This window comes from Sus scrofa, chromosome 14, assembly GCF_054392235.1.
Source record: "Sus scrofa isolate SSC_HxYL_T2T_F1_AM1 chromosome 14, Sscrofa_HxYL_maternal_Yorkshire_Landrace_v2.0, whole genome shotgun sequence".
NCBI classification, from domain to species: Eukaryota; Metazoa; Chordata; class Mammalia; order Artiodactyla; family Suidae; genus Sus; species Sus scrofa.
The window spans coordinates 65,295,773-65,579,323 of NC_139396.1; the positions used below are offsets into that span (position 1 = coordinate 65,295,773).

At 48.6% G+C, this 283,551-nt stretch overlaps 8 protein-coding genes and 3 long non-coding RNA genes across 93 annotated transcripts; 6 read left to right on the forward strand and 5 right to left on the reverse strand.

The window, feature by feature from the left end:
* Positions 1-272: 272 nt before the first annotated feature.
* Positions 273-14,913, forward strand: ASPHD2 (aspartate beta-hydroxylase domain containing 2). The gene is made up of 4 exons (XM_001926554.6): positions 273-481; positions 4,000-5,094; positions 10,561-10,674; positions 11,259-14,913. Exons 2-4 carry the CDS (start codon positions 4,287-4,289, stop codon positions 11,366-11,368), a joined length of 1,032 nt encoding a protein of 343 aa, XP_001926589.3. The 5' UTR covers positions 273-481; positions 4,000-4,286; the 3' UTR covers positions 11,369-14,913.
* A 4,603-nt stretch (positions 14,914-19,516) lies between these two features.
* Positions 19,517-43,414, reverse strand: HPS4 (HPS4 biogenesis of lysosomal organelles complex 3 subunit 2). 16 transcript variants are annotated; one of them, XR_014825476.1, is made up of 14 exons: positions 43,353-43,414; positions 41,167-41,695; positions 39,187-39,277; positions 37,435-37,578; positions 34,066-34,173; positions 33,518-33,634; positions 32,109-32,203; positions 31,422-31,494; positions 29,520-29,556; positions 28,772-28,868; positions 27,305-28,199; positions 22,665-22,797; positions 22,097-22,477; positions 19,517-20,295 (listed from the first exon to the last, which is right to left on the reverse strand). XR_014825476.1 is itself a non-coding variant. In XM_005670765.4 (14 exons), exons 2-14 carry the CDS (start codon positions 41,205-41,207, stop codon positions 20,124-20,126), a joined length of 2,112 nt encoding a protein of 703 aa, XP_005670822.2. In that variant the 5' UTR covers positions 41,208-41,695; positions 43,353-43,414; the 3' UTR covers positions 19,517-20,123.
* A 21-nt stretch (positions 43,415-43,435) lies between these two features.
* SRRD (SRR1 domain containing) lies at positions 43,436-74,743 on the forward strand. Of its 8 annotated transcripts, XR_014826459.1 has the most exons (9): positions 43,436-43,641; positions 61,784-61,824; positions 62,875-63,134; positions 63,220-63,318; positions 65,323-65,477; positions 65,927-65,972; positions 66,646-67,296; positions 68,244-68,417; positions 70,506-74,743. XR_014826459.1 is itself a non-coding variant. In XM_084994648.1 (7 exons), exons 1-7 carry the CDS (start codon positions 43,472-43,474, stop codon positions 70,512-70,514), a joined length of 780 nt encoding a protein of 259 aa, XP_084850774.1. In that variant the 5' UTR covers positions 43,436-43,471; the 3' UTR covers positions 70,515-74,743. The 8 variants fall into 8 exon arrangements, 3 of the variants coding, with proteins under 3 accessions (XP_084850774.1, XP_005670833.3, XP_084850775.1); XR_014826457.1 differs by lacking the exon at positions 68,244-68,417 and having other exon boundaries at positions 66,646-67,359; XR_014826456.1 differs by lacking the exon at positions 68,244-68,417.
* Positions 66,928-88,068, reverse strand: TFIP11 (tuftelin interacting protein 11). 4 transcript variants are annotated; one of them, NM_001077214.1, is given in 13 exon segments: positions 66,928-67,337; positions 68,608-68,773; positions 69,225-69,367; positions 69,966-70,209; positions 70,595-70,763; positions 71,329-71,435; positions 71,557-72,081; positions 73,792-73,944; positions 74,373-74,500; positions 75,827-75,983; positions 76,303-76,456; positions 81,406-81,623; positions 82,573-82,612. In NM_001077214.1, coding segments are annotated over 12 exon segments (2,511 nt in total). In that variant the 5' UTR covers positions 81,615-81,623; positions 82,573-82,612; the 3' UTR covers positions 66,928-66,981.
* On the forward strand, positions 83,715-84,483 carry LOC102159997 (uncharacterized). Its single transcript, XR_307476.4, has 2 exons — positions 83,715-83,974; positions 84,198-84,483. It is a non-coding gene; the product is annotated as an uncharacterized LOC102159997 (long non-coding RNA).
* Positions 88,069-92,082: 4,014 nt separating the features above from the next.
* Positions 92,083-156,469, reverse strand: TPST2 (tyrosylprotein sulfotransferase 2). 51 transcript variants are annotated; one of them, XM_084992772.1, is made up of 11 exons: positions 156,405-156,469; positions 126,010-126,171; positions 124,641-124,672; positions 122,578-122,699; positions 120,683-121,895; positions 115,653-115,724; positions 109,634-110,539; positions 103,752-103,950; positions 99,686-99,736; positions 95,515-95,563; positions 92,083-92,582 (listed from the first exon to the last, which is right to left on the reverse strand). In XM_084992772.1, the coding sequence occupies exons 7-10, from the start codon at positions 110,473-110,475 to the stop codon at positions 95,522-95,524; spliced, it is 1,134 nt and encodes a 377-aa protein (XP_084848898.1). In that variant the 5' UTR covers positions 110,476-110,539; positions 115,653-115,724; positions 120,683-121,895; positions 122,578-122,699; positions 124,641-124,672; positions 126,010-126,171; positions 156,405-156,469; the 3' UTR covers positions 92,083-92,582; positions 95,515-95,521.
* LOC106505959 (uncharacterized) lies at positions 123,989-135,841 on the forward strand. Of its 2 annotated transcripts, none has more exons than XR_001300894.3 (4): positions 123,989-124,122; positions 133,070-133,375; positions 134,447-134,571; positions 135,436-135,841. It is a non-coding gene; the product is annotated as an uncharacterized LOC106505959 (long non-coding RNA). The 2 variants fall into 2 exon arrangements; XR_014826461.1 differs by having other exon boundaries at positions 124,002-124,122; positions 133,246-133,375.
* Positions 156,470-164,295: 7,826 nt separating the features above from the next.
* CRYBB1 (crystallin beta B1) lies at positions 164,296-177,970 on the reverse strand. 3 transcript variants are annotated; one of them, XM_084993315.1, is made up of 6 exons: positions 177,859-177,970; positions 175,626-175,805; positions 173,742-173,860; positions 169,635-169,767; positions 166,609-166,751; positions 164,296-164,552 (listed from the first exon to the last, which is right to left on the reverse strand). In XM_084993315.1, exons 1-6 carry the CDS (start codon positions 177,910-177,912, stop codon positions 164,369-164,371), a joined length of 813 nt encoding a protein of 270 aa, XP_084849441.1. In that variant the 5' UTR covers positions 177,913-177,970; the 3' UTR covers positions 164,296-164,368. The 3 variants fall into 3 exon arrangements, with proteins under 3 accessions (XP_084849441.1, XP_084849442.1, NP_001072149.1); XM_084993316.1 differs by lacking the exons at positions 175,626-175,805; positions 177,859-177,970 and adding an exon at positions 174,909-175,041; NM_001078681.1 differs by lacking the exon at positions 177,859-177,970 and having other exon boundaries at positions 164,369-164,552; positions 175,626-175,796.
* Positions 177,971-181,818: 3,848 nt separating this feature from the next.
* Positions 181,819-188,909, forward strand: CRYBA4 (crystallin beta A4). Its single transcript, XM_021073683.2, has 6 exons — positions 181,819-181,839; positions 182,431-182,481; positions 183,138-183,256; positions 184,930-185,071; positions 186,890-187,032; positions 188,581-188,909. Exons 1-6 carry the CDS (start codon positions 181,819-181,821, stop codon positions 188,726-188,728), a joined length of 624 nt encoding a protein of 207 aa, XP_020929342.2. The 3' UTR covers positions 188,729-188,909.
* LOC146396624 (uncharacterized) lies at positions 186,673-236,251 on the reverse strand. The gene is made up of 3 exons (XR_014826871.1): positions 235,115-236,251; positions 189,950-190,082; positions 186,673-188,878 (listed from the first exon to the last, which is right to left on the reverse strand). It is a non-coding gene; the product is annotated as an uncharacterized LOC146396624 (long non-coding RNA).
* On the forward strand, positions 204,753-222,332 carry LOC102160252 (uncharacterized). 5 transcript variants are annotated; one of them, XM_084995357.1, is made up of 6 exons: positions 204,753-204,994; positions 205,112-205,286; positions 210,321-210,407; positions 213,419-213,485; positions 213,628-213,757; positions 214,234-222,332. In XM_084995357.1, exons 1-6 carry the CDS (start codon positions 204,768-204,770, stop codon positions 214,292-214,294), a joined length of 747 nt encoding a protein of 248 aa, XP_084851483.1. In that variant the 5' UTR covers positions 204,753-204,767; the 3' UTR covers positions 214,295-222,332. The 5 variants fall into 5 exon arrangements, 2 of the variants coding, with proteins under 2 accessions (XP_084851483.1, XP_084851484.1); XM_084995358.1 differs by having other exon boundaries at positions 204,871-204,994; positions 213,669-213,757; XR_014826870.1 differs by having other exon boundaries at positions 204,874-204,994; positions 210,321-210,519; positions 212,165-213,485; positions 213,669-213,757.
* Positions 236,252-283,551: the final 47,300 nt, after the last annotated feature.

Consider the following 283,551-nt stretch of genomic DNA (forward strand, 5'->3'; position numbering starts at 1 on the left):
GAGGGAGGAAGAACCTGGAGCGGATGAATTAACGCCCGCCTGCCTGCGCGCGCCCTCGGACTGGGCGGGCAGTGAGTCTCCCAGCTCCCTGCCAAGGCCGCGCCGCAAAAGCCACGCACGCGAGTGATGGGACCCCAGCCCCTGGTCTTCCGGCGGAGGAAGAACGCCGCTGGTCTCTGGGGGTCTCGGCCCCGCCCTGCGGGCCGCCCGGCGCCGGCCCCTCCCCTCCCGCGCCCCCTCCCCGCGCCGCCCAGCGGCGCGCGGCATTGTGGGAGTTGTGGTCCCCGCGGCCCCACGGAGCGCAGCGCGGCGTCGGCACCCGCGGGGGACCGGCTCGACTCCGGCTCGGGCTCCGGCGGCGTGGGCCGGGCAGCGGCCAGGCGGTGGCTCCGCGGTGCGGGCAGGGGGCGTCCGCGCCCTCGGGCGGCAGCGTCGCCCCGGCCCGAGCGGCGGTCCCCGCCGCCCGCGAGCCTGGGCACAGGTAAGTAGTGTCTCCCGGGGCTGCGGGGCGGGAGGGCGGCGCGGCCGGGCCGACCCCGCGTGAGGAGTGGGAGGAGGAGGCGGGGGCCGGGCGGCTGCAGGCCCGCGGTCCCTACGCCCGGCGGCGCGGCTGCTGAGGATGCTCAGCTCTCCGCATCCCGGCCGGGCCGAGGGGCCCCAGCCGCCCAGCGCGCGCTACGTGCTGAGTGCCGCCGCCGCCGCGGGCAGTCGCGGCCCGGGTCAGGCATCACCCACCTCCTCCCCTTGCCCCATCGCAACCCTCTCCACCGCGTTAACACCACCTACTCTTACCACCCTGCTCCTCGGTGACCACCTCCTTAGTCCCTTCCTTTGCTTGCTCTCATCCCCCCCCCCATCTCTGTGCATCACCCACTTCCCCTATTTCCCGTGCTGACCCTCCTCGCCTGTCCCGTAAGTTATCACCATAAATCTCCTTCCCTTCCCTGATTGCCCACTTTTCCAGTCATAGCTCACCTTTCTATCGTCCCATCCCCCCCGCCACCTCCTGGCGGTCACCATCTGTGTCAACCGCCCTGTGCCCTCCCCCTTTCCCCCACTCTCCTGAGTGGGTGGATACTGAAAAACCTTGCCAAGAAAGTGAGGAGGAAAGGTCTCCGGTTCCCCGCAGTGGAGGGCTGGCCCCAGGGCAGCTCTCAGGCTCCTGGGTGGCCTTACGTGGCGTCACACTCCCTTGCCTTTGCTCGCTGGGGGGCTTCTAGGGTGGCCTGGCAAGTAGTACCCTAAGAGTGACCAGAAGCTCTTTAGCACTGGGCAGCCTCCTGGACTGGTAACGTGAACTGGATTAACTAGGTTAGAGTGATGAGTCTGTCCCCCAGGCGTTCAGAAGTTATGTTTGATTGGACTTGCTCACCAAACAGTGGCCATGAATTCAGACCCTATTCCCCAGAGCCAGCTGACTCTTAAAATCTGGAGTTGCATACTATTAAAGTGCAGAACTACATAGAGGTGTCCCCATCCCTAATGAGGACAAAACGGAGCAGATGTGTAAAGGGAGTTGGAAGTTACTGTGGTCACTGAGATGCGGTAGGGGTGGCGGAGAATTCATGCCCTCCCAGTTGGAAGGGGGGCTCCTCATGAGGCTCTATGAGGGTCAGATGTTTGAACTGGCATTTGATAAACTGCCAATCACCCTGCAAAGGGAAAGGTTTAATTTAGTGTCACATTTCAGCTGTGAGCTTGTTAATCCACCTCTGAGCTCAGGCACCTGCCAAGCATGGTTTGGCAAAAAGTAAATGACAGGTAGGAAAAGCCTTTCCTTGAGCTCTCAGTGCTGTTTGTGTTCTTGTGAGCAGAGTTCAAAGCTGGGGTTCAAGGCATAAGAATGTCCTGCTGCCTTTTGTTTATAGCTCAGCCTAGCTAGCCTTCATGGCTGGCATTGTACAGAATGAGGCTTCCTCACGTGAGGGGGGCGGGGTGTCCGGTGGAAAGATTCCCTCATCTTCTACCTGGTCCTCCATGTCTTCATTTTGATTGACTTAAACTTTAAGCAGGGCTGATGAAAACTAACACTTAACAGGTGTTTGTTAAATTATCATCATCTCACTCTTAGAACATTGAAAGAAAACCTCCCCTCCTGAGAGACTCAGTTGAAGAGTTCCAATTAGGGCTTTAGCTCAGTGATGGGGGAAATCCTTTTAGTAAAAATGCTTGTTATCACGCAGATGATAGTTTCACACTGAATTTCAAGAACCCTGGGGTTCTGTTTGGGAGGAGGCTTGCAAACAAAACACCATTTTTCTTCTCTTTCTGTCAAGAGGAAACAGCTGCCAGTTCTGGTAGAGCCAGGAGAGAACCAGGGCCACAGAGTGGGGGTGGAGGGTCTGTTCCCATCCAGTGGGGCCCAGCCTTTTCCCTTCTTCCTGAATCTGTGAAGAAATGGAGAACGTGTGAGGAAAAAAATTAGCTTCTAACCTTCTCAGTCTTGTATCTTTCCTAGAAACATAAAAAAGTCCATGAATATTCAGCATGTGTGTTTTTGACTTACTAAATATTATAGTCAAGCCATTCTTTATTCAACCTAAGCTGGGAAGATGTAAGTAGGGAGTTATGGAGCACCGAAGGTTTCCCTTCATTTTAATAGCTTTGCAAGCCTTTGGGGGGAAAAAAAATCCCTTGCGATATGGAGCCACAGGAGTGTCCAGAGTTTACCTTTGGCTGTTGGAATTCTCAGTCCTGAGATAACTTTCCCTGATGCCCCAGCTTTGGTTGGCTGGCACGTGGAGATAGGATGCCACTGCGGTCACCGGCACACACTGAATGATGTGACAGCACATCATAAGTGCCATCCAGTCATTCCCCTTCATCCGGTGAGAGGAGTGTTACCCCCATCTTATAGATGAGCAAACTGAGGCTTACAGCAGTAACCTACCCTGTTGGGTTCTTAAAACTCTCTGCCATGTTGCAGGAATGTTCAGGCCAAATTTAATCCCTGGAGAAAGGGGAAGGTACAGCTTTCCTGATTTGTTTAGTGCCTTCTCGTATTCCTGAGAGAGAAGAGAGAGGGTAGAATACAACACAAGATTTCTGAATTATTCTGCTCCTTGAAGAGAGGGACTGTATTAGCCTATAGCAGACCACAGACCTGGCTGTTCTCATTGGATTAGAAAGAGCAGAATGGACAAAGATTCAGCTGAGAAACACAGCCAGGGTTTTATAGATGCAGGCAGCAAGACAGCTGGGCTCCAGTCATCTTTTGGGTATTAGGATAATCAGCGTGCCTGACACTGGCCTGAAACCATCAGTGAGATGTGTGGCAAGTCCTCCTGTCTGTTTTTCTATTTTCATTCTAGCCATCATTTCATTTTCATAACCCCGTGGGTGAGGCCAGTAGGTTAGTCTCCCAAGCGAGTAGACAAAAAATGTCCGGTGTCTGCCATAGATGTGACCCCAGGGAGCCCACTTCCTTTCCCAGCTTGATTTAAGCCTGACCTATGTCGGAAGGGCAAGAGAGATTAAATAAGAGTGATGGAATGCTATGAAAAGAGAAAGTAAAATGGAGAACATGCAGTTTCAAGTTCCTTCACCATTTGTAAGATTCTTTTGAGTCCAGATTTCTCTTTACTGAAAGGTACAGAGGTTGAAGGAGAATAAGCCCTTATTACATACTGACTGTGAAAGAGTATAGCAAATTGGATAGACATTGCTTCAAAACGGTGTCTGTGTCCCTGTCCCGGCTGCGTGAACTAGGGTGGGTTATAGAACCTCTCAGAGCCTCAGTTTCCTCATTGGTACAGTGGGAATAATAGCACCTCCTAAGGATGACACAAAGCAGATGGGACTACTGTCATGATCGAATGATACTTGGTGCAGATTAAATAGCACTCCTGGCCTTTTGGGGAATGGGGGAGAACGTACAGGGTTGAAAAGTGTGTCCCCTTCCAACAAGGCCCTTACAGAATGATCTGGGGCTTTGCATTTTAGTTGAGGACTTGTCCAGCTGTAAAAATTTATGCCAGTTTATTTTTTTTTCCACCCCAGGTCTGGACTGCCTAAAACATTTCACAGTAACCAACCCTCCTTGCTAACGTGACCTAAAGCTGCTCCTTCGCCCCTGTCCTCAGTGACTTTAACCAGGAGTGGAGGGGTGGGTACAGTCGCCTGTCAATGCTGCCCTTGCCGGGATCTGAGGAACAGTGGCAGCCATGCCCCCCCCTGTCCCAGCCACCCCTCATCCCCCACGCTGACCTGCATGGTGTGGATGCCCTGGGGACCACAAAAGACTGACTGGCTGACCCGGCTTCGGACCCCCAACAGCTCCCCCCAAGATGTCGCTCGAGTGGCTGGTGGCCTGGGGCTGGTCACTGGATGGCCTGAGGGACTGCATCGCCACCGGCATCCAGTCTGTGCGGGACTGCGACACCACGGCTGTGGTCACTGTGGCCTGCCTGCTGGTCCTGTTCGTGTGGTACTGTTACCACGTGGGCAGGGAGCAGCCCCGGCCCTACGTCTCGGTCAACGCCCTGATGCAGGGCCCTGATGCCAATGGTCTGCAGAACGGCTTCGTGTACTGCCAGTCCCCCGAGTGCGTGCGCTGCAGCCACAACGGGGGCCTCAACCAGAAGCTCTACCACAACCTGCAGGAGTATGCCAAACGCTATTCCTGGTCCGGCATGGGCCGCATCCACAAGGGCATCCGCGAGCAGGGCCGCTACCTCAACAGCCGGCCCTCCATCCAGAAGCCCGAGGTCTTCTTCCTCCCCGACCTCCCCACCACGCCCTACTTCTCCCGGGATGCACAGAAGCACGACGTGGAGCTGCTGGAGCGCAACTTCCAGACCATCCTGTGCGAGTTTGAGACCCTGTACAAAGCCTTCTCAAACTGCAGCCTCCCGCAGGGATGGAAAATGAACAGCACCCCCAGTGGGGAGTGGGTCACCTTTTACTTGGTCAATCAGGGGGTTTGCGTCCCCCGGAACTGCAGGAAGTGCCCACGGACGTACCGCTTGCTGGGAAGCCTTCGGACCTGTATTGGGAACAATGTTTTTGGGAACGCATGCATCTCTGTGCTGAGCCCCGGCACCGTGATAACGGAGCACTACGGACCCACCAACATCCGCATCCGATGCCATTTAGGTATGTCGCAGGGGCGGGGTCTCCAGGCACACGCTGTTCCAAGTAGCACCCGTCTAACGGATGGGAGTCTAGATACCACGAATGGTGGCCCAGATTGTGCTTTTTCACACGCTTCACTATCCTTGGACCAAAAATTGATGGGTCACATGTAAACTCATATCTTCTGGGATTCCCTGGTAGCCTAGCAATTAAGGATCCAGTGTTGTCACTGCTGAGGCTTGGGTTCCTGCTGTGGCTCGGTTCAGTCCCTGGCCTGGGAACTTCCGCAGGCTGTGGGCACAGCTTAAAAAAAAAAAAATTAAAAAATAAACTCATTTCTTTTTTTACTTGATCAGTGTAAACCTAATTTATGGCAGAAGCTTGGTCCAAAGGAACTCTCTGCTGTGGTGGGTCTCCATCTGCACTGTAGTATGACAGCCACCAACCCCGTGGAACTGTTGAGTGCTTGAAACGTGGCTGGTGCAGCTAAGCAGTTTGATTTTTACTTTAATCCAAGTTTAAATAGCCGCCTATGGCAGGCAGCTCCCTATCAGACAGAGTGGCTCTAGAGCCAAAGACTGTTGGGATAGTTACTGAGGTTCATGACGTCCAGGAGCCTGAAAGATACTCCCCTCCCTTCTGAATCACCAACAAGGAAGTGAAGCTTGGTGTGAAGTTGATTTGGCTTCTGGGGAAGTTGATAATATGTGTAGTGTATGTAGCAGTGGTTTTGAGAACAGCACCTGGAGGCACACCGCCTGTATTTGCATCTTGGCCCCACCATGAGCTGGCTGTGTTACTCTGGGCAAGTCACTTCACCTCTCTGGGCCTCAATTGCCTCATTTGGAGAGCGGAGGTAAAAAGATTACCTTTTCGGAGTTGCGTTGAGAATCTGGTAAGATAAAGTGTGTTGTAAAGCATTTGTTCCTGCAGAGCCTGATAGAGAGTTTTTAGATAAAAGTAGGCTGGAAAACAATTCAGTAAAGAGGGATATTAGTTCTCCAGGATGCCTCCTCCCTAGTGAGTCGTGATAACTTGTTGGTTACCAGGGCAGCAGCATCACTGGTTAGCATCCCAGGCCAGAGGAGCTGCTGAGAGCTTCCCAAGGTCCAGCTTTGGGAGTTTGCAGGGTGGCTGCCCAGCTTTGGAACAGAGGGAGGAGAAACACACTCAGGAGCCCCAGTATAGTGGCCAAGAGGTTCATGGCTACGCTCGGCAAAGGCAGCTCAGGGGGACCTGAGCTGGACACCCAGAGCCTTCTGCTGTTCCTGTTCTCTCTGTGGTAGGGATTGGACAGAGGGCCTTATGAGACAAAGGAACTTGACTCAAGCGGTTTGATTCTGTGAGTGAAAGCAGGACAAGGTAGGGGCTCTGGAGGAGGTGGCCTGGCTTTATGGCCAGCCGTGAACCTTTGGGCAGTAACTTTTTCTCTCTGGGTATCAGTTTCCACATCTGTAAAATGAGGAAATGATGCAGGACCTTTGAGAGGCTTAAACAAATTGTCTTCCATGGCAACTAGACATGGTGCCTGGCATGTGCCATTCAGAAAATGATAGCTAATAGCTTTTATGATTCAACCCTGTGTTGGGCAGTGTGAAAAATGACCCATAAGCGTAATCTCTGTCTCCAGGAAACAGTGGAATATGAACAGACCCTGGAAGCAAACACACCTGGACTCAGGTGTTGGCTTAGTGCCATTGGCCCAGTGACCTTGGGCAGGCTCTGAGATACTCTAAAATGGGTGCTATAGCTGCCTGGGGGCTGCTTGGAAGGTGAGAAGTATGGACTATGTGTAAAGTTCTTGGCAGCTCATGCAGTCTGCCAGAGGGGGCTCTGGTTAATCTAAGAGCTGAGATGTCTGTCTAAGTGATGATCATGGTCAGTAAAATCTCTGTGCGAGGCACCGGGGCACACTCTGAGCTCAAGGGCTGCAGGGGCTGCGGTGGACTGCTCTGTGGGGGTGGATCTGACCCGGAGGGAACCCTGGGACCTCCAGGGTGGAGCAGAGGGGAAGCCTTCCTCCAGGACTGGGGTGCTATGTCTGGAATCCCTGGGGAACCACTGGTGGGAACTGAGCAAGCTGCAGAGGGCCCCTTGCCAGGCCGAGGAATCGAGGCTGTGGGCGACAGGGACCATTGCTGTTCTTTTTAAAGGTTTTCCTTGTGGGCTTTTTAAAAGCTTTATAACGATAGGTAGGGAAGGGCATTGGAGGCTGATGTGGTAGAATTCTGGGCAGGTGTGTAGAGTAGGAAGGACTGGTGGTAAGAACACCCAGGATCTGCCTCCGGGGTGTTAATAGCTGTTGTATATCTGCAGCCCCGTGTGTGTGTGTGTGTGTGTGTGTGTGTGTGTAAAACATGCCTGCTCAGGCCTCTTTATGACCTGTCATTCCCCTCCCAGCCCAGAGGGTTATTTGCCACCAGAAAAACTGGGTCTTCTATGTCACCCTGGACAGCAGGAGGTGTTGGAAGGTGTCCCACCATCATGGGGCTGTCCCGGTGGTTAGGGACAGTGCCAGGGCTGGGTTTGCCCCATTTCCTTCTCTCCTCTGTGTGCCCAGATGTCTCCACCCACAAAGGAAATAGGCATGTGAGACGCATGTGACCTTGTGTGTTGACAGAAGGGGAGTCTGGAGGATGAGGTCAGAGGCAGGGAGGGCCTGCCATATGCTGGTGGCCACAATTCTGATGTTACCTGGCCAACGTGGGGAGGCACCTGCGGTTCCAGAACCGTGCCCTTGAAATGCCAGTCTGGCCTCCTTTTCTGCCCTCTGACTGAGTTGTGACCGGGGACATCCTCCCTCTGTACAACCAGAGCCCCAGCCACTGCTCTTCTGACGTTGGTCTCTCAGGATGGCACATGTTTGCTAGGCCTGCTCTGAGCTAACTCCAGAGGTGGCATCGCTTAGCCCCCACTCGCTGCGGGACCACAGGATGGCTCTGGCTCAGCCTTCACCCAGCATCATGGCCAGGGCTATGATGTCGCCACCCACTGCCACAAACCTCTGGGGAACAACCTCTGAAACTAGCTAGTCAGTTGTTAGAGGGGAGGCAGATGCCCTTCTGAAAGGCTAACCTCAGGGAAGGGTAGATGGAAAGGTGAGTGTATTCAAATTCTTGCTAAATCAGCACAATTAGGCTCTCATTTTCCTTTCGTGAGTATATTGTTGGATTTCTCGGCTGCCTGGCTGAGTGGTGCAAAAGGGTCAGCTTGGGCCTGCCTTCCCACCCTGAATGCCACCTGCCAGCCGTCTGAAGCGAGGCCGCTGCCAGTGGGAGAGCCCTTTCTCTACCTGTCTTGCTTTCAGTGGGTAGTGGGGCCAAAGCAGCCTGCCCTAAGCCGGCTGAATTCTCTGTTTGGAGGAGTGCTGATCGTTTCTGCCAGCCAGGCTGGTTTGCAGCAATGGGCAGGGGTGGTGGCCACGGGAAGGTTGGAGCCCAGTGAAGGGAAGGCGGTGGAGAATAAGCAGCGGCCTGGGAAGCCAGCAGGTCAGGCCTTGTTTCTGTTGGATCACAGTGCGCGGCAGTGATTCATCTCGTGGCCCAGAGGAAGGGAAGCTTCTTTTGGAAACCCTGGGGTGAACTGTCCCTGCAGAGAACTACCTATTCCGGAAGACCTTCTCCACCTGAACCAACAGTGAGGGCACGTGTGGAAAGATGTGGCCTGTGGGCTCTCTGTACAGGCCAGTGAGCTGCAGGCTAAACCCATTTACAGCACTAACCTCCCTCTACCCGACCCTGGCAGTTGTTAACAGGAGGGGGAGAGATCATGGTTCCAGAGGCAGAATGGACAGTGTCAGCTGACAGTGCTTTGACTCTTGATAGTGAAACATATTAGCTCCAGAAAAATTGACAGTCCTTTAGTATCATACTACCGGTATAACAACAAGCATTTATATCATATTGTCCAGTGTAGTAAGAGCCTGTTCTGTGGAGTCAGACAGATTTGGGTTCAAATCTCAGTTCCTGCAGGACTGAATAGCAACTTCCAGCTGGTCATTTAACTTCTCTAAAGTTCAGTTGCTCCATCTGGAAAGCATGTGAAATGATGTCTGTAAAGTGTTTATTTAACACAAACCTGCTCAGAGGTAAGTCTTCAGTTATTGTAGGAAGGACAGCGGTCTCACAGCCAGGAAGCCAGCTATGCTCATGGCCTCTCTTTACAGACAAGGAGGCTATGGCTCAGAGAGGTTGAGTGACTTGCTCAAAGTCCACAGCACGTAAGGTCAGGGGCAGTCGTCTGACCTCAAGTCCTGAGTCCTACCCACTCCTCCACGTGGCCTCTTTGAATTCTAACTCAAGATGCACTTCCTGGAGCCATCCATTTCTGGTTCAAAGTGTGCCTTAGGGAATTCCCTTCGTGGCTCAGTGGTTGGCAAACGTGACTAGGATCCATGAGGATGCGGGTTCCATCCCTGAACTCGCTCAGTGGGTTAGGGATCCAGCATTGCTGTGGCTGTGGTGTAGGCCGGACCTGTAGTTCCGAATCAACCCCTAGCCTGGGAACTTCCTTATGCTGTGGATGCGGCCCTAAAAAGGAAAAAAAGCGAAAAAAGAAAAAAAAAAGTGCCTTTAATACTCTGGCTGTTAGAGAAAAACTGTTTCATGTGTGTCAAAAAGGACATTACATCACAGGGGGATGCCTACTGGCGGCCCAGGGTCATGGTCATCAGAGTGAATTGCTGAAGACAGATGAGAACGCTGCCATCGCCGTCCCTCTTCCAGGGTTCCATTTCCTCCCGGGTCAGTGCTGACGAACCTCTTCTGAACTGGTTAGGCAGCTACGCTGGCGCCTTCATTTACAGATGGCCTGGTGGTGCCAGGGGACAAGCATTCCTTCTGTCCCTTGGATGGGAGATGGGGGCATGAGAGTGCATGTATGGCAATATTTCATCCAGACCTCCTTTCTGGGTTATGTTCAGGAGCCCCCACTTGCATCATGAATATATGGCTCCCTACTCGGGTAGCTGTTTCCTTAGGGATGTGTCCAGTTTCCCAGAAGGAGGCTGGAAACTTAAGACTGTGAACATGCCCTTCTTGGGCCTCACATGGATTTAAAGTGCCCAGGAAGCAGGCACTGGGTCTCTGCATCTTTAATCTCAGCTCAACAGCCCTTGACTGTTAGTTAGGCAGGCGGGGTTCTGAACCTGCCTCTCTCAATTTCCGGGGGTCCCGTGGCTGGGCTTCAGGAGTCCAAACGTGTAGTGCAAGCCTCGGTCGGGGCTTTAATCGGAGGAGTCCCTGGCCCAGAACAGATTAAGCCAGTGGAGGAATGAGCTTTTCCAGGGAGCACCGTGAGGATCCCAGTGCACAGCCTGGATCTGTCCTGTGGAGCCTCGCCCCCTCCAAACGCGGCTCCCAAGGGGTGAGGTGGAAGGTCAGGGTTTGGAAAGTTGAGAGCTCTCTCCAAAGCCAGTCACCCCTGATTTGCAGTGTCTCTGACCCTGCCTGCCTTCATTCTCTTTTCTCTCCTTTCCCCCGACCCCAGGTCTGAAAACCCCAGGTGGCTGTGAGCTGGTGGTGGGCGGGGAGCCCCAGTGCTGGGCAGAAGGCCGCTGTCTCCTGTTCGACGACTCCTTCCTGCACACTGCATTCCACGAAGGTGAGTGGCTGCCTGCTCTGTGGCCGCCTCTTGAAAGAAATATAGATACACAAACGTTACTTTTTAGAGCAGTCTCTGGTCTCCAGAAAAATTGAGCAGAATGTACAGCGTCTGCCCCTTGACGTGTCCTCCCCCCCACACAATTTCCCCTTTTAATAACACCTGGCCTTCTGTGGTACATTTGTTCTAGCGGATGAGCCAACTTTGACGCATTCTTATCAACTGAGGTCCGTAGTTTACATGAGGCTTCGCTCTTGCTGTGGTATACATTCTACGGGTTTGGACAAACGTGTGTGTCATGTACGTGCTGTGACAAGATCATATGGAAGAGTTTTCCTGCCCTAAAAATCCTCCGTGCTCCACCTACCACTTTTTCACCTCTCCCTCCGCTTCCTCTGCCTATTTCCTTTCATGCCTCCTGGCCAGAACCTTCTGGAACCTTCCGATAACATTGTTGAGGAGAGAGGAGGCGATCTTGCGATCCGTGCCAAGGGGCAGGAGGGGGCTGGCTGTGAGGGGCCAGCTCTGTGTGGGTCTTGGCTCCCGGCGGTTTGAACCTCTCTTCTCTCGCCGCCCTCCCCCAGGTTCAGCGGAGGATGGCCCGCGGGTGGTTTTCATGGTGGATTTGTGGCATCCAAACGTCGCAGCGGCCGAACGGCAGGCCCTGGATTTCATCTTTGCTCCGGGACGATGAGAACATTGCCCATGCTGGAGTCGGCGAGAGTGGCTGTGGGTCAGCTGGGCAGACTGGGGTGCGGCCCAGCCCTGCCCGGGTTACCATTTCTGCTCAGAAACCTGCCTCAGCAGAAAGCTCTTACTTGGGATTTTTTTTTTTTTTTTTTTTTTTTTTTTAAGCTCTCGTTGGATCCCTCTTTCCTTTGGTTCTTGAAAATGGGAAAATTTCAGCTTGTTTTTCCTTGGATTTTTTTTTTTCCCTTCCAGTCATTTGCTTCTGCAATTCCTTTCTGCCTAGTAGTGCATTACTTTGCTCTGTGACCAGAGGCTCGGTGTCCCTGTTGTCTGTGTCACGCTGCTACCTGGTTTTGTCAGTGCTCTGAAATAGAGTCGCCAAATGGTTACTTGTCTGAATGTAATAGCGTAAATCTTCTTGTGGCCGTCTTAAAAGAAACAAAAAACAAAACAACAAAAAACTGCAAACCAGAGAGCTGGAGAACTTGGCCTCTGCTGACGTCACTGTCATTTGGGGGCCCCTTCAGGGAGGCGTCTGCGGTCACCGTCCCTGCCAGGTTCCTCGGCAGGGCGCCCGTCAGGGTGGGCCAGACCCACTGTCGCTCACCTCACCCCAGGCCCCATCAGGTCCCTGATGACGAAGCGCATCAGGCTGGTGGGACTGGAAGCTTTCCTGTGAATGTTGCTTTCCCACAAAGCTGAGGCTGGGGCTCCCATGGATCAGCCGCAGAATGTGCGATACGCTTACCTCACTGCCTACAGAAGCCCTACTGCCAAACCGGGCCTGGAGAATTCCCTGTTTGAGCTGTTTGGAGTCCACGGCGATGAGTGTTCAGACCACCAGGCTGGCTGATGGGCGCTGAGGTGGGATAAGCCCTCAGTCGGCCAGTGACGTTCTGGGAAAGCCTTTTTTCTGGCAAAACTGGAGTCGTAGATCCAACCAAAGTGTCTGTTTTGCTTTGAAGTTCTGTTGCCTATGATTTTTGGTTTATTTGTCTGTACATATGTGTTCAACGCTGGGCTTGGAGAGCATGGCAGAGTCAGTCCTGGGTCTCTGTCACTGCACAAGGGTGTGTGCCGGGTGAGGGCCACCTAAGCCAGTGTGTGCGCGTGAGGATGCTGGGGGAACCTGTAGACCCAGCATGGTCTCAGCGCTGGCTCTGTGGTCTTCTGTGAAGGACAAGGCCCCATGTAGCCAGTGTGTGAAGGAGTCGCCTCCGGCCATACTAGAGATGCCTTTTTTGAATAATGAATTATGGCAGAGTCAGGTTCATAAAGCCATGGAGCGGTACGGAACATACCGCTTGTCACGTGTCCAGGTCCAATGTTTCCGAACAGAAACCAGCAGCTTCTGGGAGGAACAACCATCAGAAGTAAACATGATCTGAAACGTACTAGGTAGTTACTAGCGAGTGTGCAAAGAAAGCGTGTCTACATTTGAGTAAAATTTCTACACATATTTTTCAGGGATTAGAATGCAGGAAAGGGCAGAAATTTCAAACACACCTGAAGTCTTTTTACTCATTGCGTTTCTTGTTAAAGAATCACTGAGGTGCATGATTTCTATACATCCTGACTGCTCTACGTTTACGTAGCCAACAGCCCACCCAGTTACCTGGCTGCCTGTGCTCATGTGATGTGGTTGGGGACCAGGAGGTAAATAAAAAATCTCACTGAAACCCAGAGTGAAGTGCTCCCGTGGTCTGGTGGAGAGGAGACTTGACTGGGGCAGAAGCTCCGAGAGGGGCTGCGTGTGAGGCTCTTGGTTTCCGGATCATGTCACAGAGACAGGGGGGCCCTGAAATGTCATCTTGTCTGTGAATGAATCAAAACGTGGTTCTAAGTAATGCGCATGTCGGCGGGGGGAGGGAGCAGATCCATGGAATGTGCAGGAACTACAGATGTCACTCTGGGCACAGAACAAGGACTGTGCTTCGGAAAAGCCGAGGATTCAGACTCAGGGCCAGGAATGTGGTCACTCACTCTGATGTGACCTTGGGCAAGTCGTGGAGCCTCTGGCAGCCTCAGTCTCCTTTACGGTGGAGACAGCGCCTGGCATGCAAAGCAGCGATGTTGGTTCCCTTCCCCATATAGCAGTGGTTCTAAGCAGTTGTAGAGAAACAGGTGAGGAGGATGGTCCAGTGAGAAAGAAAGGGATGGACACACTGGAGCAGTCATAGGCGTGGCCAGGTAGCCACGGCTTCTTTCCTTTGTCTGTATCTAACCTCGGGGGGTGGGGGGGGGGAGCAGGGCCCTCAACAGCTGCATTTGGAATTTTCCCCTTATCTTAGAAGGGGGATGGGGACTCTTGTGGCCTGGAGCCCCAGGGGCTGCCTGGCTGTTGGGTGTTTTTGTAGCAAGCAGGAGGGCCGCCACAGCAAGCAGGAGGGAGGAACACCAGGCACGCAGGGCCGTGATAGTTCTCACTCTCCTGAAGTGTGCATTGCCAGCTAGGCAACTGCTAAAGTAATTTCCAAGTTGTAGCTGAGGACGCCCAGGGTGAGAGACGGGAGCCGGCATGCCCTCCCAGCTGCAAATGGGAAGCCCTGCCTTCCCCCCACAAACAGCCTGCCTCAGCTACAAGGCCAGACTGTTACTCAGTTTCACATCCCAGGTCTCCCAGGCACCTGCTCATCATCCCCCAAAGTCAGCTAACTTGTCTGGATTCTGAGCCCTCCTTTAGTGACAGTGGCCATACTTGTAGCGTCTAGTACCCTGTAGCATGTGGTGGGGGAGGGGAAGGGCAGCCCGCACCTCCTGGTTCTAGACTTTGGCTGCACACTTGCAATCACCTGGGGAGCTTCTGAGAAATGCTGATACCCATGATCCCAAGGCATCTCATTTCTTTGCCCAGGTCTTGGTATTTGTTTCACCTTGTTTCCTGGCCTGACTCTATAATGTGTAGCTGGGGCTGGGGGTGTAGCTGGCCCTGAGTTGCAAGAGTGGTAAAGCCTTTGAAACCAACCAGCTGGAGCTTAGAGGCTGGACTGTGCCCCTGCGTAACAGTGGGCAGGCCTTTGAAACCAGCCAGCTGGAGGTTAGAGGCTGGGTCCCTGTGTAACAGTGGGCAGGCACCTAACCGTTGTCTGTGCTTTTAACTCTCTTCCACCTGTACTTTGATGAGCCTCCTCCAAGATCATAACATTCCCACTTTCAGTCCTTGGATTCTTCCAGGACCTGACCCAACTCCAGCTGCCAGGCTGGGCACATGACCCACACCTGACCAATCAGAGCCTTCCAGATTCCTGGGTACTCAGGGGTTGGGGTCAGGGCTGGGCATATGACCCACGCCTGACCAATCAGAGCCTTCCAAACTCCTGAGTACTCAGAGGTTGGGTCAGAGTTGGGCAAGTTCTTTTCTGGGACTGTTGACAAAAAGAGGCTACTTTTCATAGGATGGAGGTTGGGGATCCAGTGTAAAGAAAGCTTGAGAGTGAAACTTGTCTCATCCTGTGGAGATCATCTGAATCCTGAATATAGCTTTGCCTGGAACCAGCCCTACCTCTGGACTTTTGCGTTACATGAGCCAATAAACTCCCTTTGAACTCAGGTTTGAGTTGTGGTTTCTCTTCATTGCTACCCAATGTCCAAATCCACTCCATGAGCTTCATCTATAAAAGGGCCTAATGCCTCCTGTTATAGGCTTAAGTTTGAATAAGATGGTGTTACGTCAGGTTGTGTTTGGGTGGGAAGTGCCCCTTACAGGTTTTAGATGTGTAAATATGAGAAAAGAAGGCTAAGTACAAAATGCTGTTTTCAAGGACCATGGTGCCCTGCTGCCAGCAGCCTCCCCATGACATGTACGTCCCCAGCTGAATCTTGCTAACCAGATGTAGACACGGGGAACAGGACAGAATAAGGCCATGTATTTTAGAGCTGCCGACAGATGGCAGGGAAAATACTCAAACAGATTGTAGCATTAGGCGGCAGGAGGCAACACACACAGATTGACTGACTTTCCGCCTCCTTCCCAGGCACACACGTTGGTCCTAACTTTGGATTACCTACCCTTCCCCATATTTCCCACTTCTGCCACATTAGCCACCCAGATTCAAGGTGTGTGTGTTTCCCCCTCAAGTGCAGAGAGCACTGCGCCCTCTGGGAGATTGTTCGCATAAATTGTTATAATATTTGTGGCCTCATGGGGTGGGGGCAGGGAGAATTATGCACGCTTAACAGGAGAAAACCTAGACTCAGAGCTCAGAGGGCAGTGGACATGATCAAGGTCGTTGTGCCGGCTGGAGGACAAGCCGGAAATAGAAGCCAGGTGTCCCAGCTCGCAGCTCAGCATCCCCAGGCTTTTGAACTCTGGTCATGCATTCAAGTCTCTCTCCATGGAAAGGCCATTTGCCTTCTCAGGACACACACACCAAACCCCACTTTCTCTGGGTCCACAGCATGCACACTTTCACATACCTTGCCTTTCCCCTCTGTTTTAAAGACACTGAGGGCTGTTCTCTGGTGGTCTAGTGGTCAGGACTCACACTTTCACCACTGCGGGTTCAGGTTCAGAGAAGTACATTAACTTGGCCCCATTTCCACAACACTAAGTCTTATTAGAGCTGGGGTTTGAACCCAGGTCTCTTGATGCCAAAGCCTTGTGCTCCTGCTGCCACAGGAACCAGCGGGGGCTGTTTGGAGAGTAAGAACACACCCCATGCCTCTTCACCAGCCCATGGGAGATGGAGACGGGAGATGGCTCGGCTCGTCCTCCCCGCCCCATCCACTTCCTGGGAGCGCTCAGCCCCGCTGAGCGGGGGAGGCAGGGCAGAGAAGGGCTGCCACTCAGCTGGGACCCGCCACTCAGCTGGGACCTGAGCACACTCGGGCCATCGTGAAATGGCCTCTTCTTGGCTCTTGACTGCATTCAAAAGCCACTCTGGGTTTTGTTCTCCAGAGAAATACAGCTGGCTTCAGGTTCAGACTTTTAAAATAAACAGAGAGAAAGTGTCCTTTTTTAGCCTTGAGGCCCTGAGAATCTTCACCTTAAGCTTCCCAAATTCAGTGAACATGTTGAGAAAAGATCCAGGGTGTTTTTTCCTGTGCTACTGTGTGTCTTACCCCCTGACCTCCCCTCCTGCCGCTCTTTCCCCAGGACAAGCCCATAGGGAAGGGGTGGGCCAGGCTTGCGGGGGGTGGGGGTGGCAGACTTTGATGTTGCTGGAGGTTTGAGAGCCGTTGGTTGTCTGCTCACTCCTCGGGCTCCTTCAGAGTAGGAATCTCCCCCCGATCTCGCCACCTGAGGACAAGTGCCCGTCATGAAGCAGGCATGTCCCTCGACCCACCCCAAGTGCAGGCTCCTCCCGTCTCCCAAGTATTCCTCAAATGTGCCTGATTCTCTCCATCATCTTGTTGCCTTGTTGCCTCCCTGCTCTGGGCCACTAACCCCTCCCACCCAGACAACTGCAGCCTCCTGATGGTTTCTGCTCCTGCCCTGCTGCTTACCCATCCAGGAGCCAGTGATGAACCCAATGGAGTCACTCCCCCTGTTTAAAAGCTTCCTTTAGCCAGGTGCCTCGGCAAGCCTGCAAGGCCCTTGTGTAACCCCAGCTGCCCTCACTCCCTGCCTGTGCTCCAGGGCACTGCACTGTCGAGGGACAGGGGACTTGGCACCGGCAGGACAGATCCTTCAAGTTTGTGGGGTGGGCATATTCATTCCCGTGGCTGCTCTAACAAATTACTGCGAAGTCGGTGGCTTAAGACAGCAGAACTCATTCTTTCATGCCTCTGGGGACCAGAATCGGTTTTGCTGGACCTGAATCACGGGTGGACAGGGTCACACTGCCTCCAGATGCTCTAGGCAGAATCCATCCCTTGCTTCTTCCAGCATGTGTGGCCCAGGGGTTCCTAGACTTGTGGCCGCGTCACTCCCTCTCTGCTGCCGCCTCACATGGCCTTCTCGCATGTGAATAGTCTCCTCTGCCTCTCCCATAAGCATACGGTGATGGCACTTGGATAACCTGGCTCTCAGGATCCTTTATCACACCTGCAAAACCTTGATCACATGAAGTGTCGCTCACAGAACCTGGTTGGTGCTTTTGGGGGCCATCGTTGGGCCCATGACAGATGGCCTGTGGCCTGGCATGAGGATGCACACATGTGGGAGGCGGGCGAACCTGCTTATTGCAGGACGGGTGTGAGGATGCAGTAACCAGGGGCGTTTGAAGAGCATTTCAGCCAAGTTGGAAAGGACCACCATGGGAGTAAAGATGACCCCAGAGTGGGTGACCACACCCAGAGTGCAGTCTCCCCTTGCTATGCTGTCAGGGTGACAAGAGCCAGGAGCCTAGGTGCTTCCCTCCAGCAGGAGGCAGTTTGATTAGGCTCAGCATCCCTCCAGGGAACAGTCTGATTGCCACTGTTAATCACGCCACGAGAACTTGTTCCTCGAGGTTCACAGGTGGCAGCCTCTGGGCTGACCCAAAACAGAGCCTCTCCCTTCCTCTCCCTCCTCCCGGGCTCCCTGCTCACTGGTGGGACACTATTGTCCTGGGTGATGGTGGCACACTGGTGTCAATAAACCAATGCAGGGGAGGCTGTCCTGAAGGTAGGGCAGGCGTGGGGCTGGCTCCCGCAGGAAGGGCCAGACTCTGGAACTTGTAGGAAGAAAGGCCAGGGGGTGCCCACGGGTCCTTCCTTAGCTGTGCAGCCCAGATCTCCACCAGGGAGAGGAGTAGCTGGGATCCAGGACAGGCTTTGTCTAGCATTTGGCTGAAGAGCACCTGCACCAAAGCTGTAAAAGACCTGTTCCGGTGGATGAGGTATGGGCTCGCAAGCGTATCCATTATCCATCACCCTGTGACAAATCACCCAGGAGTGCCTTAAAATAACATACATTTATCATCTCCCATACTTTCTGAGGGCTCGGAATTTGGAAGTGGCTCGGCTTGGTGGTTCTGGCTCTTTCTCATGAGGTTGGGTCAGAGGTCGGCAGGGGCTGCAGTCCTCTGAAGGTGAGCAGACCTGCTTCCAAGAAGCCTCATGACCGTCGGCAGGAGACCCTCACCATGGGGGCCTCTCCATGGGGCTGCCTGAATGTCGGCTTCTCCCCGAAATAGATGAACCCAGAGAGATGGCGGCTGTGACGTTCTGTAACCTACTCTCAGAAGTCACACTGTCATTCTGGCTACCTTCTAGTCATTAAAAATGAATCACTGAATACAGCCTGCACTCAAGGGGAGAATTAGGTCCCTAATTTGTAGCAAAGAAATTGTGGATTTATTTTAAAATGACCGTGGCACTTGGGTCTCACCATCTGCTGTGCATGTGATTGTTGAGACTCAGCTCAGAGGGAGGCCCAGGTGCCTTGAGTGCTGATTCTCAGGAACAAGCATTTTGTATTGCATGCATTTTAGGCTCAACAGCAGCCCTGGGAAATAAGGTGGGAAGAGAGTTTTCTGAAAGTAAAACAGAGAAGATTAAGATCTGCAAATGGCCTGAGTCTAGGAAAGGGCCCAGGGGCAGCCAGGAGAGTTTCTTGCAAAGCGGATCTTGTCTGGAAGACCCTTCGGGCAGGTAGCTGAGCTACTGGGGGCAGAGGAAAGTGGGCTCAGGGGCTCCAGGTTCTGTCCCTGTTTCAATACACAACAGGTTGGAACTTTACCAAACTCAAGACTTGGAGGTCTCACAATTCTGGAGGATTAGTGGCAAAGGAAGAAAGTTTGGCTACTTGAAAATAAATCCCCCACAACAGCAAGGGAGCCTGTTATGTGCAGGTCTGTAGTGGGAAGGCTCCTTGGGAGGTTGGCACTGAGACTCATGAGGAATTTTTCCTTGCAGAATTTGTCAGAGAAGTAGGACAATATATATTTCTCCAAGTGTGAGGTATAGGCTTCCTCCATCTGGGAAGTGCACCCTCTTAGGTCAGCCAGTGGCAGGAGGGACCCCAGAGAGGTGAGAGGAAGGGTGAGACAGGCCTGGTGTGCTGGTCCAGCCATACTGAAGCTGGTGCTCCCTGCAAGAGCCTGCCACCCTCATAGACAGACCTGACACGCGCCCTTCCTCACCTGGCCAGGCTGGGCCAGGCGGTGCAAAGAGAAACGTGCCCATGCAAAACACACACACACACACACACACACACACACACACACTACATATATGAAATATCTTCACCCTTACTCTGTCACTAGAGATGTCACCATTTACTCAGAACTCAGCTTTTTGGCTATTTTATTTTTAGCCCTTAGAAACTTGTTTCAAGAAAAAGAGACCAAAGTTATTAACATCACAGTTTTCAAAGGGAATCTCAGGTATTTCCAGTAATCATCTGGTTCGGATTTGGGAAAATGATTTCATCCTCTGTCCTGCATGTATTTTCATAAAATGTCTGGCTGTAATGTAACAGAACTGATGTTCCACGTGCCACACCGGCCCAGAAACACACAAATGGATGCTGTTCCCTTTCACGCAGCCACCACTGAAAAGCACAGCTCTGCTTTTGCACCAAAGTCTTTTGGAAACTCCTGTTTGGGATGCTCACTCAGGAGGGACCGGCAGCACATCCCACTTCCAAGCAAGGGGCACAGTCTAGCCTGTCCCCACCCAGTTCACAGTCTTGCTGACCTGAGGAACTACCCCCTCCAACCCCAATCTGCAGAAGGAGTAACAAACACTCCATTGTTGTTCCAGTCCTTAAAAAAGGGACTATTCCAAGAAAAAAAAATACAGGGACTTTTCCGTTTAACAAGGCAGAGCTTCCTTTGCTGGGATGTGATGTGACAGTCATCTGCTGGGTAATGAACGTCTGCTTGGGGCTCGGTTCAGAGCAAGTTCACCCCATGCTTTAGCAGCTTCTGCTTGGCTTTGCCTGGGAGGCTGAAGGCACCATCCTGTGGGCTTGGGAAGCCAGAGCTCCGTGCTGCTGATGCCAGCTGCTGGAAATAGGTCTCCTGGACAGGGTTGTAGCAGGCATACACAGCTGTGGAGGCATTCCTGTTAGAGGAAGAAGAGGCAACAGTCCAGTGCTGCCTGTGCAGGACTCAGACCCCAGAGGCCCACAGGACAAGTCATGGACTAGTCATGATAGCCATGGAGAGGGGATAGTGCGGCCTGCTGGCTGTGAGCATGGATCTGTAGTCACACACACCTGGGTGCTAACCCACCCATGACTTCCTGGCTGTGAGCCTTTGGCTAAGTTACTCAACCCTTCTGAGTCTCAGCTTTCTCATCCATAAAATGGACATGACAACAGTAAATTCCCTCACTGAGATCGTTTTGAGAATGAATGAGTAGGAATATGTACATTCACCATTGCTTAGCACAGGGCCACAAGGTGGTTGATGGATCAGATGCTGACATTTAACTTGTTTCCATCTCATAAAATAGCCTCCAGCCCCCAAAACAACCAGTTCCCAAGCTATAGACGCAAACCACATCTAGGTTGCTAATGAGGCGGCAGCTCTGACTTAAAGCCAGAAGAGACACATTTATTTTGGAAAGACATTCAGAAATATTGGCTGCAGATGGCGCTGGGCAACAGAAATGCGCACATTCCTGTGTGGCAGGTGACAGGCATTAGGAATTTGTCACCATGACAGTGGAGTCAAGGGCCCACACCCCTCTCTCTCTTGACCACACTGCCCCCTGGAACTGGAAATGCATGAGGAGGGGGTACATGCTTTAGAGGTGAGACACCTGGGTTCAAATCCTGACTGTGCCACTAAATAAGAATGTGGCAGAACGAGTCATCCATCCTATTCGTGCTCCAATTTCCTCCTCTATAAAGTGAGGTTTAAAAAAACATACTTGGAGTTCCCGTCGTGGCGCAGTGGTTAACGAATCCGACTAGGAACCATGAGGTTGCGGGTTCAATCCCTGCCCTTGCTCAGTGGGTTAATGATCTGGTGTTGCCATGAGCTGTGGTGTAGGTTGCAGACGCAGCTCGGATCCAGCGTTGCTGTGGCCCTGGTGTAGGCCAGCGGCTTCAGCTCCGATTAGACCCCTAGCCTGGGAACTTCCATATGCTGCGGGAGCGGCCCAAGAAATGGCAAAAAGACAAAAAAAAAAAAACAAAAAAACAAAAAAACAAAAAAAAAACCCATACTTGACCAAATCATTCCAAGGACTTAACTGAAAAATATACACAGAGCAGGCACTCCCCTTCTGACCCTGTAACTTGCCTTATTTTCTGCTACCGGTTTCATAAGAGAAGCATGTAGAGAGAAAAAGTAGAATTTGGTTGGTTAAATACTGCAAATGACAATAATAATGAATCTAGATCTGGCATGAAGGTGTGCAACACGTGAAAAAAAGGAACTCGTAAAACAGCACATTAGAATGCTCCCATTTTCTAGAACCATTAAAATAATTTAAAATATTAATCATCTATCTTTTATATGCGAAAAAATAAAAACCAAAAGACACAACAAAACTTGGAGCAACACACACCACAAACGAGTAACTGGGTATCTTTGGGGCGTGGGCTGGTGAGGGGAGGGTAACGTTTCACTTGGTGCAGGACTTGTTAAGTTAGATGCACTTCAGCATTGTTTGCGGCAAAAAGACTGAGCTGAGCCCCCCAACCCCCACAGTAACAGAAGCCCCAAGATGGCAAGGGCCTTAGGTCCCCTTCCTGCTGTACCTGGTGCCTAAAGCAACCTGAGCCCCAGGATGGGACCAGCAAACACATGCCATGGGGAAGCACAAGGGGAGATGACAGCAGCCACTGGAGCGATCACAGAGGGCCAGGAAGGTGGCTCCTGGTGCAGGGATGAGTGACCCAGGGGACGCTCACCTGACGGTTACCTCGTACAGTGTGGGCAGCCGGGCGAAGTCAGAATGCATGAGGCTGACGGCGTGGAGGAAGCGGCGGTCCTGGGCTGTGGCCTCCTGAGGCAGGTTGGCTTCCAAAAGAGGGCATGGAAGTTGTGAACAGCACCCACCCCAGGACTGTTAACTGGGACAGATCAAGGCCTCAGCCATGAGTGCAGATGCCAAGGGCCAGCGGGACAGAGGCTGGGATGCTGGGTCTTGCAGTGGCATCTCCCACAGGACACATGGCACCCCTGACAGGAAGCAGCATGGCCTCTGCACACGCATGTTCGAATCGGGGGGAGGCAGCCTTATACAGATATTTGAACATGTGTGTGCTTCTCTCAAAACACTGGAGAAACAGCTAAAAAGGACAAATGAGCAAAGAAATGTCTGCCATGAGGATTTGAACCCAGTGGGAGCTGGGCTCCAAGTGAGAAGGCAGCATCCTGAGTACAGGGCACCACCCCGTGTGCTGGCGGGGTTTCTGAACCCCACCCACCTTCCGGAGGCACCTGGAGCCTCGGGGACCTTCGGACCTTGCTCCTTACCTGCCAGCACATTCTGGATGCGGTCGTAGTGAGTGAAGTTGTAGGTTCTGGCCGTGGAGGCTGCCTGGTCCCGGGGCAGTGTCTCGCTCAGGTGCACCTCCAGCCCATTGAGGGACGCCAGGCTGCCGTGGTACTGCGGAGACCGGGACAGGGCAGGCTGCAAAGTCCAGCCAGCATGCCCCCCACCCCCCACTCAGCAAAGCACCCACAGGACAGCAGCGTGGCCACCTGACTTAGCAAAACTCTGGCCAGTGCTTTGACCGGATTTTGGAGAAGTCCTGACTTCCGTCCTTATGTTCTAATGCTTTTTGAACTTGTAGAAAATTCAGGAGATAGAGGAGAGCAGAAAATAAATTTTAAAAGAAAGGAAAAAAGGCCCATAATTTCACCATCTAGACAGAGCCTCCGCCGGCGCCCTGGTGCAACTCCTCCTGACCACGGCCCTCCTGCCCCGGCTGCACGGCTTCGGGTACAGCTGGCCTGCCCCCCCACCCCCAGTGCTGCTCCACAGGACTGAGAAATTGTCCACTGCCTCCCTCCAGTGTGGTTCCAGCCACTGCTCTCAAAGGACAGAGGAGCGTGTGTGGTTTTCTGTGCTGTCTGGCTCCAGGAGGAACCCAGCTGAGGAAGGCTGTCCAGGAGGTGAGACCCAAACAAACACCTGTATTTCAAAGCCCTCCCAGGGGGTGTCATGTGCAGGCACAGGTGGGAACACGGGACTGTCCCAGTGTGTATGATCCTTTGTTTATAAACCGAAGAAGTTTATAAACCATAAATGATGATCTATACTAGTTTTATAAGCCAACGATACAGCATGAACTTTGTTCTTTATCCTTAAACTGCTTTCCTGCAACGTCATTCTCAAATGGCTGAGCTCCATTTTGGGCCCAAGCAAGTACATCAGTCCTGTCCCCATAGATTCAGTCTGAAACAGGGCCTGCTGGGGCCTCCCGGGGGGTGGGATGGGGGCTGCTTTAGCCACAGGAGGACTCTGCCCTAGGGCAGCAGCTGGCTCCAGGTGAAGGGCATCCTGCTCAGCCTCTTCCCAGCCAGAGGACCAGGGCAAATCACTGAATTTTCTGTGCCTCATTTTTTTTTCATCTGCTGAGTGGATGAAGTCAAATAACATATACTATACACGTTAACATGCTACCCAGCAGGCAAGAATTTTCATAAAGTCAAGAATATGAAAATGAGCATTATTAGGGAAGTGGACCTCTTTGAAGAGCTCTTGTCCCTGGACTCACATGACTTGTCCCTGGACTATTTTACAACAGCTGTGTAAAAAAAATAAGTGCATGTAAAAGGTACAAAGATGCAAAGAGAATGTTCTGAGATGAAAGTCATGAAGCTCAAATGTTATCTGGGGGAGCGTTCTGGGCTTAAGTTAGTTTTTCTATCTGAATGTCATAGAAATGATACTTAAAGGCAGTAAGTCTGGCTCGCAGGTTTTATGTTACACCCTCATCTCTGCATCCCCAGGGCCCAGCAGAGTGCGGGGCCCCCAGGAAGTGCTCAGTAAAGCACCATGCAGTGACTGACAGTGGGCATAAGTCATGCCAGGCACCGTCAACTCCTGAGCTGTGTGGGTTGAGTCCAGGATGTGTAGTAAGGGGACAGGAGGACAAGCAGCACTTTGTCCCTACTCAGATTCCAGGAACAGTCTCACCTACAGTTAACATATGCAGGCAAGGCTCCTGTTTGAGCAGGTGTCTGTGTGGACAGGATTCACCATGAGGTCAAGTCACAGCCTTGCTGGAGGTTTCTGGACCTCAGGAATCTTCAACAGTCATCCCTCCCACCCCCAGCTGGTGCCCAGGGAAAGGGACCATGGGGACAGAGAGTGAGCTGTGCCAAACCCCAAGTTTTCTCTGTAGGCACCAAGCACCACTTCTGGAATCTTCTGCCTAATTTGTCCTCAAGATAAAATCACTTAACCATCAACACAGTTAATCACAAGACCTTATACCAGATGACACGTGGACAGTTTTCTACTGAAAACCAAGTGCTTGCGTATATACCAGGGATCAGCAAACCACAGCCTGTGGAGCAGCTCTAGCCCATTGACTATTTCTGTATAGCCTGAGCACCAAGAATGGTTTTTATATTTTTATATGGTTAGGAAAAAAATCAAAAGAATAATATTGTGACATGTGAAGATTATATGAAATTCCAATTTTTGTGTCCATAAACAATGTACTAGAACACAGCCACCTGTTTATTATAGTTGTTTCTGTACTACAACAGCTCAGTTGAATAGTTGTACAAAGCAGAAAACATCTGCTTTGCGCTCCTTTGTGTTAAAGTTTGCCAGCCGCTGAGACATACCACCACGTACGAGACCCTTAGCACGGCCCTAGAGACACAGAGCTGGGGCTGTCCCTGGGTCCTCTGCTTTCCAGTCCACAGCAAAGCAAGTGGTTCCAGTGTCAGTGTCCCCAAACAAGCAGAAGAACCGATGCAGGAACATGCATTTGCTCAGAAGCACCGGTTTCAAGGCAGAGGGGTGCTTTGTCGTATTTTATGCTAGCACACTGACCTCAGGCTTTGTCTGCTGTACACACACAGCCCCATGTCCTACTGTAGCAATGAATAATTGATCTCTGTAGTTGAAGGTCAATGAGATGATTATTTGGGGTTTTGAGCAGGAAACAGTGGCTCTATGCTGCCCCCTGGTGAAAGCCTTACTCCGTTCCTTCTGAACCAATCCTGACCTCTCTGGGCTGCTCCCCTACCCAGCTCCCCGCTCCCCACCCTCAGCAAAGGGCAAAGGTGGCAGTTGATCCGCTGATAGACATGATGGCAAAACAACACAGGGCACCTTGGCCTGTGTCCGTCCCACGGGAGCTGTGCTCATGGTGGCTTCTGAGCTGTTGTTTACCATTCTGCAGGTGGTTGGCTTTTCCAGACAGCAGCAGAGAGTATGGAGGGAAATCAGGTCAAGTGTTCTGTGTGTAGGTCTGGGACAAAGAGGCAGTAAGGGCAGTCGCCCACGGCCTGCAGGTCTGATTGCCGCCCTGTTCTCAAACCACCAAGCTGATCAAAGTCACGCCCTAGCCTTTTCAGAAAGGACTAGTTTCCCTTTTCCATATTACTGAACTCTTTCCTACCTAACACCAAACTCTACTTTCCTTGAAAGCCCAGAGCAGTCACTGTCCTGACAAAGATGGGCAGTGACAGACCAGGTGACATGTCTGTGTATCAGGGGCCACAGAGAGCAAGGCACTCACTCCTTCACCATCCTGCCTTCCGTGTCGAGGTCAGATCCGCGGGGGCGGGGGTGGGGGACGAGAACAAGCAGAAATTTGGGACCAAGCGTGTGCATTAGGTCTCTATATTTCAATGAGGTGGTTTTCTTATTGATAAAGTAGGGGTTACCATGCCTGCCCCAGAGCTGTTCCAAGCCTTGGCTAAAGTGGCAGATGTAAGGTATTTAGATACAGCGAATATAGAATATGTCTTAATTTACATCCTTCTCCAAGAGCGGACTGTGCTATACTTTTTGTTTTGGGGGGTTGGGGGAAGTAAAAAGAGAAAGATGGTATCCACTTTACTGCATCCAAACACAGGGCCTTCAAAATGCTGGGTCTAAGCTCGGTGCTCAGCAGGACAGACCGTGAAGCCAACGTGTCTGCTGGGAGGTAGATGCACAGAATTGCATTCATGTGTTCCCGTGCTGTCACAAAGAGGAGGAGGTGGAGCCATCACTCAGAGCTATGGGGAAGGAGAAGGAGGGAGGCCACCAAGCCCCCACTCGGTGAGGGTGACGCAGGGCCTTGGAAAGGGGAGAAGCAGGGCAGGTGCGCAGAGGTGCGGTCTCTGGGGGGGACGCTGCCTTCCTCCTTCACTGCGCTCCAAGGGGACTGGCTGGCTCATTTATGGAGGGTTGAAGGCCCTGCATGCTAATAAGATGGGCTTAGACCAACATAGATTTAAGAACAAAAACAAGACGAGCCCCAGGACACCACTCACCCTGCAGCAATTTCAACCTGCTGTTTTTCCCACTACCGCTTCCCTGCCAACTAAAGCAAGACTGTTACTATGGCAACTGGATCTCCAGCATGGGCCCAGGCCCCAGAGAAGGTCGGTTTACCACTCTCAGTGGGGAAGGGGCTGCAAGGGTTTGAGAGGAGGCTTCTGGAGCGAATTAACATTTCAGATGTCTCAGGCTTTCTCAGAAGGAGCTTCAGACACAGGGTAAGTCGGGGTTAGTGGAGAACTCCCAGCCCAGGTGGTGACACTGCAGGCTGCAGGCACACAGAGCCTAGGGCTGCTGGGCCAGGGACTGAGGCCTCTAGTGTGGCGGCACAATAGCAGCAGAGTGTGGTCATTGCCTGCGGGACTGCACTGCACCCACACTGCTGATGGGGAACCGGAGGCTCAGAGAAAGTAGAAGAAGCTGGAAAGGGCAACACTTGTGGATGCCTTTGCACTTGGTTCCATGCCCTGTACTGGACGCTCACCCATCCCCACAAACACCCAGGGAGGCTGCCACCTCCCCACTGTATGAACAAGGACGTTTTGCAGGAGGTCATGCAGCGAAGGCTGAGCCCCCATCCCCTCCCTGCCTCTCCACACTCCTAGAAGGCAGGAGGGGACTATTAGGTGATGGTAGGGGTGGGGGGTTGGTGCACACTCACCACCTCCTCGATGGCTGCACTGTCTCCCAGCAGCGGCTCCTCAGCCAGCAGCGACAGCACCAGGCCTTTAACACTGTGAGTGTAGAGGTTCATCCGCACAAGCCCCACGCTGGATGTCAGGGTTGACCCGGAGTTGGTTCTGCCTGGGGGTTCTGCCAAGCTGGAGCCGAGTTCCTGACTGGGGGCTGAGTGGCTCTCATGAACCCCATCACCACGTTGCTCTGCATCTTGTTCCTCCAGGGGAAGCTCAGGTCCTGTCTGCCTCGAATCTAAGCAAGGTGATGGCAACGGCCCACTTGTCCTTCCAAGGACCTGGCTGCTGTCACCAGGAAGGTCTCCAAGCTGTTCCAGGGCTCCATTCTGGGGGAGCATCTCAAGAGCAGAGGTGTGGAGAAGGCTGCTGATGGCTGTGCCCCCAGGCAGGGCCTCAGGTAGCTTGGGTTCAGGGTTGCCAGTGTCACCGACAGAGTCCCTGCAGCCAGGAGCCCCCCTATCTGGGGCACATACAGGTGATGAAGCAAAATAACCTGAGGATGCTCCCATTTCCTGAGCTTCTGGAATATGGATTTCAGACAAGTCTAGCTCCTCTCCTGCCCTGAACAAACCAGGTTCCTTCCCCAGGGTGCAGCTGAGCCCAGGCCCCTTGCTCCAGGTGGTGTGGGGCAGTTTTACAGGCTTGATGCTCTCCAGATCATGGCCAGACCAGTGTCCATTCTCCAAGTTGCCATTTGACCAAGCAGTGTCAGGAGACGTGGGCTCAGGGGCGGTCGTGGAGGTCCAGATGGTGGATTCCACGTGCTCAGGGGCATTTTCTTCCAGGACAGCTGTGCTCAAACCCTTCTTTGGAGGGCGCTGGGCTGAAGGCTCCTGGAGTCTGGCTGATGATGCTGGGGCACTAGCAAGCAAGGTGGGCGTGAGGAAGGAGCAGGTGACCAAATGCGGGCAAGGGCCCTTCTCTGGGTGAGACTAAAGCAGTGTTTCCCTAAAACGCACGGGCATCCCTGACAAATGGGTGCTGAGGCCAAAGAGCCTAAGACGAGGCCATGGTCAAAGCAGAGGAGTGACATCAGGATCACCTACTGGAAACGGCAGAGCCCACTGACTCAGAGGCCACCACATTTGGAGGTGGGCTCTGAGGCCTATACAGGGTTCTACATATATACTATTGCCGACTTTCATGATGAACCCAGGAAGGAGATGTAACCGGGTCCATTTTATAGATGAAAAAAATTGAGGTTCAGGCAGGGAATGGACTTGCCCAAGGTCACACAGCCTACAAGCAACAGATCTGGAATTTGAAACCTGCGCTCATCTCATTAGGCCAGATGCCTCCTATCTACAGGCTGAAGCTCCAGATGCCCTTCCAAGGCAGAACATGGAGAAAATGGAATTATGGAAGAATGGGCAGTCCCATGGGCAGCTGTGCCCAACATGTGGTTTAAGAGGAACCCCTGTGAGCCTGCTCACCTGGTCACAGGCTCCCGGGGGAACTCATGGAGACTGTCGGCTTCTTCTTCGGTCAGGAAAACACGCACAATCTGGACATTTGGAGGGAGTGCCACTCCTGGAATTGCAAAGCAATGTGGACAGGGCTCACCCCCGGATCAGAAAAGATGGGAGGGGGGCAGGACCTGTTCTTGGGGTAATGCTAGCTCAGACAGCAGCTCTCTGAAGCACTCCTCAGCCCAGAGCAAAAGCCACAGAACTGCAGCTACAACTTCTGCAATCAGCAAGGAAAAGCCCACATAGGCAACTTTGCTCCCAGAGTAACTTTTGGTGGAAGATAATTTAGTGGCACTTAAAAAAAGGGCAGAAACTAGAAAAAAGCACTTCCAAGTGGCAAAAGGGATCTGCCCCAACTTATGCTTCAAAATAAAACAAAATCCTCCTCTTGGGGACACCTCCATTGTGGCAAAAGACCTTTCTGGCGGTTGCCACTGATCTCACCCTTTCGTATTTGTGACCTTTGGGAACGTATTTGTCTGGCAATGGTGAATTAAGGAGGACCTGAAAACAGGGAGTGAAAAAGTGTGCCTAAAATCAGGACCTTTACAACTAGGAATTGATGGCTAATTTTGTCCTTGAAGCTCTATTTTTGTAATCTTACGGTCAATGGAATAACCCCATGGGACTACTGGGTCTTTGAAGTGACTTGAATAGGGACAGGCAGCTTGGAGACCATGCTCAAGGTGCAACAAGGCACCTCACTACTCACTGTGTTCCTGCAGGGCATCCCCTCCTGGAGGTATTCTCTGAAAATAAACAGGCACAGAAATTGGTACTGGGCACCGCTTTCTCCCCGACCTAACCATCAGGATTGCATGGTGCCATCTGTTCACAAAACGTAGCCAGGCCCAGAGTGCTGGTCCCAACCACATGCCAATAGCGAGGCAGATGGAACAGAAGCTCCCTAAGCTGCCTGCTCCCCACCGAGGCCGGGGTCAGGCGAGAGCTGGGCCCACGCTGGCTGGGGGTGGCCATGCCATCCAGAATCACAGCAGGCTTTGCATTCTGATTTCTCAGCTTCTCCTCTGGGAATATCAGCAAGCATGCATGTTCTCTCTCAGACCTCCAGGGAAAACAGGTTCTGGAACACAGCCTTATCTGCCACAGCCCTGGCACAGAACTCATACAGATCCCAACAGCAGAAGTGCGAAGGGCCTGTGACCCTCACGGTAAAGGATTCAAACTCAACCAGATGCAAGGCCCATTCTTTCTCCATCTGATTTATAATTACGGTGATAAACACAGAAATTTTCTCGAAAGAAAATTTCCATCTCCACCTAAAGGCTCCAAAAGGACCCAGCAAAACAAAACAAAAAACAAACTGCTCTTCTAACCAGAATGACTTTCACGCCTATATTTCATTGGCTTTCTTTTTTTTCTTACATAAGCTAACTCTAGACAAAAATTCTTTAAAAAAAAAAAAATTGCATATAATTCCCTCGCCCACAATCTAGTGCTGTGAACATTGGGCATATTTTCCTTTAAATCTGCATTTTTTTTTTAATACTTAGAGGCCACATTATATAAAATTCCACTTTTCAGCTTGAAAGAGTGACATGCAATTTCTGTCATTAAAGCATCTTAAAATGCTTAAAATGTCATTAAAGGCCATTTTAAACAGCTGACTAAAACTTTATGATGTTTAAAGTGGTGCAGGTGAAAGAATCATTTCTCTATTTCAGACCAGCAATTGGCAACCTGTCTGTAAAGGGTGAAGCTAGTAAATATTTTTGACTCTGTGGCCATACAGTCTCTTGCAACTACTCAACCTGCAGTTGTAGCTCAAAAGCAGGCCCATAAAACTCTGTCTCTAGGCAGCTGGCCCGCAGGCTGTAGTTTGCCCGCTCCTACCTTAGACATTTAGAGTTATATCTGATTTTTCATTGTCATAAACCCTGTTGTGATACAGTTTTGATTCCTAGGAGCTAAATGATTAGGAAAAAGGCAATGGCATCGTCAATCCTCCCATTACCAAGTAGTTTACCAGAAAGGTTGTTCTAGCAACACCCGCCCCACAGTGGGAAGGAGCTGCAGTAGAGCCCCAGACACATTTTAAATGTCTATTGATTTAATAAGTGTAAGAAGCTAGCCTTATGACACATATAAAACCATAGCTTCATTCACTAAGAATAAACCAGTAAAAGAAAACACGAACTCAAAGGAAACATGCTAGATGCCAGCAGTGATGACTTCTGTGCCATCCAATTGCAAGCAATTTTATTCTCAATGAGCATGGATGACTTTTCCTTCATTATAGAAACAATTAAGTAAACATAAGATGGAAGTATTTTAAAAGTTTCTGTTTCCTAAGTCATCTTCTACCTTCTTTCTCTCAAAAATCCAACATCTCTTTGACCTAAAGGCCATTCTTAAGGGAAGTCAAATTTTCTCTGGATTGAAGAAAAGCCAACTATCCAAGTCTACTGTGCAAAAGAAAACATTGTCTTTCAGTTTCACTCTTAAGGAAAACCACACAGATGGACCTGGGATCCTGACAAGGACAAGACGGCAGCCACCCCCATCCACATAGCACTGGGCATCAGCCTCGCCTGACACAAAGACAGTCATGCCGGAGGAAGTGTCTCACCCAGGCGAGTGAGCTTTACCATACCTGGTCCTGATGTGCAGCTCGATGAAGCAGGACCTTGGCCGTGACGGAGGGCGGGAGCTGGGTATTGACGATCCTGGGAAGTCAGACACAGGAACATAGACACGGAGAAAAGAAACACTCAGAACTCTGGTCATCAGAGAGCTCTGGGCACAAGGCAACAGTCCCCCTGCCTCCACGAGGCCTGGAGGAGGTTTGGATGGCTCTTGGGTGCCCGGGTCAAGAGGCCCTCCAGCTGGGTGAGGAGGTGCAGTGAGGTCTAGGAAGCCAACCTGAGGTGGACCCGGCATGAGGCCGCAGGAGCTAGAGTGGAAGCTGAGGCAAGTGCATGGGGCCCGGGCAGCAATGGGAAGGCACTGAGGGCCTCCTGTCCCTCTCCTGACAGTGCTGGTGGCTGCCACCCAGGGCTGGAGACTGAGCACCCCAAAGGCATACCCCATCCAAGGATTTCATGGACCTCTTCAAAGCTACCTTTTATATCCTTAACTCTTTTCTGGACACAAGTTTCAAATTTCCCAACTTCGCTCAAAGATGTTAAGACCTTACAAAATCTAAACTACCCGCTGTTTGCCTAACAAAACCACCCACAACTGGCCCTCCGCAGAGCTCCCCAACCATATCTGGAGGTGGCCGGATGGTCAGTTCTGTGGCAGGTGGCGGGGTGGAGGAGAAGAATCTGGCATTACTCACAGTCCCTTATAGAGGATGCAGCCAGCTAGAATGTGAGGGGAGCGCTGGCAGGTCTGTAGAATGAGGGCCGCCTTCAGCAACAGCAGGGGCTCCACCTGTGCCGGGCAAGAAACACACAATTCAGCACACTCACAGTCAGCAAGGGACGGCGGGGACGGGGGCTTTGGATAGCAGACGGACAGGTCAGAACCCACGCCTGGAAGGAGAGGTGCTACATGGCACCAGCTGTGTCACGCCTCTTACACCCAGAACGGCTGCCACCACCAAATGCCAAAGTCTTGGAACAAGGAGGCCTCTCTGGAAGCTGGAAGTTAAAGTAAATATGGCATATGGCTCTTCATAGGCGACAGTACAGGTTGCCAGGGAGACCCTGACTATCAACACTGAGGGCAGGAGGCAGCGGGAGAGGGGAGCCTGACTCTCAAATTCAGGTCATGGTGCCAGGTGAACCCACTCACCCCCAAAGCCTGATGATGAAGTGAGACAAAATGTAAATGACAGAAAGCAAATGCCCAGGAAAGGGTATTATTATTTTGCTAGTGCCCCAGAAATGTTAAAACTCATAGAGTTCCCACTGTGGCACAATGGGATTGGCGGCATCTTGGAAGTGCTGGAACGCAGGTTTGATGCCCGGCCCAGCACAGTGGGTTGAGGATCCAGCATTGCCGAAGCTGCTGCTTAGGTGGAGACAATGGCTGGGATCTGATCCCTCGCCTGGGAGCTTCATATGCCTCAGGGTGGCCAAAAAGAAAAAAAAAAAAGAAGCCCTCCAAACCCATCCCCTTTCTAGCAGGGTCCCCATGCCACATCTCTGTTAAAGGGACACCGTCACCTACAAGCATTGACACCTCGCAGAGGGCTGGCTGCACAGAATATGCCCCATCCCCTGAGATGCTTGGAGTGCAGGCAGGTGGTTCCTTTTTTGTTTCTTTTTTCTTCTTTTTTGGCCACTTTGTGGCAGGAGTTCCCTGGGCCAGTGGATCAGATCAGAGCCACGGTTGGGACCTACGCCTTTAACCCACTGTGCTGGGCCGGGCATCAAACCTGCGTTCCAGCGCTTCCAAGATGCCGCCAATCCCATTGTGCCACAGTGGGAACTCCATGAGTTTTAACATTTCTGGGGCACTAGCAAAATAATAATACCCTTTCCTGGGCATTTGCTTTCTGTCATTTACGTTTTGTCTCACTTCATCATAACAGTTCTGGAAGGCAGGTGTAATGTGGCTATTTTCTGGGTAAGAAGAGTGAGGCTCCAAGAGGTGACCTGACTTGTCCAAGCTCACATGGCTTGTGAGGGCTGCGTGGAATCCTATGACCCTGTGGACTGAGATACAGCTCATTTAAGGGAAAAAACAAGTGTCCAGAAGCCTTATTCCTAAAGACAACGAGCAAGGGGCTGAGCTTGTTACTTTGGTTCGGTCCAGGTTCCAGAGGGAGTTGAATATCTTGTGCAGGTCACCCGTGTCCCTCAGGATCTGGTCGATGAAGGTGTCCCACTCCACGCTCAGTGCTTCCCGAGAGCAGCTCTGAGACAGAAACAGCCATCGGTCACTACCCGAGATTCTGGGGGACATGCTCTCTGGTGAGGACCCCAGCTATCAGCAAAACTGTCCCCACACAGGAAACTGGCCAAAGGGAGGGCCTGTTCTGAACTTCCCACACAGGCGGGGCCCCGACCTCCTGATAACCTGCCCCCACAGCCCAGGGGGCCGGGAGGGGAGGGCAGAGACCAGGCCCTGCTGTTCCCGGCTGTCCCAGGGAGGAGCGGACGGGAGGAATGCTTGCATGGATGGGACTTAGGCCACAGAGGAAGAAAGGCATTCCAGGGCCCTCGGCCTTGTGGCTGGGCACCATGTGCTTGTGGAAAGTACCAGACCCCAGGGTAAGCGCCATGTCCTGGCAGCACCAGTTTTGGTAAAGAGGTTCCACCTGAGACGCGTCAACACCATCTTCATACCTCGTATGCCAGAGAAACAGGTCCATTGTAAAAATGAAATAAGCCAATGAGCTGGTCCAGAAGCTGCTTGCAGCTGACATCAGGGAGCTCCACAGCACAGCCCAGTGCCTATAAAGAGGAGACCAGGAGCACTTTCTTTTTCTCTGAGGCCAAGCCCAGAATCCTGGCATCCAGGGCTCGCTATGGCTAGAATCCACTGGCCCATCAAAATCCTTCTTCTCTGAGGCCCAACACCCTCCACCAGCCATGCCAGTCTCCGCAGGGAACAAATACTTTTTGTACCCACTCAGGTACCCGACCTAAAATGCCCCCTGCTTTCTGTTCATTTGCCTGGGGCTCACCCCGCCCCCTATGCCCACCGAAGATTCCAGCACCCCCAGGGGCCTGTTCTCATCACTCCAGTCAATGCTGACCCCTCTCCTAATCCTTCATACTGTCAGTACTGATCTTTGGACCCTGGATGTTTCATTTGGGTTTCACTGCAAACACTAGACTCAAACTGTTTCAAATGGCCACCCCATCTCTCCAGCTGGATGGAGTGTTTCCATCATGGGCACAGCCGGGATCATCACACAGTCCTGGGGCTCCGAAGTGCCGAGTGTGGTGCTCAGTGCCACAGAAGATAAACACCAGCTCGGTAAGAAAGTAATCAGGCCGTAGGTTTAAAGAGCCTGAAAAAAGTTGGTATTCTTTGACTCAGTAATTCTACCTGTAGGACTCTTTCCTAAGGGAATCATCAGAAACTTAAACAAACAAACCAACCCTGACAGAAAACAAATAAATTTTAAAAATGCCTTCTGAGGAGTTCCCGTCATGGCTCAGCAGAAATGAACCTGACTAGGATCCATGAGGACATGGGTTCAATCCCTGGCCTCGCTCAATGGGTTAAGGATCTGGCACTGCCATGAGCTGTGGTGTAGGTTACAAACGCGGCTCAGATCCAGCATTGATTTGGCTGTGCTGTAGGCCAGCGGCTACAGCTCCGATTAGACCCCTAGCCTGGGAACCTCCATGTGCCTTGGGTGCAGCCGTAAAAAAGACCAAAAAAACAAAACAAAACAAAACAAAAAAAAGCCCTCTGAATGTAAGCTCCACTGAGGCAAGGATCATCATTCCATCTGCAGATGTAATCCAAGCGGAGCAGTCTGTACACAGTAAGTGCCTACTTCTCCAGTTTATCCATAGACTGAATGAAATTCTAATAATCCCACCAGCTCTTCTTTAGAAACTGACAAACTGATTCTACGATAGAAATACAAAGGTCCTAAAATATCCAAAGCTTACTTGGAGAAGAATAAGTTTGGAGGACTTACATCATCTGATTTTCAGACTTATTATAAGGCTACAGAAATCAAGACAGTGTAGGACTTGGAGTTCTCATTGTGGCTCAGCAGGTTAAGAGCCTGACATGGTGTCCATGAGGATGCAGGTTTAATTCCTAACCTCACTCAGTGGATTAAGGACCTGGTGTTGTCACAAGTTGCCACGTAGGTCACAGATGCAGCTCAGATCTGGCGTTGCTGTGGCTGTGGCATAGATCAGCAGCTGCAGCTCCAATTCAACCCTTAGCCTGGGAACTTCCATATGTTGCAGGTCCAACCCTTAAAAGAAAAAAAAAAAGAAAAAAAAGACAGTGTAGTACTGTATTGAATCCCCAAAAAGATCAATGGAAAAGAAGAGAGAGCCCAGAAATAGAACCATATTTAAATGATCATTTGATCTTCAACAAAGGAGCCACAGGAATCCAATAGGAAAAGGAAAGTTTTTTCAACAGTAGTGCTGGAACAACGTGATATCCATATGGAAAAAAGGACCCTTGACCTTTACTTCACACCATATACAAATATTTATTCTAGACCTAAATTTAAGAGCTAAAACTATGAAACTTACAAACAAAAATTCGAGAATGTCTTCTCCAATGAGGTAGGCAATGGTTTTAGACAGGATACAGAAAACAACAATCGTAAAAGATGGAAGTTGCTGTTGTGGCTCAGTGGTAACCAGCCCAACTAGTATCCATGAGGATGTGGGTTCAATCCCTGGCCCCGCTCAGTGGGTTAAGGATCTGGTGTTGCTGTGAGCAGTGGTATAGGTTGCAGATGCAGCTTGGATCCCGTGTGGCTGTGGTGTAGGCTGGCGGCTGTAGCTCCAATTCAGCTCCTAGCCTGTGAACTTCCACATGTCGCATGTGCAGCCCAAAATAAGTGAAAACAAACAAAAGACAATAACCATAAAGGATAAAATTGATAAATTAGACTTTATTAAAACTAGAAGCTTCTGCTCATCAAAAGACATTAGGAAACTTAATAGCCACACCACAAAATGGGAGAAAATATCTTTAAAATATATATCCGACAAAGAACTGATATTCAGAGGATATAGAAGGAACACTACAACTCAAGAAAAAAAGGAAAACCCAATTTAAAAAATGGGCTAAAGCTTTGGACAATTATTTCCCTAAAGAAGATATACACATAAAAAGCCTTAATATCATTAGTCATTGGGGAAATGCGAATTAAAACCACAGTGAGATACCACTTCACATCCACAAAATGGCTAAAATTAAACAGACCGACCTCGCCAGTGGTGATGAGGATGTGGAAGTATCTGGAATTTGCATACACTCTTGGTAGGAATATAAAATGGTACAACCACTTTGGACAAAAGTCTGACAGTTCCTTATGAAATCAAAAGACACATACCCTTGACCCTGCAATTCCACACCTAGATTTTACCCATGAGAAATGAAACATATGACTACAAAGAGACTTGTGTAAGAATGTTTCTAGAACCTTTTTCTTAAGTGCCCAAAACTGGACAAAGTTCACGTGTCCAGAAAAAGGATGAATAAATAAGTAGACTGTGATACATTCAGACTCAGCAATAAACAGGAATGAACTGCCAATACATGCAACGACGTGGATGAACCTCGCAAACATTAAGCAGCGGGACAGCAGCCTATGGAGGAATGTGACATGCATCACGTCATTCATACAATGCTCTAGAACAGGCAAAACTAATCTACAGTGGCCAAATTCAAAACTGTGGTTACCTGGGGTAGGGGTGGGGGTAGAACTGAGGACATAAGGGAGCTTCCTGGCATGATGCTAACATTCGGTATCTCATAGAGATTTGTGTTACACATTGGCATCATTCATTCAAATGATACACCCAAGATTTGTGTGTTTCATCATATGTAAATAAATTTTACCTCAAAAGAGAGGAAGAACCACAAGCAGATACTGAACTCTAGTTAATGTTCTGCATGCTGGAATATTTGGATTGGGCGGGGAGGCATATACTTTCTAAACCCTCCAAGACAAGTGACCCTTGGTAGCCACACACCCGTTGGCTCCGGGTTAAACTTACCCAAAGGAAATCGCCGTCCACTTTTATAGCAAACTTAAGTTTCCTCAGACGGATGAGGGCAGGAGGAGAGCCAGAAATGTCAGAAATACAGTGGACAGCCCCGGCAATCTGTCCACAGAGCAACTCCTGTTGGTCAAGCAGGGTCTGGGAAAAGGGGCAAATTCCAGGCGTGAGGTTGAAGCTTTTAAACTCTTGCATCGTTCCTTAGAGCAGTGGTTAGCAAACTAGCCTGCAGGCCAGATGGACTCTGCCACCTGTTTTTATATAATCCATGAGCTAAGGACGGTTTTGACATTTTTTTAAGGTTGACAAAATAACAGCAACACAAAAGAATATGTGACAGAGCCCTTACGCGTCTTGCAAAGCCTAAAACACCCCTTCATTGGCCCTTTTTAGACAAAGTTTGCTGAACCCTGCCCAGAATGACTGAACTGTCACAGACATCCACAGTGAATGAATCTGATGATTGCCCAGAACTACATTTCTGTTCCTGGGATTACAGGCATTTACATGGGTAGAAGCGTGAGCCTTTATCCCCAGTCAGAGCCCCTGCGGAGTGGCCAGAGCAGCCTAGTCTAATCCCCGCTCTCCAAGTCAGAGTGTAATCACATGAGCGAATATACAGATCTCCTAACTAATCTTCGAACTAAGCTGTGGGGCGGACAGACATTATTCGATACAACAAAAAATGAAGAACTCCTGCCTAAAAGAGCTGAACTTGAACCTAATCAAGACTCTAGATCTTACTGCTACTTTAGAGGAAATGCCCTGGGTAGAAGACATTAAATGATACCATCATGAGGAAGTAATCAGCCCAAACCAGAGAGGGGGATGTGCTGATGTTCTTCTGCATAAGTGACCTGGCTTCTTCAATAATTCAATGCTGGGGGTGGGAGGAGGGTGAGGAGTGTTCTTATACAATAAAAGAGACTTAAAACATAAAATTTCCAAATCACGTATGTGGACCTTGTTTGGATGCTGATTAGCAGAAGAAGGGGCGGGGGAGAAAGGGGGAAGGAGGAACGGAAGGACTAAGTACATCGAAGATAATAAAGGCAAAATTTCAATATAAGATGTATTAGATGATATTAAGGAATTATTGTTACTAATTATTGTCACTTTGCTGAATGGGATGTTAAAAAAATACATAATTTTTGGTGAGAGCCGCTATTTGGTACTGGTGAGATGACACAATGTCTAGGATTTGCTTCAACATAGTCCAGGAAGGAAAAAAGTGGGGAGGAGTTAGGATGGGTTCTATAAAATTGGTCAAATGTTGAAAATTGCTGAAACTGGTGATGGGCATGTGAAGGCTGATGATAGGCTCCTTTTCACTTTGGCATATGTTAGAAGAAAAGTTTTTATCCAATGGGAACAGACAGAAAATCTTTACAGTAACAAGAACTAGAGAAAGCGAAGTTCTGGGGTGCCTGGGCACCTCAACACCATGACAATAACAAATAGGACAATTGGGAACAAGAGAGTATGGAGTTCCAAGACGGCACAGCAGGTTAAGGACCCTGCATTGTCACTGCTGTGGCATGGGATTGATCCCTGGCCTGGGAACTTCTGTATGCCTTGGGCACAGACCAAAAAAAAAAAAAAAAAAAAAAAAATAAGAGAGTAGAAGTGGCAAATGCCTGGATTATGCAAAGAGAACTGTCCAGATGGAAACCTTCCATAGACCTTTGAAAAGTCACCACTTGAAGACAGTGGGATCCCCAGGGAACAAGAAGATGCCGTGTAGCTTACCTGAGAGGGATAAAAGTAACAGATGCCGGCTCTGGTTGGATCTCCTTCTCCCTTCACCTTGGAACCATCATAAAGGAAAAAATAATTCCACCTGGCAAGAGAACAAAAGGGAGCTGTGTTTCCTTCCATCCCGTGAGCAAGGCCTTGTAAACACAGCTTCCTGCTGCCCAGCCAGAGAGGGGCTCATTTCTCAGTATTTGAAAAGCCTTCTTATAGCCCCAGGAGAAAGAACCCAGGAGCTACAGAGAGATAAAACCGTTTCATGAGGGCTGTCAAGTCAAACTAAAAATATGCCTCTATCCAGCCCCCAAAGACAGAGGAGCAGCTAAGGAAAGCCTGGGTGCCCGAAATGACACCTCTGACTTGAGATGCTGAACCTTAACTCTATTACCATGTGGTTTGGTAAAGTGTCTTTTAAGGCTCTGATAACAAAGTAAGTTAGGAATGTCTTAGTGCCCTCATGACTGCTGGGCACGATCTCTGGAAATAGTCCGTTTACCAGGAATTCATTTAACACATATTTGCCAAGGGCCTGTGGTGTGTGCTACATTTGCCAGGCCAGCCTTGGGTCGTGGCGAGCAAAGGGAGACGGGAAACGTAGTCTTCACTCAGGATGGTAAGTCTATGACAGGAAAAGTGGGGGTGTCTGAGAGTTTCCAAAGAGGCACCACACCCCTCTCTGCCTGTCAAAACCTCACTGGTCCTTTAATGCGATCCCTCATCCAACTTCTGATCCCCTTCCAGCACCCCCACCCCAGAAGCTCTCTTCTCAATTTCCATAACCCTCTACTCTTCCCTGAAGACTCAGGGTCTACTCAGGGGTATAATTACCTCTTTCAGACCACAAAGCAAACTCCCCAGGCAGGACCTGGGATTTAACTCTCAATCTATGAAAGCACACGTCAGGCCAGAGCATATGACTGCTCTGTCTCACCTGCTCTTCTCCCCTGGACCATGCCCTCCCCCTACCACCCTCCTTGGCTCCCACCTTATCTTCCTGATGACAGGCACTAACTGTTTCTAGCAGAGCCCACTTAAGAATCTTGAGTCCTAAGCCCAGTGTGCAACTGGCCTCAGGGTAACTGCAGATCAAAGAGCCTCAAAAATGTTTCAAGCCCAACTCAGAAACCACTGCTGGGTGGTGCACATTTTGTAACGTATAGAAATATCAAATCACTGATTTGGGCATCAGGAACTAACATAGCTTTATAGGTCAATTGTACTTCAAACAAACAAACTTAGAAAAAGAGATCCGATTATTTGAACTTATCAGAGGCAGGGGGTAGGGGAAGGCAGAATCGGACGAAGGCAATCAGAAGGTACAGTCTTTTAGTTAGAAAGGGTGAAAGCGCCCCCACTCTTCACGGCTCACAAAACAACTTGCGTGTCATTTCAAACTGCACACATATAATCCGTCACTACATCCTGCCCATTCTATTGAAACCAAGCCTCTCTCTTTCATCTCCCTGATTAATGTTTGCTGAACCAAATTATGACAGGATTAGCCCACTTGGGTTTGAGAAGGGAACTGAGTTTCGGGCAGACGTTGTGTAATACCCTTCAAGAGCCAGTCTGGCCAAACCCCTTCTCCTGGGGTAATTCTGCACTGCAACCGTTTCTTGTCTCTCAAAAGTGAAGAGTCCTGTGCCCACAGTATTATCAAAGCCCGCTGTAGGATCCAGCCACAGCTGTCTTTTCTACAATCTACCAGCCATGCTGGACTCATCCAAACCCTGCAAGAGGCTCATGTGGTTACAACACATCAGCTTTGAAGAGAAATGGCCCCACACTTGATTTCGCTGCTCTGAGGAAAAAGAATCTTCCCCTCCCCTGCACTTAATAAGATCAAGGGGCTACTTAAAAAAAAAAAAAAAAAAAAAAAAAAAAGTCAGGGAAATCTGCCTGAGAATTTTCAGTTACACCCAAATATCCATTCAGCAGTCTTTCAGGAACTAGAGCACCGAGGGCCTTGCTACTCACCAGGAGGCTGACTTTGTCTCTGGTAAAGTGGAGGTGGCCATTTATTCTCCGGTGGCCTTCATTCTCTTTATCTGGGTTTTCTTGTCCAGTCTAGCTTCTTTCTCCCCAGTAGTGACAGTTCCTGTGTCCCCAATCCAGCAAATCCAGACGTGGGAAGCTTTAAGTATTTCCAGTCACAACGGTCACCTGTTTAGTTTTCACTCAGCATGAAAATACTGCTTCCCTTCCTTGTAGGCCCTTCAGTCCCATTAATACCTCCACGCCTCTCAGAACTCTGGGAAGGAATATAATAAAGCAAGAGAATTCTACCAGAAAAGTCAAATCCACCAATCGGATTCAAATCCATCAGCTCTCTGCCCTCTGCAGAACAACCCCTTCAGAGAGTTTCTCGCCCAGGAAGGCTGACAGAGGAGATGCATGCTGAAGGCAGTGCTCTAAAGCAACCTCTAGCTTGTCTGGTTCAAAGCCATTCTGAAGGTTGTTTTTAAAAAGTGTTGAAGCTTCCCGTTTAAACATCCGTGTCTTGGCCCTAAAATAAACACAAGGAATAGATTATTTCAGAATCCCATGAGTGAGCATGTGACCCAGCAGGGTGAAGCAAATGCTTTTCTTCAAAAGAGCTTTCCAGAAAGTTGAAAAGTATGTTTCAAAATACAAAAGAGAGGGGAGCAGGCCTTCCGAGTAAGTCCTGTAGCTACTTGAGCAGTATGTCACACAAAAGATAAGTAACTGGTGTGAAAAAGCTCTGGGTATAAAGGACAGTTATACAAATAAGGTGGTTGCTGTAGTAATAATGGGACTCAAATTAAGGAACTGTCATCTTGACAGCCCCCAAAATAATCTGAACATGTAGAATCCCAGAGCTGAGCAAGTTTCTAAAAGACAATAAAGAGAAAATTTACCAAGTGGCTTTCAGACTCCCACAAGAGGCAAGAGAACTCAAAGCATCATGAAATTTCAGACTCATAAGGCACACTGCCATCTCTTACTCTAATCTTTCTCTCTTGGACTCCTCTTCAAAAACTACCTTGCCAGTCTCTGGCTTACTCCCTCCAGAGACAGGCAGTTCACAGTATTAAATCTATCCTCCCACCAAGCTGAAATTGCACACACATCCCCCCACTAACCTCCACACACTGGTCTGGAAAACACTTTCCAGGAAAACAAGGTCTAATCTTTCCACAAGACAACCCTCTGGTCACTTCAAAACTGTGTCCCTTCTATCACTTTCTCCAAGCTTAATCTCCCCAGCGTCAAGGTTTCAAATGCTTTTTCACCATCTGTCATCTTCCTAGGAACACAATAGGAGTTTTTTGGTAGGTTAAGGATCCGGCATTGCCATGAGCTGTGGAGTAGGTCACAGACGTGGCTGGGATCCTGTTTCTGTGGCTGAGGTGTAGGCTGGCAACTGTAGGTCTGATTGGACCCCCAGCCTGGGAACCTCCATGTGCCGCGAGTGCGGCCCTAAAAAAAAAGGCAAAAAAAACCTCCTTTGGTAGAGAGAAGACCCTAGGGAGGACATCACTGTATTTTGATGGCTGTAAGCTCTCTATGCCTTGGGGTGGGCCTCCACAGGGACACAATCATGGTACCTTGAAGCATATTCCGATGCCTGTGGAGGCGGCATCTAAGCCCGCTGATCCAAGGACTGCAGCCTGAAACCTCCATCCCTTGTTGTCAGAGTACTGGGTCCTACACTGCCAAGTTCCTCTCGCTTATTTTTGAAAGGTCCAGAAGTTGGTAATGGTCCTGGGATAGGGCAGGTATTGGGATGTGGCCAGAGAAGCTCTGACTTGGGCAGTAGCAGTAGGAAAGACCGGGAGAGTCAAGGCGTGGCCTGCAAAGCTTAGGGGATGGTGGGGATGGTGTAGGAAATGGCCCCAGTAGGCCAGCAGAGCAGGAAACGGAGCGCTAATGACTGCGAAGGTCCAAGAAGCGATCGGCAACCACCGACTGCACTGGGAAGTGTCTGGCCTCAGCTCCATAAGGCTGGAATTGGTGGGCAAAGGCTCGGGGCCAGAGGGTGTCAATTGGTCCCCGGTCACAGCGCGGAGGGGCCTCCCTTCGGTGTCCCCGCGCCGCCCGGCACCGCCCACCCGCCGGAGTAGCCAGGCAGCCCGGGAATCGGGGTTAGGGACCAGGGACCCGGGACCCGGAGGCTTCAGAGACTCCTGCTCGGTACCTACGCGCGCCGTGGTGAAGTCCCAGGGTCACGAGCCACCTGCGCCCACCACCCGCTAAAGTTCCCGCGGAGCTGGCGCGCGCTGATGACGTAGGGCCAAGCGCGCCGCTGGAGTCAGAGCCAATGGCGGCGGCGGCGGCGGCTCTGGAATCCTGGCAGGAGGCATCTCCCCGGAGAAGGCGCTCCGCAACTCGGCGTCCGCGGCGGAGAGTAGCGGCGGCTGTAGCCCGAAGCCTAAGAGCGGATCCAGAGGTGGACAGCGGAGTCGTGCTTCGTCGCATCCGGGAGGCCGGGTGAGTACGAGCTCGGTCCTGGGTCCGAACCTTCACGCCTTTGGAGCCCTCCCCAAGTCCCAGTCTGAGGATTGTGGTAGGATTTAACGGAGGTGGAGTTCTTTACAGACTGAAGCATACATAGTAAGCGCTCAATAGTTTGTCATTCCTCTTAGTGCAATTGCAGCTGCGTGCCTTCGGGCAAGGTATGCAAGCTTTGTGCCTCAGTTTTCTCACCTGTGAGATGGGCAAGAAAATAGTACCTATATAGGCTTGTTTTGAGGATTCAGTAAACTAGTGAATCATTCCCAACAGTATCTGGCGCGTGGTAAAAGCAGTGCCAGCGTTTGGTATTAATATTGTGCCAATATTGGTTATTAGTGGTTCAGGGTCAGGCAACCTGAACACCTGATTTTCATCTTCTTGATAATGATCATTCGTTAATTGAGGAGCTACTGTGTGCCTGGCACTGGCTTAAGTAAGTCCTCTGGACACTTTATATGAGCAGCTCAGCGATGGGAGGATCCTGGTGGGGAGCCCAGTCTCAAAGACTCATAGATAACCAGATTTCAAACCCATGTCTTTGGTAACTCCAAAGTTTGTGCTTTAAAGCTCTGCCTTATTCTGGTTTATCCCACTCTTCCACCGCTCCATTTCTTGCTGTGCACCTTAGGTAGTATTGGGGAGGAAAAATTTTTCTTCTACCCTCCTAGGTTCTTTTGGCTGGCCTAATAATCAGACTGACCCAAAACAGATTAACAGGAGGGAAAAACTAATTAGGAATGTACAGGAATCCCATAATAATATTACACTTCAAAAGTGGCCTAAGCAGGTGGCTTTTATACTTTTTAGACAAAGGAACAATTGTCTGTGACAAAATAAAGGAGCTTCGTCTTGGGGTAGCAAATTAATGAACCAAGGGAATTTTTTGTATACTTGAATTATCATATGAAGGATATTTTCATATGGGAGATTTATTTCCAGCTTTCAGGGGAGCAAAGGATAGTCACCTGTTTCTTGCACTGGATATTTTACTTCTCAAGTAACTATAATTCCAAATAATCAACATGCCAGAGTGCATATTTGGGGACAGCCTGCCCCAAATCCCATCAATAGCACACTTAGAACAGTGCTTGACACCAAGGAAGCACTCAGTAAATTTTAACTACTTTAGTTATTCAGCATTATTGTCTTTATTTGCAGTCCTTTAAGGACTCGATAAATAACAGAATTTGTTAATGCCTTTTCATATCGACAGCTGAAGGACCATCACAACTGAGAAAAATCTAGACTAATTTTATGTGTGTCCCCACCCCCACTCCCCTAGATAGGGCAGAGAGCCAGGGGTGACTAAGCCTGAGAAAAAAGCAGCAGCACCTTCTTCTAGGATACCAGGAGATGCCAATGAGAATGAGTGTGCTTAGGAGCTGGGAGATCTCTTAAGGCACATTCCATGTACCCTGATGTTGTTATTCCTCCTCAGCTGCTTCAGTATCCCCCAGGATTTCCCTACTTCTCCATGTACCTCAGGTGTGGTGCAGTCCCCACTCCCTGAGTAGAGTGCGGTACTTTACAGGCCGTTTTCCTGTGCACTCACTCACCAGGTTACAAAGCACTCTCTGCACATTACAGCCCCCCTTTACGGTCTCTGTGGAACATGAGGCAGCGGCTTCAGTTCTGTCTCCTCTCTGAGCCCCCTGGACACTGGCTTGTCAGTTCAAGTCCAGTTGATTTGGTTTTTTACAGATTTTTTTTTTCTTGTGATAATAGCTTAAGATTTCACTTAGCAACTTTCAAATATGCAGTATAGTTTTGGGTTGGTTTTGCTTTGTTTTGTTTTGTTTTGGCCATACCCGTGGTATTCGGAAGTTCCACAGCTAGGGATCAAACCCATTTCACAGCAGTGACAATGCCAGATCCTTAACCCACTGAGCCACCAGGGAACTCCACAATGCAGTATTTTTTAGTTGCCATGCTGTAAATTACATCCCCATGACTTACTTATTTTATAACTAGATGTTTTTACCTTTTGACCCCCTTCACCTGTTCCACCCCACACTCCCCACCCCTAGCAACCACCAGTCTGTTCTTTGTGAGTTGGTGTGTGTTCGCTATTTAGATTCCTCATATTAGGTACAGTATTTGCCTTTCTCTAACTGATTTCACTTAAAAGAATGCCCTCCGGATCCACCCATGTTGTCACAAATGGCAGGATTTCATTCTTTTATATGGCTGAATAATATTCCATCATTCATGTATATGTGTGTCTCACAATTTCTTTATCCATTCATTCATGGATGAACACGTAGTTTGTTTTCACATCTTGGCTATTGTAAATAGTTCTGTAGTGAAAATGAGGCTGCAGATATATTTTTAAGCTGGTGCTTTCATTTTCTTTGGATATATACCCAGAAGTGGAATTGCTGGATCATATGGTAGTTCTGTTTTTTAACTCTTTAAGGCACCTCCAAACTGTTTTCCACAGCAACTGCACCGGTTGACATCTCCATCAACAGTACACCACAGTTCCCTTTTCTCCACATCCTCATCAACACTTGTTATTTCTTGTATTTTTTTAACCTTAAAAAATTTTTTTATTGAAGTATTCTTGATTTACAATGTTGTGTTAGTATCAGGTATACATCAAAGTGATTCAGTTATACATTTTTTTCAGATTATTTTCCTTTATATATATTACAAAATACTGAGTATAGTTCCCTGTGGTATGCAGTAGCTTCTTGTTGATATCTTGTCTTTTTGATACAGTCATTCTAACAGGTATAAGGTGATATCTCTTGATGGTTTTGATTTGCATTTCCCTAGTAATTAGTGATGTTGAGCATCTTTCATGTACCCGTTGGCCATCTGTATTTCTTTGGAAAAATGTGTATTCAGATCTTCTGCCCATATTTTAATTGGGTTTGGGATTTTTTGCTGTTGAAATGTGTGAGTTCTTTATGTTGTGGATATTAACCCCTTGTCAGATACATGCTTTGCAGATACTTTCTCCCATTCAGTAGGTTGCCTTTTCATTTTGTCAGTGATTACATTTGCCATGCAGAAGCTTTTTAGTTTGATGTGGTTCCACCAGTTTATTTTTTTATTTTTATTTTTTTTAATTTTTTTGCCTTTTTGTCTTTTGTTGTTGTTGTTGTTGTTGTTGCTATTTCTTGGGCCGCTCCTGCGGCATATGGAGGTTCCCAGGCTAGGGGTTGAATCGGAGCTGTAGCCACCGGCCTACGCCAGAGCCACAGCAACGCGGGATCCGAGCCGCGTCTGCAACCTACACCACAGCTCACGGCAACGCCAGATCGTTAACCCACTGAGCAAGGGCAGGGACCGAACCCGCAACCTCATGGTTCCTAGTCGGATTCGTTAACCACTGCGCCACGACGGGAACTCCCACCAGTTTATTTTTACCTTTGGTGTCAGATTAAAACAATCGTCTCCAGGGGTTCTTTTGTGCCACAGCAGGTAAAGGATCTGGTGTTGTTACTGCAGAGGCTTGGCTCACTCCTAGGGCATGGGTTCAATCCCTATCCCAGAAACTTCCACATGTTGTGGGCTCAGCCAAAAAGAAAAAAAAAAAAAAAATCATCACCAATACCTATGTCAAGGAGTTTACTGACTGAGTTTTCTTCTAAGAGTTTTATGGTTTCAGGTTTTGTTTTTTTTTTTTTTTTGTCTTTTTGCCTTTTCTAGGGCCGCTTCTGCGGCATATGGAGGTTCCCAGGCTAGGGGTCGAATCGGAGCTATAGCCACCAACCTATGCCAGAGCCACAGTAACTCGGGATCCGAGCCGCATCTGCAACCTACACCACAGCTCACGGCAATGCGGGTCCCCAACCCACTGGGCAAGGCCAGGGATCGAACCCGCAACCTCATGGTTCCTAGTCGGATTCGTTAACCACTGTGCCACAACAGGAACTCCGGTTTCAGGTCTTATATTTAAGTCTTAAATCCCTTTTGAGTTAAGTTTTTTAATTTATTTTTTTATTGAAGTGTAGTCTGTTTACAGTGTTGTGTTAACCTCTGCTGTACAGCAAACTGACTCAGTTTTATATATATATACATTCTTTTTTATAATCTTTTCTGTTGTGGTTTATCCCAGGATATTGACTATAGCTCCCTCTGCTATACAGTAGCATCTTGTTGTTTTATCCATTCTGTATATAATAGTTTGCCTCCACTAACCGCAAACTCCCAATCCATCCTTACCCCACCTCACCTCCCCCTTGGAAACCACAAGTCTGTTCTTTATGTCTGGAAGTCAGTTTCTGTTTCATAGATAGGTGCATCTGTGCCATATTTTGACTTTATTTATTTATTGTATTTATTTTTAGGGCTGCACCTGTGGCATATGGAAGTTCCCAGGCTAGGGGTTGAATTGGAGCTGCAGCTCCTGGCCTACATCACTGCCATAGCAATGCAGGATCCAAGCTGCATCTGAAACCTACACCAAGGCTCATGGCAATGCTGGATCCTTAACCCACTGAGAGAGGCCAGGGATCAAAACTATGTTCTCATGGGTACTAGTTGGGTTCATTACCGCTGAGCCATGTCGGGAACTCCCTGTGCCGTGTTTTAGATTCCATTTATAAGTGGTATCATGTGGTATTTGTCTTTCTCTGACTTACTTCACTTAATGTGATAATCTTGAGTTGCATCCATGTTGCTGCAGATAGCATTATTTCATTCTTTTTTTAATAGCTGATTAGTATTCCATTGTATATGTGTACCACACCATTCTTACCCAGTTATCTGTCAATGGACATTTAGGTTGCTTTCATGTCTTGGCTGTTGTGAATAGTTCTGTTATGAACATAAGTTACATGTATCTTTTTGAATTACAGCTTTTTCCTGATATATGCCCAAGAGTAGGATTGCTGGATCATATTGTAATTCCATCTTTATTTTTCTGAGGAACCTATGCTATACTGTTCTCCATAATGGCTGTACCAACTTAAATTCTTACCAACAGTGTAGGAGGGTTCCGTCTTCTTTACCATCTCTAGCATTTGCTATTTATAGGCCTTTTTTAAAACTTCTTTTGGCCTAGTCCATGGCATGTGGAAGTTCCCAGGCCAGGGATCTAACCTGCACCACAGCATGACCCGAGCCACTGTGGTGACAATGCTGGATCCTTAACCTCTTGTTCCATAAGAGAATTCCCTATAGACTCTTTAACGGTGGTCATTCTGACCGGTGTGAGGTGGTACCTTATTGTAGTTTTGATTTGCATTTCTCTAATAATTAGCGATGTTGAGCACCTTTTCATGTGCCTAGTGGCCATCTATATGTCTTCTTTGGAGGAATGTCTATTTAAGTCTTCTGCCCATTTTTTCGATTAGGTTTGTTTTTATTGTTGTTGTTGTTGAGTTGTATGAACTGTTTGTATATTTTGGAAACTAGGCTCTTGTCAGTCACATGGTTTGCAAATATTTTCTCCCATTCCGTAGGTTGTTTTTTTTTTTTTTCATAGCTTCCTTTGATGTGCAAAAGCTTGAAAGTTTATGTTCCATTTGTTTATTTTTGGTTTTGTTTCTATTGCTTTGGGAGTCTGACCTAAGAAAACATTTGTGTGGTTTATGTCAGAGAATGTGTGGCCTATGAGTTTTATAGTATCATCTCTTATGTTTAAATCTTTAAGCTATTTTGAGTTTATTTTTGTCTATGGTGAGAGGATATGTTCTAACTTCATTGATTTACATACAGCTGTCCAACTTTCCCCGCACCACTTGCTGAAGAGACCGTCCCCATTTTATATTTTTGCCTCCTTTGTTGAAGATTAATTGACTGTAAGTGTGTGAGTTTGTTTCTGGGCTCTCTGTTCTGTCGCAGAGATCCATATTTCTATTTTTGTGCCAATACCACACTATTTTGATTATTGTAGCTTTGAGTATTGTCTGAAGTCCATGGGTTATACCTTGTGCTTTGTTCTTTTTTTTCAAGATTGCTTTGGCAATTCTGGGTCTTTTACGATTCCATATAAATTTTAGGATTATTTGTTCTAGTTCTATGAAAACTGTCATGGGTAATTTGATAGGGATCACATTAAATCTGTAGACTACTTTGGGTAGTATGGCCATTTTAGCAGTATTAATTCTTCCAATCCAAGAACATGAAATATCTTTCCATTTCTTTGAATCATCTTTAAATTCCTTTATTAATGTTTTATAGTTCTCAGCATATAATTCCTTCACCACCTTGGTCAGGTTTATTAAGTATTTTATGTTTAGGGGTGCAATTTTAAGAGGTATTTTTTTTTAACATCCCTTTTCTGCTATTTCATTGTTAGTGTGATGAAATGCAACCAATTTCAGTATGTTAATCTTGTATCCTGCTACTTTGCTGAATTCTTCTGTTGTAGTAGTTTTTGTGTGGGATCTGTAGGGTTTTCTATATATAATATCATGACATCTGCATATAATGACAATTTTATCTCTTCCCTTTCAATTTAGATACTTTTTATTTCTTTTTCTTGACATTGGTGTGGCTAGGACTTCCAATACTATGTTGAATAGAAGTGGTCAGAGTGGGCATCCTTGTCTTCTTGTTCTATATTTTAGCAGGAGGGCTTTCAGCTTTTCACTGTTAAGTATTATGTTGACTTTGGGTTTGTCGTTAATAGCTTTTATTATGTTGAGGAGTTCCCTTGTGGCACAGCAGTTTCAGGATCCAGTGTTGTCACTGCTGTGGCTCAGGTTTGATCCCTGGCCTGGGAACTTCCACATGCTGTGGTTGAGGCCAAAAAGGGAAAAAAATAGCTTTTATTATGTTGAAATATGTTCCCTCTATACCCACTTTGGTAAAAGTTTTTTCATGAATGGATGTTGAATTTTGTCAAATGCATTTTCTGCATCTACTGAGATGGTTATGTGGTTTTTGTCTTTTGTTAATGTGGTGTATGTATCATGTTGACTGATTTGTGTATGTTGAACTCTCCTTGTGAACTTGGGATGAATCCCATTTGGTCGTGGTGTATGATCTGTTTGTGTTGGTTTGCTAGTGTTTTGTTGAGAATTTTTGCATTTATATATAATTTGCATATAAATGCAAAAATTCTCAACAAAATAATTATCAAAGATATTAGCCTTTCTTTTTTGATGGTATCTTTGGTTGTGGTATCAGGGTGATGATGGTGTCATAGAATATCTTTGGGAGTGTTCCTTCCTCTCCAGTCTTTTGGAAGCATTTGAGAAGAATCAGTGTAAGTTCTGCATTAGGTATGTTTGGTAGAATTCACCTGTGAAGCCATCTGGTCCTGGACTTTTGTTTGTAGGAATTTTTTAAATAATAGATTGTATTTCATGTTTAGTGATCTGTCTAATCAAATTATCTATTTCTTGATTCAGTTTTGGTATGCTGTATTTTTCTAGAAAGCTGTCCGTTTCTTTTAGGTTTTCAAATTTGTTGGCATATAATTGTTCATAATATTCCCTTATGGTTTTTTGTATTTTGGTGGTATTGGTTGATGTTTCTCATTTTTCATTTCTCATTTCATTTATTTGGCTTTCCTCTCTTTTCTTCTTGATGAGTCTCGCCAGTGATTTGTCAGTTTTGTTTACCCTTTCACCAAACCAGGTCTTAATTTTATTGATTTTATCTATTATTTTTTAATCTCTATTTAATTCCTCTCTGATCTTTATTAATTACTTCCTTCAGCTGACCTTAGGTGTGTTCTTTTTCTCATTCTTTTAGGTGGTAGGTTGTTTACTTGAGATTTTTCTTGTTTTTTTTTTTTTTTTTTGAGGAAGACCTGCATCACTATGAACTTCCATCTAAGAACTGCTTTTGCTGCATCCCATAGATTTTGTATGGTCGTGTTTTCATTGTCATTTCTCTTAAGATATTTTTTTAATTTCCTTTTTGATTTCCACGATGACCTATGTATTTTTGTTTTGTTTTGGTTTTTTTGTAGCATGCTGTTTATTCTCCATGTAATTGTTTATTTGTCATTTCTTTTCCTGTGGTTGATTTCTAGTTTCATGCCTTTGCAGTCAGAAGATGCTTGAAATAATTTCTGTAGTCTTAAATTTGTTGAGGTTTGTTTTGTGCCCTAGTATGTGGTCAGTCCTAGAGAATGTTCCACATGCACTTGAAAAGAATATGTGTTCTGTTTTGTTTTGGTTTTGTCCTGAAAATTTCAATTAAGTCTTACTGTTCTATTGTACCATTTAGGATCTCTGTTGCCTGATTGATTTTCTGCCTAGAAATCTGTTAATTGATGTGAATGGGGTATTAAAGTGTCCTGCTATTTTTGTATTCCCATCAGTTTCTCCCTTTATGTCTGTTAGTATGGGTGCATATATGTTAACAAATATAAAGTCCTCTTCTTGTATTAACCCTTTTATCATTATAGAGCCCTTTATCTTTCTTTATGGCCTTTGTTTTACTGTCTATTTTGTCTGATACAAGTATTGTGACCCCTGATTTCTTGTCATTTCTGTTTGTGTGAGATAGCTTTTTCCATCCTCTCACCTTCAATCTATGTATGTCCTTTGCCCTAAGATGGGTCTCTTGTAGGCAGCATATTGTAGGCTCTTTTTATCCAGTCTGCCACTCTTTGTCTTTTGATTGAAGCATTTAGTCCATTGACTTTTGAGGTAATTATTGATAAGTATGTATTTATTGCATTTTTTAAAATTATGGCTGCACCCATGGCACATGGAAGTTCTCGGCCTGGGGGTCGAATTGGAACTGCAGCTGAGGCCACAGCCACAGCTACAGTAATATCAGATCCAGGCCTCAACTGCAGCCTATGCCACAGCTTGCAGTAATGGTGGATCATTAACCCATTGAGCAAGGCCAGGGATTGCTTCACAGAAACAATGTTGGGGTCCTTAACCCACAGAGCCACAATGGTAACTCTTATTTATTGCCACTTTATCTTTTTTTTTTTTTTTTTTTTTTGCTATTTCTTGGGCCGCTCCCGCGGCCTATGGAGGTTCCCAGGCTAGGGGTTGAATCGGAGATGTAGCCACCGGCCTACGCCAGAGCCACAGCAACGCAGGATCCGAGCTGCATCTGCAACCTACACCACAGCTCACGGCAACACTGGATCATTAACCCACTGAGCAAGGGCAGGGACCGAACCCACAACCTCATGGTTCCTAGTCGGATTCGTTAACCACTGCGCCATGACGGGAACTCCTATTTATTGCCACTTTAAACCTTGTTTTCCAGTTAATTCTATGTTTCTTTTTTGTTCTTTTTCCTTTTTTTTTTTTTTTTTTCCTTTTTATGATTTGATGGTTTCCTTTTATTTGTGAACCTTTTGTTCTCCTTTTTGGTTTTTGTAGATCTATTATATGTTTTTGATTTCTTGGTTACTCTGTTTTTCAATTATGTTAACGCTTTCCTGTATCTGCTTGCTTTAAACTGATAGTCATATAAGCCCAAACACATTCTAAAAAAAAAAAAAAAAAAACAGAATCTACATTTTCTTACTCTCCTCCCCCGTATATTTTTTTATTTTTTATTTTCAGGGCCACACCTGCAGCATATGGAAGTTCCCAGGCTAGGGATCGAATTGGAGCTACAGCTGTCAGCCACAGCCACAGCCATGTGGGATCTGAGCCACATCTACAACCTACACCACAGCTCACATTAACGCTGGATCCTTAACCCACTGAGTGAGGCCAGGGGTCGAACCCACATCCTCATGGAGCCTAGTCGGTTTCCTTATCTGCTGAGCCATGAAGGGTACTCCCATGTTTTATTAATTTGATGCCTTCTTTCTCATCTTTATGTTTATCCTTTTGCTTGTGTTCATCATCACTTTCACAGATAGGTTTTTTTTTTTCTTTTCAATCTGTGTACTGGCTTATATAAGTGATTTACTTTCTAAATGTGTTTTCCTCTTTCCGTATCTTCTTCTTTTCTACTTAGAGAAGACCTTTCAGTATTTCTTTTAGGATAGGTTTGATATTACTGTGTTCTTTTAGTTTTTGCTTGCCTGAGAGATTCTTTTTCTCTCCTTTTATTCTAAATGATAATCTAGAGTATTCTAGGTTGCAGATTTTTCCCTTTTGAGACTTTGAATATATTTTGCCACTCCATTCTGGCCTGTAGTGTTTCTGTAGAGAAATCAACTGATAGCCTTATGGGGCTTCCTTGTAATTAACTCTTTGTTTTTTTCTTGCTGCCTTTGTTTTTATTTTGGCTGCACCTGCAGCACGTGGAAATTCCTGGGCTGGATATGAATCCTGCACCCCTGTAGCAACTCAAGCTGCACCTCAAGAACTCCCTCTTGCTGCCTTTAGAATTCTCTCATTAGCTTTAATTTTTTGCCATCTTTATTTTACTGTGTCTTGGTGTAGGTCTATTTGGGTTCATATTGTTTGGGACCCTCTATACTTCCTTTATCTGAATATCTGTTCTTCTTTAAGTTTGGGAAGTTTTCAGCTGTAATTTCTTCAGATACATTTTCAGTCCCCTTTTCTCTCTTTCCTTCTGGAATCCATGTTCATATATTCACACACTTTGTATTATCCCATAAGTCTCTTATAATTATTTTCATTTTTGTTTTTCATTTGGCTGTCTATCTGCTCTTCTTATTGAGTGATTTCCATTATTCTGTCTTCCAAATCCCTTATTTGTTCTTCTGCATTATTCATTCTGCTGTTCAGTACTTTTAGCTCAGCTTTTGTCTCAGCAAATTAATCTTCTAATTTTTCATAGTTCCTCCTTATACTTTCTAGTTCCTTTTTACAGTGATTTGCATTTCTGTTGATAACCTCTCTTTAATCCTTCAGTCTTTTCATTAATACCTTTTTGAACTCAGTGTCTGTTGGACTGAAGAGGTCTGTTTCATTGTTCCTTCAGGGGAATTCTCTTGGTCTTTTAACTGGGAGAGTTTCCTCTGCTTCTTCATTTTACTTATATTTCTTTTACCCTGTGAGTTTAGGAGAAAGAATTGTTTACTATGGTCTTGGAAGGCTATTTGTATGTGGAGTGTCCCTGTGTAGCTTACTTATGTGGGTTAAAAATTTTTGGCACGAAGGCTGCTTTTAGTTTGGATGTTTGTATGAACCATGCATTCCCAGGACAGTGGGGGCAGTGATTGGTTGTGGGTCTTGTACCATTGGTGGTGCCCACACCCACCTGTGGAGCCCGCAATGGTGGCAGAGGCTCTTTCCTGTCACAGGAAATGTGTAGGTGGTGTCCTGTTGCCATAGAGCATGTGCAGGGAAGGAAGTTCCAATGGCATTCCCACCCCTCTCTTCATGAGCCCCTGCAACAATGGTGCCTGGCCTCTCTGGTGAGCCAGGGCTTCTTCTAAGTACACTTTCAGTTGCCCACGCTCCAGCCTCTTCAGGCTGTTTCCATGCAGCCAACCCTTGTCCTTTCCCTGGGTCTGTTGTCTGAAGCCTGAGCTTCAGCACCCAGACCTCAAATGAAGCAGCAGACAAGCTCTGGGGATGCAGTACTGACTGTGCGGGTCGCTTTCCATTTTGCCTTCCTTAAAATGGTTGCTGCACTCTCCTCCAAGGCTCAGAAGTTCCCTCTCTGTCCAGGTTGCTCTCCCCATCAGTGGGAACTTCCCAGGTTATGGGAACATTTCCTCCTTCACAGCTTGCTCCCTGTAGCACAGGTCCCCTCCTAATTCCTTTCTCCCTCTTTTTGTTTTTCTTTTTTTCTTTTGTTCTACCTAATTACATGGATGTTTTCTTGCCTTTTGGGAAGTCTTAGGTCTGCCAGCATTCAGTAGATGTTCTGTGCCAATCGTTCTACATGTAGATGTATTTTTTTATGTGTCTATGGGAGGAGGTGAGCTCTGCATCCTACTCCTCCACCATGTTGATTGCTCTCGAATTCAGTTTTGTGTGTGTGTGGTCTAAAATAGTGACCTGGTTTCTTTTCCTTTTTCTTTTTTTGCATGTGGCCATTGATTTTCCCCAGTGTTCTTGAAGAGACTGTTTTTTTCCCTTGTATATTTTTTGTTCCTTTGTTATAAATTAATTGACCACATGAATGGGTTTATTTCTGGGGTCTTTAGCCTGTTCCATTGATATATGTGTCCGTTTTTATGCCCAAACCACACTGTTTTAATTATGATAGCTTTGTAATAAAATTTGAAATCAGAGAGCTTGATGCCTCCAGCTTTGTTCTTCTTTCTCAAGATTACTTTGGCTTGTTAGGGTCTTTTGTGGCTCCATATAGATTGTAGTATTGTTTGACCTATTTCTGTGAAAAATGCCATTGGAATTTTGATAGAGATTGCATTAAATCTGTACAGTACTTTAAGGTGATATGGATATTTTTAACAATATTAATGCCAGTGCATGAGCAGGGAGTATCTTTCCATTTATTTGTGTCTTCAGTTTCTTTCCTTAATGTCTTGTAGTTTTCAGTATACAGGTTTTTTTCACATCCTTGGTTAAATTTATCCTTAGGTATTTTTTTCTTTTTGATGCAATTGTAAATGAGATTGTTTTCTTAATTTCTCTGATAGGTTATTATTAGTGTATAGAAATGCAGCAGATTTTCGTGTATTTATTTTTTGTCTCTTGCAACATTATGGACTTGTTTATTAGATGTAACAGTTTTTTTGGTAGAATCTTTGGAGTTTCCTATCTGTGACATGTTCCCTGTAGAAAGTGACAGTTTTACTTCTTTTTTAATTTGGATTCTTATTTCTTTTTTTGCCTAATTACTCTGGCTAGGACTTCCTGTACCTTGTTGAGTAAAAAAGGCAAGAATGGGCATCTTTGTCTTATTCCAGATCTTAGAGGAAGAGTTTTCAGCTTTATACCCTTAAGTATAATATTAGCTTGTCATACGTAGCCCTTATTTTAAAAAAAATTATGTGTTTAAAGCACTTTATGATTTTATAGAGCATCTTCATATACACAGTATCCTACGTGATCCTCACAACAGCCCTGTGAAGGGGGTTACAATGCCCATTTCATAGAGGAAAGAACAGAAGTGGTGAGATACAGGCACACTATTTAGAATTTGGCTAGAACATTAATGCTGAGAGTCCTGGGACTGTGTGTTAATCCTTGAAGAAAAGGAGAGTTGTGAAAATGTGATCTCTTAACTAATAGAGAGATATACAAATAACATGGAATTCCACTTTTTTCCTTTTTTTTTGGTCTGCCTTTTCTTTTTCTTCTTTGTCCTTTTTTCAGTTACACAAAATATTTTCGTCTCTATTGAAATATTCCTTTTACTCCAGGACCTATATTGGATATTTAAACTACGAAGAGGGAGTTCCCATTGTGGCTCAGCTGAAATGAATCTGACTAGTATCCGTGGGGACATAGGTTCAATCCCTGGCCTCATTCTTGTGGTTAAGGATCCAGCATTGCCATGGCTCTGGTGCAGGTCGCAGACATGGCTCAGATCTGGTGTTCCTGTGGCTATGGCGTGGGACAGTGGCTGCAGCTCTGATTTGACCTCTAGCCTGGGAACCTCCATATGCCATGGGAGTGGCCCCAAAAAAGACAAAAAACATAAAATACAAAGAGCTTTTTTCTTTTCCTTTTTTTTTTTTTTTTTTTTTTTTAGGGCCACACCTACTGCATATGGAAATTCTCAGGCTAGGGGTTGAATCACAACTGTAGCTGCCGGCCTATACCACAGCCACAGCCATGCCACATCCAAGCCACATCTGTCACCTACACTATAGCTCACGGCAACGCTGGATCCTTAACCCACTGAGCAAGACCAGGAATTGAACCCATGTCCTCATGGATACTAGTCAGGTTTGTTACCACTAAGCTACAACAGGAATTCCCAAAAAGCTTTTTTTTTTCTCTCTCTTTTGTCCATGTCCATGGTATGTAGAAGTTCCTGGTGCAGGGATCAAAACCACACCACAGCAGAGAAAATGCTGGGTCCATTAACTGCTAGGCCACAAGGGAACTCCACAAAGAGCTTTTTAGAAAAAAATTCAGCATTCTTTTTTTATCATCAAATATTATTGCTTGTGAGTTCCCATTGTGGTTCAGTGGGTTAAGAACCTGACTAGTATCCATGAGGATGCAGATTAAATTCCTGGCCTCACTTAGCAGATTAAAGATCCAGCATTGCCACAGAACTGCGGTGTAGGTCACAGATATGGCTCTGATCTGGCGTTGCTGTGGCTGTGGCATAGACCGGCAGCTGCAGCACCGATTTGACCCCTAGCCCGAGAATTTCCATATGCCACAAATGCAGCCCTTAAAAGAAGAAAGAAAAAAAAAAAAAGCTTGAAATGCTAGGTAGTTTAAAGAAACAAGTTTTTATTTTTTTGTGAGTTTTTTGGTTCATTGTGTTGAATGAACTCTCCTACCTCCACTTTACCTTACTATAAAACTTGAAAAAGATATGCTGTAATTTGGAAAATGAAACAAGAAGGAAATCAAAGTCAATTTTACATGTTAAAATTCTAAGGAATTTTAAAATCTTGATCTCCCCTGAACATCCAAAGAGAGCCCTGTTCTTCCCCCATATAGCTCTGCTGTATTGTATAATTGCCTGTTTACATATCTGTATCTTTCAGAGATAATTAGCTCTATAAGGCCAGAGACAATAGTTGTCTCATTAGCTGTTAAGTCCAGCTTTGGAAGGTACATAATGAACATATGCTGAATGAATGAGTGCATGAACAAATGGATTTTCTTTTATGACATCCTGTCTCTGGTTGAGACTAGTGTTTTCAATGTAAGATTCCACACACAGTCAGTATCCATGAGATTTCTCCTAGAACCCAATGGGTTACATCAGGTTCAGCAAGACACTAGTTCATTGACTGGCAGAGGGCTCTTGGGCTGCCTCTGAGGATAGGTAGTTGCAGCCCATCAGTGAATACATGGGTGATGCTCCAGCCCAGGGATGCTAGGGGATGGGATGGTGGTGATGGTGGGGTTTTGGAGTAGGGAGAGGTATGAGCATGGTAGCTGAAGCCCAAGAGCACCAAGGACCAGAAGAAGCAGCTGTGTGGAAGCTGGGACCACAAGGGAACCATGGGCTCTTTGGAGGAACTACAAAGGGATCTTGGAGTCAGTTGTGCTGGTGACTTGTCTAGAGGTAAAAGGTCTTTGGAACTACAGGAACTACTACCTGTTGGAACTACAAAGGGATCTTGGAGTCAGTTGTGCTGGTGACTTGTCTAGAGGTAAAAGGTCTTTTAATGAGAGAATAGCACAGGATGTCCTGCCCAACCCACCTGATCTTAAAAGGGCCCAGTCTTCCCCATTGGTCTGGAAGGCCAATTGATCTCTGGTCACCTTTAGGACCTGGAGGGCCTGTTGGACCTGGAATGCCTCATGGCCCACCTTCTCCAGTAGGACCTCTCTCTCCTTTTTCATCTAGGGGTCCAGGAGGACCTTGAATTAAAGTGATATTTTTCAGTGTCTGCAAATGTTCCCGATTTTTCAGCCTGAAATCGTTAGTAATGTTAAATAGTTTTGCTTCTTTTATTTCCTGTTCCAAATGCACTTTGTCAGAGACATAATTTCTGCTGATTCACTGTACACATTATATGCTCCTTTAACTTACTCATCTCCTGCCACCATTCTGATGATAAGTATGAGGACTACAAACACAAGGAGATAAAGGGCAATCAATGCAGCTTTGAGACTTCAGTTTCTGCTGAAGGGCAAGGCCATTTTTAGGATTCAGAGGAAGCAAAGCTGTCATGAACGAGCATCAAAGTTCACAGAATCTGAACAGCTCTTGGTGTTCTCCTGTAGATTGGGAAGTCTGTCCCACTGTTCCATACCTCTGGAGCAGACACCACTAGAGCCTTAATCTGATGAGAACACGTAAATGATCATTTTGATGAATTGCTGGAGGCCAAGTGAGGAGGCTACTGTGCAAGTCTGAGAGACATCTGGGGGCTGAAGTCCCCCAGGAACCCCCAAACTTTCCTGGGCTTTACCTCCAGGTACCCCACTAGGGTCTTATGGTGAAGAGCCAAGAAAAATCACCTGGTGCCTTTGGGAGAGAGAGGCAAAACTAACCATTTAAAATACATAAAAGAGCATTCTTCATAACAAAAGTTTACTTTCTAGTGAATAAGCCATATGCATATGGCCTTTATTATGCTGAGTTAGGTTCCCTCTATACCTGCTCTCTTGAGTGTTTTGGGTTTTTTTTTAATCATAAGTGAAAGTTGAATTTTGTCAAATGCTTTTTCTGCATCTATTGAAATAATCATATGATGTGTGTGTGTGTCTGTGTCTGTGTGTCTGTGTGTCTGTGTGTCTGTCTGTCTCTTTTTAGGGCCACACCTGCAGCATATGGAGGTTCTCAGGCTAGGGATCAAATCAGATATGTAGCTGCTGGCCTATACCACAGCCGCAGCAATGCCAGATCCAAGCCGCATCTGTGACCTACACCACAGCTCAAGGCAATGCCGTATCCTTTACCCACTGAGCAAGGCCAAGGAATCTAACCCAAGTCGTCATGGGTGCTAGTTGGGTTCGTTAACAGCTGAGCCAGGATGGGACCTCCTAATCATATGATTTTAATCCTTCGTTAATGTGGTGTATCACATTGACTATTTTGCAGATGTTGAACCACCCATGCATTCCTAGAATAATACCACTTAATCATGGTGTATGATCATTTTATTGTTGAAATTGGTTTGCTAATATTTTGTTGTACATGTTTGCATCTGTGTTCGTCGGGTTATTGGCCTGCGATTTTGTTCCCTTGGGGCATCCTTGTCTCGTTTTGGTAACAGAGTAATGCTGGCCTTGTGAATAAGTTTGGAAATGTCCCTCCCTCTTCTGTTGTTAGAATAGTTTTAAAAGGATCAGTACGAATTCCTCTTTGAATATTTGGTAGAGTTCATCAGTGAAGCAATCTGGTCCTGGGCTTGTGTTTGTTAGGAGGTTATTGATTACCAATTCAGCCTCCCTACTAGTAACCAGCCTGTTGAGATTTTCTCTTTAGGATTCAGCCTCCCTACTAGTAACCAGCCTGTTGAGATTTTCTCTTTATGATTCAGCCTTGGATGGTTGTATGTTTCTAGAAATTTATCCATTTCATCTAAGTTTTCCGATTTGTTGGCATGTAATTGTTTGTAGTAGTCTCTTATGATCCTTTGCATTTCTGTAGTATCATTTGTAATGTCTCTTCATACATTTCAGATTTTACTTTTTTCAGCTTTTTTTCCCCCCTTGGTGAGTCTAGCTAAAGGTTTATCAATTTTATCTTTTCAGAGAACTAGCTTTTTGTTTTATCGATCTTCTCCACTGTGTTTTTAGTCCTTCTTTCCCTTCATTTCTGCTCTAATCTTTCTGTCTTTCCTGCTACTGACTTTGTTCTTCCTTTTCTAGTTCCTCAGGTATAAAATTAGATTGTTTGAGACTTTTCTTGTTCTTGAAGGAGGCATTTATCATTATGAAATCCCTCTTAGAATTGCTTTTGCTACATCCTATAAATTTTGGTATGTTTTAAAGTACATTTTGTCTAATAGAAGTACTGCTTTCTTTTGGTTTACATTTGCACAGATTATCCCTCATTTCAGTCTGTGTGTCCTTACGTCTGAAGTGATTGATTCTCTTGTTGGCAGTGTATAGATGGGTCTTGTTTTTTTAATCCATTTAGCCACTGTGTATCTTTTGATTGATGAATTCATTCAGCTCATTTGAATTCACTACTGACCGTGTCTTGCTCCATTTTGTGCAAACCAGTTGATTAAAAAAAAAAAAAGCCCAGACACTTGGTTTTGTCCCTTCTTTTACTCACCTTGGGATTATTTACAGTAACAAAGGCCATTTGTTGAATACCTGCTCTGCACCCTGCACTGAACATTAACCCCATTTAATCCTTCCTGTAACCCTCTGTGATGGGTATGGTTTTATCCCCATTTTAGAGATGAGGAAACTAAAGCACAGAGAGGCTAAATCTGGGCATTTAACCAGTATTTATGGAGCTGCACCTGTGTGCCAAGCTCTGTTGTGGACCAGGGATTCAGCACAGACGCAGACTTGGCCCTGGGAATCAGGGACCTCCTCCAGGAAGCCCTCTTCCCACATCCCCCCCAACCCTAGTAGCACTGCTCTGGCTACACTCCCCAGGTATGCTCCTCCAGTCTCACAGGTGGACTCTGCATCTGAGGGTGTTCTCCCATCCCCACACCCAGATCCTGGTCAGGGGGAAGGTCTCTGTCAGGGCAGCCCTGAAAGGGACAAGAGATGACCATGCTGTTTTTTCTCAACAGGGAGGACCTGCTTATCTCTGATTTCTGGAGTTTAGCGCTAGGTGGGTATCATCTGGCTGTGGCTAGAGGTAGTGGGGTGGGAGGAGGCCTGAATGTGGGCAAAGAAAGGAACCCAGCCTACATTTGGTGCCATTTTGCCTCAGTGAGTGGTGTGCATGCTGGGTGTCTTTTGTCACTTAACCCCAGCCTTCAGTTTTTTTATCTGTGGAATGGGCATGATAATGTACATATCCTATAGTGTAATTTTGAGTATTAAAGGAGGCATATAGTAAAGTGCTTAGAGCAGTGCCTGCCTGCTGCACAGGAGGCAGTAAATGTTATTTGTCATTATCTGCATTGTTGAGATTTTTTTTTGTCTTTTCTAGGGCCACACCCATGGAATATGGAGGTTCCCAGGCTACAGGTCTAATCGGAGCTGCAGCTGCCGGCCTACACCACAGCCACAGCAATGCGGGATCCGAGTTGCATCTGCGACCTACACCACAGCTCATGGCAACACTGGATCCTTAACCCACTGAACGAGGCCAGGGATTGAACCCACAACCTCATGGTTCCTCGTTGGATTCATTAACCACTGAGCCACGATGGGAACTCCGAGATTTGTAATAGTTTGCACCTAACCCCAAACTCAGTCTATTCATCCCCCTCCCCCATGCACATTAAATACTCTTATTCCCAGTTATTTATAGTGTTATTTTTGAGAGCTCTGCTCCTCTATTCTGTTACTTTAAAAAGTAGGTATTTCAGAACAAAACTTGCATTTACCAGGTTGCCTCTTATTAAATTAGACTGAGTTCACATGAATGTTAGATGGAAAATGTGCCCATGAATGAAACCTACTTTTTGCTTGAAATATTCCCTTAGGTTGTAGGCCATGGGAGTCCAGGGACCGGGACAGTGGTCAGTTTGGGGTGGATGTGGCTGCATGTCCCCTGCATGTCTGGGAGTGAGGCCGGCAGCCCTTTCTCTGTGGAGTTGAAGCCTTTTCAGCCCCGCTCCTTATCTACCTGAGCCTGTGGGCTTCTTGTGTGGATGACATAGTTCATGGGGTCAGAGCATGCCCTCTGACTGTTTGGGGTCTGCTCTTGCAGAAACCATCAAAAGGTGTCTTAGGAAGCATCTGGAACAACTGAAGGCCCCTGTGGGGACTCTTTCAGAAGCCTTTGCAAGCCTGCATCTTGACCCATCACCAGATGAGTCAGATGTGGCCCCTGGCTCCATCTCAGAGGAGACCCTGGTCCCAGGAGCCTGCCATTTGAAGTGTGTATGTTATGGCATTGGGAACTTTGCCACCTGCGTCATTGCCAGAAACCAACTAGCATTTTTGCTTCTGTTCTTGGAAAAGTGCCAGGTAAATATCTGTATTCTTCTTTATTGTCCCCTCCCATAGTCATATGCACACAGATGTTGAATAAGTAACTTGTTTTTCTCTGCAGATCCCCAGAAGTCACTGCTGGATATATGACCCTTTGTTTAGCCAAATCGAAATCACAGTTCTTAACACCCTTGGTGTGGTTGTTCTCAGTGAGAACGAGGTATGTAGCTTAGGGAAGGGGAGTGAGGAGGACTGGGTAGCTGCTGACCAAACTGGGCCCGGGCTGTGTCCCTGGGCACCAGGTTTCTGTGCAGCAGCCATTCCTCCTTTGCACTGCTTGCATTCCCAGTGCCTCTAGCATGTGACTGGTCAGTTACCCACATTTTGACCTATGTTGTGTCTGTCAGAAGAAAAAACTTACACAAATGGCACAGACTAAGATTTGCAAAATCTTTTTTTTTTTTTTTTTTTTTTTTTTTTTAACAGCTGCACCCGCTGCATATGGAGATTCCCAGGCTAGCAGTCAAATTGGAGCTGTAGCCACTGGCCTACGCCATTGCACTGCCAGATCCAAGCCGCATCTGCAGCCTACACCACACACAGCTCACGGCAACACCGAATCCGTAACCCACTGAGCGAGGCCAGGGATCAAACTTGCATCCTCCTGAACTCCAGTCAGATTCACTTCCATTGACAGGCACTCCGGGTTTGCAAAATTCTCGTGAGAATTCTGTGTCCCGATTTTATGCTCAGTTGATATCTACTGTTGCTGTAAGAGAGTAAGGAGGGCAGTCTCTGTGCCTCAACTGCAGTCCTTCTGGCTGGAATTTACCCTGTCCCAGAGGAGGTAGCAAACTGGGAGGGAACGTTTCCCCTCTTTGAAGCTGTAGCCCAGCCACACCCATAGCACCTGGCTGTAAGCTGTGGATATGTCCTCAGCCTATCCCCATGTCCCCTAAAATAGTTGGGACTCCAGATTTCTGAGGCCTCAGATAAAAAAACCATTGCACGAGCAGAGGGCTGAATTGAGTATAGGCAGATACCTCTGACTTAAGTTTTGCATTGTCTTGGGGATTATAGGAAAGTCATTTTATTCCTCTTTGTTCTGAAACTGCCATCTCATTGCTTATTATGAAACATGAATATCTGGCCCAGCTGAGAGGAGTCAGTCACTCAGTGGTGTCGGCAGGGTCCTCAAACACTGCCATTCGGTTCAGACCACCTTTCCTGAGCTCCTGCTCTGTGTGAGGCAGGGAGCTCTGGAGAAACGGAGGTCATGGAAGCCAGTCTGTGGTCAGGGAGCCCACGGTCACTTTGGGACATGTCCCTGGAAACAGGTGTATGACATGCAGGACAGTGAGGCAGACCCATGTCTAGGAACTGAGCCGGGAGGGAAATCTGTGCTTTTTAGTTGGGGGGTGTCCAGGAAGGCTCCTTAGGTCTGAGCTGGGATTGGAACGTCTCCTGGGGGTTTGCTGAGGGCCAGAACTGCAGGCAGCCTGTGCAGAGCTGCTTGGGAGATTTGGCCACGTATCAGCAAGGGAAATTGCTGGGAGTGGAGAGGCCCAGAGTGGCTGGGGACAGACGGTAAAGGAAGGGGGCTTGCTCCCTGCCTGGGAGATGATGGGGGAGCCGTGGTTCTCAAAAGGGGTGACTGGACCCCCAGGGAACATTTGAAAAGGACTCAATTACTATAGGGATCTACAGAAAGTGACAAGGAAACAGGACCTGGAGGACAGTGACTTCTGCTGTCCCTCCTGCCCTTGCAGTCAGGACACAGGAACCCCCTTTGTTAGTCCAGAGCCTTCTGTGTTCATGGGACACACAGTCGTTGAGTAAATATGAGCCCTTTCTGGAGTTCATGATTGCCTGACTCAGCCTCACGTAAGTCTGTAGATTCCACACACACTAATATAACTTCCACAAGGGGACGTAGTATCAGTTTTTGATTTGATACTTCAGTTTGCCTTCTCAGCTCATTATTTGTCCAGCTACATTGAGAGGAAGTGACATATAACAGGTGTGAGTTTAAGGTGTACTAGTTGATTTGGTACGTGTGCGTATATTGTGAAAGAACTGCAATGAAGTTCACACATCCGTCATCACCACACATAATTACACGCATTTTTTTGGTGGGTGGCAATTCGCAGCTTGCTATTACTGTCCTTCCGTCTCTCTCCCCTCCTTGTAAGAAGTGTTTACACCTGTGCACGTTCTACCCCAGGAAGGAAAGCGGAGTGTTTGCGGCGAACCCACTGTCTTCTACATGCTCCACTGTGGGACGGCGCTGTACAACAACCTCCTGTGGAGTAACTGGTCAGTAGAGGCCCTTTCCAAGTTGGTCATCATCGGAAATAGTTTCAGAGGACTTGAGGAGAGGTGAGCCCAAAAACGCTGAGGTGAACCCTTCCCCCACCCTGACCACAGCAGAAAACATTTCACACTTGGCAGTGCCTCTCAGGGGACCCGGACAGGGGTTAGAGCTGGGAGGCTTCAGCCTGGAGTCTCACTGGGAAGCAAGTTAAGGCATCTTTCTGCCTCTAACTCCTCCTTTCCCTGAGGACAGACAGAAACGGGTTTGTGAAAATGGGAAAAAACACCGCTTAAAGCTATATAACCTCCTCCTGCTGCTTCATGGTGCCGTGATATCTGCTGCTGTTTTTCCCTGGATGCGATGGGCAGTGATTGGGCGCTCACACTCTCTACTGTTTAGCCTTCTATATACATTCCACATTTTACAAAATTTCTCGCTATATTTAAGATTTTGCCTTTCTGCATTTTGTTCTCTCCTACCTTCTCATCATACTCTTTAAAATTTTTATTTCTAGGTTGTTGACAAGGATTTTGCAGAAAAATTATCTGTATGTTGCAAAGGTCTGTACCTGAATGAAGGGGCTGGAGTGGGTAAGCCTTGAAATCACACCACTGCTGCATCACCCTGGAGCGGTCTGCCTTTATATGGAGGGCAGGAGCTCCCCAGGGGCTGGCGGCAGGCACAGAGGGTGTTACTGCACCGTCAGCAAGCTCTCCCTGTGGGTCTGTGTTCCAGAAAGCTATGACATTTTAGCACATCTCTTTTCTTAATCTCTTTTAATCTCAGTATCCTGTTCAGTGTACACACTGCCCTTGGGGCTGTCAACTCATTGTGCAAAGTACTTAAAATATCTGATTCCTTACTTTTAAAAAAAGGAGTCCCTGTTGTGGTTCAGTGGTTAACGAATCCAACTAGGAGCGATGAGATTGTGGGTTCAATCCCTGGCCTCACTCAGTGGGTTAAGAATCTGGTGTTGCTGTTGAGCTGTGATGTAGGTTGCAGACGCGGGTCAGATCCCATGTTGCCGTGGTGTAGGCTGGTGGCTACAGCTCCAATCAGACCCCTAGCCTGGGAACCTCCATATGCCACGGGTCTGGGCCTAGAAAAGACAAAAAGACCAAAAAAAAAAAAAAAAAAAGGATGACGTGGGATGTGACCAGTAAAATGGAAATCTAACCCAGGAGGCTGGGGTTTACATGACTATTATGTTTCTTTTTGAATGTTTCTGCTCAGATTTTGGAAGGACTAGAGGAGCTGGCGTTTCCTCAGACTTCACAGTATGTGGATGTATTCAATGACACCTCCATCCACTGGTTTCCTGTACAAAAGCTAACGCAACTGTCCATGGACACTTGGGCGTTTCGGGAAGAACCAGATTACGAGGACTGTGAGGATCTTGAAATCATCAGGAATAAGACAGAAGAGCCTTCAGCCACTGACTTGAACACCCTGTAACGTGTCTGTTGGTGGCTGAGGCAGAAGCAGCCATCCTGGAGGTTATAGGAACTATGGCAGCTAAGATTTAAAATAGCATTTTATTCACAAGTATGTCCGTGTTGGGTGGGTGGCCTACTTGGCCATGTCAATCAGGCTCTGCAGGGAGGTGGGCACCCAGGTCTTCTCCCCCTGGACGAACACCACTCCCCGGTCGATGTAGATGACGATGCGGCCGAAGGTGTAGAGCTGCTTGCCTTCGTGTCGCTTCCCAATGACAGGCATGAAGACGATGTTGTGCTCCTCAGCCTTGGTCTCAATCAGGTCTTTAAAGTTCATGGGCACGGAGCTGGCGGCCACACCAATGCCCCGCTGGGCCATGTTCTCGGCCTCTCGTCGCTCCTGCATGGCCTCGTACTGGAAGTCCTTCCTCCGCTCCGTGTGGGTGAGGTAGGCGATGTTCTCCCGCGCACCAGGCTGCATGTAGGCACCTGGGAGACCCAGAGAGGACAGGTGAGGGGTGTCCCAACACGGCAGAAATCGGTTTGGCCTGGGTCTGCCATAGAGGCCTAAGACCTCCTTGTGACTCATTGAGGGGCAGCTGTGCCTCAGTGACACAAAGATGACCAAGCACCTCTGGGGCAAGTTTGGACAGGGAGCTGCTAACCTGAAAATTTCTGGTTAATATAATAACCAGAAATTATTAAATATTCAACATAAAATATCAGCAACAGATTTATTCTTAAGGGCTAGAAACCTTGACAGTCATTGGCCACTACTCTGTTCCCTTCTTGCTAGAATTTTTACCCCACACTTCTCAAGAGGCAGCTTTTAGAACCCTGAAAACATACAGCTTGTACTAGCTAACTTACTTATACAGGCTCTAACCCAAGAAGAAATTTAAATGTATCTGGGGAGCTGATACTACAGCACCACAAATGGCCAGTGTTAACTGCGGGGTACAGATGGGGAACAGTTCTGGGGGCTTGTGGGTCAAGTGACTGAGGGAGAAAGTGTAGAATATGAAAATAAATGTGGCCCACTGATGCCCCTGGAAGGCTGTGGGTAAGTAGAGAGCATGGACATATACCTGCCTCATCAACAGTCCCAGCTGCCACTCTAGCTGTGTGACCTTGAATGAGCTTGTCTGTGAAACACTGTCAGACTAGGTGCTCCAGGGGCCTGTGCTTTGAGATGTAAGCACACTCACACTGGATTGGCTGACTAGGCTCCCAGACTCCTGAGCCAGGCAGTCACTCACAGAGAGTGAATGAATAGTTAACTGCCTACTTCTGACACACCAAAGAGTCCACCTACTGAGTGCTATCCACCCACAGTAACTGCATCCCCCAGGTTCTTAGTAAAACCTAGAAGTGGGCACTATTACTGTTTTACAGGTAAAGATGGGCTGAGAGTGGCTAAGCAACTACTACGTGTCAGACTGTCTGCCCAACCTCACGCCCTGAGTTGTGACACTGCAGTGGCGTACCCAATGCTGGCTGGGCAGGTGTACAAAAGCCATTAGCACAGACAGTGGTGACGAAGGTGGGCCCTGGAGGTAGACCATACATGTGAGTCCAGCAGCCCGGCCACAGGAAAGCAGGGGTGGGAAGATAGCTAACCACGTGGTGGGCATGGTGCACGGGCGGTGTGTCCTAGGCCAACAGTGAGCTTCACCTTTAGCAGCCCCCCAGGCACCTGGGGACCCTGCCTATAAGTGGTTTACGTGGCCAGGCCCTCCAAAATGGAACCCCCACTCACCGACATTGGAGGACACTGCCCTGTTCATGATATCCAGTGCCTCGTTAAACTTGTCCTTAACAGATGGGTGCGCCAGCACTTGGTCTGAGAACATGGATTTCCAACCCAGGTACCACTTGGTGATCTCCTCGTAATTTGGGCTGTTACTGAGCCAGGAGCACAGCACCTGCCATAAGGCAACAAATGAGAAACCCACATCCACAGGGGCAACAACAGGAGCAAACCTTCCACAAGGCCTTGTTTTGTGTCCTGGTCCTGGGGACACTTATGGGAGGTTTAGGGGCCAAGCAGGGTCAGCTGGGTAACTCAGTGCCCTCATGTGTGAACTCTGAGCCTTGGTCACTCCCATACCCACGAGAGCTGCCAGTCCCTGGCCCAGGGGCTGCTGTGAGGAGTGGGGATAGTGCAGAGGGTTTAGGACAGCACTGGGCACATGGCAACGTTCAACACAGGGTGGTTGCTGTTGTTATTGCCTGACTCATCGCACCCTAACCATGTGCTTTAGTTTCGTTGTGTGACTGTAATACTGCCATTTGAAAGTTATTGGATTGGGTGCCTCAAATCAGACTGGGCAGAGCAGCTCTTCCCTGCCCCCTCCACAAAGCTCAACAGCGTACCTGAAGCCACTTGGGGAAGAAGTGCTTTTCAAGAAGCCCCACCAGGCTGGAGACAGAGATCATCCCTTCCCAGTCGATGACCCAATAAAAGGCATCCATGTGCTGCTGGTGGGGGTTGATGACCAGCTCCCCAAGGCACATCCCTGGAAGAGAAACCCAGTCTCTAAGGCAAAGCCTCAGAAGCACAAGGTCACCAGTGTCAGCCTTTGATCTGCTTTCAAAGGTCAATTTTAAGCTCTTGACACAACACTTCTTAAAACTTGCTTTCTTCTCTAATCCAGAAATAGCTCTATGTTTACTTTTTTTTTTTGGCTGCACCCACAGCACATGAAAGTTCCCAGGCCAGGGATCGAACCTGCAACACAGCTGTGACCAGAGCCACAGTAGTGACAACACTGGACCTGTAACCTGCTGAGCCACAAGGGAACTCCCAGAAATAGCTCCGTATTTGGAATCCAATACAACAAAAGTTTCAGATCACCTGTGGCTATACTGTCACGAAAGCCCATTCTGGACTAATCACTGACTTTGTCACTGCAAGAGGGACCCTGGTTAGTAATATTCAGCCCTAGTGCCCAAAATGGCACCTCTTTCATGGTGAGAAATATCATGTGCTAATAATAATAAGCCTTTGCACAGAATTCAAAGGCCATGTTTTAAGAACCATAATCATTACTGCTGGCCTCAGAAACCAGGACAGCAAAGCTGCTGTACTTGGGTGTGTTTCCCCCTTTTCCTTACCCAGCTTGGGCACTATGTTCTTGACCATGAATGCTTCCCAGGAGCCCGGGGTGAAGACGTCTTTCCAGGGCTGGAGGATGAGCTTGGCAGAGGAGTCGCTGGGGTGCCACTTCTGCAGGGCACTGGCCAGCTTGCTGCGGATGGGGGAATACAGCGGCTCCAGGCGCGCCTGCATGAGGGGCAGCCACGGGTGGATCCAGGAGTGGATGGGAACCGTGTCCGTCAGTGGGTTCCAGTTTTCCACCTGCAGGAGGAGTGGGGAGCAAGCAGCAGTTATGGTGGCCTGTGGGCAGTCACACGAAGCCCCGTGCTCTGCTGGCTGAGGTCCACAGTCCTTTGTGCATGCAAGGGGGCCCCAGACTCCATGACATTTCCCCTAAACAGGGACAGTGACTCACACATATGCCCATACATGTATTATCTCAGAAATGGCACAATTCTAAGTTTATTAAGGAAACCTATTAAGGGGGGCTTTGGGGCAAAGAACTAGAGTTAGCATTACAGAGCAATAACTATGTTGACAAGTTCTGTTAATTCCAGGCATCTTAACAGCAGTGAGAGAATGAAGAGAAATCCTAAACAAGACCCCATGCTTCCTGACGACAGCTCTTTCCCACGACTGGCCCTACCTCCTTCTGCAGCTTGGGGAAGACGAGCTGGTCCAGTATGTTATCCAAGATCCACACGGGAATAATGTGCACCCAGCTATCCAGAAAGTCCACCATTGGGTCACAGTTCCTTGGTTGCCACTGAGTGACGATATTTCGAACGAAAGGCATCCAGACTTCCCATATCAGCCTGTGCAAGAAAGGATGGTTAAATGCACAGATTGGTTGCCACGTATGCAATGAACATTGCCACCAACCCTGAAAATGAGAATTGAAAATGGCAAGAGCACGGCAACCCAGCACAGGAAACCGAGAGGCCAGCCCACATATCAGCCAGACGTGAGCTTGCATCTTCCGTGCTGAGCACCCACTTGGCCTTGGGGCCTGTCTCCTTGGTGCCTGCCTCCCTGGCAGGATTGCTGCTGGGTCGCAGGGTCCCCTCCAAGTGTCATCATGTGCTTCCCCACCTAGAGCTCTCCCTGCACAGCCGATGCCACCCACCCTTTGGATTATAGCTTGAACGTCACCTCCTGAGAGACCTCTGCCCCCAACACCCCCCACCCATCCCAGGTGGGCATCCTTGTCATTCTTCCCAGCCTGCAGCCCACTTATCTGTCCACTTGTTTACTTAGCACCTGCCTTCCCCACCTCCTGGAGACGTGAGAGGCACATCCCCAATAGCCACGCAACAAGCCTCAGGTGAACTAGCGAATGAATGTCAATTCCCAGAGCGGTGCCAGCCCCACCAGGAGTACCTGTGAAAGGCGTCTGCCGAGAGGTCCTGCCCACCGTGGGACAAGAGCTGGTCATTCTCCAGGAGGCTTTTCCACTTGGAGATGATCTCCGTGCCGTAGGTACAGTCCTGAGGAGAAAACGGCAGCTGAGGTAGCAGGCTGGGGCTGGGCCCTCACCCTCCAGACCTCCTCTCAAAGCCCAGAACTGCCCCAGACAAGAGGCAGCACATGAGCCTCCCGCCCAGTCACCTTGAGGGGGTCCCACTCCTTGAAGTAGTCCTTCATCAGCGGGTAGACGATGGCCACAGCCAGATCCACACGGTCGGACATCCTGTACTCCTCGTAGTACTTGTCCTGCAGGGTCTCGAAGATGCGGGCACACTCGTCCAGGGTGAGGGGGTTGCTGCAGCCGGGCTGCAGGCGCCGCTCGCACTCCTCCACCATCTCCAGGACCTTGCTTAGGTTGGAGATGACCCGCTCTTCGTGCTCCAGCACCTCTGCCATCTTCTCTAGCTCGTGGGACAGGTTGACCACCATATCACGCTCGTACTGCAGCTGCCGGTCGTTCTGGATGATCTCCTGCTCCGTGAGCTCAATGAGCAGTTGCAGGTTGTGCTCCAGCTCTGGCAGCGCAAAGCCGGGGGCCTTGGCCTCCTTGCCGGGCTGGGGCAGCTGTGACTGCAGTGGGAGCCCGTCATCTGGGACATTGTGCTTGTGGCTGATCTGGCTGTAGCTATAGTAGACCTTCTGCTCCCGGCCCGTCATGTCTATGACCTTGGAGAAGGCGGCAGAGGGGATGCAGGTTATTAACACTTAGCACTGCTGCCCTACTAGACACACACCTAAGCCCAAGGAAGGCGAGGTGCTGGTGGGAAAGCATAGAAACTAGGCCATTCAGCAGACCTGGAGAAGGGCAGTGTTCATCAAAGTGAGGCCTGGGCTGCATGACGTCAGAAGGATGGAACAATCAGATGCAACGGGCGGTTCTGGACTAGGTCCCTCAGGACAAACCAGATGGAAGAGACTTTGTAGGACAACTGCTAAAATTTGAGTATGGACAATTAAGTTGATGAAAATATGTTGCCATGGAAAAGCACAAGCTATACGGACCAAAACAGGCAATAAGACACCATATACCATTAAAATGTCATTTGGGTAAAAAACATGCATATTTAGACAAAAAGATCTGGAAGGATGTATATCATTGGTCATTTACGGGAAGGAAAATATTTTTAATAGTTTTGCCTCTGTATTTCCTAATTTTCTAAAATGTATTGCATGTTGCTCTGTAATAGCTTTTTTTTTTTTTAAATTTTAAAATAACATGAAACATACAAAACCCACAAAGGCACCCAAGGAGATGAGCTAATTTCAATGTCTGAAGAAGACTGAGGAGATGTGATCATGTCTATACAGTAACAGAAGTAACCGCCACCACTTTAGAGTATATAAGTTAGCATCACCTGGGGAAAGATAACAAGCATGAGCCCTCGGGCCCAGCCAGATCTCTGAGGCAAAACCTCCAGCTGTATCTTAAATATCTGCATTTCCTACCAGGTCCCCAAATAACCTGATACACAACACCTTGACCTTTGAGAACCCCACTCCAGACTTTGGGTTCCATGACACACACAATCTCCTACGACAAACTACAAGAGATACCTGTCACCACAGTTCTCTGGCTACTTGGGACAGTGAGGGAGAACCGCAGAGACTGCATGGACAGAACAGAGGCTAAAAGTCTAATGTTAAGTTCAAGGCTGAGGGCCCACTCCTGGTCACAGTGAGTGAGAGCAACCTTCCTATTCTCTAACCTGGTGACTGTACTTCTAGGAATCTATCATTTTAAAAAGTCTAAAACAGGAGTTCCCATCTTGGCGCAGCAGAAATGAATGTGACTAGGAACTATGAGGTTGCAGGTTCAATCCCTGGCCTCGCTCAATGGGTTAAGGGTCCAGCGTTGCTGTGAGCTGTGGTGTAGGTTGCAGACGCGGCTCGATCTGGTGTTGCTGTGGCTCTGGCGTAGGCCAGCTGTTACAGCTCCAATTAGATCCCTAGCCTGGGAACTTCCGTATGCCGTGGGTGCGGTCCTAAAAAGACAAAAGACCAAAACAAAAAACCCCACAAAGATAAGGCTAACCTGCTCTCAACAAAACCACAAAAGTTAAAGATGAAGCAACAGAATACCACGAACATCACTGAATTCACGGACAGCAAGCTGCAGAGCTGGAGTGCTGGATTTAGCACTGTAGTGTAGTGAAGAGCACCTGGCACAGGGTAGGAACAACAATGAGCCTAAATGGGAGTGCAGGAAATGGGCAGAGGCTACTGCCACGCAAGAAAGCAGGACACACAAGAAAGCCTGCCCAGAAGACCCACAGGAACCTTATGAGCAAGTGTTGGGTGACTGATGCTGCTGTGGTTAACTGTGTGTGTGTCTTGCAAGCCTCCATCCTGGACCAGGTGTCCATGGGCCCCCCATACCTTGACCTGAGAAATCTCTTTCTGGGGAGCAGAGAGCTTCTTGCTAATTCTGCCCTTGGCTTTTAACTCTTCCACTGTCTTGTAAGAGTATTTGGGCTTCTTCTTGCTTCCGCTGGGGTCTTTCCTCCACTGGCTCAGCTCCTTCTGAAATTCCTGAATCAAGAATATAACATAGTCCATCACAACAAGAAAGGGCCACTTTTTCCCGCAAGTGGGGACACTGAGGCTTTCAGAACACCATGCTAAGCACCGTCCCTCCATAACACTAAGACCATCCAAAGACACTGCTTGATGCCCACTCCCTGCCTTACAAATACTGAGGCTCAGACCCCTTCCCCACATAGCCAACCTACTTTCTTCTGAGTACTTCCTGGCACAACTGCTCTTTCTAACCACACCGTGGTTACTTTTTTACTGCTCCCTGTCCACCAGGCTCCACGCCTGGTCACGGCAGGACACCAGCCTTCAGCAGTGTCTGGCACCTGCTGTGCAAGCGACCTCTAAACACTGGCCGAGTGAACAAATGAGCAAACAACAGTCCCAAGAGGCAGAGACAGAATCCAGCCCATCTCCTGACTCACCTCCTCAGCTTCTTCCTCAGAGTCAACCACGGGGAAGTCCTGCAGGGACTGGGTGGTGCGCTCTGAGCCATACGCCCCCACCGCGCCTTTCCCCTTTCTCTGCTTGGCTTCAATTGGGTTAATGATACCTGGCAAGTTGCAGCAAAAGACAGACTTCAGATCACAGCAGTTCTTGTGAGTGAGCCACTCAGGGAGACCACACTCCTGGTCCTCACACACAGTAACATGCTACCCAGGAAGGAAACATGCTTCTGCCCTCACGACACCGTTTGGCTCCTGTGTGGCCAGAAGCTTCTGAGCGTGTGTGCTGCCACAAAACAGTGTGCTGATATTGTTTGTATCCTAAATACAGACTTCCATTTCTACTTGGACTTGTTGGTTTTTTTTTAGTGGACAGGAATATTTTATAACTGGGATCTCAGGCAAATTAGATTCTATACTCTGCTCATTTGGAAGCCCATTAATTCAGATATTATATTGATTCTGACTGAAGTAAGGTGAAGCTGCCATTTAATATGAAACTCCACCTATTTTACTTAGGAGTTCATATCTCCTATGAGCTATAACAAGTTTAAGCCTGGAAAATAAGTATTTTTCTTGTAAAAGTTTACAAACAGGACTGCATTTCAGTGAAGAACTGCCACACCCCAGACTTCCTACCAGGCCCCTTCCAGCTAGTACTGTTGAAATCCCAATTAGCACACTTCCCTCACTCCCATGCCATTGCCACTCAAGTCCATGGATTCTTCATACGGCTGATGTTTTCAACCCACAATCCATATCTAACTTTATAATACCTAGGGGCTGAATCTGAATTACAGAGAATACTACTGATGACATCCCACTGGTGAGTGTTGTAAAACAAAAGGCAACACCTGATGTTTTACTGATATTCCTGAAGGACAGGTAACTGGCTTTTTGCAAAACTAAAAAATAGTTACCTGTCCTGCCCCCGCATGAGCAAGAGTCCAAACTCATATGCCTTTAGGGTCCAGGAACATTAATATGAACAGGGAAAGTGGGCTGGAGTAAAAGGGGAGTGTGGAGGCAGCTTCCAGGAGAAGGCCTTGGGTGCTGACTGGGACAGCAAGGACTCAGCTAAACCAGTCACTGCCAGGCAACTCTAGAATGGAAGTGAAACTGTCTGCTTTTTAAATATTGGCAACCAGTTTGATTTTTTAGAAACACCGGGCAGGCTAGAAAGAAGCCTGTTCTCAGCCTGTCAGCCTGATTTAAACCCTAACCTCTCCCTCCTGCCGAAACAAGTATTTTATGTAACTTGAGTTCTGATAAAGCATGAAGCATAGAGCACAGCATCTGTGCTGGCAGAACAGGCTGCAGGGTCCCAGCCCTCCGAACAGTGAAAAAGCAGAAAAGAGGAGGCCACTGCCCTCCCTGCTCTTCCCACCTCTGCCTGACAGCAAGTGCAAGACTGTGGGGTGGGACTGCCACACCTTGTGCATTCTTCCCAAGGCCCCTTCCAGGGACATAGCCCATCTTCTGAAGCAGCTTCTGTCCAATTCCTTTTGTGTGTCTTTCCCAGCTGCCAAAATCCATGAACGACTTGGTTCCTCCTGCAAAACCTTTCTGACTGGGTTTAAAGTTACCACCCTGAAAAGGAGAAAAATCAAAGTTTAGTTAATAGAAAAAGAAGGAAAACGTAATAAAGCAAGCTTAGCTGATGGGAGCATGACCTGGCAGTCACAGAGCATTATGAAAAATATCTCACCAATCAAACCTACCTCTGATGCATCTTAGGGAATAGAAGAGACTGCACTGCACACATCACCCCTCAGGGAGATGCACTACCACAGGGAGACCCACACAATGCCGCCGCCCCCCCGCCCCCGCCAATTGTGAGCAGATGCTTGCGCCACAAAGATGCTCCAGGGATATTACTAAAGTCACAACACGTCAATAAGGAGGCTACCGTTTTTAACTTCTTTGGTCCAAAATCCTTAGGAAATTCATCCTGCTTAACAGGTTTCTCTTCATCATCAGAATCTTCCAGCTCCGCCTCCTCTGCTGCCCCTTTCTTGAGCCCAGCACTGATGAAGTTGACTGGTGCCGAGTAGTCACGAGCCCTGCAGGTAAAAACACAAGGCCCCACAGCCCATAGGGTCATTAAGAACTCTCCTGAAACCATCCCATGTAGAAACCTTGCTGGCCAGAGAGTTCCTTAGAGTTGACCTTGTGGGATCCATTTTATTTTTTATTTTTTGTTTTTGAGGGCTGTACCTGTGGGATATGGAAGTTCCCAGGCGAGAGGGTTCAACTGGAGCTGTATCTGTAGGCCTACTCAACAACCACAGCAACGCCGGATCTGAGCCACATCTTCGACCTACACCACAGCTCATGGCAGTGCCAGATCCTTAACCCACTAAGTGAGGCCAGGGATCGAACCCTCGTCCTTATGGATACTAGTCATGTTCACTACCAGTGAATCACAACAGGAGCTCTTCCTTTTACGTTTTTAAAATTAACTTACTTTAAAAAGCATTTACACCAAAACCAGAAAAAAGAGAAAATTACAGGCCAATATCTTTCATGAATATAGATACGGAAATTCTCAAGAAAATATCAGCAAGCCAAATCCAACAAGACATCAAAAAAAAAAATCACACATTATAACCAAATGGGATTCACCCCAAGTTTACAAGGATGGTTCGCCGTGCACAAATCAATGTGATACACCACATCGACAACAAAAAAGACAATAACCACATGATCATCTCAATAGGTGCAGAAAAAGCATTTGACAAAATTCAACATCCATTCAAGTTGGATCATCCATTCAACTCTTACCAAATCAAGTATAGAGGGAACACATCTCAACACAGTAAAAGCCATCCATGACAAACCCACAGCCAGAATGATACTCAATGGCGAAAAGCTGAAAGCCTTTCCACTAAAATCTGGAACAAGACAAGGATGTCCACGCTCACCAATTTTATTTAACATAGTATTGGAAGGCCTAGCCACAGCAATCAGACAGACAAAAGAAATAAAAAGTATCCAAAAAAAAAAGAGGTAAAATTGTCACTCTATGCAGATGACATGATAGTATATATAGAAAACCTTAAGGATGCCACACAAAAATTACTCAAACTGATCAACAAATTCAGCAAAAATTCAAGGATACAAGATTAACGTTCAAAAATCAGTTGCACTTCTGTATACTAAGGATTAAGTATTAGAAAAGGAATATAAAAATACAACATTTTTAAATGGCACTCAAAAAAAATTAAATACCTAGGAATAAACCTGACTAAGGAGGTGGAAGACTTATATGCTAAGAACTATAAAACATTAATCATGGAGGAGTTTCCATTTTGGCACAGGGGAAACAAATCCAACTAGGAACAATGAGGTTGTAGGTTTGATCCCTGGCCTCACTAAGTGGGTTAAGGATCTGGTCTTGCCATGAGCTGTGGTGTGGGTCAACAGATGCGGATCTGATGTTGCTGTGATTTGACCCCTAGCCTGGAAACTTCCATAGGCCACAAGTGTGGCCCTAAAAAGCATAAAAAAAAAAAAGAAATTAACTACAGAAATTCAAAGAAATGGAAAGATATTTCATGCTCCTGGATTGGAAGAATTAATATCATTAAAATGGCCACATTACCCAAAGCAATCTACAGGTTCAATGCAATCCCTATCAAATTATCCATGACATTTTTCACAGAACTAGAACAAACAATCCAAAAATGTATATGGAACCATAAAAGACCCAGAATTGCCAAAGAAATCCTGAAGAACAAAAACCAAGCAGGAGGCATAACTTTCCCAGACTTCAGACAATACTACAAAGCTACAGTAATCAACACAGTATGGTACTGGTACAAAAACAGACATACAGATCAATGGAACAGAATACAGAACCCAGAAATAAACCTGGACATGTGGTCAATTAACCTTTGACAAAGGAGGCAAGACTATAAAATGGGAAAAAGACAGTCTCTTCAGGAAGTGGTGCTGGGAAAAATGGACAGTAAATCAATGAAACTAGAACACATCCTCATACCATACACAAAAATAAACTCAAAATAGCTTAAAGACTTAAACATAAGACACCATCAAACTCCTAGAAGAGAACATGGCAAAACATTCTCTGACATCAATGGTACAAATGTTTTCCTAAGTCAGTCTCCAAAGATAACAGAAATAAAAACAAAAATAAACCAATGGGACCTAATCAAGCTGACAAGCTTTTGCACACCAAAGGAAACCATAAAAAAAGCAAAAAGACAAACTACAGAATGGTAGGAAATGGTTTCAAATGATGCAACGCTTAATTTCCAAAATACACACAACTCATACAACTCAACAGCAAAAAAAAAAAAAAAAAAAAAGCTCATCAATAATTATTCAATAAATGCAAATCAAAACTACAATGTGGTACAACTGCACACTTGTCAGAATGGCATCACAAATGCTGGAGAGGGTGTGGAGAAAAGGGAACCCTCCTACACTGTTGGTGGGAATGTAAACTGGTCCCACCACAATGGAAAACAGTATGGAGGTACAGCAGAAAACTAAATATAGAACTACCAGATGATCTAGCAATCCCACTCCTGGGCATATATCCAGACAAAGATTTCAAGGAAAATTATACACGCACTCCTATGTTCACTGCAGTACTAGTCACAATAGTCAAGACATAGAAACAACCTAAATGTCCTGCAACAGGGGAATGGATTAAGAAGATGTGGTACATATGCACAATGGAATACCACTCAGTGATAAAAAAGAACAAAATAACGCCATTTGCAGCAACGTGGATAGAACTAGAGACTCTCATACTAATTGTATCAAATGAAGCAGGTCAGAAAGAGACAAATACCATATGATTTCACTTATATCTGGAATCTAACATGTGGCACAAATGAACCTATCTACAGAAAAGAAACAAATTCATGGAAAAGACTTGTGGTTGCCAAGGGGGTGGAGTGAGAGGCTGGGGTTAGCAAATGCAGCTATTATACGTGGAGAGGATAAACAAGGTCCTGTACAGCACAGAGAACCATATTCAGTGTCCTATGATAAACCAATTAACACAACACTGTAAATCAAATATACTTCAATTAAAAAAACAAAATTTTCTTCTGGCCATGCCTGTAGCATGTGAATGTTCCCAGGCCTGTGATCAAACCCATGCCAGAGCAGCAACCCAAGGCACTACAGTGACAATGCCAGATCCTCAGCCTGCTGTGCCTCAAGGGAACTCAAAATTTTTTTTTTCTTTTAAAAATAAACACAAGGAGTTCCCACTGTAAGCACAATGGGATCACTGTTGTCTCTGGAGCACTGCAATGCAGGTTTGATCCCTAGCCCAGCATAGGGGGTTAAGGGCCCAGCATGGCTGCAGCAACAACATAGGTTACAAGTGTAGCTCCAATCTGATACCTGGCCTGGTAACTCCTTCTGACGTGAGGTGGCCAAAAAAGGAAAAAGAAAAACAAAGCATTTGTTTCAGACACTATTTCAAGCACAAAAATCAAACAAGGAAAGTCCCCAAGAGTATTGCAAAATAAGGTGATGCTTTATAAAATGACTAACCTCGTAAAGAAACCTCTCCATGGCAGCAATAAAACTAAGAGAATATTCTCCTAGAGGTGCAATATAAGAGCCCAAATGTAGAGTAAGGTCCAGATTCTAAGAGTTTAGCTGTACGACTTTTGGCTGGAGTTTTTTTCTTTCCTTTTTTTGGCCATGGCAGAAACATATAGACGTTCCCAGGCCAGAGATTGAAACCATGCCACAGCAGTGACAATGCCATATAATTAACTGTTAGGCCACCAGGCAACTCCTGGCCACAGTTTCTTAATCTGTAAAATGGGATGATAATAATGGCACCTTTCTCTTGTAAGCAGGGTAATAGAGACCACGCCTGAACAAGGAAGCAGTGAAGGCCATTACTATCTTATAGACATAAAATTCTTGATCCCTGATCTAGTCATCATTCACTTTAGATTTCTTACAGATGAGAAGAGGTCGCACTGATTTCTGCTCTTTCTCCCAACCTCCTTTTTTCTGTTGGTTTGTTTTTTTCTTTCTATAGCCACACCTGTGGCATATGGAAGTTCCCAGGCTAGGTCAGATTGGAGTTGAGCTGCCAGCCTACACCACAGCCACTGCCACACTGGATCCCTAACCCCATGAGCAAGGACAGGGATCAAACCCACATCCTCAGGGACACTAGGTTGTGTTCTTAACCCGCTGAACCACAGTGGGAACTCCCAGCCTCCTTTGTCAAAAATGTACAATTGCAATGGGTTGGAGCCTCCAGGCCTCAGGTGGGGACAGAAAGACAAAGCCAAACCTGCTACACACTCTGGTCAGGCAAGCTGCAGCCAACACAGGCAACTCCACGCTGAGGAGGGGGCTTTCAGTCCCAGTCCTCATCCCCTGCCACCAGCCCAGCCCTGGTCTCTACTACTGCCTGGCCCGGGCCTCCTCACAGAGGCCCCTCTTCCACTGTGGCTCAACCCCGAGCCTGCACCTGAGCAAAAGGATCTTCAAACACGCCCCCTCCCCGCATGTCACACCCTCTCCACACAGACCCAAGGCCTCTTTCTCAGATGACACCCCTTCCCTCTCCAGCTCACAACGTCTCATGTCCTCTTGGATTCCCTGCTGCCTCCCAGCAAAGGCCTTTGTTTACCGGTGCTGCCCTGATTCTCCATCTTCCCTAACCTCCCGAATAGGTCAAACACCCTAAAATAGGTCCCCCCTCAGGTCCTCAATCAGTTACAGACTTCCACTTCTGCTGTTGATCAATGCCCGTCTCCAACAGCCAGAGTTGCAGCTCCTGGAAAGCAAGGACTGGGCCTAAAGCACAAGGCCTAATACACATAATTGCTCAATTAACACCAACTGATGACCCAGTCAGTGAGAGGCCAGCACCCAAGCCTAAAGAGGAACGGGCTCCCTGGCTGATGATGCAGCTAAGGGACTTAGTGGGGCTAGGAGAGACAGATGCTTAGTGGGGTAGTTCCCCAACTCCTGGGGAAGCAGCCTATGCCAGCCATACCGTTTGCCTCCAAAGCTGGGCCTCTCTTCATCTGAGTCACGCTCTGCCCACACTCCGTAGGTGGCCTCTTCCTTGGTCTGCCAGTGGCGCTGCCGGTTAGGGTTGAATTCATTCTGGAGATCCCAGTCGGTGATCTCAAAGTTCTCCCGCTCATCCTCGTCATCATCCATGTGGCCTTCTCCGTCCCGGTACAAGTGGGATAGAGACATGACCTGTCACTAAAGGAAGGGATGAAAAAGTATAGTCTGTGACAAGTCCTGCAAGCATCAGCAGAAGGCTTCCCTGTGAGTCCCTACTCCCTGCTGCCTTCAGAACTTCCTCCAAACTCCAAGTTCACCAAAATTGTTGTTACAATTCAATAAAGCAGACACTAAATCCTTTCAAAAAACAATATGTACTAAGACAGGTGGAACAAAATAGTCCCAACAGTCATGTGGTTTTTTTTAAGTATTTCATTTTATTTTTTTAATTTTTTTACATTTTTTTGCCATTTCTTGGGCCACTTCCGCAGCGTATGGAAGTTCCCAGGCTAGGGGTCAAATTGGAGCTGTAGCCACTGGCCTACTCCACAGTCACAGTAACTTAGGATCCGAGCTGCGTCTGTACCATATACACAACAGCTCACAGCAACGCCGGATCCTTAACCCACTGAGCAAGGCCAGGGATCGAACCCGCAACCTCATGGTTCCTAGTCAGATTAGATAACCACTGAGCCAAGACAGGAACTCCCAGTCCATGTGATTCTTAAGCATGTTATTTCCTTGTCCTAGTCAATGTTGTAAAACATCAATTGTATACACTCACATACACACAAACCACATAAAAGAACTAAGTATGCTATCCTACGTACTGTTGCCTCAGAAATTGGATAGACATTTTACCGGATCCCAGATTTTTATTATTTTTCCTATGTTGGGTAAAGAGTTTTATCTAAACCTTTGACAGTCACAGCAAAGTGATCTTTTTATGAAATGGTTTCTGAATACATTACTTGATGAGACTCTTAGACTTAATTTTCCTCCCCAAACAGGAACTTCTCCTGAGGAGCTAGAAGGCAGTAATTACAAACACTACCTTAACAGTCGGACTAGCTGTGAATTAGAAAACACGTGGTAGCTGGGTGATGAGATTCAGCTGTCTCTTGAACAGTTAAACTACAGTACCAACCTTAGAGAATGCTTATGATGCAGATTCAATGAGATGGGGCCTAAAAAAACAGCTCACATTAAGGGCTCAAGAAACAGCTGTTACTGTAATCCCATGATTAGGTTCATTGCCCTTCCTGTTACTGAATTAGGGAATGAACCTCACAAAGTGATTGTGAAACCAGGTGCTAAAATCACAGCCTGAGTTCAAACCCCCTCTCTACCAGGTACTCAGTGTATGAGTATTAGATGAAGTGCCAAGCAGGAGTCCCCACAGTGTCATACATTCAATAGGACAGCAGTGATTCCTGTCTAGCAGCCACGGAAAGCAGCCTTCAAGGAAAGGGAGCTCGCTACTTCCACAGGCAGTGTCAAACTGGTCAGCTCTGTTACAAAGTTTCCCCTGCTCATTCTACTCAAAGGTGCACTGGTTGGGTGCTGCCGGTCCTAACCTCACCCAGGCGCTCAAAAAAGGTAAATATTCTCAGAGGAGGCGGGAGTCCCTCATACACGGGAGTCACTAACAACACTGCTTCCCTGGGCCCAGAGCATGGTAATAACCAGAGTTGTCATCAGTAAGAGAGACCTCGATAGGTGCTAGGTACTTGCTGGACGCTTCAGGTCAATAATCTAATGTAAACATCAAGACATCTGGAGAGAGAGATAACTACTAGCGCCTCCAAGCTTAAGTAAAACGAAGCAGAGAATTTAAACAACTTGCTCTAGGTTCTCGGCTGGCAAGGCTCGAAACCAGGTGGGCCTGAAATCAGGTGGGCCTGAAGCCAGGGCTCCAGGGTCCAGCTGCCGTGCAACCCAGGCCTCACGGTGGAGGCTCCGTACCTAACTTTGCCCAAGCCCCCAACTGCCCGGTAACCCGGAGCGGCCCCTCTTCTCCCCGCCTCCGCAGAGCTGTCTGCGAAAGTGAAGCGCAACGGGCAAGGCCAAGGCCCACTTCCCGGAGCCACCACTCCCACCGGCGCGAACTCCCTCCGGTGCTCCCGTGCCCGCTTCCAGGCCCCGCTCACCTCTCCAGTGCCCGGCGTTACGAATACAGCCTCCAGCTCCGCAAAAGAAGCGCGCCGCTTGGGGGCGGAACCCGGATGTGCCGCGACCGGCGCACCGGAAATGTCGTTACTCGAAGGCGGAAATGTTGTGTGGGTTGCCATGGCAGCAAGGGAACGCTACGGGCGCCTTTGGCGCTAAAGCGGCTGAGCTGTTAGATAGGATTTTCGGGGCCCGGAATGGCTGAGGACTAATTCGTCTGCCCCACCCCCACCCCCACCCCCCCGCTTCGTGGCGACTTCCAGCCTGTGACGACTGGTGTGGACGTCGTCGAGTCACCCTGGCCTAGAGAGACTCCTTTGCCAGCCTGACGTTCTAAATCTGCCAAATGGGGATATAGGACAAGCTCAAGGAACAGTTGTGTGAGAGACAGTGGGGGGGCAGGACACGGCATTTAAATAGGAATAATGAATGTCTAGACTGCCTCTTGGATATTTAGGTGTTAAGTACAAGCACCGTCTTAGGCACTTTTATAAGTAGTTGTTTTATACAAATGTTTGAGGGAGTGAAAGGGTGAATGGGCAAACTCTAGAGTTCCCAAGTATTCCCTCCAGGATATCTTTCCATTTTCTTCCTTTCCAACAGGTTGGTAAATAAATCTATTCACGGATCTAATAAAAAGTGTACTGAGTGCCTACACTGCTAGGCTTCTGCGGTCCAAGGAACAAAGGAGAACCAGGCACCCCCAGAGAATCCCTCGCCAGCCCTGGACTCTGTGTCGGCGCACAGGCTCTGGAATTCCAATCTCAACGCTATCACTGAGGAACCGTGGCCGTGGGACAAGGCATTAATTACATCTCTCTAAGCCTCAGTTTTGTCCTCTGCAAAATGGTTTAGCATTCAATGAAATAAAATATGCTTGCAATTAAAACTGTACCTGGTACATAGGTACATAGGTACTTAGGGAGCGTTAGCTGTTAATTTTTTAGGGAGCGTTAGCTGTTAATTTTTGCTTGTTTTCTCTTTCTCTGTATGATAAAAAGATCAGGAGGCACTGTTAGAGTATACACAGAGCACTGGACTTGGAGTCAAATCTAAGGAATTCCCATTGTGGCTCAGCAGTTAACCAACCTGACTAGCATCCATGAAGACACGGGTTCAATCCATGGCCTCACTCAGTGGGTTAAGGATCTGGCATTACAGTGAACTGTGGTGTAGGTCACAGACGAGGCTCAGATCCAGCGTTGCTGTGGCTGTGGCATAGGCCGGCCACTACAACTCCAACTGGACCCCTAGCCTAGGAACCTCCATATGCCGGGGGAGCAGCCCTAAAAAGACCAAAAAGAAAACAAACAAATGAAAAAAAAAACTTGGGTCTAAGTTCCCATGGTTTTTAAATGGGATCTTATATAAAGGCAATTACATGCCAGCTTCTTGGGAATGAGGACTGTAACTTAATGGTCCCTGTATCCCCAGTGACATGCCCCGTCCATGTGCCTGATACATAGACATATACTACACATTTTGTACTCAGGAAAGAACCTAGAAAGTGAAGTTTTTGTAGAGAATGCCAGGGAGAGGAAGTCTTACAGAGTGAGAGAGCAGAGTGAGGGAAAGATGCAGACAAGATAAACTCATTTAGATAAAGCTTAGGCCTGAAAATGTTTATGCATCTGTTTATAGGTCAAAGCAAAAAATAAAAGACCAACTTCTCTTAAGCAATGTCCCTAGCTTGAAAGCAGATTTTATGGATCTGCAGTTACTTTGATCTTGAAGGACTGATGCTAGTGTATTTACTTCACCAAATGGATTCTCCACTCCATTCCTGGAGAAGGAATATTTGTGGATGCTTGTGGGGTCATTAAGAACACAGGCTCTGATCAAGTAACCAGAATGTCATTTGTGTACCCCCAACAATGGGACAAATGGAAATACCTGAGATCTAATCCCAGAGATTGAAGTATTACTCCTGTGATTTCCTAACAAGCTGCATAACCTGAGTGGAATCATGGGGATATGGAAGACAAAGCCAAATAATAAAGGGATTTCTACAGAAGAACTTGTCTGTAACCTTGAAAGGTGCCAAGGTCATGAAAGTTTAAAAAAAGACCCTAGAGTTGTTCCAAACTGAAGGAGGCTAAAGAGACACAACACCTCAATAGAACACATGATTCAAAACTGGGTGTTTTTACTCTAAAGGAAGTTATTGGGAGTTCCAATGTGAGTCAGTGGGTCTGCTATAGTTCTGCTCACTGCTGTGGTACAAGTTCGATCCTTGGCCCTGGGACTTCCACATGCCACGGGTGCAGCCAAAACCCCCCTAAAAAATAAGAATTCCCCCTGTGGGGCAGGGGGTTAATGATCCAGCATTGTCTCTGAGGCAGTGCAGTTTCAATCCCCAACCAGCACAGTAAGTTAAAGATCTGGTGTTGCTGCAGCTGGGGTGTAGGTCACAGCTGTGGCCTGGAAATTTTCACATGCTGTGGGTGCAACCAAAAAAAGAAAAAAAAAAAAAGAAAAAGAAAAGAAAGAAATTATTGGGGCAGCTGTTAAAACTTAAATGGGGTCTGAGGTTTTCATGGTAGTGATGTGCCCATATTAATTTCCTGATTTTGATGGTCAACCTGTGGTTACATTGGGAAATGTCTTTGTTGGAAATACTAAACTATTTGGGGGGAGGCAGGTGATAGGGCATCACGTAGACAACTTAATCTAAAATGATTAAGAGAAAAAAACGTTTTCTCTATGTACTTAGAAGTTTTTTTATTTTTATTTTTTATTTTTGTCTTTTTGCCATTTCTTGGGATGCTCCCATGGCATATGGAGGTTCCCAGGCTAAGGGTCAAATCGGAGCCACAGCCACTGGCCTACGCCAGAGCCACAGCAATTCAGGGATCCGAGCCACGTCTGCAACCTATACCACAGCTCACGGCAATGCCGGATCCTTAACCCACTGAGCAAGGCCAGGGATTGAACCCGCAACCTCATGGTTCCTAGTTGGATTTGTTAACCACTGAGCCATGACAGGAACTCCTAGAATTTTTTTTTTTAATGAAAGTTCTGGAGTAAAATTTCAAGAAACCAAATCTCAGAGTTCCCTCGTGGCTCAGTGGGTTAAGGATCCAGTGTTGTCACTGTTTTCTGGGCCCAGAACTTGCACAAGCCATGAGCATGACCAAAACAAACCAACCAAAAAAACCCCAAATATCCAGTTTCTAGATGTGGAACCTGGGGCACGTTGTTTCACTACTCTAAACCTCAGATTTCCTATCTCTAAAATGGGGGTAAAGACAGTACTACTCGAAAAGCATTTCCAGGACAAAAAAAATGCGGGGGGGGGGAGGCTAAATTAATTCCTGGGATAGTTAAGATCTTCAACAGTTGTGGTCACTTTCATTTAAAAAATCCAATCTCATATCTGCATGGGCAGTCAGATCAGTGGCTTGTCCAGAATTTTTTTTTTTTTTTTTGTCTTTTTAGGGCCACACCTGTGGCATATGGAGGTTCCCAGGCCAGGGGTCTAATCGGAGCTGCATCTGTGACCTACACCACAGCTCATGGCAACGCCGGATCCTTAACACCCTAAGTGAGGCCAGGGATTGAACCCAAAACCTCATGGTTCCTAGTCGGATTCATTTCCGTTGTGCCACTACAGGAACTCCTTTCCAGATTTTTAGATTCAAATTCAGTGCGTCGGGAAAAACAAGAGAAGCAGCCAGAGGTTTAATTTCAGGATTTCATATGCAGCCTGGCCTCCTGTCACTGCCCAGATAAACCCTTGATTTGGAACTCAGGGACATCTAGGAATGTGTCTAGGTTCCCAATGAGGTGCTGAGACATGTAGCCTCCCCAGGAGGGGTTGCCAGGCAACAAGACTCCTCAGCAGCATCCTGGAGGCCCCTGGGCACTCGTTGGTCCCCCACATCCTTTTTTCTTTTTGCTTTTTGAGGGCCGCACCTGTGGCATTTGGAGGTTCCCAGGCTAAGAGTTGAATTGGAGCTGCAGCCGCAGGCTTACGCCATAGCCACAGCAACACCAGATCCGAGCTGCATCTGTGACCTATGCTGCAGCTTAGGGGCAATGCCCCATCTTTAACCCACTGAGGGAGGCCAGGGATTGAACCTGTATCCTCATGGATACTAGTTGGGTTCTTAACCTGCTGAGCCACCATGGGAACGCCCCATCCCTCCCTTTTCACAGGAGAGGCATCAGAGGAGGCCGCGTCACCAGGGAGGTGCCAGGGTCACACAAAGTTTAAAGGCAGAATCAGGCCACTGCTTTCTCTGCTATATAGTACATGCCTCCCCCCACCACCCCCCCAACACACCCACAATTTCTGTCCACTTATTTGATCTAATACTTACAGAGTGACTCTGGTCTGTTCAGGGTCCCAAAACCTCCACACATATCATCTGTTGGATTCCGCAACCTTCCAAGGTAGTTTCTATTACCACCTGGATCCACACTCCTCACCACCCCTTAGGCACCTCATGCCCCATACCACTGGTTCCAAATTGCCTCCAGAAGATGTGGGGGTAAAAATCCTTGCTTGCTGACAACTTAAAATAGGTTGGTTCCATAGAAACAATCTGCAAGTGGCATTTCAAAGATGATATATTTAATGTCTAGCACAAGTACCTTTTCTGGGACACTGACATTATACAGTTGCACATGGCTTAGTCTTATTTTGAGACTTGTCACAAAAATATATATCATGTCCTGAACTTGGCAGAACTGAAAACCCCAGATCGGCTGAGATTAGCAAAATTTGGTTTCCTTTTAAATGTTTCTTACAGATGGTTTCTACCCCACTTATCTTTCAAGATTTTGTGAACACTCTCCTTATAGAGAAAGCTGGGACATGAGGTTCTGCAGGCCTGAGGCATTATCTGTAAAGCCAGCATCCTCAAAAGCACACAGGTGAAGAGAGGAACTGCAGCCTTCATCTTTCATTCATTCATTCACAAATATTTAATGAGTTCCTATGTAACACCTATTGCAGTGTAATAAATACCTTCAAACTGAGTGGCTAGAAACAACTGTGAACTTTATCTCACACAATTTCTATGAGTAGGAATTCAAGAGTGACTTAGAACGGTGTTTCTGACTCAGAGGGGTCTCTCCTGGGGTTGCAGTCAAAGTGTCAGCTGGGACTGCAGTAACCTGCAGGCTGGCAGGGGCTGGACGGTCAACTTCCAAGGTGACTGACTTACGTGGCTGGCAGGCTGGTACTGGCTGTTGGCAGCAGGCTTCGGTTCCTTGTCTGGTGAGCGTAGGGTTGCCAAGTGTCCACATGACATAAGGACCAGCCCCTTCCAGAATGAGTGAACCAGGAGAGAAGGCAAAAGCCACCAGATCTTTTATGATCTAGTCTTGGATGTAACACACTGTCATCTCCCTGACATGTTCCTGGTTGTATGGTCAGCCCTATTTAGGATGACCAGATTTAGCAAATAAAAATACAAGAAGTCCAGTTAGAGTTTCAGATAAAAAACGAATAGATTTTTAGTGCAAGTATGTCCCATGAAATACTCTAAGATACTAACAAAAAGGCATTCATTATTTTTACCCAATGGAAATTTTACCATCCATCCTGAATTCTTCTAGAACGCTTCCCTATGCACTGTAGAAAAGGTCAAGAGAAGTTCTTATTGTGGCTCAGCGGGTTAAGAACTCAACATAGTGTTTGTGAGGATGCAGGTTCAATCGTGGCCCAGTTCAGTGGGCTAAGGGTCTGGCATTGCTGTGAGCTGCAGTGTAAGTCACAGATGCAGCTCAGATCTAGCGTTGCTGTGGCTGTGGCATAGGTCAGCAGCTGTAACTTCAATTCGACTTCTAGACTGGGAATTTTCATATGCCAGAGGTGTGCTCCTAAAAGGAAAAAACAAACAAAAAATAGAATAACCCAGACTTGTGAACACCAAAGCTGGAGAAGGGCCACTTGTTCAAGACCAAGCCCTGGTGAGCGCAGTGGGGATTAGGCCTGAAGAAATTGCATTTCACTTAATTATCCTGAGAAGTGCTTGTTTAGAACCGAGAAGGAAGACAGGGGTTAAGAGAGGTCCTCCTGGTTCTAGGCCAGGACTGGGGCTTGGGGAGACCTGGAGGAGCTCCATCAGTGGGAAGGACCATTTCTGATCCCAAGATGAAGCTGGGAAACCCTCAAAGAAGCCTGTGTTTTTAATGACCTTGCCTTTGGGGGGAATTGAAATCACTGTAACTTAAAGAATAAAGGAAATCAAAGAAAGGGAATTTTCTAATGACATCAGCATCTCCCAGAGAGAAATTTCTTAATTTATTTGATGAATTCATACATTGCCTAATGATTTGCAGGCAAGGCTGGTATATTGGTTGTTAAGACAGATTGTCACTTCCCAAAAATGGTTGCGACAATCTCTCTCAACCACATGTCCTTCTGTATGGTGTCTTGCCACTCCACCATCAAGAGGAGTCTGTTTCTGGACTTCCCTGACTGTGGAGGGCCCTATGGCTACTGTGACAAACTGAGCGGAAGTGACACTGCACCAGTTCCAGACATATCCCCTGTGTGGCATTTGCTCTGGGGAAGCCAGCTACCATATAAGAGGTCTGTCCATCCTGGGACTGCCATGCCATGGGGAAGCTCAGGCTCACCAGGTGGACAGGCCACGTGATAGCAACGCCAGGAAACACCTCAAGATGCTCCAACCAGGAGTTCCCGTCATGGTGCAGTGGATAACGAATCTGACTAGGAACCATGAGGTTGCGGGTTCGGTCCCTGCCCTTGCTCAATGGGTTAACGATCCGGCGTTGCTGTGAGCTGTGGTGTAGGTTACAGACGCGGCTTGGATCCTGTGTTGCTGTGGCTCTGGTGTAGGCCAGTGGCTACAGCTCCGATTGGACCCCTAGCCTGGGAACCTCCATATGCCGCGGGAGCGGCCCAAGAAATAGCAAAAAGACAAAAAATAAATAAATAAATAAAAATAAAAATAAAAGATGCTCCAACCATCCTAGCTCAGGCATCAGACACATGAAAGAAGCAGTCTTCTTCTTTTTTTTTTTTTTTTATTTTTTTTTTGCCTTTTTCTAGGGCTGCTTCCCATGGAATATGGAGGTTCCCAGGATAGGGGTCTAATTAGAGCTGTAGCCGCTGGCCTACACCAGAGCCACAGTAATGTGGGGATCCAAGCCTCATTTGCAACCTATGCCACAGCTCATGGCAACACCGGATCCTTAACCCACTGAGCAAGGCCAGGGATCGAACCCACAACCTCATGTTTCCTAGTCAGCTTCGTTAGCCACTGCACCATGATGGGAACTCCTGAAGAAGTCTTCAGTGGAGAGAATCCCAGCCACCTTCTGATGGTGAGAACCACCTGGACTGCTCTAGTTAAATTCCCACAACTGAGAGATGTGATGATAAATGGTTAAGTCACCAAGTTGGCAGCTGGTAGATGATGCCACAGCAGATAGGTGGAACCGTGAATGAGGCTGGATGTGTCTTCTGCTTTCCCTTGAGGGGTGAGCTTCCTGTGTCCATGACTCCATCAACTGCCCAGCCCACTGCTGTCTCAAGACCAGAAAAGACAAGAGCTGCCTCACACTGTGGTCTCATTGCATGAGGCACCACTGCCGATGTCACCCACTAGCCTCTAAACCCAGAAGTTCTAACTTGCCCATTTTATAGATGAAGAAACAGAGGTTCAAGACACAGCTGCTATGTTGGCCTGATGAGCCAAATCCACTCCTCACGCCGTGAGCCACTGCCTCCCAAAGCCTCATTACTGCCTGAGGCTAAGGTAGAGGAGTGTGGGTAAAGCATTTAACCCTTGACGATAGGAAACTGATCTGAGCCCAGCTGCTCCCCAAGCCCTTGGGGGCTGTGCAGTCAAGGACAAACCTGGCAGGCTTGGAGAGGTCAAACCCTGCACATGCCAAAGAAAGGACTGGCGCTTGACCAGCTCCTGGGAGCTCACCTCTGAGCCCTGGGGATGTCCTCACTAAAGGAACATCTTTGAATACCTAAGACTCTGGACCACACCAGGGCAGATGTTCTACATTAACAATGCAATTCATGGGGGCCTTAGGTCATGCTGTATCATTTGACCCTGAAGGGGCTGAAGACTGAGTAAGGTCAGTCACTGGGTGGCCCCACAACTTCGTGACTGATAAGGAGTCCTGGATGCTGAGGTGAGCCTTCCTCTGTGTCAGAGCCCACCATTGGTGGGAAAATTAAGCACGTCCATAAGCCTATCCTGGGGAGTTTGTGCCTGGGCTCTCCTGAACTCTGTGCCTTTGTCCCTTGCAAAGTTTAATCTGTCTCCTTTTGCTGTAATAAACCATAACCGTGAGTCCAACAGGTTTTCTGAGTTCCGTGAGTCCTTCTAGCAAATTACCGAATCTGAAGGTAGCCCTGGGGATCTGACACCAGAGTTCAGCCATGCCCTGTGTGGACCATATTCTCCAGCCTTTGTTCATCCTCAATCCACCAGATAACACTTGACATGAAAGACGCATATCTATTCACTCCGTAAAGTAAGGCACAGACAAATGAATCCCTGTTTGGTTTATTCGAATTTTTTTTTTTTTTCTCTCTGTGAAACTGAGTAGAGCTGAGAAGGAATCAAAGAAAACCTCATATATTAAATTCTTAAATAGATTCTTTGAATTCAAAAGTAAGGGTCAACAGGAGAGGCACAGGTGGTGGGCCCTGTCCCAGCAAACAAAGCCACTGAGGCAATCCTGCAAATTAAGGAAGATGGCAAATCCATCCCTCAAAAGAAAGTTCTCAGGGGGGAAAATATAAAATACCCAAGTTTCAAAAGCCAGACTACTTCCACACTCTTGGTTCTCTACCCCAGACTGTCCTAAGATAGAGTGTTTCAAGGTAAGTTTTTGACGATTCAGCTTTTGCAAACATATGCAAATATGATCCTCGTGGGCAGTCCTGTTTTGGCCATTAATAGCAAGCAATATGCTTGGATTAGAGGTCCGATTTCCACTCCAATGCAAAGTTTCTTCTCTCTTGGCAACAAAGCCATTTGCAGAGATCTGAAAGGGGAGAAAACGGGGTGTTAGGCCCAGAGTCGTGATTCTGAAATAGATCTTTTATATTTATATGTGTGATTGCAGGATGGATGGTCTGCATGCATTAGCATAAGCATGCAAGATTTTCTATAGCATCCCAGACAGCTGGAGATAATTAATTAATTAATTAATTAATTAATTTTTTTGTCTTTTTGTCTTTTTAGGGCCGTGCCTGTGGCATATGGAGGTTCCTAGGCTAGGGGTCTAATAAGAGCTGTAGCTGCTGGCCTACGCCACAGCCACAGCAACCCCAGATCCAAGCCGAGTCTGCGACCTACACCACAGCTCACGGCAATGCCGGATCCTTAACCCACTGAGCAAGGCCAGGGATTGAACCTGCAACCTCATGGTTCCTAGTCGGATTCATTTCTGCTGTGCCATAATGGGAACTCCCAGGGGAGAATTTACATTAAAAAATGTTTCTTGGGGGAGTTCCCATCATGGTGAAGCGAAAACAAATCTGACTAGTAACCATGAGGTTGCAGGTTAGATTCCTGGCCTCACTCAGTGGGTTTAAGGACCTGGCGTTGCCATGAACTGTAGTGTAGGTTGCAGATGTGGCTCGGATTCCATGTTGCTGTGGCTGTGGTACAGACTGTCAGCTGAAGGTCTGATTCGACCTCTAGTCTGGGAATCTCCATATGCTGTGGGTTTGGCCCTAAAAAGCAAAAAAAAAAAAAGAAAAAATATTTCTTGGGTTCCTCCCCACATCTCAACCTGCTGCCACTTGATCTCAAAGATGCACCTTTCTGGGTGTTCCCTGGTAGCACACTGGGTTAAGGATCTGGCATTGCCACAGCCGTGGCTTGGAGGTGCTGCTGTGGTGCAGGTTTGATCCCTGATCCGTGAACTTCTGTATGTCATGGGAACAGCCCCCAAAAAAGTGCCAGTGAATTTTTAGAGGCCAAGGAAGGATTAGCATTTGTTCCAGAGAAGTTCTCTTCCGGGGACTAACTAAAGCACCCTGTGTAAGGTACCCCACATAACAGCAAAAGGAGAAACATATCTGGCTTTTGTCAACGAGAAGGTTCAGGATTCCATGAATGAAACCTGCAGAAAGAGAGTGAGGGGAATCGAGAAACATGGAAAAAGACTACTTTCTTTCTTTTCTTCTTTTTTTTTAATGGCTACACCCATGGCATATGGAAGTTCCCAGGCCAGGGACTGAATCTGAGCCGCAGCTGTGACCTACACTGAAGCTGCAGCAACATTGGATCCTTTGACCCACTGTGCCACAGCAGGAACTCCAAAAAAGACTACTTTCAATGGGAGTCTTTTTAGAAATTCAACAGGAGTCCTGGATCTTAGCACAACTCAAGATGGATATCCTGACAGTGTCAACAGCCCATGGGTTGGGACCAGTGGATTTCAAAAAAAAAAAAAAAAAAAAAAAAGTGCTGATTATTAAAAAACTGCAATAAGAAGACTGAGTCCTCCAAGTTTCCTTGAGCTTGACCAGAGAGGCTGGGGATAAAATGAAGCGGGCTCACTCACTGGAGCCTTAACCCCAGTGCCCACATCCACAACCAGGGCCCAACGCTCCCACCCAGGCTCACTTCATCTCACAGCTACCCTGGGAGGTGGATAGTGAGGAAGCCCCATTTGCCAGATGGGGAAAACAAATGCTGAGAGAAGTAGAACCTAGAGTTCTTAAAATTTGAACCTCCCAAGTCCAGAACCTGTTTCCCAGCCCCTCAGCAAAATACAAATGGAAAAGCCTGCATTTAAAATCATTTGTTAGGAGGAGTTCCCGTTGTGGCACAGTGGAAACGAACCCAACTAGGAACCATGAGATTGTGGGTTGGATCCCTGGCCTTGCTCACTGACTTAAGGATCTGGCATCACTGTGAGCTGTGGTGTAGGTCACAGATGTGGCTCGCATCCCGCGTTGCTGTGGCTGTGGCGTAGGCCAGCGGCTACAGCTCTGATTCCACCCCTAGCCTGGGAACTTCCATATGCTGTGGGAGCACAGCCCTAAAAAGCAAAAAAAAAAAAAAAAAAAAAAAAAAATCATTTGTTAAAAGTAAACTCTGGAAGTTCCCATTGTGGCTCAGTGGGTTAAGAACCTAACATAGAGTCTGTGAAGATATGGGTTTGATCCCTGGCCTCGATCAGTGGGTTAAGGATCCAGCATTGCTGTGAGCTGCAGCATAGGTCACAGATGCAGCTCAGAGCCAGTGTTGCTGTGGCTGTGGCACAGGCCAGCAGCTGCAGCTCCGATTGGACCCCTAGCCCGGGAACTTCCATATGCTGCAGGTACCACTGTAAAAAGAAAAAGGAGGAAAAAAAAAAAAAAGCAAACTCTGGAGGAGATGACTTTTGAGGGGAGAACTGCCATTTGGTGTCTGTGTGGCCTTGGGCAAAAGTCACAGCCCTTCTGTGGGCTTTGGTTTTCTCCTCTGTAAAATGGGACAGTCATGTCACCAGATGCGCCCAGGGATGCTGAGGGTTAAAGGAGTGACACAGAAGGAGCCCTTGGCCCAGGGCAGTGAGGGTTATTCTTAGACCAGAACTTCGTGTGACTATTATTAGAATATTAATTGGTTGGGCCAACCTGAGGCTGTTTATAGAAACCAGACTGGCAGCCCGCATTCTGTGCAAAATGGTTCTGGAAACCCACCCATCACACTGGTTCTCGTACCCCCTCCCCAGTGCCAGACTAACCTTTTTCTGGTTAGGCCCACAGTAATTCAGAGCCAGGAGACTAAGCCTTGATGCTATAAATAGCTGCCCTAGGCTGTTGCCACGGAAACTGCCCATGGGGTTGGGTCAGCCCACCTTGGCGCCCCAGCCTCCCCAGGGAGGCTCAGGAAGGAACAGGTTTTCCAAAAAGTGGCTCCTGGGCTCTGAAGTCCTGGGACACCCCCACCCACCCCCACAAAGTCCGCAGGCCTACCTGGAAATCATGCGCTTCCTAGGTGGGAGGAGGTACTGTTCTGGTTCACCTGGAGGAAGACAACACAGAGAGGGACAGTCACGGCCAGGTCGGGGAGCCAGGGTCTTGCAGCCCCAAGCGTCAGCACTCACATTACTCCCTCAGTGGAGTGTTTACCATATACCTACGACATGCCAGGTTCTGGGATCAGATCCCTTCCTACTTCCACTCAGCTCACATTCTAGCAGGGAGGGCTGCTCGCCAAACACATACATGAGATACTCTCAAATCCAGGCAATACAGTGGGCTGATGTGAGGGACTCGTGTTGGGGGTGCTGCAGATAATGTGGTTCAGAGAGGTCACTACCAGAGGATGACAGCGAAGGTGTGGTGTAATGAAAACTAAACATTTGGTGTCTGCCCTGGGTTCCGGGCACAAGGTCCCTAAAAACCTTGGAATCACCCCAGTGATCAAAAGCAAAAGAGATGATGGGTGGCTGGAGGGCCCTACCTTCAGGATGCGGGCTGCTCACCAAAGAGGCCAAGGCACGAGTAAAGGGTTGGAAAATTTCAGCGCCTTCCACTCCCACCTCAACCTCTGGGGAAGGGAGAGGGGCTGGAGATGAATAACCAAGGGTTGATGATTAAACAGCCGTGCCTCCTTAATGAAACCTCCAGGGAAACCCCTCAATAATGGGGTTCAGAGAACTTCTGGGATGGTGAACATGTGGAGGTGCTGGGAGGGTGATGCACCCCAAGGGCAGGGAAGCCCCGGCCCCACCCTCACCCTGCCCTGTGCATCTCTTCCACTGGGCCTCCTGAGATATAGCCTTTATGATAAACTGGTGATCCAGGAAGTGGTGTTTTCCAGAGTCCTGTGAATTGTTCTAGCAAATTATCAAACTTGAGGGGGGCAGGTCATGGGAGCACCCCCAAAATGTGTGGTTGGCCAGGTAGAAATGTGGATAGCCTGGGTATCTGAAGTGGGGGGCAGTCTTATGGGGCTAGACCCTTAACCTGCGGGGTCAGACACTATCCCTGGAAATGGGTCAGAACTGAATCATGTGGGAGTTCCTGTCGTGGCTCAGCAGTAATGAACTCGACTAGGATCCATGAGGATGTGGGTTCAATCCTTGGCCTTAGGCAGTGGACTGAGGATCCAGCGTTGTTGGCTATAGTGTAGGTGGCAGACTCGGCTTGGATCCTGCATTGCTGTGGCTGTGGTGTAGGCTGGCAGCTGCAGCTCTGATTCAACCCCTACCCTGGGTACTTCATATATGCCACACCTGCAGCCCTAAAAAGCAAAAAATCCCCAAAGAACTGAATCATGCAACACCTAGGTGACGTCCGGAGAATCAGTGGTTGGTGTTGAAAAACACCCCATAAGCAAAGATCTAAGGATGAGCCCAGATCTGGGTGGGAAAGCATGCCCAGCAGAGGGAACAGCAAAGCCCTGGAAGGGATAGGGGGTTGAGTTTATGGCCTGAGTGTACATTTTTGCATAAGTTGCAATTCTAACACGTGAGCTGCTTTGTTTTGCTGGCTTTCTATCTTCCCATCTTTGGGGTTTCACAATTACCATTTTGGATGGCTACAGAGTACTCTGTAGAGCGGACACACCACCATTACTCAACTGCTGCCCTATGATGGTTTCCAAGTTTTGCAATATCTTGTCATGTGCACAGTGGAGATGACGAAGACAGAGAGCAGGAGTTTAAGATAATGCATGTGATTTGCAGGGCAGCTCTCCTGAGGGTCGGAGAGCTCATGATGATCAAGCATATGCCATTCCTTTACTCCTAAGACAGCAAATAACAGTCCCAGGCCAGCTAGATTCATGAATACCCCATACAGTGCAGGAGGACCAATTCTTTTTTTTTTTTTGGTCTTTTTAGGGCAGCACCCGCCACATATGGCAGTTCCCAGGCTAAAGGTCAAATTGGAGCTGTAGCCGCTGGGCTATACCACAACCACAGCAATGCCAGATCCAAGCTGCTTCTGCGACCTACACCACAGCTTATGGCAATGCTGGATCCTTAACCCACTGAGCAAGGCCAGGGATCAAACCTGTGTCCTCCTGGATGCTAGTCAGATTCCTTTCTGCTGAACTCCACAGTCCAATCCTTTTGTAAAACAAATTTGGCTTTGTAGTTCAAAAAGATCTGGATTCTCCCACCCACTGATGCCACTCCTTACAAATGTATTCTAAGGGAATGATTCCACAGAGGCCCTCCGCACCCCTCGCCCCACAGAACAGAGGCAAGACCAGGACGATATGTACATGCCATCATTCAAAATATTGCCAAAAATTGCAAACGATCTTAGGGCAACAGTTAAACAATTGGTGGCACATAATGCATTCCAAAGAATACTAGGCGGTCATTTGAAATGGCCACAGTGAAACCCCAAAGATGGAAAAAGAGTAAGAAAGCAAAACAGGAGTCCTGTGTGGCTCAGTGGATTAAGAACCCTGATATAGTCTCTGTGAGGACATGGGTTCAATCCCTGGCCTTGCTCAATGGTTTAAGGGTCCGGTGTTGCCATGAGCTGTAGTGTAGATTGCAGATGCAGCTCAGATCTGGTGTTGCTGTGGCTATGGTGTAGGCTGGTAGCTGCAGCTCTGATTCGACCCCTTACCTGGGAACTTCCATACGACGCTTAAAAAAAATAAAAGAAAAAAGAAAGAAAAAAAGAAAAAAAGAAAAACAAAGCAGCTCATACAACGCAGCTGCAATGGATGCAAAAATGTATATCCAGGCGGGCCAAAAACATACTCTATGTAAAAATGCAAAGGGTTTCATTCAGATCTTGGCGCATTCCCCTTCCCCCACTTCTGTTTGTTGTTCTTGTTACATCATCTTTTCACTTAAATGAAAGATGTTACATCATCTTTTCACATTAATGATGAGTAATTCTGGCAGCATATTTTTTCACTGTGGCAAGAGGTGGGTTTCGGATTCCAACAAAGGGAACGTGGACTGATCCCCAAAGAACTGAGAGGTGCCAGACCTGGGCAATGAGACTCCTTGAGTTTGATAATTCAGCTTCTGATGGTCCAGCCCTCCCTTTATTTGCCAAGTTAAATCACACACACACAAACTGCAACTATACCAAGACACTTCATTTAAAAACAGGCACTTGGGCACCAAAAGGAGAATGGCTATAATGTCAGTCTTGGAAGTGGTTCTTCTTGACAAGATCCATGGATGGCCACCCACGGACACACCCAGGATATGTGGGAAGCCTGGCTGGTAGGGGGAATGCAAGTGGGGACACTGGAGAGTATCATGCCTATATTTGCATACATGTACCATGTGACCCTCACGTTTCTCAGGGTTTTTTTTTAAAGCCACTTCAACCTTACCATGGCATGACCTTATTTTATTTTTCATTTTTGGCCACCCTACAGCATATGGAGTTCCTGGGCCATAGATCAGATCTGAGCCTCAGTCGAGACCTAAGCCGAGGCTGCAGCAATGCCAGATCCTTAACCCACTGTGCAGGGCAGGGGACTGAACCTGCATCCCAGGTATTCCCAAGACGCTTTCGATTCCGCTGCACCACAGCAGGACCCCACGTTTCTCATTTTTTGGTAGACTGATGGAAGTTTTGCACTGGGCTGTGTTTGGAAACTGCCACTTTTTTTTTTTGGTCTTTTTAGGGCCCCATCCGAAGCATATGGAAGTTCCCAGGCTAGGGACCAAACTGGAGCTGCAGCAGCTGCTGGCCTACACCACAGCCACAGCAACGCAGGATCTGAGCCACGTCTGCAACCTACACCACAGCTCATGACAACGCCGGATCCTTAACCCACTGAACGAGTCCAGGGATGGAACCTGCGTCCTCATGGATACTAGTCAGATTCGTTTCTGCTGAGTCATGACAGGAACTCCAGGAAACTGCCACTTTAAATGAAGTTGAATTTAAGGCTAGAGGCAGAACATTTGAACAGTCTCCACCAAGTCCCTCCAACTTATTTCAAGCTAGGGGATGAGTAAGGGAAGGGGCTCAGGCTGAAGGGCTGCTGAGATGTGGCCCCAGGTGAATCAGACACTTGAGAGCCTCTGGCCTGACCCCCACCCCCACCCAGTTTTCTGATGGGGAAACCATCAGCCATATTGGAGACATGAAGTGTTCAAGGGCATACACAGCTAGCTTGTGGTGCAGCAGAAATCCCCTTGGGGTTTCTAACCTGAAAATATCCTTTCAGATTGGCTGGTGTCTTATAGTCCCCTTTCAAGACCTGGGAAGGAGAAAAAAAAAAGTCACCGTTGTAGAAATGATCAAAAATAAAATTAACCCATCACTTTCACACCCATCCATCCATCCATCCATCCACCCACCCATTTATCTACTCATCCATCCAACAAATATTTATTGAGCTCCTCTTATACCAGGCATTATTCTGAGCTTGGGAGGTGGGAGTAAAACATTAACCAGACAATTACAATTCCCATTCTCCTAGAGCTTCCATTCTAGAGTGGCAGGGAAGGCAGACAATCTGCAAATAACAATAAACACGAACGTATCAAACCATAGCAAGTATTATGAGGAAAGACAAAAAGATGTGATTAGGAGAGACCAGGGAGCTTCTTTTGAGTGGGTGGTCAAAAAAGGGCCTCTTGGAATGGGTGGCCTTTGAGCTGAGATCTGAGTGAAAAGGAAATCCTGCTAAGTCATGAAGAAGAAGCATTCCGGACAGAGGATGTGACTAGGGCAAAAGCCCCGAGGTGGGAGCCAGAAAATTCCAGGCCTTTCCACTTACTCCCAAAATACAAGGCACTGGATAGACCAGCGCCTTGCAACAGGCTTGTGAGCCGAATACAATGTATAAGTTAAAATTTTCAAGTAGTCACACTAGAAAAAAAAAATGAAATGGGTGAAATTAATTCTAGCGATATTTTTATTTAACCTGATATAGCTAAAATATTACTACTTCAACATGGAATTGAGGGGGTTCAGGGCAGGTCGCCCCCAAACCTACCACTTTGGCATACTCATTTTTTTAAAAATTAAAGTTATTTAAGAAACAGACAGTGCAAGAAGTACCATCTGGGAGTTCCCGTCTTTGGCACAGCAGAAACGAATCCGACAAGGAACCATGAGGTTGCAGGTTCGATCCCTGGCCTCACTCAGTGGATTAGGGATCCGACGTTGCCGTGAGCTGTGGTGTAGGTCGAAGATGCGGCTCGGATCCAGCGTTGCTGTGGCTGTGGTGTGTAGGCCGGCAGCCACAGCTCTGATTGGACCCCTAGCCTGGGAACCTCTATATGCCACGGGAGCGGCCCTAAAAAGCAAAAAAAAAAAAAAAAAGAAGTACAATCTGACCCTTCTTTGCAGTCCTGACAGCAGGAAATATATCTCCCATGGGCATCAGGAGGTAGAGAGACACCCTTGTCATCAGAGATCGAGCATTTGGGGCTGAGAAGGCTGTGTAAACAAACCTTGTTACTTCTTCGCTAATTTACCACCCCAAGCCCAAGTGTCTTCATCTTGTTAGTTCTTCACAAACACACTGTCTCTTCATCTAAAAGAGGCCCCCTTTGGCCCTTCCTTTTGAATCTCATATTTTTATGAGCCCCTGTATGGCTGATATTAAGTTTGCTTTCCCTCCTATTGATCTGTCTTATTTTGATTTAATTACCAGACCAGCCAAAGAATCTAGAGGGGAGAAAGGGCAAAGTTTTCCTCCTCTACATAATCAATATAAATATGATTAATGAGAAACGTGACATGCTTTTTGGGGGTATGAGGACGTCAAAACTCAGTGTGTTTTTCACACTCATAAAGCACCTTTCAACGTGGACTCATCACATTTCACTGGTCACATTTCAGTGTCCACACAAGGCTAGTGGCTTAATGGATAGCACAGCTATCAATAATTTCATTATCACCAGGGTCTTTTCAGAACTGAGTGTATCATACCCCAGAAGCACCAGGATCTAATATGGGAACATTTAGCACCTTCAGTAAACACAGAAACACACACACACACGAATTTCAACTCAGGACTTAGCTTTGTAGTTGTAGCAAAAACACCGTAAAGACTAAAAAAGGAGTCTGGCATGTGTTAAGATGTGTGGAACCTCAAGGAGTAAACCTCTTTGGAAGAAAACTAGAGACCTCTTTGGAGTTCCCCTTGTGGCTCAGCAGTGGTGAGCCCGACTGGGATCCATGAGGATGCGGGTTCAATCCCTGGCCCTGCTCAGTGGGTTGAGGATCCTGTGTTGCCATGAGCTGTGGTGTGGGTGGCAGACGAGGCTCAGATCCGGAGTTGCTGAGGCTGTGGTGTAGGCTGGCAGGTGCAGCTCTGATTTGACTCCTAGACTGGGAACCTCCACATGCTGCAGTTCCAGCCCCCCTCCAAAAAAGACAAAAAAAAGTAAACAAATAAAATTAATTGATGATAAATGTTAAAAACACAAATCCCTCCATGCAGCCTGGGAATCTAAATTGACTCTGAGTTTTCCCACAAGTAGGTGTTTGCAAAATCAGCTGATGTCGGGAGAAGTAGTGAGAGGTGGGCTTACCCTTCAGTGACAAAGGCTGAGTCCCCAGAGCTCAGTGTTAGTAAATTCTCTCTGTTAGAGAGCTTACACGCAGGAGTGTAAAAAGCTTATTGGTACCAAATGCAGCCTTTCTCCTGGAGTCAACTGAAGATTAAAGGAGAAAAAGAGGAGTTCCCACTGTGGTGCAGTGGAAACAAATCCAACTAGTATCTATGAGAATGGAGATTTGACCTCTGGCCTTGCTCAGTGGGTTAAGGATCTGGCAGTGCTGTGAGCTGTGGTGTAGGTCGCAGATGTGGCTCGGATCTGGCGTTGCTATGGCTGTGGTGTAGACCGGCAGCAACAGCTCCGATTGGACCCCTAGCCTGGGAACCTCCATATGCCACAGGAGCAGCCCTAAAAAGCAAAAAAATAAAAAATAAAATAAAATAATAACAATAACAATAAAGGAGAATAAGCGAGGAATGGCTTTCTCCTTCTGTGATTCAACCAAGAACTGTGGGGCTGGGGGAGGGGAGAGGAAATGGAGGAAGGGGTCAAGAGGTGCACCTGGCCAGGCATAAAATAAAGACACCAAAGGGAGGTAAAGTACAGCACGGAGATGCCAGTCACTCAGTACTGCTGCACTGCACAGTCTGGAGCTCCGTATGGTGGCAGCAGGTCATTAGACACAACCTGTGGTGATCATCCTGCTGTGTATACAAATACCAAATCATTCTGTGGTATACCTGAAACTAAAGTATTAAGTCAATTATACCACAATTGTAAAGAGGGAAAAGAAAAAAAAAATTGTTTACTTTCTTTCTTGTCTTTTTAGGGTCACACCTGCAGCATACGAAGTTCCCAGGCTAGGGGTCACAGCTCATGGCAACACCGGATCCTTAAGCCACTGGGCGAGGCCAGGGATCGAACCCACATCCATATGGATACCAGTCAGGTTCCTTACTGCTGAGCCACAATGGGAACTCCCGGAATGGTGTACTTTCTAAAATCAACATGTGTTCAGAAATGCCAGGCTCAGCTTAAATGAAAACTCCGGGTCTTCATGATATAAGGGCCGGGGTCCCTCCTCAGGCCTGGCTCCCCTTTATAGATATTTTCATTAACTTCGTATCTCTGAGGAAGTCAGAACACAGCACCAAAAGTAAAGGAGAAGCTGAGACAGTAACATTGTAAATAAGACTGTGAACTTGTTCATGGTTCTTCCACCCAGGATTAGGCTACTTTTTTGCTTCAAAAAACATCCTCTCGAAGCCCTTTCCCCTTGACCACCTACACTAAGGAGAACTAACAAATTAATTTAAACTCCCTTAAGCTCACATTTATCTGAGAAGTAAACACTGACCTTTATGGAGGCAATAAAGGGACCAATAGTTGATGTATTTCTGCCTAGTCTCAACAAAGACTTGAAGTGCTTTACAAACAGTTGAACAAACTTGAACAAACAGCCAGGGAAACGGGGGACAAAGGGTAAATGAGAGGAGAAAAGTAGGATGAAATTGGTGCACAGATGAGCCTGCCTTAAGACACTATGGAGTGCGAGAGACAGGTTACCAGTTGGTGTTGAGCTTCCTTGCAGCCCAAGCGATAATGTAAAATACAAGCAGTCATATGATTCACCATGTCCATGAGACAGAAACAAACCAACTGCTTAAGAATCAAGAGACTAAAGAAACTAAATGTTCTCTCAAGTGGCTGAAGCCTCCAAACTGCCCCCCTGGCCCAGCCCTTGAGCGTGTCTCCACTCACCCTGTGTGTGTTGTTGACAACGATGGGGTCAGGGTTGCCGTAGTTGGGTGGGTTTGCATAGGGGTCATAGCCGAGCCGAGCCAGCATGGGGGCGATCTGGGCCATGTCTCGCATCACGTCCCCAGGGATGTGGCCAGTCCATTTGGTGAGAGCTTCCAGGTTCACAGGCTTGATGACCTGGTCTGTGGATCGCTCGATCCTGGGGAGAGAGGAGAGGCTGGCTGGGGCACAGGCAGACCCAGAGGGCGCCTGGCAGGCTCCCTGTTCAGTGACTCTGGAGCAGCAGGAACCACTGGGGGGACCCGCTCCCACCCGCCCTGCTCAGCCCTCACCAACTCTAAGAATGCAGGGTAGGGAGTTCCTGTCGTGGCGCAGTGGTTAACGAATCCGACTAGGAACCATGAGGTTTCGGGTTCGGTCCCTGCCCTTGCTAAGTGGGTTAACGATCTGGCGTTGCCGTGAGCTGTGGTGTAGGTTGCAGACGCGACTCGGATCCTGCGTTGCTGTGGCTCTGGTGTAGGCTGGCGGCTACAGCTCTGATTAGACCCCTAGCCTGGAAACCTCCATATGCCGTGGAAACGGCCCAAGATAGCAAAAAAAAAAAAAGAAAAAGAATGCAGGGTAGTCACCTGGCCTCATCATATCTGCTCTGTACTGTGGGGATAAGGGCATGGGGTGCAAGGTTGGCAGAAAGTGCTGCAAGCACTGGTGGTGCTGAAATTCTGCATCCTTGACCTCTCTGACTTCTGAAAAATAACCTTTTATTTCTACGATTAAGATGGGATATTTTGGGAGTTCCCACTGTAGATCAGTGGATAAAGTACCTGACTAGTATCCATGTGGATGCAGGTTCGATCCCTGACCTCGCTCAGTGGGTTAAGGATCTGGCATTGCTGCAAACCATGGTATAGGTCGCAGATGTGGCTTGGATCTGGCGTTGCTGTGGCTGTGGTGTAGGCTGCCAGCTGCAGCTCCGATTTGACCCCTAGCCTGAGAGCTTCCATATGCCATAAAAAGAAAAAAAAAAAAAAAAGAATAAACGAATAAATAAACAGAGAGGCTACGCCCCTCAGGGGCCAGATTTCCCGGGTGCAAATGCCAGCTGTAATAACACCAGCTGTGTGACCTTAGGAAAGTGACTGAACCTGTCTGAGCCTCAGTTTCCTGACCTCTACAATGGAAATCATAACAGTACCTACCTCACTGAGCTATTCTATGGAATAAATGAGTTAATAATAAAAGAATAGCTGGTATATACTGTAAGGTCTCAGTAAGTGTTATTTCTCTCTCTCTCTCCCACACATACACACACACAGAAAGTCTATGGGTTTGCTTGCAAATTTAAAAACAGAAATTCTATGCTAGTTAATTCTATGCTGGTTTGTAGACTTTTTTTTTTTTTTTGCACCCAGTACCTCATTCTTTTTCCATTCCCCTAAAGATGGACGCTAAGGTTATTTTCAACATTTTGCTGTATGTGCTCCCTTACTCTCCCCTGTAACAGGATTCCCAAGCCAGCCAACTCACAACCATCAATTATAGTTCAGAGGCTTTATAAGATGGAAGATGGGGAACTCCTAGGATCAAGGACCTATTTCTAGATACTCCCAGCCCACCTAAGTGATAACTCAGGAAAGAAGAACAGGAAGAGATGGAACAAAAGGAAGATGGAACAGGGAGTGAGGGGGGCTGGGGAGAATGAAAGTTGTGGATTGTGGGGAGAGCACGGATCTGTAGTCTGTAGATCTGGATTTAAATCTCAACTCCAGGGAGTTTCCATATGGTGCAGCAGAAATGAATGTGACTAGTATCCATGAGGATGAGGGTTCAATCCCTGTCCCCACTCAGTGGGTTAAAGGCTCTGGCATTGCTGTGGCTGTGATGTAGGTCAGCAGCTGCAGCTCTGATTCAACCCCTAGCCTGGGAACTTCCATATGCTGTGGGTGCGGCCCTAACAAACAAACAAGTAAACCATTCTAGGTATTTTCACCATAAACTTCTTTGCTGCAAGCAATTCTGCCCCACAACTGGCCATAAGGTCATTTTGCCACAAAAGAGAAAATAACTGGTTGACAGTTAATTACACTAGAAAATGATACCCTATCAGTTTCTGCAAATCCTTTGTTGAGCTAATCTAAGCCAGATTCTGTAAGCATTTTCACCATTTTCAAGACACTTATACTCATCAGGAATCTGGTAATCGTTCCTTTGTGGGGGGGATGGGAGGAGCTTGATTCTTCTTTTGTCTCCAACTTTTTTAAAAATCGAAGCATAGCTGATTTACACTGTTGTGTTTGTTTCTCCTGCACAGCAAAGTGAGTCAATTACACATATTCTTTTTCATATTCTTTTCCATTATGGTTTATCACAGGACATTGATTATAGCTCCCTGTGCTCCATAGTAGGACTTGGTCGGTTATCCATTTTATTTATTTTTTTAAGCTCTCAGACTCTAATGTGCATCAGAAGTTGAGAAAATCTTTCTTTCTTCCTTTCTTTCTTTTTTCCTTTCTCCCTCCCTCCCTCCTACCTATACCACAGCCCACAGCAACGCCGGATCCTTAACCCACTGAGAAAGGCCAGGGATGGAACTTTCGTCCTCATGGACGCTAGGCAGATTTGTTTCCACTGAGCCATGATGGGAACTCTGGTTATCTATTTTATGTATAGCAGTTTGTATCTGCTAATCCCAAACTCCTAATTTACCACCCCACCCCCTTTCCCCTTTGTAAGTCTGCTTTCCATGTATGTGAGTCTATTTCTGTTTCATAGTTTCTTTGTGTCACAGTTTAGATCCCACATATGTGATCTCATATGATATTTGCCTTTCTCTGTCTGACTTACTTCACTCAGTAGGATAATCTCTAGGTCCATCCATGTTCCTGCAAATGGCATTAATTCATTCCTTTTTATGGCTAAGTAATAGTCCATTGTATATAGGTACCACATCTTCTTTATCCATTCCTCTGTTGATGGACACTTAGGTTGTTTCCACATCTGGGCTACTGTGAATAGTGCTGCAGTGACCATTGCTCCTGATGTCTAATACTATGTGATAAATCTGTAAGGACGGCAAGAGAGAGCAAGGCGTTGCATCTAAATTAGCTAAAGAAGCATCATCAATGCTCTCAAAGGCTGTTGTTATCAGCAGCTGTCCCCTTCATTTGCCACAGCTGATACAGTTTTGGTTTTGACAGCTGGGAGGGATGCTCACCAAAGGGTTTGCAGAAACCGATACATTATCATTTCCTGGTGTCATGAAACTGCAAGTATCAATCCACGAGTTATTTCACCTGCAAAATGCTTGCTGCAAAGGTTATTTATGGCAAACATATTGGACATGATCAAACACGTTGCATGGCCTTTGTCACAATCCTTGTGTCTCCAGGACTTTACGGGAAGAAAATCACATAGATGCATCCCTGAAATGGGAGCCACACTTGATTTGAGTCAATATCCAACATGCCCAAAAATAGGACACATCAAATAGAACACAGGAATTGTGTGGTGAATATTATGCAGCCACTCAAAATGATGTCACAGCAGAGTGCTGAGGCCATGGGCACGTGGACCCCAACACAAGGTGAGGGAAGGTTACAGAGGAACATGCCCAGCAAGACTGCAGTCTTGTCAGTATGTCCTAATCAATGGCTATCATTAAAAAGTCTACAAATTACCAATGCTGGAGGGGGTGTGGACAAAAGGGAACCCTCCTACACTGTTGGTGGGAATGTAAATTGGTGCAGCCACTACGGAGAACAGTGTGGTGGTTCCTCAGAAAATTAAAAAGAGAGTTCCGTATGATTTAGCAATCCCATGCCTGGCATATACCTGGGAAAAAATAACTCAAAACAAAGAGGCACCCAATGGTCACAGCAGCACTGCTTACAATAGGCAAGACATGGAAACAACCTAAATGTCCATCAACAGAGGAATAGATCAAGAAGATGTGGTACATACATACAATGGACTACTACTCAGTCATCAAAAGAACAAAATGCCATTTGCAGCAACATGGGTGGATCTAGAGATTATCACACTGAAACTAAGTCAGAAAGAGAAAAACAAGTACAATACAGTGTCACTTATATGTGGAAACTAAAATATGACACAAATGAACCTATCTATGAAACAGAAACAAACCCACACAGATGGAAAACAGACTTGTGGTTGCCAAGAGGGAGGGGGTTTGGGGAAGGATGGAGTGGGAGGTTGGGGTTAGCAGATGTGAGCTATTATACACAGAGAAGATAAATAGCAAGGTCCTACTGTACAGCAATGTACAATGCTGTATTCAATGTCCTATGACAAACCATAATGGAAAAGAGTATTTTTTAAAAGAGTGTATATTATGTATAACTGAATCACTTTGCTGTACAGCAGAAATTAACACAATATTATAAATCAGTTACACTTCAATTAAAAAAAATATGCCCTGACCAAGGACCAGCAGGCCATATATCAAAACCTGGGAAGTGGGACTATGGGTTGTTTTCTTTCTTGTTGTTTATGTTTCCTCAATTTCCTACAATCAGTATGTATTCCTTTGGTCATCTACAAAATCCCAGCTCCAGCACCATCTGGCTGTGGTACTCAGCCTGTGAGCACTTCACTGCCAGGAGGAGAGCTGCTGCAAACCCCCAGCCATGCTCAGGGTTCAAGATCTCTTGGGGGCGGAGCCTGGGAGGGGCCAGCCCTGAAAGAATGGGATGTGTTGCCCTGGAAGGACGGCCTTTCCACTGAGCTCTCAGGGGTGCTGGCACCTGACCAGGATGGAGATGCCAGAATGTCCCACTCTGTTCCTGCACTGTTCTAGAGCTGTGGGTCTCAGGAGACAAACAGCCTCCCTAAAGAAGGAAGGCAGAGAGCTAGGGATAGAAGAAAGAGGGAGGGTGGGTCCCAGCCACGGAGAACACATGCGCAGGAGTACAAAAGACCTGGGTTCAAATCCGGACACCACGCTTTCCTAGCTGTGTGGCCCTAGGCTAATAACTTTCTTGAAATTTGGTTTCTTCATCTGTAAAATGGGGATAAGAGCAGTTCTTACGTCTGAGGTTGCTGTAAGGATTAAAAGAATGGGAGTTGCCGTTGTGGTGCAGCGGAAACAAATCCAACTAGGAACTATGAGGTTTCGGGTTCGATCCCTGGCCTCGCTCAGTGGGTTAAGGATCCGGCACTGCCATGAGCTGTGGCGTACGTAAGTCACAGATGCAGCTTCAGATCCCACGTTGCTGTGGCTGTGTTAGGCTGGCAGCTGAGGCTTCGACTGGACCCCTATCCTGGGAACCTCCATATGCCACCATTGCGGCCCCAAAAAGCAAAAAAAAGGGGGGGGAATAAAGGAATGATTGTTGGGGGCTTAACTCAGGGCTGGCCACACAGCAGGTACTCAATAAATGGCAGTGATGGTAAGGCTGATGAGCATTCCTATAAAAGCAAGATCAACACTAAAACGAGAATGATGAGAACAACATTACCTAACATGTATTAACCTATTTGCTGGTCACACCTGTGAACAAAAGGTGGTCAGATTATATCCCCATGCTACAGATGAGGGAATTTAAGCCCAGAGAGGCCGAAGCATTTGATCAAGATCACACAACTAAAAGGTGGCAGAGTTGGGATTCAAAGTCAGACAGCCTGGTTCTAGAATCTGTACTCTCCACCTTTACCTACTATAGCCTACTGCAAAGCACATTCAAAGTTTGGGGAGGAATGACTGCTTCCCCCTCCCCCCCTTTTTTGAAAAGGAAGCTGAGGCTCAGAGAGGTACAGCGACTTGCCCAAGGCCACACAGTTCAGAAAGGCAGAGCTGATCATTCTACCGAGCACCTCTGTCTCCAGGACCAGGGGTCTGAGGGGAAGGTGGAGGCGCCACTCACTTGGACAGGGAGACACCACCCGGCTTGCCAATGAGGTCCTCGTGGTGCAGGACAGCGTCGCTCCAGGCGATGCCAAGGAAGTCGAGGATGAGCTTGAGGGAGCGCCGGGGGTGCAGCACGAGCTGCTCGTAGTACACGGGCAGGCACTTGTCCTTGCCCACCTCCATGCACTGCGCGTACATCACCTCGATGGCCTTGTTCCACTTGGTGAGGCAGTCGCGGTAGCTGCTGAGGTCAAAGCCAGCGATGGTGACCTTGCGGGTGATCATGGAGTGCACTGAGGCCCGGCCGTCTCGCACCATCAGCAGGAACTTAGAGTTGGGGAACAGGCGTGACAGGTAGACGGAGGACTTGAGGGTGAACGGGTCTTTGTTGCAGAGGACGCGGGCCGGCTCGCCGTGCTTGGCGATCACCTCCAGGATGAAGGCCTGCATGGCGGCATCCAACACTTCGTCCGTGACACCCGCTTCGTCCAGCCGCAGCTTCTCCCGGCCGGACTTGGACCAGGCCTGACGCATGGCCAGCACCCGGGGGATGATGCGGGTCTCCTCGCCGCAGCGCACTTCCGGGTGGGCGTCCAGCATTGCACGCATCAGCGTGGTGCCGCTCCGGGGCACGCCCCCCACGAAGATGAGCGGCATGGCCTTGCCGTAACGGTACTCCACGTGGTCCGTGCCCATCATCACCAGGTCCTCCTGCTCCGGCCGCATAGCCCGTCGGGGGCTCCGGGGGCCCCCCAGCACTGCCCGGCACTCCAGCACCTGCTGCCCTAGCTGGACGGCCAGCACCAGGGCCAGGGCGAGGCCGGCTGCCAGCAGTGCCCTCCGCACCGACAGGCGCATGCTGGGCCTGGGGCGGGGGGCGGGCTTCAGCGACAGGTGGGCGGGTGGCCCGCAGGGCTCACATCTGGGGAGAGAGGGGGACACCAGCGCTGTCAGGGAGGCCTGCGGGCTGCAGGGGCCTTACCATACAGACCCCAATCGCAGCGAACAAACGTGCGGATGCTGACCTTCAGAGGAGAGCGGTTTCATGAGCGCGCACCCCATGCCTGGTACCCCGCTGGGCACTTTATCCATCTTAACTTGTAAGACTCTACCCAACCCATAAATAAATAAATAGAAAGATAGATAAATAGATAAGTAATACATAAAATTTTAAAATAAATTAACGCAGATGGAACAAAAAAGATTCTCCCACAATCCTAGAGGGAGCAGCTATTATTATTTCCCCAAGGGGCACTGCAGTCAGAGGACCTGGGGTCAGTTCTCTCCTGGCCACTTCTAGCTGTGGGACCTCACCCAGTTCCTTAACCACACAATGCCTCAGTTTCTTCATCTGACAAATGGAAAGTGTAACAATTATTTTCTAATGGACTTTACGGAACTACCTTTATTTGAGATTCTCTACAATGTGAAAATAACAAAGCACTAGACTGCCAGATTTCAGCAGCACGTCCGTTTGGTAAGGACAGAGTTTTGGCCTATTTCATACACAGTTGTTTCCCCAGCTCCTAGCATAGTGCCTGGCACCTAGTAGGTGCTCCATAAATAACAATGGTATATGCTGGGCACAGAGTCAGTGCTGTGAAATGATTATGGTAGAGAGAGGAGGAGACCAAGGTATGGAGAGGTTGTTCACAGTCGCCCAGCTGGGAGGCGGCCAAGCCGGGGTCTGTGATTCTGACCCAGGCCAGACGGCTGCTGAAAGACTGCAGTCGGCCTCTGCAGGAGATGTTTTTTAGAAGGTGCCAAAACACCCTGGTCTGGATTTCTTCCAGAATCACTGTCCATTCATTCAGTTTCCACTCAGTCAATGCTAATGAAGCACTAAAAGGTACCAGGCACCTGCTTGAGGCTCCCAGGCCTCTGCCCTCAAGGATCTACATCTTAGCAGAGGATGCGGATGGTACACAAGTTACAGGGCTAGATCGTCATAATGGCTTGCAAAGAAATGAGCTGGACACTATGAGAGGGATCAATCAGGGGAAGGAGGAGGGAAGTCAAGGAGGACTTCTCAGAGGAGGAGACATCAGAGCCGACCTGGATGAGAGGAAGTGGCTATGTGAAGATGGGTGGGAAGGGTATTCCAGGCAGAGGGAACGGAGAGTGCAAAAGCCCAAGACGGGAGAGGGCTGGGGTGTTCAAGAACCTGAGAGGAGGCTGCTGGGGCCAGAGAGGAGGGAGGGGAGGCGGGCTGCTATTGCCAGGTATGTGCTCAGGGGATGAAGAATGAGCTGGACTTACCCTGAGGGCAGCCCCAGGGGAGAAGGTCTGCAGGGGTGGGGATGGAGGCGGGGAGGTCAGGCTGGAGGCTCCTGCCCCCATCCTGGGGAGAACAAGGGATGCCCAGATTGTGGGGTGAAGTGTAAACAGAGGGAGGGGGTGACTTAGGACATGAATTATGACCCTGAGCCCAGGCTTCTCACCCTCCCAAATATCATTAATAAAGATGATCATACTTCAATGCCAGTCCCCTTAGGGAGAGGCTAGTTTTAAAAAGCAGGGGTCCACCCAGCCCAGGTACTCCCTTCTCCAGTCACTCAAGTGTCAGACCAGCCCTCCTTCTCAATTTCCCCTCAAGGCCCCTTGATTATACAACCTGAGCCCCACGCAGAAGGTGCAGACTCAGGTGCTGTGCCGACACGGCCCACCTCCCTTCTCTGCCTCCCCCGGGGTGTTTCAGAGGCTTCTTCTCCTCTCTCACCTCTTTCTAGAATCAGAGTGAGGGCTTGAGGTGACTGGGCATTCCAGGAGCCAAGACAGGCCTGAGTTTAAATCCTAGCTCTACCACTTCCCGTGGGGCTGTGTGAGCTTGGGCAACAGACTTCGCCTCTCTGAGCCTCATCTGTAAAATGGGTCTAAGGGTATCAACCTCACAGGGCTATTATGAACCTTAAATGATCCACCCAAGGATGTGCCCGGCACATAGGGAATATTTAAAAGAATATTAGACATGATCACTGGTTATCCATTTGGTCCAAGATCTACTGAGTTCCTACTGTGCATAGGAGTTGGGCCATGGATTAAGAGACACGGCCTCAGCCCCCTAAGTCCACTCGCACTGTCCACCCTCACTGGGGAAGGGGTGATGGGTTCTACTTGTGCAGGTGAAGGAAGGCTTCCTGTAGGAGGCAGCCTTCTGAGCGGTAGATAGGTGGAGTTTCGAACAGCCAGGTGGAGAAGGGAGAGGAAGATATTTCCTGCACATGGAACAGCCCGTGCAAAGTCACAGGCAGGAAAGAAGCCAGTGTGACTGGGGAGCTGCAAGCTGCTTGGCAAAGGGTGCAGGGTCTGGAGGGAAGGGAGTGGGGGGTAGCTTTCTTCTTTGGACCCGGAGGTTCGGCTGAAACCACTAAAGGACCCGGTTTGCATCTGGACCAACCAGTCCATCCACCAGTGCCTGGGCTGCCTGGGGACCCTCAGGCCACAGCAAATGGAAAATAAACATCAAAGCTGAAAAAACACACAGTGTCAGGCCTGAGGGCGAAACTGCTAAGAGGCCCTGGCATTTCCTGGCCATGTGGCTTTGGGAGAGTCACTTCCTCCATCTAAGCCACAGTTTCCTCAGCTGCAAAGAGGGGTGGGCCCACTGACCTCAAACGCTGCTGGGAAGGTTCTCGAAGCAACTGGCAAAGATGAGTCTCATCCAGGGGTCACCGGCTTCTCTGAGCATCAGAAATGAGCTGGAGATCCCTTCCCCAGAAACATGAGTCCCTCATACACTGCTCAAACTGCTGGTGGTTTGGGGGTACATAGGATTCAGAGCTGGGATACAGAAGTCTAATTCCATGGCTACTCTTGGGTGGAGGGGGAGAGGTGGGCTGAACAGGACATAAAGTCACTCAGAAATCCCTCAAGGGGCCCTCAAGCTTCTTGAAGTCCTCGCAGAAATCCTCCCCTTAGCTCTGAGACTAGAATTCTGCAGGCGATTATTATTTCAGTGTCAGTGACCCCTGGGGAACTGTCAATCACTCTTTCACTTAAATTGGCGAGATCACCTCTTCTTCCTGACATTTGGTGGGGAGTGAGAGACTGGAGCTTTGGGGAACAGATGGCGAGGAGGGATGCAGAGAAAGGGGGAAGAGGGGGGAATGTGGGAAAGCTGTTTCCAGAAAGGGCAGATACACTGTGCCTGTCACTGTGTGCGTGCATAAGTGTGTGTGCACGCGCATGTGTGTGTGTGTGCTTGAGCTTATGTTTGGGGTTGGAAGTGATCTGGATACTAAATACGGGGGCAAAATGTCTAGAAGAGGGATAGACAGGATTTTAAAAAATATTATCAACTCCTAAGTTTTGCTTAATACCTATCCTTCATTTGGCTATAGCACTTTGAAAGAAAGCTCCTGAGAGTTCTCTGGTGGCCTGGCAGTTAAGGGCTTGGCGTCGCCACTTCCGTGGCATGGGCTCCATCCCTGGCTGAGAACTTCTGTGTGCCAAGGGCATGGCCAAAAACAAAAAACCAAAAACGAAGCAGCTGAGTGGTGTGTTTTTACATATGCTGGGCACATGCTCTGCTCAAGCTGATTCCACGCAGCATGGAGTGGGACCCTCCATCGCCTCTGGGGTATAGGGACACCTCCCGCCCAGCAAGCAGCTCAGAGAAGAGAAGCAACTTGCCCAAAGTGGGTCACATGGCCAGGGTCAGGGTCAGACTAGGCTGAGGCCAATGTGTTCACTGTCCCTGGACAGGACACAGCTAGGGGCCCATCTCTGTCACCAGGAGAAAACAGCTCAAAGCAGACAAGTTGAAGACAGGTGTGAGGAGCCAAGGCAGGTGACCTGGCAGAGAGAAGGCAGCTAGGAACCCGCAAAGCAGAAGGTGGCTTCCCAGCCACCCAGAACTAGAGATGTCACCCACTACAGGAGGGACCAGAGGGCCCAGCTCAGGCCTGTCCTCCAACCCACCACTCTGTAGGACCCCAATAAAGGAGGCATCCTGCCATCCTGGCAGGGAGAATGGTGGCTAAGAACCTCAGACTTGGAGTCCTACAGCCCCAGGTTCAAACTCAGCCCCTGCCACTTGCCAGCTGGAGAGGCGGACAAGGGACTTCACCTCTCTGAAGATAATAACCTTTTGCAGGGAGGGAATGAGGAGGTTCAGGGAACCTTTGTGCGAGGAGCTGAGCAAGCACACCAGGAATGCTGGTGAGGGAAGATGGGACGCAGAGGGTTTGGATTCTAGCTGTGCTTTAAATCTGCCCAGTGACACTGGGTAAGCCCCCGCCTGCTCTGAAACTCGGCCTTCTCCCACCACTGGAAAGATCCTTGTCCTAAGGGAGGAGGAAGAGCAGAGCACAGGCCTGCCCTTTCCACGCTGCTGGGATCCAGCTTCATCTAACACTGGAATTCCTTCTTTCTTTCTTTCTTTCTTTTTTAGAGCCGCACTCGTGGTACATGGAAGTTCCCAGGCTAGGGGTGTAATCGGAGCTACAGCTGCTGGCCTATGCCACAGCCACAGCAACGCAGGATTTGAGCTGCATCTGCGACCTACACCACAGCTCATGGCAACACCAGACCCTTAACACACTGAGCAGGGCCAGGGATTGAACCCACAACCTCACACTTCCTAGTCGGATTCGTTTCCACTGTGCCACGATGGGAACTCCTTCTTTCTTTTTTTTAATTTTTAATTTTTTTTTTTTTTAAGGGCCACACCTGCAGCATATGGAGGTTCCCAGGCCAGGGGTCTAATTGGAGCTACAGCTGCTGGCCTACACCACAGCCACAGGAATGCAGGATCCTTAATGCACTGAGTGAGGCCAGGGATTTTTCTTTTTTCTTTTTTTGGCCACAGCGTGCAGCAGCTTGACGTGGGATCTCAGTTTCCAGACCAGGGACTGAAAGCACAGAATCCTAACCACTAGATCACCAGGGAACTCCCTAGCACTGGATTTCTAACAGAGGAAAGAGGTGCCAGGGGAGTCTTCGTGGCTGCCCGATCAGGAGGTTGGGGGCATGGAGGTGCCAAGGGCTTTCCCTGGAGGAGCCAGGGCTCTGGGGAACCTCTGGGAAACACTTACCTCCCCTGGGCACTCTCATGCCGGGGCTCTAGCCCTCGTGGCTGCTTGCCAAGATGGTCCGCCGGCTGAGCCCTGCAAAGGCAGACGAGATACTGCATTAGGGGTGGTGGGTGCCATGAAGAGGGTCTGGGCCCCCTCAGGGGGGGCAGGGGGAGGCCAGGCTTCCCGGGGAGCACCCGCCAGTGATTCTGGGGGAAAGAGCTCTGGTGGGGGGGGGACGAGCTGCAGTGCAGGACAGGCGACTTCAGCCCTAGAGGTCACAGCTGGGGTCTAAATTCACTGATTCAGCCAGGGAATGAACTGGCCCCCTTCTCAGACAGAGAGGTGTGAGCTGAGCATCCAAGTCCCTGTTGCCTTAGAAGCAGTGGGTCTCTGCCCTTGGGCTCTCCCTTCTTCTTGGCCCAGAGACCTTGGACTTCAGGGAAAGTAAATATAATAAGAAGCAACAGTTATCTCCACTAGATCACTATTCACCAGCTGGGAATGCCAGGTACAGTTGAACAGGCTATGCACGGCCCAACTCCAAAGGGCACTGTGAACTGAGCCTGTATGATAAATACAGCAGCCCCTGGGGTTGGACAGTGCCTTCCCACCACCAGCAAACACTGACCAAACGCCTATGGGAGGGCCTTGTGCCCTTTAATCCCCCCACAAGGAAAGTATGATGGTCTCAATTTTTTTGGGGGGGGGCCACACCCATAGCATATGGAGGTTCCGGGGCTAGGGGTTGAACTGGAGCTGCAGCTGCCGGCCTACACCACAGCCACAGCAACACCAGATCTGAGCCAAGTTTGCAACCTACATCACAGCCCGCAGCAACACTGATCCTTAACCCACTGAGCCAGGCCAGGGATCAAAACTGCATCCTCATGGATGCTAGTCAGATTCTTAACTTGATGAGCCACAATGGGAACTTCCTGATGATCTCAATTTCACAGGTAAGAAAATGACAAGGGCAACTGAGCCAGGGAACCAGGATCACTATCCAGGTCTGTGAGATCCTGAAGCCTGGCTCTTAACCACAGCATTAAAGGAACGGGGCCATGAACTTGATGGGGTCTAGCATGAAGCCCGGCTGATAGGGAACCTAGGGTATCCTGGTGTATATCTCACTGCTGTGTCCTTACCCTTTGAGGGGAGAACTTTTTAGTCCAATTATCACTTTCTCCCATTTTACAGATGGGAAAATTGAGGCCCAGGAGCAGAAAGCACTTCACGGACTCACAGAATCTGAGGCTCCATTTCCCTCCTCTCACACCCATTTCAGAGGTAGGAGTGGTTAAGGACACAGCTCTAGAGTTGGATGGCTCCCTGACGGCCTAGATAGTGGCTCTTCTGAGCCTCAGTTTTCCTATTCTGTAAAATGGGCTGCTGGGAAGTTCAAACAAGGTAACACCAAATACTCAAAAATCTCAGCGATGACTTTATTTGTGCCATGATGGAAATAAACTGGTGTCGGCTGCTAGTCCCTTTGATTGGTCCTCTCTTATTTGCTCACTCCCTGCCTCTATTCAGTTTTTCTAGTCCTGAAATATCAACCTGATAGTATCTAAACCCAGAAGGAGAAGGGCTCCCAGCTCCCCACCTCCCACCAAGCTACAGACCACATGGGCCCAGCCTCTCCAGGGCAAGGGTGGCCAATGGAGAGAGGCCTGGCTCTCAGAACAACAACCACAAAAAAACTCAATTAGGGACTAGGGCACTTGAAGCTCTTCTGGAGACCAGATGGCTCAGGCCCAGCTGCCCTCAGGCAGCCCTTGAAATGCCAGAGAGTTCGAGAGGCCTGCCAGCTGGGCAGCTCCCACGGCCCCTTTCAGGGGCTGTCAGCCTTCAGGCTCTCAGAGCTGTGCAGCCAACATGGTGCACTAGCCACAGGTCGGTATTTAAATTGAAGTTCAGTAAAATTACCTAAAATTTAAAATTTGCATTGGCCACATTTCAAGAGCCCGTTGGCCCCTGGTGGCTCCCATAGTGGGCAGTGTAGCTTCAGGATGGGGTCACCACACTATGGCCCTTGGGCCAAATCCCACCAGCCTGTTTTGTAGCACCTGTGAACTAAGGATGAGTGATAAATATTTAAGGGAAAGAGGAGGAAGAAGATGAGTTGGAGTGAGGAGGGTGGGGAGAGGCAGCAGCAGCAAAAAAAAAAAAAAACCTCTTTTGTTCCACAAAACCTGAACTATTTACTATCTGGACATTTACAGGAAAGATATGTATGGATCCTTGCCCTAGAATATCCTAGAACAGAATGTGAATAGCATTCACACAAAGTCCTATTGGACTCAGAAGATGTGTGAGAGGCAGGGGAGGAGTCAATGAGCCCTCTTTCTCTTGTAGGAGGAACACCAGCATTTATTAAGCACCACTGTATCTTTAACAACAGACCAAGGGCTTTCCTCGTCCTACCTCGTTTTTTCTCCTGACAACAGCTCAAGGGCAGGGCGGGGTGGGGAGGGGGCGGCACCTTGATTGTCCAGTTTCTGGGGGTGCTGGGTAAGCACGCTGTGCAGAAAAGAAAAACCACCAAATCAGCTGAACCAGCCAGCAAACGCAAAGCACAGGTAAGAGGAAAAAAAATGAGAAGGGAAGAGACTCAAAGGCCACCAGGGGTGGCACAGGGAGGGGGGAGGTGGCAATATTTTTCTCCTAAAAACATACTTTCATGGTGTTGCTATATTTTTTTCTATTTAATAAAATAATAAAATGACCAGTAGCTTTTGAATTATATGCCAGGCATAGTAGGGGCGGCCAGGCTGCTTGGGCTTAAATCCTGGCTCTACTAGCTCTATTGGCTGTGTGACCTCAGCAAATCACTTAACCTCTCTGAGCCTCAGTTCCCTCATCTATAAAATGGGGAGTACCCCCCTTGGAGGCTCACATGTGGCCCTTGCAGTGCAGCCAGTGGAAATGAGAAGGAGCCTCCTGGGAGCGCTGGGAAGCGGGAAGAAGTCAGAATGTGTTGGAACAGCACCTGGGACACTATCAGTGCCATGTGCTTGTTGGCTTTCATTTTCTAATTTTATCCTCAGCCAAAACTTCTAGGGTAGGGATATTTGCCCCCATTTGACAGGTGAAAAGACTGAAAGTCTGAAAGTTGAAGTGATTCACAGAAGCCCCCCAACTACCAAGAGGGGAAGAATTTCCAAATCTGGCTCCATCCTCACAATAACGTCCCTGGTCTCATGTCACGTGGCTCACAAAATAGGGTGGCAGGGGAAGTTGGGAGGGGACTTCACATCCTCTGTCCACTGACTCCTGGACTGCCCTGAATGACTAGCACAAGGAAGGGGACGAAGAGGGGCTGGACAGCTTCCAGATGCCCTTAGGCCCCAATTAATTCATTCCACACATGTTTATTGAGCACCTACTGTGTGCCAGGCACCCATCAAGATGCTGGAACAGGGAGTTCCCGCTGTGGCTCAGTGAGTTAAGAACCTGACAGAGTGTCTGTGAGGATACGGATTCAATCCCTGGCCTCACTCAGTGGGTTAAGGATCTGGTCTTGTCACAAGCTGCGGCACAGGTCGCAGATGTAGCTTGGATCTGGTGTTGCTGTGGCTGTGGTGTAGGCCGGCAGCTGCAGCTCCTATTTGACCCCTAGCCTGGGAACTTCTAGATGCTGCAGGTGCGGCCATAAAAAAAGAAAAAAAAAAACAGATGCTAAAACACATCAAGGGCCCTGCCCTCATAGAGGCGACACTCTTGTGTGGAGCCAGGAAGCCAGCATGGGAGACAATTACAGCTGTGACACATGCTTGGAAGGCAATACCCAAGGTGAGGCTGGAAGATGGACTTATTTGAACTTTCTAACTCAGCCTGGATTTCAACTTGGATTTCTCTGAGCTCCACAGATCGAGAGGCTCCCAAGACAGGGGAGGTAGGGCTGGAACACGGGCCGCTGGCTCAGAAGGCCAGTCACGGCCCTTGTAGAATCACCTTAGAGGGGTACCTGTTGCTCCCGTGCCCGAGCTCAGCCATCAGCCTTGCAAGCCCTGTCCGGGGGGACCAGCTCCAAACATTCCATTGCCATGGCTACCACCTACCCCGCTGCCCCAAGCTCCCAGCCTCCTGTGCAGAGCTGGGGAGACAGGAGTTCCCCCTTCAGGGCTCCTGGAGATCAGAGACCACCAACAGACTCCGGAGGAAGCCAGCCAAGAAGAGCCTGCCAGAATCCAGTGGGGCGAGAAGAAGAGGAAAAATAATTCTGAGGCTTTGGATGGGGCTTGAGCTTAAAAAGCATGTGGGGTGGTTCAAGGGAGCAGAAATGGCAGGCTGGCATATGCTGCCTTAGAAATATTAGCTCATTGCAGCAACAAGGATGGAACTAGAGACTCTCATACTAAGTGAAGTTAAGTCAGAAAGAGAAAAACAAATACTATATGATATCACTTACATGTGGAATCTAATATACGGCACAAATGAACCTATCTACAGAAATAAACTCATGGACTTGGAGAACAGACTTGTGGTTGCTAAGGGGGAGGGGGAGGGGGAGGGAGTGGGATGGACTGGGCGTCTGGGGTTAATAGATGCAAACTATTGCATTGGGAGTGGATAAGCAATGAGATCCCGCTGTATAGCCCAGGGAACTATATCTAGTCACTTGTGATGGAATAGGATGGAGGATAATGTGAGAAAAAGAATGTACCTATATATGTATAATGGGGTCACCTTGCCGCACGGCAGAAATTGGCAGAACATTGTAAATCAGCTATAATTAAAAAATTAAAACAACAAAAAATAGAACTATTAGCTCATACTATACTGAGCACTTATTATATGCCAGGTACTGAGTTAAGGGTTGAAATATATCACTGGATTTTTGTCCTCACCACCTCTCTGCATTACTTCATCTGACACTCCCTTATTAACCATCTCTTTACTGGGGCTCAGAGAGGTGGCTTCACTTGCCCAATGCCACACAGCTGGGAAGCAGAGGACCTAGAAGGAAAACCCAACCCCCCCCCCCACCCGCCGTAGCCCATGCTCCTAAATCCAGGCTTTCTCTTTCCTGGCTAGGTAATTTTTACCTAAAATGATCCAAGCAGGGCCCCCACAGGCTGTCCTGCTTCCACTTCCAAGCCCAGTTCAGCACTCTGCTGGCACAAGCTCAGGGTAGGGGTCGAATCCCGGCTCTCCTACTCAGAGGCTGGGTGTCCCGGGTCAGTCCTGCTCGCTGAACCTTGGTGTTGTCATCTGAGAAATGGGACTGACACTTGGAACAAAGAGAGTCATGAGGAATTTCCTAACTTCCACCGTGCTTGGGGTGGACATGCAAAAATTTCAGCATTGAATACGATAATCATTGTCAGCACAGCATGTGGATAAAGAGGGACGGAGCACAGAAACGAAGAAGCCAGTGGCCAGCGAGGTGGGGTCAGCAAACCTTGGCGGAGAAAGGCAATGATTTCAGCCCCCTGTGGTGTGACAGCAGCCTAGCCAGCACACATCAGTGGATGCACTAGCTGGGCTCCAGTCAAGATATTTTACAACATCAGGAGGCGATGGTCCTGAGGGCCACAGAGCGCCACGCCCCTGCTCTTGTAGGAGCTGCCAGTGGAACCGAGACAAACCCACAGAACACAAACCCAGTGGGTTCATGCGGAAGCACGTGTGTATTTTGGTTCCGGGTCCCATCTTGACACAGCCAGTGGGGGGAACTAAGGCTTTTGGTGAGTGAGAGAAAAATGCATTTTGCTTTTTTTTTTTTAAAAGAAAGCAAGAAAGAAAAAGAAAAGAAATGTAAGCATGCACAGTCACCCAGTGTCTGTTCTGTGGCCAAGCGATGGTTTCAGGAGAGAGAGAGAGAGAGAGAGAGAGAGAGAGAGAGAGAGAGAGAGAGAGAGAGAGAGTGTGTGCGTGCGTGCATGCGCCTGACACCTTGGTGTCCATTTTGCCTCTACCAACAACCCAGGGAGTTGGGGGAGGCACTATTTTTAGCCCCACTTGACAGAGGGAGAAGCTGAGGCTCAGAGAGGTGAAGCACTCAGCCCAAGGTCACACAGCCAAAAACAGGCTGAGCCTGAACTAGAACCCAGGTCTGTCTGTGGCCAGAAGCCAGGGTTCTAACCATCAGCCCAACTCTGCCCCACACACAGGTGGGGACGACGCATGTCCAAAGTCACACAGCTGCTTGGGGCAGTAACCAGCTCAGCCTCCTGGCTCCCGTATCCCAGCCTTGCTCCGCACGCCTGGCACAGCACCCACTCTGCACTTCCTGTTCGGGAACACTCCAGCCCCTGCCTGATAAAGAGCATAAACAGGAAAGGGCCAGGGTGACCTCGCAGTGCCGGGGGCTTCCTGCACCCGCCACAACACACACACACACACACACACACACACACACACACACACACACACACGACCCTGTCTCCATTCCTCTGCCCAGAAGCTGCCAGAAGTTGGGGGGCAGGGGGACAGGTGAGCACTGGAGTAGGGGGTCTACACACCAGTTTTGGGGCCTGGCTCTGGTGACTAGCAGGGGAGCCCTGGTCGGAGCAGGGGAAGTAAAGAGCAGGTGTTGTCACCTAACTCCTTTGTGCCTCAGTTTTCTCATCTGGGAAATGGCCAGGATTAAATCAATGAATGATAGACAACACCCAGAGCCTTGTTACTGTATCATTGTTATTTCTTTCCTTGAAGGTGGTTTGAAACTTCTGCCTGCATCAGAATCAGCTGAAGTTGTTAAAAGACAAGATTCCTGGGTCCTGCCCCCCAAATATTCTGATTCGGAAGTTACAAGATGGAGCCCAGGAATCTGCATTTACCAAGTGCTGCCCCTCCCCCATGCTCTATGAAACACTGCTGGGAACACTAAATTCAGCATTTGGGGTCCATTTTCTGGCCAGGCAAGGGGAATGCAAGGTCACAGTGCAGGGATGAAGCATTGGACAGAACTTGATACAATCTAGGCTCAGCCACGCACCAGCTGTGTGACCCTGAGACGGAAATGTCTCCCCTCTGGGCCTTCCTCGCCTCCTCTCCAGAATAAGGGTGCAAACAGCAGTCTTCTGGCCAGCTGTCAAGAGGCTGGCACTGGGCGTGAGCCTAGTGACATTAACTGCAATGAGGCACTATTGTTTCTTAGGAGAGACACAGGCCTGCTGGTAAGGAGTGTCGGAGCCACAGACGCAGTACAGACAGACAAGCCACCCAGAGGGGGACGGACGCCAAGATAAGATGGGGGAATGTGTACGTGGCCATGAAGCACCTGCAGGCTCGTGCTGGAGCAGCCAGGGCCACGCTCAATGGACAGCTAGATGGACCCCAGCACTGAGCAGCGCCCAGCTCTGTCACTGACCCCGCACCACAAGCTGAGGGGAGAAAGCACGTCTTTGATCAGGCCACCAGGAAGAAGTACAGGCCAGAGAAGCAGCTGCCATGCTCACAAAGGCAGGGCTCAAACCCAGGCCCAGTCAGGTCTCTGACCTTTCAGGTGCATGGACACCATCCGCTATCTGGACCCCTTCCCAGAAGAGTGTTTTCAAATGGGATCAAACCAGGAGGAGTCAAAGGAAGTCAATTACTGCCAAGCCTGGCTAAGAATACAACAATTAAGAAGCTATGATACAGGACCTCCCGCCGTAGTGCAATGGGATCAGCAGCGTCTGGGGAACGCTGGGATGCGGGTTTGATCCCCAGCCCGGCACAGTGGGCCAAGGATCCAGCGTTGCGCTGCTGGGGCCTGGGCCTCGACGGTGTGGCTGGGATCTGATTCCTGCCCTGGGAATTCCATGTGCCGCAGGGTGGTCAAAAAAGAAAAGAAAAGGGAAAAAAAAAAAAAAAAAAAAAGTCTGTAATATAGTCACCTCTGCATTCCTAGATGAAAGCCATGAGTAGCCAGGTGGAGGGGAGTCTCATAATGACTGCTCTGCATGTCGTGATGGGCAACAGAAATACTATATGACAACCTAGAGGGTTTCTATTGGTGACCCAGGCCCAGCTGCCACTCCTCCTTTGACTGCACCTACACTGATGCCTAGAGGTGATGTTAATTAGGGTAAACAAAGATGTCATTTTTTTCCCATCCAAATTCCTGGGCCCCTGAGGGGACCATCCAAAGACTGTGCTTGGGGGGCCTGGGAGCTACACCCCTGCCTCAGGGGGGCCCTGGGCTCTCATCCCCTCTGCTTTCTGCCCATTTCCTCCCTCCACCATCCGACATGAGCATTGGAAAGGGTTCTTACCGGGAAAGCTTGAAGGCATATTCTGGGGCATGGTTTAGCTGTTTGGATTTTTGTTTAAAAAAATCAACGTCAGGGACAAGAGAACTATTATGAAAGACATGTGACATCCACGCACGCCGGCCTTGCACATGCCAGCATGTGACCTTAGAGATTAACTCGAGTCAGAAGTGGCTGGAGGACATCAGAGAGCAGAGGGGGCGACTTTGGCTTCTGACATGGCCCACATGAGGTGAAGCAGAACAAGGCATCTGCCTCTCCATCGCCAGCAGAGAACAGAGTCCCAGGTAGGCACCTGCCTCTGCTCCGGACCCCTAGCCACGTCCGCTCTTCTCCCTGGGCCCCAGTTTCCTCATCTGCAAAGTGGGTCTAGTAACTCTTAACAGCAAGGCTGCAGTGAGGGTTTCAGTGAGACTGAGATTTAAGCGTGAGAAGGGGCAGAGGACTGGAGGTGAGACTCCAGGTGGGGGTGCGGCAAGAGAGTGGGAAAAGGGGTCAGCAGGGCCCAGGCTGAGGCAGGTGTTGAATGCCAGGTAATGAGCACTTGGTGATCCTGGTGGCAGTGGCAAGTGGTGAATGCTGGTGGGGTTAGGGTCTGGGAGGGGGCTTTTTCTGGTGTTGGATGACTTAGGAGATGAGGGTGGGAGGCCAGGGGAGAGCTGCTGGAGGACCCAGGGAGCCACTTCAAAGGGCAGGAGACGGAGGACAGAGGTGAGAAGGTGGCAAAGAGGCCAGATACTCTGGGCCAGAGGAGACGACACACAGAGAGACCCCACTCTAGCCTCGGGCCCAGGCAGCCACTCACAGCCTTTCTTGAGGTGACCTCGCTGGCCTCATCTGTCAAACGGAAAGAGGAAGAGAGAAAGTGGCCGCGGAAGGCCCAGCCACCTACAGAGAGCAAGAACCCTGCCTGGCAGGGCCGGGGTGATAACGCAAGCGAGCTGCCCTTGACCGCAAAATTTAAGGGGGTGCCCCCAAACTCAGTAATCAGGAACAATGATGTTTTAATGCAACATTTAAAAACAAACGTGGAACATTTTTAAATAGGATAAATAATGGCACTGTGTGCTAAGCTGTATTAGAGCCTGAGGCAGAAAGGAAAAAAGACCAGTAATACAGATCTGGTCTTTATTGAAAATGTTGACATATTGTTCCTCATGGATTTTTTTTTTTTTCCCATTTCTTTCTTTTTTTTTTTGGTCTTAGCTTTACTGAGATCTAATTCACGTATGGTGCAATTCACCTATTTAAAGCGTACCATTCGGCAGTTTTTAGTATATTCACAGGGCTGTGCATGGTCACCACAATCTATTTTAGGATGTCTTCAGCGACCCCAGGAGAAGCCCTGCCCCCTAACTACACTCCAACCCCTCCCCGCCCCAGCCCCTGGCAACCACTAATCTACTTTCTGTCTCTAGGGATTTGCCTTTTCTGAACATTTCATATAAAGGGAATAACATAAAACATGGTCCTTAGCTTTCTGCATTCAGCATGTTTTCAAGGTTCATCCATTGGTTTTGATTTTATTTTATTTTATTTATTTATTTATTTTGTCCTTTTGCCATTTCTAGGGCCACACCTGTGGTTCCCCAGGCTAGGGGTCTAATCGGAGCTGTAGCCACCGGCTGGCCTATGCCACAGCCACAGCAACTTGGGATCCGAGCCACGTCTGCAACCTATACCACAGCCACTGAGCAAGGCCAGAGATCGAACCTGCAACCTCATGGTGCCTAGTCAGATTTGTTAACCACTGAGGCATGACGGGAACTCTGGTTTTGATTTTTTAATATTTGAATGTAAATATTCATCTTGATTGCTGAGCTCTGGGGCACTCCCTTAACTTCCGTACCTGGGTAAGTGCCTCCCATACCTCATCTCAGCCCTGGGCTGGATCCCTGCAGACCAAACCCCAAATTGAGAGCTCGGATCTGTTCACACTATACCCAGGAGCTGAGGAGATCCACACAGAGTGGTGGAAATGGGTCCCAACAAAGCCCCACTCCCCCTGTGGTGCCTCTGCCTCCACTTGTGCTGAGAAATTCTACTGCAACTCCTGCTTTGGAGTGAGCATTTATTGAGCTCTGGCTGTATACACCACGTGTCACCTCCCCACACACTGGGCTCAATTGGCAGCCCCTTCATTCTCTTTCCTCAGATAGTCATGGCTCACCTACCCAGGCAGCAAGCAAGCGTGGTGGCAGGAGTCAGGGGGCCACGGAGACAGGTTCACTTCCGCTGCTCCCTGGCTGTGCAGCTCTGGGCAAGACACTCATCCTCTCTAAGCCTTGGTTTCCTCGTCTGTTAAATGGGACACACAGGGTGCCCTCCTCACAGGGCTGTCGGGAGGAGACAATAAACATCCTTGGTGAACTTGCCATAGTAAATTACATATTCTCAGCAGGCACCAGACCAAGGATGTTCTGAGCATGGTGTCATCTGATGCTCTAGCTGTCCCAGAAGGCAGGCAAGGAATGTCCCCTTTTTTTTTTTTTTAAGGGCCTCACCAGGGACATATGGAAGTTCCCAGACTAGGGGTCGAATCAGAGCTGCAGCTGCCAGCCTACACCACAGCCACGGCAACATGGGATCTGAGCCCCATCTGCAACCTACACCACAGCTCATGGCAACACCAGATCTTTAACCCACTTGAGTGAAGCCCAGGATCAAACCTGAATCCTCATGGATACTAGTCAGATTTGTTACTGCTGAGCCACAACGGGAACTCCAGGATGTCCCATTTTACAGATGAGGAATCAGAGACTCAACGAAGTTAAGTCTGCTAGGCGTCCTGAGAAGCAGTGGGCACGCCCAGCCCTGGCGTCCCCTCCACATAAAGTTTAGTGACCAAGTCTGAGGCCTTTACGGGAAGGGATGAGGCCGGATGGCGTGGAAAGGCAGAGGGGAGTGCTGGCCAGCTCAGGACATGGGGAAGCCAGTTCTGATCCCAGCTGTGCTGCCAAAGGCCCATGCAACCATCTCCAGGTCACAGTCTCCCCACCACTGCCTCCCACCCCGGCCCCACACCCAGCTTCAACAGCTAGTACCTTCTTTGATCCAACACCTGACTGGCACTCTGTAAGAGCTCCCTCGAAAAGGGGAGGTCGTGGTTAATATTGTCAAATGTCTAGAGGGCATGAGTTTCCTCATAGGGAAAATGAGAACCGCCTGGGGCTGCTATACAGGAATAAGATCATATACCCCAAGTGTGCGGAGGAGCCCCTGACTCACGCTCAGCCTCCAAATCTGTGGCTCAGGTGCCCCAACACTCCCCATACTCTGTGCCGTGAGCTGCGAAGGTGACCTTGCACCTTGGTGTCCCCACCTGAGGAAGGAACCCACTTCATAGGCTGTTGAGAGGCCTTGACGGCTCAGGGCAGCCACAGCAGGCAGCCTGGCCCTTGGTACCCTGAAAAGCCTTACGGAACAAGAGCCATTGCCCAGAACCCACAGGGGGAGAGGGAGGTCTCAGCTGCCCACATGCCTTCTCAGGTGGAACCATCCAGGGGCGTCAATCTGACCTTCACCCCAGGGGCTCTGCTCTGGCAAACTCCTTGGCCAGGTACCTCTCCTGCCCAGGAGGAGGCTGCTCCCAACACAGACGCCCACCCTTCCTTTGGCCAAAGCTGCACGCCCAGCCACCGACGACCACTGTGACTCTTCCTATTCGGGCTTCCTCCCTCTCCTGGCCAGCACCCAGCTCACTTGCCCGCCTCAAAGTTACCAGGCCACCCTGAGAACACAGGAGGCCAGGTGCACGGCAGGGTGGCCCAGTGGTTAAGGTCCTGGGTGGAGGGTTTGGGAGGGGCTGGGGCCATGTCTGGCTCTGCCAAGGATGGGCCCAGAGACCCGGGCCTGGTTGACTTCAATGGCCTTGGTTTCCTTATCCGTAAACTGTGGCTGAACTGCCTTGCCTCAGTGGGTTGCTGTAATGGCCACTGAGGCAAGAGCTTAGGGCAGGACCTGGCAGCAGGTGGATTTCAGTAAACACCAGTTCTTAATTTATCATCATCCCTAATTAGATATCTTAATTAAATATTCCATTATATTACATAGCAGACCTGGATACAACCGTAAGAAAGAAAAATCCATTACCCTATAGGACAGCTGGGATGAATGATAGGTGATAAAAACGTTATCTGATCCCACTCTGGTAAATATTTACATAGGGAAAATACTCCAGGAAGATATACCCCAAACTGCTTCATTTATTTCTCCTTTCCCCTCCCTGAATTTTCTAACTACTCCATAGTGGATATTTATCAATGGTGTGATGCAAAATAAAAGAATGGAAAAATGAAATTGAGGCAATTTCCAAGTATTTTGCATAACATTGAGACCTGGAGCCTTGGGATATAGAGCCAGCCTTGGAGAAAGCCTGGGAAAGAGCAGAGTCTGGCCAAGGTCACAGAGCAAGGTCCTGGGGCAACCAGGCCTGAGCCTGGCTCTCCAGACACCTAGACCTGGGGTCCTCTCTACTGGCATCATGCTGGTTCATTCTCCTAATCTGATGAGGTAGGCCGGCCTCCTGGTTAAGAGTCTGGCTCTGGAATCAGGCTGCAGGTCCCAGCGGGGCCATGAGCTACATGACCTTGAGCAGGGTGCTTAACTTCTGTGGGCATCAGTTTCCTCCTCTGCACGATGAGAATCAGACTTGCAGCATGACACAGGGGTTTTGTCAGGGTCAAATAAGATAATGCATGTAAAGCACTTTTGTACTACGCCTACCAAAGAGTAGGTACTTTAGGCCCTATTATAATTATTATCATCATTATTATTATTATCAGGATCAGCATTTGGAATCTAGAAATATCATAAAGAGTTTTGTAGGGCATGGAATGCTCACTCAACAGGCACAGGGAGGAAACTTAGACTTGGGTACTAGGGAGCCATGGCAGGTGTTTGAGCAGGAGAGGAGCAGCATGACTCTGCAGCTGCACAGGGCTGGCAGCCAGGGACTGTCTCTGCCAAGGTCCCCCATTACAGGTCCCACATCCTTGGCAGTTCTCCCTGTGCTGCTGGGCAAAACCACAGTGCAACTCCCACAGGCTATAGCCCTGCCACCTCTGGCCTTGCCCATCTCCTGGGTGCCAGCTGGGCTGGTGAACATCAAGTGATCAACAAGCAGGGGGACTTGAAGCAGCCCACACAGCCTCACACGTGATGGCTAGGCGACCCAGATGCCTGGCAGGGGCCACAGGGTACTAGAGGAGCAGTGGCCCCTACTGCTCCATGAACACTGGTTTCCAGTCAAGCCTAGCTCCTACTTTGCTGTGTGACCTTGGGAAAGTCCCTTCTCATCTCTGAGCTCAAGTCTGCCCCTATGCAAAGAAGATCTTAATTGCTTCCTATGCTGAGGGGCTGCCAGAGAGCTGCAACACCATAAAACAACAATGGTTTCCTCTGACCACACTCCCACAGTGTGTCAGGAGACATGGCTGAGTGTTTCTGGTATGTTCATTCACTAAATCCCACACTCTAGAAGTGGGTCCCTGTGCTGTTCCGATGTATGTTTTCCTTTTTAGGGCCACACCCGTGCATATGGAGGTTCCCAGGCTAGGAGTTGAATCAGAGCTATAGCTGCTGGCCTACGCCAGAGCCACAGTGACATGGGATCCGAGTTGTGTCTGCAATCTCTATCACAGCTCACGGCAGCGCCGGATCCTTAACCCTCTGAGAGAGGCCAGGGATCAAACCCACAATCTCATGGCTCCTAGTTGGATTCGTTCCTGCTGCGCCACTATGGGAACTCCTATTTATTTTTTACTTCTTTATTTTTTCTTGGAGTTCCCATTGTGGCTCAGTGGTAACAAGCCCAACTACCATAAATGAAGATGCAGGTGTGATCCAGGCCTTGCTCAGTGGGTTAAGGATCCAGTGTTACTGTGAGCTGTGGTGTACGCAGACACGGCTCAGATACTGAGTTGCTTTGACTGTGGTGTAGGCCAGCAGCTACAGCTCCGATTTGACCCCTAGCCTGGGAACTTTCATATGCTGCATCTGCGGCCCTAAGAAGACAAATAAATAATTTTTTATTTTTATTTTTATTTTTTTTTTTATGGCTACACCTGCAGCATATGGCATAAGTTCCCGGGCTACAGCTGCTGGCCTATGCCACAGCCACGGCAACATGGGATCCGAGCCGTGTCTGCAACCTATACCACACCAGATCTTTAACCCATTGAGCAAGGGCAGGGATTGAACCCCCATCCTCATGGATACTAGTCAGATTCTTAGCCTGCTGAGCCACAATGGGAACTCAACCTCCATATTTAAAAGGAATAGAGAAGGCTTAAGTCTCCTTAGAGCAAAATCTCCAATCCTGTCCTCTTCCTCTTTTCTAAGAGGTAACTGCTATCAATCAGGAGGGGCCCCCACACCTGTTTTCTCTGAGGTTACAGCCAAACTTACACCTGAATGGAAATCTCACAGGGCCTCTCTCCTGCCCTCCCAGACACGCATCCTTTCATCTTTCCACTCACCCTTCCCTCCTTTCAACTACAAATTATCCTATTATACCAGTGGATTTCAACTGGGGCTGACCTTGCCCCTGTGGGGACAACTAGCAATGTCTAGAGACAGTTTGCGCTGTCACAACTAGGGGTCATCTGGTGGGTAGAGGCCAAGGATGCTACAATGCCCAGGCCAGCCCCCACCACAAAGAATCATCCAGCCCCACATGCTAGTAATGCCAAGGCTGAGCAGCTCTGGATCACACATACCCTGAAACCGGCTCACTTCACTCCACACCAGGTTGGGGAGAGTTTCCTATGTCGATATACCAGTTCCAGCACTCAGTAAACACTGACTGAGCACCTAGTGTATGCCAGGCCTTGTTCTAGCATGGGGCCACATCGACACAAGCAAAGCCCAGGCACTCAGAGTGTTGCCATCCTCTTGGGAGACAAGACACATGGGTGTGCAGGACCTGGGTAGATCTCCCTCCTGCTTTTTTTTTTTTTTTTTTTTAATGGCTGCACCTGCAGCATATGGAAGTTCCCGGACCAGGGGCTGAATCTGGGCAGTAACTGCAACCTACACTGTAGCTACAGTAATGCCAGATCTTTAACCTGCTGTGCCTCCGCAGCAACATGAGCCACCACAGTTGGATTCTTAACCCCCTGCGCCATGGTGGGAACTGCCCCCTCCTGCTTTGTAATTGCTGTAGAGCATCTCTGGCAGGGATGGCTGACCATTCATTGGCCAAAACCTTCCTGATAGACATTTGGGCTCTTTTCAACTTTGTTTTTGTTTGTCTGTTTCGGCTGCGCCTGCAGAATACAAAAGTTCTGGGGCCAGGGATTGAACCCACGCCACAGCAGCAACCCGAGCCACAGCAGTGACAATACTGGATCCTTAACCTACTGCTCCATAAGGGAACTCCCCTGTTTTCATCTTTGATGCAACACACCCCATCACCAAGGAACATGCCTTCTTGTGTCCATGAGTGAGAGGCACCCCAGGGCCTTGCTAATGCTTCAGCAGGCTCCCCTGGAAGCTTGCTAGTCTCATCCCAGAGGCATACAAGTATACAATCAGAGCCAGTATTTTCACCAGACCCCATGCATTCCCATTCAAACTTGAGAAGCACAGCTCCACTCTAAGTAGCTACCCAAAAGCAGTCAGCTGGCTCAAGGGCTGCATATCCTCTATATTTCAGCAGAAACCGAAAAAAGTGCCCTCCAACAGACCTTCCTGGCACCTGTCTGCAATTCCCTGTATGTTACAGTTTTTGCTGAATTGATGATTCTTTCCATTTTCCAGATGTGGAACCTGAGGCTTGACAACCAGATCCCAGGGCTGACGATTTCTAAAGCCTCTCCTGGGTCTGGCTTTCAGGGTTTGGCCACATCCTGGGCACGTTCCATGCTGGCTTCCTGCCTAGGCCCCCTGGCTCTCAGAAAGCAGTTCAGAGTTGAGGGGTGGGGGGTGGGGGGGCAGAAGGGCTACAGCTCACCCAGCAAAGGGAGGTGTCCCGCAAGAGGAAAGAGGCTCTGAAGAAAGGGGGGTGGGAGCTTCTGCGAACAGCACCAGAGAGACTGCTCTGTGCCCATTCATGTCCAGTCATCCAGGACAAAGGACCAGCTGGAGCACAGGGCCAAGGTGCCCTTTAATGCACGGAAGGGAACGCCAGGGCTCCAGGATAAGGACAAGGGGGGAGAGGGCTCTGGAGCCCAGGAGTTGGTAAGGACTAAACTTTGCTCTCACTAGCTGCACATCTTTTTTGTGTTTTTGTTTTGTTTTGTTTTTTTGCTTTTTAGGGCCACACCTGCAGCATATGGAAGTTCCCAGGCTAGGGGTAGAATCAGAGCTACAGCTGCTGGTCTATGCCACAGCCACAGCCACTCCAGATACAAGCCCTATCTGCAACCCTAGCTGTACATCTTAGCCTCAGTTTCCTCTCCTGAAAAATGGGCTTAGGCCACCCACTGCAGAGAGCTGCTGTGAAGACTCCTTGCAGATGGGTCAACCAATGGCAGCCACCATCTGGAGCACCACCCGGAGCCCTGCCTTAGGCTGGTGCTGCTCTGCAGTGCTCAACTTATTGCCGCCTCATGACAATCAACTGCGCTCATTCTCCCCACTTGACAGAGGAGGAAACTGAGGTTCAGAAAGGTATGTGCCCTCCCTTCAACATACACTGAGCTATGGCCTTGGACCTACCTTGCAGGGTCAGATTCCTCATCAGAATCCTGCCTCTGGAATGCTGTGTGCCCCTGGGCAAGCTGCTTTGCCTCTCTGACCCTCAGCTTTCAAAGCAGTGAAATGCGACCACAGGCAGAGACCAGAGATAGGAAGCTGCCCTGCAAACGAGAGAACATACTGAACATTCCCTCCTCCAAGCTCCATGCTGTCATGCCCGCAAAGACCCAGCCTAGGAAGACCTGTCACCTGTGGGCAACCCTGAGCTTTCCTGTACTCTAGGTCTGACACGGGTGAGAAGTCAGGCAAACCTGGTGTGGCCCCCAGGGAGGAAAAACCACTTACTTAAGGTCACATGGCTGGCAAGCAGTGGAGAGCAGGGCCAGGCAGCAAGAAGTGGGGTGTCTAACCTGAGCAGGGCACAGGCAGCAGTCAGAGTGGCGTTGAGGGCCAGGGTGGGGCTGGCAGGTGCCAGAGCGGCGGCCACCAGGAGCAGGCAGATCTGTGATGCCCAGGTCACTCCTACTGGCCCTCAGCGGCAGGGCCTCTTTGAAGGATCCCTCAGTCCCAGGATGTGCCTGCCTCCCCCCACAGGCTCCTCCTCCCTCTGGGCCCAGCCTGCCACCTGCCTGCGCATTGGCAGTGGACACCACCTCTCTGGGACATCAGAGCTTCTCTCTGCGGCCAGAGCTCAGGCCTTCCAGGCTCTGCCTCTCTCTATGGCTAGTCTTGTCCCATCCTTTGGAAACTTCTCTCATCCCTGTGGCCAGAGGGTGCAGCGACCACAGAAACCTGACCACGTCACGCGCCGTCTAAGCCCTTCTGTGAGCCCTTGACCTCAGAGTGATACTCCAGCTCCTCCCCACGGCTTATGAGAACAACATCCAGGAGGAGTTCAAGGTGAGGCACACATGGAATTCAACTTTTCAGGAGCCACGTTAAAAAGTTAATAAGAAAAAGGTGACATTAAACTTTTTTATGGCCCCACCCAGGGCATATGGAAGTTCCCAGACTAGGGGTCAAACTGGAGCTACAGCTGCCAGCCTACACCACAGCCACAGCAACGCAGGCTCGGAACTGCATCTGCAACCATGGAAATGCCGGATCCTTAACCCACTAAGCAAGGCCAGGGATCGAATCCATATCCTCAAGGACACCATGTCAGATATTAACCAGCTGAGCTACAATAGGAACTCAGACATTAAACTTAATAATAGATTTTATTTCACCCAATACATCCTAAATATTATTAACTAACATAAAAATGATATTGATTGATTGATTTGTTTTTTTTAAGCGCTCCAGGAACAGCATGTGGAAGTTCCCAGGCTAGTGGCCGAATCAGAGCTGCAGCTACTGGCCTAAACCACAGCCACAGCAATGCAGGATCTGTGGCATGTCTACAACGTGCATCACAGCTATGCCAGATCCGTAACCCACTGAGTGAGGCCAGGGATTGAACCTGCATCCTCATGGATACTAGAGGATTTGTTACCACTGTGCCACACGGGAATTCCCATAAAAATGATTAGTGAGACATTTTACTTTCTTTTTTTCCCTGAGTACTAATTCTGTGAAATCGGGCTACCATCAGTGCACCACAATTTGGATGATAAAATTTTTGGTGGAAATACGTGGTCTGTAGTTAGAGTTCATAAAATGTACAGCTGAAAAATTACAGTCACATCCCCAAATAGTTCTATCTGCCTTTAAAAGTTTTCCAAGAACAAAATGGAGTATTTGTTCGGACATCTAAATTTAAATTAATATAAACAATTCAGTTCTTCCTCTATGCTAGCCACATTCAAGGGCTGATGGCTCCCCGAGTAGACACACAGGTTAACTCCTTAATTGTCTGGTCCCCGGAGCCCTCTCATGCCTCCTTTCCAGTCCTGTCCTAGACACAGGTGAAGTTTCTAAGCTCGCCCTCAGCCTCTGTCTCCACGATTGATCCATGCCCTTCCTCAACAGTCCCCACTTCCTGCTGGGAACCAGAGCCTGGTACACAGAAGGCACCCAAGTGTGCACCTGAGGCTTACTCAAGTATACCATACAGCTTGCCTCCTCCAGGAAGGCTTCCGTGATGCCCTAGCTTGGTGAGTGTTCTCCTGGGCTCTTAACAGCCCTCTGCTCTCATCTCCTGGGCAACCTCCTCCAAGGGTAGGAACTGGGTCTTGTTCACTGCTATATTTTCAATGCCTAACCTGAAGATTGGTATTACAGTAGGTGCTTGATTTATAGATTTTATTATAGTATGTAAATATATAATGTAGTATGTATTATACACTATAGTAAGTATATAAATAGTAATATATAAATACACACTATAGTAAGTATATAAACATATAGTATATAAATATAGGTGCTAAATTTATAGAATTCACCTGAGAAATAGTAATGACTTAGGTTGAAAAGCCCCACAGGACCAGTTTTGCCTGTTTTAGTTCAGGGCTCTTTCATCCCTGCAAAAGTGCTACTAACAGGCACAGCTCCATTTACACACCAAGCACTAGGCTAAACACTCTGCAGGACTGAGAGAGGGAAAGTGAGGCTCAGACAGGTGAGGGCTTGACCTGTGTTCAAATCAATGATTTGGAGGCTCAAAACTCTTACTGATCCAAAGAAGTTACACATGGAAGAGGAGGTTTGCACTACATATGGCAAATAAGACATCTGTATCCAGAATATATAAAGAGCCCTGGGAAATCAATAAGAACAAGACAGGCAATGCATCAGGTAAGAGGGCAAATATGAAGAGACACTTAATCCAAGAGGTTATCTAAATAGTCATTAACCATACAAAAGGGTGCTCACTCTCATTATCCAGCAGGAGAAATAATACAAAATAAAAGCACAGTGTGGAGTACTGTATATCTGAATGGCTCAAGAGGAAAAAAAAAAAAGGATATTACAAGCACCGACAAGGAATGTGATACAACCAGAACTTTCATGTTCCACAGGTGGGAGAGTAACCTGGCACAATCACTTTGGGAAAACTCTGGCATAAGAGACAACAGCTGATCTCGCACCTTCTCTGTAACCTGGCAGTTCCACTGTAAATCAGAAATGTATCATCCACCAAGGGGATATGTCAACATGTTCCTGGCAGCACTATTTGCAACCACTCCTAACTGGAAATTCATCAACTGCCCATTAACGAGAGGATGAATAAATAAGTAAATACAAATAAATATATCATACTGAACAACCAGGGGAGAGAACAAGCTGGAACTTCACATAATATGGATGAATCCTACAGATATGCTCAGATACTGGCTCCTAGGCCAATACAAAGAGAACATATGCTTTAACATGCGCAGAGTACTTTCTAATTTATATATAAATAAAGTACAAAGACAGGCAAAAGGAATCTCTAGTAGAAGACTCTAGGATGTCGGTCACTGTCTGTGGTCACACTTTGTGGGGGGGGGGGTGCCTGGAGTGGGCACAGGTGTCTTGGATGGCGGTGGGGGTGCTGGGCACATGGCTTTCCCTGGTCTGGGTAGTGTCACATAGACATGTTTATCTTTTGAAAATTCATCGAGCAGTCCACTTATGATGTGTGCGCCTTTCTGTACATATGATCAACTTCAATAAGAATCACAGAATATATGTGCGTGTGTGTGTGTGTGTGTGTGTGTGTGTGTGTGAATGACTGGCTCACTTTGCTGTACACCAAAAATTGGCACAAACATTGTAAATCAACTAGGCTTTAATTTTTTAAAAATGTGCATTAAAAATAAAGAAATAAAAAGAATCACACTTGGCCAAAGATAGCTGGGCATCCTTCCCCCCCATACACACACCTTTTCTGTCTGTCACAGAGGAACACACAGAACTCCATTCATTCATTTGATGAACAGTGGCCACCAGGCACTCTCCCAGGGCCAGGCGTGGTGCCAGGTGCCGGAAACATAAAGGTGTATTGAGCCTTGGCCCCCAATTGTGCCACCCACATCCCAGGGCCTGGTAGTCCTACCCCCAAACCCACACGCAATAAACAAGCCACCGGGCTGGAGGTGCTTCTGATCAGAGGCCAAGGAGGTGATGTCTGCTTGTTTTCCTTTCTCCCCCACTCGGTGCAAGCATGTTTTCAGGCTTTTTCCTCACACTGGGCCAAACCCAGCCACTCTGGCACAGGCAGCAGGAGTTTCATACTCTGCCACTTGTCTGCCACCATCTCCCCTCCCTCCCAGCAGGCTTTCCTCTGCTCCCTGTAGGCTGGTGACTCCTGGGTTGTCACCTCCAACCCAAATCTCTCTCCTCAACACCAGACTCGGCATCAACTGTCTTTCCATCACTTCCACTTGTCGTTGAGCTTAGACCTCAAACTTAACACCTCCAAAGTTAATCTCCTGGTTTCTCTCCCTAATTCACTGCGCTCCAGTTGGTGGCAGCTTATTATGTTTAGGCTGAAAGCCTCCGAGGCAGCCAAAACCCCTGACTCCTTGTCTCTCCCACCCCAGTCCAAGCAGGCAGCAAATCCTGTCAACCGCGCCTTCACAACAGAGCCAGGCAATGGTTTCTGGGATTTGACACCAAAGGCACAGGTAATTAAAAAAAAAAAAAAAAAAGTCAAACTGAGCTTCATGAAAATTAAAACCTTCTGTGCTTCCAAAGACACTATCCACAGAGTGAAAAGGCAACTGACAGAACAGGAAGATGTATTTGCAAATCATGGGTCTGATAAGGGATTCACATCCAGAATCTATACAGAACACCTCAGACTCCACAACCAAAAACCAAACAACCTGCTTCAACAATGGGCAAAGGGGAGTTCCGGTCATGGCACAGCGGAAATGAATCCGACTAGGAACCATGAGGTTATGGGTTCGATCCCTGGCCTCGCTCAGTGCATTAAGGATCTGGCGTCGCTGTGAGTTGTGGTGTAGGCCAGCAGCTACAGCTCTGATTAGACCCCTAGCCTGGGAACCTCCATATGTTGTGGGTGCGGCCCTAAAAACAACAAAAGACTAAAAAAAAAAAAAAATGGGCAAAGGACTTGAAAGGATATTTCTCCAAAGAAGACATACAGATGGCCAACAAGCTCAACATCCCTAATTATCAGGGAAATGCAAATCGAAACTACAAGGATATGCCATCTCACACCCATCAGATGCCATTAAAAAAACAAACAGGAGTTCCTGCTGTGGTGCAATGGGTTAAGAATCTGACTGCAGCAGCTCAAGTCACTGCAGAGGTGTGGGTTCTATTCCCTGCCCGGTGCAGTGGGTTAAGAATTCAGCATTGCCACAGCTGTGGCCCAAACTCAATCTATGGCCCGGAACTTCCATAGGCCACGGGTATGGCCATAAAAAGCAAACAAACAAACAAAAACTAGAAAATAACAAGTGTTGACCAGGATATAGAAAAAGTGGAACACTTGTGCGCTGTTAATGGGAACGTAAAATGGCAGAGCCACTGTGAAAACCAGTACGGAGGTTCTGCAAAAAAATTAAAAATAGAGATACCATATGATCCAGCAATTCTACTTCTGAGTATCTATCCCAAAGAGTGGAAAAGCAGGGTCTCAAAGAGGTATTTCTACACCCATGTTCACAGCAGCATCACTCACAATGCCTAAAATGCAGAAGCGACCCAGTGTCCAGTGATGGATAGATGAACAAAATGTGGTACATCCACACAATGGAATGTTATTCAGTGTTAAAAAGGAAAGAAATTCGGATATATGCTACAACAGGGACATGATGCTCAGACACAAAAAGACCAATGCTGACTTGTACTTATATGAGGTACTCAGAGCGGTCAAAACTATAAAGACAATTTTTTTTTTTTTTTTTTTTGGTCTTTTTAGGGCCGCACCTGCGGCATATGGAGGTTCCCAGGCTAGAGGTTGAATCAGAACTACAGCTGCCAACCTACTCCACAGCCACAGCAATGCCAGATCCGAGCCATGTCTGTGACCTACACCACAGCTCTCGGCAACACCGGGTCCTTAACCCACCGAGTGAGGCCAGGGATTGAACCCAGGTCTTCGGGTGTATACTAGTCAGATTTCTTTCTGCTGAGCCACGATGGGAACTTGTAAAGACAAATTGTGATTGTGGTTGCTAGGAGCTCAGGGACAGAGGGTGGGGGGTTAGTGTTTAATGGGTATAGAGCTTCAGTTTCACAAGATGAAGTGTTACTGGGATGATGGATGGAGGTGATGGTTGCACAGCTATGAGGATATATTTAATACCACTGAGCTGTACACTTCCAGGTGGTTAAGATGGTAAATTTTATTTATTTATTTTCTTATTAAAGTCTAGTTGATTTACAGTGTTGTGCCAATTTCTGCTGTACAGCAAAGTGACCCAGTCATACATCTACATACATCCCCTTTCTTATATTATCTTCAGGACAGTATATTTTATGTGCATTTTAACACAACTTTAAGACAAATCACCAACTGAGAGCCGGGACCCGCTCACTTCACCTCACTCATTGCTGAGCATCTGCATTTTGTGTGTCCATGTCTCACCGCCCCCCTCCAAGGCACCCAGGTCTCTGGCTGCCTAACTCCTAACAGGCCTCGCTGATTCTGCCCTTGTCTCCTCATCTTTAGTGAGCACCCAGAGCGACTATATGAAGATGGAAATCAGGTCTCAGTCCTCCTCTGCTCTGAATCCTTCCACGGCTCCCATTTTACTCAGGAAAAGCCCACCTCCATAAGCTCGAAGGCCCTACAGGTTCAAGCAAACCTGCCCGCTGCCGTTCTGACCTCATCTTCTACCTGACATACATGGCTCTCCTCCAGCCACACAGCCCCCTTGCTGCGTGCGCGTGTACACACACACACACACACACACACACACACACACACACACACACACGGCACGCTCCGACCCCAGGCCCTCTGCCCCAGCTGTCCCCACTGCTTGATGCCCTTTCCCCGCACATCTCCTTGGCCTCCCTGTCCTTGCTCACACCCTTCCCCATCTCCCATTTCACAATGTAACCTGCCCCGGCGACACAGCATCCCAGACCCCCGACCCTGCACCATTTGTCTTTTCTCCCCAGCACCTCCCACTGGCAATCAAGTATTTACAGAATTTTCACTCTAGGCCCCTCTCCACGCAGCAATCATGAAATACCCCAGGCAACCTGAACTCACTGTGTTACCTCTTGAGCTTGGTTCTCTTCCAGGCTTCTCTGTCAAACAAGCACAGAGAACCCAGATCCCTGTCAGCCCCTTCACCACCACAAGCCTGATTCAGCTCACCACCCAGCCTGTCCATCATCCCAAACCATCATCACCTCTCACCCAGTCCACTGCTCCGTCCCCACCTCTCTTTGAACAGTGGACATGTCACTTTCTGCTTGTATGGCACTGCCAAGGCTCCCCACTGCCTTCAGGAGGTAATTCTTCATGTGGCTTATGAGGGCTTCGTACCTGACCCCTGCACTCTGGCCAAACAGAACTACTTTCACTCGCAAGGGCGCCACACAGCCCTGGACAGCGACAGCATCCTGCTCCCAGACCAGAGTGATTTAATCTAGGTCAACGGAAGTTGGCTAGAGACTTTTGCAAGATCCTCTGGGGAGGCTAAACAAGTAGCAATACAGAGCCATCTCTAGTCACCACTTCAGAGCCTTCCTGAGACTGAAGCTGAGAGATGGGGACACGAGTCTCTGATATGAGTTGGGCTCCTGGATCCAGCCCTGCCTGAAGCCATCACTACTTTATACATGAGCCAATAAACTCACTTTTTTGCTTAATTTCATGGGAGCTACGTTTCCGCCTCTGTTCATCAAGAGCTCTAGTAAATGGTACCCACATACCCCCCACTCAACCTTATCTTGGCCTGGTTTTTATTGCCTCAGTTCAAACATCACCTTTTCCAGGAAATCCTCCTTGAATGCCAAGAATGGATTAAATACCCTCTAATGTCTACCCCTGACCATTCTCTGTTGTTTGTGCCTCCTTGAATGTAGGAAGCTCACGGGCTCAGGGGTCTCACTGTTTAAAAATTTTTTTTTCTGGGAGTTCCCGTTGTGGCTCAGTGGAAATGAACCTGACTAATATCCATGAGGATGCAGGTTCAATCCTTGGCCTCCCTCAGTGGGTTGGAGATCCAGTGTTGCCATGTGCTGTATAGATCTCAGACATGGCTCAGATCCTGTGTTGATGTGGCTGTGGTGAAAGCCACAGCTGTAGTTCCAATTCAACCCCTAGCCTGGGAACTTCCACACACCATGGGTGCAGCCCTAAAAAACAAAACAAAACAAACAAACAAAAAATCTATTCCCAACCTTAACAAAGAACTTTCATATTTTATTTTTTTGAGCTCACTCTGCCGATCACTAAGTTCCCCCAGGTATCAGAGAGCCATCGAAAAGAAGGGGGGTGGTTTATAGGACGATGGACCTCAGTTTGGTTTCTCCACCTGTCAGCTTTGGGACCTTAGGCAAGTCACTTAAAGTCTCTGAGCCACATTTTCTTATCTGTGAAAAAGGAGGGCAGCTAAATACACATAAAAAAGGCTTTAATACCATATTAGAGCAGAGTAAATGCTACATTACTGGCAGTGCTTGCCTCCACTTTTTTCCCTAGGACACAAATCCTGCCTGCTGAGAATGTATTTTTCCAGTCTTTTGGGATCTGTCCTTATGACCAGGATGGGGCTAACCCCACATCCAAGACCATTGGCTGAGGTCTGATCAATAAGAGGGTACAGACGTTCATGGATGGGCATGAGACTCCAGGAGGATAAATAGTAATTGAAGCCAAGATTTGTAAGAATTATTAGAGAAATAGTGCCCTTATAGCTCAGACTGCTAAATTAGCAGGTGTATGCCTGGAGATGTAACTGGAGAGAGCATCCCTGAGAATAAAGCTGCCACAGAAGAAAGCCCATCTGAGAGAAAGAGAGGAAATGAAATAGTGCCCCGATACAGTGGAGCACCTGGATACAGCTATACTTGAAGGCAATCTGCCTTTGGCCTTATCATTTACCTAAGCCAATGAACTTCTTTTCTTCCACCTGAACGATTTTAAATGAGGAGTCTGCCAAGCACAGCCAACTGACAAAGACACATAACAGGCTCTTTTTGACCTCTGCACACTTACCACTCAGGCAGTCTCCTCCCAGGGCCCAGTATAATTTTAAAAATTTGTTTTGACAAAACTAAGCAAAATTGATTTCCAAAGTCTTATGTGAAGATGCTGGTGCCAGCTAACCACTCTCACTTCTGCCCCAAGGGTGTGGACTTGAGATTTCCTTAGGGGAAGCTAACCAGAATATCCTCACCAGGTCAGAAGGTCGTGCTGATTCTCCAGGCTTAGAAAGTCTTTGGCTAACTTTCCCTTTCCCTGCCCCCTAATTGTAGTTCGACTTTTCTGATTGCACTTCTTTGTTGTGGAGGTTTTGCAATGAATGGCTGACAGCCAAAAAAGGTAGAAAGTCTTGACCAAGAACAAAGCAAGCAAGTAATAAATCCTTGCTGATGTAATGTTCCTAGATTAGACGGGTCTTTCCTCCTGGTGGCCTATGAGTGGGGGAATCTGGGTGAGGGTTTTAAGAGCATAATTTGTAGGCCTGGTTTTTGGGCGGCACAGCCCTGGGAATCCAGTTTCCCAGGACACTAACCTGCCCTGCTGACTCCCTCATGGACAAATGCAGCCCAGGACTGGGAGACCATCTTCCCTGTCACTTGCTCCTTAAGCAGGCAGAAGAGGAAGAATTTTAAAGGCTTCAAGAGCTGCTCAGCACACGAACATTTAAAAAAAAAATCAAAGGGAGGAAGCCACGAGAACTGTCTCCTCACAGTCCACTGACTTCCCCAGGCCAGATTCAGAGGGCGTGGATGGCCCTGCCTTTACGAAAAAATGGTTTGGGGCTCTGAGGGGGCCTGGCCCCTTGTTGGAGAGTATTTCCACCTGCAGATGTGCCCAGACATTACCAGGAACAAAGCCAGGGAGCAAGACGCTGTGGGGAGGCAGTGCCCGTTGTGGCACAGTGGAAACGAATCTGACTGGTATCCATGAGGATGCGGGTTCGATCCCTGGCCTCGCTCAGTGGGTCAGGGATCTGGTGTTGCTGTGAGCTGTGGTGTAGGTTGCAGTTGCAGCTCTGATCCCGTGCTGCTGTGGCTGTGGCGTAGGCTGGCAGCTGTGGCTCCGATTCAACCCCTAGCCTGGGAACTTCCATATACCAAGAGTGCGACCCTAAAAAAAAACAACAAAAAACAGATCTGTCAGGAGTTCCTGAACTTCTCTGAGTCTCAGTTTCCTCATCCCTGAAATGGGTGACCAACACAATCCTGGTTTGCAATGAACTACTGAGCACCTCTATGCATCAGGCAGCACACAACCTGACCTATAATCTTCCCAGCAACTCAAGAGATGGTCACTAATCTGATCCCCATTTTACAGGTGAGGAAACTGAGGCCCAGAGAGGGTGAGGGGCTGGCTTAGGGATTCACAGCTTGTGCACAAGCCAACTCAAGTGTGTCTGACTCAAAAAGCCCCATTTTCCCACCACATGAGGGTTTCCTCTTGATGCGTGCCTCCTGGGTCATTGTGAAGTTTCAAGGACAACACACACAAAAAGATAAACCAGAAACCGGCAAGTCATGGGGATTCAGGTAGAGAAAAATGAAGGGCTGGAGACAGATGCAAATCCCTTGAGTAGTCACTACCCCCTTCACCTGGGCTCTCACTGTCCCTAGTGGAGAAGGTTCCAGAGAACAGCTGGAGAAAGGCGACAGCGAGTCATGACTTACTTTCAGTGAACGTGCACACGCCTGGGTATCTCACCCTCCAGAAGGTGGGCTCTTGCCATGGCTCTGACTGTGCCCATCACTTCCTGCCACAACCCCAGCCCCACCGGGAACTGCCGCCCACCAGCTGACCCCACCAGAGGGGCCGTCCTTCCCCACCTACTCTGTGGGGCTTCAGGCCGCACTGGTTTTTCTGGTGCATAAGATGAAAAGATGATGTGCTGTGGGCCTCTCCACCCCATGCAGCCCAGGACCACCCAGGGTCTCCAGCAAGAGGACATGCTGCATAACCTCTGGGATTTGAGGAAAACCTCCAGCCTCCCCCGCCACCCCGGCCCCACCAGCCTTACTTCCCATCACTCACCTATGGAGCCCGCAGCCCCCGCAGCTGGGTTCAAATCCCATTCCTCCACTTCCCCAGCTAAGTGGCCTAACTCCCCTGTACCCCACTTCCCTCATCTGCAGATGGGGACAAGAAAAGCACCTCCCTGGAGGGTGAGACGAATCTGTACCTGGGAGGCCCTTAGGGGAGTACCTGGTACACACCAGGGCATCAGCAAACACTGGCTACGGATATCATGACTGTGAGACCAAATGCCTTCTTGTCTCTGTACTATTCCGGACACGATACCTTCTTCCTACAACACCTCCCTTCCCCTCTCACCTCCTCTGATAACAGTAACAATCAGAGTCACCAATTGCTGAGGGCCTCTCACTGCAAGACGGTGCCCAGAGTTTTTCTCATAGACCATCTCCTTCTCAGCATGTCCTCCTGGAACGATGGCACCCTGATTTCTGTACCTCTCCTGCCATGGTTAAGTGTCTCTGTGTCCACCTGACTGGGCTAAGGGGTGCCCAGATAGCTGGTCACACCTTCTGGGTGAGTCTGGGAGGGATGAGGATCTGAATTGTTAGTCTGAGTAATGAAGAGGGCCCTGGGCAGCGTGGGTGGGCACTATCCAATCCACGGAGGACCCAAATAGGACAAAAAGGTGCAGGAAGGATGAATTTGCTTTTTTTTTTTTTTTTTTTTTTCTGCTCGAGCCGGGACAGCCATTTTCACCCACCCTCCCACACAGGTGCACCTGGTCCTCAGGCCTCCGGACTCAGACTGAATGAATTACATCAGCTGCTTTCCTGGTTCCCCAGCTTGCAGATGGCAGGTCATGGCTTCTCAGCTCCCACAACGGGGTGAGCCAAATTTCTGCAATAACAGAATTTGGCTTCAAATCCATCCATCCGTGTATGTCCCATTGGTTCTGTTTCTCTGGAGAACCCTCGTACATCTCCCTTTGTGTCCATCTTTTCCCCTAAAACGTCAGCTGCCCAAGGGCAGGGATGGTCTGGCTTGCTCACTGCTGGTTCCCTGGGGTCTAGCATGGAGTCTGGCAAACAGAAGATGCTCAATATTTGCTGCATGAGCCCCCACTGAATCCACACAAAAATCTATTGATGTGATGACAGTATCACTTCAAAATGAAGATAAGAAGGGTACCAGTAATTAAGAAAATTACCCAAAGGCCGCACAGAGCTAAATGGTAAAACTCAGAAATGACCCTGGGACTTTTGGATGCCGAGCTCACACTCTTACTGAATTGGGAAATCCCGCATCCGCAGTGGGGCTCCACCCTGCAGCCCAGAAGCTGCCACTGAGGCTGGCCTCCTTGAAATCCACCAAGGCTGTATGTTGGGGGTAAAATTCCCAGGGGACCTTCTCTGTGCCTTCAAAGCCTGGAGAAGTCAGATCTGAAGGAGCTTATGGGGCAGCATGGGAGGCAGGCATCCAAGGAAATGGATGATGGGCAGGATGACAGAAGAGCTGCATTAGGGGACTAAATAAGTCATGTGATCAGGGAAGGCAAAGGAAAGGGCTGTGGATTCTGCCTGGGGCAGAGTGGGAGCACGGCGAGGCTCAATGCAGCAATCTGAGCTGAGTCTATAAGGATGGGCAGCATTTTAACAGGTGCAGGGGAGGGGAGGCACCCCGGTAGAGGGAAGAGCTTGAGCAGAGAGATCTGGACGTGTGAATGTCTGCTGGGAATTAGACCAGCAAAGGATTCCCCAGAAGCAGAGCAGCGTGGGGGTGGGGGTGCAGGTGGAGGGAAATAATAATGGTAATAAAAATAACAGCAATGGAGTTCCTGTCGTAGCACAGAGAAAACGAATCTGACTAGGAACCATGAGGTTTCGGGTTCGATCCCTGGCCTCGCTCAATGGGTTAAGGATCTGGTGTTGCCATGAGCTGTGGTATAGGTCGCAGACACGACTCAGATTCTGTGTTGTTGTGGCTGTGGTGTAGGCTGGCAGCTGTAGCTCCAATTTGACTCCTAGCCTGGGAACCTCCATAAGCCACAGGTGTGGGCCTAAAAAGCAAAAAAAATAAAAAAATAAAAATAACAGCAGTAATTGTAATAACAGCAAACACACATATGGTGCTTACTCCGTGCCCAGGCACTGTTCTAGGCATGTTATGAGTGTTAGCTCATTTAATCCTCACAACTAATCTATGAGACTGGTGCTGTTAATATTCCATTGTACAGATGAGGAAGCTGAGGCACAGAGAGGTAAAGTCCTTGCCTGAGAGCTCACAGCAGGTACATGGTGAAGCAGGGTCTCGAGCCTACGCTGCCTGGTTTTTGAGTATATGTCACCTCTATGAAGGTGGTTCTCAAAGTGGGTTTCCGGACTGGCTGCATGGGCGGCACCTGGGAACCTCTGAGAAATGCAAATACTCAGGCCCCTTTCAGCTGCTGGATTGGGGATTCCAGGGGTGGGGTGCAGTCAGCTGTGTAGAACAAGCCCTCAAGGGGGGTGCTGCAGCCAGTTCAAAGGCCCTGCACTACCATGAACTCTCTCACCAGGGAAGGGGAGGCAGCAGAGGCGGGCGGGGCAGATCTCGGCCCAGAAGGCCCCTTGCAGGCAACTAGGAGCTGCGAAGGCTTCTGAGGCTGAAGGCTACCTCGTCTAGGTTTCCCCAGCGAATCTGCAGAAGGCTTTGTGATACACTAGCATCCGTGGGACCCAAGATAGACCAGGCAACATATAACCAGAGGACTGAGGTCCCCAAGGTCAGGACAGCCACAGCCCCTGCTGACAGCAAGCACCCTGTCCATCTGCTGTGAGGTCAACGACCTCTGACCCCACAGACCCAACCCCCTCTGCAATCCTCAGGACCCAAAGTCATCACCTGGAAGGTGTTTGGGGACCAACCAGGAGGACTCCTAGGGAGGAAGAGCTTGCCCAGAGTCCTCCAGCAGGTGGGAAGGTGGCCTCAAATCTGGGTCTCCCGCCTTCCAGGAGGGGGTTTGCGCATGATACCCACAGAGGCCAGCCAGTGCACCCACCCACTCTTCCTGTTTGCACCAGCTATCAGGGGGTGGTGGATCCACATCCCACTCTGTGCTCCAAACCGGTTTTCATGATCCTGAGCAATTGCCCCAACTCTCATGACCTCGGGGTCCCCATCCGCAAAAGGAAGAGGCTGGACTCAATTTCGAATCTTGCTTCTCCCCTCCCCCAAACTTTCAGCCCTCAAATACACACTATTGGCCTACTGTGTGCTGGAGGGGGAGCCGTGGGCAGGTGGTGCCTTTCCTCAGAGCTCATGGCCCTTTGGTGACCAAAAAAAAAAAAGGGGGGGGCGAGGGCAATATTCTGCAGGGCCACATACCCATTTCTCGGAGCCAGGGTACCGGCCCCCACCCCCAGATTAAATCAAACCCAGCCCGCATTGGCATCAACTCAGGCTTCCTCTTTCTCCCCTGCGGCCCTGGGGCCAGCTGGGCGGAGCAAGGAGCCTTGGGCGGGGCTGGATTCGTAGCCCTGGCTGGAGCGGGGCCTCCACTCGCCTCCTGTCCTCCCTGTCTCCACCCGGAAAGTGGCTCACACCAAGCCTCTCACGCCTCCAGTGGGGCTGCTTGGCCGAATCCCCAGGCACTGCGAGGGTTCTGATGGTTCTGAGGCAGGATGTCACTCACGGCCAAAGGAAGTGGGACAGCCAGGTTCTAAAGAGCCCGAGGAAGAGCTGGGTGAGGGCGTGTGCACGGGGGAGGGGAAGGGGAAGTAGTGCAGGTGGGGGAGGGAGAAAGCAGACAGACAGACAGGGACGAGCACTGAGATGGGACACAGAACCAGAAAGAATGAGAGAGAGATGAGGGAAGACAGAGAGTCAGGGGGAGGCAGAGTCAGGGCAGAAACATCAACAAGCCCGGAATGGGAAAGAGAGAGAGACAGGGAGCAACCAAAACAGAGACCAAGAAGACTCAGGGAGCAGGAGCGGACTGGAACAGGAACCTTGGCTCCTGGTTCCTGGCTCCTGGTCTCGACAACCTGGACCCACGCAGGCACCATCAGGGCTAAAGGAGTCATTCCCCGCCCCACCCTTGGTCCAGTCTCCTGGGGCTTCAGAGAAAGAGCAGACCATTAAGAGTAAGGCTGCTGCTGATCTGGCCTCCTCGGAACCCCCTACCTCCTGCCACAGGGCTCCCCAAATTCCCACATGCTGAGGACCACCTTCCAACACTGGCTACATCCAGAAACCCCCTTACTCTTACGTACTTGATATATATATATTTTTTGTCTTTTGTCTTTTTAGGGCCACACCCGCGGCATATGGAGGTTCCCAGGCTAGAGGTCTAATCGGAGCGGCTGCTGCTGGCCTGCGCCACAGCCACAGCAACGCCGGATCCTTAACCCACTGAGTAGGGCCAGGGATCGAACCCGCAACCTCATGGTTCCCAGTTGGATTTGTTTCCGCTGTGCCAAGATGGGAACTCCCTCACTTACTTGATATTTTTGTTAAATGGAGTCAATATTGTGAAAACATTTTCAACTCCAACCCTCCTTGCTTAAGTTAAAAATATGCCCTAATTAAAAAGTAACTGCAAAAGTGAATGCAAAAGGAGCTTCTTTCCGCAACCAGCTGGAGGCCACCGCCTGCCACAGAGCCCAGGAGAGCCCAGCAGGGGTCTGCTCTTTGTCAACCAACAGGATTCTGGAGAGGAGTAGAGAGTTAGCACCTAAGGCAGACTGTCCCAGAAGTCATCAGAGGGTGGAGGGGAAGTGGAGAGGAAAGATCTATTTCATTCTCCAGGGTAAAATACAAGTTTTTTGACAGCCAATGTTAACACCCTCCCAAACCCAACATACACAATGTTATGTTTTAGTTATACTAAAAACTCTGTGCATGAACTTGACCAAACCTCTAAGGCCACAGTTTAATGCCTGCAGTTCCCTTCCCCTAGAGAACCTTTCCTGCCTTCTATTACCCAGCTAACTCCTATTGGTCCAATTTGTACCCCTCCTCCAGGAAGCCTTCCCTGACTGCCTCTCATCCCTATACCAGTTTCCTTCAAGGCACTCACTAGCCTGCATGCCCTCTCTGGCCCGATGCCTCCTCCACTGGAAGGTGCAGGGCTGGGCATTTCCCACATCTTCTTGGGACTCAGCTAGGCCCCCCACTCCCAGTGTGGGCTGCATTTATATTTGTTGACTCACTGAGAGAACACACAAATAAAGAAATGAAGGTACCTGAGCACCCCTGGACAGGTTAAAATCTAAACAAAACCTTTTCTGTGCGGAAAGCCTGATGTAACAAGAATGAAGCGACCTAGCTCCAATTGGCCTCACTCACTTCCTGGCCCCCCAGACTCTGGGCCAGTTACCCAGCCCTATGAGCCTCAGTTTTCTCACCTATAAAATGGATGCAACAGTGTACTACCCATAAAGAGCTAAGTACCCAGCAGGCACTCAAGTGTTAACTGCAATCATTATTTTTATTACCACCTTACACTCATCAAATCACAAAATATTATTACTTGAAAGGACCCAAGGAATAGATTGAGGATGCAGACTTTCTGTAAAAAGGCCTGCTAATCATTACTTTCAGTTCTGTGGACCATAGGGTCTCTGTGGGAACTACTCAACTCTGCCTTTGTAGCATGGAAACAGCCATAGACAAAGTGTCAACAAAAGCACATGGCTGCATTCCAATAAAACTTTATTTACAAAAACAAGCAGGGGGCGGGATTAGGCTCATGGGCTGTCATTTCCTGGCCTCTGATCTAGGCTGTCACTGGTCCAAGTGTGATCTTTAGACAAGCAGCACTGGAAGTTGGTTAGAAAGGCCCAGCCCCAAAGCTGCTGAATCAGAATATGCAATTTGAGCTCCAGGGGATTTGTCAGTGCTCAAGTTTGAGAGGTGTGGTCCCAAACTTCCCGGCAGGGCACCTCAGGTCAGAGATGTGATTTCCTCTTTTTCAGTTTGATGCCTCCGCCAGAATGCTCTAAGAAAAGTGGAACCTGGTGGCTTCTTACTCTTTTTTTTTTTTTTGCTTTCTTTTTTCAGGGCTGCACCTGAGGCATATATATGGAAGTTCCCAGGCTAGAGGTCGAATAGGAGCTACAACTTCCGGCCTACACCACAGCCACAGCAACGTGGGATCTGAGCTGCCATCTGTGACCTACACCACAGCTCATGGCAATGCCGGATCCCTGACCCACTGAGCAAGGTAAGGGATCAAACCCACATCCTCATGGATCCTAGTTGGGTTCATTACCACTGAGCCACAACAGGAACTCCCACTGGTGGCTTCTTGAATCCTCTCCCCACCCCCCCCACCCCACCCCCCCCGCCCCCACAGCATCTAGCTAAGAACCTGCCTTGTGTCCTTGCTGGGTAAGTTATTGAGTGCTCAGTATGACTCAGGCAGCCCAAGGCCAGGCGTGGGGGACACACCAATGACTGCAAACACTAGAGGGAGGTGCTATATGTGTAGGGGTGGGTTGGATGGATGACCCCTGAGGGCAGCCACTGGAATTGGGCAGATCTGGGTTCAAATCTTGGTGCTGTTATATCAGGCATGTGTGACCTCGGGCAAGTGACTCGAGCCTCAGTTTCCTGGAAATAGAGTCGTCAATAACAAGTGTCTTTCTCTGGGACCCCATGAGGACAGGGAGAGAATATGGGGTGGTGTCAGGTTGGGACATACACTCGCCAGTCCTCACAGCAGACAGACCTTGGCTGGCCCCTCATATTTCCCTGTGGGTCAGCCAGGGAGCTGAACCAGGTAAGGTGAGACTGTGGAGCCCAGAGACAGGCGCTCCATACCTGGGGTGGGTGGGTGAGGACAAGCTCAGGTTGCTTTGAAAGTCTTGAGAGTTCACAATGGCAGAAAAAGGTATTGGAGGCCTCAGACAGCCTCTGATGACCTAGAAAAGCAGGGCTGGAAGGACTCTTGGAGAACGTGGAAACCAGTGGTTAAAAAAAATATGGGTTTTTAAAGCAACGGATCTGCTTATACAGATGTCACCCAAGCAGGTCCGTAGTGTCATCATGGCCCTGCAGGTGTGCACCAGGCCAGAGGGAGCAGCCGGGCAAGCCCAGGCCATCGAAGGGGCAGCTTCGGGCAACTCTAGTTTGGTCCGAGCTCCTTAGTTTACAAAAGAAGGGACACTGGAATTATTCTCAAAGATTATTTGTTTTCTTGTTTTAAAATGAAAACACCATGGGAGTAAAACAAAAACCATCCTTGGGTGGAGGCCACTGACAGGCAGCTGGTTACAGCCCCAGATGCCCATTTCACGGGCAGGGAAACTGAGTCTCAGAGAGGGGAAGCACCGGGCTTAATGCCACACAGCCATGTGGGTGCAGAGCTGGGACTCAGCTGTCTCCAAGCTCTTGCCCACCCCCAACTGCTCAGGAGAGTGGGGGCGAGCAGGGAATCTAGATGTCACAAGCCAAGAGCCCTGTTGTTCTGTCTACTCAGGAAGGAGTGTGGACAAAAGGGACAAGGAAAGGGATGAACAATTATTAGTAACATAATAATTTTGATATAATAAAAGAATACTTCTATAATAACATAATAACAGCAATTGACATTTTCTGAGTGTTTCCTATGTACTTGGCATTAAGACAGGGTATGGAGAAGGGGGTCAGACAGTCATTAAGCATGTAGACTCTGGATTCAAACCCTGTCTCTCCCACTTCCCAGCTGGGTGACCTTGTGCAAATTGCTTCACCCCTCTGTGCCTCTCGGGGTACATCTCACAGGGCTGCTGGGAAAATTAAATGAGTTCAAGTACAGAAAGTACTTAGAACATTGCCTGGCACCCAGCAAGCCCTGCTGACATTATAATTACTGCCTCTGGACAGATGAGGAAGCTGAGGCTCACAAAGGGACACCTTCAAGTGTGTCCAAAGGGCACACTGACCCTGGGGCCTCTCATCTTGCCTGGTAGCAGGGCAGGTACTTTACCCCTGACGCCTCCTGTCCAACAACTGCAGGAGGTAGGTCCTATTTGGGCCTCTGTTCGTCAGAGAAAACTGATGCTTCGGGAAGGCAGCCAGTGAACGCAGACATGTTGCCTCTAAGTAGAGAGGCTGGATTCTAACACAGACCCTGGCCCTGGAGGCTGCAATCACCCAGCCCACTTTCTGGCCACCTGCTTGCCTCTGGCTAGAGCTGCCTGGGTCAAATATCTGGTTGAGGCAAGAACTCACTGGGCAACCAGGCCGGCCGCCTGTCGCTCACCCCTCACTGCCCGCCCTCTGAGCAGCAGGATAACAGGCAGCTCCTCCCAGGCGGCAGCCACAGACGCTTCCCAGGGCACATGGGCAGTGCCCTCTGTGGGCCTCCCCTGCAATTTCTCGGGCCTGACCCAGCTCTCAGCTGCTCTGAATGAATCATTCCCGCAAATCCTCCTCAGGCGGAGGCAGCTGGGGTGAGAGAGACCCAGGAAGGGGCAGGCATCCAGGACCTTCTCTGGGGCAGCCTCAGACAGGGCAGGTGTGTGTGCAGAGAGCAAGGGGCTTTGCAGGCCATAGCAATAGGGGACAAGTGTGGAGGCCAGGAGCCTGCTACCCAGACAAGCTTCCACGCCGCCACATGGCAAATCAAAGCCACGGAGGCCATACCCAGGCAAGCAAGTCACCAATTCTGGCCACTTCTGACCGGCCACTCTCTTTTTTTTTCTTTTTTTTCTTTTTGGCCGCCCCATGGCATATGGAGTTCCTGGGCCAAGGATCAGATCTGAGCCACAGTTGTGACCTAAGCTGCAGCTGCAGCAACGCCGGATCCTTAACCCACTGTGCCAGGCCAGGGATTGAACCCAGGTCCCAGCACTCCCAAGATGCTGCCAATCCCTCGGCACCACAGTGGGAACTCCCTGACCTGACACTCTTGCTACAGACTGATCCACAAAGTCAGGTCGATAAGGCATCTGACAGCTTTACGGATCCCAAGGTGATGGCTGCATCTGAGTTCTGACTCAGCCCTTGCCCATTCCCCAGTCGGATACACTGAGGCCCAGGGAGCGGTGGCCCCTTACCTAGTCTCCTCAACTCTGTTTCCATTTCCCCAGACTGCCCTCTTCCTGCACAGGAATTCAGGATTTGAAATGGGCAGGAAGGAGAAAGCATACACGAATGATTAAAAGGAGGAGGACAAGGCCACCAGGAGGCCTGGTGTCCCTGGTCCTCCCAAAGAGCAGCAGCCCGAGTGGGCCAAGGCAGGTAGTGGGGCCCCCGGAATGCACAGCCCAATACTGACTGAAGTTCCCCAACCAAAAGATGACAGGTTTTAACCTCAGGAAGAACTGATGACCTTCAAGCAACTATGTTCTCCTGTGACGCCACCGCCCTCTGACCCAGGCTCGTCCCAGGCAGCCTCTCCTCATCCAAGACAAGGAACGCAAGGAAAGAGGTGGGGGTTCCACCAGATGTGGGGGTGGTGTCTGAGAGGTGGGGATGGGGAGGTCTGTGTGTCTGAGGTGTCATGGGTGGGGGGGCGTTCCTAACTCAGGACTGCTGGTCTCAGGCCTGGGGCGGAGGGGTTGTGGGGGTGGGCATCTCTTGAAATTAGCAGTAGTTCGCCTAGGTCGCCTAGTGACCACCAGGGGAGGTCACCTTCAGGATGAACATGGAGGAACAGGGGGGAGCACGGGCAGGACCAGATCCCATTGTGGAGCCAGGGGACAGGCCTTCCCTTAGCGCTGCAGTCTAGGAAACCCACCAAGGGGCACCCTGGCCCCCCACTTCCCCACTGGCCTGGGGTGGGAAGGTCTGAGCTATTTCCTCTTTTCCTTCATCCCAGGCACAGGCACTACCAGATCCTGCGCCAGGTCCTGGGGTGGGCACTGTGAGCCCCTGGCTTCCTTATGGCCTCCTTCGTCCCTCCCAGGGCCTGGCAGTAGGCCTTCAGTAAATATTTGTCACAGTTACTGGAGGTACACAGGGCACAGGGATCTCCACCAAGTGCTCTACAGTCTTGATCTGTTTCCCTAACTGATGGTCCCAGAGGCGGTCCCTGTTACTCTGCTAACAAGGAGCTTAATTTCATGTGTGTTAGACAATAATTTACAACTAGCACATCAAAGCCAGTGATTTCAAAAATGACAACTGCTAAGGACTAAATTTATTTGAGATGACCCAACCCCTCCTCTGCTGCTGCTTGGAGTGTAAATGGCGTGGCTGCTTTGGAAAACAGGTTGGCGGAACCTCAAAAGGTGAAACCTAGGGAGTTCCTATTGTGGTGGAGGGGAAACAAATCCAACTCGTATCCATGAGGATGCGGGTTCAATCCCAGGCTTCGCTCAGTGGGGCGGGGATCCAACCTTGCCGTGAGCTGACGTGTAGATAGCAGCGGGTGGCTCGGATCTGGTGTTGCTGTGGCTGTGGCATAGGCTGGCAACTGGAGCTCCAATTTGACGCCTAGTCTGGGAACTTTCATATGTCGTGGGTGTGGCCCTAAAAAGCAAAAAAAAAAAAAGGTGAAACCTAGAATTACCATGATGACCCCACAATTCCACTCCTAGGGCTATAGACCCAGAGAACTGAAAGCACATGGCCTTGTAAAGACTTGTACAGCAATGCTCACAGCAGCACTATTGATAACAGCCTAAAGTGGCAACAACCCAAACGTCCATCAACTGATAAATGGATAAATAAAATGTGGTCTAGCCACACAATGGAATATTATTCAGCCATTAAAAGTAATGAATTACCGGAGTTCCCGTCGTGGCTCAGTGGCTAACAAACCTGACTAGTATCCATGAGGACTCGGGTTTCATCCCTGGCCCTGCTCAGTGGGTTAAGAATACAGCGTTGCTATGAGCTGTGGTATAGGTCGCAGATGAGCCTCGGATCTTGCATTGCTGTGGCTGTGGTATAGGCCAGTAGCTACAGCTCCGATTCAACCCCTAGCCTAAGAACTTCTGTATGCCACAGGTGTGGCCCTAAAAAGACCAAAAAAAAAAAGTAACGAATTACTAAAACTAAAAAGTAATGGAGTTCCCATTGAGGTGCAGTGGGTTAAGAATCCAACTGCAGCAGCTTGGGTCACTGCAGAGGCACTGGTTTGATCCCTAGCCCCAGCATAAGTCAGAGCTGCGGCTTGGATTCAGTCCCTGGCTGAGGAACTTCCATATGCTGTGGGTGTGGCCACTAAAAAAAATAAGAATTAATTAAGTATTGTTGCCTACTAGCACATGCGAGCACCTTGGAAACATTCTGATGAAGAGTACTAATCACAAAAAGCCATAGTGCATGATTCCATTTATAGGAAATGTCCAGAATAGGCAAATCCATAGAGACAGAAAGTAGATTAGAGGTTGCCAGGGGCTGAAGGGAGGAGGGATTGGGAGTGACCGGTTATAGACCCCAGTTTATTTTCGGGGGATGAATACGTTCTAGAATTAGACAGTGGTGATGGTTACACAACTCTGAATATCATAAAAGCCACTAAGTTGAATACTTTAAAAGAGTGAATTACGTGGCATGTGAGTTCTAATATAAAAAAGTACATGAGACTTAAAGGAAAAAGGTGATATAAACCTATATATTAAGCAAATAATAGTACTGGGATTCAGTGGGTTAAAAATGGCTCATAAATGACCCGATTTTATAGTCATGGAAACTGAGGCTGAGTGAAGGGGACTGACTCGAAGGTCACATCACTGCTAAACCAGAATGAGTCACATTGAGATTCGCCCAAACCCAGAAGCCTAGCCTAACCATTGAGCCACCATTGAGTGGTATGAGGGGATAAGAGATGGGTTATGAGGAGAGGTGTCCACAGCCAGAATGGGAGACAGACCTATGAAGAGGTGAATAAGTGAGGAAAAAGGCCAATGATCTCTGTGGGATTCAAAACAGGAAGCACCCTACAATGCCTGGGGAGTGCCAGAGAGGGCTTCCAGGAGGAGGTGCTGCCCAAGGAGGCTTCTGAAGGGTGTGTAGGAGTTTACCAGCCTCCCTTTCCAACATCTCTACCAGAGCCATGAAGTCAGGGCCCTCAGAGTGCGTTTCAGCTCTGCCACATCTTAGCTGTGGGACCGATGGCCCTGGGCCTGACCTCTCTATGCCTCAGTTTCTCCATCTGTAAAAGGGGAAGGAGGCAAGGTGATAGGCCCTTCTAACTACTGCACTCAACCAGATGGTTCCCACCCTTCCTCCCAAGGGGATGGGCCTTTGAGTGAAAAGCCAGACCAAGACTTCTGTCCCACACAATAACAGACTTTGTCAGGTCAAGAGTACCCAACCTTGGTGACCATGTCCCCTTTCCCTCGCTGCCACTCCCAGTCCCAGCTTTACAGAGGCAGCTCCCATTCAGCTCACACTGAGAAGGGAGAGGTAACTGCGCGGTGGGATCCTCTGGTCAAATCCCGACTCTCTCCTTGAGGGTGACCCCCCAAGTTCTCCAGGGCTGCCCCGATGCCACGCTCTCGAAGCACCCCTCCCCAGGCAGCGATTTCTGACCCCCAACCCCTCCAACTTTAAACACGCCTCAACTCCACTACAGCTGCAAGTTAACTTCCACGCGCCCCCGCGCGCCCCGGCGCCCGCGTGGGGGTCCCCGCGCGCCGGGGAGGGGTCAGGGGCTCCGACAGGGAATACACGTCGCCTCCCCACCAACTCACACACAGAGACGCTAAGCACCTACCGGGCGCAGGGTCCGAAGCGGGAATCGCGGTCCCAGGGGCCGGGTCTCCGCCTCTAGCGCTCTGAGAGTCGGGCGGTGCGGATCCGCGAACCGCCCGCCCGCACCGCCTCCCTCCCAGCACCCAGACCCGGAGCCCAAGCAGCAGCGCCGGGCCCGTGAGGAAGCCACGAGAGCCGAGGGCTCCGTAGCGCCCGAGGCCGACCCACAGGCAGCTTCCTACCGGCGGCTGCAGCCCAGGTCCGCCGCGCCGCCCCAGGGCCACCTACCGTGCAAGACGCGCAGAGGGAGCCCCGCGCGCCCAGCGACTCCCGGCTCGCCAGCCACCCCGGCCGAGGGAGGGGGAGGTACCCGCGCCGGGGGCGGGGCCGCGGCGCAGTGACGTCACGCGGGAGCGGGCCCTAGACGCCGCCCCGCCCACGGCCACCTCCCCCCACCTCTGTCCCGCCTCCGGACCTCGCGGTGGGGCGGGGCGTCCCTGGGAGCTGATGGCCCACCCGGAAAGCCTGGTCTGCGTGCTGGCTTCCTCCCAGGACGGGCAGCTCACCACTTCTCCTCGCGCGACGGTTCTGTTTAAGAGAAGTTCCCTTCTGCCTATAAGCAGGGGAGTGGAATGGCCAAGAAGTGGTGTAGAAGAAAACTAGAGCAGAGTGTTTTTATACTACTGTTGGTGTAAAACTAAGAGAAAAGAAGGAGGAGCTATCACACTCATTTCTATACATCGGTGGTTCTCTAGGAGGGTGTGAGTTTGTCTTGCAGACCGCCCCCCTCCCAGGGAGACATTTGTCAATGTGTGAAGACCTTTATGGCTATCACAACTGGGAGGTTGGGGTGCGTTTCTACTGGAATCTAGCGGGTAGAGGACTATGATGCGGCTAAATATCCTGCGTTGAACGGGACACCCCTCCCCTCCCCAACAAAGAACCATCCAGCCTAAAATGTCAATAGTGTGAGGTTAAGAAACTCTGGTAGACAAGAATAAAATAAAACTCCAGGCTGGTAGATTTCAGCTAGTGGAACCTCTCCATGACTCTGTTTCTCCACCTGTAAAATGGGGAAGATAATAGACCCATCTATGCATCATATGCATATGTACTGAATACCTGAAGGAAGAGGCGGAAAGGATGTGTAGGCTTACTATTCACCGTGAACTTCTTCTTTTTTTTTTTTTTTTTCTCCACATCCATGGCATATGGAAGTTCCCAGGCAAGGGATCAAATCCAAGCTGCAGCTGCAGCCTACACGACAGCTGAGGCAATGCCAGATCCTTAACCCACTGCGGGAACTCCTAATTTTTTTTTTCTTTTTTGCTATATGAATATGCTACCTATTTAAAAGAAATTACTGTCATAGTTACTACCATAACAGCAAATATATATTATATGTATAATATGTATTATGTATACAATTACCTACGTATTTGCATACTATTTAGGCATTGCTCTAAACACTTTTTTTATATTTACCCATTTTGAACTTTAATAGCCTTGTGAGAAGTCTATTATCATTCCCATCTTACAGATAAGGAAAAGACAATATACAGATATTAAGCAATTTGTCCTTGGCCAGCCGTATATTTATTTATAGCTCATTCATTAATTCATTCATATGTCCAAGGCAGTGCTTGTCATGTAGAAAGTGCTGAAACTGACAAAATGAAATCCCCTGCCTGCATGGAACCAGCTGTTACTGGTCTGGAAACAATAGAAAAATGTTATAGAGAGTTTATTGTGCACCTATTACAGGCTTTCTCTGACTCACTACCTAGTAAACCTGCTGGGTGTTTTATAATGTTCCTTTCCCAGTAGAGAAATGCAGATCAAAGGAAGAGGTCTGAGTGGGGCAGTTGTTTGATAGTATTCTAGCACTGTGAGTCAGCAGGTAACAGGAGGGCTAGCATCCTGCCTCCAAGTGGGGGATTCTGGTCCCTCTGGCAAGCACTGGGGAGTTGGGAACAGGGCAATTAACCTGCTCCAAGGAGGGAGGGCCATGGTGTTCACTGAAGAATATGCCAGTGACAGGGACCCCTAGGCGTAAAGGTCGGGCAGGAAGGACCTTTGTCATGGGGCCTTGCATAAAATGCAGCATGGACAGGATATAGGGCAGGGCCAGAGTAGGTTGGGGGTCTGCAGGGGCTGGAGGCTGCAGGACTGTGTGGGCTATAATGAATCAGGGCTTTGTCTTGCAGAGATGGAGAGATAGGGAAGCTTCACCATCTGCAAAGATCTTCTAGCTGCTGTGTGGAAGAGGACAGGCTGGAAGAATGGAAGAATTTGGACACTGTCACGATACCGTGGGGGAGGCTGGTCAACCCAGGGCATGTTTGGGTTTCAGAGATGTCTGAAGACAGAACTGGCAGATCTCAGTGGTGGCGCTAAAGAAGGGGACCAGAATGATCTCCTGGTTTCTAGGTTAGGCCTCTCCTCCCAGCCCCCCAACTCAGCAATCCCTTTCAGGTCTCAAACTGGCTGTGCCCTCCTTGAGGAAGCCTAAACCACCCCCCTACAACGTCCTGAAGAGGCAGGCCCTGGACCAGGCAGCCGGGAGATTGATGTGACTTCGAAGGCAGAGGAGCAAGCTCATTCCTGTCTTCTCCTCCAGTATGTGAACAACTGGAACAGGGGGCTCTTCTTTCTTCTCCCCTAAACATCTAGGCAGAGCCTGGCATGTGGGAGCCCCTCAGTCAATATTTGTCAAAAGCAGGAAGAATAAATGTGGCATAAAGCATTTAAACCCCTTTCCAGCTCTGACGATCAAGAAGATGATGTTGATGCCGATACAGATGCTTTTTGTGCTCTAAGCACCTTATAAGTATTATACTACTTATAGTATTATAAGTATTATAAGTATAGTCTTACATTTAAGCTAATCATTTACTCCTTCCAACAACCTCTAAGGTTTATTACCCTTACTCCCATTTTACAGATGAGGAAACAGAGGCTCCATCGGGTAATTGGACTTGACCAACGGCAACAGCTAGTGCATGTCGGAGCTGAGAGGCAAATGCAGTACAGCGGGGGAAGGAGGGGCCCCAGCAGTGGGCAGGAAGCTAGGATAGATGGGCAGGTTCTCTCCTTCTGCTGGAAGGATGTGGGGTTACCCTTCCTAGCTGGGTACCAAGGCTTCACAAAAATACCCTGATCCAAATGACTGGCTGTCATGGCAACATGGTTCTAGAAAGATGCTCACCCCACAACAAGGTCCTACGGTATAGCACAGGGATCTGTATTCAATACCCTATGATAAACCATAATGAAAAGAATATTTAAAAAGAATGTAGGGAGTTCCTGTTGTGGCACTGCAGAAATAAATCCAACCAGTATCCATGAGGATGTGGGTTTGATCCCTGGCCTTGCTCAGTAGCTTAAGGATCCAGCGTTGCCTGAGCTGTGGTGTAGGCCGGCAGCTGTAGCTCCAATTCAACCTCTAGCCTGGGAACCTTCATGTGCTGCAGGTGCGGCCCTAAAAAGCAAAAATGTATAAAGAAAAAGAAAAAGAATGTGTTGTATATATATATATATATATATATATATGTGTATGTATATATATGTGTGTATGTATATATATATATATAAACTGAATCACTTTGCTATAAAGCAGAAATTAACACAACATTGTAAATCAACTACATTTCAAAAAAAAAAAGAGAAGATGCTCATCTCTCTAGAACCTCCTCAGGGTACCCCAGCCCCAGGCCCTTTTTCCAAACGCAGTTTCCATGTGTCCATCCGCATGTAGCACTGGCATGAAAGGGATCACGCCTAGGATGGTCCCTCCTCATCCTGTCCCTTGCACACACATGGCTGTGTCTATGTCCTAAGGCCCAAAAGGCTGTGGGCTGCCTGTGGTCCCTGTGGATGGGCAATGATGTTACATAACCAATGTGCTTTGTTTTCCCAAAGGCCCGAGACTCAAAGACTCAGGAGCCGGGATGTAGTGTTGAAGGATGGAGACGTCCCAGCTCACCCAGGCAGGCATTGCCTCCTGAAGTGAGCGTTCACAGCCAAACTCATGCAGAATCGCAACCAGCACAGAGAAGCCCTCCAGAAAACTGTGGGCACTGTGGCCGCTCGGTCAAGTCCAGCCCCACTGGTATCTCCAGCGTTGTATGCATCATCACTTCTGATGAGCACCTGATGAGGTCAAGTCAAAACTCAAAGTTTCTGTTTCGATGCAAAAAATGTGACTTAGGTTTCAGCTCTGAAATTCTGTTCTGGGTAGTGAGCTGCTCACACTTCATTGGAACTAGGACTCATGGAAGGAACAATAAGTTTATGACCCTGATGTTACACTCACTCCTGGCCTCTTTAGATGCTCTTTGCTTTCTCTTGTTTCTTTTTATCTTTGTAAGTTATTTCGGCTTGTAATTTTTCTTTGTTCTCTGTTTTTTTAATACCACATGCTTTGTTTATTCAAAAATTCAGTAGCAAAAGTTAAATAAACATATTGGTAAAACAAATGATTGTGAAACAATTACTTCGTTATTTTCTTCCAGATTTTGTCAGTTGGTTCTGCCAAGTGTACATATTTTGTTTCAGCAACACTAATAGGCACATTTTTCCATATAACACCTGTGAGAAAATACGGAGGTCTACAGCTTTGAGTTGAAAGAAATTTAGAAGATCTAGACTATGAAAGCAAAGAAATTTAAGGACTCAAAATCAATCAATCAGTCGAAGTTCCCATTGTGGCACATTGGGTTATGCACCCGACTGGTATCCGTGAGGATGAGGGTTGGATTCCTGGCCTCGCTTATTGGATTAAAGATCTGGCTGAAGGCTGTGGTGTTGGTCGCAGACACAGCTCAGATCCTGTGTTGCTGTGGCTGTGGTGTAGGCTGGCAGCTGCAGTTCCAATGTGACCCCTAACCTGGGAACTTCCATATGCTGTAGGTGTGGTCCTGAAAAGGAAAAAGAAAGAAGGAAGGAAGGAAAAGATAAAGTAAGAGAAAAAGAAAAAGAAAGACATTTAAGGAATTAATTGATGGATTTCTATTGTGTTTTCCTTTTATAAGGGTCATAAGATTGATTCACTGAAAAGCTTAGGCCTAAATAAGTTTAAAATAGTTCTTTCAGTAAGTATGAAATAAAAATTCCAAGTGATCAGAAAGCAGCTGTGTTCTATTTGAATGGAGAGCAGTTCTCTTTTCCTTTCTTGGATCATAAAGCATGATGCATCTTGCTGTCAGTGAGGTCTTAGCATTGGAAGAATATGAAAGTTGGGTTTGCATGGCTCATATGATTCCACTCTAGTAGAATTTTAGAGCTTCATCTCCACATCTTAGGAACTGAGGATAGGAATTTTTGCAGCTTGACCTTGGAATCAAAGAATGGTGTGAGCTTAGAGACGAATTATGGAATCTTGGAGAATCATGGAATTTTAGAATCCCAGCATCAGAATCTCAGGGCTGGATGGACATCTGAGCTGTCATTTTACAGATGGGAAGACTAAGTCCCTGGGAATAGAAATGATCTGCCCAACACTTGGCAGCTTCAAATAGCAGAGCAGAGTTAGCATCCATATTTCCTGATTCATACCCAGGAATTCTATCTTCTTGTCCAAGACAAGACAGCCAGTCCTCTAACATAAGGTTCTGGTCACATTGAAGGGTGGAAGGTGGGCGAACTAGGATGGGAGGAAGAGGGAAAATGCATGTGCCAGAGGGTAAGATCTTCTATGTGAGGTGGTACTTCAGCTTTGAAGCTCAGCAAAACCACAGAGTTGGGGGGCAGGGGCAGGTCATGAGGCCCCACTTTTCTTTCCGGCTTTCTCTTCTACCACATTCAGCATTCCTTTCCCATCCCTGACATCTGCCCACACAACCACCAAGCTACTCCTCCCACCCTAATTGGCTTCTCTTGGACCCACCAAAAGCTCTCTCAGCCTCTGTGCCTTTGCCCATGGTGCTCCAGGGCTGCCGAGTACAGTTGTGCAAGTTGGGCACAGCACAAGGGTACCACATTGATGTTGCAGACATCCCAGATTTATACCAAAACGTTCTGGCAGATGGCAGTCAAATGTCTTGAGGAAGAGGCATGTTTTTATCGTTTGCACAAAGGTGCCAGATGTGCTACCAGGGCTCCTGCTGTTTGCTCTGCCTGGACTGTCATCTTGCTTATCCTCCACCAAGCAAGCTCCTGCTCCATCCTCCAAGGCCCCCTTCAAATATCCCCTCCTCCAGGAAGGTATCCTTCCTGTATAGGCTTCCTCCATAGATTAATGGTTAATAACATCAATCAATGCCACCTGTTGATTCAGGAGTCAACACTGCCCGGTGCAGATTTCCAGAGAAGGGCATGTGCTATTTGTAGTAGGAGCAATGATTCTAGATGAGCTTGGACCCAGGATTAAATAACATCAAATCAGAAACAAGAAAATAATGCTCTTTTTAGTCTTTGTTTAAATCAGGGAGAAGCATCTCAGTTTGGGCAAGCATGTCTTTCAGCCCTCTCTCCGACACTTGCTAACTACTCATTTTCTTCAAGAGTAAGCAGGCTGCAGCCTGAAAACCCTGAGCCAGCAGTGGTGTCTGCTGAGAATTCGATACTTGGCCTTCTGTAATTGTATTTACCTATGTGACGGCTTTCTATCTATGGCATCTGATGCTGATTTTCCACATCCCATAGTGTTATAAAGTTTCATTTACAAATCAATCTGTTTACGCACACAGTATTGTCTATTTGAAGAAAAATATTAGGTAAGTAACCGAAAAGTGGTAAATAGAGCAGGCAAAAACATCAGGAACATGGTAGACAAAAGAGGAGAATTTGAAATAACAGATTGAGTTCCCATCTTGGCTCAGTGGATTAAGAACCCAGCTAGTATCCATGAGGACGTGGGTTTGATTCCTGGCCTTACTCAGTGGGTTAAGGATCTGGCATTGCCATGAGCTGTGGTGTGGGTCGCAAATGCAGCTTGGATCCTGCGTTACTCTGGCTGTGGAGTAGCCCGGCACCTACAGCTCCTATTCAACCTCTAGCCTGGGAAACTCCATAAGCCATGGCTGTGGCCCTAAAAAGCAAAAGCAAAAGGGTGTGAAGAAAAGGGAACCCTATGACACTGTTGGTGGGAATATAAATTGGTGCAACCACTGTGGAAAACAGAATGGAGATTCCTCAGAAAACTAAAAATAGAATTACTATTTGATCCAGCAATCCCACTCCTGTGCAACTATCCGGAAAAAAAACAGGACTTGAAAAGATACATGTACTCCAATATTCATTGCAGCACTATGTACGATGCCCATTGACAGAGGAGTGGATAAAGAAGATGTGGTACATATATGTAAACGATGGAATATTACTCAGTTACTAAAAGGAAAGAAATAACAACATTTGCAGCAACATGGATGGACCTAGAAATTATCATGCTAAGTGAAGTCAGTCAGACAGTGAGACACCAACATCATATGCTATCACCTACATGTGGAATCTAAAAAAAGGACACAGTGAACTTTGTAGAACAGACACTGACTCACAGACTTTGAAAACTTGTGGTTTCCAAATGAGACAGGTTGGGGAGTGGGGGGATGGGCTGGGGTTTGGGATGGAAATGCTATAAAATTTGGTTGTGATGATTGTTATACAATTATAAATGTAATAAAATTCATCAAGTAATAAAAAGAAAGAAAGAAAAAGAAAAAGAAAAACACAGATTTGTTTAAAAGTGTGCCTCTGGAACCAGACTGCCTGGATCCAAAGAAATCTTAACTTGATAGCTGTGTGACCTTGGGCAAGTCACTTTCCCTCTCAGAGCCTCAACTTCCTCCCCTGTTAAACAGGAACAATTGTATAATACCAACCCCCTGGAATAGTCTAAAATGGTGTATTAAGAGAATATAAAGAACTTAGTGGTGCTTGCTACTTTTTTTTTTCTTTTTTGACCACCATGAGGCATATGGAACTCCCAGGCCAGGGATCAGATCTGAGTCACAGTCTTGATCTAAGCCACAGTTGCTGCAATGCTGGATCCTTAACACACTATGCTGAGCCAGGGATTGAACCTGCATCCCAGTTCTCCCAAGAAGCCACCAATCTTGTGCCACAGTGGGAACTCCTGCTCTTTTTCTTATTATTATAATTATCAAGGCTGGGGGAAGTCACATGCCAGCAATGAGAGGTGGACATTGAGGGACGCATCTGTTCACAGATCCAGGAGACATTTTAGCTTCAGGAATTTTTATTTGCACAAGGATGAGCCTGAGGAAGGGTGGGGAGAAGAGCGGAGTGCGAACTCACTTGGGGGGCTCAGCAGCCAGGACGGGGAAGCAGCCTTCACGGTGCCACTGTCTGTCACGCAGACGGCGCACAGCCTGCATCTGGGGCTGGAAGGCCCCCCAGTCGTTCCAGTGCCGGAAGTCACCAGGCTCCAGGAGGTACTGGTACCCGCGGTAGCCAGGATACTGATAGCCGACCCAGCTGGGAGGAAAGCAAGAAGGACAGCATGGAGATGGCCAGCCTCACTGCCTGGTACCCAGACCTGCACCTGGACCAGCCAGCTCTCCATGCATCCCTGCCTTCTGCTCTCCATCCCTCGCCTGTGAGGGCTTGGGTCACCTGGGGCCTTCTCTCTCCTGGCTCTGCCTCTTCCAGCTGGCTTCTGACTCGCTTTGGCCAGTGATCTCACCTCTCCAACAGGCCTCAGTTTTCTCCTCTAGAAAGTGTGAGGTCATGGTAGCTGGCATATGAGGGTGTTTGGGGAACCAAATAGGAACCTGCATCTACAGTACTTCCTAATTAGACCACCTGTGCATGGCAGGGAGAGTAATACACATTCCACTGAAAGTGGTGGCCCGGAGCTCAGAGACTGGGATCAAAGGAAGTGAAGACAGAGCTTGGGGGCTGGTTAGCAATGAGGCAGAGAAGAAGGGGAGCCTTGTTTCCAAAAAAATGGTTTTCTTTGTTTTTGTTTTTTTTTTTTTGGGTTTTTTGTTTGTTTGGTTGGTTGTTTTGTGTGTGTGTGTGTGTGTGTGTGTGTGTGTGTTGGTGTGGTTTTTAGGGCCACACTCGCAGCATATGGAGGTTCCCAGGCTAGGGGTCAAATTGGAGCTGTAGCTGTCAGCCTACACCACAGCCATAGCAACGCCAGATCTGAGCCATAGCAATGCCAGATCTGTGACCTACATCAAAGCTCATGGCAGTGCAGGATCCTTAACCCACTGAGTGGAGTCAGAGACTGAACCTGTGTCCTCATGCATCCTAGTCAGATTCGTTTCCACTGAGCCACCAAGACAGGAACTCCCCCAGAAACCTTCCTTCTGACCTCCCGTGTGGACCATCTCTTACTGATTATTGTTGGATTTCACCTCACAGGTGTATTTACATCTCCCTGCTGGATGCGTAAGGCCCTTGGAAGCAGGAACTAAGCCTTATTCATCTCTCCCTCCCCACCGTGAACAGCACAGAGCCCAGCTCAGAATGTTTAGCATTTCAGGTGGCTTAAATGCAGAGATATCAGATTTCAGGGAAGGAGAAAAGAGCAAGAAAAATGCTAGAGGGGAATTACCATTGTGGCTCCGTGGGTTACAAACCCAACTGAAAGTATCCATGAAAATGTGGATTCCATCCCTGGCCTCACTCAGTGGGTTAAGGATCTGGCATTGCTGTGAGCTGTGGTGTAGGTTGAACACGTCTCGGATCCTGCATTGCTGTGGCTGTGGCATAGGCTGGCAGTTACAGCTCCAATTCAACCCCTAGCCTGGGAACCTCCATATGCCATGGCTGTGGCCCTAAAAAGCCAAAAAAAAAAAAAAAAAAAAGGAAAAAGGCCAGAGCCCTGAGGGTGTTACAGGAGCTCCATATTGCATCTAGGGGTGGAGAGAAAGATGCCTTATGTTTTCCCACAGGGGACCAGGGATGTCTGTAATGGGTGTTAGGAGGCAGGAGGATGGATAAAGTGACCTCCTTTGGGCGTCCAGGCCTTTCCTGTGTTCTCATGGACATGAGGTCATGGGGCTCTGTTTTGAAAGCTTCAAATCCTGAGAGTTCAGAGTAGAGTGCCCTTTGAGATCAGGGAGTCTGGTGTGCCCACTGTATAGATGGAAAGACTGAGACCCAGAGAGGGTGTGTGGCTCACCCAGGTTCCACAACACATCCTCCACAGGGTCAAGGCCCTTTCACTACCCCGTCTCACCTCTCTGATGTCATCCTGCTCCTGTCCCCAGGGGCTCCAATTTCCTTAATATTCGCCTTCCCTAAACACATCAGACTCATCTGCCCGCAACAACTCTGCCCCCTGTACTTAATTATTCCTCCAACCACTATTCTCTCCACCTTCCTTCTTTTTAGAACCAATTGCTCCATGTGTTTACACTGACATGTAATCCTCAACATACAACTCCACACCCCGGAGGAGTGAAGCTCTCTTGCTGGGATCCCAGTCACATAGCAGTGGTATAATTTGGGAAGAGCCGGGGCCTTTCCTGGACGTCTGAGCCTAAAGCAGGGGGTAAGAGCCTGGCAGAGGGATGCTTACGTTCCACTGGAGACCCTCACGCTGCCCACACGGTCACAGAAGCCATAGACCCAGAGACTGGGCACGTCATCCTCCTGGATCTCCATGGTGTTGCCCTTGAAGTTGGCACCTTCAAACAGGCAGAGCTTGTGTTCCTGGGCATCCTGGGGGAGGAGACAGTGGGTCAGGACTGTGAAGTGTGACTGGGGCAAAGAGAAGTAACTTAACGGGGCCTCCTGAGTGTGGAGACAGAGGTAACTGAGTCTGCTCAGGACGGCCACCGTGGGACTCATCCAGTATTGTTGCTGTCCTGCCTGGAAGTGCCCTCCCCATCTGGAAAAAGGATATATCAGCCTCTACTTCCTGGAGTTAATCCATACAGAGCACTTAGTGCGATGCCTGGCTAGCACCAAGTGCTCCAAAAAAATTATTCATTATTTTCATGCTGATGATCAAGGAGGCAAAGGCTCAGAGAGGTCAAGATTCTTGATCAATGTCACACAGCCAGTGAGGGGCAGAACTTTCCAAAGAGGCATTTCATTCCTTCCATCCCACCTTGCTCTCCACTCCCCTCCACTCCCTCTGCTGCAGCCACACCAGCCCCTTTTTCATTCCTTGGCCACGTCCAGTCTATCCTCGCTCTGGGGCCTTTGCATCACTACTCCCTGGAAGGCTGTTCACAAGGCTGCTGGATCCCCATCCTTTGGCAGCTATCTCCTCTGATTGCCCCAACCACAGCCACCCCTTCACCAACATCAGAGCCCCAGTTTCCTTGTCCCCTTTCCTAGCACGCTGCATGGTGCCGTGTAACACGTACCACGTACCACGGGCATTTGCCATTATAAATCGGCTTCAGTGATTAGGTTTTCAATAGCTGCCTCCCACAAGGGCAGGGACCTTTTCTATCCCAAGTACAGTTGCACACCCAGAGCATGCGACAGAGTCTCTGCAGTCAAATGCATGGCTATAAGTGCAGGATGGTAGAGTGAGATCCCTCTAGCTTCCCAGGAGAGAGAGCTGGAAAGGAGTCAGGGAAGCCAGCAGTGGGGGTTGGAAGTGACCAGGTAAGGGAGGATGGTGAGCAGGCAGGGACGGAGAGAAGGGATTATACCGGCGGCTCTCAGTCCTTGGCTACCCAGGCAGAGACCAACTAGCAGGTGTGAAAAAGATATCAGTGTCTGTGACTCAGCCCCAGAGATGTGGATTTAATTGGTCTGGAGTGGGGGTCAGGTACAGGGATTTTTTTTTTCTTTTAGTCGGGGGGGGGGGGGTGCTGTGCCTGCAGCATATGGAAATTCCTAAGCCAGGGATCCAACCCTGGATCCCAAGCCACAGCAGTGACAATGCTGGATCCTAACCTGCTGAGCCACCAGGGAACTCTGAGATTTTCTTCTAATAATACATATAATATTACATATATATATTTTTTGGGGGGGCCACCCCATGGCATATGGAGTTCCTGGGCTAGGGACTGCAACCTACTCCATAGCTGCAGCAACGGGGGATGCTTAACCCACTGCAGTGGGCCGGGGAGCAAAACTGTGTCTCTGCTGCTACAGAGGAACACTGTTGATCCCATTGCATAGCGGGACTCCTCTAATAATATATTTAATTTAAGCAAATATGTCTAAATGATGATAATTTTAATATGTAGCCAATATAGCCATATTACCAAGGTATTTATATATTCTTAGTTTTCTTTTTTACTATGTATTCAAAGTCTGGCATGCATATACACATCTCTATTCAGGCTAGCCAAGATTTAAGCATTTACTAGCTATATATGGCTATGGTATTGGACAGCAGAGCTCTAGAAGCTACTGGAAACATCCCAGCTGATCACTCTCCCAAATAAGGTCTGTTGGCATAGATTGCCTTGTAAGGACCACTGATGGAGAGAGAAATCTAAGAATTCTTGCAAAGGGTCTATTATTAAGGTGGATAATTCAGGCTCGAGCTCTGAGAAAAACATTGGGAATGACTGGATTGGATAATTCATTAAGATAAGTTTTGATGACAAACTTTAAGATAAGTTTGATAAGCCAGGTGGCTATGGCCACTGCCAGCCTCAAATGGATATGCATGAAAATTCTTCATGAAAATTCCCATCCCTGAAGGTAGGAGTTGGTTATCCTCAGAAACCAACAGTGATGAATGAAGATGTGGCTGGTTCAGGAAGAGTCTTAATCAATCTAATTCTGGAAAAAACTGATTGGCTTGGGCATAACTCCACCTTCTTCTTGAAGTTATACTGCTTACCTTAAATATTATAAAGGGTTTCATTCAGTATTTAGTCTTTTTTTCTTTTTCAGGGCCACACCCACAGCATATGAAAGTTCCCAGGCTAGGGGTCAAGTCAGAGCTGTACCTGCTGGCCTATACCACAGCCACAGCCACAGCAACACCAGATCCGAGCCACGTCAGTGACCTATACCACAGCTCATGGCAATGCCAGATCCTTAACCCACTGAGCAAGGCCGGGGTCAAACCTGCATGCTCATGGATACTAGTTGGGTTCTTAACCTGCTGAGCCACAAGGGGAACTCCCAGTATTTAGTCTTATCATCGGGAAGTTCATAGTGCCTTTCTACCCTCTCCCTCTTCTCAGCAATCACATGAGTTTCAACCCGCATGTTTGATGTTTTTGGATGGACACGGAGATTTTTCAAAGCTCCCTGGGTGGTCTGATGTGCCCTCAGGAATTAGAAACACTCCACTAAGAGAATCAAAGGAGACAACCACTGGGAGGTTAAATCCACTCTTGACAGTAGCAGAGAAGGAAAACCTGGGTTTGGTGTGTTCCATTTGCCCTAAACTCCTACCAGCGGCTGGGCTGGGCACACGAAGAGTGTATTAGGGGCACCTTATGAATTGATGAGTACAAGAGCTACTGCCCTGGGGCAACTCAGAGGCCACTGTGCCTCCCTGTCCACCACTTCCTCTTTCTCTCTCTTGCTCATCTGACTCCCTTGCTCTGTGGCCCGCAAACCTCACACTTGTCCCGCCTGCCCCACTAGTCCCCCAGGCCCAGCCCAGGAGTCACTCACCATCCTGATGGGCCGGAAGGACATGAGCCGGTCGCTGCGGTAGCTGCTCGACCATGTGTCCCATCGCGGGTACTCGCCCTTCTCCAGGATGAACATCTCGCCCCGGAAGTTGGACTGCTCAAAGGCGACCCAGCTGGATGTGATGGAGAGGGGAACGGTGGGGAGAGTCAGGAGGGTAATCATTATCAGAAGCCCCCTCCTCTCACTTGCCTTCTGATCTCCCCCTTGCAAAGCAGCCCCAAGGTCAGTGGGTTTGATCCTAGGCTATGCCACTTGCTGGCTGTGTGACCATAGGCAAGTTGCTTCACCTCTCTGAGCCTCAGCTTTCTCATAAAATATGCCTTGTTTTTCTTGAAGTTGGTACAGGATTAAATGAGATAATGTGTGTAACTATACGAGCAAAATGTTTCCCCAGATGTAGGATCTGCATACGATTTAAGTACCATGGGGGAAATAATACATAAGAGGATATTAAAAAATAAAACAAAACACAAAACCCTGATTACAGCTAGGAGAAAGTCTTTGTTGGGTACTAATATGCTTTTAACACTTACTAACTGCTCTTTGTAGCAAAGGAGGAACGGGCCATCAGCACAGAGCCTTGAGCAGGCAACAGCATAATTGCACTGCTTTGTATTCACTCCATGCAACTTTTAGCCATGCCCGCAGCATGCAAAAGTTCCTGGCCCCGGGATCAAACCTGCACCACAGCAGTAATGACATTGGGTCCTTAACCCACTGAGCCACCAGGGAACTCCCTCACTATATGCACCTTTTTATGGATACCTTTTACTTAGAGCATGTGATATTAGCTTTCCATTTGTAAAAGTGGTATAAGGGTTCTTTTGATATATATTTAGTGGTGTCATAAAGGGTCTTTTTTTTTTTTTTTTTTTTGCTTTTTAGGGCAGCACTTGCAGCACATGGAGGTTCCCAGGCTAGGGGTCGAATCAGAGCTGCAGCTGCCAGCCTATGACACAGCCATAGCAACACAGCATCCAAGCCTCATCTGTGACCTACACCACAGCTCACGGCAACACCAGATCCTTAACCCACTGAGTGATCCCAGGGATCAAACCCACATCCTCATGGATACTAGTCTGATTCGTTTCTGCTGAGCCACAATGGGAACTTCCACAAAGCGTCATTTAAAATGAAATATACTCAATAAACAATAGTCCTGGAGGTATGAGGGCAAGGAGAAAATTGATACAGGTGCTTGAATCAGGTTTGGTAAAGACTGGCCTGGATACAGAGGACAGTAATCAGGAGGAGAAATGATCATAATACTTACCTCGCAGATACCTGTGAGAATTAAATGTGATTGTATATCACTCAGTGAAGGTGCTCAGTTCTCTAAAAGGACTAATCACAAGCTTGAGGTCAAATGGGGGCTGTCTCAGTACAGCCTGACTGAGGATGGGAAGTGAGCTTGTGTCGAGGGACCAGGGATTCTGAGGAAGATAAGACGATCCCCGTTTCATAGATGAGAAGGCTAAGATGGATGGACCCCTTGAACTTTGTTCTCTTTGTGTTTAGGGGTTCTCAAGGAACAAGAGAGGGCTTGGGGACACGGACAAGAGTATCATCTCCCTGGGACCTTCCTCTATCCAGAAGAAGATATGGGAGATTGTGGGGGGGGAGGGGCTGCCACCACAGGCTGAAACAGAATGTGGTCCAGGAGCCTCAGGTCTTGTCTAAGGAATAAGCCAGCCCAGAGTGGAGTGACAGAATTGAAGATGCAGACTTATTCTTCCAGAATAGAGTTCAATCTGCCTGAGCCCTGCCTAGTCTAGAGTAGATAAAAAAGGATGAATGGATGGATGGATGGATGGATGGATGGATGGATGGATGGATGGATGGGTAAGTGGGTGGATGGATGGGTAGGTGGGTAGATGGATGGATGGGTACATGGCTGGATCTATGGATGAATGTATTGATGATGGATGGAGGGAGGGGTAAACAGAAGGATGAATAAATAGATGGAGAATGAATGGATGGATAGATAGATAGATAGATGGGGGGATGGGAAGGGAGCCTGGGAAGATGGTGCCATGTAGGAAGTAAGAGCATATGGACTTTGGAAACAGACAGACCTGAGTTCTAATTCTGGTTTAGCATTTTTTTTTTCTTTCTGCGTGACTTTGGGTACATCACTTAAGCTTGTCAAGCCTCAGAAAAGAAGAAGAAACTATTGCATCTACCCTGTCAGGAGGTTATGAGGGTCTAAAAGAAAAAGCAGGATAAGTAATATCTTTCGTGATTAAAGAGGGAGGGAAGCTGGTGGAGGTCTGAGCTCAGAGAAAGACAGACACGGATGTGGTCTTGCCCTGCTGCCCACCCTCCCCCCAAACTGTCTTGTTCAGAAGTCAAAATGCCCTGTGAAGACCTGTTATTTGAGTGAGGAATTGACAGTATTGACTTTAGTGCCTTTTCTCATCTCATTTGAGTCTGAGGAGCAAGGAGCGAGGAAGGGCAGGAATCTTAATTTATAGATCTGGAAACTGAGGCGCAGGGGGGTTGAGGCCCTGGTCTAAAGTTGCATGATGGTGTCGGATGTCAGTTGAGGTCTCCCCTCCCCACCGGTGTGAGGGGGGACCTCTCCCTCCCCCCCCCACCTCACCCTTCCTTCTCTTTTTCCATCACTGTTCCTTCCACGGCCCTGCTGGTCCTGACACAGACCCAGGGCCCTGGACCACAAGCTCTTTCCTCTCTCCATCAGGCGCATCCCCAGAGCACACGCCAAAGACCAGCTGCATCTTTGTTCCAGGAGAAATACTCTGTGTTTGAGTCACTGATACCGAAAAAAGCCTGAAAACCCAAACTCGCCACATCCTGCAGCTTCTGTTCCCAGCTGGGCTCTGAGTCTGAAGGTGGGGCTGAGGTTTCCAGCCTACTAGGGCCCAGGGTGACTTGGCTCAACTCGCAAAGCAACAGGGAGGGTCAATAACCATCATAGCCCCCTGCCGTGCTTGCCCACCCCTGCCCCAAATTGCCAGGGCCACGCTGCATTATCTCCTCCAGACCTTAGAATCATCTAGCGGAGGGTAGTGGGGACCATCGCTCTGCCCATTTCAGAGATGAGGAAACTGAGGCTCAGATACTGAAAAAGGCCTGTGTATCTCAAAGTCCATCTCTGTTCTTTGTACTGCCCAGGATGCTGGGCGAACAGGCTGATCACAACCCTTGGTGGCTGTTTTGCTGGAGAAACAGGAGGAAAGGAGCCCACTGGGTCTTGTCCTGGGGCTGGCATAGGGGTTGAAGTTGGTGCAGCCACGATGTCCAAAAGACAATTATTCCTGCTTTATATGGGGGTCACTAAGGCCCAGAGAAGCCCAGAATCAGGGGCACGCTGTGCTGCATGGTGATAAAAGCATGTGGATGAAACTGATCAACCTGACTTGGACCCAGGCTCTGCCTCTGACCATTAGGGACTCTGCCCAAGGAACTTAGCCCCTGTGAGCCTCAGTTTCCCCCTCTGTCAAAGGGGAATAAGAACAATCCCTCCCTCATACGGCATTGTGCAATCATCTAGGTAAAGCCCTCAGTTAGCGCCTGGTACCTAATGGTACTCAGCATATGCTTATTATTACCTTAAGGCTGCTTGAAGCCCGGGAGAGGGGACAGCTAATGGAAACCTGGCTCTCTGGCCTCCTTCTGCCATGAGTGACAGGAGGGGCTCCTTCTATAGCAGAAACAACATTTCGCTGGAGCCTAGAATCATGATTTACTGTTGGTGTGACTTTATGCTAATCAAATCACCTCTCTGAACCTCAGTTTCATCACCTGTAAAATGGGAAGGAGAATAATGCCTCTCTTTCTTTTCTCTTGGGTTTGAAACAAGTACTGGAAAGAAGGTACAGTTGGCCCCCCTATCCATGGATTCAGCATCCATGGATACAGAGGTCCAGCTGTACTACGTGCACAATCTTATACAAGGAACTTGAACATCCATGGAATTATATCAAGAGATGACTGCATGTGTCTCTGCTAGCACAGTGACAGACACAGGGTGGGGCAGGTGGCCAGTAAATGGCAGCTACTGTTGTTTGGTCATGATTATTTTACCATGACCTTGTAATGCCCCCTTCTCCACCCAATACTCACGGTCCTGAGGTGACAATGATGCTGCGCACTCGGTCAAAGCCCCGGTCTCCCAGGTTCAAGCACTCCCCGGAGAATTCCACCCGCCGGCCCTGGAAGTTCTCTTGCTCAAAGACCACCAGCTGCAGGAGAGACGCCCCCATGCAGAGGGGGCAAAGTGAGGGGGAAGTACCACCAAACTGGAGAGGCTCCATGCCAAATATGCTTTAAGCCTATACGTAGATAAAAGCAGGCTATGCCCAGATCACATGGGAGCTTGCCATGAGCCAAGGTCTATGACATGACCCTGTCCTGCCTTCCCTCCACTTCTGAACTTCGTATCTGTACCATCCTTAGGAACTGATGGATCTTTCTTCCAGACCTTTATCCATGCTGTTCCTCTTGCCTGGAATGCCCGCTCCATCACACAGCCCCATCCTGGAGCTCATGTCCTCTGCCTTGTTCTAGGTTCAGACATCACCTCCTCCAGGAAGTCTTCCCTGATACCATCTCCTCGGGTGAGCTTGGTCAAGTGCCTGCCCTCACTGGGCTCATCCCATCAGCAGCACAAGTAATATACTACACAGTCAGTGCTGCTTTGCTGCTGGGTCTCTCTATGCACCCCTCTCCCCTTCACTTGGCCCCTCCAAAAAAAGACCAATGGGCTGGATCCAGTTCTGTATCTCCCAGGTCCATTTCCTGCCACAGAGCTGATGCTGGTGCCAGTCTACCCACCAAACCATAGGGGAAGCCAGAAGCAGGCGCCCCTGTATAAACATGGGCTCGCTCCCTCCTCTCACTAAGCATCAAATTTTGGGTTTTACTCGCCTTTTGTCCCAAGTTGGGAAAACTTTGCCATTCACTTGAACAGAGCCAAGTGCTGGCCTTCTCTGAGCCTGTTTCCCAGCTGTAAAAGGCAGGGAGGGTCACATACCCAGGCTTTTCACTCCTACACCTATCCGCCCAAGAGAAACTCCTTGGTGTGCCCGGAAACACAGCAAAGCTAGCACCCACCCAGATGAGCATCAGGAGGGATGGTCACACTTTGAAACATCGCACAACGACCCAAACCAATGACCACAGCAGTGCTCAACGGTATGAATGACTATTAGAAATCTCATAGGGAGTAAAAAGAAAAACAATGACATACAGTGTATTTCAGTAAGTTAAAAACAAAGTATAAACACATACCTTTACAGGAACACTGCATCAGAGTACACAAAAAAGCAAGCAAGCAGATGATGGAACGATGGACTGGCGTGAGGATGGCAGTTGCCTCCAGTAGGGGAGGAGGGTGATGGGCTCACAGGGGCGGGGTGGGGTGGGGAGTGGAGTGGTGGGGATGGGGGTGGGGGTAGAGTTGGGGGGTGGGAGGCACTTTGGATTTAGTGAATGTTTACCAAATCCTGGCTTTTCATATATAAGTGGTGGGTTTGCAGGTGCATGTTGTATTATTAAAAATTAAATAGAAATGAACCCATTAGTTAAACGACTACATAATTAAAAGCTGGCCATGTGTGGACCGCACGCGAGCGTGTCATGAACCAAGGGTGGTGCAATGACCCAGTTCTGTGTCCCCGAGGTTGAAACCCAACCTAACCCAATCCCAGGGGACTGGATGCCTTGCTTTCCAGGCGCATTTTCAGCCTGACCAACCGCTGGGAAAACCTTTCAGGAGCATCTGAGGCTGTCCCTCTGCCCTAGAAAACCTGTCGGGACAGGCATTACCTACTGCTAAACCAGCCCGCTTTCTTGCTTTCTTTTCTCCTGTTTCTTGCTTGACAAACTCCCCAGCAGGTGCAAGCCGGGTGGGCAGACCGGCTGGAGAGGGCTGGGAGGAGGGGGAGGGAAAGGGAGGAGAGAGAGGAAGCACGCGGGTGGAGCCCAGTCCCTGGCCCAGGTCCGCACCTTGTAGCTCCCGGGAGGCAGGTCCCCTTTGGCAGCGGGCATTGGCTGGGCTGGAGCCTGGGCGGGGCCGGAGCCCGGGGCTGGTCCGGGGGGCGGGGCCCCCTTCCCCTTCCCATCAGGCCCTGGGTTCACCGCAGCTGTGGCCGAGGCCTTGACCGCAGGCTGAGACATGGTTCCCACCTGCAAAAATCTGTGAAGAAACCTTCGGCCTGGGTTCACTCAGGGGCGGCACCCTCAAGCTGCCTCCTGGCTCGCATCCCCCATCCCCCGGTATATTCAGGCTTTTTTGAATTCTTGTCCCCTCTTCTTCGAAAGCCTTGAGGTTTTCTGTCCCGATCTTCCCGCATAGTTAAGGGTTTCCTGGCTGGGAACCACTCTTTCCGCGTTATGCCTTCTTTCGGGCTAATGACCTTGACATGCTTCCATCAGCCCTGTCCGCCCTTCTACCTTGCGTCCCCCTGCTACGTCTTTGCTTTGCCCCCTGGAGTCACTCTCCATGCTTCATACCATTTATCACACTTCTTGTGTATGTGATAAATGGGCAACTTCATTTTGCCTCAGCAGATTCATAACAAGAAGCACCATTTGGGAGAGTCCACATTCATGAACAAATGCATCTGTCCCTCACCATGAACTCATGAAGGAGCAGCTAGATTATCTCCTCTGAGCAACCTGAGGCTCAGAGAGGGGAGGTGACCTGCCCAAGTCCACACAGCTCCTAAGTGGTAGGACTCCAATGTCTTTCTTTTTTTTTTTTTTTTTCTTCTTTTCTTTCTTTTTTTTTTCTTCTTTTCTTTCTTTCTTTCTTTTTTTTTTAAGAGCTGCACTGGCAGCATATGGAAGTTCCCAGGCTTCAGAGCTGTAGCTGCCGGCCTACACCATGGCCATAGTAACACGAGATCTGAGCCGTGTCTATGACCTACAGCAGCTCACAGGAATGCAGGATCCCTGAGCAAAGCCAGGGCTTGAAACCTGAGTCCTCATGGATACTAGTCGGGTTTGTTACTGCCACAATGGCAGTGCAACGGGGACTCTGCAGGACTCCTATTTCAACTCAAGCAGACAAACCCAGCAACCAGGCTTTGCCAGATCCTTATTCTGATTTATTCATCCTTCCATCTCCAGCACCTGGCTCAGCACTGGGCACATAGGAGATGCTCAACTAACATTTGTTCAAGAGATTGAATGAATGCACGTTCCTCTCTCCCATCCTGGTTAAACTGCCGCCTCTGGCACTGTCTGGGGATGAGTGGGGTGGGGGGTGGGCAGACACAGGCCTGGGACTGGGGTGGAAAGGAGGACAGTTTAGTGTGGGTCCGGGTTCTAAAAGGAAGGATGTGGCTGTGTAGGCGTTGGGTGGAGGGGGCTTTGGTCAATTCCAGTGGCTCCTTGTTACCTTGGAGTCATGGACACTTTGAGTGTTGGAAGAACTCCTTGTCCTGGTCCCAAGGGGAAAAACGTCCTCTTTAATTTTGGAGACAGTTACCAGGGAGTCCAAGACCCTCTGGCAGCAGATTCCAGAACACTTTCTGTTAGGAAGAGCTGCTTGGGGCAAGCAGATCCCTGCCCTGACAAAGGCTGTTGTGACCCTGGGTTGCCTTGCCCACCATGGGCAGGCCAGACATCTGGGCCACATCCGTGGCTTCCAGGCTCTTACTTATCCCACATCCCTGGAAGTCAGTCTGTGACTCAACGTTCCCCTGGGTGGGTAGCTGGGTTCCTTCCTGGAGATGCGGTTAATTCCATCAATATCCTCTCTCTCTCAACGTCCCCTCCTCATTTCTCTCCCCCCCCCGCCCCCCGCCTTTCTTTCTTTTTTTTTTTTTTGAGGGGGGTGTGCCACACCTAGGCCTATGAAAGTTCCCAGGCCAGGGATTGAACCAGAGCCATCACAGCGACCCGAGCTGCTACAGTGACAACACTGGATCCTTAACCTACTGCTCCACTGGGGAACTCCCTCCCTGCCTTTATTTCTGTCTACTTCTCTCTGTGCCTACCCTTCTGCCTCCCAGTACCTCCCAGTACCTCTGCATCTCTCTCTCTCTGTTCTTTATCTTTCTTCTCTCTCTTTTCCTCCCTTCCTCCCTCTGCCTGTCTCTATTTTTATCTTTTCTTCTCTGTCTGCCTTTCTCCTGATAACCTGTCTCTCTGACTCCCTTCTGTCTCTGATGTCTCTGCCTCCCCTCTCCTCTCCCCTCCCCCGGGGCTCTTACAGCAGTGGGTCCCCTCTTACCTGGGGACCTGCTACTTCCTGCTGGAGGACAGGCAGGCGGGCAGGCTGGTGCATTGGGTGACTAGGGGCCGACCCCCCATTTTATAGTCTGGCAGACACCAAACCCTGTGGTCTGTGGCACAAAAGGGGAGCTGGCTCAGCAGGCCCCAGGCAGGGAGTAGGGGCCCCCCAAGCCCCAACCCAGCCAGGTTATTGCAGAGAGCAGCACTTTCCATTGTGGGCCCAGCATGCACAGCAGAAACCCTGGCCAGCAGCCACCTCGCCTGGCCTCTGCCTGGCCCCTATCCTGACGTTATGCTCTCAAACCCTGACCGGGGATGGGCCCATGGGGTCAGGGAAAGGGGGAACCCTCCGAAGGTAGGAGATCCAGGTTTGATTCCAGGCCCAGCCGCTGTGCGCTGTGTGGCTTTTGGCAAGTCTCTACCGAAAGAGACCTCCGCATCTGCAGTTACAAGTGGCACAGGTGTCCCTATGGGATACGGCAAAGAAAGGGACCACGAGCAGCTCCAAATACATTACCCTCGCCAGCTGAGTCAATTCCCAGGACAACCCCCCCCCCTTATTTGGTCCTTTCCTTATACGCATTTGGCAGATGAGCAAAACCGGGTACAGAGAGGTCAGAGCCAGGAACCCAGGCAGGAGGGTTCAGGTGCCTCTATATTTTGTCCTCACGCTCTTGTGGCTAGCCTGACTTCCTGCTTTTAGCTCTAGTGGGAGGGATGGGGGACAGGGAATCCCTCTGTGCCCAGGTGGGCTGAACATTCAAGGCCCATGTCCTGTTCCTCTGCCCACATTTGCCCCCCCCACCCCCCAAACACACACACTTTCCTGACCTGCTTGTAGCCCCTCCCACCATTACCTGACGCCAAGGACGGAGCTGGTGGCCAAGAATATGACTGCCTGCCTCAGAGCTGCATCTGGGAAGCCCCCGGGCCAGCATTTCTTGTTACCATGCGGCTCTGGCACCCGCTAGGTCCTGGCACAGGACATGCCCTTAACCAGTCTGGAAGGACTAGGTGGTCACTTGAAGGGAGCTCGATGGAAAGCGAGGCACAGGGCAGCTGGGGGAACTGGGGTGGGAGAGAGAACTCAGGAGGCAGAGTGACAGGATAAGAGAGATGATGGAGATGGAAATGCAGAGGGGAGACGGACAGACAGACAGACAGACAGAGATGGACATCAAATAGGATCAGAACCATGGAACAAATGCCAGAAGTCATGTGATCCAGTCCCCTCATTTCACAAATGGAGAAACTGAGGCCCTGGCAGAACAAATGACCTCAACAAGGTCATGCAGGGTGAACTTGCAGTAGAGCCAGGGCTGGGGGGACTCAGGGGTGCTCCTGGGCCAGGCTGGCCTGCAGGCTGACCCCAGAGCCCCAACTGGTGGTGGTGGTGGTGATAAGGATTCTGCTAAGGTCCTTGCTTCTTCTGTGGGGCGGGGGCGGGGGGCAGAGTCCATGGAGCCCAGCCCCACCTTGAGATCACCGTGGCCTGGGGCCAGCTCTGCCTTCTGCTCCTCCACCCCCATGACGCACCCCCTCACTTCCCAAGCCTCCCCTTCAGCCTTTCATCCTGGGCCAAGGCCTGGGACGGGGCCAGCAACCGCAGGATGGGACAGCCACTGGAGCAGGGACCAAGATGCCTGTGGTGAGGGGCCACCCACAGGTCTGGGTTTCAAGGCCAAGACGTCTGGGGCGGTTCCATGCCCCCTGAGGCAATGGGCTACCAGCCAAACGGTGCCCTCTCCCCCCGCCCCCGAGGTGGGGGACAGCCCTGTCTCCCGGGCTGGGTGGCTCCACTCTGAGCTTTTGACTGGCTCAGCTTCTGTAATCCTCATTACGACAGCAGGGGTTCGGGGATGAATTGTCTTTGCAGATGAGAAAACTGAGGCAGATCCCCTTCCCCACTCTCAGCCCGCTTCCTCAACTGCAACATGGAATTGGGAGTCACTTTTCTTTTAAACTCCTGAACCCAGGCTCTTAAAAATGATGCTCTCTTGCTTTTATACATGTAGGCATTTCATAATAATCATTTTCCTCCATTTCACTGAAACATAACTAACCATATAGTCTAAGTGTGAGGTGTGCCTGGTAGGTCATTTTAATGTATTTATAACCTGCAGAATGATCGCCACTTCCATCTGGTCACATAGTTACCGTTTATTTTTTTTCTGGGGAGAACAGGGTAAGATCTACTCTCCTAGCAACATTCAAGCATATGATACAATGTTCTTAGCTATCTATAATCACCATGCTGTATGTTGGGTTTCCAAACGCATTAATCTTATAACTGGAAGTTTCTGCCCTTTGAGCACCGTCTCCCCGTTTGCCCAGCGCCCAGCCCCTGGCAGCTACCATTTTACTCCTCACTTCTCTGAGTTTGTCTTTTGAAGATTCCATATGTCCATGAGATCAGACGGTGTTTGTCTTTCTCTGTTGACTTATTTTACTTAGCATAATGCCCTCGAGGTCCATCCACGTTGTTGCAAATGGCAGGATTTCCTTTCTCATGGCTGAGTAATTTTCCATTGTACGTGTGTACCATGTCTCTTTTAGCCATTTATCCATTGATGGATACTTAGGTTGTTTTCATACCTTGGCTATTGTGAATCATGCCGCAATAAACATGAGAGTGCAGATGTGTCCATGGTAATCTTTTTTTTTTTTTAATTAGCAGTGATGATGCCAGTGATAGTGGAGACACAGAATGGATGTTATTTTCCAGGGGCAGTTCTGGAACAGCAAGTTCTGTTCCTGTGTAATTCACATTTACCCTCCCAATACCCCTCTCTCTCAGGCTAAACCCGGTTTTCCTCATCATACCCATTTTACGCATGAGGAAATGGAGGCTCCGAGAGATGAAGTAACTTGCTCGAGGTTACCCAGCCAGCAAGAGGGGGACATAAATACGGGTGGTCTAGCTGCAGAGGCTGCATTCATAGCCTTTAATCTTCATGGAGACCTTTTAAGTCAAAATTATGCATTCGATAGGGTTGTCTTGACCCACCCAGGAGGGAATGATATTTTACAAGCTGTGAGCTGACATCAGACACCCTCCAGGTCACCAGAGTGATCTGACTTCCAGCCAGGCTCTTTCCTCCCCGTGAGAGGCCCCTCTTCGGCCAACTCAGAGGGTGGGTGTAGGGGGAAAAGGTGCACAAAGCAAATTCTATAAACTCTGGATATTTGGCCGAGTTGCTGCAGTTTTCAAAGCATGTTCACACCCACCAGCTCCTTTAATATGCCCACAGAGCCATCTGTTCCCCTCTCTGGGCTTTGTGGGCCCCAGAGACCCTGGCCCAGCCACGTTTTGTGCCTGCATCCCTCTGCTCCCCTTCAGGGTCCCCGAACTCTAACCCCTTCAGGTCACCAGCTCCAAGTCCCCACCTATGCACCATTGCCTTCCTCTCATTTTGTACAAATCCTCCTCACCCTTTGGAGCTTAGTTTCAATGCCACCTCTACCAGGAAGCCTACCGTGATTGCCCCCGCTCCCCTTGGGAAGATGAAGGGACCAGGGAAGGGAAAACATACAGGCATTTGTTGAATGTTTCCTCTGTGCCAGTCATGCTACATAACCTGACAACAGCCCTGCAGTGTAGTGTACTCTTGTCCCGTTTTACAGGCAGAAATAGGGGGAAGGACATCCCCCAGGTCACACAGCCAGGAAAGATGAGGTTTTTGGACTCTTGGTCTGCTGCTCATTCCAGGCAGGGGTCCCTGGGAGGGGATCAAGGCAGCCTCGTCCCTCCTCTTGCCTTCTTCATGGATGATCTCTGAGGGGGACAACCCGACCTTTCCCTCCCAGCCCAAGCCAATGCTGCTGACACCTCTCCACTGGAGCTCCAGCGATGGCTTTTGTTCCCATTGCTCACTTGCTGAGTCAGGGCTCTGTCCCCCAGGGGCCCACTCTCCTCCCTGCCTATAAGAGCCTGACCTCGGCTGGGCCCAGGTCTGGCATGTTCTCTGGGTCCGTCTCGGTAAGTCCCAGGCTTGGAGGTGGGGTGGGATCCCAGCTCTGGGTGAACATCCTGGGAGGCAAGGGAGCCCAGGTCCCCCATCCTAGGGACTTTGCTGTGTCATCCTGAACGTCATCCTCATCCTCACCAAGGCCAGGCTCCAGATGGCAAGGCTGGTACCTGCTACTCTTGCTTAAACCTAGACTTAGTCCTGTAGTCCTTTTGTCTCAACTTCCACTATTAGAGTCCACCTTTGGGGGTCAGAGGCTGGCTTTGGGGGACTCTCTTAAGCTGAGCACCTTCCTGCTTGCCAGCAGTGATGCACCCACCCTGTGGAAAGTCTCCCATCATGAGCAGATAAAATAATACAGAGCAGGGCTTTAAGGCAAGGGGACCCAGAATGGGTAGGTTTTTGAGATGGTGAAAGGACAGAAGAAAAGGAGATGGCACTGATCAGAGATGGAAAGGGAAGGGGGGATGGGCCAAAGCCCCACTGTGCCCCTAGCCCCATGTGGACCCCATCCAGACCCTGTCCCCACCCAAATGAGTCTTCAGCGTCAAGGAGGGGAGCAGAGCCAGAGCAGAAGTTTTTCATCTTCTTCTCTGGTGTAGGAAGCAAGCAACATGTCTCTGCAATGCACCAAGTCTGCGGGACACTGGAAGGTAGGAAGAGGCGTGACGGGATGTCTGGGAAGCAGGGGCGTGGCGGGGGTGGGGGATACAGGTCAAACCCAGGTCCTCACCTTCGTTGAATTCCCCAACCTGCTCCCCAGGGGATGGTCAGTAATGAGAGCTCATTTCACAGAGGATGTAATCAAGGCTCTGAGAAAGAAAGGATATTGCCCAAGGTCATAAACAGGGGTCTTGATTTAAAAACCCGAGTCTTCATATTTAACTGTTCCTCACACTCTGGCAGACAGCTGACTGGTGACTGCACAGTCTTTGGGCATGATTTCTTTGACTTCTTCTGTGTTAAAAAGGAAAAAAAAAAAAAAGCCCAAGCTTTGAATTCGTCATCTTGCTTTGAAAGCCCAGAGGTCCACAGCAAGTCCACATAGAGGGGTTGTCCCCGCAAGTTGGGACGTTGGCTGCATTACCGCCTATCAACAGTAGGTGGCACTGAGCAGAAGCCACCCATTGCCACAAGGCCTGTGATCTCCAGCTTTCCGTCCTCTCCCTCCTTACCTGCCTGGCCCCTGAAAGGACCTGAGTTTGCAATCCTTGCTTTGCCTGGTTTGCCTGACTCTGAGTCGTGGGATGTGCCCCTAACCCCTCACTCCCCACGGGACTCTGATGTGGGTCTCCACCTTTTCTCATAGATCGTGGTGTGGGACGAAGAGGGATTCCAAGGCCGGCGGCATGAGTTCACAGCTGAGTGCCCCAGTGTGCTGGAGCTTGGTTTTGAGACTGTGCGATCTTTGAAAGTGCTGAGTGGCGCGTGAGTTCAGGGGGATCAGAATCCGGGGGGGAGGGACAGGAAGTGATTTAGACGGGGTGCTGGGACTTTTAGATGTCCCAGATCCTATCTTCCCAGGCTCTAGCCAGTGTACCTTCCTTGGGTCTGAGATGCTGAGGAGTCTGAGATGCAAGAGGGAAACGTAAGGTTGCTCAGGTTGTGTACTGCCCAAATGTAGGGGGCGCCATTCACACAGAGCCTGGCCATTGGATGAGGCAGCCCTGCAGGGGCAGATCTTTAGAATTCAGTGTGGAGTCTGAAATGTCCCTCTTAGGCACAAATCAAAAGCCAAAAGTATAACTAGAAGTAAATATAGTAAAAAATAATGCTAGTAATCTTTAGTTGAGCATTGTTGGCTGACTGAGGCGCAGAACATGAGATATATTTTTCTTTAAAAAAAAAAAAAAGAAAGAAAGTGAGAGGTTAATGAGATGCAGAGAGATGTCAAGGACATACTAATACCATACTGAGGCTTCCAGACCAGCACCTTTCAGTAGAACCTCCTGCGATGATGGAAATTTTCTACATCTGCTGTGTCTGATTTGGAAATGGCCCCCTATGACCATCAAGCATTTGATGTGTAGCTAGTGTGACTAACGAACATGAATTTTAAATGCAATTTAAGTTCATGTAAGTTTACATTTAATTAGCTACGTTGGCCAGCGGTTACCATATTGGCTAGAAGTTTCTAGAAGCTTAGAAAGATTGAAAGAAAGTCCTCTCTATGAGCTTTGGAGTCACTTCCTGCCTGTGAGTGCATAAAGTTATCTTGGGTGGTTATTATGTATCTCACAGCAGGGTAAATGCTCTTTCAGCTTCTGCTTTGTATAGGTGGGGGTGGGAATTCAGACAGATGGGAGCAGTAACGTGTCCACAGTTACCTCCCGCAAGCTGACAGATTTTGCCAGGAAGGAGACAAGAAGCTCAGGTTTATTACTTACATAAGATGGCTTGTCAGTTACACAGAGGGCAAATGCAGGGTCAGCATGGTGTCAGCCTCCTGTGTCCCCTGCTCCATAGAGTGACACCAAAAGGGGCCAGTGCTGCAGGAGTGGTGGCCACTGTGCTGTGAATTGCCATTCCATCTTCAGCTATAGCCTGTAACTATCCTCCAGGGTGGTGAGGCAAGAAGTCCCGTATCTCATGGGACCAGGGAGATGGATGCTGGAAGCTTTTCTCAAGGAGGAGATGAGAAATGGTCTTGGCCATCTCCCTATGTTCCAGAGGATCACGAGGAACCCAACAAGGCTAAAGTCAGGGTGTGGTCAAGCCTCGTCTATGTGGCTTAGAGGGACACATGCCAGGGTGGTGGGCACGGAGCTGGTCCGCTACCTGTGGGAAGCACAGCAAAGCAGTGGGCTGCTAGGCTAGATGGGGCTTCTCCACGCCAGCACAATGGATGTGAAGGGCCAGGTGATTCTGAGCTGAGGGGCTGTCCTGTGCCTGGGAGGATGTTTAGCAACATCTCTGGCTTCTACCCATTAAACACCAGTTGCAGATATCTTTTCCTCGCTCCGCCAGTATGACAACTAAAAATGCCTGCCCACACTGTTAAATGCTGCCATAGGCAAAATCACCCTTGCAGGATAACCACTGGTCTGGAACACAGGGTGGGCGGCTCCATGCCTCTCGCAATCTCTCCCCTCTGTCTGCAGGTGGGTGGGTTTTGAGCACGCCGGCTTCCAGGGGCAGCAGTATGTGCTGGAGCGGGGCGAGTACCCGAGCTGGGATGCTTGGAGTGGCAACACAGCCTACCCCGCCGAGAGGCTCACTTCCTTCCGGCCCGTGGCCTGCGCAGTGAGTCCTGCTGCCGCCTTGTCTTGGGAAGGCCTAACCCTTCCAGTGGGGGCTTGGGAACTGGATGTCCCAGATGCTGATGTCACTTCTTCCAGCTGTGTCACATGGCAGGCCCTCCCCTGAGTCTCAGTCTCTTTATCTTGAAATGGGGCCATAGCTCCTAAGTCATGTGCCTGTTGCAAACACCCCTCCCACTGCAACGTCAGTTAAAATATGAGCCCATGTGTGTCTTCTGTTCCTTTTTTCATGACTCAGGGACACTGGGAGAAGCTGGGTGGCAGAGATGGCAGGGCAAGTGACAGAGAAGTATTCTATTTTGTGTGACTAATTTGATATCTGTGTTCTTGACTTTATACTTTAGCTACTGTTCACAGAGTATGGGGGAGGTGGGCATTATTATTTATGTCTTACAGATGAACAAACTGAGGCTCAGGAAGGTGTATTTTTTTTTCTTTCAAAAACAACTTTTATGGAGTTCCCATTGTAGTTCAGTGGGTTACAAACCCGACTAGTATCCGTGAGGATGTGGGTTCCATCCATGGCCTTGCTCAGTGGGTTAAAGGATCCAGGGTTCCTATGAGCTGTGGTGCAGGTTGCAGATGAGGCTGGGATCCCGCGTTGCTGTGGCTGGTGTAGGCTGGCAGCTGTAGCTCTGGTTCGACCCCTAGCCTGGGAACTTCCACATGCTGCAGGTGTGGCTCTAAAGGAGAAAAAAAAGCCCAACAACTTTTATGGATTTTAAATCATATACAGCACATGTATTTATCACCTACAGTTTAGGGAAAAAAAAAACAAACAAAAAACGATATGGCCGAATAAGAAAATAAAAGTCACTTATAGCCACCTCTCTGAGACAGAAGGCCATTGTTAATGGTGTTAGAGATTTCCTTGGTCTTGATTGCTGCCCTAGATTACATCTGCAGTGATTGCTATCAGTATCTATGTCTATATCTGTATGTCTATACCGTCTATAGCTACACGTCTATGCATGCATGTCATTTGGTTATAAAGACAGAAACAATGAGCCTAAATTTTGGAGACAAGCTTTTCTCACTTTGCAAGTATGTCATGACCCTCCTCCCAGGCGATTAAATCTCATCTACGGCATCATTTTCCACAGCCCCTCCAGCATAGCCTGTTGTGAATGTTCATGTGTTCCGCACACGGCCCAGGCATTATGCGGGTAGGGGGACCCACGTGGACTCTGACAGATGCTGTCCCTGCCTTGACACAGTTTACAGCTTCTGGTTTCATTTAGTCCTCAAAACAATCCTGAAAAGTAGATGTGGTTAATTTCAATGTATAGATGTGGAAACAGGCTCAGAAGTGCTGTATGACAGGTTTACGCTCAGTTGGCTGGTGAGTGGAGAGTCAGGATTTGACTCCAGGTCTCCACAGCCTTCTCTTGACCATAGTGTGGGAGCCCAGGTCACCACCTGGTCCTCTGCTGCTGAATACTTAGGTTGGGTTGATTCGATTTGATTTGATTTTTTTTTCCTCTCTCCCTCCCCGTCCCCCCTCCCCTTCTCTCTCCCTCCTTCCGTCCCTCCCTTTCTTCCTTCCTTCCTTTCCTGTTATCGCCAAGGCTTATTTACTCCTTGTTTATTTTCTTTGTGCACATTTCTGGAAGGGGGATTTCTGGAAGGGCAAACTGTACACCCCTGGCAAGGTTTCTGGGGCCTGTTGTCTTATTGTCCTTCCAGAAGGTTTGCAAGGAAGGCGGCTGTTAGAGACAAAGGTGGGGGTGTGGGGCCAGCAGAGGCTCCTGGGCTTCAAACTGAGCAGCTGATGTTTCAACTCTGTTCCCTGTGCTGGCAGAACCACCGTGACTCAAGGCTGACCATCTTTGAGCAAGAGAACTTCCTGGGCAAGAAAGGAGAGCTGAGTGATGACTATCCCTCCCTCCAGGCCATGGGCTGGGATGGCAATGAAGTGGGCTCCTTCCACGTGCACTCAGGGGCGTAAGTGGACGCAAGACTCTGCTTGGCAGGGAAAGAGGGGATGTTAGGACGGATGGGGACACCCCAGTGTGCTGGGGACTTTGGGGATCTGATGCCCACAGGCCAGAGGAGGTATACTAAGGCACAAGGAAGTATCAGGCAAAAGTTCTGGGATTGCAAGTAATGGACAGCCAGATCATGCTGATGTTAAGCTCAGAGGTTTTTTTATTGGCCCCTGGATTTAGCCTCAGGCAGAGCTAGATCCAGCTGCTACAGCAGGGATCTTTCTATCCGTCTTGTTCTCCCTGCCTCAGTGTGGCTATATCCTTAGGGAAGCTCTTCCCAAGTGAAGGCAAGATGGCAGCTTCATCCTTATAATTCAGCCAGCCTCAGGGGAAGAGAGTGATTTTCCTCAGTGATTACACCAAAGGCTCTCATTGGTCTAACTTGGGTCATATATTCAACTCTGAACCAATCATCATGTCCACAGGGATGAGGGTGTTCTGATTGGCTAGGCCTGGTCACATGTTCAGTGCTAGAGTAAAGATGTTCCCACCTGGACTGAGAGGGGAGGGGCAGCAGTTTCTCAAACCTGAAGAGGAGAGGATGGATGCCCAGGAGTAAAGAAACAGATGTGGGTTAGACAATTTTCTCCACGTCCAACTGCAGGTAGGTAACTGAGTCCAGCTTCAAGCCCAGGACTGACTGATCCTTCCGACCCTTTTCATCTAGCGGGTAGTTGAGGTGTGAGATCCTCAGTTATGAAGGATGTTAGAGCCACCTTCTCAGGTACTCCTTGGCTCCTCCTGGTTGGCAGGGGCACAGATGGGAAGTAGGGTTTTTATTTTATTTTTTTAGTTTTCTCAGGAACCACCAGAGAATCTTGTTGTTTTAGCGTAGGATGAAGCTCTTGTGATTCTTGAGTCCACTTCCATCTTACAGAAAGAGAAATGGAAGCTCAGAAAAGGAGACGCCAATCCTTGCCTAGTCCTGAACGACGTAGGGATCAATGAATTGAAAGAACAGCAGCCTTTTCCTTGTGCCTCTAAATAAGGCAGGAGGGGGAATGAATAAGGCTCCCTACTTCTCCCTCCCTTCCTTCCTCAAGTATTTATTTGGTCCTTCTGCACCAGGTGCTGTGTTAGGAACTAGAGATAATGATGAACCAGACACACACCCCTACACCCAGGAGCTTACTGTTGGCAGAGGAGGCTGACATTTTACAAATAATCTGTTAACACATAATGGCATGAGTGATACAAATGAAAAATAGGGGACTGTGGCCTAATTTGGAGAAATCAGGCTACTCTGATGAAGTGAGATGATTGAGCTGAGATCTGAAGGATAAATACAACTTGGCTAGGAAAGAAATGGCTGGAATGGTATTGCTGGCACAGGGAACAGCATGATCAAAAAGGCCCAGTGGTGAGAAGGGCAGTGCACATTCCAGATAGGGAAGGAAGACCATGGTGGCTGGAGTGTGTTTGCAGCATGGGGTGCCCTTGTTCCTGTCTCACTCACCATGCTCGTGCCTCTCTAGGATAACCATCTGCCTCTTCCCTTTCCCAGCTGGGTTTGCTCCCAGTTTCCTGGCTACCGAGGTTTTCAGTATGTGCTGGAGTGTGATCACCACTCAGGCGACTACAAGCATTTCCGGGAGTGGGGCTCTCATGCCCAGACCTTCCAGGTGCAGAGCATCCGAAGAATCCAGCAGTGAGCAGGGAGACCAGCGCTGAGCAGTGAACATGTGCTTGTCTGGAACAGAGGAGCTGTGGAAGCTGTTAGGGACTCTCTCCTCTGCCTTCCCCATAACCCGTGTGAACCCAGCACCCATGTGGGCCAGTCCATGCACAGTCAGCACGAAAAACTAAAAGTAATAAAAAAAAGGTCTAGTGTTATCCTGTGGTTTCGAATTTTATTAACCCTTTCGCAGAACCAATTTTTAGCTTTGTTGTCTTTCTCTGTCATTTGTTTATTTCATTGAGTTTTGCTCTTATCCTTAGCATTTCCTTTCTTCTTCCTTTTTCTAGCTTTTAAAGGTAGACTCTTGGGTCATTAATTTTGGCCCCTCTTCCTTTCCCCAATATAGTCATTTAGAGCTATGCATTTCCCTGAAAGGGCTGCTTCTCACAAACTTTGATTTGATGTGTTTTTATTATCATTCAGTTTGATATTTTCTAGTCCCCCTTATGATTTCTTCTTTGACTCATGGGTTATTTCAATACTAAATACAAAATCTAAATATTTGGGATCGCCTAGATATTTTATTGCCATTGATTTGTTATTCAAGTTCCATTGTGGTCAAAGAATATACTCAAGGTTTCAACATTCTAATGAATTGAAACCTATTTTATTTATGGCCCAGCTTATGGTCTATTTTTGTTAGACTTGAAAATTATTTAAATCCTGTGGTTGCTATGTATAGTGTTCTATAAATGTTAATTAGGTCAAGTTGGTTCACAACATTTGTTATATTTTTCTATATCCTTGACAATTAAAAAAAACAGTTTTTAATCAATTAGAGAGGGCTGTTAACATCTCCTACTATGAGATTTGGCTTTATCTGCTTCTCCCTTTAGTGTTGACCATTTTTGCCTCCTGGGTTTTTTTTTTTTTTTTCTTCTTCAAGAATCTTGATGCTCTGTTATGAGGTGCATATATATTTATGATTGCTGTCTTCCTGATGAATTGTTCTAAGCTTGTGTTTTCCTAAGCCATTCATGGAGGGAGCCAGTTCTTTCCCCCCAGATTTCTCACATGCATTTTCTCTCTCCCCAGTTTTTTCTCCCCCATTCTACCCTGGAATCTCATTTAACACATTCCACCTTAGAAGTCTTTAAAACAAAGAAAGAAACTCCCAGTTCCATCTGCAACCTGAGTGGCAAGATCTACACATACATTCCCTGCCCCTCAACAACCCCCTCCAACCCCTCCTTACTTTCTCTCCTGCTTCTTTTCATATAGATTGTCTTAACGACATAAGACATCTGGCTGTTTTTCCAGACTATCTTCCTTTGTCATAAATAAGTCCGATAGAGTCAGGAAGGGGTGGGGTTCTTCCGAACAGCCTGCTGGAAAAGATAACATTATCTGGCTCAGGAAGGGGAGGGAAGTGTTGAGGAACATTTGCACTTTAGTAATTTTTAACCCCTCTTTGTATCATCCCACTCATTCAAACAATTATTTGCTTTGGACCTACTGCACACCAGGCCTGGAGATACAGTAAATAAGATACACAAAATCCTTTCTCTCACCCAGTTGGATGGGGAAGACAGACAAGTCTAGAGTGAATTGCAATATCCTGTGATCGGTGCTCTGATGGGGAAGCACAGGTGTGTAAGAGAGATAAGAAGGGCCTGGATGGGAGGGGGCTTATCTCCCCTAAAATCCCCACCCCCACCCCTGTACTCCATCCCTGAATATCTGCTGCCTACTCGACACCTCCATATGGATGTCTAATGTGCATCTCAAACAGAATCCATCCAAAACCAAAGCTACACTTTTCCAGCTGTTTGGGCCAAACCTTTGGCATAATCCATAATCTCTCACACCCACAACCTAATCCAGTGGCAAATCCTAATGTCTGTATCTTCAAAAGTTACCAGAACCCAATCCCTGGTCACCATCCCTGTTGCTCAGACCTCTGACATGGTTCAATTCACCTCTATTCATTCATTCAATGAATTTTGGTCAAATGTCTACTATGTACCAAACACTAATCTAACAGAGAACAAAATAGATAAAAATCTCTTCCCTCGAAGGATTTACATTCTAGCTGGGGGAACACTGATGTTATTCCCATACTCCATGGTTCCTCACTTAGGATTTATCAACAACTATTTTGTGGATACTGTTACTTTGCTCCTTGAAAAAAAATTACGCCCTTTAGTTTTGGATACCAATGGTGTCTACATTGCTGGAGTTCTCACAGCTTGAAATAGTTTAATGTGTATTGTGACTCTTTGGAAAGGAGAATATTCAGTTTCCAAAGTTTATTTGACCATACAACCATTTTTATCCCCCACCCCACTTCCGCCCCCCCCCCCACAGAGCATCTTGCATCATGAAGAACAGAGGTGAGAAGTGCTGCAGTTAGCTGCAATAGTCATTCACAGCCTAGTATAAATTAGTTTGGGCCAGTTGGGTTCTGGAATTTGGCAGGCTTTAGGAAATGCACTGTGTAAGTGGTAAGTGTTGCTATGGGAGTAGGGATACTATTCAGGAAGTAGTCTCAAGATCAGTCCTAGGGAGTAGGCATTAGGAAGACATAAGGGTGAGAACAATTTAGAGAGAGGGTCCTGAAGTCAATCTTTGTGGATTCTGAGGTTTTGCTGAGGCCGAGGCTGGGGATTGGCCACTATCTTCCAACCAGAACTGTCCTTACTCTGAACCCCTGAGACCCTGGAAGGCACTGGATGTAGGGAGGTGCCTTCTAAAACTATACCCACCATAGAGAGGTGGCTGTCTGACCCTGACAGCTTCAAGCTGGTACCACACCCTGGGGCAGAGGCCATCACAGTCCTGGATCCCCATCCTGGGCTTACCAGCTTGTCACCTCAGTTTCCACATCTGTTAACCGGAGAAGCACGATACCCACCTCTTGTAAAAAGTTGAATAACATATTATACCTGCCAGTGACCGAATATGTATAAAGTACTTGGTAAGATCTCAGAAAAAGTTATCAGAAGTTGTGCATCACTCTTGGTATTGTTATCTGCATTACTCTACCTTTTTACTTCAATAGCCGCTCATCTGTACTCCAACCCCCTTACCTGCGGCATGCCATCCTCATAATAATAATGATGATGATGATGGTAATATTGTGTTGCTTTCTTTCACATAATTTAAACCTCACAGTAAGTCCTTGACATTATTATCATCCCTATAAAAGTCATAACGAACTTGAGGCTCAGAGGTGTCAAGCAACTTACCTGAGGCCACCCAGCCCATAAGAGAGCACTGAGCTCACTATATGTTCTATAAGGTTTTGTGGAGCCTTAAAGAGATACTAGGTATGAATGGGATTTAAACAGTAAATCGCTAGGTTCACGTTCTCCTTTAAAAGAGTTAAGAAAGCAGCCCTTCATGCTTTAGTATAAATAACTGGGGAATCTTCTCATCTATCATAGGAAAGTCATGGACCCCTAGGGTCAAAGCAGGCAGTATTTGCTGAATGAATGAATGAATGAATGCGGGAGCCTCATTGGAATTTGATGGCAGCCTTATTAAGAGCCAGCTCCAGTTGCAGCCAAGAGTGAGGCTGGCAACTATAAAAAATGGGACCCCAGATGTGAGATGACAGCTGGAGTGACAGGCAATAAAGAGACAATTTGTCAGGGGTGATCTTGGGAGGGGAGGAAAGAGAGCGTGAAATTATTTTTCATATCTTGCTAGGAGACCAATCCTCCTAGGTTATAAAGGAAAGGGAACTTGAATTATTGATGCTATTTGTTCAGAAGTAAGTGGTAAGCATGGAACACTCATCATTCTGAACACCACACTTGGCGAACCAGACTGACCAAAGGGTCTGGGGTTGTGGATCGCAAACAAGCATCCTCTTGGCCCAGAGAGGGAAAGGGCCCACACGGCAAGCACTATCCACATGACGGCTCCTAGGCCTCATCCTCCAGCTACTCCCACCCAGAGTGGGCAGTGCAGCACATGGGTGACAACACATTTGGAGTCATACACACCCAGGTATGAATCCTGGATCCCAAGTTTTCCAGACAGGGGTGACCTTTGGTGGTGGTGAGGTCCTTTGCTTCACTGAGCCTCAATTTCCTTACCTCGTAAAGGGGAAATTGATACTTGAAAAACTGCTGAGAAATACAGAAAACAAATTTATGGTTGTCAAAGGGGAAGGGAGAAGGGGAGGGATAAATTAGGAATTTGGGATTAACAGATACACACTACTGCGTATTAAATAGAAAAACAGCAAGGAACTACTGTATAGCACAGGGACCTTTACTCAGCATTCTGTAATAACCTATCTGGGAAAATAATCTGAAAAAGGATGGATGTATATGTATAACTGAATCACTTTGCTGTATACTTGAAACTAATTATAAATCAACAATATTTCAATTTTAAAAAAATAGTGACAATGCACCCCAAAAGGGAGTGGGAAAAATAAGATGGGACATAGTGTGAGGCTTTTCTTTGTTATTCTTCTTTGTCCTCCCTCCTCTGCCCTCAGGTTCTTTCTCTCTTCTGGGGTTCCCCCAGGGGCAAAGAGGCCGAGACCAAGCTGGTGGTGGGAACCATCAGACAGAAAGGAGAGCAATCACCTAGAATGAAAGGAGGTGAGAAGTGGAAAATCTTAGGCGGCGTCTTGAGTGTGTTTATGGGGTGGGGGTGGAAGGAAGAAGGAAAGGAGAGGGGAGAGGAGGAAGAGAAAGAGAGAGGGGAGAAGGGGAAGGAGGAGGGGGCGGAGAGAGAGCGCTCTTGCAGGCAAACCCTGCCAGAGGCTGCTCCCTGGAACACCTAGTCATCACTAACAAGGACCAAAGCAATGATGATCACTGTAACGGCAGTAACAAAGCTCATCACCACAGCCCTTTGTAAAGAAACAGCATCTACTCAGGGTTTACTTCCTGCTGGGCCCAGGGCCAGGCACTCAATCATCCCTCCGACAGTCTATCGCCCGCAGCTCCAGTTCGCTGCCAGTGAGGGACCAGAGCACCAGGAGCCCAGACCTGACCCTGTGTGCGGGGCGGGGTCTGGTACCTGACCTTGAGTGGGTGGGGCCCCCCCACGCTACTTCCTGGCACTATTTACCCGGGCGCAATTACAAGACTAATGGAGGGGAAAGATCCTTGGGGAGGCTTTTTTTCCTGCCAGTGGGTCGTGACTGCTTCTTCCCCAAGGTGCAGTTTACCCTTTTCACCTCGGTTTTGGTGTAGAGAATCGCCTTCTCTCCTGAGTCCAACGAGTTTGTCCCACCTGATTCCAGAGGGGAAACGGCCACCCGGGACCCAGTCTGCCACAAGTGGTCACCATGATTGGGCTAAGGGAAGGGCAGGTGACCAGGCTGGGGCCGCTTTGGAAATTTAATTGGAAACATCCAGAAAGAGAAGCTTTCTATGTGCTGGGCTTATGAAGAGACAGGGTGTGAACCTGAAACCTGCCTTCAAAGGCAGCTCGAAAGCAAAACAAAGGTGGGGGAAGCAGAGGCCAGAAACGGGGAGAATGAGTCCAACCATCCTGTTATGCAAATGCCCCAGGACCTCTTTATCACATGAGCCCCAACACTCCCCCCCCCCCTTTTTTTTTGCTTAAGACCTTTTAAGCTGGGTTTCTAACATTTACACTTGAAAAAGTCCTGGCTCTTTTACTCCCCTAAACCCACCAGAGGAGACAGAAGGAACTCACCACTTCCCCTCCTTGTCTCTACCTAGGGACCCTGGTGGCTTTTCTTTTGCAGGAACGTGGGCTACCCATTTTTCTCCGCAGCAGTTCAGAAGCCCTTGGTCTTTCACCCTCTGACTGTTCTTGACCTTAGTGACCGTGATCATCCTCCATCGCTGACTCTGTCTCCTCTTCCCCCAACAGGCACTTCCCCTTGCCCAGGTGAGAAAACTGAGGCTGAGACAGGTAAGTTGATGAGGTCGTTTGCACAGAGAACCGGAAGCAGAGCTGGGACTCGAACCAGGGACTCCTGAGTTTTGTCTGGGGCTCTTCCTCCTTACTCCCTTAGGGAGGTAAAGGCACCATGATTCTGCTGAGCCTGAGATGGCTCGCTAGGTCCCTTGGAGCCTCCCGGCCCCCTCCAGTCCACCGGATTCCTGCGCCGCACTGCCACCCGGTGGTCACACGCGGAAACAACCCTCCAAGGCAAGGTCGGAAGATTTTCTGCCCTGGGGCAGGGATAGGGAAGCCGGCAATGGTATAGGAATGGATGGGGAAGTTTATAGGAATTTTGGGATCAGAGATTTGATTAGGAACCCTAGAGTCCTTCTCTGTTTCTCTGCCACAGCAGTGTCTCTGTGCGTCTACCTTCCTTTCTCGTTGTAGACCTTGGACTCCTTTGAAATGAATTGATTTCCTCTTTCCCTTGGCCGCCAGAGGACACTCCTGGTGACCAGACAGTACCAGGTGGCAGGAATTCGGAAGAGGAGCTTAATCCCCATCTCCATATTCCTTTCTCTGAGCCTCATTTTTCAGACTTATTTTATAGTTAGTTTTCTGCTTGGGCTGAGGGCATCCTTAAAAGCCACCCCTCTTTGGGGGGATGATGAGGGGACAAAGCAGGGTTACACATTCAGAAACAGCTTGCCTACCTCCTGCAAACCTCAGTTTCCTCCCCTATAAAGTGAGCACAAGAATCCATGCCCAATATGGTTTTCTGTGGATTTGGGGGAATGCTCAGTAAATGTTAATGCCTGCCCTATTTCCCGTCTTTCCACTTCCCCACCCCACCTCAGGTCCCTGCTGCTTGCCTAGGGCAGGGCAGACCAGGATGCAAACGGGATCCAAAACTCAGATCACTTTGTCCCCAGACCCACTCTGTGCTCTGCAGACCCACTGGGTGCTCCTGCTGGAGGCTGGTACCCTGAGCCCAGCCCCCACCTGCTTCCTGGAGGATTTTCCTCCAGAACCTTCTGCCTCCTGCCTGCAGACACCACGACACTCCCAGCTGATTTGCGGAAAGCCCAGATGCATCTCATAAACAAGGAATGTGCTGTTCTGCCGAATGGTTGTGGTGTGGCATGCGGGGGTGGGCAGGCTGGGTTAGATGGAGCCACGGGAGACAGGGAGGACCGTATGGGCTGCTGGTCAGGAGGGGGATGATGAGAGGCTGGTGAGGCATCATGGGGCTGGGGTGGGAGAGGGCTCCATGAGGGCAAGAGCTGGATGCAGTTGCAACTGCATCTTTGTTCAGACATCTTGTATCTGTATCCTGTTAGCCTTGATTTACTTGCCTATAAAATGGGGATGGTATGGGTACCGCTGCTGTTGGGCTGTTACAGCCATTACACTTAGAGCATTTAAACCCAGGAGCTGAAACACAGTAAATGCTCAGTAACTGTTATCATTCGCCCAAAATTTCCTTAGTCTCATCTCTGAGGGCTTTGCCTCGCTCAGAGGGTGGAGTTCACACTGCATCTGAGTCTGGGGAGAGGACTGCAGGCAGCAGAAAAGGGAGGATACAGGGGAGGGTTTCAAGGCAACAGGAGCAAAAGATAAAGACACAGCCACTAACTCCCTAGAGCCAGATACGTTCCTGAAAGGGGATGGCACTTCTGTAGCCATTTCTGGGTGGGCACTTGAGCTGTTTGATTGCCTACTGAAGGAGGGGGTGACTTTGGGAAGGCAGGAGGAGCTGGGGACCCTGGGGACCCTGGGATTACACCATTAGCATGGCCATATTGGAACAGAAACTTTCCCTCTCTGAGGCTCTGTTTGTTCATCTATAAAATGGTTTCCAAAAGTTCTTCCGGACTGCAGCATTTACGCTTCAAGGTCTAGATACCTTTTGACAGACATACATGGAGGGCCTCCTGTGGGTCAGACACTGGGTCAAGAAGCTCTGGTAATGTGACAGGACAGTGGAACAGCAGGATCTCACAAGCTGGGGTGTGTGTGTATGTGTGTGTGAGAGCACATGCAAGTAGATATGTAACCTCAAATCGAAACAAGCTCTCAAGGAGTGGGACATGGGGCAACCAAGGAATGTATGTATCAAATGGGCTTGACTTTCTTTTCTTTTTTTTTTTTCTTTTTAGTATCACACCTAGGGCATATGGAGGTTCCCAGGCTAGGGGTCTAATCAGAGCCACAGCTGCGGGCCTACACCACGGCTTATGGCAACAGCCTATCCTTAACCCCCCCGAGCGAGGCCAGGGATCGAACCCGCAACCTCATGGTTCCTAGACAGATTCGTTTCCGCTGCACCACAACGGGAACTCCCAAATGGGCTTGACTTTGACATGGAGGCTGGAGGCAGTTTCCTGGGAACAACGATGCTCAGGCAGGGCCCCTGGCAGGGTGCTGGGCGGCCTGCGGCTGGAGCAGGAGCTTGATGAGGGATGGACATCTGCAGGGATCAGCCAGACAGGGCCTTGCTGGCGAAGGTAACAAGCTTACTCTGCATCCTGAGATGAGTGGGGGGGTCATTGAAGGGCCATGGGCAGGGGGAGTGAGGGGAACAAATTGGAGAGGCCTGGAGGGGAAGCAGGAGGTCCCAGCCAGGGAGGATGGAGGCAGGGACTGTGGTGGCAGTTGGTGGGGTGAGGAGGACTTGTGATGCCAGGAGGCTGCACTGATGGGGCTGCTGTGGGCAGGTCGGATCTGGGAGTAAGCTCTTTTCTGGTTTCCTTCTGGCGCTGTCTCTGACTTCTCGGGCATCTGCCCTCACAGGAAGAAGATGGGGTGGGAGGGGAGGGGGGATGGGGAGGCTGCATCCGCTTAGAGCCTTTCTCTCTGTTGCAGCACCTGCTGGGGCGGCTGGGAGGCCGGGGAGCAGGTGCGGGGCGTCTGGAGGGGGTCTGCTTGCAGATGGATAACGAGATGGGGCAGATGAGAACAGCACACACACTGCCCGCCTTCTCTGTTGTCTGGACACAAAAGCCCAGACAAAGCAGCAGCAGGGACATGGGACACGGCCTCACGGAGGCAGGCACACACTTGCTGGAGACAAAGAAGAGGGGGGCAGAAGCAGATCAAGGCGTGGGGGAGGAGGAAGGCTTGCGTGACTTCAGCCAAGTCTGCCTGGTCTCTGAGCCTTGCTCCAGGCACCGTAAACAAAGAGGTTGGGGGACACGAGTGGGCTCTGAACCTACCCAGTCTGATGGTCTCTTTCTCAAGGAAGAATTGATCATGGGTCCTAGCAGGCTGAGGGTACACTTTCAGGTCTTGTGGCTGGAGAACGGACCTGATATTAAACAGAGCAACCATGAACATGGTGTGGGGTCCACATCAACCTGCATTTAGTTAAAAGCAACGGCTTGGGCGCACAGCGTAAAAGAGCTAGTGCATCTGTGGATAGGACTGAAAGGTACACACTTTGCAGACAGGGTTTGTGTCCGTGGAGTTCTAAGATGAACTTATAACAATTTCCCAGGACTAAGAACTCCAGATCTTGGATGGTTTCTAATGGTCCTTCCGAGAGAGAAAGAGAGAGGGGAATACTTATGAAGCCTGTAACCATGTCATATGTTTTCTGCAATCAAATCACTGAATTCTTCTGAAAGCCCTGCAAGAGGTTGTGTTATGCCCATTTTACAGAAGTGGAAACTGAGGCTCAGAGTGATGTCACATAGTGAGTAAAGGCCAGAGGTGTGATTCAAACTCAAGTCTGCCTAACTCCCATGCCCATGTCTTGCCTGGCAGCTAAGCTGAGTGGAAGGCAGAGAAAGGAAATAAGACAAAGAACCAGGTGGCAGAGAGCCTTCAGTCCCTGGTGAGCACCTCCTCTCTGCCCCTAGAGACAGTTGGAGAAAGACAGATGCCTGTTAATGTGGTTTTGAGCCTGGATGCAGCTGTTCCTGAAACCATGATAGCCTGGACTTGTTTCTGCCACTTGAGACTTAAAGGTCCTAAAGAAGAATGATCAATAGAATTATACTTCTTGTGATTTTCAATCCTCAGGACCTGGGACAGTGTGTCTGGCACTCAGCAGGGCTTTCCTTGACCTCAGAGATGAGTTGGGTCACTAGTATACATTCCCATCAGCTCCCTGTACTTCCTCCCTGATGGCCCTGCTCACAGTGACTTCTGCTGTCTCCCTGACTAGGCTGTGAGCTCCAAGGACATAGGGGACTTGTGTTGTTCACCCTCATATGCTAGACTGGCATGTAGCTTCTCAAACTGGGGAGACCTTGGATATGTTGAACACAGGGCGGGCACTGCTGGTTGGGATTGGGCAGTGGTGGGTGAGGAGACTATGTCTGATCCACTGTCCCCACGGGTGTCCCCTTGACACTCACCATGCCCACACACCAGCAACTTCTTGCCGCAGCCCCTGTGCCTCCCTGCTGACGGCCAAGGGCATGTGTTTGGTCTGTGCCCGAGGTGGCCTGGAGGTGGCTGGGGTTGATGCACGGGGAGCATCCTTCAACTGTGACACGCAAAAGTTGGTGGGTTAAGTACCCTGGCTTCTTGGACCTTAGGTGGGACTCCGGTGAGTCCTGGTTGGTCTCCCAAAGGACCTCAGCAGGACTGGGTCCTGGTTTCTGCAACAACATGCTTCCTGTCATAGACTGCATGATGTCTCTTCAAAGTCATAGGGTGAATTGAACATGACCCCAATGTGACTGTATATTGGTGATAGGACATTTACAGAGGTCTTAAAGATTAAATGAGGTCAGTGAGTGGGGCCCTAGTCCGACAGCATTGGGGTTTTTATGAGATGAAAAGAGACACCCGGGGTGTCCACCTGGGAGAAGATGACTGTCTGCAGGCCCAGGAAAGAGGCTGCAGGAGAAACCAGCCCTGCTGGCACCTTGATCTTGGACTTTCAGCCTCCAGGACTGTGGGGAAGTAAATTCCTATTGCTGAAGCCCCCTGATTTGTGGCACTCGGTTACGGCAGCCTGAGCAGAGCTGTGCATTCATCAACCCACATGATCTGGCTTTTTTCTCTTCCTAGTCTCGCTTCTTTACTCCACTATCAGTGCTTCCTAGGATCAGCTCCCAAGTAGACCAAGTGCATTTGAATCCTTGTCTCAGAGTCTCTATCTCAGATAACCTAGGCTCTTAGGGTCCACGCCTCATCCAGCGGGACTGCTGGCCTTTGCACATGAAAGCAGCCGCCACTAGTTGAGGGATAGCACTAAGACGGGAAAACACTGAAATCTGCTCCTCTGCGGGAGTGGTTCTGATCCAGCGATGTCCTTCCTGAATTGAGTCAGAGATTAACCACTGCCATGCCCATCCGGGGCAGGGGGGTGAATGGACCCCAAAGTGCCCCCAGCAAGGTGGTGGGGTCCAGCTGGCTGTGGGCCGGTGCATCCTTTTTCAGGGAAGGGTTGAGTGAACCTGAAGGCAGATGGCTTTTTCAGACATTCTGAGTGCAGCTTTCTGAAACAGCACGGGGTCTGAATCTCAGCTTCAGCATTTTCTAAGCTGGCTGACCTTGGGTAAGTCACTCCCCCTCTCTGAGCCTCACTCTCCTTATCAGATGGAGATGATATTGATATGTCCTCAGAGGGTGCTGGGAGTGGGGAATGTGGGTACAGCGTTGAGTAAGTGGGCCAGGGGTTCCGTTGTGATGACGGGGGGTTGGGGGGGTAGGGGGGATGGGATGGTGCTCTGGGAGGTTGCAGGGAAATGTTGAAAGGCCACACCAAATACAGCTCTCCTCTGCTCTACAAGCCCCTTCGTCTGAATTTAGGGAAACACCCCAGAAAGGATAGCTGCTCTAATGAATCAAAGTGAAGTTTCTATCTGAGTGAGACTGGGAGCTGCTCAGGGAACAGCTGTCAGAGGGAAGCTCCCTTGAGGCTCTGATAGATGCACGCAGGCTCCGTTAATAGCATGACTGGAGGACAGGTGAAGCCTAGCTTCTCCTGGAGCCCTTCCTTGGAGGGCCTGGCAGGTGTGGCCAGAGCAGGGAAGGGGGTGGGGTCTGTGTGACTAGTTTAGGAAACAAGGTGAAGAAGTCCTCCTTGCTACTTCTCCATGATGCCCTGACCTGGCACGCAGTGGGTGGGTATAAGGGAAAAGGGGCACAGAGAGGCATGTACCCCAAAGGCCTGGAAAATGGGACTCAGACAAATCCCTGTTCACGGCAGTGTGATCCACAGACACCAGAAGGTGGCAACAACCCACACGTCCATCAGAGGATGGATGGACACACAGATCATGCTGTATCCATACGGTGGAATACAATTCAGCCAGAACAAGGAACGCAGTGCTGGGATGTTTGACAATAAACCTCCAAAACATTATGTTGGGTGAGAAAAGCCAGAACTACAAGGACAATTGTATGCTTCCATTATATGAAAGTATGCTTCCAGTATATGAAATAACCAGAATAGTCCAACCCATAAGAGACAGTAGATTCATGGCTGCCAGGGGCTGGGGGAGGGGAGAATGGGGAATAAGTCCTTAAGGGATGTGGGGTATTATCTGTAGGCAATGAACATGTTTTGGTTCTAGATAGGTGGGGGCTGCCCAACACTGGGCATGTGCTAAATGCCACTGAATCACTCGCTGTAAAGTTGTTGATTTATATGATGTGGAACCCATCTAAAATTTTTTTAAAAGGAGGCATGGTGGGGTGAGTCATCAGAGTTGTAATTGGACCTCTGGCCATGGCATTTCTCCAGGAGCTGCTCTAGGGATAAAGAGAAACCAGAGTCCCCCCTCCTGGACATGTTACCAGTGTCAGAATTCCCTTGGACATCTTGGGCTGTGGTACCATGAGCCAAAGACTACTTAGCTTGCTGCGCCTCAGGAGAAGTAGGTGAGGTAATTACCTCGTCCAGCTTACAGGAGGAAACTAAATTCAGAAGGGGATGTCCAGGATGATGGCACCTCCTCCTGTTGCCGGGGCAACTGGCACTCCATTGTAAGCAGCTCAAGCCACTTTCAAGAGAAGCAGAAGAGAGGATGTTGATGCTTCTCTTTGGGCTTCCATCTGGTGCTCTTATCTGCTTGTGGGCTCCCTGCGGCCCCGGCTAGCCCTGTAAATGTCACCTGGAAGATGGGGTTTTTGGCAAGTTGTGGCGAGGATGAGATTTACCATCTTGGGGGTGTGCCCTGCCATGTCCTGGGTTTACCTGGGGGATAGGGTGAGGGTTAGAGACAAGAATGCCAGCCCTCACTGTCAAACCAGACCTGGATCCCAGAGGAGGTGGCGGTAATGCCTGGAGCATAAAGGAGATGAAAGAGGACACTGTGGTTCTTGGTTCCCTGTGCTTCCCAGGAAGAAGGAGGATTAGAGGGAAGATTTTTTTCTTTTTTAGGGCCGCGCCCGCAGCATATGGAGGTTCCCAGGCTAGGGGTCGAATCAGAGCTACAGCTGCTGGCCTAAGCCAGAGCCACAGCAATGCCAGATCCAAGCTGCATCTTAAACCTACACCACAGCTCATGGCAATGCTGGATCCTCAACCCACTGAGCGAGGCCAGGTATTAAACCCGCAACCTCATGGTTCCTAGTTGGATTAGTTTCCACTGCACCACAACAGGAACTCCAAGATTTTTTTTTTTTTAAATGGCTATACCCAGGGCATGTGGAATTTCCTGGGCCAGGGACTGAATCCAAGCTGAAGCTGCTGCAACTCCAGATACTTTAACCCACTGCTCTGGGCTGGGGATTGAACCTGAATCTCTGCAGTGACCTGAGCCACTGCAGTTAGATTCATTTTTTTTTTTTTTTACCCTTTGGTCTTTATTTTATAGATGGAGAACATGAGACCCAGAGTTATCACTTTCTGAGGGTCACAGTGCTAGTAAGAGTAGTGTGGAGATCTGCTCCCAGGCCAAGGTGACTGGCTGGGAAAATAAAAATTGTTTATTTATTTAGGCTCCACCTGTGGCATTTATAAGTTCCTAGGCCAGGGATTGAATCGAGCCCAAGCTACAGCAATGCTGGATCCTTTAATCTACTGCACTGGTCTGGGGATTGAACCCATGCCTCTGAAGTGATCCAAGCCACTGCAGACAGATTTTTAACCCCTGCACCATAGTGGCAACTTGGGGGAAGGTTGTGTTCACCACAAAAGCATGCAGCGGATGGACAGAGAAAATGCAAGGGGCCAACAGACTCCCTCAGGAGAGCTGGTCTGAGCTACTGTGATAAAGAAATTAGAGAACCAGGGACAGTGGGAAGCAGGCAGGATTACACCTTGCTGGCTTTGGTATCTGCTGGACATGGGGTCTGCCTTCGACCTGCATCACCCTCACGCTGAATCCATTTGAGTTAGACTTGGTGTCTTCTCAGCAAGCCCACACTAGTTTCTGACAATGATTTCTTTTGGTCCCTTCTTCCTTCTGCTGCTCTCCTTGAAGATATATCCCTAGAACCAAAGATGCTTGGAGACAGGATCATGGGCTCATTATTGTTCATTGTTTGAGAAACCCTAGCGAACAGGAGAAGCACTGAAAATTTGGGAGTGGCAAGAGCCTTGATTTTTTTCCCAAACAGGTATTGGAAGTGATGGGCTGATCTTCAGGAGAATTTGGGAACAGATTCTGAAACAGGTGGCTTGGCAATATGTAAAAAAGACAGAAGTGCCACTCCTGCTGTGGTGCAACGGGATTGGCAGTATCTCTGGAACACTGGGCTGCAGGTTTGATTCCCAGCTGGGCTTAGTGGGTTAAAGATCCAGCATTGCTGCAGCTTTGGTGTAGGTTGCAACTGTGGCTCAGATCTCATCCCTGGCCTGGGAATGCCATATACTGCTGGGTGGTCAAAGAAGAAGAAGAAGAAAAAACAGGAGTGATCCCTCTGCATCCCCTGTGTTCATTTAGGACGTGTCAGGCTGAACCCCATTTCCTCTTTTGCTTGTGGTCTGATGGTGCAAGGGGAAAGCATAGATCTGTAATGCCAACAGTTTGGCTGTGGACTCTGGACAGTGCTGTGACTGGACCCTATCTTGCCTTTTCTCTAACTGTTTCATGTGGGTCTTACTTCTCTGGCAGGACTGCCAGCTATGCTGGGGTGGAGGTAATCTCTGGGACCTCCTTGTGACCCACTGTTCCTGCCACAGCCTTGGGCTATGCATACTGGAGATGTGCTATAGGTTTGTTGAATTGGGTGTGGATTTTCTGAAGATCAAGGCCAGGGGTCCTAGCAAGAGCTGTGTAGTATAAAGAAGGGTTAGTGCACTTGGAACCTGAAATGGTGGGTTCAGATCCCACCTGGTTCCCTTACCAGGCACCTGGGCAGCTCTTGTTGCCTCTCTGAGCTTTACTGTCCTTTTCTGACTAATAGAGATGTTAAATGATATACACAGGGGTGTGAAAATGAAAGGAGATGGGTCATAGGAATAAAAATGTGTTTTGAGCCCTTCTCTACCCAGTATTCTGTGATAATCTGTGTGGGAAAAGATTCTGAGAGAGAATGGATATATGTATATGTATGACTGGGTCACTTTGTTGTACAGCAGAAATTATCACCACCTTGTAAATTAACTATACTTCAGTAAAACTTTAAAAAATATATTTGAGCCCTTAACAGTGCCAGGCACTGTGCTAAGCACCCCTCCTCCCATTCCTGCGCTTAACCAGCACAACTCTATGAGACAGAGTCTGTTGTTATTTCTACTTTACAGACTAGAAAACTGGATCTCAGAAAGGGAGTGAAGCTTGCATCATCGCTAAGAGCTATGGACAGAGCTGAGATTTAAATCCAGAAGAGCCTGCTTGTAGAGGCGACTGGAATGGTCTAGCACAGTGGTTCTCAAGCACTGGAATCCCCTGGAGGGCTTGTTAAAACACAGATCTCAGCAGGGCCCCTACACCAGAGTTTTCAACCCACTAGCTCTGGGAGAGGCCTGAATATCTGCATTCCTAACAAGTTTCCAAGTGATGTAATGCCACTTGCAGGACTTGGTCTAGAATGACTGCTGTAGGACCATTTTCTAACCTTACTGTTCTAGAAAAAATAGTAGGTACAGAGGAGAGGGCGGTTAAAAAAAAAAAAAAAAAAGACCACACCTTGAGTTGGTAGGCCAAGTAGTGTAGTCGCATGAACGTGCCCACGATGTCTCAGGTTTGCGTTCTGATCTTGACTTCACGTGCGTGCGGAGTTAATTGAGAAGCATAGACCCAAGGGGAACTGCTTAAGCACCTGGTACTCTTCACTCTCCGATGCCCGGGTCCAGACTTCTGCTCCCTGGGTCCGCCCTCGTGCTGCCAGGGCATGCCTCTCCATCCCTGCTCTCTCGAGGTCCAGTCCAGCCCGGCAAGCGTTGCCATGGCAGCGCCACCGCCAGGGATGTGGGAGGCAGAGCGCGCTCGCCCCTTTGTGCCTCTGGGGTGGAGGTGCGCTCCCCCCACACCCGGCCGCGCTCCACCTCCCAGGCCCCGACCTCGGGGTAGGGTGGGGGATTGCAGGGACGTGGGGAGGTGAGGGGAGGGCAGAGGGTAGGGCCGGGGGTGGGGCGCCTTCGCCTGCCAGCCGCTCCCGCATTAAAATTTCATGGGCGCTGCAGCAGCTACAAAGACGACGACGCGCTCGGGGGACCAGAGGGAGGGAGGCTGCGGACGAGTGCGGGGAGGAGTTTGCGATGGGAGGCGCTTGCAGGGGCTCCCCCAGTTCTGCACTGTGAGCCCGGGCACAAAGAGCCCTCTGCACTGGCGCCGCAGGACCGAGGACCAGGACCCGAGGTAAGCCGCCGCCCTATCCTAACAGCCCACCCTCCCTGAGCATCCTGGTCTGCACGCTGGTAAGAGCCTAATTCTCCGAAGCTGGTGTCGAAGGTAGGTCCCAGGGTCCCAGGCAGGGTTCAGGGGTGGCACACGCTGCCTGAAGTGCCCCTCATTTGTTGGGTGAAGAGCCTCTGGAGCCCGCAGTTGTCAAAGGCAGCCAAGACTCCCGCCTGGGTGGGGCGTGGGGAAGAAATAGGGGAGTTTGCAATGGGTCTAGTGCCATGGGGGTCTTGCAGTCATGATCTGAGGGGGAACAAAGACCTTCCCCACCTCCGCTACCAGACGGTCAGGTGGGGCCTCGCACCTTTTCCATCTACCAGAAGTGGCCAAGCCTTGGAGGGACACTCAGTGGTCTCAGAACTGGAGGTGGGGGATGGGATGGTGGAGCAGGGCTCTTGAGCCCCCCCCCCGTTGTTTCTTACTAAGCCCCCCCCCCCCCCCAACCAGCACCTGCCAGTGTTCCACTTCTGGGACTCAAATTCTAGATGTCCAGCATCCAAAGGGATGGAAGGGATCAGAAAACCTCTTCGCTGAGAATAATAGTATCGCTAATGATAATAATACATCGGTTTATGGAGAGCTTACTCTGTGCCAGCAACGTGCTTAGTGCTTCACATGCATTATCACAGCAATCCCAGGAGGTGGTAAGAACCCCATTTTATAGATGAAGAGATTGTGCTCCGAGTGGGTCAGGTACACGGCCAAGGTCACATAGCCAGTGATTCTGAGTCCAGATATGTCTACCTCTAAAGTCCATGTAACACCCTTAAATGGGTCTGGGGAGATCCCAGAACCCCTTTCCACCTAGTGCTCTCCCATACACTCTCTAGAGAGGCAGGGAATTTGGGAGGGAGGGAACCAGATTTCTCCTCTCCCTCAGCGGAGGATGCTTGGCTGGAGAAATTGCTCCTTGGACTCTGCAGGGGAAGGTCTGGAGACCTGGATTCTTCACCTCCTCCCAAGCTCTAGATCAGTGGCTGCCCTGCGCCGGTTCGCTGGTGCGCACACACCCCACTGCAGTGCTGGGCGGGGAAACCGCCCCCACCTGCTGCTGGGGGAAGTGGGGTGGGAGGTGGCAGTGCGGGGAAGGATGGGTGAGATGACGTGCGGGAAGCGGTTTTGTTTTTCTAGGTACCAGCCTCCAAGTGGGTGAAGCCCAGAGCTCATTCTGGTTCCGGTGCTTTACCTCTGAAGGGCAGTCCCATTTGGGAGCGCCTGGGAGCCTGACGATTGTCTGGGCTGGTGGGGGAGGGGAGGGATGAGTAACTCCACTTGACAGACTGGGAAACCTGAGGACAGCGGTTCTCAGACTTGAGGGGCGCGGCTTCACATACGCAGATGTCCTGGCCACGTGGCCAGGGGATGAGTCAGCAGGACTGGGTGGGGCCGGGCTTCTGAGTGTTTATTCAGACCCCCTCCAACCCTTCATCATGCAGATGGTCAGACCCTGTGTTGAGGGAATGGTGCCCAGACCTCTCCCCTCACCCCAGCCCAGAATCATGTAGCTCTCTGGGCCAAAATGTTTCCTCTGGGACACTTTTGGAGCAGTCAGCTTTGGGTGGCATTGAACTTAATCTAATACGGAGTTTGATTAATTTCATGCTGAAAGACTATTATGGGTAACATCCCGCAGGTGCCTCCTGCCCATCTGTTTTATTAGTTAATGACCCTTGGCATTGAGAAAGTTTCTGAAATCCACTCTACATCCGCCTTGCTGCAGTCTTAGCCTGTCTCTCCATTCCTTCAGGGAGAAGGAAGGTGACATCTTCAGAGGTCCCTAAAGGAACCATAACTTCTTACCATGAGTTTTAGAAGCACCATTCTCTATGTCAGATTCAAAACAAATTCAAATGACATTAAAAAATGTAATTTGGGTGCTTTTTAAACATGTAATAGAATGCATGATAATTGCAAATTTGGAAAAGATTGGGGACAAAAAAGGTGAAAACTCCATAGTCTCATCACCCCAGAACAACTGTTGTATTTACCATTTTCACATATTTCCCTGGGGTATATTTTCTATTCTTGAAAATACTAATTGAAATTGAGCTTTACATTTAGTGCTTTAGAAAAGTTACTGCAGCAGTAACTTTTCTCCATGTTTTTATGCCCTTGGCAGAAATCATCGTAAGAGAGTTGGTGTTTCATGGCGTAGATGGACACACTCTGCTCAGTTCCTTATCAATTGGTCCTGCATTGTTTTTAACATCTTTATTTTTAAGCTCCTTTCTCTGGACCTGCTTCTGCTCAAGGCAGGATTCTGCTCTTTGAATTTACCCCTCTTCGATGCAGTGTGGTGTGGTAGAAAGAGGGGGCGCCGAGTTGCAGGATCTGTGTGCTCATCCTCCTCCCCATCTACGCTCCATGTCACCTTCAGGAAGGAAGGCATTTCCTTTCTCTGAGCCTCAGTCTCCTCATCTGTAAAGTGGGAATCATAATCCCTGCTTTAAAAGGCCATTGTGAGGCTCTGACCCGGAATGTGTAAAGGGCTCGGCACCCAGTAGCGGTTTAGTAAAGACACTTGCTGCTTTAGTAGACCCACTGTGTGCTGGCTGCGGTCATTCTCACGGCCCCTGAATCCTGTACAGACACTCAGTTGTTTGTGTTGGGCCATTGGCTCCTCTCCTGGACGAACCTCTGGCAATCTGAGCAGCGGTGTTTCTGGGGCATTGAGGCCATTGTGCAGGTTCAATGGGCTGGTGAATAACTTAAAAGCCAGCCCTTTGTTTGGAAAGGATCCTTCCTCTTGTCTCTGAGGCTCATCTGTCAGCTGCAGTTCCACGGAACAACAGGCAGACAGACTCAGGGGCAGAGGCAAAGGCCAGCTGAGCGTGACATCTGTCTCCTCCTCCCTCTCCAGACTGATGGGATCAGATGAAGCAGGTGTCCCTTGCTCCCCTGTGGTGCCTGGTGGGCCCCTCTGGGGTCTGCTGGGCCAGGGATGGAGGGGAAGGAGGGACCAAACTAACTATCCTGTCCTCAGGGCCTCGGAGCAGCTGATTAACGGTAATTGGGAGTTCCCGTCGTGGTGCAGTGGTTAACGAATCCGACTAGGAACCATGAGGTTGCGGGTTCGGTCCCTGCCCTTGCTCAGTGGGTTAACCATCCGGCGTTGCCGTGAGCTGTGGTGTAGGTTGCAGACGCGGCTCGGATCCTGCCTTGCTGTGGCTCTGGCGTAGGCCAGTGGCTCCAGCTCCGATTCGACCCCTAGCCTGGGAACCTCCATATGCCGCGGGAGCGGCCCAAAGAAATAGCAAAAAAAGACAAAAAAAGACAAAAAAAAAAAAAAAAAAACCAAAAAACAGTAATTGACTCTGGCTACCATTTATTAACTCTTTACCAAGGTTCTTGCCGGGTGTTGCATATTCTCATGATAAGGCTGGGAATTGGGCATTACAGATGGGAAACTGAGGCTCAGAGGAGGGAAGTGACTAGCTTAGAGTCACATAGCATGTAGGTTGTAGAATCGGGATTTGCACCTAGAACTAGTCTGGCTCTGAAATGTGTCTTGGTAACTACTACACTACACCACTTCCTCTCCTAAAAGTTAACTTAATCAGTTGCCTCAAGACCATGGAAGCAACTGGAATAAACCGACCCAGATGGTCTAGCAATCACCTCCAGTTGCCTCGCAGTAACAGTAAGGCTGAGGACCTCAGTGTTTGCATTTTCTACATCCCTTTTCTCCTTTATCCCCATCTCTATATTTGAGCATAAGCCTTCTGTCCCTTGGGGGTTCAACAGGACTGTTTATTATTATAATTATTATTTTTTGCTTCTTTTAGGGCCACACCCGTGGCCTATGGAGGTTCCCAGGCTAGGGGTTGAATCAGAGCTGTAGCTGCCAGCCTACACCACAGCCACAGCAATGTGGGATCCGAGCCGTGTCTGCGACCTACACCACAGCTCACAGCAATGCAGGATCCTTAACTCACTGAGTGAGGCCAGGGATCAAACCTTCAGCCTCATGGTTCCTGGTCAGATTCGTTTAGCTGCGCCACCACGGGAACTCTGTTTAGACTGTTTAGAATCCAGTTGCACCATTTTATAGCTGGGTCATCTGGGATAAGGCACCCTACTTGGAACCTGTTTCCTTATCTGTAAAATGAGAATAAAAAGCCCAATGCATTGTTTTTTCAGGTAAAGGTGTTTCTCCCCACCCCCACCCCCCCACAGCTCAGGGGTTCCATCGTTTGAGGGAGATTTGAGTATAGAAGCTCCTCTGTTGTGTAGGTTGTGTTTGAATTCGTCCAGAAACGGTGCTTTCTGCGCATGTGCAGAAGCCTCATTTTTTTTGCCCCCTCCGCGTGTCTCCAGCAAGGCGCCCTGCACATCCCGTTATTCCCAGGAGCTTCCGTCATCTCTCAGCACTCACTCATCCAAAGCAATTTAGGCCAACATCTCTCGTATGCCTCAGCTCTCTGTGCAGCTATTTTATTCCAGAGTCACGGGGGGGGGGGGGGGGGAGAAACCCAGAAGGATCCTAAAATGCAACCAAATGCATGTTTCCCTGGCAGCTGTTCTTTCCATTCCCAGGAACAGCACAGAGTTTAGGGGAAAAAACTGAGTATGCATGGGTGATGTTAATGAGCAGTATAGGCCATGGCAGTCATAATAATGAAAGAAAACAAGAGAATGCAAGCTGATAGCTAATAGTTATCATATCATGTAACCCTCACAACAGCCTTGTGGGGTGGGTGCCATCGTTATCCCAATTTCATGGATAAGAAGACCAGCCATTTGCTTGAAGTGGTAGAGCAGGATGAGAGGCCATATGTAAAGCCCATAAACTTTCCAAGGTGTTTGGGTGTTCTGGTTGGCACTGGCCCCGCCAAGGTACCTCCTGGTTTTCCGTTTCGCTTCTGATCTACATCCAAGGAGATCAGTTTTGGCAGACACTGTGATTTCAGAACAGGACTCTGGCATCTATTCTCCAGTGTGCTCATGGCTACATCTTTATCCTGCATCCCTTTCTTTCTCTCTCAATGACAGCTGGAGGTATGTTCCCGCCTACCCATGTCATTCCAGACATGTTCACCTGGCCGCCATGACCCTAACGGCATCAAAGGAGCAACCAAGGTGACCCTTCCTCTCCTTCTGTGTACCCCTGGGGGTGGTGGAGACCAGTCTCATGCTATGTCGTCAGATCCACAGGAAATCCCTATGTGCAGAGACCTTGTGAATTTCAGAGGTAGGAGGGAACTTGAGGATCCCCTGGGGTCCAATCCCTCAATCAAAGCTGCCCTAATGGGGTCCCTGACCTTGGCTTGAAGTAGGGGTTGGGTGAGGTCTGTGCGGGAGCTGAGATGTTGGGACCTGGGAGCCCACCTCCAGGTCTCTGTGTGGCCTCTGATCTGATCCTTCTTGGTTTTTGTCCTCTGTCATCACATCTGAGTTTTGAAAAGCAAACTTGGAGTTCCTGTTGTGGCTCAGTGGTTTATAAACCTGACTAATATCCAGAAGGATGCGGGTTTGATCCCTGGCCTTCTCAGTGAGTTAAGGATCTGGTGTTGCCGTGAACTGTGGTGTAGGTCACAGACTCGGCTTGGATTCTGCATTGCTGTGGCTGTGGCATAGGCCAGCAGGTACAGCTCCAATCCAACCCCTAGCCTGGGAATCTCCATATGCCACGGGTGTGGCCCTAAAAAGACGAAAGATGAAAAGCAAACTCTATCGAGGAATAATTTGCATGCAATAAAATGCACCCGTTTAAAACACACATTTTAATGTCTTTTGATAAATACATACACCTGTGTAACTACCACAATCAAGATCTAGAACGTTGTCATCACCCTAAAATGTTCCCCTGTCAATCCCTCCCAGCCCTAGCAAATCACTGACCAGCTTTCCATGCCTACAGACTAGATGTTTTTCCTAAAGTTCCATTACTAGGGAATGTGTCGTACATGGCTTTTTTTGTAGCTCAGCATAATGTTTTTGAGGTTCGTCCTCATTGTGCGTGTCAGTAATTCAGCCCTTTTTTGTCTAACCTCATGGAGGCATATCATAAACTCATCGACTTCAGGTGCACAATTCAGGGGTTTTGCATCCATTTACCGTGTTCTGCATCCATCACTACAAATCAGTTTTCAAACATTTCCAGTGCCCAGTAAGATCCCTTAGCTCCACTTACCATTAATCCTCAGCCTGCTCCTAATCCCTGGCAGCCACTAATCTACTTTCTGACTGTATAGGTTTGTCTTTCCTGGACATTTCCCATAAATGGAATCATACAGCATATGGTCTCTAGTGCCTGGCTTCTTTCACCCCATATAGCATTTTTGAAGTTCATCCTTGTCATAGCATGTATCGATAGTTTGTTCCTTCTTGTTGCTGAGTAGATTTCATTATATGAGTGTCATACAGTTTACTCAGCCATTCACCAAGACAGGGGATTTAGATTTGATTGGTGCTTTCTAAGTGGGGTATACATCCCCCCCCAAGAGGGGCATATAATCCTGTGGGATAAATATGGCCCTTATTTCTGGGGCATCAGTGTTACACAAGATTTACTAAAAATTTAAATCATTAACTGGGGAAAATAATTTTTGGAACACCTGTTATGTGCCAGGTGCTGGCTAAGCCTTTGAGAATAATTAATTTTGAGTCACACATTGGGTATGTGGGGTTTTGGAGGCCATAATCTCACCCATGTTTATATGACCTCAGTGTCCTTTGTACCCTCTAGACAGCTGCCAGCTTGATGCAGGAGCTAGTTTCCTTTGAAATCTCCATTGCCTTATTCCTATCAGGGATTCTGGGGATTTCCAGGGCCAGGGGAAAGGGTCGTTGTGTTCAAACAATGCTTCTCTGAGCAGAGCAGGGTCTATTTACAGAGTTCAGCAAGTTCCTGGGACAGAAGAGAAAGAAGGGAGTTTCTGGCATCTTGGAGATGCTCACCATTGCACTGGAAAGGAGCCTTGCAGATAAGTATTCAAACTTACCAGCCCATAGCCTACCAGCCTGCCCTCTGCTGGTCTGTGCAGGAAAGTACAATATCCCAGAATTCTCAAGGGGAAGAGAAATCCATGCAGCAGCTCATTCACTTTCCCACCTCTACGCCACAAACAAAGCTTGTCCCTGATTTACGGGGCCCCCAGAAATAATTTTCCTACCCCTTTTGGCATCAAGGTTAGTATTCTATAAACTCCACCATCAGGAGCTTCTGAGCTGAGTTTAATGACCTTACCTTGAGCACCTGTAGATGTGGAGTCAGAAGACTCCTTGAGATGGGCTGGCCCTTTCCTCCTGAGTTCTGATCCTCTATCATCATATTGATACAGCTTGGCTAGGGCTCTTTTGCCTGGCAGTCAAGCAGGGACTTCAGCACTGTGGCCCCAGGGCACATACTTCACAGGGTGAGGGTCCAAGTACATCTCTAGCCCTGGACCCATGCCTCAAGCTGAGGTACTGGCAGCCAGCTCAGAAAACATACTGAGAGGGCCCCTGACTCTCCTGGCCCAGGTCTGCCAGTTGATGACGATGGCTTAGCCATCATGAAAAGCAAAACCTGGGAGATGGTCTTTGGTTAGGATTCGTGGGCATTCTCTGGGCTTCTCCAGACTTGTGACATGGGGACTGCCTGCCATCGGGTCCCCAAGCTTTTCCTGATGCCTCAGAAGAGAAAGTGGAAGAGGAGGGCGGGTGCGGGAAGATACCTGAGGTTGGGCAGAAGGGCCTCTTCTACGTCCCATCCACTGCCTCCAGCTACACGTTATGACTGTACGCTTTGGGTGGAAGTCTGGACTGGAAAGGCCCTGCCTCCCAGAGAGACTTCCCACGGCAGCACGGGAGGCAGAGCCGGGATTGGACTCTGGGTCCCCAGCTCTTGTCTGATGCTCTCGTTCAAGCTGTCATCCAGCTGAGTTTGCCTTGCTGTCTCTTGGGTGGGTCACGTTCTACCATCAATGGGGACAGGGAACCAAGGATGTTCTGGGGCAGGAGGAAGGGTGGTGGGGGCAGAGTGCCTGGGCCCACCCTCCCTGGCTCCCAGGCCTTCCTGTTAGTAGAAAGTTCTGGCCTGGGCTGGCTGGGGAGGGGGCCTGGGTATGGTTTTCTCCTGCGCTGTGTTTGGATCCTTTGTCTTCCAGGATGGGCCTCTGGGGTCTGCGTGGGGTAGGAGCCTGGGCTGCCAGCATTTTGGCTGGGTGCTGTCAGGTAAGCCTGGATAGGTGTGGGGGAGGGGGGTTTCACTGAACTCAGGTCCCCAGGCCTTGGCCAAATGCTGGAGCCAGGGGCTGGAAGGCTTACTGTGTGTGGTCTTGGTGGAGGTGATGGGACTGAACCAAGGCCACCACAGGTGGGGCCATGGCGGAGACTTCAGCATGTTCCTTCATTCAGCACAAGTATGGACCACATGACTTCTCCAGGATGATGCTGAGGAACCAGAGGTCAAGACGAGGTGTGGTCCTGCCCTCTCAGATCTTCATGTAAGAACATGCTTCATCACAGCTTCAGTGAGGGAATGAGCTCCCCATCCTGGGAGATGTAGGGGTGTGTGTGTGTGTGTGTGTGTGTGTGTGTGCGCGCGCGCGCGTGTGTGCATGCCTTGGGGGGGGGATGGTACAGAGGTATCCTTTCCAGGAATGTCATAAAGGGAAGCCAAGCTTCCCAAAGACGCTGAGGGCCCTTTCTGCCCACCTGGGCCCTTCCCCTGATGCCTGTGGGGCTGGCTCTGGGCTCCTTTTATTGCTTGTACACCCCCTGTGCAGCCCTGTCAGGGAGGGGCGTCCTCTCTGTGTATTATTAGCATGCAAACCCTCACCTCAACCTAAGTACTGGTGGCACGGGGAGGAGGCTGCAGGGGAGGGGGTGTCTTTGAAGGTCCCCCCCCTTAGATGTGGGCTTAGGCTGTAGGGAGTGGGAATGGAGGCTAGGCCCTCACCCTCATCTCCTGTGCCCCCAGGCTTCTTGGCCCCGCAGCACCTCCAGGACACCCGGTCTGGTCTTCTGGAGAGCCTGGGTGACCCTGGGCACAGTGACACAGGGAGCAGCCGCCGGTGGTTTTCTGGATAAGACCTCACCTTTCCTGACTCCTGGGATGGAGAATCTCCTGGACAAAGGCCCCTCCTGGTTGGTGCCCAGCCAAAGACAGGACCCAGCTCTGGAGGACAGCTCAAGGGGTGGGAGGAGGGCTGGCAGCTGGCCGCCCCCTCTGCTTCTCTCTGGCCCCATCTGCCAGGCCCTCCTCCCCAGGCCTGGAGGCCCCTCCTGACCCCCCGTGGACTTGGTTTCTCCTTGCAGCCCTGCCAGCCATCAGGCAGAGCTCCGCCTGGGCCAGGACAGGGGCAGCAACGTGGGATGGGAGTCGGGTAGGAGCTGCAAGTGGGAGGCAGGTCGATGCAGCCCTGGGGTGCCGTTGGCTGGAGTCTGTCTTGCGCTGTGTGAGTGATTCTCATTTTTGTGGGGGATTCTTGGATGGGGCCTTTTGGTGCTTCTTTTCTACCTGACAGTCAAAGGGAGAAGGCAGGATGGGCCTGGGGGTGGGGGGTGGCTGGACCTCTTGCTGGGGTGTGGAGCTCTGGGAGGGGCAGTGATCCTGAAAGGAGAGCAGTTCTGAGAGATGAGAGACCCTGCCTGGGGGAGGGTCTTGCAGAAGGAGCCAGACACTGGGCCTTGGTCCTGCCATCCAAAGGGAATGTTCTGGAATTGGCCTCACCTCAAGGCTTGAGAGGTCACCCCAGCTCCATCTCAGACCCCTGCTCCTTGTCACAATCCTGTCCTTGGGGAGCAGAGACAGTTAGGGCGGGCTCCACACGCAGGCAGCTTCCCCTGTCACAGAGCTACACCCTCGCTTCCGTGCCCCATCCCCATTCTCGCCTCTTCCAGCCCCTCAAGGGGGGCCCGTCCCAGGACTTGCAGGACAACAGGCTTCCTCAGGCAAACTTAAGAGCCTGATGTCCTTTTCCCAGGGTGGGGAGGGACCTGTGTTAGTCTGCCTGGGCTGCTGTAACAGAATACTGTGATTCAGTGGCTAGAACAGCAGAAATGTATTTTCTCAAGTTCTAGAGGCTGCAAGTCCCAGATCAGGGTGCTAGAGATGGTTTGTCCTGAGGCCTCTCTCCTTGGCTTGCAGATAGAAACTTCTTGCTCTGTTCGCACATGGCCTTTTCTCTGTGCATACACAGGGTGAGAAGGCGAGAGAGAAAGAGAGGGAGAGAGAGAGAGAAAGAGAGGGAGAAAGCAAGGGTGAAGGAGAAAGCGAGGGTGAGAGAGAAAGAGAGAAAGGGAGAGAGAGAGAAATAAGGGAGGGAGGAGGAGAAATAGATGACTGAAGTCTCTTCCATTTCCTATAAGGGCACCAGTCCTGTGGGGTTAGGGCCTCATTCTTATGACCTCATTTAGCTGTAATGACCTATGTTAAAGCCTATCTCCAAATACAGTCACCTTAGGGGTTACAGCTTCAGCCTATGAATTTGAAGCCCGGTGGGGGGACACAGTTCAGCCCATTGCAGGTGGTCAGAGCAGACATGGAAAGCTGAAAGGCTCCCCTTCAGAACTCCCGCCCCCTAATAGGGAGGGGAAGGAGGGGCAGAGGCAGGGGAAGGGCTCTGCTAGGCTGGCCCAGGAGTCTTGGGGAGACAGCAAATGAACGGGCCCTCGCCCAGAGCAGCGAGGAGGATCCCCAGGAGAGGGATGCCTTGGGGAAGGGCATGGGCTTTGGAGCCCGAGGGTGCGCCCTCTGCTGCACAGCCTTAGGCAAGTCGCCTCACCCCTGGGAGTCCGATGTTCACTCTGAAACAGGATTGCTCCCCTGGGGGCACAGGGAGAAGTCAGTGAAATCATGCGCCTGGCTCTTAGTAGGTTTCAGTAAACACTCCCATCTGTCGGGGAGTTCAGATGTGGGCTTACCTCTTTTTGGTACTCTGGACTGTAAACTCAGCATCTTCGGCCCAGAGGCGTTCCTAGCCTGTTTTTCCATTTGTGTGTTCTTAATATTCCTCTCTAAGCAGATCGAGCAATCAGCTGCATTGGCCTGGCCTCCACAGTAACTCCCAATGCCTCCTTTAATATCTACTCCTCTCATTGGAAGTAAGAGCCTGCTCTGAGCCCTTCCCCGAGCTGCTTACTTGAGGGGAATGTAAATGAAGACGTGCTCATGACTCCAGCCTTCAGGGTTTCACAGCCATTGGAAGATGGGGCAGAAAGCAGTCTACTGAGGCACAGGTTCCCAGCGCTTGGGTGGGTGGGAGCAAGACCTCAGGGTAGGCTGGAAGGGCTTCCCAGCAAGGCTGAATCAGTCAGGACCTTGGAGGATGAGAAGGATGTGGCTTAGTTGAGTTTCTAGGGGGACAGAGCACAGACTCCCAAAGTAGGTTCTAGGAGATGTTATTGCTCTTTTAAAAAAATAAAAGTTCAAATTCAGTAGGTTTCTATAGTGCAGGACTTATCAGAGCCTTTAAAAATGCTGCTAGGAATTGTGAATACTCCAGGACAGAGGATTAAGTGTTTTTCCCCAAACTTTGCTGGCAACAGAACCCTCTCCTTATGGAGCATCATTTAGAACTCTGGAGAGTCTAGGCTGGGGTTTCTGGGGGAAAACTGCAATTGTGATAGGAGGTGACAAAACTAGGGCATACTCAGGTGCTTTGTAGCATCGGCTGGAAAGGCACTACTTTCCCTGGGATTGGGGAATCTGAATCTGGTTCCAGGGGTCAGGCAAGCTCTGCGCTGTCTTGGGGTGAGGGGAGGCCAGTAGTTGGAGGAGTCAGAGGCCAGGCAGTCTGGGACAGAGGAGCTGTCCACTGGGCATGGTGGCTCTGGGGCATCAGATCCTTCGTGGGAAGATGCCAGTGTGTGCGTGTGCGTGTGCGTGTGTGTGTGTGTGGCTGAGTGTGACAGAATCTAGCCTTCCGGGAATGGGTTGGCCAGAACCAGGCAGGGGGGTTCCCGCCAGAACAAGCAGGGTCCATTTTCAGGGGAACTGAAGTGTCTGGGGGAGGCTCACAGCAGAGAAGTAGGGAAGCACAACTTCTTTGTAGGGTCTGCGTGGATAGTCTTGATTCTGGTGGGGCTGAGGGGCTTGGAGGCAGACCCCCTGCCCTGGTCAGGCCCAGCTCCCTGGCTGATTGGGGGGCGGGAGGCCTCTGGCGCTGCAGCCGGGCAGTGTTGCATGGTGTGATTAACCTACTAACCCAGGGCTCGGCCGGGACGCTGTGGCGTGTGATGAGGTGCCTGGCCTTCTGCCAACCGACTAACCCACTAACCAGGCCCGAGCATGCCCTACTAACCCCCCGCAGCCAGACCATACTAACCTTGCAGCTCGTGGGCCTTCTCAGGGGCTGGGATGTGGGGGCAGACGAGGCTTCGGAAGGCCCTGCCCTTGGCCTGGGATCTCTGTGCAGACCCGCATTCCAGGATGGGGCGTGCGAGTAGGACTTGCCCACTCTGCCACTTCCTGCTGGGTGACTGTGAGCAAGTCACCTCCCCTCTCTGAACCCCAGTTTCCTCAACAGTAGGATGGAAGGCCTACTCCCCACCTCACAGGTGGCAGTAAGAATTCCCAGGACTATAAAGCTCTTGACACCTGGCAGATACTTAATATAGATGCATATGTATCAGAGGGTGGGGTGGGAGGGCCAGAAAACCTGACCCATCATGTGCCCTGGTGGGCCCTGGTCCCTCTGGGTGGTCTGCACACCGACCCCTCTGCCTGGGGCCAGACACTTGCTTTGAACCCCTAACCGTCTCTTCCCCACACTCTTTCTCCTCGTCTTCAGCTTTCTTCCCATAGGCAGCTCTTATGTTCACTTACTAACCTGTCTAACCCCAGGGGGCCCTCAACTGCACCCCGATCACCCCTTAACCAACTAACGGACCCGCGTGTGTTCTTCCTTTTCTCCTAGTGACTCCGTGTGTGTCTGCTGAGGTGCCCCCGTCCGCTGGTGCTGTGCTCTGACTTACTAACCCAGCCCCTACTAACCCTGTTTTCTCTTCTTACTAACCCCAGCCCTGCCGAGCTCTGGGCCTCCCTGGGGGCTGGTCCCCCCTCCTTTTGGCAAGCAGATGTCCAGGGGCTGGCCCTGTAGACAGGTACCCCACTTTGCTGCCCCCATTGGCTGTGAGTTCAGCATCCACCGGGCCAGCTCTGAGGCAGGGGATGGCCCTAGCTATCACACCAGCGGTCCAGTGGAAGAGGTGGTCCTGCCGGTGTGGGAGGGAGGCCGGTCTCCGAGCAGAGCATCTCTCTGCTGCTCAAAAGTCTGGTTGCCAGCGGGAGTGGGCGGGAGCAGGGAAGCCTCTGGGGCCTGCAGGTCTAGCTTGTGGCACACTGGGCTTTTCCCAGCCAAGGGAGCAGAGAGAAGGCGCCTGTGTGTCCTTCTTTGGAGAGAAGCGAGGGTAGAATTTTCTCCATTGGAAAGTGGCCTGTAGAGGTGCCCTGCAATCAATGGAGGTCACGTCCCACATGGGCATCAGAAAGGGGGCGTGTCCAAAGTCATTCAGGGGAGACTTCCCCATGTTGGAAGGCCCTGTAAAGGTCTTAGCCACATAGGGAATCACTGAGTGGAGCATTTAGTACAGGAGATCAGCCAGAGGGGGCATTTCCCATATATGAAGGATGGGAAGAGGGGCATTTCTTACACCAGAGGCCAGTGAGAGGAGAATTTCTGCCTTATCACAAGGCACTGAGAAGGAATGGCCAAAAGATCTTTCCCATCCCTGGAGCCAGGAGATCCGGGTTTCCCACCATCTACCAGAAGTAGATGCGGGCCATTTTTCCCACCAGAAGTCATTGAGAAGAATGGTCCACACCAGGACATTTGAGAAGGCTGGAAAGAAACCAGATCTTGAGTTCAGGGTTTGCAGGAGGAGGAAGTGGGAAGCAACAAATGAACCCCAGGGGTCCACAGGGTCCTGCGGCCCCTCAGACCAGCCAGATAGTCATCCCTGGCTCCCTGTCCTGTTCACACCCCTGTCCTTACCCCAGCCTGCCATCCCCAGAGCCCGCCAGCTGCTAAGCCAGGGCCACACCTGGGGGTGATTTTATGCCTCACCTCCAGTAGGCACCTCGGTTTCTTTGGGCTAATCTTTGGCTCCTTTGCACTAACTCTTGCTCTCACCCAGCTAATCCCTGCCTCGCCCTGGCTGCCCCTGGGGGCTGACCTCTAACTGCCAGCCCTGCCCAGCTGGGGGCTCCAGGCTCCCGGCCTGGCTCTGATCTGCTCTTAATTAACCTCTCCTTCACCCGACTAACTCCTGCCCTACTGATCTGTTCCTTTCAGCAGAAACTAACGGCTTGTGGATTTCTTTCTGACTAACAACAGGTCTAACACTCCTGGTTACTATTAACAGCTTGGATGTCGGCATGGCTGGGACGGGGCTAACACACAGAGAGCTGGAGCTAGTCGTGTTGGATGTGGTGACTGCTCTGGGAAGAGCTATCTGAGGTCAGGAAAGATCTCAGTATTCAAAAGGAGGTACCAGGGCTGGGATATGGCTCAGGCCTAATGGAGGAGCGGTGTCTACTGAGGTGGGTCAGAAGTGTTGTCAGCCTTCCAAAGTTTTGGCCACTGGACATATCCTATTGACCCCATATAATCTACATTTGAGTTATGGGTCTTTGAAACAATAGCTTGAGAGTTTCAATGGTCCATACGAGTGGATGCAGCTTTTATAGTCCTAAGAGTGCCTATGTGGTATGTACAGAGGATGTGCCATTGTGTATGGAATTGTCAGTCACCAGGCCAGGACCTAGAGTCCTTGATTTGGGGACTTTGGAGTTTTGGAAGCCCTAGGGCATAAAACTTTAGATTGGAATTGTTAGGAGGGTTATAAATCCAACACCCATTGACACTTTAGTTCTAAATAGTTCAGCTTTCTCTTCTAACTTCTGTTCAATTTAGCTGCCCTGAGGTCATGAGAATTTGGCTGGAAGAAAGTTTGGTTGTCTTTGGGGCTGAGAGAGGAGAGAGAAGTCACAGGGTCAGGGTTCCTGGCGGGGGGTGGGAAACCAGGCTTCAGGTCGTCGAAGGCTTGGGAAGAGGGGCTGGTTTTGCTGGCTCAGTCTGGTGGTCAGGCAAGGACACTCACGGCAAGGACTAGAGAATTGGAAGCTCAGGGATGGGCTCAGAGGCCTGCCCCAAGGCCTTGCAGGAAGGTTGCTTGGGTCACTGAATACTACTCTGGGGGTGAGAGCCTCTCTGACAGCCAAGGACTCAGAGCTAATCTAGTGGCGCTAGCAGTGAGGCCTGAAGGGCGACCCAGAGGACTGAAATGCAGAGAGAAGAAGCGCGGGGGAGGCGGGGGGAATGCATTAGGAAGCGGCTTCTGACAGTGGCTCAGCTGCTGGCGGGGCCCCGGGAAGGGGTGGAGCCTGAGCTGGGGAGGCGCGTGTCTGCTGCCCTCTAGTGGCCGCTTTTCCCCATGTCACTGGAAGCCTTTCCCATTTCAGGGAACTCTTTATTCAACTACAAAGATGCTGCTGCTGAGGACCTACTATGTGCCCAGCACTGCTCTGGGGCTGGGACCCACACACACGGGCTTTCCCATCACAGTGCTTCTCTAGCTCAGTGGGGGAGGTGGAGAAATACAGGTGACGCAGTGGGATGGGTGCCATGACAGGGATGGTGGGGGCGGTGGAAACATACCCCCCCCCCCCCCCCCCCCCCGCCCCAGCCAGATGAGGATGATAGGCACCCTCTGCATGCAGGGCGCAGTACTAGGCACTGGGGATGAGTGGTGATTAAACATCATTATCACCTTCAGGAACTTTAATGCCAGTGTGTGGAGTGGGTGTGGGGTAGAGTGGGGTGTGGACAGGCAGGGTAGATCTTCTGAAAAGGAAGACATCTAAGCCAAGCCCTGGCTGGCTGGGCAGAGTCCAGTGGGGATGAGTTCCGGGCAGAGGGAATGGTGGGCACAAAGTTCCAGGGGTCAGAGAGAATCGAAGGAGTTCTGGGAGGATGGGGCGGGGAGGGGAGTGGAGCAGAAGACGACAGAAAATGGACAAGTACCAGATTATGTCGCCAGGGAATTTATCCTAAGGGCAGTGGCAGGCCATGGATGTGATCTGGGGGGCGCGGGGGAGATGGCAGAGGTGAGACTTAGGCTGACAGTTTGCTATTTCAGCCCAGGTGGAGTTCTGAGGAACTTACAGTGAATTTTGGCCACATTTTAGAAAACTGGTTAGAACTTTTTTTTTTTTTTTTCCATTTTTCTTTGGTTAGAATTTCTTGAAAGGAGGACTCTCAGGTCCACCTTAAGATAAATGGGATCTATGAGCACTCGCCCCAGGTGGAGGTAGTCTTGCACTGACTGTTCCTGGAAGTGTGCAGGAGGGCCTCCTCAACTTTGGGACAGGGAGTGCATTGGCCCTGTGTGGCTGTGAGGGGGGACATGCAGGCCTGGAGTTTCCTTCTGAAAGGCTGGTCTCAGGGAGGGAGAAATGTGTCTCAGTGGGTAACAAACCTTCTGGAGGCAGAAGGAATGGGCTGGGCTACTTTTGAGATGAGACGGACGATGGTGGGGGGAGGGTTTTAGGATTCTGACTGAGTGTGCAAGTGTGTGTGTGTGTGTCTTTGACTTAATACCAGAGGAAGCCGACTCTGTTCTCCACCTCTCACCCCGGCCTGCTGGTGCTCACTCTGGCCCCACAGAACCTGAAGCTTGTTAGGAGCAGGACCTCCCGAGCTGGCTTCTCAGTCCCAAGAGGTGGCTTAATCCTTTAGTAGGTGGCGTGAAGGGAGGCAGCCACAGTGGTCCCTGCCTGGGGGCTGTGCTGGTATATGGAGCTGGAGGGCTGGTTCCATTCCAACAAAAGACCCCAGGAGCCCTTTTGAGAGTCCATCTGGGGTCCCACTGTTTTCCTTCACTAGACCAGAGAAGACACTTTCCATGTCACTGCCTCCTGGGATGCTAGGTGTGGGGACAGAAGTTCCACTGATTAAAAAGAACATTTTTACATGGATCCAGCAATGGTGTGTGAACCTACCCTTTTGTTTTCAGCCATGAATGTAGCTTCTTTTGTTTAAAATTTTAAGATTAATAAACCAATTCACATCCAAAGGATGGCTGTGGCTTAGGAGGCAGAGGGATGTGCGATTTGGGGGGTGGAGACCCAGTGGCATTTTCAAGGAACAGGGGTGGGCTCTGCCAGCCTTTTCTCAAGACCATGGTGTTAATAGTCAATGCAATAGGTTATTTATTTTCATTTGCTATTGTGCGAAAACACACAGAACCAAACTGACCATCTTAACCATTTTAAAGTATATAATTCAGTGGTATGAAGTAAGTTCACATCGTTGTGCAACTATCACCACTCTTGCTAATTTTTTTTTTTTTTTTTTTTTGCTTTTTAGAGCTGCACCCATGGCATATGGAGGTTTCCAGGCTAGGGGTCCAATCAGAGCTGTAGCCACCGGCCTATACCACAGCCACCACAACACGGGATCGGAGACGTGTCTGTGACCTACATTACAGCTCACGGCAATAACAGATCCTTAACCCACTGAGCAAGGCCAGGGATCAAACCTGCATCCTTCTGGATACTAGTTGGGTTTGTTAACCACTGAGCCATGATGGGAACTCTTTTTTTTTTTTTTCCAATAGCACTACTTTGTGCCTAGGACACTGTGGCAGAGAAAAGCCATGTCTCTTCTCAGCTTCTCTCTCCTGCCTCCTTCCTTCTCTTCCTCCATCCACGTAGAAATGGTTTACCCAGCATTGCCCTCCTCTCTGGGACCTGCCTTTCTGTTCCCCTAATGCAGCCATCTCATTCTCTCCTAAGGACCTTTGCACTGGCTGTTCCCTTTGCCTGGAACATATGTCGCTAGGCTTTTTGCGTGGCTGACTTTTCTGTGACCCTCAGCTCTCAGCTGAATGCCACCTCCTCAGAGATGTCTCCCCTGATCACCATTAAAGTGTTTGTCGCTTTAATTCTCAAACATTTTGGTCCTGGACCCCTTTATACTCTTACCATGTAATAAACAATCATCCCTGAGTCCGCCTGGGCACTGCCCGCTTGCAAGGTTCAACTGACTCCCCATTTCATTCACCAAAATCTCCTATCCCTGTACTCTGCATGAAGCATTGTGTTGGGGGCCCAAGGCACAGCCAGAAGCTGCTTTTGTGAGGCTCACAGTCCAGGGCAGGTAGCTGTACTAAGCTAAGGACAGGGACCTCACAGGGAGAAAAACTAAGAGGGAGGAATCAGCACAGAGTGAGTCTCCCTTGTTAGACATTAGAACTGAGATGTTTTAGAAAGATGCGTTTATCAATTCATTACCATATTAGAAATGAAAACTGAAGCTTTTAAAAAGACTTGTATTATTCATTCATTGAAAAAAATGACAATATTGCATGCCAACATAAATAATTATTTATGAAAAGTAATAGTTTCCAAAACAAATTTAGTGAGAAAACTGCATATGATTTTTTTTGGGGGGGTGAATTTCTTTAATGTCTGGCTTAATAGACAACAGAGTCTGTTGGATTCCAGTATCTACTTCTGCATTCAGTCTCTTGCGATATCTCGTCTCTGTCATCTCTGAAAAACTCTGTGTGCTTGCTAGGGGATGAGCTGAAACCTACAAGTTAATTTCCCTCTAGGTCCCCAGATCTCAGGAATGTACCATGAGAACTGCTGCTCTATTCCCCAAACCAGGGTATTTTTTGATTAAAAGTTGTGCCCATCTGAAATTACTGTGCGTGCCAGTCTGATTCCTTGTTTCCTGTCTGTCTCTGGTTTTGTTTATTGCATGTTTCTTGAAAGACCGGGTCCCTGAGCCAGTTGCCCGCACTCCGAGGCGCCCGGGGTGGGGTGGGGGGCAGAGCTGCAGTTCTCATATATGGCCAGCAGATGGCGGCATTAGACCAAGACTACTTACTTCTCTGTTCTTGGAACCAGGGTTCTTCTAGAGACATTTGGGGGAGGCTCCATGGGGATACTCTTTGGATTCCAGAGTTTTAGGGCACTGGGTGGGCCTGGGATGGTTGGGGGAAGGGAAGAAGCTGGGGAGAATGCAGTTTTGGTCGGAAGCTTTGGAAAACTCATGCTTATTTCTGCCAAGGGCTTCTGTTCTTTCTTTTTTTTTTTTTCCCCACTGTACAGCAAGGGGATCAAGTTATCCTTACATGTATACATTACAATTACATTTTTTCCCCACCCTTTGTTCTGTTGCAACATGAGTATCTAGACAAAGTTCTCACTGCTACTCAGCAGGATCTGCTTGTAAATCTATTCTAAGTTGTGTCTGATAAGGGCTTCTGTTCTTAACAGAAGACAAGCCTAGTGACTTCCCCTCTTGAAGCCTCAGTGTTCTTCCTCATAAGACAGATGGGCAAGCTCTGATTTTTGCTTCCACTTCACTATGATTCTCTCATCAAGGGTCACTTTATTTTGATGACACAGGTGTTTCTGGCAATCTGGGGTTGTGCCGGCAAGACCACTTCTCCTCAATCCACCTCCAAACCCCTTGCTTTAGCCCACTTGGGTTGACATAAAATGGCTGTTGTAGTAGGCTCTGGGCTACATGATTCATCCATGTTGGTTCCTGGAGCAATCCAATATTTGAGAGGTGGGCTTCCCAATCCTCATTTTACAGGAGGGGGCCACCAAGGCTCAGAGCGGTGTAGAGACTTGCCCAAAAAGGCACAGCTGGAGGGTGGGAATCTTGGGTCCAAGATGGTTACCATGGTCACAATGGGGGTGCAGCATCCCCAAAGGCTGAGTCCATTAGCAAGAATGAGCCCAGTCACTCTCTCCACACCAATGTCTCTCTCCCATCACTCCTCCCTGTGAGGTGTTCTCTGTCCTTGGAGAACAGCACACAGTGTGAGATTTCATATTCATTTCGCTCATGTGCTGCCTTCTCTGGTCTGTGAGTTCCGTAAGATGCCTGCCTGCTCCATGGCAGTACCCTGGGTGCCCAGCATCATGCCTGGCACAGAGTCAGGGTCCAGAAGATTTTGTTGAATGAATGAAACAGGGAGCCAGGGGAAGCTTGTGAGTGGGTGGTGCCCAAGCACACTCAGGATCAGCCAGATCTGCCCCTCACTAGCTGTGTGACCTACAGTGAGTGATCACCTCTTGTTGAGCCTCAGTTTCTTCATCCATAAAATGGGGATAACATGGTGTTTAAGAGGTTGCGAGGACTCAATAAGAGGGAGATGCAAAGTATCAGCACTTTCCCAATGGATTCCAATCCCTCTTTCACACCCATGGTTTCTCCTGGCCCCGGGGAAGGTAAGGCCAACAACCAAGAACAGAGGTAAAACAGCCTGAAGAGGAGACAGGGAACAACTGGACCAAGCCTCTGAGCAGGTTGACAGGCAGCCCAGCTGGGTCTCAGGCCACCTGAATTTTGGGCACCCAGGAGACACAGTCCTGGCGGCCAACTCCCCATGGCCAGTTCTCACATATAAATAGGTTCTCTGTTGCAAAATGGTGACAACAGGGCCAGAGTCACACAGCCAGGAAGACAGAGACCCCTGTGGGGAGCTGTTGCTTTTCTGCCTGAAAACACAAGAGTCCTCTCCTGTGGGAAGGAGCCCTCCTCCCAGAGAAAAGCCCTGGAATGTAAGGAATGCTCCGGAGCCTTCGGCCTGGGCCCCAGGACTGGGGTGCCATGGGGGCACTTTCCCAGCGACAATCTCGGGCCCCTGGGCCACAGGGGAGCTCATACCAGACATCACCTTTTGGTGCTGGGGTCAGGTCTCAACCGCCTCGAAGCTTTCCCAGGTTCTCAGGCTGGGAGTGACAGAGTTCCTGCTGGCTTCACACAACTTTGATTTCAGCCTCTCACCCAGCACCGGCACCCCGGGGTCTGAGGCCAGGCTCTATGCGTACAGAAAAATCAGGCTGATCTCTGCCTGGGGGTGGGAAAGATTCAGTTTCAAATTTGAACTCAGATACTATGTCACCTGGGGCAAGTCACTTGTCCAGGCCTGTGTGTCCCCATGTGTAAGATGGGGTTAATCATGGGACCTTCTTCTTGGGATTATCATGGGGTAAAATGACCCCATGCAGATGAAGTTCCTGGTACAGAGTAAGTGTGCAGCAACAATTTGTTATTGTCACTGTGGTTGGTTATATTTTCCACCAATGGCTGTGACAATCTTTCCCACCCCACATGTTCTTCTTATGTGACTTTGGCCCTCCTCCCATCCCCTTGAACCTCAGTGGGTTTGTGACTATGGCAGAAGGGAGGGAATGTGACTTCTAAGGCTGAGTCATGCTGACTTGCAACCCAGCCACCATACTGTGAGGAAGCCCAAGCAGCTGTGAAGAGACATGTCAAGAACTGAGCCCCCAGGAGTTCCCGTGGTGGCGCAGTGGTTAACGAATCCGACTAGGAACCATGAGGTTGCGGGTTCGATCCCTGCCATTGCTCAGTGGGTTAACGATCCAGCGTTGCCGTGAGCTGTGGTGTAGGTTGCAGACGCGGCTCGGATCCCGCGTTGCTGTGGCTCTGGCGTAGGCCGGTGGCTACAGCTCCAATTCGACCCCTAGCCTGGGAACCTCCATATGCCGCGGGAGCGGCCCAAGAAATAGCAAAAAGACCAAAAAAAAAAAAAAAAGAACTGAGCCCCCAAACCACTTTTCTCATCCACGGTCCTGGCTGAACTCCAGGCCCCAGCTGAGATCAACTGAGCCATCACAAAGGTGGGTCCTTCAGCTCTAACTGGGCTGTCTTCACTGATGCTCCATGAAGCAGAGACAAACTGCAGGTTCTGAAGCCAAAGAAATGATGCCAGTTTTAAGCCACTAGGTCTTGGAGTGGTTTCTTAGGAAGAAACAAACAATAGATACAGTTCTTTTTTTTTCAGCTGTGCCCACAGCATGTAGAAATTGCAAGTTCTGGCACTAGGGATTGAACCCATGCCACAGCAGTGAGAATGCTGGATCCTTAATTGCTAGGCGCTGGGGAACTCCTACAGTTCCTTTTAAGAGATATCTTTGCTTCTGTTTCCCCCTCATCCTGGTCCTCTGCCAGCATCCTTCATCTCAGTGAAGAGCCCCACCATTTCAGCTCTGGTTGCCCAAAGATGACATCTGGGAGAAATCATAGATCTCTCTCGATTCTATCTGTTTTTCTCCATCCCTCTGCTATTCCCCTAGTCCAAGCCTCTAGCACTCTGTCTTAGGCAGCTGTGGCAGCTTCCTCTCCAGCCCCCAGTTTTCTTACATAGAACAAGAACCTTGATACATAAGTGATGTGCAGAACAGGTAAATCGTAGTCTTGCAATTTCATCGTCTGGAGTGCTGGGTCTTGGCTTACAACCTTCATTTGTCTCTTCCTAGTCTGTCTTCTTTGCTCCGTCCTGTGTGTGCACAGCACCCTCCGAGGCCAGTGGGGGACACGGAAGTGGTAACTGACATGATAGGGACTTCCCGCCACTGTTCGTTGCCTTGGAAGAAGTCAAGGAGAGCAATGATACAGTGCAGCCAGGGGGTGCATGAGGCCAGGTGGTGGGAGGAAGTGGCCTTGAGCTGCTGGGAAGGAGTCAGCCATGGGACATCAGGAGGAAGGGAGTGTCAGGCTGGGGGATCAGCAAGGGCAAAGGCCCTGTGGTTGGAATGAGTTTGTGTGTTGGAGGGAGAGAGACAAAATGGGGGTACAAGAGGCTGGGGATCTGGGCATGAGGGTGGAGGGGCAGGCAGGGAGCCACTTGGAAGAGAGGAGGAAATTCTAAGTTATTTAGACACTTGTTTTCCCAAACAGGTTCTACCCCCTTGAAGGGCCGAGACAGATTCTGATTGTATCCCTGGTGGGGACTGCCCACCACACCACTGGTGTCCATTAAAAGTGATTCTGCTCTTCAGGCTCAAGGCCAGGGTCACCTCCGTGAATACTCCTGTGTTCAGCTGACCTTCCTTTCCTCATGTCCCGCTGGACTCTTGACCAGCTTCCAGCCAGGCATCCAGAACTCTGACTTTCATTTCCTCATGTGGATTTAAAATTTTTTTATTTTTTAGAATGGCACCTACAACACATGAAAGTTCCCAGGCTAGGGGTCCAATTGGAGCTACTGCTGCCAGCCTACACCACAGCCCCAGCAACTTGGGATCCGGGCTGCACCTGCACCCTACACCACAGCTCATGGCAACGCTGGATCCCCGACCCACTGAGCGAGGCCAGGGATCGAACCCGCATCCTCATGGATACTAGTTGGATTTGTCTCTGCTGCGTTACAGTGGGAACTCCTCCTCATGTGGATCTTTGTATCTGATCAAGCCACTGGCCATCTTGTCTCAGAATGAGGTTTCCCCCACTGCCTTGGAATTTCTGAAGCTGGGTGGGCTCCTTAAACATGCAGGCCTCTCTGAATCAGCACCTCGGGAGTGGGCTCAAGAATCTGCCTTTCTAACAAGCTGCCTGCCAAACAATTCTCATGCTCCCAGATGTTTTAGAAGGAACGCATCACAGAATGAGGTCCTGAGTAGAGGGTCTGTCCCAGATATGGTGCCACGTCCCCAAGCTCCCTGCACAAAGCTCATGCCCACTAAATGTGCCTTGAGTGAAGGAATGAGGTTTTAGCAGGGTGTGGGGAGAGTAACGATTCCTCTTAAGGGCCTCCCTTCTCTCACTCATAGTTCCTAAGTAAGCAGGAGATCTCATCACATTTTTCTGCCCCGGGGAAACTTCTCCAGTAAGAACTCCTCTACCCCCCACTGTATAATCTACTCATTAATACACAGTATTGTAAAAGTGATCTATAATTAGATGCTAACCGAGTTTGCCGTAAAATTGGGTGGGCGAGGTCAGCAAGGTAAGCCGGGAGCCAGCTGATTGTTATGATCAATCAATAACCTATTTATTTCCCAACATTTCTATTAACCTCTGCCAGCCAATCACAGTTTCAATTTGAAAGGCCTGGGTCCGCTTTGCTGACTGGACAAGTCTGATTGAAAGCGGGACCCTGACATGACCCCAAGGGCAAAATCCAATTAAAATCATTTTCACTTGTAGATTAATATTTTTAGCATGTTCTACATCCTGGGATTCATCACTCCTGGCAATGACTAATGTCTTGTGACATGAGCAGGTGGATTGGCACTGCCATAAATAATAATTGTGATTAATTAGCTCATCATGTCCCAGGATGGTTTTGGGGCGGGGTCGGTGCAGCTTCTGGGAACTTCTCCCACGCTCCCTGGTTACCTGGTTCTCTGAATCCTATCACTGTGATGGCCTTTTCTAAGTAGGAATGGAGTTTGTCCCTGGTTCTCTCTCTCTCTTGAAACTGGGCTCTTTGAGGCCAGGTATCTTGTCTTGTTCATCTCTGCAAGTCACTCATCCTTTGACATATCTTTTCTCTGGAGATGGTCTCCTACTCTTTCCATCTTCATCGGTACAGCAAGAATTACCATGTTTGTGCAACATGGCCCCACCCCGGGATGCAGTCGATTGGCTCAGGAGAAGGGCCTGCCCCAAGTTGGGCCAATGAATGCCTTCCAGCTCCACCACTTGATGCTACTGACTGACTCAGAGGTAGGGCCCAACCCCATCTGTATCAGTGAGCGCCATCACACCAGGGTGCTGCTGATTGGCTCAGGGGTAGGGCCCAACCCAAACAGGGCCAATGAATGCCTCACTCATGGTTCCATCTAGGGGGGCAGATGATTGGTTCAGGGGTAAGGCTGGACCTAAGCTGGGCCAATGAGTACCTCACAGCTCTACTCCTAGGTGCTGTTGATTGGCTCAGGAGGAGTGCTTGACCCTAACTGGGCCAATGAAAACCTCCCGGCTCTTTCCCCTTGGTGCTGCTGATTTGCTGAGTGTTAAGGGCCAATACCATCTGGACCAATGAAGTCTTGCGACGTTTGGAAGTAGGGTTTAAGGGAAGTGGTCCCTTGGCTCATTGTGGGTATTCAGGGGAGTGTTGACAGGATTATCTGACCTATGGGCTGGGAAGTAGTTACAAATGAAAGCAATACCGAGAGAGAAGAAAGGATGAAGTCAGAGAGATGTCTTAGATTTCTTAGCACATCCTAATCCCTACTACCAGCCCTTTCCCAAGAACTCGCTGCATTCCAGCTCAGGTTCTATGAGTCATAGCTGTATTTTTATAATAATTATTCTTTCTCCCTACATCCCCTGATTAATTGGAATGTCTCTTCCTTTCCAACAAAAGTACCCCCTCTCCAGGGTTCAAGAAATGCCCACACACAGCTCGTGGCAAAATTATCCTTTCTCCTGACTCTAATGAAAAGCCCTTTGGGGGAAGGAAGGAGGAAGGAATAACTCACATTTATTGAGGATCTACTGTCTGCTGGTGCTTTGCAATAGTATCTATTTAATCTCTCCCATCTTCGGAGGCAGATCTTATTCTATTTTGTTTGCAGGTGAGGAGCTTGAGGGTTGGAAATGAACACCTTGTCCAAAGAAGAACTGAGGATTTATTTTGACCAATTCTGTGACTGTCCAGTATCCTATGCTGCCTTTTAAAAAAGATTTGCTGTTTTGCAGTCATTACCAGGGAAAAGTAGTTAGCCAATGGGAACCCCCAGGGGAAACTGGCCAAAAGAGTCAAGGTCAGCCCTTTGAAATCCTAGAGAAGAGCAACAGGGCCAAGATTTCAGACATGACCAAGACTTCCTAACTTTAAACACTATCTCCTAATACCCACTCACTGCTCTGATTGCTTCAGGACCCCCTCAGAGGAGTTGCTCAGATAGCTCCACCTCAAGCCTCGAGACATCTCATTGGTGGCCACTGAGATCACTCCAGGAACTGCATTTGTGTTTTAGGAAAAGTGCAAAACCAGGTCTTCCCAAAGAGACTCGGCCAAGGGGAAATCTCAGAGGACCAAGGTGCAGGACCGGTTCCGAGGCTCTCAGAGATTTGTCTGACACTGGGCTAGGACCAGACTCCCTTTACTGTGCACATTGGGATGGTACTGGGATTCTCACAGCAGATTTCCTAATGGGGAATGGATGGCAACAGGGAAATAAGCACAGCTAGAACCACATATACTGAAGAGGGCTTCAGCAGAAACCAACAGATGTAGTCAAGTGTTTAAGAAGATGGGGAATTCCTGCAGTTCCTGTCATAGGCAGCTTAGGCTGCTATAACAAAGTACCATGGGCTGGGTGGTGTATTAAGTGGAAATTTCTCATAGTTCTAGAGGCTGGAAATTCATATCAGGGTGTGGTGGGGATGCTGGCACGTTCTGGGTTGCAGACTCCTATCTTTACAAGTGAGCTAGCTTTTTCCTATAAAGGCATTAACCCTGATGACCACCCTCATGACATAATAACCTCCCAAAGCTCTCACATCCCAATACCATCCCAGTAGTATAGATTTCAACATTTGAATTTTGGGAAAGATGAATATTCAGTCCCTAAGAGTCCCAAATTCTAATCTCCAAATCATTTTGGCCAACCATAAAATGCACACACACCTAAATAGAAACACAACTTGGAGGCCTTGGAACGGCATTTCCTTTGCCTCACTTCTGGGGGATTCCATAGGTCTAGTACATTTGTCCTTCTGAGATGCTTCCCAGAGGACTCTGACCATCAGCCAGGTTTGGAGAGTCTCAGGGCACGTGCTTACATTAAAGGCACTGAGAAGTCCTGCAATAAAGCCACCTGTTAACTTTACTGCACCCAGTTTACCAAAGTTACTGTACATATATCCATTCATATATTTATTGCATAACACCTGTTTGTACAAGGTCCACTACTCAGAGTCTACCAACATTTTCCCTTAATAATCCTCTATGTACATCTGAACTCCAGTGATTCTCTCATGCTTTTCCTACACTTTCAATCAAGTGTTAACAGTCAATCAATTGGACTGTTCTCTAAGGGCAAAGATTAATATCTGCAGGGCCCTCCCAGGTAAAAACTTCCTTCGCCTGTTCCTTGTTGGTAGAAAAATTACAGTGTCCCAGGCCTCCCCAAAGTCACAAAAGAGCAGGTTCAAACAGCTAATCATTAGGACACTAGAGTCACACAATCTTTAGTTCCTCCCTGAAGGACATAGATAACAGTGTCTGATGCCCACTCGGGAGTTGTCTTGCAGATATTATAACCACCATCAGCTGGAAAAAGCTAACTGCATGATAACCAGACTGTAGCCATGACATAAGCTGCTCCATCTTGCGTAATTCTAAGAACTAGCCTCAAGGAAGTGGAGACCAAGCAACTGTTGGTGGGAATGTATATTGGTGCAATCACTATGGAAAGCAGTATGGAGGGTCCTCAAAAAACTAAAAATAGAACTACCATATGATTCAGCAATCCCACCCCTGGGCATATATTCAGAGAAAACCATGATTTGAAAAGATACATGCACTCCAATGTTCACTGCAGCATTATTTACAATAGTTAAGACATGGAAACAACCTAAATGTCCATCAACAGAGGAATGGATAAAGAAGACATGGCACACATGGCACATATACACAATGGAATATTACTCAGGCATAAAAAGAATGAAATAATGCCATTTGCAGCAACATGGACATAGAAGCTATCACACTGAAGTTAGACAGTGAAAGACAAATATACGATATCACCTATGTGGAATCTAAAAAAAAAGAGATGCAAATGAACTTATTACCAGAACAGAAATAGACTCACAGACTTTGAAAAACTTATAGTTACCAGTGGGGGTGGGTGGGAAGGATATGTGTATATCTGTGACTGGGCCGCTTTGTTGTACACCAGAAATTATCACAGCCTTGCAAATTAACTACACTTCAATAAAATTTAAGATTAACGGGGCTTAAAACAATCAAGATGGCTCTGACCAGGTGACTGCATGACCAGTTTCAAGATGATTCAAGGAGCTGACCATGCTATTCTGTACAAAGCCCCCGCCCACACACCCTTGAAGGTTACATTTAAAAGCTCTCACCTCCTGATCAGCAAATGAGGAGGTAGTTTTGGGGACCCTAGTCCACCATCTCCCCAGGTTGCCGGGTGCCTAAATCAAGCATCTTTACCCACCAACCTCTGTCTCTCCAATATTGACTTGAGTGATGAGAAGCCAAACCTGAGTTCAGTTCTAGCTCCAGCTGGTAACAAAATCCCCCCAAACAGAGCCTGAGTAAATGAAAGTCTCTTAGAATCATCTCTGAACAGGAGACATGACCCCCTACCCTCTTCCCACCATGGGCAACACAGATCCTGGATAGGAGGAGACATTTACACTTTTGAGGCAGAGATTTCCCCTCTATCCTCCCAGATTCGGATCTGGGTTTCATCCCACAGGTGGTCATAGCTGGAAGCCTAGAGAACTGCTTTTGGTTTTCATTGGTGGTGTTAGGTGCTGGCTGCCCACCTCCTCCTCCTCCAAGCTGTGCTCCCACTGCTCCGGTATTTGACTCTTAACTGGTTCTCAGGTGTGAGCCCCCTACCCCACCCCCAGAGAGCTGGATAAGACAAGAGGTTCCCCATTGCTCCCCTTGCTCTGGTTTCAGCCACCTGGGGATTGAAGAGAGCAGTGCTGAGGCTATTGAAACCGGCGTCTCTGCGGAGGGAGCTCTTGTGTTGGAAACTGGGTTAAATTCAGCATGCATAAACCATTCACAATGGCTCTTTACACCCCAGGAGCACCAAGATCCCACTAATCTTCAGTCAAAATAATTAGACCATGAAGGGTGGCATGTTTATCCCACAGGCACTTGGGCGTCTGGAAGTTAGGAAGAGGCTGGACCACCCACATTTGGAATGTGGACTTTTGAGGGGTGTGATGATGGGGCAGGACACCAGAGACCCCGTGGATTCTGCTGGGGGTTGTGGAAAGGGGGCCTGGTCGGATCAAGTCCACACAGTCCATCCATCTCTCCCTCAGTATAGGGAATGCCCAGCATGTGTTTGAAATGCACTGTGGGCAGCAGCCCACAGGCCTGCAAGTCTTGCTGCCCAGCTTCAAGACGGAAGAGCGAGCCCAGAGCTGGCGATGGAGGTGTCATCGGCTTGTTGGATGGGGAGCGTACATGGCAGCAGGCTTGGCTACCTGGGGAGAAGGGGCTGCCTTTTATGGGAGAATCGATATCAGGTGGGCTCATCAATTACCAGGGAAACCAGCAGCCCCTCCCAGCTCCTCAGATCTTTCCCTTTAATAAACTAGCAGGTGGAACCGTTCTGGCCTAAGGATTAGAACAATTACTCGCTGGGCACAAGGCAGGCCTGTTCATGTGGGGGATGTAGTTGGAATAGGGCCTGGTGGAGCAGGGGCTGGATGGAGCGAGAGGACAACCACCTTGAGTGGCCTGACCGCACCCTCCAGCCCCACATCCCCTGCACAACCCTGACTGTCTGGGTCTGTCCCTCTCCCTCGATACCCCTGGAGTCAGGGAGAGGCGCCCTGCACCCAAACAGCACAGGTGCAACCCAGACACCAGCCGCTCCGGAGGATCCAGAGTGAGCCAGGCGCTTATCCAGTCAGATGGTCACGGAGGAGGAAGCCGGCCTCCGCCTTAGACCCAGCAATCAGACCCTTTTCACAGCGAGGGCGCTGCGGCCGCCTGTCCACGCACAGATTCCCTCCCCCGAGACGAGGGTTGACGTGTAAGGTGTTCACCAGGCACAACGCAGGGAAGGTCGTGACCATGACTCGAAATACAAATAGTAACAGCACAGATGACACTGCTCCTCGGCCATGTCCTGGCAGGACCATCTGCCCAGCCACTGCGGTCCCCACAGCCAGGCAGAGTACCCAAGAGATGGTTCAACCACCAGCCACGGGGATCATACAAGGGGCCTTTCTCCAGGAGGGGCCTGGGTCAGACCTCAGCAGCCCCAGGTAGGGCCGGGAGCAGACAGTGGAATCCGGGCGCCCCTCCTACCCTCTTCCCCGCGAGGCGGCAAACCCAAGCCACCTGGGACCTACCTGCCGGCCTCTGGGCTGTGTTGCCATGTGTTCTCTGGGCATAGGTCCCTCTCCAGGGCAACAGCGAGTTGTCGTCCTGACCGGTGTCCACTGCTGGATTCGGAGGGTGCTGACTAGTTGCCCCTGGTTGACTCGGTGCAGGCGCTGACGACCAATCCCGGGGGTCCGGTCACAGCTCGTAGGGCCTGCGTGAGCTCCTGTCCATGTGCTGAGGGCGGTTCCGTCTCAGTTGCTTATGTTGCCCCCTCATAGCCCTGCAGCAGCGGTGCAAGGCAGGTGGAAAAGCCAGCGTACGGCTTCCACTGGCCCTCCCAGACTGCTCGGTCCTTGGTCGCTACCCACATCCGCGTGGTCCTGTCCGTCACACAGGGCTGTCAGACCCCGCATAGTGGTTGTGAGGCTCAAAGCCTCCTCCTGGCCTTTTGTAACATCCCCACATGTTGTGACATCGTAGATGGTGCACATCTGCTCCAGTCCCGCAAGGTCACTGCGCTGCCCCTTCTCACAGCCGCCACCAGAAGCCCAAGGACACTCCGGTCATTCTGCCACTGCCCCAGGTCCCCACCAAACCCCTCTGGGTAACTGGCCACGTCCGAGTCACAAACCTGTCCCTGAGTCCATACCCCTAAAGCCGGTGTCGGTAGTGCTTCAGGGGTGGAAGTCGGGGAGGTAACACCGAGCATCGGAGAGATGGGTCCTCGCAATTCGTCCCTATTCACCAGCAGCCCCGAGCAGTCACATGAACTGCAGTCTCAGGGCTGCTTTTAAACTGGAAAGAGCCTCCTCGGTCCTCTTCTTAATAGAAGAGACAGACACTTCAGGGTGGTCGCCTGCAGCAGGGCCCCGCAGGCCAGCGGACGGCCATCTGGGGATCACCCCGCGGCTTTCTGTCCCATCACGTCCCAACTTCTCGGCACTCACGGGAGTTTGCTTGGCCTCCTGGCTGCTGGGCTCGGGGTTGGGCTGCACCCTGCAGTTCTCTGAGTCCTGTGGTTGCCCAGCCTTTGAGCCCAGAGGCAAGAGACATCAATGGTTACTGGACAGGGGATCTTACACAAGCAAAACAAAGGCTCTCGGGGTGACACCCCACCATGCGCAGCCCACAAAGAGCAGGACACAGCCGCCATCTTTACTCCTGGGCGGGGAGAAGGAGGCTGCCTTTTATAGGGGAACTGACGTCACGCTGGCTCCTCAGTTACCAGGGGAACCAGCAGCCCCGCCCAGCCCCTCAGGTTAATGACCTGCACCAGGGCAGATGTTTCCCTTTAATAATCTAGCAGGTGGAGCCATTCTGGCCTGAGGATTAGAATAGTCACCAGCTGGGCATGAGGCAGGCCATTCACATGAAGGGGGCATATGTGGAATGGGGCTGGTGGAGCAGGGGCTGCACAGAGCCAGAGGACAGCCACCTTGGTTGACCTGACCATCTCATTGCATCCTGGCAATAGCTATATTACTATCATCTCCCACTACAGGTGAGGAAACCAAGGCACAGAGGAGTTAAATAATGCATCCTTCGGAGCCCCTCAGCAAAGAGATGGCACACTCATATTAGCCTAGTTTCATGGAGGTACCATTCACAGAAGTGAGGGCAGAGTATTCTTTTCTACTGCTGCATAACAAAGAGCCCAAACACTGTGGCTTTAAGCAGCAACATCTCTTAGCTCACTGTTCTGTAAGTCACTAGTCCAGGCATGGTGTAGTGAGACTTTTGTTCAGGGTCTCTCAAAGTTGAAATCAAGGTGTCACTGGGGCTGTGATGTCATCTGAGGCTCAGGGTTCTCTTTCAAGTTCATTCAGGATGTCAGCAGAATTCAGTTCCTTGCAGTTGCAGGACTGAAGTCCTGATTTTTTTGCTGCTTGCTGAGGATGACTCTGGGCTCCTAGAGACCACTCTCAGATGCGTTCATGTGTTCCCCTCCATGTCTGGATGAGAGATATGGCTCACGGTAGGGAGGTTTGCCAGCAGGAGTCACTCTCTCACACTTCCAATCTCTCTGAGTTCGTTTAAGGATCACCTGATTAGGCCAGGCCCATTCGGGATAATTTTCCTCTTGATGAGCTCTGAGTCCATGGACTAGTAATTGAGTCACTGTGTGACATCTCATCCTATTCACAAGTCCAGCCCCTACTCAAGGGGAGGGATTATACAGAGTGCTCAGTAGGAGGCAGGAATCTGGGGGGGGGGGGTGCATCTTTGTATTCTGCCCCTATGAGGCAGGATGTCAGAAACTACCTGGGGACAGCAGTGGAAGGACTTGTTGACCATCCCTGGTCATGAGTAGATTAGGAAAGGGGTGGTTACAGAACTAGGGGACACAAAGGGCAGTGTAGAGAGGCCTACCTAGCAGAAGCTGGATCTCTGACTGAGGGACATGGCTCTTCCATGGAGACCTAAGTATGGGCTTATGGTTTCAGAAAAATCAGGACATAAAAGGAATAAAGGACTTCAGCCAGTGGAAGGAAATCTAGACAGGAGCTCATTTCACCTCAGTGTGCATGCAATTGTGTGTTTTATGGTTTATACTATTTTAATTTTGATTTACATTTACATCTGCTCTTGCCCATAAACGGAAGGGGCTGGGGAAGGGACTCGGAGAACACCTCATCTCACTGCTCTGGGATGGATAACAGCATCCTTTTTATCAGAAGGAGGAAAATGGGAGGGAGGGTGCTCCTGACCCTTTTAGGCTGTCTGCGCGGTGCTTAAGAACATGGTTTTGGGGTCAGGAGGCCTGATTTTTTTTTTTCTTTTTAGGGTCACAGTTCCCAGGATAGCGGTCAAGTCAGAGCTATAGCCACTGGCCACAGCTACAGCAAGAAGGGATCCGAGCAGTCTCTGCGACCTACAGCACAGCTCACAGAATCCTTAACCCAGTGAACGAGGCCGGAGATGGAACCCATGTCCTCATGGATCCTAGTCGGCTTTGTTACCACTGAGCCACAATGGGAACTCTGTCAGGCGGCATGAATTTGAGTCTTAGTTCTGTCACTTACCACTTCTGGGATCTTGGGCATGTCATTCTGAACTTCTGTTTCCTCATCTGCAAAATGGGAATGATAATACCAGCTTGCTGAGCCATTGTGAGGACCACTAAGGCAGATGCACTTAGCAAACCCTGTAAAAAGGTGGACATTCATCCGTTCCTTATTTATTAGATGTCTGCTATGCGCCAAGTTCCATGAGAGGCCCTGGGGAGGCAGAGGTGACCAGGACAAACTAGGTCCTTGTTCCCATGGAGTATATTTTCATAAACAAACAAATGAGTCAGGTGGTGGTAAGGGTTACAAAGGAAAAAAAAAATCTGGGCAACGGGGTGGAAAGTAATGGTGGGGCAGGTTCTATATTAAAAGGTGTATTGATCCCAGTTTTCTGAAGAAACAGAACCAATAGGATATATACACAGATGGATCTATTTTTTTTTTTTTTTTTTTTAAGGCCATACCTGCAGCATATGGAGGTTCCCAGGCTAGGGGTCAAATCAGAGATGCAGCTGCCGGCCTACGCCACAGCCACAGCAACACAGGATCCAAACCATGTCTGTAACCTACACGTCAGCTCAAGGCAATGCCAGATCCTTAACCCACTGAGCAAGGCCAGGGATTGAACCCGCACCCTCATGGATATTAGTTGGGTTCCTTAACACTGAGCCATGATGGGAACTCCCAATGAATTTATTTATGATAAGGAATTGGCTCATGTGATTGTGGAGGCCGAAGAGTCTCAGGATCTGCTATTTGCAAGTCAGAGACCCAGGCAAGCTGAGGATGTAGTTCTAGTTTGAGAATGAGAAGAACTGGTGGTGTAAGTTCTAGTCCAAGTCCAAAGCCTGAGAACTGGAAAGCCCATGGTATAAATTCCCGTCTGAGTCTGGAGGCCTGAAAACCAGGGGCACGGAAGGAGTCCTAGTCACACGGGCCTCTCTAACGTGGCTGCTTTCTTCACTGAAGCCAGCAGAGTCTCCTGTAAAGATGGGTGTTACAGTTTTATGTAACGTGATCATGAACCTGGTGGGAACATTTCCCATCATCTTCACTGTATTCTCTTTGACTGGATGCCCTTCCTGTCCCTCCTCCTCTTCATCACACCTACTTGTCCTTTGAATTTCAGCACCAGCTCCACTTCTTAAGGGATTAGGTCAAATTCTCATTATCAGCTCTGAGGATCTCTCCTTTGTAGACTAGATCTTTGCTTTCGTGATTGGATAAGCAACTGTCTCCCCTTGCGGAGGTCCCTGATGTGCCTGTTTGTCCTCCATTGCAGCCCCAGTGCCTTGCCCACTTCCTGGAGAAGAATGGATATTAAGGAAATCAAGGTCAAATGGTGAAGGAGTCTTTGTGGTCTTGAAGTCAGGGCCTGGGCACATCACAGGTACAGAATAACCGGTTGCATTTGTGCTAAACAAATGAATGGGTGGTCCGTGGTCTAATGGATCCCATCCCTGCTTCTGTATGGTAGGTGGACAGACCAGAGTCTAAATGCAGTCTCTTCTACTTTCCAGCAGTGACCTTGGGCAAGTCTCTTCCTTCTCGGAGCCCATTTCTTGGTCTGTCAACTGGTGGTCTGCACTGGGACCCACAGAGAGGATTTAGCGGCTGATGGCTTCAAAGCCCTCTGTTAACCAAAGCTGTTTGCAAAAGCCCTAGGAGAAATACCACCTCCCCCAACCTCCTCCCACAGAGATCAGTGGTTCAGACCCTGGTGGGTGAACCCAATGCTGGGTGGGTCCCCAGATGCAAGGCTGTACCCCTCATGTCTCCTCCTTCGCCAGCATCTGAGGTGAGGTGCTTGATAAACAGTAGCACTGGCTACTGGGGAGCGTGGTCACAAATTTGAACATCCCAGATGTAATTCCTGAGTCTGGTCACCTGTGTCTTGCAGGCGGGAGGAAGGTGGACAGATTTAGTGGTGGGATGTGTGCCAGCTGCTTGGGATCCTGTCATCTTGCTTTATGGGTGGGAGGTATGAGGCCTGGTCCCATGCATCCAGCGCCTTTCTCCCCACTGTGCTTCAGATGAGTTCCCCCCTTGGACCCCCAACTAATTTATCTTTATTGTTTTTGTTTCTTAATTAGAACAGAATGCAAGATTATTATTAAAAAAATTTTTCCGGCAGTAGAAAATGATGGTTTTTCCTGCTCAAATCCCATATTCTAGAGTAACAAATTCACAATGTGGTGTGGGTACCACCAGCCCCCTTGTCTATGACACTCTGAAAACCTGCATGTGAAATGCTGGAGAGGATGTGGAGAAAAAGGAACCCTCCTACGCTGTTGGTGGGAATGAAAATTGGTGCAGCCACTGTGGAGAACAGTATGGAAGTTCCTCCAAAAACTAAAAATAGAGTTGCCTTGTGATCCAGCAATCCCACTCTTGGGCATGTATCTAGATAAAAGTGTAATTCAAAAAGATACAGGCAACCCTGTGTTCACAGCAGCACTATGCACAATAGTCAAGACATAGAAGCAACCTAAACATCCATCAACAGATGACTGGATAAAGATATAATATATATAATATATAGACACACACATATGCATACATACAATGGAATACTACTCAGTGATAAAAAAGAATGCAGTAATGCAATTTGCAGCTACATCTAGAGATGGACCTAGAGATTATCATATTAAGTGAAGTAAGTCAGAAAGAGAAAGACAAATACCATATTATATCATTTATATGTGGAATCTAAAATATGGCACAAATGAACAAAACAGAAACAGACTCATGGACAAGGAGAACAGACCTGTGGTTGCCAAGTGGGTAACAGGAGAAGGTTGGAGTGGGAGTTTGGGATTAACAGACACAAAATTTTTTAAGAATTTTATTTTTTCTATTATAGTTGATTTACAATGTTCTGTCAATTTCTGTTGTACAGCAAATTAACCCAGTCTATATATACATATATATTCTTTTTCTCACATTATTCTCCATCATGTTCTATCACAAGTGACTAGATATAGTTCCCTGTGCTATACAGCAGGATCTCATTTCTTATCCACTCCCAATGCAATAGTTTGCATCTATTAACCCTAAACTCCCAGTCCATCCCACTCCCTCCCCCTCCCTCTTGGCAAATTATTATATATAGGATGGATAAACAAGGTTCTACTGTAGAGCAGAGGGAACTATATTCAATATCCTGTGATAAACCATAATGGAAAATAATGTATACATATATATGCACAACTGAATCACTTTGCTGTACACCAGAAACCAACTTGCTATTGTTTCTAGTGCTGTACACTAGAAACCAACACACAGCATTGTAAATCAACTATACTTCAATTAAATAACAATAAAATCAGTATGTGATAGCAACAATTATTAACTACAGAGTGCTGTGGGATAGGCATTATGCTCGAAGTTGCTCAAATAGGTTGATTTAAAGCTGGTAGAATAGTTGTACCCATTTTACAAATGGGGAAACTGAGGCCCAATGATTTTAAGTATCTTGTCCAAAATCACTTGTACAGATAGCAAGCAAGAGAGTCAGATTTGAAACCTCCACATGTGTGTTTCTAAAATGCAATATATATGCATGTGTACACTTAGTACACAGATTTTTTTCCACAAAAAATGAATTACATCGTATTTTTGGTTCTGAAATTATTCTTCACTTAATAATACATTGCAGGTGTCTCTTTAGGTTAGTGTAAATAAGTGCACATTTAGTTTTTCAAGTATTTTAATATTGAAGCATATTCCAAAGTATAAATAGGCTGAAATGAATACAAGCCAGCCCCAAGGGAGAAATGCTTAAGTCATTTTAAAATTTTTGCTGGAAAAATCTTGCTACCATGACCACTTCTTCACAGATGCCTAAAAAACATTTTAAAAATTATTTTATGCACATGGTAAACATTCAAATAGTCTTCCAGGCTGGGCAGTGCCTATGTGTCTCCTGGTCCCCTTGACAAGAGAAACCATTGTTGGCAGTTCCTTCTGGAATCTTCCAGAGAGAGAGTACTTTCAAGTATGTGTACACACACACACACACACAATGTATACACAGACACACATAAACACACATATGCAAACACAATGCATATATACACACATAAACATACACACATATACACAATACACACATATACAAACACATTTTTGGCACACAAGTTATACTATACACACTGCTCTAGAAACTTGTTTTCCATTTAACAGTATATCTGGGAAATTGTTACACCTTAGTCCATATAGGTGTCCTGCATTCATATTTATTTATTTAATTTTAAAGAGGTAATATATTCACTGTTAAAATATCTATATTAAATATATTTAATATCAATATTAAATATATTTGAAGGAAGGAAGTGAGAGTCTCCCTCTTGATTCTATGCTACTCCTCCTTAACAAATAACTATGATGCTTAATTTTTTATATTTTTCCTATCTATCTACCTATCTATCTCTATGGATAGATATATATATCTCTTCTTACTTCTCTTTTTAAGAGTAATTTGCTACATATGTGTATTTTGTAGGTATTTCCATTTTAGGCATAAGCAACTTCCTCATTCTTTCCTTTCTTTTTTAAAAAGAGCTGCATGTAGGAGTTCCTGTCCTGTTGCAGTGGAAACAAATCCGACTAGGAACCATGAGGTTGTGGGTTTGATCCCTGGCCTCGCTCAGTAGGTTAAGGATCTGGCGTTGCCTTGAGCTGTGGTGTAGGTCACAGACGCAGCTTGGATCCTGAGTTGCTTTGGCGGCTGCACCTCTGATTCGACCCCTGGCCTGGGAATCTCCGTATGCTGCGAGTGTGGCCCTAAAAAAACAAAAACAAACAAACAAAAAACAGCTGCATATAGAACAGCATTCCACTCTATGAATAAATGAAAATGTGTACTATTTCTTTAGAAACTATTATTTTAATTAATGTAATAATACGAGCATACATAGGAAACTCAAAAAGTACAGAGGGGTTGCCAGAGCGAAGTCAGTTTCTCCCACTTCATCTCCAGTTCCCTTGGTTCCTCTGTCTGGGAGCAACCACGGTTCCCAGGGCCACACTCCTTTCCTTGAGATTCACTGTGTATTACGTGGTGCACACGCAGTCTATATACACAGATACATTCTGTTTTTCTTTTTCAGTCTCAAACAGAGGCAGGGATTAGCCTGCACAGACACCTCCGTTCTTAGGTATGGATGGATCTAGATGCATCATTGCTGAGTTCAAGGCCAAGGGCATGGCCAATTTTGATGGCTGTTGCCAAGTTTCCTTCCCAGGAACTTCTATATACATCTCTCTGTGGATCCCTCAATGCCCAGGGTCTCAGCTACTCAGAAGGGCTGGGAAGCCAAGGGGAGGCCTGCCTTCAAGCCTATGCTCAGCCTTCCCCTCTGTGTCCCTCTGTGCACAGCTTACAATCAGCCTTTTCTGGGCAGTGTGCTCTCTCCTCTGTCCCCACTTTGATGGGCCTCTTGTATTACCAAGTCCTTATATTCCAAAGGGTCTTCCTGTAGATAAACAGGTAGAAGGGAACAAATTTACTCCCCTAGTCAAATACATCTGAGCAATGCTGGGTGAAACTACATGAGAGCAGATGTCTTTCCTGCACAAATTTTCAGTGCCTTTAATATGCTAACATCCTTTGGGCTATCTAACAGGTCTTAGTGTGTAAACTGCTTTGACAACACAATTTCAGAAATGCTGACATACTTTCACTCCTTCATTGTACTGAAGGTGAGTCTGAAGCCCAGAGAGGGACTGCTACTTGTCCAAGGTCACACAGCAATGGTGAAAATGACTGCCAGCCTTTCTGTGGCAGTGACAACAATGAAGAGCTCTATGCCTTTTCTCTGCACTTGGCAATTCTAAATGTGGAGCACTGGGGTGTCCTGGCACCCTTCAGGGACACCAAGACATATAGATTCATTACACTTAAAATAATTGCCTATGATCCTTTGAAAGTATTAAGATCACAAAAACAAGGGAAGACGAGAAACTGTCACAGTTTGGAGGAGACTTTACGAAATATGATAACCAAATGCAACACGCAGTCCTGAGGTGGATCCACTTTAGTGAAAAAACTGGTAAATTTCAGATAAAATCTGTACTATAATTAATAGTAAGGCACCAGTGTCAGGTTCTTGGTTTTGATCAATATACTACGGTTACACAGGATATAAACATGGGTGAGTGTGTGTGTGAGGGGCACCTTTGCAGCTCTTCTATAAATCTAAAATTATTTCAAAGTAGAAAGTTAAAAATGCATATATTATTTAAGCCAAATCAAACACCACTATGTATTGGATTCAGCCATCGAAAAACAGAAGCAAGCCCAAAATAGGTTAGAATGCTGTGTGAAAATCTCTTTGGAAAAATACACAAACATGCTGATCCTTTTGGTTACTTGCAAGGGGGACCGCTGTGTGGCTAGTGTCAAAAGAGGAAGAATTTTCATTGTTCATTTTTGATAGCATTTGGATTTTGAACTATGTAAATGGATTCTTTTCAACAATCAAGTCTTAAAAATAACCAAAGGGAAAAATCCTAATGGAAAAATGTTAATTTGGACTTCTTTGGGGGGCCAGCAGAATGCAGGAGAGAGTGACAATATGCCTTTTGCCACTAGTGTTTACCAGAGTTCCTAGAATGTGCCGGGCACAACAGGGAATAACTCACTGAATCCCCTCGACAAGGCAGGAACACTGTTTTACAGAAAAGGATCCATTTGCTCAAGTTGTCATGTAGAAAGCGAGACAGCTCTGACTTGAGATCAAGTTTGCCTCACTCCATCACCTAAGCTTTGAATCATTCTACTACCATGGGATATATAGGCATGCAGGAGGCAATGGGAACTAGAGGGGGCGTGCCGAAGATGCTGCTGCAGCCCTGCCCATCATCCCTTGCCCTGCATTTCTTTCTGGTGGGTGTGGGAAGCTCTCCCTTGCCATGGGACCTGCGCTGCCCATGTTCTGGTCAGCTAAAGGGACTGGTGAATTACACCCCTGACCCATGCCTAATAGAAGTTGAATACCCCAGCTCCCTCCCCTCTTGGTGATGGTTACACCCACCCTGTGTCCTTTAGGTGACAAGATTGCACTTGATTGCCCACGGTGGGAACCTGCTTGATAACACATCTTTCATGGCTGCCTTCCTTTCCCTGTCTCGCTTCCCCTTTCTCTTACTAAATAAATCACCTGCATGTAAATATTCCTCTCTGGGTCTGCTTCTGGGAGCTTCCAGGCTCAGATGAGATCCTAATCTAGTCTGGGGAGGTAGAGAAGACTGCCAAAAGTAAGTGAATTTTATTTATTTTTACATCTTTAAAAATATGAGGTACATAAGATCTATTTTATGTTCAGTGAAATGCTTGATCTTTAAGTATACAGTTAGGTCAATTTGATAAAGGTATACACTTGTGTAACCTACTTCCCTATCCAGAGAGAGCATGTCCACCACCCCAGAAAATGCCTTTGTGCTCTTCCCAGGCAAGCCCTCCATCCCCAGAAGCAACACTGTGTCTGATTTTGAACCACAGGTTTCTGGAACTAACCATAAATTGGCTTATTCTAGGACATGTAAATGGAATCATGCAGGAAGTGCCTTTTTGTATCTGGCTTCCTTCACTCAGCAGAATGCTTTTGGGGTGTATCCATGATCTAGCATGTGTCAATAGCTCATTTTTTTTTCTATTGGCCATAGACTATGAGTATACCACAGTGTATTTATTCATTCTCCTGTTGATAGACATCGGAGGCATTTCTGGGTTTTGCCTATCAGGAACCCAGCTGCTATGAGTGTTCTTGCACAACACTTTTTTTTTTTTTTTTTTTTTTTTTTTTTTTTTTTTTGGTACACAAGGCTTTTTGAGAATCTGTGTTTTCATTTCTTTTAGTTACCTTGGGACAGGATAAATTGGTCACGTGACCGATATACATTCAACTTTTCAGGAACCTGCTGCGTGGTTTCCAAAGTGACTATACCATTTTGAACCCTCCCCCCCATGAGCGTTCCAGTTCCTCCACATCTCTGTCAACATTTAACATCGGTGGTCTTGCTCATATTATTCATTCAGCTGGGCATGTAAGGGCAAACTGGACTTTGAAGGGTGGGGGAACGCAGGCCCCAGAGTGCCAGGCATTAACCCAAATGGCATTACAGTTGCCAAAGATGGGTGATTTCTTTGACAGTTTCAGCAGACAGGGAAGTGCCCCTGTGGAGAACCAACTCTGAACACCTTTTCTCACTTCCCCACTCTGTGCTGGCTCAGCCCAAGAAGTCGATCTCTGAATTCTTTTAGGTGTGAACAGGTAAATTTTTTTTGGCTTAAAAATTTTTTTTCTTGGAGTTCTCTCTTATGGTTCCAGCACAGATCCAGCACAGCCACTGCTGTTATTGAGTTGCTGCTGTGGCATGGGTTTGATTCCTGACCTGGAACTTCCATATGCTGTGGGTATAGCTTAAAAAAAATTTTTTTTTTCCTGATTCGTTGGATCAGGGGAACCAGATTATTTACAGAATGAAGGTGATTTTATGAGAAGTTGAAAAGCAAATTCATCTGTGCTAAGCTACAGCCTGCTTATAGGGGTCAGAGCTTTGCAGTTACGAATCCAGTGAACAGCAGAATGAGGTGTCAGCACCAATAGTGACAGATCTTGCATTCTGATTTTCCAGCCAGGTTGCACTGTCTTTTTTTTTTTTTTTTTTTTTGGTGTGTGTGTGTGTGTGTGTGTGTGTGTCTGTGTGTGTGTGTGTTTAGAGCTATATCCATGGCATATGGAAGTTCCCAGGCTAGGGGTCGAATCAGAGCTGCAGCTGCGGCCCTTATCACAGCCACAGCAATGCCAGATCCAAGCCACATCTGCGACCTACACCATGGCTCACGAAAACACTGGATCCTTAACCCACTGAGTGAGGCCAGGGATCAAACCTGTGTCCTCAAGGGTACTAGTCAGGTTCATTACCACTGAGCCACAACAGGAACTCTTCATATCACACTATCTGAGACTGCTTTTAAAAAGCTCATTGCTCTGCTTGAATACTTTCATTGGCTCCCATCACAAAAGGCTAAAAAATACCCTCCATAAACCCTGGAGTGGAGGGTACTCTCTGTCTACTTCCTTTCTGTTCCAGTTCTACAGACTCTGTTGGGTGCTCTGAATACACCAAACTCACTCCAGCCCCAGGGCCTTTGCACGTGGGCCATCCACTTTGCCTGGAATACTCTTCTTCCTGCTCTTAATGGATGGACTTCCTAAACCTGGGTCTCAGCTTTTCAGCATTTTGCCACCTTTTCAGAGATGACCTTCCCCAATCACCAAATCAAAATCATTTCTTTATAGAAATCAATTCCTAGTTTTTGTTGTTGTTGTTGTTCAAGATAAAGAATCTATGAGAGTTAGAGGCCTTCCCCTCCATCAATCTTGAGGGAGAACAGAAAAGTGCCAATGACCTGCCCCTGGTTTGTTCTTCTGTTGGGAACACAGAGATGCCCATGGTAACATCATTCCCCAGGCAGCCTGTTATCAGGTAAGACAGTCAATCCACAGGCCATGATTCTCTTGGGAATAATTTTTACCGGGTGCGGCAAGTTCGAAAGTCTTAAGATTTTCCCAAGACCCTTTTGCTTTCCATGTACTTTCAAGACAAGTTGTTAACAGTTATAAATATTCACACAAGCCTCCACATGGCACTGAATAAGGAGACTGCATGCTCCAAACACTGTTCTCAAATCTTAGCAAATGGAGCTCTCTGAGCTTTGTTTTCTTTTTCTTTCTTTCTTTCTTTCTTTCTTTTTTTTTTTTTTTTTTTTTTTTTTTTGTGTGTGTGTGTGTGTGTGTGTGTATTTAGGGCTGCCCCTGTGGCATATGGAGGTTCCCAGGCTAGGGGTCTAATTGGAGCTATAGCTGCTGGCCTACACCAGAGCCACAGCAACATGGGATCTGAGTCGTGTCTGTGACCTACACCACAGCTCATGGCAATGCCGGATCCTTAACCCATTGAGCAACACCAGGGATTGAATCTGCAACCTCATGATTCCTAGTCGGATTCATTTCTGCTGTGCCACGACGGGAAGTCCTGAGCTTTGTTTTCTAATGCAGGAAGAGATCAGTACCTTGGTCGCTGCAGGGGAGAAGAGCTTTTCCTTTTGTATTCTTCTGGGAACACTTAGTAGGAACTTAGATGTGAGTGCAATGGTTGCATGGGAGCACAGTGCTGAAAGCTAAGCTGAAGCCCAAGGGCACAGGGGCATGCAACTGTTCTTGCTGGAACAAGAGCCCTCCCCTCTGTGGATTCCCCGCTGGGTGCAGACACCACAGCCTCCGAGTGCCGACTGAGGTCACCTTCATGGGCAGAACAGGAGAGCAGGTAGGCGTAGACCATGGGTGGATGGAAGCCAAGGGGCAGAAGGGCTCAGAAGAGGGAGCTTCAGCCTCAGCTCGGACCTCAACCATTGCCCCACCCATGGGAGCAGACCATTGTCACCTTGAGTCACAAGCTCTAAGATGTAGCCATCTTGGGTACTGATGGGGACTCTGCAGGAGATTCTGGGGCTATGAAAACCCTCTCTCCTGCTTCAAAGTGCTTTCTTTGCCCTTCGGAGGGTGCATTCTGAACACTCACCTCTGCATGGAATTTCTCATGGTGTCCCGGCTGAGAAGCTGGTGATGTCGGGCCTCTGCCCATGGAGATGCCCCACTAGGGGGCTGATGATATGGGGACCAGTAATGCAGGTGAGTTTCCTGGGCCATGGCCTGGGCTCCCCAAGTGAGCAAGAGTGACCCCTGGCCCAGGAGGGTGGATTCATACCTTGGAGGATGGGTAGAGCTACCCACAGGATTTCTTGGCTTGTGGAAGTCAGGTTGTCACTGAAGTTCTGGCAAAAATTCAAGAGTTAAAAAGGAAAGATAGAAGTCTTTCCCCCTATACTTCTCTGAGTGGGGAAAAGGTCTTGGCCAAAGTTCTTATTTTCTGGGCTGAGGAATACAACTGGAGAGAATGAGAGACAGCCCCTTTCTCATAAAATCTCCCAGACTTTGTCTTGGCTTAGCCAGCTCTTGTTCTCCTTCTTCTTCTTTTCTTCTCCTCTTCCTGTTCTCTATTTCCTTTTTTTTTTTGTCTCTTGTTAGGGCCATGCCTGTGGTATATGGAAGTTCCTGGGGTAGGGGTTGAATCAGAGCTGCAGCTGCTGGCCTGCACCACAGCCATGGCAACACGCAGCAGCTCACAGCAATGCCAGATCCTTAACCCACTGAGTGAGGCCAGGGATTGAATGCCCATCCTCACAAAGACAATGGTCCTTAACCTGCTGAGTCACAAGGGAAATCCAGTTCTGCTTCTTACATTTTCTTGCTTTTAAGGTAGATGAAGTGCTGTCTCAGTCTGAGTTCTCCCCAAAGCAGAGTCTGAGATGAGGCTTTGGGTGCTGAGGTCTGTCAGAAGGAAGGGTGGAAAGCTGGAGGGAGGGGCTGGGGAGCTGGGGAAGGCAGGGGAGCCAGCAGTGGGCTGTAGGGAGCTGGAATCTCTCTGGGCAACGGGGCTCCACCTTGTGAGGCATCCTCTGAGGAGCTGCAGGGAGAATGCCTGAGAAATGATGGGAGCGGCATTCATTCCCCAACTCCTGTCCCCCAAGCGGAGGAGGAACTCCCCCACTTCTGTCCACACCTTCTGAAGAATTAAGCTGTTCCTGCATCTTTGCAGAAGACATCAAGGCAGAAAAGTGGAGCAACTCCTTGGCTTGTCTTTGCGATAGGACATGGCCATCGTGCATGGAACTGTCTGTCACAGAGACGTTGAGGGGACATGATACAGGCACAGTCACCCTTTAGGTGTGGATGCTAAGGATGACAACTGAGTTAGTCTAGAAGCTGAGTCAGGAAGCTGGGCTCCGTAGCCAGACTGTCTGGGCTGGAATTCCAGTGCCACTCAATGGCAGTGGGGCAGTTCCTCAGCCTCTGTGAGCCTCAGTTTCCTACTCTGTACAATGGGAACAACCCCAGCACCTCAGTCCTTGAGTGAATGTTGGCTGGACTAAGACACAAGAGGCTCTTAGCTCCGCCACAGGCACAGAGGAAGCTCCCAGTAAGCACTCACTGTTGTCTATATTGTCCTGAACTGGGCCTTGAATTCTAAGCCATGGTGGGAGGAGGTGGCGGCCGTCAATATTTTTTTAGAGTGCTCTGCGAGGCCGGGACAAGCTTGGGGAAAAAAGGGCAGAAGATGAAAGGCAGTTTGGGCCACACCAAACAGCCCCAGGAGGGGTTTTTGCCGTTTCAAGCACTCGTTCCTGGCTTGTGTTCCCTGTCTGCCTCCCAGAGCATCGGTGATTCACTGGGAGCATCGCGCACTCCCGCTCTGGCCCCTCCCCCTCGTCCCCCAGTGCTCACCCATCTTTTGGCCCCAGCCCCTCAGCCCAGTCTCCCCGTTAACCATAAACACAAATCCTGTTATCTCCCTTCTCTCGCAGCACTTGCCCCTTGATTTAAGCTGCCTCCTCTTCCCCTTTCATCAGCCCTGGGCCCCTCCTGTCGTATTTCTTCCCGTTTATCTACTTCCCTGCGGTCGGCAGCCTTGCGCGCGATCGATTCGTGGCGGGGGAGATGGCAAGCCGCCTGCCTGGCCTCCTGAGCCCTCTGTTCTTCTCGGGAGCCCGGGCCAGTATTTCTTGTTAAGCTTCTGTCTGGCCATGTTCGGTTTCTCATTAGGTTTCTGCCCGGGCTTAGTAGTATTTCTTGTTTCTCTGTGGCACGGCCTGGAGATCCCTAGTAATTCTTAAACGGCGAGATGGAGAGGCGCACCTTTACAGCACTCTAGGAATCACCTGGCCCGTGGCGTGAAGCGACACGTGGGGGGCTTGTGGGCAGAGAGATGGTGGGGGGGGGGGGGCTCCCGTGATGGGGACTTGGTGGATCCTGTGATGGGGACTTGGTGGGTTGCTTCTTTGCCTCCTGGGGCCACCTACGCCTTGCATCTCTGGTCTCTGAGTCATCACACAGGAATGGGAAGGGTTCCCTGGTGCCAGCCTCATCCCATGCCATCCCTGGAAAGATCCCAGCAGCTCTGCTGACAACCCAGATGTGCAAGTCCTTTGGATTCCTTACTCAGTTTCCTCACTTGTGAGATTAGTTGGTTTCTCTTTTTGTTCCTTTATTTATTTATTTAACAAAGGCGAAACCTGCAAAGAGTGTTTCTGATGTCCCAGGTAGTATTGTAACTATTTTACAAATATTAACAGGTTGAGATTCTCCTAGCCACCCCATGACAAAGTTTTACAGACGACAAACCGTGGCACAGAGAGGCTGAGCAACTTGCCCAAGGCCACACAGCTAGCAAGTGGCAGAGCTGGGATTCAAACCCAGGCACTGGCTGTAGTGCATGTACTTCCTCCTGATAGTCTTGTGGTCTCCATCCAGTTCCAAAATCCTGCTGGAATTGATTCTTGTTATTCAAGCTAGGTATGTTTTATAAAGTAGCCGCAAACACTGACCCGATGAATATTAAACCATTGTTCCTAGGGGACCTACAGGGTTAGGTTCCTGAAAGCCTCTGGTCACAACATTTTCATCAACTGATCAATACATAACCTTATTTTCTGTGTGCTTCTGTTTAAAGACACCTGAGTTAATATATATTGTTGATTCATTAACATTGAACTCACAGCCAACAGTGCTATTGCTCATGACTGAATAAAGGCTCTCCCACGCCTGTATTTTCTCCATAAGGCACTTTGCAGACTTCTTGCACTAGATAACACTTCAGCACTACTCTTGGGGGCTGTTTTCAACAGCAAAATCAAATGAACAAGGAAACAAACAAGAGTAGCCTAATCACCAATGAGAAACATACAAAGGCCAAAAAAAAAAAAAGGGGGGGGGCACTGTTTAGACCACAAAAGGATACTTGTTCATATTGATACTTATTTCAGTTCATATAGTGTGAGAGCTGAAACAGAAAGGCAGAGTGTCACCTCACTTGGTCCCAGCTGGGAACTTTCATGACAGGCAAATCAAATTTTTTGCTGCTCTGCACGTGATCACAAGTGACTGTGAAAATTGACTGGGAGGTCAAAAGTACCTTTTATTTTATTATTATTTTCTAGCTGTGCCCATGGCATGCATAAGTGCCCAGGCTAGGGACTGAACCCATGCCACAGTGGCAACTCAGCCACAGCAGTGACAATGCCAGGTCCCTAACCTGCTGAGCCACCAGGAAACTCCAAAAGTACATTTTAGCAAGTAGGCGAGTTTTCAAATATAGAATTTCTGAATAATAAGGATCTTGTGTTACTCCCCTGCTCAAATACCTTCTAAGGCTCCCTACTATCTACTATATCAAATAATCAAACAGAAACCCACCCGCCTGCCTTTCAAGGGTTTAAAAAATCTGGCCCCATTCCATCCATTAAAATGTATGTCCCTTTACTCCTGGTGGCATCTCCTTTCTCCCTGGGCCTGGCTGCTCTTCCCACCTATTCTGCCACATCACACACTCACTCACATAGAGCCTGCATATGGGGCATTTCCCACAGACCACTGTTGGATGACACTCTGAGAATAAGAGGTAGCCAAGTTACACTGACCAGATTTGGGCTTGGATAGTCAGGATGTTTCAGTTACAAACGTAGAAGCAGTGATACATTGTACTCACCACTGAGACCTGGCTGGAGGGATGTTTTAATTCTTCAGAAATACCCATCCAGGAGTTCCCATTGTGGCTCAGGGGTAATGAACCTGACTAGTATCCATGAGGATTCAGGTTTGATTCCTGGCCCCACTCAGTGGGTTAAGGATCGAGTGTTGCCATGAGCTGTGGGTCACAGATGCGGCTCTGATTCCACCCCAGCCTGGAAACTTACATATGCTGCAGATGCAGCCCTAAAAAGACAAAAAAAAAAAAAAAAAAAAAAAAAAAAAAGAAAGAAAGAAGGAAGGAAAGAAGGAAAGAAAGAAAGACCCATTCGTCTCCTTTCATAATGGAGAACAGTAAGCCAAGGATAATTAGACGATCAAAGGGGTCTCACTGAGAGTTGACCTGTTCAGAGAGATAGGCCTTGGGTGAGCTGGCCACATATGCAAGGGCAGGGGGGTTTCAGAGATCTCTACTTGGATGGGGGCTCAGCAACGCATGGGACTCAGCTTAACCCTGATGATGCGTGTTCCCCTCTCACCTTCCTTGGAACAAGTAACTGGAAACAGAGCCCAGAACAGCTGGTCCAAATCATAGTCATACATAACTTGACTGTTTTCCCATGTCTTCACCCTGAAGGGAGAGACCCTCCCAACCCCAGTGCCCTGTTCAGGGACACAGATGAAGGGACAGGCGAGATGGGCAGTGGAAGCCTCCTCCTTCCCCACCCATTGCATACACCTTCCTTTTCTTCTTCAAGTGCTCGTTGTCAACAGTGTTCAGTTAGATTGAAACTTGCCCATGGACCAAGCTGGATTTGGTGGAACTAGTCTTGAATTGCGACTGCAAACTGACCATGTGCAGAATGTCAGAACTAGGAGGAAACAAAGTCGGGGTGGGTGTCAAGTCCAGCTCCTTCTTCTTGCGCCTGAAAAGAAACTGAAGTCCAGCTCATCGAAGTTTGTACAGCTAATTCATGTCATGGAGCCCCTCAGAAGTCCGACTGTCCTTCAAAAGTCCCATTTCTGTCCCCACTTCTTTGGACGTTTCCCCTTAGGCTTAAAGGAGGTGTTATTCCTCAAGCTTAGGTGTTAGTAGGTGTGACTGGAAAGTAAGATGATTTAGGCACTAGGGCAGAGATCTGTAACCCATTGGCTGTGTGACCTTGAGCAAGTCACTTACCCTCTCTGAGTCTTGCTTCCCTCATTTGCAAATATGAAGCTGGTGATGCCCATCTCATTGCCCGGTTGTGAGGAATAAGTGATATGGTCTATGTAGTATTAAACTAACATTTACTGAGTTCTCCTAATGAAAAGCATGCAATAGGTGCTCCAGAAACTTTAGTTCTTTCCTCCTTTCCTTTAATGTGCCCCTGTGTCCAGGTAATTTACACCCATTCTCTGTGTTCCATTGAGGGGCATGTGTTAGGCTTTGTACAAAAGTGATTCTTTTGTGTGGTTTCAGACTGGGGGGTATGTGTGGGGGGTGCACTTTGAGAGACTCTCCTGTTAATTCTGAGCCCTCCATGGGAGCTGGACTGACCTTGGCTTCTGCACTGTTTTCGTTCTGGCCACGGATGTTTTGAAATGGGGCCCCAACCTGGTGGATCTGGCAGGCTTGTGCCCCCTTGTGCCCCACCCCCTCCTTTTTCTGGCTCAGATGGATGATCTGGCTACAAAGGATTTTCCTTGTGGTCACAAGAGGATGAAAAACCACACACTCAGACACTTCTCTGAAGGGTGACATTTTCACAGCCCCTCTCTCTTCTCTGAAGTGGGGGCAGTGGGGAGAGGTACGGGGATTGGGTGCTGTCTTCCTGGATTCTCCAGCCTCAGTGCTGGCTCTTGCTGTGTGACTTTGGGCAGGATGCTCTGTCTCCAAGCCTTATTTATCAGGTAGGGGTAACAGTTATTGCCATCTCAGACGGTTGCTAGAGGATTAAGCGATGGGAGCCAAGGGTCCAGCAGCCAGTAAGAACTCACTAAATATTAGCCATGACTAGAAACGAAGAAGGCAGAATTCCAGTTGTGGAATCAAATTCCAGAAGGTTGGACTGTCCCTTTCCCTCTCTGGGCCTTAGTGTCCCCATCTGAAAAATGGGGATGGGAGGGATGGAACCAGAGGGCAGGTGTTCACAGAGACAGTGTGAGGGGTCCAGGCAGCTCAGTGCCACCTGTGCCACCTGTAAGACTCTCCCCTCCAGCCATCAGGAGCCCTGTTTCCCTCCCTCTCCAGTGTTGCTTTGGCACCAGCACATGGCATCTGGCAGTGGACAGACACTGGACAAATGCATGTTGAATGGATGGAGGAGCCCTGCCTTGGTTTGTTTTATCTACTGGGTTTTTGCATACGATTTTGTTTGAACAAAGAATCACGTGGTTTATCAGTCAGGGCCCCGGCAGGAAACACACGGCACATATAAACTGGGCTAATTCCAGGAGAGTTGAATAAAGAAATTGCTTGCAAAGATGTGGGAGGGGCATAGGGAAGCCACACAGGGTAGTGCAGTCTCTGAGGTCTGGTAGCAGAGGGCGCCAGCATCACTCCCAGACCGGAAGGAGGGACCAGGGAGGGTTGAGGGCTATGTGGTCTCCTGGCAGGGGCTGTGACATTCTGTGAAGGAAGGCCACCCCTCAGAGACTCTGGTGTGTGGGAGCAGAGGGGATAACTACCCTGACCTCCTTTCCCCCCTCCTCTCTCATTTCCTTCTGGACCTCGCACTGGCAGAGCCCAACCAGAGGGCAGAAGACAAGGCAGTCTGTTGCAGTCTACTCGTGTATCAGCCTCTGGGACAGAGAGTCAGCGGAGAAGGGTCGAGAGGGCATGCAGGCAGTGCAAAAGGAAGAAGGAAGATGCCCGTGGCCAACCCCCCTCACCACCCCCACCTGGTCCTGTCACACACAACGCAGGATTAGCCCCCAGATCGCCATTTTTTAAGGGTCCTTCCAGGTCTGTGGTGAACAGATTCTTCAACATGTGCAGCCTGATCAAGCTCCTATTGTAGCAGTTCTGGGTGGATGGGGCTGGTCTGGTACCAATGGCATGATTTTGATGCATTAGGTCAAATAATTCCCATGATCAGATGTCAGGCTTTTGGGTCATGGGGTCTCTCCTCTTCCTCCCTCCCTTCTGTCCTCTCCCTCTTCTCTTGCCCACCCTTCTCCCTCCTTCTCTCTCCCTCCCTTTTCTCTCTCTCTCTGTATTTTCTACACCCGCACAGACATTCCTCCTGCCGCTCTCAGATGCTGACAGTGGGAGCAGATATACAGCATTTCTGCCATGATATAAGGGTTGCTGCAGTGCACAGCTGTCTCCTAAGAAGGCGCTGCCTGGGTGTAAAACTGCACTTCCTTGTCAGCACTGGTCTTCATGGGTGTCTACTGACTCTTCCAGAAATTCTTGCAGAGCAGAGTTTCTTAAACAAGTGAGGTTTTGTGCTCACTCCCTTCTGCCAGGAGACTTGTGGCAGTGTCTGGAGACCTTTTGGTTGCCATAACTAGGAGTTTGTTACTGGCATCTGGGGAGTGGAGGCCAGGTATGCTGCTCGACATCTTCCAATGCACAACCCCTCCCCCTGCCCCTGCCCATAGAATTAGCCAGTCCAAAATGTCAATGGTGGTACCTCTTCATGCAGCTTTGGTCTTGGAGTCTCCCCTTTTCTGAATTCCCTCTGCTACCTTCTTGCTATGAGATCACCCGGACTCTTGGATACCTCCAGCAACAGGGAGCTCACTACCTGTTTTGAAGCCAGTGGAGCTTGGGCTTGATCCTAGGTTTTTCTCTGGCAGCCATGGGACCCTGGCCTCCTCCACAGGTGGGAGAGGCTCCACCACTCCAGGCCTAAATTTCCTCCAGGACCATAGGATCAGCAGCAGCCCTGAGGTTGCGCGAGGATCAGATGAAATGATGCTCATAAGTTGGCCAGCTCAGCACATGGCACAGGGTAAGAGGGCTCAGTAGACATTTGCCACTATAAGTGCCCTGCCCTTGCTGGTTTCACCACCTGGGTTGTGGTGGATCAAGAGCAAATGAACTGCAGGGTCTCTTCTGCCTGGGAAATTTCAGAAATCTAGGCAAGTGTAGCACTGAATGAGGAAGAAAATATAGGGTCAGAGTTCCCTTGTGGCACAGTGGGTTAAGGATCTGACATTGTCACTGTAGTGGCTCTGGTTACTGCTTTGCCGCAGGTTCGATACCTGGCTGGGGAACATTCATAAACTGCAAGTGTGGCCAAAAAAAAAAATAAAATAAAGTGAAGCTTGATTTCAAAAAAAAAAAAAAAAAAAGGAAGAAAATATAGACTCTTGGGGGATCTTTCCCTTTGGGGTTTTTTCTGTTTAGGGAGGGGTGGTGTCTGGGTATTCAGAGGAGACCTAATAGCAAGTTTTTATTTTTTAATTTTAATTTTTTTTTTGGTCTTTTCTAGGGCCTCTCCTATGGAACATGGAGGTTCCCAGGCTAGGGGTCTAATCAGCGCTGTAGCTGCCGGCCTACACCAGAGCCATAGTAACGCCGGATCCTTAACCCACTGAGTGGAGCCAGGAATCGAACCTGCAACCTCATGGTTCCTAGTCGGATTTGTTAACCACTGAGCCATGACGGGAACTCCGATAGCAAGGTTTTATGATCATCTGTGCAGGAGAATCAGAATTGCTAATGAAGTACGTGGTGGGCACCAGGTAAGTTGGGAAGTGGATTGTTCTGCCCACCATTCATTCCATTTCACTGAGGGTCATCTCTGCAGGGTTCGGGGCTCTGTAGGGCCCCCCAAAGATGGGTACCAGCAGCACCTAGACAGAGAGCATCAAAGGTGGTGGCATGGAGAAGGAGGATGGGAAGAAGAGGATGATGCAGGTGAGCCCAAACATCTTAGTCCAGAGACCTTTGCACCATGTGGACACCAGTTAGCCCTATCCCTCTGCTCGTCCCAGTGCCTGACTTTAGAGGGATACATAGGGCTTGGGGAGGAGGTATGCATGGGGCTCAGGCCCAGATGTCTGTTCTCTGAGAGAGAACCTCTCCCACTTTCATTCTAATAATTGCTAACAGGTATAAAGCTCTCATCCTGTGCTGGTTCCATGATAATTCTCTCACTTGGTCCTCACAACATCCTTCAGAGTGAGGGTCCATCATGACCCCATGGAGCAGACAGGGAGCTTGAGGCTAAGACAAGGGAAGACCCCTACCTGAGGCAACACAGGTGAGAAAGGACACAGGCAGGACCCATTTTGAGCAGCTGGGCTCTAGAGCCTGCATTTGACTCTCCTGCTCAGTCCTCTCCCAAAGAGCTCCCACCCACCTCCGTCCACTTCCCTTTGGCCCAGGAGCCTCTAATCTATGCAAGAAACCAATAGTTGGCGACATTTAATCTCCCTTGTAGCCTGATGGTGATAATTTGCAGCCTTGCCAAGGTGGGGAGATCATATATATTATTCAAAGCGAATATAAAGTAAGGGATGCAGTGAGGAAGGCAGTGTGAACACAGATGTGGAGCCTGTAGGGCTGGAGCTCAGATTCATGAAAAGGAGATACTCATCATTGCTCACCCCCTGCCCGCCCCACCACCACCCCCATGGCCCCCTAGACCAGGGTCTGGTCTATGGTCACACAAGCACACAAAACTTCAATGAATGAGTTGCAAAGAGTCAGTCCCTGCCAAGTCCTTTATTGGAAAGAACTCACGGCTCACAGATATGTTTTTTGTTTTTGTCTTTTCAGGGTCCCACCCTTGGCATATGGAGGTTCCCAGGCTAGGGGTTGAATCAGAGCTGTAGCTGCCAGCCTACACCACGGCCACAGCAACACAAGATCCGAGCCATGTCTGCGACATACATCATAGCTCACAGCAATGCCCGATCCTTAACCCACCTAACGAGGCCAGGGATCGAACCTGTGGTCCTCATGGATACTAGTCAGATTTGTTATCACCCCCATGACCGGAACTCCATGGTTACGGTTTCTTACAGGAAAGGATGTAGATTAAAATCAGCAAAGGAAAAAGGTGCACAAGGCAGCGTCCAAGAGAGACCAGGAGTTTGCTGTTGCTCTCTCCCAGTGGCGTCATAGGGACAGTGCCTTGTTCTTCCAGCAACAGTGTGTGACAGCATGTGCAGAGTGTTGCCAACCAGGGGAGCTCAGTTGAGCCTTGGTATCCAGGATTTTTATTGGGCATCTGTCGCATAGGTATGGAGCACCTACAAACTGACCTTAAATACTTGGTGTCCAGCCCCTCCAGAGGTGAAATTATAGGCAGGGTTCAAAACCACCTCCATAAATCACATTGTTAGCATAGACTATCTGGCCAGATGTGTCTCCGTGTCCCAGGTAGACAAAGACACTCCCAGTCGTGAGAATACCTTCAGGGCTTAGAGGTAATCTCCCAAGAGCCAGTCAAATCCTTTCTTTGGAATGTTCAGGGTTGAACACGCTAAACCTACTGAGTTCACACTTTAATGCACAACAGGAGTCCACAGGTGAGAACAGCAAGGGCTTTTCAATCTTGGGAAGTTGGAAATGGTGTCAGTGATCATTATACGAGCAGGTTATTGCTTTTCTCAGCACTGTGTTCCTACCATTAGACTTAACAGCTGTTTATAATTATTTTGTTTATTGGCTTACTTGCTTCTGTCTGCCTTGTTTGCTAAACCAGGGGCTCTGTGAGGGTAATGCATGGGTGTGTCCAGTTTCTGTTATTTTCCTTAATACTCAATATGCTTTACATGCTGCTCTGCAGAGCCAGGACTAGGTGAAGCAAGCAAGACACTCTCTGGAATGCAACATTTAAGAGTGGTGGATGCACAGAATAATCCTCAAGACAAATACATAATGTTTTAATGCAATATTTTAAGAAAAAATTAATGCAAAAATTTATGAGAAATAAAGTATTAAAATTTCAAACCAAGACAGGGTCTGTGCCTTCACTGATTTTTGTCTTTGGCCTCCAGCTCTGCTATGGCTTGGTATTGTTTACAGATCTTGTCTTTGTGTACAGTTTTGATATTTTGTTCATTATGAGTTTCTGGCATTCCTTTTGATTTAAAAAACTATTGCATCAAGAAGTTACCTATCTTAAGGCTGTCTTGGTGCCCCCTTAAATTTTGTGCTCAGTGAGATGGCCCACTTGTCTCACCCTCATTCTGACCCTACTGCTCCCCACATAGCTGGCCCTCAACAAATGTTTATTGTATGAATGAAGCACCCAGCTGTGAGGAGGATATTCATATATCTGTTTTTAAAATGAGGAAAGGTGGTGTTCCTGCTGTGGCGCAGTGGGTTAAGAATCCAGCAGGAGTTCCTGTTCTGGCTCAGTGGGTTAAGAACCTGACATAGTGTCCATGAGGATGCCAGTTTGATCCCTGGCCTTGCTCAGTGAGTTAAGGATCCGGCTTTGCTGCAAGCTGTGGTGTAGGTCACAGATGTGGCTTGGGTCTCTCGTTTCTGTGGCTGTGTTATAGCCTGGCAGCTGTAGCTCTGATTCACCCCCTAGGACAGGAACTTTCTTATCATATGCCACAGATAGGGCCCTACAAAGAAAAACGAACAAACCAAAACACCCAAGAACCCGACTGCAGTGGCTCAGGTCACTGCAGAGGTGCAGATTCATCCCTGGCCTGGTGCAGTGAGTAAAAGGATCCAGTGTTGCTGCAGCTGCAGGTAATAGGTCACAGCTGCAGTTTGGATTCAACCTCTGGCCCAGGAACTTCCATATGCTATGGGGACAGCCATAAAATGAAAAATAAAACAAAACAAAATAAGGAAAGGGAATCTCAGGGAGGTGAAGCAAATTGCTCAAGACCCAGGAGAGGGACTGGGGTTCTTTTCTCAAATGTCTTTCTCCAAAGCTTGGGCTTTTATCCAGTTGGTCCAGCTGTCTCCCCTCCTCCCTGCCTCTGAGCATCCTATCCTGAGGTAGGCCCTCCAGGTCCCCTGGTGGACAAATCTCCTGGGAAAGGAGGAGAGGCAAGAGGAAGGTTGGGAATTGGAGAGGGCATAACACATGTTCAAGGCATCTGGATGGCGAAACAGGATCAACACATTCCAGGAGTGACAACCCCCCTGCCTTTGTCACTCACTGTAAATTGTCCCCCAATCACTGGGCTGACAGAGATGGATTCCCAGGGCTCACGGCACAATTAAGCTTTCCCGGGCGTCTCAAGGGGGAAGGCAGCAGTTGGTTTACTTGTGAATTTTCTAATGTCCCTTCCACCATCACAGAGGCTTTGCTCCAATCTCTTATCATATGTAATTCCTAATGATTTCTCTGTTATGTCCTGTTTTATTAAAGCGTCATTGAACTATACCCTATTGATTTAGATTTCACAGACAATTGAAATTTAAATTGACTCCAAATTGAATGTCTCCATGTAATCTCTGTTCTGCAATAAAGATAGATAAAATGCTTCTATTTTTGATAACAAGTTATACTGGAGGCACATTTTAATTTTGGGAGGGAAGAAAAAAATGTGACAGAGTCTTGACTTTCTTTGAAAAGCGGCTGACAGTTCAGGCCCTGGGAGGTTGTTGTGTTTTTTGTTTGTTTGTTTTTCTTTTTTCCTCTGGGGCACGAGGCTGGAATTACAGAATTTTGCAATGTCTGGGCTGGTTTGCCCATGGGAGTGGGAGGTGATCTTGTCTGATCTATAAGTAAATGAATAAGGTGATCCATTCACGAACCCATTCATTTGTCCAGTGAGGCCAGCGTGTTGGAGTGCTGGGGGCTGGGGGTGTTGGGAAAGAATGAGATGACTCCCGCCATGATGGTTCGAATGATTCCATTGAAGGCTGGTCCTGAAAATCACCTTAGAAAAAGGAAGGCGATTGGTCACTACAGCTGTCATTCAATATCTATCCCCACCAAGCCAGACCTTTCATGGTGATGATCACTCTCAAAGGTTCTTTCCCTTTGGGCATGGGACGGATGAGTGGAGGAGGAAAGACCATATCACCCCAGGGGTTTCTAGAATATCTAGAAAGGGGAGAATCAACCCAGTGCCTTTCAGAACCTGGAGAGAAGTTGAAATAGTCAGATGCCCAAGATCATTCCAGGGCAGTTCTAAGGGTGAGTAGTCACTGTCTCCAGAGGGTTCTAGGACCACCATCAGAGTCCCAGCATTCAGAAGACAGAGGTTCAATGGTGGGAGGTGCATCCATTTCCTATGACTGCTGCAATGAATTACTGCAAACATACTGGCTCAACACAATCCAAATTTATTATCATATAGTTCTTGAGGTCAGAAGTCCAAAATAGGTCTTACAAAGCTGTGATCAACATGTTAGCAGAGCTACACTCCTTCCAGAGATTCTAGGAGTGAATCAATTTCCTCTCATTTTCCACAGCTTCTAGAGGCTGGTCACCGGCATTTCCTGGCTTGTGGCCCCTTCCTCCATTTTCAAAGCCAGTAAGCTAGCATCTTTAAACTTCTCTCTGATCTCTGCTTCCATCCTCACTTCTCTTTCTCTGACCATGTCTGTCTCTCCTCTCTCTTGGGGTGACACTGGACTCAGTTCCCCATCCCAAGATGCTCAGTTTAATCATATCTGCAAGAGTCCCTTTTGTCACATCAGGTAATGTGCTCACAGGTTCTGGGGATTAGGACATAGATATTTTTGGAGGGGCCATTTTTCTGTTTACCACAAAGGAAATGGAAACGACCGTGTGTAAGCCATAATCCTACCGACTGTGGGTAAAATTTTCGTACAGCAAAATCCACTGGAGTTGTCCGAAGATGGCAGGCTATTATGGAGATGAGAACAGAGGGTGAAACTCAGGACTCCTGTACCCCTCCTGGCTTTCTGCAATCAAGTTGTCTCTGTGCTTCCAGTGTGGGAGCTGGGTCAGAGGAAGCTTGGAGCTTTGCAAATATAACTGAAAAGCTGATTTGAGGGGGTTTTTTTGGTTTGGTTTTTTTGGTTTTTGTTTGTTTGTTTTTTGCTTTTTAGAGCTGCACCCGTGGCATACGAAGGTTCCCAGGCTAGGGGTCCAATCAGAGCTATAGCTGCCGGCCTACACCACAGCCATAGCAACGCCAGATCTGAGCCTTGTCTGTGATCTACACCACAACTCATGGCAACACCAGATCCTTAACCCACTGACGCTGGGGATGGAACCTGCATCGTCATGGATACTAATTGGGTCTGCTACCGCTGAGCAACAACAGGAAATGCTTATTTGAGTTTCTTCAGGTTTCACTGCTCCCATCAAAGAGGAATGGCCGCACAATAAGGAAAAAGTGGAGAAATCCTTATTTTTATGGAGGATCCCAGGGCCTGTCAAATAAAAAAAATGAGACTGAACAAAGGATAAAGATTTGACTCATCCATTCAACAAAACTGATGTCACAGTGAAATTCGCAGCCTCGTGCGGTAGCTAGGCGTACAAAAGGCAATCACTCTCCAGTGTGGATAGAGGGGGAGTACCTGGCCCTCATTAAGGGCCTTGAGGCTTGCCTCTGGAAGTAACCTTGAAATTGACACCTATTTGGATCAGGAGGAGCCAGCCAAGGGAGGGGGCCATGGAGTGGAAGAATTCCAGGCAAAGAGCGTAGCATGTGCAAAGGCCCTGAGGTGAGAGTGCACTCATTCTGGGAACTGTAGGAAGCCCAATATGGTAGTGGCAGTGAGTCTGACTTGAAAACTAGTTGTAATTATAAGGTTATTTATGGCCTTCTCAATGCCATGTTTGTTTCTCCCACTAAAGTGTGAGCTTGTAAAGGTGGTAGTTGCATCTGCTGGGTATTTGTTTGACCTGCCATTGGGATTCCCCGGGGGGTTGGACCACAAGTCCACCCTGAACCCCAGAAGATACTGTGCCTTCTCTCTGTCCCACATTGCCAGCCTTTCCCAGGCCATATCCTGCTTGCCCTTGAGTCTCCTGGGCATCAAGAGTGGTAAGCACCTGGCAGGTAATTGCAGCTTAATAAGTGAATCAATCCTCATTAAGACTTGATTGGCCATTAGCCTCATTATCCTGAGAGCAGAGGGCTGGAGAAATTTTAGAATGCCAAAGGAGGGAGAGATCAGTGGGGGCCTGTCCAGCCCCCATTTGTGGGCAGGATTACACCCAGAAAGAAGGCCGTCTGACCAGGAATCTTTATCTTTGGATGTACTTTAGGTCCACGGGGAAGCCTTGAAAACACTGATGCCCACGCCCCACCTGGGGCTATGGATGGCAACCTCTAAGGGGGAGGCGCAGCCGTTGCTGCTTTAACAAAGCCTTCCAGGTGAGTTTAATGTGCTGCCAGGGAGGCCTGAAATGTTGTTTATTTTTTATATTTTTGCCATGCCTGCAGCTTGCAGAAGCTCCCGGGCCAGGGATCCAACCTGCACCACCGTAGTGACAATGCTGGATCCTTAACTGCTAGGCTACCAGGGAACTCCTGAAATGTTATTTTTAATCTCTTGAGTGAAGGCAAGTCCAGTGTTTGACCATCAAAGCTTTGCCACATGGAAATGCTTGGCAAAAAACAAGTTTCCTGAGATCTTGGACTTTCTGGTATCATCAGCTTGGCCTTGAAACAGTCTCATCACCACCTAGGTCACACCAGTAGGCACTGCATCTCCTATGGTCCTTTCAAGCACCGAATGGTGGCTGTATTTGTGCCGTCTTATGCTTCTTTGTTTAATGTCTTCCTTCAGATTGCATTTTAACCCACTCCTCTTATTGCTTCCTTAGTCTGTTCTAAATTAATCTCAGGAGAGTGTGGGTTTGATATTCTACTGGTATTTTTTTTTCTCACACACAGAAACATAAACATATAACGATGAAACATCAAAAACAGGTTCATGTTTCTACTCCCTAAAATCACTGCCAAAGACTAGCTGTGCTTATCCCACTCTTTGGAAAATACTATTAGAGTTTCCAATTTTTTTTCACCAATAAAAAGATGAATGTGAGCAGTTTTAAAAAACTGTCCATCTCTGTCTGTAAATAAGACATTGTTATTCTTTCATTACGCTCTTCTGACAACCTTTGCTATATTAAAAATAGCACTGTTTCTAATTAATTAAAATAGAGCCTCCTTGGTGTCTGTCTTTTTTTGCTTTTTTAAAGTATTTGCTTTAGGTCAGAAATCAGTTTCACTACTGAAACTTCATTTAAGTAGAAACCAGATTTCTCATTAAAGTTTTTAAAAATATTAATACCCTTAGACCCAATCATTGCATTCTGGGGCATTTAGAAGAAGGAAATACGTCAGAATAGAGATAGCAGTTTATATACAGAAATGTTCGGAGTTCTCGTCATGGCGCAGTGGAAACGAATCCAACTAGGAACCATGAGGTTGCAGATTTGCTCCCTGGCCTCGCTCAGTGGGTTAAGGATCTGGTGTTGCCGTGAGCTGTGGTATAGGTCTCAGACATGGCTCAGATCCTGTGTTGCTGTGGCTGTGGTGTAGGCTGGCAGCTGTAGCTCTGATTGGAACCTCCATATGCTGTGGTGTGGCCCTCAAAAAAAAAAAGAAAGAAATCTCCAAGGCAGTGTTCTATACAAATACAAGCCACTTTGATCTACTCAAATCTCCAATATCAGAATGACTAATTATATATTATATATATACTATACATATATATATATATTCAGTTTAATAAAAGGTGTTGTGTATAAGGTCAGGAACTCTAGAAGATTCTAATGTTTATCGGATTCTAATTTTTACATCTCTACCACTTAGCACAGTGGTTGGCATAAATTAGACCCTCAAAAATACTTGTTAGAGGTTGAGTGATTTATTAAAATGATAGTTACAGAATTTATAATGATATGAAAAACCACTTTTTAGTAAGTGAAAAAACCAGGGTGCCACACTAAACACAACATAGGGTGTGATGTATTGTCACATCTCTATTAAAATATGCATGGGCCTAGTACATGCAAAAATAAAGGGTGGATTAGTGAAAATGTATACTCAGGCTATAGAACATTCTGCAGCTACTAAATGATGTCGCAAATAACATTCATGACATGAGAAACTGGTTACGATAAAGATGTAAAAGCCATGTGCAGGGAGTTCCTGCTGTGGCACAGTGGAAAGGAATCCGACTAGTATCCATGAAGATGCTATTGGATCAGTGGATTAAGGATCCTGTGTTGCAGTGAGCTGAGTGTAGGCCTGAAGCTGCTCTGATTGGATCCCTAGGCTGGGAATTTCCATATTCCCCCCCATGTGGCCTTAAAAAAAAAAGGACAAAAAAAGCCACATGCAGAATAATTCCAATTTGCGTATGTATGCATATAATTATAACCTTATGTATTATAAGTTAATTGCAATTCTGTGTAATACTATAACGTAAATAATACTATTTATAAAATAAGAGCATATTATATTTATACCTTATCACATAAATTTAATATCAAATATGTATTTATTTTATAGGTATTTGTACTGTATGTTTTATTTTATTTGTATGTGTTTGTGCGTGTGTGTGTACACACAGTCACAAGACTGAACACAACCCCAAATATTAACAGTCCTTTTAGGTGGTGAAATTAGGATGTTTTTCTTCTTTCCTCCATCTCATGTTTTCCAATTTTCCAAACATCCTCCTACAATGAGCATGTGTTACTTTTATCATCAAGAGGGAAGAATAACCTCCAGGTATGTTTTAGACACAAAGAGGTTGGGAGAGCAGGGGAGTGGCGCGCAGCCCTGAGGGACGCTGCGGGAGGGAGGTCTGGGAACCGGTCACATCTCATCAGCTGGTGTGACTGATTCTGCCCAAGTCCGGGTCCGCAGGCCTCTCTTGGCGGGAACTCACGCCACGCCGGCGGGCGGATGTGCACTGACAGCGCCCTGGCCTGTCTCCTGGCGGGGATGCTTTCGTGGACCCATAGCCCAGGGGCTCGGCTGAACTCTTTCGGAGGAATGCCGCCTTCCCCTCATTTGCCGGGTCCCTCCAATTGCGAAGAATGATGGACAGTAATTAAAACTAAGCTAATAACCTCCTCACTCTTGACATTTCTATGGGGTTTTGTTCACCATTATCTACATATAGATTAAAAATTGTAATTGGACTGGCGATCGGGTTAGGAAAATCAACCACCTTCCAACTCGTCGTTTGCCGGAGACTGACACTTTGAAATTTTATTTAATCTGAGAAAATTGAGTTGAACTCTGGCACCTTGGGAGGTGGGGGTAGGGATGGGGGGATGATAAGGCAGCATTTATCTTTAAGGACTGATGCTAGCTAAGAAAATATTCATGCTCTGGGCCAGAAGGAGTGGGTCAGAGGTCAGAAGGATTGGGGGCGGGGAGCAGACAGTGTGTAGGGTGGGAGCCTCCCGGGAGGCAGCTGTGGGAGGGTGACCAGATGCCCCAGTATGAAGGAGGTTTAGGGAGACCAAGACTGCCTTCTCCGGAGGATTTCTGTGTCATTTCACAGGGCCGGGGCGCATAACCCTGCCTGTGCTGGCCAAGAGTGATGTTATTGGTTTAGAATTCTATGACACCAGGCCTCTGCAATGCTGTGATTCTAGGGGTCCACCTTACATCCCTCTTTATCTGAAAGACTGGGGTGCCATGAGTCCCTTCCTGAGGTCTAAGAGGCACGGTTTCTTTTCTCTGAGCTTCTGGAGTGTGAAGATTCTAAAAGTCAGGGATTATAATATTGACTTCAGGGAGATCCCGTCATGGCACAGTGGAAACGAATCCAACTAGGAATCACAAGGTTGTGGGTTTGATCCCTGTGGCCTCTCTCAGTGGGTTAAGGATCCGGCGTTGCCATGAGCTGTGGTGTAGGTCGCAGACTCGGCTTGGATCTGGCATTGCTGTGGCTCTGGTGTAGGCAGGCAGCAACAGCTACAATTCCACCCCTAACCTGGGAACCTCCATATGCTGCAGGCACAGCCCTAAAAAGACGAAAGACAAAAAAACCCAAAAAAACAAAAAAAACCATTGACGTCAAAAGGTGGAACATTGTCAGGTCTGCCCAGCTGCCCTTCCCATGGAGTCATGAATTAATCTAAACTGAAACCCTTAAACTGATATTCATAATAGCTTGTATCTCCCAGGGATGGGCCAGCTGAAGCATTCTTTGTAATATGCAATGTGGCCATGTCCGTGCTCCTGCTTACTAGACTTCAGTGGGCTCTTGAAGCCCCATTTGGATCAAGTCCAGTCTCCTTGGGGTGGCTTCAGGGACATTCTGGGTTAGCTGTGTGCCTCAGTCTCTCCAGAGTCAGCCTCCTGAATCCTCACAAAAATTCCCCTCTCCCACCACCGTGCGTGTGATCTCTCTCCCTTTCCAGTTGCAAAAGGTGCCTCCAGATCTTCGCATCACTCTTCCCTCTCCCCTTTAACTTTGCCTCCTTCACTCACTTAATTTCTATCAATCTATCACATACCTTGGGCTTTACCTTCTCCAGCAAGCGTTAAGCTGTCTTCCCCAATGGTGTCCTCTGCTCCCTCCGGACCCCCGCTCCCATGCTCACTTTGTGCCAGTTCTGTGTGTGATTCTCTGCCATCTCCCATCCAACCAGGATCTCCTTGGAACTCCCTGGTGGCTCAGTGGGTTAAGGATCTGGTGTTGTCACTGCTATGGCTTGGGTCACAGCTGTGGCGTGGATTCAATCTCTGGCCTGGAAACTTGTACATGCTGCGGGTGTGGCAAACCCCCAAACCCCCACCTCCCCAGCAAAACAACAACAACAAAAAACTCCAGACACATGCACACTACTACATATAGGGAAGATATCTAACAGGGACCTACTGTATAGCACAGGGGAGTTCTACTCAATGTTCCGTAATAATCTATATGGAAAAAAAAAGTAGATACATATACTTGTATAAACGGATTCACTTTGTTGTAAACCTGAAGCTAATACAACATTGTAAATCAACCATACCCCAATAAAAATTTTTTAAAAAGAAGTCTAAAATTAGGAAGCAGAAGCAAAAATAAGCCAGAATCTCCTTGAAGTCAACAAGACTTTCTTGTTTATTGTTATATCTCCCAACCCATGATGCAGTATTGCCAGAATGAAAGAATGAATGTACGTAAAGGCAGGGGAGTCATGACTTCTTTTCCCTTGGAAAAATAGATACTCATTTATATTTTCATTCCTGAGACATTTGTTGACGGTCTGCTTTGCACCTTGTGCTGTGCTCAGCAGTGGGGATGTCCTGTGAGCAAGGCAAATAAGTCTCTATTTTCTATGGCACTTATGGGAGAAAATAGATTGGAAAGATGGATTGGGGTTAAGAAGTTAGGGGAAGAACATTCTAGGCAGAGGAAACACGTGCAAGATCTTGAGGAAGGAAGGGGAGAGACAGGTGTGAAACAGAAGCCCAGTGTGACTGGGGCACTGTGAGAGAGGAGGGGTCCAAAATGAGCCCAGAGATGTGGGCAGGACCCGGATCATGAGGTCCTTTCAGGGTTTCCATCGTGGAGCTATGGGATCAGTTTTACACTGTGGAAAGATGGTTTGTTAAATGAATTAAGTCTGTGTGTAAGATATGGACAAACCTGTCCCTTTATTCTGAGAATATTATTCTCATCTGCCATGCTTGTTGCTTTAATCTTTCCAGTACATGGTCCCCTCCTGGAGAGGATGGATGAATTTTATCTGCCTGGAAATCTTTCCCAAGTCCCTTCCTCTAGAAACAGATTCTGCTCACACTGGCTGCAGAAGTGGGCCTGTGACCCATGCCTGACCAATCACAGCATCTGATCCCTCTGGTGACAGTGACTGGGGCAAGAGACAAGCACATGACCCAAGCAGGGCCAATCAGAGCCCTTCCATGGGATCAGTGTATGGACCAGATGGGAGGAAGCTTCTCCTCCACTTAAGTTTGTAGGGCAGGTACCAGCCAAACGAAGAAGGTGGAAGGTGTGTGTTGGGAAGGAGAGTGAAGCCACCCTCATGAAATGAGGAAAAAGAGAGAACTGAGAGCTTTTCGTTCAAATGTTTGAACTACTCAAGTATCCAAACTAATTTTAGGAACCAATGAATCTCCTCTTTCTCCATTAAGCTAGTTTACAATGGATGTCTATCACTTACATCCAAATGAGTCCAAACTTGCTCATGTGGTGCCTGATTCCCACACCTCTCTAGGATGCAGTCAAGGAAGGCACCTTATCCTAATTTTATAGAGGAGGAACTTGGGGCTCAGAACATTGCCCAAGCTCATGCATAGTTAGGGCAGAGCTGGAATCAATTGATCCACCCCTCCCTCCTTCTATCAACCAGGTGATATTGTCAAGCTCTTATTCTGAGAGTGATGTCCTGAGGATTTCCTGAATCAGCTCCAATTTCAGATACTCTGTTCCAGTATCCTCACAGACCACCTGAATGGCCCACTAATTTGAAGTAACAAACCACTTTTTCTTAAATGCTCTTCCATGTCCAGAAATAATTTTTAAAAATCCATTATAACCATAGTTCTTGATTTTTAATTTGGAAGGCACTATGATGACTCAGTGGTGTTCTGAACATGTTTAACATTTAACATGTGTGGTTCTGATGAGACTCTCCATAAATATTTTTGTTTACATTAATGAGTAAGACAAAAACAAAACAACAAACATGTATTGGACTTCACTTGTTCATCGGTGTTGTGGGCAACTTCTTTCTGAATTGAATAATGGTTTTTAAATACTGGAAGAATATTTCCTCAGTTGTTTGTACTTCCACAATAGAAAGACTATGAACACATCCTATCTTTAAGTTTAATCTGCTTTACTAACATTTTTTTTTACATTGCTTTCTAGAGAATCAACTAGACAATAACAACTCAAATTCTGGCTTGAAGCATGTACTAATATCTGTAAATATTCCCACTGGGCCTGATTTCAAGCTACCAACATGATGTCATTGAAAGTGAAGCTGGGGCGATGCACAGATACCATTATGTGTATTTCCACCAGATAGATACAATGGATGTAAATAACTCTAAGAGCATAGATAACAATAAATGTGGTCAAATCATTAGGAAATGATGAGTTTTGAGTATTACTTAATGTCATGTATTTAATTGTGAATTTATATAATTTAATTTATTTTTCTTTTTAGGGTCACACCTGTGGCATACGGAGCTTCCCAGGCTAGGGGTCAAATCAGAGCTATAGCTGCCAGCCTACACCACAGCCACAGCAACACAGGATCTGAGCCATGTCTGAGATCTACACCACAGCTTAGGAGTATAACCTTTAGAAATTGTGAATCACTATATCATACACCTGTAACTTATGTACAGTGGTGGTTTTCAGGGGCAACACCAGGTCCTTAACCCACTGAGTGAGACCAAGTATGGAACCTGCATCCTCATGGATACTAGTCAGGTTCTTAACCTGCTGAGCCACAATGCGAAGTCCTACAATTTATTTTTTAATTATGGTCACATTTCATTAGTCTCAAAAATTTCCTGAAAATTTAGCCATCAGCGCTCCTGTGCTGGTCAGCCATGTATCACTGTAACTGTGTACTCCCATACTTGGGTGTTGAATGCCCAAAACTCCTTGTCATTGTCCAGATGGGCTTTTTTCTTCTTTTACTGGGAATGACTTTACCCTGGAGGTTCCTTCTAAGCGCATTCTTCCAGTTTAGACAAAGTAATGGTCTTCCCTTTTCTTTCACAGCCCTTTCTTTGCCCCCATTATAGCACTTAACACAGTTTGTAGCAATGTCTCTACTTGGGTGTGTATTTATTCATTCATTCCCGACCAGACTGTGAGCGCCACTAGGGCAGGGCAGCATTTACCTTGCTCATCACGGTATTACCTTCGCATGACTTCATATGTGGTCCAGGAGAGGCACTCTGAATATTTATTGAGAGCACCGAGGAATAAATGCAGCTAAACGCTTATTTAGGAGGGAGTATCATAACTTCTTAAAAATCTCTAGGCTAAATGGACTTGGAGGGCATTATGCTAAATAAAATACGTCAGACAGAGAAAGACAAAGACTGCATGATATCACTTACATATGGAATCTAAAAAATACAATTAGTGAATATAACAAAAAAGAAATGGACTCCCAGATATAGAGAACAAACTAGTGGGGATGGGGAAGGGGAGACATAGGGATAGAGGATTAAGAGGTAGAAACTACTATGTATAAAGTAAGTTACAAGGATACGTTGTACAACACAGGGGATATAGCCAATATTTTAGCCAGTATTTATAACTCCAGATGGAGTATAACCTTTAGAAATTGTGAATCACCATATCATATGTACAATTCCATAATATTGTACATCAACTGTACTTCAATAAAAAAATACAAAAAATCTCTAGGCTATATTCACGTTCATAGCAACAATATTCACAGTAGCCAAAAGGTGGAAGATACCCAAGTGTCCATCCACAGATGAATGGATAAACAAATTGTGGTTTATCTATACAATGGAATATTATTCAGCCATAAAAATGAAGAACTGATACCTCTTGCAATATGGATGAACCATGAGGACATTATGCTGAGGGAAATAAGCCAGTCACAAAAGGACAAATACTGTATGAACCCACTTATATGAGGTCCCTAGAGCAGTCAAATTCTTAGGGACAGAAAGTAGAGTGGTGGTTTTCAGGGGCTAGCAGGAGGGGGGAATGAGAGGTTAGTGTTTAATGGGCACAGAATACCTGTTTTATGAGACAAAAAAGTTCTGGAGCTTGAGGGTGGTGATGAATGTCCGTCCAACAGTGTGAATGGACTGAGTGCCATTGAACAGTACACTTTAAAATGGGTAAAATAGTTAATTGTAATATATAATCACAATAAACAAATATAAAAAAATCTTCAGGCTTTCCACATCATTTGCATGGGATAGAGTGAGTGCTTGTTTCTGTATTTGGACAGAATGGAGGTTATACAATAATAGAGCAACTATGATGATGGTGGTGATGATAGCAGCAGGTACAGTAAACAGTGCTCTTATGATGGTGGGGTTGATTCAAAGGGTTTCTCATGCATGATCTCTTTACAGTTCACCTGTGAGGAAGATATTATTCCCATCATCTTATAAATGTAGAAACAGAGGCTCAGAGGGGTTAAGTGACTTGTCCAGGGCCACACAGCTTCAATCCAAGGCTGGTTGACTCTGAAGCACCTCCTCTCCAAGCCTTTAATTTATCTGGGAGGGAAAACCTGGATGGGAAGCAGGTGCAGGACCCCCTTTAGTTGGCAATCTGTTGCTCATTTCCTTCCCTGCGTCACCTTCCAGCCAGGGAGGCACAAAACCATGCTCCCTTTGCTGTGTAGTTCTTTCGCTAAGCTTGGCCAACCCAGCGCTAAGACTGAGTTGTCAACCAGGAGATAGAAAGAAAAAGCAATTTCTTCCATTTCTTGGCTCAATCCTATGCAGTCAATACTGTTAACAGTAAATCAAATAACAGGACTGCGCTGACCCAGGAAAAGGCCAAGGAGAGAAAAATTCCAGAGCAGAATCCAAAAAGTAGATAAAAAAAAGGTTCAGCCAGAAGCATTAAGTCATACCTGGGGAAGTGAGCCTGCAGTGGCAGCCCCTTAAAATGGCTCCCCAGGACCCCAGCTTTCGGCTTCTGAGTCTCTTGAACCCCTGTTCCTGGTAGAACCAGGGAACTGGGGGCCACCAGAGCCTGGGTTGAAGATTTCTCATTTGAGATCATTTTTTTTAAATGATTTTATTTTTTCCATTATAGCTGGTTTACAGTGTTCTGTCAATTTTCTACTGTACAGCAAGGTGACCCAGTCACACATACATATATACATTCTTTTTTCATTTGAGACACTCACCCCAAACCTTTGTCTGAGTCAGGAAGGAATATCTGCAGAAAATAGCTTTTGGGGGAAAGCCCCCTTTTCACCCTTTATCCCTCCATACATGCCATTCTGTAAGATTTCACAGCATGGAGTGCTGACTCCAAAAAGTAAGAGGCTCAAATGTTCTAAAAAAATTTCAGGCGTATCTGAGCCACATTTTTGACCAAACTGATGCCTCCTTTCATAACTGTAGCTATTCAACAATTTTTTATGAAGCATCCACTGTGTGCCTGGCATTGTTTGAAGGTCCTGGGGATTCAGCTGTGGACAAAACAGACACATTCCTGACTAAAGACACATTCACTGAAGCTACAGTCTAGTTAGTGATGGAGGAAGAGAAGATAATTAGAATTTTTATAGTATGTTAGGCAGTAGTACATGTTATAAGGAAAAATAAAGAAAGTAAAAGGGATGGAGAGTGTTTGGGGTGGGAGGAGTCAAGTTTAATATAAGTCTTTCATTTGAGGAAAGACTTAGAGCAAGTGAGGATGTGAGCCCATGAGAAAGTGGAGAGAGGTGTTCCAGGCAGTAGGTGCAAGGGTCCTGGGGCACAGTGCAGCAGGAGTGTTTGAGAAGTGATTGGATATGGCTGAAGGGGAGTGAGTGGATGGTGACAGATGGTGGGATTGAGGTGGAAAGGTGATCAAGGACCAGAACAGGCAAAGCTTCTGGGAAGCAGGGACTTTGGCTTTCCTCTATGTGGATGGGGATTGCTGGGGAATTTGGAACTGGGGAGAGATTTAATCCGATGTGGGTTTTTTGTTTTTTTTTTTGTTTTTTAAATTTTTTTTGTCTTTTTTTGCTATTTCTTGGGCCACTCCCGCGGCATATGGAGGTTCCCAGGCTAGGGGTCGAATTGGAGCTATAGCTGCTGGCCTACGCCACAGCCACAGCCACAGCAACACGGGATCTGAGCTGCATCTGCAACCTACACCACAGCTCACGGCAACGCCGGATCCTTAACCCACTGAGCAAGGGCAGGGACCGAACCCGCAACCTCATGGTTCCTAGTCAGATTCATTAACCACTTCGTGTTGGTACCTCATCTTCATATCCTGACTGGTTAAGGTTATACAAATCTAGATGGATATGCATGGCAATTTCTGCATCCCTGAGAACCCATCTTTCTGATAGTCACTTGTAATGCCCTTACATGTCCTTAGCACCTATTAAATCCTCAAACATATTAGCTGAGGGTAGAAAGACATCTGAATTGATAGTAGCACTCTCATACCTGCTCATGAGGATCTTGGGGAGAATAAATGCAGCAATGTCTGTGGAACAGTGCCTGGTTTGCACCAATTTTAATTGATAGGGGGCCATGCAAGCTTCTTAAAGAGAGACCTGACGGAGAAGGACCTGGGCTTTAGGGAGAGAGGTGCAGGATTTCCCACATTAGCCTCCTGCTGCTGCTCTGAGCAGGCCCCGCCCCCTCCATTGTCCTGGGCAGCTGGGAGCCACTGATCATTCCTTTTCCCCGACTCCCCTCTCCAGCCCAGTACCCTATATCTTCCTTGGGGAAAAGTGGCCACCTGCCCCCCAGGCCTCCCAGCAACCAGAGAACTTCCTGAGACCTTGGGAAGAAGCCACACCACCCAGTGGAACTCAATGGAATCTTCTTCCAAGCAAATTCCAGAGTCTTGTCAGGTCTTTGCCTTAGATGGAGCCTGGAGACTAGTCTCATATTCAACATAGGCACCTCCTGCACAGTGTCCTGCCACGAGGGCCCTGAAGTGGACACCTATTGGTTTTACCTCTTGAGTATCTGTTCCACTTTCTGGTAACAGCACCCCACTTTTTTGAGGAGTGCTCTGTCATGCCCATTCCACCCAGTCTGACTGGGGCTGATGGCCTCTCCCCTACACCTGGAGGTGGGCATGTGAACCAGGCCTGAGCCAATCAGAGCACTCCTGCCCTCTGCCTTCAGTGATTGGTTCAGTGATGGGACTCACAACCCAATCTAGCCAGTGAGAGCCAGACTTAGGATTTTGGTTTGGACTGTTGGTGAGGCAGTCAAAAAAGGTTGGGATATGCTGCAGTAACACACAGCCCCTAAATCTTAATTGAGGTGGCTCAAATCCTAGTGGCACAAAAGAGCAAAAGTGGATTTCTTGTTCATGCCCCATGTCTGCCTCAGGGTCATTGGGGCTCTGCTTCTATTTCCCTTATTCAGAGATACAGACTGATGGGGATTACTATCAGGAACATTATCAGATACTATAACGGGGCAGCGTGGGGACAGGGGGAAGGGGACCTTCAAGTCAGATGAGTCTGACTTTAAGTCCTGACCTTGTTGCTTAAAGCAAGGGACCTGCCTGGTACATGGTTATCGTTCAGAGAGTATCAATTTCCTTCTTGTCCAGTTTCCCCAATACTTATGTCCAAGTTGGGCTCCCAGAGCTTGGCTCAAATGCCTGCCCCTCCACGATGAGTTCTCAGACTCACATCATTGTCCAACATCTCTCTATCATCTTAGCACAGAGGTAAGCACATAGTAGGGGCTGTCGTCTGTGTCTCTTCAGTGTCTAGCAAAAGCCTAAGCACTTAGTAGGTGGTATTCTCAGTGCCACCCAAGGTACTTTGCAGTGTCAACTACATAGCAAGTGTTGTTAGTTGAATCATCCAGCCCAGTGCCAAGTACATAGTATGTTCCTCCTCCCAAAGTGTTCTAGCAATGTATTTTCTGAAGTTAACCCCCAAAACATCTTCTCCCAGCCTCCAGCCTCTTGCATCCTGGGACCTGGAGTTTGTGAGCAGGAGTTGCCACCAGGGTATATAACATGCTGAAATGGGTGGGATGGGGTGAGGGGGCCTTGAAAGGTTGGTCTAGGGCTGTGCTGCCCTGTGGGATTCATCAGGGGTCAGTGAGCATCGACCTGGCTTATGAATTTCCTTGGAGGGCCCCAGAGAAAGAGGGAAGTCGTTGGTGATGCGGTTACCTTGGCAACTCTTTGTACTGAAAAGACAGAGTGAGGTAGGGGGAGGAAACTGAGGGAAGGGGGCAGCTGCTGGGAAAGAGGGAGGTGCAGGAGGGGAAGTTTTCCTTTAAAAGAGGAGAATGACTTGGTTTCTGGCTTCTGAACAAAGTGAAGAAAGGGGTCTTCACACTGCAGGATGAAGGCTGGTCTGGGTGGGATGGTCTGCTTCTCCTCTCTCTCTCTAGAAATTCTTTCAGCTAGTCTAAGAACATGGAGAGAACTGGATAGGAGTTTCAGCTCTTCTAACTTGCTGTGTGACCTCGTGCAAATTACTCTTCCTCTCTGAACCTCAATTTCCTCTCTTATAAAAGAGGGATAATAATTCCTCTCATGGCAATGAGGTTTAGATGACAGTTTTATGTAAAGTGTAGAACAATGCGGCCGACTAAGTGTGAACGACCTGGGGGCTGTTATTCATTTAATTGTCTCTCACTGGCTACCACTGGCAAGTGACTACCATGAAATAAGGATGGCGTACTTCTAGGCAAAACGCTGGGAGCTAAGTGGAGCTCAGAGTAACTACTGATTATTGATGATTATGGATGTTCCTGCCAGATTATTGAGACTGGGAGTTGGGTAGGTGGGAAAGTCATAATCGTTATGCAGATGGAGAAACTGAGGCCCAGGCTGCGGCAAGAGTCTGAGATGCCCTGGGAGGACACACCTGGGAGAGAGGAACAGACACACAGCAGCAACACCACCCACCCCTGGGCATTTTGTGTTTCTTGTTGCCCCGCCCAGCGGAGCCCCAGCGCAAAAAATCTGACCCATCCCACCCACCCGCAGTGCGCATGCCCAGGAGCCAGGCTCAGTCCTGGCTGCCACGGGTCACTGAGAAGGAGGAAGGTAAGCGTAGGTCTGAGTGGGAGGCATACTTGGGTAGGGTGGGAACCCCGGCATCCAGAAAGCAGGGATGGTAGAAGCGTGGGACACCTCTCCAGGGTGAAGTGGCCTCAGATGCAGTGCCTCTGCCACTGGGGGGGGGGGGCCTGTCCACTCACCAAGGCCTGCGGAGGGCGTGGTCACGGCGGAGGGCGTGGTCACGGCGGAGGGATTGACTCCCTGCTGTACTGCTGTACACTGTACACCGGGAGCCAGCTTATCAGCCTGGCTCCGAGGAGGGTGGTTTTCCCAGAAAGTAAGTACCCGGAGTCCTGACCTTCACCAGGACCCTCGCTTTGGTCCACAGAGCCCTCCAGTCTGTCTCTCCGTCTCTCCCCATTTTGAGGAGCTGAACTGGCCCTGGGCAAGCTCCCTAGGTTCTGCAGGGCAAGACTCTTGTCTTTGACTCCATATGGTTTCTGAAAGCTGTGGGGAGACATAGTTTTTCTCATCTTACTGCTTCCAGTGGGTGTTACCTGGGGGGAGGTCGGGCATCGAAGACAGAAAGTGCTTTTGGTGTTTAGAGGGCTGAAGACTTCAGGGAGGGCTGCCTGGAGGAGGCAGCATGCTTCTCCAAAGGGGGAAAGAAAACAATAGGTGTCAGGGTCAGGCACTTTCCAGACACTCCTCACTTAATCTTTAAAGTAACTTTCTGAGAGGGACACTGTGATGGTCCCCATTTTACAGATAAGCAAACTGGGGCTTAGAGAGGTCAGGGCTCTGGTTCAGTCCCAGAGGTTCCCCAGAGAGGCCAGTTTTGAAGCTGGGTTTGCCTGATCCAGATCTGAAACATTTTCCTCAGCTCCAGGCTAAGGTAAGTGTGTCTAGGTGGAAGGTGTAGGCAGGGAGACCATGTAGAGTTGGGGGTCCAGGAAGATTCTGGATAAGGGAAGTGGCAGCGACTCATGGAGTCCTAATAGCCTCAGGAGTGCGATGGGGGCAGAGAGTTTGTATTTAGTGCTGTGGGAAAATATGGCCATGTCACGTCACCTGCATAAAACCCTCTATGGCTCCCCGGTACCTTTGCAAAAGCTCTATATTCTCACCACAGCATCAAGTCATGCGTGATCTGGCCCTGTTCACCTCAGCAGCCTCGTCTCCTTGTGCCAACACAAGCACACTTCCTTCTCTGCACCTGTTCTATCTGGGACCTTCGTCTCATGATCCCTTCTTTCTGGAGCATTCTGCCTTTCCCCACTGCTCAGCTCATCCCATTCATTCTTTCTGTCTCAGCGTAAATGTCACCTCCTCTGGGAAGACTTCCTCGATCCCCCCGGTGGGACAGGTGCCACCTCTTGAGTGCTCACAGCACCCTTGGGTTCCCCCCATCACTCTGCTCTAATTATCCATCCCCACTTCCTTTGCTTCCCTTGTGAGCACTCTCCGAGGGGCAAAAACCACGTCTCTTTGTCCATCACTGAATTCTCAGTGCCAAGAATGTAGGGCGCCAACATAGAGCGGATACCCAACAGGAACTTATTTAATAAATGTATGAGGTAGGGAACAAGTGAAACTTTCAGTGGATGAGCAGGCTGGCCAAAATTGGCTGGTGATGGGGCAGGATCTGGGACAGAGAGAATTGTGGTTCAGACAGGATGTCACCCATTATATCTCAAAGCCCCCAAAGCACTTCCCCCATCCCATCCCATGCCCTCTGACCTTTGTGTGGGGTCCAGTGGCCAGATGGGGAGGAGGGTTGGCTGGGTCCTGAAGAATTCCCTGCCTGACTCCTGTCTCCACTTTAGAGCCGCTTCCCTGCCCTGTAGCCTGCCAGGAACACAGATTCCTGGGGAAAATCTTAATGAAGAGTTCTCCAGCCGTTATTCTGTCTCTAGGAGAAATTAGCAACCACAACATTTTCTTTTACCCCAGAAGTGGGGTATGAAGAGGCAGCATTGAGGTTGCTCTCTCCTCTTGTTACCATGGCTTTTACCATCACCAAGGAGACCATCAATTATTGAGTACCAGCTGTGTGCATTTCCCACAAATGGTTTCTGTGTGGTTGGTAAATTTATTTGTTCCACTTTATGAATGGAAGGAATTGGAACTCAGAGAGGAGATTTGCTGAGGCCATTCCGGTGTTCCTGCCCAAATCTGCCCCACTCTGAAGTCCCTGAGTGGAGCCGTGGTAGAGGATGGGCACTGGTACCAGTGCAGTGCCCTGGGGTAGGTGTGGGTTCTCCGCATACAACTGTGTCATCTTGAACAAAGGGCTTTATTTTACCTCTCTGTGCCTCAGCACCCTCATCTGTTGAATGGGCATAATAAAAGCTTCTACTTAACTAGTTTGTTGTGAGTAGTTAATACTTGAAAACGTGTTTAACTAAAGTGTTTGGCACAGGGCCATGTGTACAGTGCTCAGTAACGTTAGCAATCCAGGTTAATTCAACAAACCTTGCTGGGTGCCCTTTGGATGCTGGGGCTACAGCAAGAGAGCAGAACAGACCCTCCTTCACCCTCAGGCACTTACATTTTGGTTATTGCCATGCTACAAGGTAAACAGCCTCCAGGTCTTGGATTACTATGTATATATTTGCCCATATTGAGATGTTGAGTACCTACTATGTTCTCAGCTAGACAAAGAGGAATAAGATGCTGCCTCTCCAAGGGAGCATGAAAATGGGGTTACAGGGAAGGAGGTTACAGGGAAGGAGGGAGTGTGACAGAGCCTTCGGCAGGCTGAGTCCTGCAGGACCAAGTACCCACAGGAGTAGGAGATGCAGGCACCTGACACGCAAAGGCAGGGAGCTGTCCTGCTGATTCACATGCAAATTAGTGGTTGTTAAACTCCTCCATCTCTTCCCTAAATATGTGAAGACTTTTGTGTGAACTTGAGAACTTGAACCCCACCTAGCTCTGATCTTGATTCTCTTTCAATTCTCTCCACATTTCGTCTCCTTGAATCCAAACAATCCTCTTGGTATTGTTATATGTACAGGAATCTATGCTCACTTTCTTTATTTTACAAAAGCACAGAGAAGTGAAGTGTTGTGTCCAAAGTTCCCCAGGTACAGGGTTGCCGGCTTTACAAAAACAAAACAAAACAAAACTGGATGCCTAGTTATATTTGAATTTTGCATAGACACAATGATTTTATTTGAAGTATGTCTCATGAATTATTTGGGACATACTTATACTGAAAAAGTATTTACCTTAAAATACAGAGTTAACAGAGTATCCTGTATTTTATCTGGCAAACAATAGTGCATGTTTTTACCCCTGAAAATTAAGGTAGTGATAATTATCATCTGGATTTCTTGAGGACCCACCATGTGCCAGGCCCTGTGCCAAGTGCTTTACATACAGTGTCTCTTGAGCGCTGAAGGAAGGGGCCAGTGGTGCCGCTCTTGGTGCCCTCTGCTCTGAGCCAGGTGGCCCGTAGTTCCCAGCACCGCCACGAAGTGTCACCCTCGGCCCGCGGTACCGAGGTGGGGGCGACCGGGCGCGCGCGGCCCATTCATCACGGCGGGTCCGCAGCGCGCAGACAATGCGGGGAGCGGTCCTTGCCGGCTCCCGCGCTGCTGTCGGTACAAAGGATGCGCTGTTAACACGTGTACTGTAATGGGTTCCCCCACGGCCTCTTCCGGGGCCGCCCGCTCCCAGCCTGACGGATGGCCCGAGCCATCCATCTAAATTATGTCATGGGCTGTGAGCTTCCTCCTCTGTCCGGAGTCCCGCCTCCCAGTCCAGGCCGGACCTCATACGGTGCACTCTATCAGGGAGACCCAGATGGCCTCCCACTATAGGGAAGGAATCCCCTGCAGGGTGAACTCCTACTATGTGCTGAGCCCCGGCCACTCTCTCCTTGATTTTCATGTAGGATGTTGTGGTTTATTAGCCCATTTCACAGAGGAGGAAACTGAGGGTTGGGGCTGGAAGTCTTTATTCTCAGTTCACACAGCTTTGGGGTGTGCTAAAGATGGATTTTTTTTTTCCTTACAGCTTTCATGAGATATAGTCTCCAACTATAAAATTCACCCATTCCAAGGTGCTATTCACAGAGTTGTGCAACTGTCCTCACAATCTAAAAATAGAACATTTTAATTACCCCTCCTGGAAGAAAGGCCCTGACTGTTACCTTTCACTTTTAATTCCTCTATCCGCCTGGTTCCTGGTAACCACTAAGTACTTTCTGTCTCTATAGATGTGCCTATTCTGGACAATTTCTGTAATTCAATGGAATCCTACAACATGTAACTGGATCGTTTCACTTAGTGTGATTTTTCAAAGTTCTTCTCTGTTGTAGCATGTGTAAGTACTTCCTTTTTTATTGCTAAATAATATTCCGCTGTATGGATAGATCACATTTTGTGTGTCCACCCACTTGCTGGTGGATGTGTGGATTGTTTCCATTTTTTGGCTATTGTGAATAGTGCTGCTATGAACACTTGTGCAATTTTTGTCTGGATATGTTTTCAATGCTTTTGTGTAAATACCTAGGAGTGAAGTTGCTGGGTCCTATGGGAACATGGTATTTAATTATTTGAAGAGCTGCTAGACTGTTTACAAAGTGGCTGCACCATTTTACATTCTTGCCCACAGTAGATGAGGGTTTTGATTATTTTTCCACATTCTAGCCAATACTTGTTACTATCTGACTTTTTGATTCTACCCATACTAGTGAGTGGAAAATGGTATCTCATTGTGGTTTTACTTTGCATTTCTCTAATGGCTAATAATGTCAAGCATCTTTTCATGTCCTTATTAGCCATTTGTATATTTTCTTTGATCCTTCACCCATTTAAAAAAAAAATCTGGTAGTTTCCCTTGTGGCTCAGCAGTTTAAGAACCCAGCACTGTCTCTGTGAGGATGCGGGTTCCATCCCTGGCCTCGTTCAGTGGATTAAGGATCCGCTGTTGCCTCGAGCTGTGGCATGGGTTGCAGATGCAGCTCAGATCCTGTGTTGCTGTGGCTGTGGCATAGGCCTGCAGCTGCAGCTCCAATTTGACCCCTAGCCCAGGAACTTCCAATATGCCACAGGTGCGGCCATTAAAAAAAAAAAAAAATTGGTTGTCTATTTTTAGGTTGTTGGAGTTCTTTATATATTCTGGATGCAAATACCTTATCTTATGTATGATTTGCAGATGTTTTCTCCCATTTCGTGAATTGTCTTTTCGCTTTCTTTATGGTATTGTTTGCAGCAGTTAAAATTTTGGTCCAGCGTCTCTGTTTTCCCTTTTGTTGCTTATGCTTTTAGTGTTAGTAATTAAGACCGAGAACCAGCTCTTTGTGACTCTGAAGTTGGTGTTCTTTTTGCTGTGCTGAGGGGAGGGGCCTTCGACTTTCCATGGGGGTTGTAGAAAGAGCTGGTCAGGATTTGGTGGTCGTCTTAGGCTGGCGAGAGTGCACAGCTATGGAGAATAATGACCCTGGAATCAAACAGATTTGATTTCCAATCCTAGCCAGGCTGTTGCTTTCTTTAGTGACTTGGGCAGGTCATTCAATTCCTTTGACCTCAGTTTACTCATCTGTACAATGGAGGTAACCACACCTACCTTTGGGGTTGCTGTGATATTAAATAAGGGAGGGCAAGCACATGGAAGATGCTTAAGAGACAGACCTGGGATGACAATGGCCCTGAGTTCACCATGGAGAGCCCCCTCCTCACACTCTAGCATGATGCACGGCTCTGACATGGGGACACACAGCATCTGCTCCTGCTCTCGGCTGCTGGGCATCAGGGCACACGGCTGGGAGTCCCTGAGCCTCTGTCCCAATGAACTTTACTCTGGAGCCTGAACACAGAGTATAGGTTCCCTTTGTCCTACTGAAAACTGTGAGGGCAGCAGAGGGAACCAGAAGGAGCCATTAGACTGTCAGGCAGAGGGAAGTGGAGGCTCCAGTTTAGACATTGCCTGCCTGCCCCTACTCCCTTAGCCATTCAGCCTCTGTGACTGACGAGGTGAATGAGACTCAGAGAGGTTAAACCCTTGATGGAGGTCGCACAGCCACAACTTGAAAAGCAATACAAAGAAGGGCTTCTTGCCTCTGCACCTGAGAATTTTCAGGCATCACCCTGGCACATGCCCCACTACTGGTGGAGCCAGGATCTTGGGAAGACCCCTGCCTACAACGTAATCCTTGGCTGGCACTCCATTGGGACAAGAGGCTTTGGAGCCACGTAGAACTGGGCTCAATCCAGCAACACTGTTTACTCCTTGAACATCAGTCTCTTCATCTGTTCAGTGGGGATATTTGTTCCTGCCCCTAGGGTTGCTGTGAGGGTGGAATGAAAGCAGAGCCTTGTATGACCTGAGTGTGTGGACCTGGCCCT

Bases quoted from the DNA above. Each gene is read 5' to 3' on its own strand.
- SRRD (XM_005670776.4), top strand. From the start codon at position 43,472: ATGGCGGCGGCGGCGGCGGCTCTGGAATCCTGGCAGGAGGCATCTCCC. The intron at 63,319-65,322 runs GTATGTAGCTTA...GTTCTACCCCAG, and splicing joins TTGTTCTCAGTGAGAACGAG to GAAGGAAAGCGGAGTGTTTG. The intron at 65,478-65,926 runs GTGAGCCCAAAA...TTTTATTTCTAG, and splicing joins TTCAGAGGACTTGAGGAGAG to GTTGTTGACAAGGATTTTGC.
- TFIP11 (XM_084993309.1), bottom strand. From the start codon at position 81,614: ATGTCTCTATCCCACTTGTACCGGGACGGAGAAGGCCACATGGATGAT. The intron at 75,984-76,302 runs GTAGCCTCCTTA...TCTCCTTTTCAG, and splicing joins GACCAAAGAAGTTAAAAACG to GGTGGTAACTTTAAACCCAG. The intron at 70,764-71,328 runs GTACTCCTGGTG...TTTCTTGCACAG, and splicing joins TCGGCAGACGCCTTTCACAG to GCTGATATGGGAAGTCTGGA.
- CRYBB1 (XM_084993315.1), bottom strand. From the start codon at position 177,912: ATGCACCAGCCTGCCCGCCTGCCTGTCCTCCAGCAGGAAGTAGCAGGT. The intron at 169,768-173,741 runs GTGAGTATTGGG...CATCACATCCAG, and splicing joins ATCATTGTCACCTCAGGACC to CTGGGTCGCCTTTGAGCAGT. The intron at 164,553-166,608 runs GTAAGCATCCCT...CTTTCCTCCCAG, and splicing joins GTGAGGGTCTCCAGTGGAAC to CTGGGTCGGCTATCAGTATC.
- LOC102160252 (XM_084995357.1), top strand. From the start codon at position 204,768: ATGCCCGGGTCCAGACTTCTGCTCCCTGGGTCCGCCCTCGTGCTGCCA. The intron at 205,287-210,320 runs GTAAGCCGCCGC...TCTCAATGACAG, and splicing joins ACCGAGGACCAGGACCCGAG to CTGGAGGTATGTTCCCGCCT. The intron at 213,486-213,627 runs GTAAGCCTGGAT...AGGCCACCACAG, and splicing joins TTTTGGCTGGGTGCTGTCAG to GTGGGGCCATGGCGGAGACT.
- HPS4 (XM_005670765.4), bottom strand. From the start codon at position 41,207: ATGGCCACCTCCACTTTACCAGAGACAAAGTCAGCCTCCTG. The intron at 33,635-34,065 runs GTATGAAGATGG...TTTCTGTCTCAG, and splicing joins CTGTTTCTCTGGCATACGAG to AGCTGCTCTCGGGAAGCACT. The intron at 28,200-28,771 runs GTGAGCAGGCTC...CTTGCTTGCTAG, and splicing joins CCCCGGGAGCCTGTGACCAG to TGCCCCAGCATCATCAGCCA.
- CRYBA4 (XM_021073683.2), top strand. From the start codon at position 181,819: ATGTTCTCTGGGTCCGTCTCG. The intron at 185,072-186,889 runs GTGAGTCCTGCT...CTGTGCTGGCAG, and splicing joins TCCGGCCCGTGGCCTGCGCA to AACCACCGTGACTCAAGGCT. The intron at 187,033-188,580 runs GTAAGTGGACGC...TCCCTTTCCCAG, and splicing joins TTCCACGTGCACTCAGGGGC to CTGGGTTTGCTCCCAGTTTC.
- ASPHD2 (XM_001926554.6), top strand. From the start codon at position 4,287: ATGTCGCTCGAGTGGCTGGTGGCCTGGGGCTGGTCACTGGATGGCCTG. The intron at 5,095-10,560 runs GTATGTCGCAGG...CCCCGACCCCAG, and splicing joins CCGCATCCGATGCCATTTAG to GTCTGAAAACCCCAGGTGGC. The intron at 10,675-11,258 runs GTGAGTGGCTGC...GCCCTCCCCCAG, and splicing joins GCACACTGCATTCCACGAAG to GTTCAGCGGAGGATGGCCCG.
- TPST2 (XM_084992801.1), bottom strand. From the start codon at position 110,475: ATGCGCCTGTCGGTGCGGAGGGCACTGCTGGCAGCCGGCCTCGCCCTG. The intron at 103,951-109,633 runs GTGAGTGGCGCC...CTCTCTCCCCAG, and splicing joins GGTGGTGTCTCCCTGTCCAA to GATCGAGCGATCCACAGACC. The intron at 99,737-103,751 runs GTGAGTGGAGAC...TCTCCTTCCCAG, and splicing joins TTGTCAACAACACACACAGG to GTCTTGAAAGGGGACTATAA.